Source organism: Onychomys torridus, chromosome 2 (assembly GCF_903995425.1).
Source record: "Onychomys torridus chromosome 2, mOncTor1.1, whole genome shotgun sequence".
Lineage (NCBI taxonomy): Eukaryota > Metazoa > Chordata > Mammalia > Rodentia > Cricetidae > Onychomys > Onychomys torridus.
The window spans coordinates 44,362,009-44,650,366 of record NC_050444.1 but is presented as its reverse complement, the minus strand read 5'-3'; the positions used below and the strand labels follow the sequence as shown (position 1 = coordinate 44,650,366).

The 288,358-nt window shown below is 41.8% G+C and overlaps 3 protein-coding genes across 7 annotated transcripts; all 3 read right to left on the bottom strand.

The window, feature by feature from the left end:
* Positions 1 to 135,808: 135,808 nt before the first annotated feature.
* On the bottom strand, positions 135,809 to 199,786 carry Faxc (failed axon connections homolog, metaxin like GST domain containing). Its single transcript, XM_036178846.1, has 6 exons — positions 199,006 to 199,786; positions 193,831 to 193,966; positions 185,785 to 185,981; positions 176,135 to 176,358; positions 150,001 to 150,117; positions 135,809 to 137,849 (listed from the first exon to the last, which is right to left on the bottom strand). The coding sequence occupies exons 1-6, from the start codon at positions 199,269 to 199,271 to the stop codon at positions 137,560 to 137,562; spliced, it is 1,230 nt and encodes a 409-aa protein (XP_036034739.1). The 5' UTR covers positions 199,272 to 199,786; the 3' UTR covers positions 135,809 to 137,559.
* A 13,316-nt stretch (positions 199,787 to 213,102) lies between these two features.
* Positions 213,103 to 243,406, bottom strand: Coq3 (coenzyme Q3, methyltransferase). The gene is made up of 7 exons (XM_036180093.1): positions 243,277 to 243,406; positions 228,819 to 228,945; positions 226,748 to 226,900; positions 224,279 to 224,378; positions 223,007 to 223,249; positions 215,140 to 215,299; positions 213,103 to 213,436 (listed from the first exon to the last, which is right to left on the bottom strand). Exons 1-7 carry the CDS (start codon positions 243,383 to 243,385, stop codon positions 213,225 to 213,227), a joined length of 1,104 nt encoding a protein of 367 aa, XP_036035986.1. The 5' UTR covers positions 243,386 to 243,406; the 3' UTR covers positions 213,103 to 213,224.
* A 3,214-nt stretch (positions 243,407 to 246,620) lies between these two features.
* On the bottom strand, positions 246,621 to 273,721 carry Pnisr (PNN interacting serine and arginine rich protein). 5 transcript variants are annotated; one of them, XM_036177561.1, is made up of 12 exons: positions 273,595 to 273,716; positions 268,585 to 268,683; positions 265,725 to 265,913; positions 263,782 to 264,005; positions 262,052 to 262,223; positions 260,741 to 260,931; positions 257,666 to 257,803; positions 253,523 to 253,622; positions 252,723 to 252,776; positions 251,464 to 251,634; positions 248,381 to 249,473; positions 246,621 to 248,150 (listed from the first exon to the last, which is right to left on the bottom strand). In XM_036177561.1, the coding sequence occupies exons 2-12, from the start codon at positions 268,670 to 268,672 to the stop codon at positions 248,120 to 248,122; spliced, it is 2,451 nt and encodes an 816-aa protein (XP_036033454.1). In that variant the 5' UTR covers positions 268,673 to 268,683; positions 273,595 to 273,716; the 3' UTR covers positions 246,621 to 248,119. The 5 variants fall into 5 exon arrangements, with proteins under 5 accessions (XP_036033454.1, XP_036033455.1, XP_036033456.1 ...); XM_036177562.1 differs by having other exon boundaries at positions 248,823 to 249,473; XM_036177563.1 differs by having other exon boundaries at positions 262,052 to 262,165; positions 273,595 to 273,715.
* Positions 273,722 to 288,358: the final 14,637 nt, after the last annotated feature.

Genomic DNA, 288,358 nt, shown 5'->3' with positions numbered 1-288,358 from the left:
ACAAACTGAAAGGGTCCTACTAAAATCTGGGCATGGATGCAATCGTTCACAACACTCATTGTCCACTAGGAAGGAATGCAATTAAACTATTGACTGTTGTTGTTGTTGTTGTTGTTGTTGTTGTTGTTGTTTTGAGACAGGGTTTCTCATTGTAGCTTTGTGCCTTTCCTGGAACTTACTCTGTAGCCCAGGTTGGTCTCGAACTCACAGAGGTTCGTTGAGTGCTGGGATTAAAGGCATGCACCACCACTGCCCGGTGACTCTTAATATGATAAAACTGATGAGTGCTCTCATTGTTCTGTGGCAGCATACTGGTCAGCTGCTACAATAGTGACTGACACCTGAATATAATCAATATGTATGTCAAACAAATGTGGCAGGAAATAAGTCAGCCTCTGTCAAGATCGCATAAGTCACGTGTCTGCAAGACCCTTATTAGAATGGGATGGCTCCTCCTCCCTTCCGGTTCTCATATTTCCCACATCCTTCTCAAATTCCCATACCTTACTTTTCCAACAAAGATTCCTCTTGTTCAAAAGGACAAAACTGTTTCTCTCTTGGGCTGTCCAGAACTTTCTTGTCCACATTCCTGAAATACTATCCTAGGAAAAGTCATGGCATGAGAGAAAATGTAAGATGATCTCTGTGCTTCCTCTGACATTTTAGCTGTAGCTGATCTAAGCCACCCATGGATCTTAGTCAAGCCCGGAGCTCCCCCTATTGACCAGCCTGTGAGGAAAATAAGCAAGAGGAAGAAAAGGAGAATGAGAGAAATTGCTTACTGTCTTCTACATCGATTTACAAAAAGAAAGCCGCTTGGGAAGTGCTAATCACATCTGAAGTAACAACAGCCTCTAACCCCTCTTAGGAACCACCCACTACTCTCCCTACCACCCCAACAGGCTCTGTGCTAGGATTCCACTTGTCAAGGTCACTCAATTTGCACTGAACCAGGATTCCTCCATGTTACCTCCTCATACTAAGTGCCAGACTGCCACCATGTGCTCTCGGAACCTGTTTGAAAAATTCTATTTTTGGTTCCGCATTAAAGGATTGCATTTCTCCTGAAGGCCAGCTGTTGGCTGACTCCAGTGCCAAAAACACAGTCTTCTAAGTGCACTCCTGTGTTTCCTCTTGCCGTTGCTAATCCTCTGGCTGAGAACCAAGAGGAAGTCTCACTGGGGGCTTGTTTGAATACCTGTAGGGCAAGATCCTGGTATCTGCTCTCCCCAGGAGTGTCTGGCAAACCAACAAGCCACAGAGTTCTCCAAGACACAGTAGCTTCCACATCAGAGGAAAATGAGTGTCATTTTCTGAAACAGGCAGAATAACACAGACACGGCTCCCATCTCTTCCTCTTCCTCTTTGAAGCCGGAAAGTTTGTAGCGCCCATGTCCTTCCCCTGGACCCCGTATCCTATGCCTATGTGTTACAACCTGGAACTTAAATGGCCCCCAAAGGCCCATATTAAGGGCTTGGCATTAGCCTGTGCTCAGCCAGCAGGTGATTAGGAAGTGGGGGCCTATGGAAGGAAGTGGAGGCATGACTTTGAAAGGTACATTGGGACCCATATCTTTTGCTTCCCCTCTTTGCTCTCTGGTGACTGGTGACAGTGAAGTGAGCTGCTCTGGCAGGTGTTCTCTCTATGATATATGACGTCAGCACATGCTCCACGAAACAGTGGAGCTACCTGGTGTCGGACTGAAGTCTCTGAGGCTGTGAGTCAAAGCCATCTCCTCCTCCTTTCACGTTGTTTCTGGGGTGTTTTATCATAGCAACTGAGAGATGAGTAACACAGCTGAGTATTAGTTGTTAGCCATTAGCCACACACCTCTTCTCCATCCACCCTTCAGTCTGAACTCAAGGCAATACCTAACTGTAGGACCAGACATTTCTGAACAACGTGATCAATATGCCTAATCAAGGAGTGGTGAATCGTAGACCAAGTAACAGTGGCCTGAGAGATTTTTTTTTAAAGACTATAAAGTGTTTTCAAATCTCCAAATAATTCTCAACACTATAAATCAGGTACTTTATACATTTACAAAGGGAGTCATACCAAGACTCTGTACCCCCCCCCATCATTGGTATCATCGTATCCATACACAGCTGGCCCTCAGAGCAACAGAGGGAACACCTTCCTGCCCCACCACCCTAATACTCCTTTCATAAGTCACTGGCCTGACTCCCAAGGCACAGAGTCTGCAACCACAAATTAATCAGATATATAGCACATTAACACAGATTAATTTATTTGGCATTTCTCCCAGATAACTTCCCAGTTAAAATGCTTGTCTACAGAGGATCCCTAAGAAACAGTCTAAAAAAATCTGATAACAGGAGGATCGGTGGGTTTGCTAATTCCAGCATTACAAGGCTTTTCAGCCCCTCTCTGCTATCCGTGAGAGGTGGTTGCTTGCCACATTTTCAACAAAATTTGTACTAGTTCGTCGATTTTCTCCAATAGTTTCACTTGAGGACAAAGCAGAAGATATAGACGAACCTTAAATATTTCTGGAACAAACTGAAGCTCAGAGTCTGAAAGAAATTTCAATAGTTTGTGTTTTTCTATATATTTCCCCCTCTGACTGGTTTTTTAAGGTGACTCAAAGATGTCTTCAGGCAAATGCTGTGTTCTTTTCAGCTAAGAAAAAAATACCTGGGTAGGCCAAGAGTTATCAGAATGCCAGCACTGAGTTCAAAGTGCAGACAATCAGCGTAAAAGCCCCAGGGTAGTGGGACCCGGGAAATCAGTTTCAAAAAATTACCTGGCTAATGTTTTATCTCTCGCCTTCAAAACTAAGAATTTGACTGGGTTGGTTTATTTATTAAGAAAATAGAGTCATTGATAGATGATAGATAGATCATAGATAGATAGATAGATAGATAGATAGATAGATAGATAGATAGATAGGTGAAAGAAAGAGAGAGAGAAAAAGAAAGAAAGAAAGGAAGGAAGGAAGGAAGGAAGGAAGGAAGGAAGGAAGGAAGGAAGGAAGAAAGAAAGAAAGAAAGAAAGAAAGAAAGAAAGAAAGACACCAGAAGCAACTTATGAAAGAAGGAATTTATATTGACTTACTGTTCCAGGGGGCTAGAATCCATAATGGCAGGGACAGCATGGCAGCCAGAATAAGGAACTGAGAGATCACATCTCAACTGCGCGTAGGAAGCAGAGAGAACAAACTGGAAGAGCAGTGAGGTCTCTAAACTCTCAAGGCCTGCCCTGGTGAAGTACTTCTCACCAGGGTGTACCTAAAGGTTCCATAACCTCCCCAAACAGCACCATCAACCAGGGACCAAGTGGTCAAACACCTGAGCCTATGGGACGTTTCTCATTCAATGTTCTATGGGTGGGTGGATGGATGGATGGATGGGCGGATGTTATACTGTTTAGGGATTAGAGGCCCCATAACAGAATCCAAATGCTTTGAGGACATGATCTGTCCAAATTTCAGCACTCCTCTTCAGGTCTCCAGACCCAACTCCACCAACCAGGAGAATTCTTAAATACTTGTTGCCTGGCTGTACTTGAAACCATGTATCTCGTCCTGTTATAGTAGAGCTTGTTCTATTTTACCTGAAGGACTTTTCCAATTAGAATGTTATAATCAGAAGTTAATCAGGCAGAACATTCATAATACTGTCTATTATTTTTCTAGGAAAAGAATATATTTATCCTAGACATCACTTTCCTTCTTAGTGTCTCTAGCTTTTACAGCTATGTAAAACTGAGGTTCTTAAATCAAAGGCAAAATTTTAGAACATAATAGTAAACATGTGTTTTTATAAAGATTTTTAGGATGTCATTTTTTATTGTTATGAAATATTTTAATACTATTTTTCTGAATCCTCGAGTGGGTGAAAAACCTCCATTGGTACAACCATTTAATTTACCAGATTCTTTTCCAGTTTAACCAAAAATAATCAATAATGATAAAAAAAATGTTCATTATAAATATGATTTCCAATTTTCACTAATTCAATTTATATACCTTCCAAAAGATAGCTATGGAACATTATAATGAGCTTTCATGAATATAACAAAACTCTTTGCATTGAGAAAAAAATCTTGAAAATACAACTTAGAAATCATTTATTTTAAAAAAAAATTGTAATGGAGGAGGAAGCCCAGGCAGAGAAGAACTGATGGAGAATTCAAACAACTGTCACAGAACTTGGGGGAAGAAAAAAATCCCAGCCCAATTTCTGTCCTGGTGTGACCCCTGCACTCCTGGCATCCTTCATGAATTGCCAGATGACAATTCAATTACCCTGAATAGTTTGCATTAAATATATGTGACCAAGAGATTTGATAATATAAGCGCTCTTCCCACTGAATTCCAGTCATTCAAGACATAGTAAGAAGAATTCATTGACTGCATGTGCTCATGTTCATTCAGTCTACATTTTATATATATATATATATATATATATATATATATATATATATATATTCATACCAGCACATTGATTCTTTGGACTAGGAGCTGAAAATGGCAAAATAAATGTAAAACTCCTCCCTGAACCTCCACAAGCTCACATTCTAGAGACAAGAAGTAATTGTGTTAGTTAAGAGAGAATAAAATGAATCACCACAGAGCATCGATGTGGAGGGCAAAGTGTCACAGAATTGGCCAAAGAGCAAGATGGAATATGGGTGGGAGGCATCAGAAGACAACCCTCCTAGAAGTTGAACACGGCTCAGGTAAAAATGTGAACAGGACAGGAAAGGACAGGAGTCGTCCAGAAGACATCCCTGTTGCAGCGAGACATCTGGCTATTGCTCTCTTCTCTTTAAATCACTGCTGTAAACAACCACAGTTCTCTGGAGATCCAATAGTCACCTGACCTCCAAATCCCACTGGTTTCTGAACAGTCTTCCTCCCACTATGTACGCACAAGAAAGCAGTGTCTTTTCAAACCTCTGTGTTACACTTCAGTGGGCACAGACCTGTGAGAAGACTGCCCTGTGTTTTTCCAGGAAGATTTAGTCTTTAGTGAGCATCCCTGGTAGTAGAGAACTGCTCAGAGCTCCTATAGAAGACGGATTTGCAGAACAGCCCCACTCCACCATCCGAAAACCTCATGTGTTCCTCTGTACAGATACTGGATCTGTTACCTCACTCTGGCATCAAGACAACTTTAAGCCAGCTCTACAGAATCTAGCAAAAGAAAATGGCCACCACAAAGTAACATCTGACCGTCATGAAAGTTACTGTGTAAACACAAGCCTGCTTAATCCTCAGTGTAACACTGTGCCACAGGCCCTACAGAAACAAAGATGCTCACCACTTCAGCAGCATGCCCCCGTTCACACCAGAAAGTTAGCATTGGCTGCATTGAGGTCAGATGGGCCTCAGCTGTTCAAACCTGCACTTGCACAAGTATCCTCATCTCCCTGGGAGACCACGGGAGGTAAAAATCAAAGCAAGCACAGCACATTTCTATTTGCTGGCTCTTAACTCCTCACTAAACCTAGCAGAAGTCACGCCATTGGGTGGCTGAGTAATTCAAGAAGGGACATTCTTACTATAGACAATGACTGGGAATCCAGGGGGAATCTGGCAAATTGAAAACTCCCCAAAGGGCAGGCCAGACAGCTATTCTATGCCCAGCACACTCAGGCAGTCCTCCCTTATTCCTCTATGGCGGTGGTTCTTCTTGGTTGTCAGTTTTACTGTATCTGGAATTACCTAAAACTCCAAAATGGCTGGGCACACCTGTGAAGGATTTTTTTTTCTTAATTGAATCATTCAAAGTGGGAAGACCCACTTCAAATTCTGATCTTTGACTTGGAAAGACACACCATTAATATAGATCTTCTGAGGTGGAATGACCCATCTCTAATCTGGGCCACACCTTCTGCTGGAGAGGAGGGGAGGGAGGGAGGGAGGGAGGAGGGAGGGAGGGAGGGAAGGAGGGAGGGAGTTCTGCTACTCTAGAAAACTCTAACATCTGCCACCCATGACAGGTGTTTAAAAGAATGCATCTTCTTCACAGTTTTGTTCTGTTATGGGTATTAGATCCAGGCTATTTTTTCAGTTTTTTTTTCCTTGTTTTTGTTGCTGGGTTGTTTTTTTGTTTGTTTGTTTTTGTTTATTTGGGGTTTTGTTTTGTTTTTTTTTTGGTTTTTTGTTTTGCATGATAGCTTTTTTGGTTGGGATGGCATGGAATGGTGGGAACATACTCAAATGTGACTTGGAGATACCAGGAAGGGTCATGCTTGGCCATGTATATGCTCTAAACAAGGAATACCCAGCAATTCCTGATGCAAGAAAGGCTCCAAGTAAAAAGAGGGTCACCTCTGTGTATTTGTAGAGCCTAGCCTAAGCAAATTGCCATGGCTTTGTGAATTCAGTATAGATTCTGGGTCAAACCATCTTGGCCAACCTAGTATTCACAAGCCAGGCCAATGGCTCCAGATACTTTCTGGTACCAGATCAACAACAGCCCAGAGAAGAGAGGACTATCATCCCACAGAATTTCCCCCTGCAAGCTTTGAGGTTAGGCTGTTTGTTCCTTTCTGCAAGCCTATCAGAAATGAGAGTGCAAGATCACAGAAGGGATAGCACAAGGTAATTCTTCAAATGAGAAAAACTATTTGCAGCTTAACTTTCTACCTATACACATGCAAACTGTTACAAATACTAATACTCAATTGCAGATCAAAACTGTGCTCCCTTTAATATTTCTAATGTTCTGCTCATAAAATTTCTAAAGACTGAGACCCTCATGTAAGAACACTTATTGCTATCTGAGACACAACCTGTAATAATGTTATTCAAGAACACATTTAACAACAAACTGTGGTGATTGCTATGGCATTGCATAGGGACTGGACATTAAGATTAAATGATCCCCATAAGTTATAGAAAAATGAAAAAGTCACATTATCCCTTCTGCTATGCCACGGGAGCCCAGATGACCACCTGTGTCTGATCTTCCTTTAGAAATGGTACATCGGTGCCCTCAGTCATAGAGCTGGTATATAAAGAGGCTTTGTACCAAGGGGTCTGAAGTTCAAATGCCTTCACAAGTGAAGACAAAAGTTTGAGAATAAGATAATGGAAGTTTGTATATGAGAAAATTAATATGCCATCCAAAGGCATTTAGAATAAGAACATCTTCCAATGCTGTGAGCTATGTGCACCACACCTTCCTTACCTTGCATGCCTGGGGAAAAAAGGCATCTGTTCCTACACTGATGTTGTGAAGCCCCAGTGAACTAGATTAAGCTGCCAAGATCTTCAAGCTTGCTTTGGTTTTCACATGAAGCAGAAAGGCCAAAGAAAGGTATTTCCTATTGGCTATGGCTTCACCCTTTCCACATTATAACTTGTCAACATTAACTAGACTCTTTCCCTTAGTTCTTCAATTAACAGTCTTTTATTGAGTACCTAATATGTTCTAGCCACTGGCTTCGCCAAGAACACAAACTTGAATAAATAGCTCACAGTTGGAAGGAATTTATTTTAAATTTTTTTTTTAGATTATTTTAATGGTCAGAAAGTGCATCAAAATATTTCCCTAAATCCAAATTCAAAAACCAATTCTTCACTGTCCAGGAGCGGGGGACCTAAGTTTCCAAGGGAATGTATTGTGAACAGTTCCTCCCCTACTTGTCAAACCCCAAGACCCATACAGAGGACAAGCCACGATGTGAAGCTTGGAAACTGTAGTAGACATTACCTCATGCTGCACGCCTTTCTTGTTCAGAGTGACTCCAAGAGAAATGGGATTTCAAGAACGTTCCATTCTGCCAACAGTTAGGTGATATATTTAAAATAGCCTGTTTCTGGAGCTCTCTAATGAGTGACATTTATGAAATGTCCTTCTCCTCCTTGAATCAAATGATATTGAGATTTCTTTTATCCTGCATCCTACCAGCCCTTGCTTAGTGTTTATATGGCCAAAATCTTGAACAAGTCACTAGACTCCATTCCTGTACTTACTATTTTGCTACTGAAATGCAAACTCCCCTGGGTAATTCCAGGCAATTTCTTTACCGAGAGATCATCTCTGGCCACAGAGCAGCTCAGCTGCAACCCATGCTGTGTGTGCTGCATAATACTGTAACATTTTCAGAGTCAGGGAAGATTTATTCAGTGATCAACCGCTTCAGCATCCCGAATCACTCCTGAGACAGTCTGTTAAAGAGGGGACCTTGAGGGAACAGAAAATGTAAGCAAGAAGTGGAATAATCCCCCCTCTCCTGTTTAACTCCTTAAGCCCCATAAGAAGACATTGGCTTTTTATTTGTGTGGAAAAACATGCTCAGAATAAATTCTTTCAAAGTAGTGATAGTGTTTATCTGAACAAGGTGAAATTAAAGATAATCTCTAGTTTGATTACATTCTACAATAAACGTTAAGTATATAGTAAGAAAACATTTCAGATGTGGAGTTATGTGCTGTTCCCCAACAAGAACTTGGGTTGAAAGCAAACTGTGCCATTAGCTGCCTTGGGAAATTGGCTCAGAGTCTGCAACACTTGTCCCACTCACACAAAATACAGAAGGGCTAGACGTAGCCGGGAAGGAAACATAGGTGGTGTATGAAATCAATATTCACAGAGATTGATGATAATTGCATTTACTACAACACTATGTAAGGTTGTCAGACTCAGCCCCATTTACATACAAATGCAGGCCCTTCGTGATCACTCATACTTGCCTAAAATGGAGGCTCACCACTGCTGCCAAATAAAAATCCTAATTAAAAAGAAATGAATTCACATCTAAGTATGTTCAAGGAGTGTGCAAACACTACAGATGACTGAGACCCTAACAAAATGAAAGTCTTGCCTCCCACTGACTCTACAGTAGAAATGCGCAGAGGGATGCTAATTGATTGAAAACCTAGTGGGCAGGTGACAGAATTCTAAGGCTACTTTTGTCCATCCACTTCTGTGGAGGAAAAATAGATAAGAAAGAAAGAAGGAAGGAGGGAAGGAAGGGAGGGAAGAAGGTGAGAGGGAGGGAAGGAGGGAGGGAGGAAGGGAGAAAAGAAAAGAAAAAAATCAGCAAGCCCCAGCTTGGCTTATTGTTGATCTCATGATCAAGGTAAGCGGTCTCAGTGTAGACACAGCCTTTCTCTGATGTGGTATAGTCAGGTGTCCCCATAAACAACTACTTCGATGGAATTGCCCTTTTAAAAGAAAATAAATTTGTTTGGTGAGCCAGCTGGGGTGTTTATTTATGACAGGATCTCTAGCCTTTATGTCATATGGCCTCACACTCACACAGCTGAAAGCAATCGACCAAGAGTGTGCAGCTTAACGTGATGGACAAGAAGATCAGCTCCAACAGACCTGGTGGCCCAGGACAAGCAAAGGGTTGTCCCTACAGAGGTTACCCTGAAGGAACTCAGATGGTGATAAACTATCTAGTCACAGGAGAGAGAAACAAACCGGTGTATCAAACAACTGAACTCTAAATAAACTTCCTCCTGTCAGGAAGCAGTCAGCCACACACTGTGAATTTTGTTTACATTTTTAATATTGAAGATGACCATTTGTTACTTTAAGAAAAAAAAAGTCTGGCAATTAGAAAAGATCAAGCTTGAGTCCCTGTTGTAAGCTGAAATAGCCATTAAATTTAAGGCTGTTTGTGGAAATTCAAATTAACTGTTGTTTTCACTGAAATAACAAAAGCTGAAATAACTCACAATCTTTGATTACCTAGAATAAAAGACACTCTGTCTAATTAGTAGGCTAATCATTTTTACCAGGTGGACATTAGCCAGTATTTGGTCTTTAATTATGACATATACAGCAACTCACCCAGAAAATTAAAAATATCAATGTCAAAGCTTAATCTTCTTCCACTGGTACTTGTGAGAAAGAAAAATAAACCCTGAAATTTTAAGAAGGAAAAAAGGCAGAAAGCTCTAGACATGGACAAGGAGAGAGACGCCATTTCCAGGGACTTCTTTTTCTCTGACAGATGCAGGCTTCTCTCAGTACAGTTCACTCTTTAACCATCCCATGATCCTCCCTCCTGTGATGAGCGCGAGGAGGTGTATCTCCCAATCTCGACAGATGCGTCAAGGACAACACTTGAAAATCAATGTGCCCTCTGAAAGGGGGGAGTGGAGATTTTAGAGCTAGATACACACACGAGTGGGGGGTCAGGGTTTTTAATCCCTTTAAAGGAATGTTTCACCAGTGGTATCAGATTTGACATTATTTTCTCTTGTTCTAACCATGTCCTCTAATTAATTCAAGATTTTTTAGTAAGAAGAGAGAGAGAAGAAAGGAAGAAGGAAGTAGGGGAGAGGGAAGGAGACATGGAGGTGTTTCTTAAGAAAAATTCATGTAAAGACCAGACCCCTAAGATTCCACCACACTGACTCCTCCCACGTAGAGTACACTAAAATATCTACACACTAGACCACCACCAATGGTATTTTCTCTCTGCCTCTCTGTCTCTGTCTCTCTGTCTCTGTCTCTGTCTCTGTCTCTCTCTCTCTCTCTCTCTCTCTCTCTCTCTCTCTCTCTCTCTCTCTCTCTCTCTCTCACACACACACACACACACACACATACACATACACACACTCACAGTGACTCTGCATTTGTTTATTTTCTCCTGTCTAATGCTATATAACTTCATTTTAAGACCAATTAAACAGACATTTGCATTTATGAATATATGCTGATATGCAATGTGTACAAGCCAAAGAACCTCTGCACTCCTAGTTTTCTATACATTCCTCATATATTTCCCACTTAATCGGGATGCCAGTGAGGTGTTTTCTGGCTTGTTGCATGAGCCTTATCCAAAACAACACGTTTTTTTCCTTGATTTACTAGGTTGTGATTGTAACTTACATGGCAGCATGTACATAAGCACTGTGTTGTCTGGGCAGTCTTAGTGATTACCTGTAAGTTACAGTCTCCCTGCTTCTGTGCACTCGGCAACCATCTCACCCAGCAGCTACCACAGCCCCACAGCTGCTCTGAGCACGAGCTTCTTCCAAGCTCTGCAGCATTTCACTGTTAGGTGGCAGCACTGGCGACCTATGGCATGACCCTCAGTGAAGTGAAAACCATTTCACTAGCTGTCTTCTCAGCTGTGACAGGTCTTAGTCAAAACCAAGGGAGTGTGACCTGCCAATCACAGCAGTGAGAGGCCCCAGGGCCACATGTCACAGGATTCAGCAGCCCCTTCTGACTTTGAGTGTGAGTAATTCCCCGTCAGCAGGCTTCTCTCACCCAGGAGTGGCAGAAACAAACATTTTTCCATCCTCACTTGTGACTTGCTTGGTCATGGAGTTAGGTGACTTAATAGCAAAAATTATTTCCCATGCAGTTTCTGTCTTTGGTTGGGATAGGTAGTTATTGGTCTGTTCAATCTGCAATTCCCCAGTAAAGATCATTGTTCTGCACAGAGAGAGAGAGAGAGAGAGAGAGAGAGAGAGAGAGAGAGAGAGAGAGAGAGAGTTGTAATTGAGGGTTTGAGCATTGTCACACTACAGGAAATGTGCACCAGGGACCATATTTCTCCTCAAATGTAAATCAGTCCACTAAATTGCTAAGCCCCAATTGAAAACATCACATCACAGCTCCAAGAGAAAATGTGGAGATGTGGAGAAATATGCACACATAAAAGGACGCTCCATGTATTGGTGCTGACAGTTAATAGTAGCTGACTCTTTACCTTTTCAACTCGTATCTGGAATGCTTTTTTAAAACTGGCCTGTGGGTCAGGCATTTGGATTTAGAAAGAACTTTGGCCATGACAGATAATGAGATCTTGACAGCTCTTCATCACATAACTGCAAAGTCTCCCTAAATCAGTGCCTTAGAACTGCCTAGAAGGCTCTTCAAACACAGGATTCTGGCCATCACCTAAGGAGTAGATGTGTCAGAAAATATAGGATCAGCTCTGGGAATTATGTCTTTTTAGGACTTTTAATCTTTTTAATTATATGTATATGTGAAGGGGGTATACATTGAAGTGCCCATGGAGGCCAGAAGAGGGTATTGCGTCCCCCAAAGCTCAAGGAACAAGTGGGTGGGAATTGTCCAACGTGAGTGCTAAGAACAGAATCTAGTCCTCTGTAACAGCAACCTATGAAGTTAACCACTCAGCCATCTCTCCAGCTCTGAAGAGTACATTTCTAATAAGTTGCTAAGAGACTGACTTAATTCAAGTTCTATTGCTATAATGAAATACCTGAGGCTGGGAGTTTCAAGAATAACATGGGTTTATTTCATTCACACTTTTGCAGTTTTTAGAGAGTGGCACCATCATTTTCTCAGATCTGGTGAGGACTATCTTGCTTGTATTGCATGGTAGATGGATTCATAGTGAGAATGTGTAAGAGGGAAAGATCACCTGGTAAGACAGGAAGCCATAGGAAAAGATGGAGGGGCGTGTTTTCTTGCTTGTTAACACAACCTTCTCAAGGAAATTAACTAACCCTACCCCCTACCCATTACTATTTTGATATTTCCAAGGTCAGAATCCCCTGTGACCTCACCACTTCCCAAAAGACTCTACCTCTTAGGGCAGTGGTTCTCAAGCTTCCTAATTCTGTGACCTTTTAATACAGTTCCTCATGTTGTGGTAACCCCAACCATAGAATTATTTTCATTTCAACTTCATAACTGAAATTTTGCTAGTTATGAATCATAATGTAAATATCTTTGTTTTCTGACAGTCTTAGCTGACTACTGTGAAAGGTCATTCAGCCCCCCAAAGACATCGAGACCCATAGGTCACAGGTTGAGAACCACTGCCTTAGGGATTCCACATCTTGGCCCTGCCACGCTGAGGAATGAGCCCTTTAGGAATTAAGCCATGTTTGACCACAGCTATAAAACTGGTAGATGTGCTAGGGACTTCCCTGAAGAATCATGGCTATAATGAAAGGGACTTTCATTCATAACATTGCAAGTTATTTCAGAGAAGTAAAATCAAATTCATCCTATGGAGAAAACATGATGTCAAATGGCTATGCAGAGCAGATACCAGGCTTTTTGGTTGCAACCTCACCAGAAGGTGGGTTAGCTGATGCTCTAATGATGGCATCATCTCCTGGTTATCATGGTTGCTTCCTCAATAATAAAACTAGAACCAGATTTTGTCCCATGGTATAACTGGATGCTCTTCAGGCAACACATTACTACAATTAGGACATACAACTTCCTTTCTAAGGAAAAGATTTTCACATGGAAAAAGATCTCATACTTGGTCTTTTTCATACAAAATAATGTTCAGATAAATACTCTACTCACTTACACTAAGGAAAAACAGAAGACATCAGGAAACACAACACAATCCAGCAATGCACATATAGCTTTTCAAGGAACAGAAACTTTCCTAAGTGGGTCTGGTGACTTAGCTGACCTGGCATTGATTTTTAAACTATGTATTTGATGTCTTGACCACTCTCCAGGAGATTCTGGACCAGTGTGCTTTCCCAACTGAATTTTAACAGCATCTGCCTTCAACAGGCCTTTCACTTGAGCTTGGCAGAGGCTGAGCCTGAACTTACCCTGGAAGCATGGGCCAGCTCCTGGGATAGGATGGAAACACTCTGCTCTCTTTTTAGGAACATCTCCACATTAGAACTGTCTGGTAAACTGACCAGCTGCCACTCACTGCTGTTTAATCTGCTCTCTGCTGGCTTTTGAGCAGAGAATCTTCTGTCCTCAGCCATGTGAAGATTCTAACATCCTCTTCAAAATTGAGAGCTTACAAATGGATAGCCAAAAGACTCAGCCCTTATTTGGAACAAATAAATGTGCATGAATTTGTTTTGAGTTTGAAAAAACAAAAAGAGATACAAAGCTGTTCCTAGCTTTGTTAATTTAGATGGGCCATTAGAGTCTAGTGCAATACTCCACCATGTTCAATTTATCTCTTTAAAATTTGTTTGTTTCTTTCTTTTTTTAAATAGGGTCTTACTATGTAGACCTGGCTGCTTTGGAACACTCTAAGGATCAGGTTGGCATTGAACTCACAGAGATCTGTATGCTCTTGCTTTTCAAGTGCTGGGATTAAAGGCATCCGCCACCACTTCAAGCTAATTTGACTGTTTAACAAATAAATTGCAAAATTTCTCACCACCCTACTCCAAAAGACAGTGTTCATGAAGTACTGCAAGCTGGCTGCCACCCAGCACTGAATAAGGAAGGAACGATGTGCTTGTGGCAAAATCATCCCTTACTAGCTAACTGGGTTTTCCTCACCCTGTGGGGGAAACTGTCGGAGTAGTGCAGGAGGAAAATTCTAGGAGATAGGAAATATGAATTAGAGCTACCCAAATCCAGACGGAAAAACAGGTCAATAGTATACAAGACCACCTGGAATGATAATAAGAGATCAGTGATTGTTTCAAAGAGACAAAAGAGATGTCTCAGATGTGTGTATGTGTGGTGCCATTGGCATGAATATGTCTATGATATTAGGACTCTCATGCCCCCACAGCCTGGTATCGCACTTTAAACCACCAAGCACAGCCTGATTCTGCGGCCTATGTCACCAAGATCAGATGGCATGCTATAGCAAAAACAGCCCGGCACTGACCTAAGATTGGGAAGACCAGAGACAGTCCTGGTTCCTCTTCAGATGACTTTAGAGAGGACACGTAACTTTGCTAAGTCTCATCTACAAAGTAAACAACCCTCCCACGTCTGCTACTGACTCACAAAAGCTAGACTTCCCAATGGAAGTTTGAAAAGACTTGAGTTTAAAGCATGTTCCTTCCAATGTACTGGTGGAAATAAAACCTGTGTGAATTACAGCACACACATCATGGGGCTTTCATCTTGGAACTTACACAAAATGCTAGTGAATTGTCAGTGAAAAGAAAAGTGGAGGGGGGGCTCAAGAAACCCCTGGGTATCAAGTCCATGGCTTTTAATAATTCCCATAATAGAAGACCAGCATCTCTCTCTGAACTCCATATCCACCCCACTGTAGCTCCTGTTAATGACCTGATACATATCCAAATGTCATCCCTATCCAGAGTCCAGACAGCACAGCTAAGGTGGCCTTACTATTTAAAACCTCCCCAAGGAGGAAGTCTTATTAGTCTCTTATTAATACAGATGGAAGTCCTCCTCGGTGTAAGGGGCTAATTTTACAAGACAGATTGTAATAAATCTTTTCTGACTCCAACTGTTAAAGAAAGGGAAATACTAGTGTGTTCTGGGCCTGGTGCAAACAGCAGTGTTCTTTAGTCATTATGCATCCCACCCCTGAACCTACTATGAATTTCCTGGAGACTGCTTCTGACCAATGGAAGTTAGAAACAGAGATGCCAGTGGGCATAGGAGTAGGTGTGGAGACAGAGATTGGGATAAGGGTAAGGACAGAAATGGGGATAAGGGAAAGGAAGAGGAGGTGAAGATAAGGAGGGGAGAGAAAGCAGAAGGGGACCAGGGGTTACTTATGGTGCATACAGAACCACTGGGGTCCACCTGTTTATAGTTACAGATCATAGTAAAATGAGGAACAGATGATTTTCCAAAGTCAGAATTTTAGATTGCTCTGAACATTCAAAGGAGGAGCTTCGGTCTAGAATTCCTCAGATACTGCTAATCTGAGAATTAAAACTGTAGCTATTGAAGGTCAGTTCTAACATATTCTGGTAGTTCTAGTTTCTTATCAAACAATCATATCACAAATCTCTTCCTAGAAAACAAGATGAAGAAGCACCTTTTGGAGTGAAATCATCAAGCTCCTGCTCTAGCTGGCTCGGGAGACCCAGAATACGGCAACACTTCAGAGCTCAGGAGCCTGGGCAGCTTTAAGAGAGGAGACACTGACCTGAATTTAAGAAAAGGGAATAAATGAAAGAGCAAGCTCTGAGAACGATTACAATGTATGGGATTCCTGCGATAATGGAAGCCTAGCTCTGAATCTTTGCGATTATTAATTTTTTTAAGGAAAAAAAAAACTTTATTTAAATCAGGCCCGTAGCAGGTTGGCTGAGCTTACGGCAGCCTCTCTCAGCCTGCAGATGTCCGTCTGAGCTGCCACATGGCAGGAACTAGCCCTGAGGGTCTCAGGAGCCCAGCAAAGGACCCAAAACTTCTTATTCCAGTGCCGGTTCCAAAACTCCTCATCCCTTTCCAGTTCATTACAAGCATCTATTGTTTGCCATATTTATCTGCCATCACTGCTGTTTGTTAGCAAATGGAAAGAGAAGTGCCAGGGCTGAATTTCAGCCTGCCCTCAGAACAGTGCAAAGGCGCTACAGGAATTGCACGACAGATGGTCTTTGAATGATATACAGAACCTCTGCCCTTGGGCCCGCTGTGGAGGAGCTGTTTTGGATTGTTACTCATAAGAGTGGGAGGTTGTTGTGTGATATGTGATTATTCCACAATAATTTTAATTATTTTGCCTGTTTTCAAACAATGGTCTCAGCCTTTTTTAATTTTTACACTCACTGAGTTGTGACACGAGCATTCTTTTCTCTATGTTAGCAGGGATTAAAATCAGGCCCTGTATCCCTTCCCATTTTTCAAATAATCCATGTTTAAATAAATTACCTTGGTCTGGAAAACCAAGTTACACAGAGTCCTCCTGGCATACACACCAGCAAGGAAAAAAAAAATCCTTCTTGTGGTGTCTGGTTAGAGATTGTCACAGTAACAAGTTCCAGGCAAAGCTTCCTCTTTGCCTCTTCAGAGCAGGGCTCTGCTAAAGGGAGCTTCATTGACATGCATGTGGGGATCCCACTGGATCTGCTCAAAGGTACAGTCCAAGGCAGGCAGACAGCATTGGTTGTGCATGTAAATGAGGCTCCTAAGGTGGGGTGCAGGCTTCTGGAGAGACAGAAAATATGCTAGCCTCGTCTCATCCAACTCCAATAGAAACTTCTAGAGGCTTTCTAAAACATCAGAAGCCAAGAAGGAGCAGATGTTAAGCTTTCAAGGCATTCAGACATTTCTCTTCGCTGGGTAGATATATCAGCTGAGCAGAAAGAAGCAGAAGAGGCTGAGATCAGAACCTTGCTTTTGGGTTCTTGGCTCCAGGAACCAACCTATATGTCCCAGTGGTTGAGAGCTGGGCTGTCTCCAGAGTCTGGTGTTGGGCTCCAACTCACAAACAAAGGAGTGTACCAGTCTGGTCAATCCCAAAGCTATATATATATATCCAAAAATATAAAATCTACAGTGACTCTCAACCTCAGGAACCTCTGGGAGTCAGTTAATGCTCCCAAGATGCCAGCTTCACTGAACTGTAAGATTGTAAGGCTTGACATGGAGTTTGTTTACATGAAATTCTCCCCTCTGACTGAACTCCTAAATTGGCTGTGCTTCTAGCTGCAGGAAAATCAAGTTTGGATAAATGCTAAGCTGAATGGTCCAGCACCTAGCTTGTGAGAAAGAAAATGTTCTTCTCCTAGATCTCCAGCTAAATGGTGGAGTTGCCTGGGACCCTGAGGAGTGGGCTTGCTAGAAAAGCATGCAGATGAACTCTGACCCTGTTACTTGAGGGAGAAATCCCCCCACAGAGTCATAAGTGCTTCCCAGCCACTGTGGTGTTAATCCTCCAAGAAAGGCTCCACTAACAGAGAGATACCCAATCCACACAGCAGCTAATACCCAAACAAAATTCAGATAACTCCCACTGTGTTGACAAAAAGGATTGGGGAAATATCCCCTGCTCCTTCCTAAGGAAGACATGCCTCCAGTGAGAACCAGCCAGCAGGCCTGCCCAGGAAACAGCCACATGCTTCCTCCCAGCAAAGGCTTGGTGTGTAGAGGTTTAGAAAGAGCACCAATTCCACAGAGAAGTCATACAAATGTATGCTCAGTATCTCAAGGAGTCTCTGCTACTTTTCTTTCAAGGCATAGAGGATTCAGCAAAGACAGCCTCCCACAGCTTGCTGGGGCATGGCAGCTTCATATACATGTGCTTGCCAGAAGTGCTGGCTAAGGTGCATGACTCAAACAATAGCTGGAGTGTCAGCTCTCCTAAGCCATGGGAACCATCTTCCCAGCTTTCTGAAACACTGAGGCACAACCCTACACATAAGACTACGTCAAAATCAGGTTCCCACATGGGTCATTAAGTTCCACAAACCTCAGACCCTCTGCATACCAGGCATGCCATACAAACAGCTCCATCTCTGTTAAATAAAACCAAACAACAACAACAAGAAAAACCACACAAGAGGGTATTTATTGTCTTTAGTATATAATTACAATGTAACAAGAATCTCTCAGATGAAGTAAATTAACATATAGATGACTCAAAATTAGAACCTCTAATCTTTCAGTTCCAAAGACCATATTCTTATCATTGGTGTGTGTGTGTGTGTGTGTGTGTGTGTGTGTAGTGAAAAGGCATTCAGAAAGGGCAGATAGTTTCACAAAAGTTAAAGCAATGTTCACAGATTAAATTCTTGAGAAGACTAGGCATGTCCTGGATGTGTGACACATAAATTCTCAACTGATGCTCTTGAACTGTGGTGCCCCTCTATGGATCTACAACCAACAGTATCGGAGCAGTCTTTCTTGCTGCTTCATTTTGGTTATTTTGTATGTTAACCCTGGCTGTATCTAAATTCTGGATGCTCAACCGTTTTGGCAAATAGGACTTAGCCTCCAGTGACCAAATTCAGATGAGATGTGCTATCAACATCAACTCCAGAAACAAAAATCCACTGATATCTAACACCCACCATAAATTAGAGCACAACACACTTCTGATTAATAATTGTGACAAAACTAAATAAATAAGTAAAATAAAGAATCTCCTTTTTTTTGTTTTGTTTTTCGAGACAGGGTTTCTCTGTGTAGCTTTGTGCCTTTCCTGGAACTCACTCTCTAGTCTAGGCTGGCCTCAACTCACAAAGATCCGCCCCCCTCCTCTGCCTCCTGAGTGCTGGGATTAAAGGCATGTGTATGCCGCCGCAGCTGCCGCCGCCGCTGATGCCACCACCACCACCACCACCCGGCCAAAGAATCTCTTTAAATGTACAGAGAGTTATGATCAACAACAACAAATCCCTGTCAGCTATACAAGAAAATAAAGGACAAATGACTCTCACTTCAAGTACCCAATACATCTTGCATTTGGTAAAAAATTTTCTATAAGCTACAAAAATCATGATAGTTTGTCCCCAGCCAGCCAAGCAAAATTCCATTCAAGGTCAAAACATAGTAAGCTAGGTCAGTGGTGAGATGAATATTGTTAAAATATGTGCACATAAAAAAAAAAAACAGATCCCTTCAATGTCAGCCATTTTACCAATTTCCTGAAAGCTCACTTTTTTTATTATTTTTAAGACTGGGAGTCAAAAGAGTGACTCTCTACAGGGACCTCAAGACCTCTAAGGATGACAGTCTTAACAGTTAAAAGTTTGCACAAAGTGCTTTCACCCTGACCCACATGTGAATTAGATTCAAGCATTTAAAAAAAAAATGAGTGGGAATAAGAGGACAACTCACAGAGGCACCCCAGATGGAAGAAGACACCATCATTATGTCCCAGATGCAATTTATGAATACAGTATTTGAATTTTCTAATTGTTTCTACAAAGAAGAAAAAAATGAGGCTAATGGAATTACATTGGAACCAGCCATTTAATCACACAGAAATTGCTGACCAATGTCTCTGCACATCTAGTCCTGAGCTCCTGCTCACATGTGTAACCTTGCCAAACTTTGAATCCAATCAAACGAAGCCCTCTGCAACTCTTGGGAAAGAGGCTGGGGATTCCAGCCACACTGTGTTTCATGGTCAAACAGGATCAGTTGGACATAGCAGCCAGGGATGCAGGAAGAAGGAAGGGGCCATGGAGATGATCTGTGCCTGTCATTTTCACATCATGAACCTCTTTGGAACTGTTTCCATGTGGCCCACCCTCTGGCTCTGATGGCCAATCATGCTCTGTAGGGAAAGCAGGAAGAGAGAGTTAGCTGCACTGGCTTAGCCACCAGACAGACATTGCCAGGCCTTGCTGAAACAACACAAACCACATTTCATAGCAACATCGGATGATTTCAATTCTGCAACAGGCAACTCTACACACCGCCAGACTACTACATAAACTGAACCGTGCAATCCCAAAGTATGTTCACAATTCCATGCATACACTGTTTCTATCCATTTCTCTATGACAATAGGTGTCAAATCACAGATATATCAAGGAGAAGGAATTGAGTACTGGCCTTTAAAACTATATGTGCACTGGAGAGGCCAGCCCAAGGAAAATGAGTCCTAAAAGAGAATTGGTAAGCAATATAAATTCTCCATTTGGTCAGCCAGTGTACCTCATTGCAAAGACTCCCACACTGAGCCTTGTTGAACATTTCATAGTGGGTCTTGGCCACTACCAGCCCTAGTCTTTCAGGATACAGAGTCTCTCTTGTGACCCTGTCAGAGCTGTTTCCATGACTATGACCCCCCCATGCCACTTTCCCACACCTCTGATACCTCCTCTCCCCAGTCTTTCTTATCTTCTTGGAAATAAGGCCAGCCTATAGTCTGTGGTGAAGAATAAACATACAACATTCTCTTCTTCATATTTATTACATTTGGAAAGCCTAAAGAAATTTGACATAATTTAGTGAAGTAAAATGTGCAGTCTTTCTTTAAACTACTATAGAGGGAAGATCTATAGGCATGAGCTCATGTGAGTGTGTCTTGGAAATAAATCCAGATCTCCCAGAGGCTTCTGGGGAGGTACTCGAACCTAACCACTCTGCTAGCTGTGCTGTGGTCACCAATTCAGAATATGGCTTGAATTCATTGAGGCTCCTTGCTTCAGTGAATACACATTTGAATGGTGTCTCTCTGCCACTCAATCACAGGCATGAATAAAGCATGTCACTTCTTCTTCTGCACCCAGATCACCCACAGAAGCATTGGCAGAGCTGTGACAGGGGTGCAGATGGAACCAAGGAAAAGCAACACAACACACATGCAGTCACACACACACACACACACACACACACACACACACACACACACTCACATTCACACATACACATACACACATTCACACATATACATGCACACACATTCATACACACATGCACATGCTCTCACATACATGCACATGCTCACACACATTCACACACACACATGAACTCAAGTACACATGCACACACAAGCACATCACACATATACGTGAACATACACATACACATACACATATGCATGAACATATACCAAACTTGCACACACAGACATATAATTTATTCAGGAAAATATATATTCATTTACCAAAATACAGTAGTTGTTTTGGGTAGAGGAAAAGCAAAATGGTGGTCTCTATAGCAATTTCAAGATTTTTTATAGCATAAATAATTTGTTTGTTAACTATACCACTCTTGGGCATATACCCAAGGAATGCTCAATCTTGCTACAAGGACACATGGTCAACTATGTTCATATCAGCACTATTTGTAATAGCAAAAACCTGGAAACAACCTGGATGCCCCTCAACTGAAGAATGGATAAAGAAAATGTGGTACATATACACATTGGAGTACTACTCAGCAGTAAAAAAAACAATGATATCAAGAAATTTGCAGTCAAATGGATGGAACTAGAAAATATCATCTTGAATGAGCTAACCCAGACTCAGAAGGACAAACATAGTATGTACTCACTCATAAGTGGATACCAGATATGAGGGAAGGGATGTCCAGCCCACAAGTACAACTCCAGAGAGGCTAGCTAACAGGGAAAGACCCTAGGAGGCACACATGGATGACCCAGCAAATGAGAAGTGGATGAGATCTAAATGAGCAGACTGGGTGGGTGGGGGGTGGCAGAGGGTGAGGGGTCAGGAATTAGAACATAGGGAAATAGGAGGGTAGAGCTGGAACAGGGACAGAATGGGGGGGCAGGGAAGAAGATACCACAATAGATGAGGACATCATGGGAACAGGAAGAGGCAGGATGCTGGGGAGGCTCTCAGGAATCCACAAGGATGACCCCACCTTGGACTGCTGGCAGTAGTCCAGAGGGTGCCTGGACTGGTCTACTCTGGTAACCAGTCTAGCGAATACCCTAACTATCATCATAGAGCCTTTGTCCAGTGACTGATGGAGGAAAATGCAGAGATCCAATGCCAGGCACCAGGCTGAGCTCTGGGAATCCAATTGATGAGAGAGAGGAGGGATTCTGCAGGCGGGGAACATTGAGATCATGACGGGAAGACGTGCAGAGATGACTGGTCACACCAGTGGAAGCCCATGGACTGTGGACTGGTGGCTGTGGATCCCCCAGGGGACTGGACTAGGCCCTCTGGATATGGAAGATGGTTGTTTGGCTTGAACTATTTGGGGAACACCCAGGCAGGGGATCAGGATCCATCCCTGGTGCATGGGCAGGCTTTTGGGAATCCAGTGCCTGTGGTGTGACATCTTGCACAGCCTTGGTACAGTGGGAAGGGGCTTGGACCTGCCTAGGCTCAGTGTGCTGGGCTCTGCTGACTCCCCATGAGTCGATTTGGGGGATGTGGGGATGTAGGGTGGCTTGGGAGGGAGGGCTGGGAGATGGGAAGAGGGAGGAGGTGGGATCTGTGGGTGGTATATAGAGTGAGTAGAAAATTTCTTAATAAAGAAAAAAATAAATAATAATAATAATTTGTTTGTTGTATTTTATATGACAAACCTTTGAAGAACTAAACTGAGTAATTTCTTGGCCAAATTCATCCTCTAGAAAATATACTGTTCTCATATTGATGCATATGAAGAGAGAACAGAAAGAGGCGAGAAGTGCACAGAGAACTGGCAATTGAGGAAAACTGGGAGCGGGAGAAGTGGCCCTCCCCAGGGAAAATCACACCAATCAGTTGTCCAGTTCCCAACAGTCAGCCCTGAAAACATACACACATGTAACATTATATGACCTGAGCAGGTTACAGTTAGGAATATGTAAGTATATACTTAGACACATGCAATAATAGTTAGTGAAAAACGAGGCTATGAATTTGAAGGAAAGTTGGGAGGGCCATATGAGAGGATTTGGGGGAGGAAAGGAAGAAACATTATATTATAATCTCAAAAATTAAAAAAATTTTAATTGAAAAATTAAAAGGAGAGAAGCTTTGAATGAGAGAGGAAATGGTGAAAGATTGTGGCAGGCAAAATTATGAGAATCCAAAATTCTTACCCTATATTACCTGTACCTCTTATATGATCCCTTTTCCTTGTAGTAAAATCATGGATTTCACTTTTATGACATGGCAAGGGTGAAAGTATAGATGTGATTGAAGTCTCTAGCCAGTTGGTTCTGAGCTTTCCAAAAGCAAAATCATCTAGGGTGAGTTCAACAGAATTAGGTGAACCCCTAAGTGTACATAGCTAGAGGATAGGGATTAGAAGTAATGAAAATGCTCCTCCTTCTCACAGTTTCTACACTAGAGAGGGCCTGCAGGGGCCATGTGATGATGACTTCAGAGTCTTCTAGAAAAAGGACCTAGAAATTTGTGCCAGAACTCCTGATGCACATATGACAGGGGCAGTACATGGATGGGATTTTGGTTTACACCTCTAAACTTGTGATAACTTGTTATGGGATGGAAATGCAGTTATAGACAATAGATACACTGAGGAGATAAAACAGATATGAAGTAGAGTTTGAGTTGATGAAAAGGATGTCTCTGCCATTACTAGCTTAGGATGAGAGATAAAACAGTTTAATTTAATTTTTTTTTTCTGGTTTTTTGAGACAGGGTTTCTCTTTGTAGTTCTGGCTGTCATGAAACTCTGTAGACCAATGTAGCTGGAATGTTTTTCTCTGGGTCCTGCCAAGCCCCTGAAGACCCCCAGCCCATTTAAAAAATAATCACTCAGAAGCTTATATTATTTATAGACTATATGGCCATGGCTCAGGCTTTTTGTTATTTAGTTTTTATATCTTAAATTAACCCATTTATATTAATCTATAAGTTGCCACATGGCTCATGGCTTACCGGTATCTTAACATCTGTTTCTCATGACAGTGGCAGCTGACAGCACCTCCTCACTCAGCCTTATTTTGTAGGTCTTTGAAGTGTTTGAAGATTACCTATCTATCTGAAATATATCTATGTATACCTAGAAAATTTAACTAGCAGAGCTACAAGTTTGACTGTCATAGAAAGACTAATTATTAATCTGTATTTTTTAATTATCCATTATAAGATAAATGAGTTACATAAACATAATACCTCAAACAAGAGTAGAAATATATATACAGTATAAAAAAATTAAGTTTAAACTTGTATCAATAAACTAAAATCCATAGCAATGTAAAACATTTCTAAACAAGTTGTTACTCTTTAAAAGTAGGTTCATTAATCTACCCTTTTATCTTGCCATATCTATATCTCCTTTTTTTTTTTAGAAAGAGATTGTATTTATAATCAGCCTGTTTTAAATAAAAATATTGGGGTTTTTTGGATTTTTTGTTTTGTTTTATTTTGTTTTGTTTTGTTTTGTTTTGTCTCACACTAGAGGGCTTTTTTGATATGGGACATAAGAATCTCTTAAACTTCTTTTTAGGAATATGTTTGGGTTTAGAGAAGGAGTAAGCCAATTTTATCTCTAAAGCCAGCTTGATATATTTGGGAATTTGGGCATAGTTTTTTATACTATTTTTTGTTGGATGAGGGTGCTATATTTTTACGGGGACATAAAGAAAATTTTGGAATTATGGAGTAGTCCGTGAGGCTGTATTGTCTGAGCCAATTGTCTTGAAATCATTTTGGATGCTGGATCATCTGGGCCATAGTGTCATTGGAGACCTTTCAGAGGGTCTTGGCTGGTCAAACCAGATGTATCTTAATCTAGAACAAATCCATGGCCTCTTGCTTTCTGTGGAAACAAAAGCAGAGCCTCTTTTTTAAAGCAACATATCCTTAGATCTAAACTTTGAAGTCAAGGTACCTTTAAAATATACATATTGGTTTAATTTATCTGTCTTTACAATCAAATGTTACTCTGTAGTTAAAAATCTTAAAGACAACACAATCTAGATTTTTTTGTGTAATATCCATCTTTATGTGGCTTATTTTTTATATTATTTTTATTTTTTTAAAGACTTTATTTTTCAAAACTATTTTTATATAACTATATGTATTTTTAAGTTTATGTACATTTTTATATATATTATAAACTATTCTATCTGAGTCTGTCTTATTGTGAACCTATTGCTTTAAACTGAAGCACTTTTAAAGACTGAAACAGCAGCTGTGGCTGCTGGCTCCACCCTCGTCAGCTTCCCAACATGGCAGTGGTACGTTTACTGCCAGCTCTGGGTCTGGAGCCATGTGTACCATCAACTATCAGAAGCAGTTCTACCAAAGCAGCGTGTAGCCCAGAAACCATTGGGTTTTGTTTGTTTCTTTGTTTCTTTGTTTGTTTGTTTTTCAATTAGCAAAAACTATATCCACCATGCAGCATAACCCACAGCTTGGAGACACCTCTGTGTAACATGGTGCAGGTCAAGCCTGCTCACCATGTACCCGTCATATAGTAGCTCAAACATGTAGGCTGTGGCTAACTCAAGAGAAACAACTAGGAAGATGTTATAGCCTTGTTTTAGAATCTTTTTTTAAAGCTTTCTCAGGTTTTAGGTGAAAATTCTCACCCCACATTGGGTGCCATTTGTAGCTGAAGGGTTTTTTTTTGTTTTTTTTGTTTGTTTGTTTGTTTGTTTGTTTGTTTGGTCTTGCCTGGCCCACAGTCAGGACAAATCTCTGTCACCCACTAGTCCTGCAGCCAAGTAAACATACAGAGACTTATAAACTGTATGGCCGTGTTATCTAGTTTTTATATCTTAGATTAACCCATTTTTATTAATCTATAAGTTGCCACATGGCTCATGGCTTACCAGTATCTTAACATCTGCTTCTCATGGAAGCAGCTGGCATGCACCTCCTCACTCAGCCTTTTACTTTCCAAAATTCTTCTCTCTCTTTTTTCCACCTATACTTTCTGTCTGACTACTGGCCAATCAGCACTTTACTTATTAACAAATCAGAACAACACATTCACAGCCATACACAGCAATATCTACAATAGACCAAGCTGGCCTTGAACTCAGAGAGATCCATCTGCCTCTGCCTCCTGAGTGCTGGGACTAAAGGTGCGTGCCACCACTGCCCAGCTCAGTCTAAAAGTTTTTAAGATGTATTTATGTAATGAGTATGCATGTTGTGCCTGCATATGTGCATGTATGTGCCCATGGAAGTCTGAAGAGTACAACAGGTCCCCTGGAACTGCAGTTACAAGTGGTTGAGAGCCACCGTGTGGATGCTAGGAACTGAACCCAGGTCCTCTGCCAGAGCAACTAGTGCTCTTATCTGCCAAGCCAGCTTTCCAGTCCCAAGAGATCAACAGTTTTAATTTGCACACAGTGAATATATCTGAAGGTCATTCAGAGACAATGTCTACAATGCCTTAATGCCTATAAGAGAAACCAAGGTTCAGGCCAAGGGGTACAGGCTAGGCCCTGGTGTCCAGATCTGAGAGGCCAGACACAGAGCAAGGGTCCAAATCTGGAACAAACAAAGACAGAGTAGCCACAGCGGCCAGTCTGCAAGGAGTGGGAAGCAACAAGTGAGAGGTCAAGTGGGACAACTGCCTTCACAGGGATCTTGTGTAACTGTGCACTGAACGTGGTCTTCTCTGAGATATTTGTGTTTATAGGAGGCTAATCCAATTGCATGGGGCTGTGGTCAGTGAGTGGTCAGGGAAAGTATGAAGCACAGGAAAGAAGGGCAGGTGAGAGGAGGGAGGAGTGGGAATTCCTCCTGAGACTGGGGTTGGACAAGAAGGCACGGGGAGAATGATGACAAGCAAATGGGACATTTCCTGGGGCCATGCTCACCAGTCTGAAATGCCATCACATGAGAGCAGAGCTTGGAATGCCCTGATGGCAACACACCACTGAGAACTAACAGTGGCAAAGGTGTGAAGTTAAGATTCTAGCCATGTTAGAGAAGAGGCTTTACTCACTCACCTGGAAAATGAGAGAGATAAAGAAACATTCATGCCTACCTTCCTTCACTCCTGATGTCACAACCGCCTTCCCCAATGCTCTGCTTCCGGGTGGCTCCCAAGCCCAAGAACCAACACTTTTTACCTTTATGGGTGAAGGAAGCCCAAACTGCTCTGGCTTCCCAGGATTACAGGCTAATTTGCTGTTTTCTAAGAGGAGAAAGACAGCGGCAAAAACATTTGCCAGACAATTCCTAATCACTAAGAAGGGGAAGAAATTGTAATGCAGAGAAAGCAACCTCGCTTCCCTTTCAAGATGCCCTGGCACTGTTTCCTTGGCGCTTGCCTGATTGGGAAACAGCTGAAAACTAAGAAACAGAAGAGACCTCTGAGCCGCCAACATCTATACCACAGAACTCTCCTTGTTAGTGAACTTGACCACATAACACTTCCTGGGGTCTTACTCCTGGCCTGGCTTTCCTCTATAGAAACTCTAACAGGCTTGGTGGTGTGAATTACAGCTGAGCAGCTAACTTAAAGAAGGGGAGGAAGAAATGGACTAGACACTGCTCATCAATAACACAGTAACGTGGCAGCTGAGGGCTTCACCAGCAGGGCTGGGAAGGGGAGGGATGATACAGCAGGCAAACAAAGGAAGTGAAAATCATAGCAGCTCAGGATCATTTAGTGCAGAATAAAAACATTCTACATCCTACAACACACCCCCAGGGCACTAGAGCTCAGCAGGATGGCCTAGGCTATTGTTAGGAAAAAGTGAAGTTACGTTTGGCTTAATCTAAAAAGGCAGAGACTTTCATAATACACGATAGCAATAAGAAGAGATTTGGGGCTTGATCGTCCATACAGGCTATGTCTGGTGGGGCAGCCATGTGCCAGGAAATGTGCCAGGCAGGAGGAAAAGAATGAGAATTTAGTGGCGTGTGCAAGGAATAAGCCTGTGGTATCCAGCCACTCAGCAAACCAAAGAGAAGGGTTCTTTGCAAGATATCCTTCCCAGAATCCTTTAGGAGAAAATTTGTTAAAATACCAAGGTTCTTAGAAAACCAGGTGATTAGCACTTCCCTTGGAGAGAATATATAGCTACTTTTATTGAAAAACAACAAAATATTGATAGAATCTCCCATTTTGATGGCCACTTGCATGCCACTTATATGTAAATAAAAATACCATGACTTCCCCAATAATGAGATGGGAGTATTGTGTTCTCTTAGAGCAGTGGTTCTCAACCTGTGGGTCACAACCATTGAAAAACACATGTTTCATATGGTCTTAGGAATCTCAGTAGTAAAATTAGTTACAAAGTAGCAACAAAAATGAATTTGTACTTGGGGGTTCTTAAGACCATCAGAAATAAGTGTTTTTCCATGGTCTCGACACAGAGATTGCTACCTTGAAATGTAGCTCTGTCTCAAGTCACTACAGTGAGTCTGAAACATGTTAAAACTAAGTGATATGATCTAAGTAGAAATGTGGGAGTTAAGAACCTGACTCCTGGTGGCCAATCTCTTACACAATCTTTCTGGAATCCCACAGAACAAACTGCAAACTAGTGGTTCCACTTTGCAAGTTGGGTGGCCGCAAGAGAAACTCAGAGTGCTGCGCCCTGCCATGCACCTCCGAGGCAGACTCTCTGGGGGAGGGGCTCCGGTAGGCACAGTTTTTATACCTTCCCCAGGTGCTGCTAATCTGCACCAGAATCCCTTAGAGCTTTCAGGTTCCATTGTTAATCAATCAATCTAATGCTCCATAAGTAAAAGAATGTATCTGTAAACACCGCTGTCCAAACTGGATGAGAAGAGTGTAAAATGTTCCCTGCTAAAATTCATTTTTGTGACTAAAGAAAAAACTAAAATTAAATTTACATCATTTTTTTCACAATTTTGGGATCTACGGATTAGAAAAGTATGACACTAGGCTAAAAATATTTCAAACACAATTATAACTTGGCTTGTTCATCTCCATATCAGCATGAATGAACCTTCAGAGTAACAATAAAGTCACAGGAAACCTGAAACCTTTGTGGTAAAAATAACATATCAAGTAAAGCTTGTCAGGCTTGTCAGGCTTGGAGATAATGCCAAGTCTCTCTCTCTCTCTCTCTCTCTCTCTCTCTCTCTCTCTCTCTCTCTCTCATTAACTTTCAGCTTTTGCAAACAGATATGTTATGGTGTGAGAAAGAAGAAAGCTATAGAGGACAGAAGTTCTCTCATTAAATGGGGCTTAGGGACCATGTGGAGTGGAATGGATTAGAGAGTGTGACATTATATGTAATTAAGATGTCTGGTGTTTATTTCTGCCCCTAGAGGATAGAGAGAAAATATTCAGCTATTAATAACAATAAGTAAATAACAATCATCCTACTTCTTAGATGCCATAGTCGTTGGTTTGGTTTGGTTTTAATTTTATCTTATGCTGACCAAAGGGTTGGTCATCTGGCTTTGTGACAAAGGCTGGTATCCAAGCTGGAGGTCAGATTGGTCCACATGCACTTGCTACCTTTCCCAAGAGAGAAGTCTTCCCTACTCCCCTTTCTCAGCAGAGATGAGGACCAAAAGATCTAAAACTCTGAGGATTCCTTAGCACACACTGGCCTTCAGCAAAGTAGAGAATCGTGTCTGCTCCCTTTCCTGCCCAATATCAATTCTGTACAAGATCTCCCTAAGCATTTGGTGTGAGAAACTGACTAGACAGATCCCCATACACACAGAGCTCTGCCTAAGGAGCTGCAGGAGGTGGGCATTTTAATAGGATAAGAGCATAGCTTCTGTCATCAAGGAAATTAAAATCTAGCTGGGGGAAAAGAACCGCAAACATCAAGTGGGGAATTGTATGCTGTGGTTCATGATTAAGTAATAAGTTAATGTCATACTTGTTCATAGAAGGAAAATTAAAAGGAGAATCATTGGGAAAGACTTTATGGACTTCACGCACTTGGGCTTGGAGAAATGGAACCAAAACGGGTCCCCAGGGCATACACAAAAGGAAGTATCAAAGCCCTGGGGACCTAGCTTTCTCTACTGACTCTTTTTAATTTGATTTTTCAAAACAAAAACTAAAGAGGAGAAAAGTGAGCCAGGAAGGTTAAAACCTGTTCATTGAGCACCTACAACTGCTGTAGGTGGAGGGTCACAACCAATTACTACAATTCAGAACTCTCATTCCAATATACAGACAGTTGTTCAGCTGAGGTCCTTTAAAAGAATAAGATTAAGGAATCTTTAAACCTATGTTGGCCAATTTCCATGAGTTAGTGAAAGCAACAGACTTTAAACCCAATCCATCCCACAAGGCTATGACTGAATCTGAGTTCATAGTTGTTCCCTTTCAAAAGTGAGTTCCCCTCCTTGCCTTCCCAGACATCCCAGCTTAAGGAACATAGCCAGCCTTGACTTTCCTTACTCTCCCACTGGCTAGAGACTCACTTTTCCTCCACATCCCCCATTTTGTTCCCCTCAAATGCCAAAAGGAAACTGGGAAGTCTAAAAATAAGTCATGCCATTCCTTTCTCTGGCCCATGGGTCTGAAGAGCTAAGAACTAGGCTCATTAGCCTTGTATGAGGAGGTCCTGCTCTTGGAAGGAACCACAAGGACATTGAGCCTGCGCAGACTTCAATGCAAAGAGCAAAGCACGCTGGTTTGTGAGCCTGCTCCTTTCAAAGGGAAAGCCCAAGACTCTCTTCTCTTCTTTAATGAATTATTCTACCTTTGCTTTGAGACCATAGCTCCTACTTTATTTTCAGTTGTCTTTTTTCCATAACTTTTAGAAATAAAATGGGAGGCATTATCTAGCCCCTAGGAAGAAATATGTACATACATTCAAAATGTGCAACCTTAATAACCTGAATTCTATTTCCCTTTCTGTACATGATGGATGAAATTACTTTGATTATGCTAGCTTTCCAATTACTCATTCATGCCAAGAAAACCAGCCTTGAAACCTAGTCACCTTGTTTATTTCTTTCCCACCTTGCCCTTCACAATCAGAAAATCAAAGCAAGCTAGAGCCGGAAGGAGCTTCTGAGCGCCCCAAAGGAAGGATTAAACTTAAAAGTCATACATATTGATTGACCTGAGTTTTCTAAAATTAAACCTGAGTAACTATTTCAATACCAATGTTTAAACTGTAAAAGCTGATCTGTAGGTAAGGGGTTCTGAGTGGTATGGAAAGCTCAGTAAGTACCTAACCTGAATGGCAAGTACATGCTACTGACTGACATATAAGGAAAAGGTTGATTCCTGTGCTCACTGTATTCTCTAAAACAAATCAGGCCTGTCCAATTGTCTGAGGGCCCGCTGCCCTCAAGAGTGAAGAAAGGCTGAGTTGAAGACTTCACTAACCTTCTCAGACCCTGCTCTGGCCAGAAAACCTCCATGTTTTCTCTCCCATGTAGATTGGGTTCCTCAACGCAATTTTAAATAAATAAAACTCCCTACTAGGCAAAACATAAAAAATATGATTGAAAATGAGGAGATTCCATAGAAATAGACAATAACAAATATTGTTTGTCGCTATTGTTTTTAACATCAGCCATAATCATTGCTCTTTGAAAGTGTGACAATGGGGAAGCTGTTGGGAGCTCTGGGATCATCACTGGGCTGGTTTCCTGTTGCATAATTCCCCAACTGACTTTCTCCATCAGATGCCAAGGCTCCCAACCAACTGGCCTAACCAGCAGCCCTAAAGCCCCCCTCCACCCCCTCACCCCACACTGTGAACACCCTGGATCCAGCCCTCTTCATCTACATACAGTTTATAACTCCTAGCATATCTATCCATTCAGGATACAACAAAGTGCTCAAAAATGAGCAGGTGATGCTGGGGCAACATTTTCAGCAAGCAGGGAGACAAGCAACTACATTAAATCACAGTATGAAAGAAAAAAGAAAGAAAGAAGGATGGGCATTGCTTCAGTGGAGTATGTACAAATTCAAGCAGGAGTCTGAAGGAGCTGTCCCCTCTAGGAATCAGAAAGACCCTTCCAGGAACAGCATGACAGGTCAACACACCAAGTGAAGCTAACAGGGACGCGTCTGGCTAGCTAGACAAAAAATGTGATCATTGTAAAAGACTCTACAGGCTTCCTGAACAAATAGGAAAATGATAAGCCATTCATCAGGCATTGTTGAACAACCCAACAACTTTCCTTTTCCTTCAGCCCTATCATGTAGTCAACAACCACTTTTTGAAAGTCAACTCCAATCACAAAGAGACCTTAAAGTCATCCAAATCTTCTGAGACCTCAAATATGCTGCCAGCCTTCCCTTTCAGTCTTCTGCAATAAAGTACCCCTAGGATGCTCACTAGAGCTGCCCAACATTCCCTGAGCAAACACCCATGACTGCAGTCAGTATCTGGTATTGGAATTTTCCACCTGGAATCGGCAATGGAATTCTCTTAACTGCAGAAATAGATAACACAAGTAAGGAAGAGTTAAAAAGGGGGTTCTTGAAAACATTAAAATAGCTGCTGAGCACTGAAAATCAGCTTAAGGGATGGCAAATGCAAATGTGGGCTCAGACAAGCCCAGCTCCGTTTTGCAAATCCTTTGGTAATGAAAATAGATCCACACTTTAATTTTTCAAACCATAAACCTCCCTGAAGCAAGTAAGAAAAGAGAAGAAACAGAAGAGAAATGTCCTACAAAAAAGGTGGATTTTACATTTGATATTTCGACAGAACTCGGTCAGGACAGGGCTCCCCACCTTGTGGAGCAGGCTGGGTCCTGGCTGGCACCCAGGCTCCCATTGTCTACTGTCTGCTCAGGTTAGGAGTATTCCTTCAAAGATCTTCGCTGCCCAAAGTCGTCTCATCCTCTCCCACCCTCAACAATCACATCAAAGCTGCTATCTGGAGAGGAGACAGTGCCTTTGTGACACCAAGGTATAAATGATTGATAACAGTTTTAACATGCCATTTCTTCTGCAGGGTATTTGCATTTTAACAGAGTACCAACCTCCAGCCCAGGAAAGACTCCTACAGATGTGAGCATTTGAAAACAGTTTGCAATGGTTTTTGCCATTTCCCTACAGAGTCATGTTACCTAGGGAAAATAAAAAACTAGCTGCTTGATTATTTAAGAAGCAACTGAAATCTACAAACCAGAGTTCATACCTGCAGTACTCACAGTCACACGTAAGACTTCTGCAATGCTGGGCTCCTGCAGATACCTGCATCCCACATCAGGGGATTGGTGCCACAGCAAGTGTGCAAGTACCCAGTGTCCCTGTTGGGGTTCCCTATATTCTAAAGCATGAGGTTCCAGCAAGGTCTTATTGCAGAGCATCTCAGTCTCTGCTACCCTCAGAGCCACAGCCCTGCCCTCTCCCACAAAGCCTAGATCTCAGGTCTGTTGCTCTAGGGTAGAAGATGACATCCTGGGGTGCCCCAGAGGTGGCTAGGAAAGACGGAAGATCCCATATCTGAATCAGCTATTTCTGCATCTTAAATTCTTTTCATTTCATTAGCTTATTCCCATTATTCAGCTCTTCAATTAACATTATTAATCCTTCATATTAAATGTTCCCTATTTAAGTTAAGGAAAACAAAATTAAGTGCTTTGTTGCTTAGTGGCCCTGACCTCCATAAGTTTCCAGAATTTACTCCCTTCCCTTGTACGCACACATAGACCCTTTCTTCTTCCTTCTCTCCAGCCTGTTTCTGCCAAATAATTCAAATTAAGCAGAATGTCTACCTTTCACTCCTGCTACAACTTTCTGACATGCGTAATCGCCAAAAGGCTCTGCCTCCAGGCAATATTTCTGCGTATGCTGCCTTCCCCCTGGCTTACATACTGAAAAGGCTTCAAATAGCCTAGCTTGTAAGAGGAGGGCACACACATAATCATTCTGGGATAGTTCATGGTCTCCCTTTAATATGGAAAATCAAGAAAAAACGTTTATGGGAAAGAAAACAAAGTAAAACAAGGAGCCTGATAATGCACTGAAGAAACCAGAGAGGAATAAAGATGGAACAAACCACCTTCGGCATAAGGGAAAGCCGTGATGAAGAGACAAGACCGGTTTAGAAATGATGGACCTGGAAGGACCTCCTAGAAAGGCAGCCTGGGGCTTGGAGGCCCCGATGTGAGTTTTTGTTTAACCCTTCACTGTGGCGATATTTTGTTCTACACTAATAAAACTTGCCTGAAGATCAGAGGACAGAGCCAACCACAGAGCTAGCCACAGAATTCAGGCAGTGGTGGCACACGCACCTTTAATCCTAGCCCTCGGGAGGCAGAGATACATCTGGATCTCTGTGAGTTCAAAGATGCCCTGGACTCACAAGATTAATCCAATTTAAAAAAGAAACAGCCAGGCAGTAGTGGCACACGCCTTTAATTCCAGCACTTGGAGATCACACACCTTTAATTCCAGTACTTGGGAGTCACATACCTTTAATCTCAGCACTAGGAAGATGGAGACAGGAAGTGATATGGTTGGGCAAAGAAAGGAATACCAGGTGGGAGGGGACAAGAACTGGGCTTTTTTTGGCTGAGGATTCAGAGTAATTCAGTCTGAAGATTCGTGGAGACAGAGCTTCTCTTTTCAGCTGAGGAAGTAGTGAAGTGAGAAGAGGCTGTGGCTTGTTTCCTCAGATCTTTCAGCATTTACCCCAATATCTGGCTCTGGGTTTTTATAATAAGACCATTCAGAATTCATGAACACTTTGTGAAATGAATGAAGATTGAAATTACTTCTTCCTATGGCTTCTGGAATGTTTAGATATAAGGCAAGTCACAGGATTCTTATTTAACAGTCTAGCCAAGTTTGTTAATACACCACATATTCTCTCCAATCAACCTATGAAAATATCTAGTTGTCAGTCTGGAAAGTTAGCTTTCTTAATGGCAAGTACACCTAGCCTTCCTGTACTGGCTCATTCTATGTCAACTTGACACAAGCTAAAGTCATCAGAGAGGAGAGAAAATGCTTCCATAAGACTAGGCTGTAGACAAGCCTATAGGGTATCTGCTGTGGATATCGCTCTGTATAAATAAAGTGCTGTTTGGCCAGTGGCCAGGCAGGAAGTATAGGTGGGACAAGAGAGAAGAGAATTCTGGGAGGTGGAAGGCTGGGGTGGAGAGAGACTGTGAACCGAGGCCATGACAAGAAAGAGATAAGGTAATGGTAAGCCACTAGCCACGTGGCAAAGTATAGATTAATAAAAATGGGCTAAATATAAGAGTAAGAGCTAGACAATGGTAGGCCTGAGCTAATGGCCAAGCAGTTTAAATAATATGAATGTCTGTGTGTTTATTTTATAAGTGGGTTGTTGGACTAACAGGGCTTGGTGGGGGCTGGAGAGAAGCTCTCCAGCTACAGGTATTTTCTTAATTAGTGATTGATGTAGGAGGGCCCAGCCCATTGTGGGTGGTACCATCTCTGAGTTCTATAGCAAAGCAGGCTGAGCAAGCCATGAGGAGCAAACCAGTAAGCAGCACTCCTCCATGGCCTCTGCATAAGCTACTGTCTCCAGGTTCCTGCCCTGTTTGAGTTCCTGTCCTGACTTCCTTTGATGGTGAACAGTGATGTGGAAGTGTAAACCAAATAAGCCCTTTCCTTCCCATGTTTCTTTTGGTCATGGTATTTCAACACAGCAATGGTAACCCTAACTAAGACACCTCCTAATCTGAGCCCCAATACTCATAATTTCTCTTGAAGTTGCATTTGTTTCCAACATTGCCTAAACATACGTGCCATAGATAGATAGGTAGGTAGATAGATAGACAGACAGACAGACAGACAGATAGATGCTTTGTCCATCTTGGGCATCAGTCTGTAGACCTAGGGAGTGTTTTGGGGGTTCCTGCCACAAGCTAAATGCTTTCTCAACCAAGTGGTAATGATTAGGGATAGGTAACAAAGTACACTCTATATGCAAATATTAGTGAACCAACCCTATACGTCATACTTTGTATTGGCCCTGGCTTATTCCAAACTAGCATGAACATGCAGTGAACAGTATAAAACTATCTCTACCAAGATATTGGAGTCTGTTTTATTTACCATGGTCCTAAATAGTGGGTCCCATGCAAATCCCAAAAATACAGTGCCTCCAAAACTGAAGTCCAAGTGGATCGAAGACCTCAACATAAATCCAGTTACTCTGAACCTGATAGAAGAGAAAGTAGGAAGTACTCTTGAATGCATTGGCATAAGAGATCACTTCCTAAATATAACACCAGTAGCACAGACAATCAATCTGTCAGAAACAATCAATCAATGGGACCTCTTGAAACTGAGAAGCTTTTGTAGAGCAAAGGACACGGTCAACAAGGCAAAGCAACAGCCTACAGAATGGGAAAAGGTCTTCACCAATCCCACATCTGACAGAGGGCTGATATCCAGAACATATAAAGAACTCAAGAAATTAGACATCAAAATGCCCAATAGTCCAATTAAGAAATGGGCTATAGAACTAAACAGAGATTTCTCAACAGAGGAAGCTCAAATGGCTGAAAGACATTTAAGGAATTGCTCAACATCCCTAATTATCCAGGAAATGCAAATCAATACGACTCTGAAATACCACCTTATACCTGTCAGAATGGCTAAGATCAAAAACACTAAAACAGCTTATGCTGGAGAGGATGTGGAGCAAGGGGAACTCTCCTCCACTGCTGGGGGGAATGCAAGCTTGTACAGCCACTTTGGAAATCAATATAGCGCTTCCTTAGAAAATTGGGAATCCATCTCCCCCAAGACTCAGCTGTACCACTCTTGGGCATATACCCAAGGAATGATTAATCATACCACAAGGGCATTTGCTCAGCTATGTTTATATCAGCATTGTTTGTCAACCTGGAAACAACCTAGATGCCCTTCAACTGAAGAATGGATAAAGAAAATATGGTACATATACACAATGGAGTACTACTCAGCAGAGAAAAACAATGACATCCTGAGGTTTGCAGGCAAATGGATGGATCTAGAAAAAAATCATCCTGAGTAAGGTAACCCAGAGTCAGAAAGACAAACATGGTATGTACTCACTCATAGGAGGATACTAGATATAAAGCAAAGATGACTAGACTGCTACTCATAACTCCAGGGAGGCTACCTAGAAAACAGGACCCTAAGAAAGACATAGGGATCGCCCAATGGCAGAGAAATGGATGTGATCTACATGAACAACCTGGATGTGAGTGGCCTGGACATGAGTGGGGGTAATGAAGGGCGAGTTTCAAGGGAAAGAGAGCTTAGGGGAGCAGGAGATCCCAGCTGGATCAAGAACAGAAAGGGAGAACAAGGAATAACAAACCATGATAAATGAAGACCACATGAGAATAGGAAGAAGCAAAGTGCTAGAGAGGTCCCCAGGAATCCACAATGATACATCCACTATAGACTACTGGCAATGGGTCGAGAGAAAGCCCGAACTGACCTAGTCTGGTGATAGGATGGCCAAACACCCTGACTGTTGTGCTAGAACTCTCATCCAATAACTGATGGAAGTGGATGCAGAGATCCTCAGCCAGGCTCCAGGTGGAGCTCCAGGAGTCCAGTTGGTGAGAAAGAGGAGGGATTGTATGAGCGAGAATTGTTGAGACCAAGATTGGAAAAAGCACAGAAACAAAAAGCTAAACTAATGGAAACACATGAACTATGAACCAAAAACTGAGGAGTCCCCAACTGGATCAGGCCCTCTGGATAAGTGAGACAGTTGATTAGCTTGAACTGTTTGGGAGGCATCCAGGCAGTGGGACCCGGAGCTGTCCTTAGTGCATGAGCTGGCTGTTTGGAACCTGGGGCTTATGCGGGGACACTTTGCTCAGCCTGAGAGGAGGGGACTGGACCTGCCTGTACTGAATCTACCAGGCTGAGCTGAATCCCCAGGGGTGTCTTTGCCCTGGAGGAGATGGGAATGGGGGGTGGTCTGGGGGGAAGGTAGGGGTGGGGGGAGGGAGGACAGGGGAACCCATGGCTGATATGTAAAATTAAACTATTTTTTAAAAAAATACAGTGCCTCAATGAAAGGATAGGCTCAGCTCAAGCTGGACTCTGACCAGATAAACAGAAGGAATGCTAGTGGATGAACAAAAGCCTAAAACTCAGCCTTCCTCAGAAACCTTGTAAAGTGGGTTTGCAAGAAAAGCCATAACGTCCCTCATCTGTCCCCTACTGCCAGCTATCTCCAGCAACAGGGTGTCTAGTTCCCTGTTAGCTCAGACAAGCCTGTAACAGACCAAAGTTCGAAGGCTAGCTCCCAAGCTGTTCCAGCTCACACACCTGCTCCAGCTGTAATATACTTACAACTGGCAAAGCCCTCTACTTTTTTGCTATTCTCTCTGCCCCCGTCCCCCACTGCAAGAGAACGTCTTGCCAGTTTGATTAGTGATTGATGGGGTAGGGCCCAGCCCATGGAGCATTCTAGTTTGATGGTTTCCCTGAGCCCTCACAGTAAGGCCTGAAGGGGAAGGGAACACCTGCCCTCAGTGCCTAAGCTGTCTTTCCATGTCTTCCTGTGTGACACCCAAGCAGGTATCAGCCTAAGACCTCTAGCAAGTGGCAAGGCTGGCTCCTTTCCTTCCTTTCCGGCCCCTAGTAAGTAAACATTTTGTTTGGAGTCAACACTAAAACCCCTTTCAGGCTGTGTGTCCCAACACTGGGTTTCTAGTTCATTGAGGATGCATGGTCCTTAATCGTTCACGACTTACATAGTAACCCACCTCACCATAACCAGTATCCCGCCACTCTCACACACCACTACCTTGCAAGGAGGAGCAATGTGTCTTTTCCTTTCAACCTGCTTTCCCCGGTCGCAGTACGGCATCAGGCCATTCCTGTTCACTCCAGTTGATTTGGTTGCTTGCTTGCTTTTGGTTTCTCCTCTCATTTTAACCTAAGACTTCCTGTGTCGAACCTCCGTTGTGCTCAATTCATCTTCCCAAAGTCCCTTCAAAACTAACACACAATTCCTCCTGACACTGGTGCCGGGCTGCTTCTGCCTTTCTCCAAGGCAGAGACTTGAGGTGGGTCTAAGGAGAGGTTTGGAACCAAGTCACTGCTTTGAATGCTGCGGTTCTAAGATCCCTGTGGCAAGCCCTGCTGACCGGCTGATGCAACACCTGTACACAATTCCTTGCTCCCACAAGTCTTTCCATTAGAAAGCATGGAATGCCTAAATAGGCTTTCCCTGGCTCCTCTCTGCAGGTAGAGAGAGCCTCGTGGCACAGAACTGTTCAATAAGACGTCTGAGAAAACTCTAAGTTTCCTGATGAAAGAGACCAATGTGACTGGTTTCATCCCATCACCCGTCTTTCTGTTCTGAAAGGTGAGGGCCACAGCCAAAGCCTAAGCGGCCGTTTTGTGACTGTGAAAGCAGGAACACCAAGGAAAGCAGGCCTCGCTCTGCTCCAGTCTCTGAGCTTCCCCTTAGCTGCCTGTTTGTTCCCTGGCATTTTGTTACACAGCAGGCTAAAGCCTTCCTTTCTGGAACAGGGCCACCAAATGTGTCTCCAAGGCAGCCTCTAGAGTTTCTGTACCCTTCTTTAAATCTGGGAGGTGTGGGGGAGGGGGACACATATGATCCAAATAGATTGTATAAAATTCTCAGAGAAATAATAAAAGAATCTTAAATGCTTATTTAAAATTAGTTTCAGGGAAAAAATATTTGAATGAGTGTGTTATTAAGAGGTCAGTTTAAATGAGAGGGTCATCCTGACCCCCCGAAAATCAGCCTTTTAAATGCTGGTAATTGGTTTTAAATATAAATTACATTATTTTTGCTATTCCCGTTCCCCACAGGCAGCTAGATTTCTGTTTTTCCAAATGGGATACTGGGAAAATAAGTCACCTTAGCAGACTTCTGTCGTGACCACAGTCCTTCTTAAATACCATGTCTGGAGCAACGAGTCACTCACACAGAGTCTTTCCCGCCGTTCCCGCCGGAAGGCTGGGAGCAAGATGCTGACCCTTGATTTTTGCCGCTTTGTTTCCTTTCCTGATTAGCAGCATCTCTAAGCCTATGCCCCTGTTTGCTCTGTGCTGTTCAATTTGCAAAGAGAAAACCTTCCTGAATTTTTTTCAATACTTCTTTTTCTGCTAAATAAAAGAAAGGAACATGGTAGCAGGCAGTTTTCCTCTTGTCAGACAATCAATAGCAGAAATCAGTCATGTTTCTCCTGAGAGAATTGCCCACTTTTAGAAAGTACATCTTCAGACTCAAATCCCTGGCCCATGTCAAAGGTCACCACAAAGGAAGGACCAGGTTTGAGCAGTGAAGTCTTTGTAGGTATGCTGGATCAGAACCAGCTTCCTACCTGCCAGAGCCCAACTCATAGCATCCATCACTGTTGCCCAGATTTCCCAGCAGGCACTGCTGGCTCATCACTCCCCAGAAGCCTGGTAGTTTTGCTAGGTGAGCACCAGAGAAACAGAAAAGAGTGAGAAGCCCTGTGCTCTCTCACCTGTCATCAAAAGGACAAGGTCCTAACTGCTGCTTCTACTGCAGACCTGCTCACTGAACTTGACAACCATGGTCTACCCAACCTAGTCAGAAGGCAAAGCTGTAGCACAAATCTTAAAAGTTCTTATTAATAAAACCAAACCTGGAGCCAGGTATTGGGGTGAATACTGGAAGATCAGAGAAGCAGAACAAGCCACAGCTACCTCACCTTGCCAATTCCTCAGCTGACTCTATTTCCTCAGACTGGAAGCCTCTATATCCTCATCCAAATGGATCTCAGCTGAACTGCTGCTCAAAAGCCTAAAAGCTTAACCAGCTCTAGTTTCTGGACCTCACACCTTATATGACTTTCTGCTTTTTGCCATCACTCCCTGGGCCTAAAGGCGTGAGTCACCATATCCGGCTCTTCCCAGTGTGGCTTTGAACTCACAGAGATCCAGACAGATTTCTGCCTCTGGAATGCTAGGATTAAAGGTGTGAGTGCCACCATTTTCTAGCCTTTGTATCTAGTGGCTGTTCTGTTCTCTGACCCCAAATAAGTTTATTAGAGTGCACAATATTTGGGGGAACACAATACCACCACACAAAGCAGAAGGTGACCCCTGGGGATGAGCAGTAATAAAGAGCTGCCTGTGCCATCCTTTGCTGCAGAACAACTGACACTAGTTTGGTAGCTCAGAGTGACACAGTGCCTTTGCTACCTCACAGTTTAAAAGGATCGGGAATCCAGCTCTGCTGGATCACACCATTCAAGCTCTTTCAAGAGGCTATCATCAAGGTGCACTGTAGGAGCTGGAGTTCGATCTGAAGGCTCAGTCGAGGAAGGATCTCCAAGCTTATGGCTGAGGCAGAATTAGTTCCTTCAGGCCATTACACTGGGGGCCTCAGGCCTGTGGTGCAGCAAGAGGCGGGGCCGGTTCTCTTTCTCTCACATACTCAGGGCCAGTTCAGAGGAACCTACATCACCAGGGCCGACTCTACTGTGTTGCCAAGGTGAGGTGGAGGGGCCACTCTCCTGAGTGCTGCAGCTGGTGAGTGGCAGAGGCAATTCTCCCGTTCTCATGCCCCCTGAGGCCAGCTCTCCCACCTCCCACAGGTGGCGAGGGGCAAGGGAGAGGAGGTCATCTCTCTAGCCCACATCAATACAAGACAGATGAGTAGTGGGGCCAGTTCCCCCATGGTCATATTCTCGTTAACAGGGTCAGCTCTACTGTGCTGCCAAGGTTAAGTGCAGGGCCTGCTCTCCAGAGTGCTGGAGCCAGTAATAGGCAGGGCCAACTCTGTGCAGCCCTGTCCTCTCAGCCTTCAGTGGTAATGGGAGCCATGGACATCAACACAGACTGTGGCTATAGGCAGGGTCATGGAACCAAACATAGCCCTTGGCAGCAGCCCAGGCCCCAGATCACCATGGCCCCAGGAGGCAACCCAGCCACCCATCTCAGGCCCCTCCTCACTGCCTTCACCTCTTCAGATCTGCCTTTCTCCACAGGACATGAACGATTCTGCTGAAAGGCTCAGAGTGGGCCTTCTCCTCCCCTCCCCTCCTAGGGGAGGCATCCCCAGGTGGGTGCATGGGTCTTGTTCTTACCCTCATTTCCTAATGGCACAGAGCGGGCCTTCTCCTCCAATCCCCTCCCAGAGCAGGCAGCCCCAGTCAGGCAGGTGGGTCTTCTTCTGCCACCTGGTCCTAATGATGAAGGTGCATTTTTAATGATCAGATTGGGCAATTTCTAAGAGACTGCCAGTAACCATTGTGGACAAACATGAAGGTGACACATGCATCTCTGATCCCAGGATCACTCAGAACACCTCTGCCCAGGCTGCCTCATCAGTATGCATCACATCTAAGTAGTACACACTACAGAATGATATCCTGCAGTCTGAAGGTTTCTCAGGACCCTCTGTGCCCTGCAGTCCTGCAGTCCCTTATAAAATAATCACCAAGAGGCTTAATATTATATACAAACTGTATGGTCTATGGCAAGCCTCTTGCTAGCTAGCTCTTATATCTTAAATTAACCCCTTTCTATTAATCCATGTTTTGCCACGCATTCCATGGTTTACCAATCTGATGGCATGTTGTTCCTTGGGCAGCAACTGGCGTCACTCCAACTCCACCTTTCTCTTTCCTGTCTCTCTCCTGGGACTTTCCACCTGCCTCTAAGCTGCCTTGCCATAGGACAAAGCAGCTTATTTATTAACCAATGGGAACAACATATATTCACAGAGTACAGAAAAACACCCCCCCAGCACAACAACAAAATAACAATGATTAACCATTGGTCATTCATATCACTCAATATCAATACACACAATCCCCCAATAAAAATACACAGGCTAAGAGAATGGATGCAAAAACAGGATCCATCCTTTTGCTGCATAAAAGAAACACATCTCAACATAAAAGATAGACATTACCTCAGAGTAAAGGGTTGGAAAAAGATTTTCCAAACAAATGGATCCAAGAAGCAAACTGGTGGAGATATTCTAATATCTAACAAAATAGACTTCCAACCATAATTAATCAAAAGAGATGGGGAAGGACAACCCATAGTCACCAAAAGAAAAATCCACCAAGATGATGTTTCAATTCTGAACATTTATTCCCCAAATGTAATGGCATCCATATTTGTAAAAGAAATATTACTAAAGATTAAATCCCACATTGAACCTCACACATTAATAGTGGGAGACTTCAACACTGACTCTCACCAATGAACAGGACATCTGGACAAAAACTGATCAGAAAAATAATGGAACTAAAAGATAATATGAACCAAAAGGACCTAACAGATACCTACAGAACATTTCACCCAAACACCAAAGACTATACCTTCTTCTCAGCACCTCTTGGAACCTTCTCCAAAACTGACCACATACTTTGTCACAAAGCAAGTCTCAGCAGATACAAGAAAATTGAAATAATTCCCTGTATCTTATCAGACTACCAAGGATTAAAGCTGGATTTCAACAACAGAAACAACAGAAAGCCTACAAACTCATGGAAACTGAACAACCCTCTGCTGAATAACTACTGGGCCAAGGTAGAAGTAAAGAAAGAAATTAAAGATTTCCTACAACTGAACAAAAATGAATCACAATGTACCCAAACTTTACCGGACAAATGGAAGTGGTGTAAAGATGAAAGTTCATATTTTTAAGTACTTTCATAAAGACATTGCAAAGATCTTATTCTAGAAACTCAACAGCACACCTGAAAGCCCTAGAACAAAAAAAAAAAAAAAAAAAAAAAAAAAAAAAACCAAGAGGAGTAAATTGCAGGAATAATCAAACTCAGGGCCAGGGCCAAAAATCAATAAAGTAGAAACAAAGAGAATGATACAAAGACTCAATGCTCAATGAAACAAAGAGTTTGTTCTTGAAGAAAATCAACATGATATACAAACCCGTATCCAAAATAACTAAAAGACAAAGAGAATATCCAAATTGTTAAAATAAGAAAGGAAGAGGGGGACATAACAACACCACTGAGGAAATCCAAAGAATCATTAGGTCATACTTCAAAAATCTGTCCTCGTCAATATTGGAAAATCTAAGAGAAATTGGCAATGTTCTCCATAGATACCATTTAGCAAATTTAAATCTAAATTGGATAAACAATTTAAATAGATCTAGAACACCTAAGGAAATAGAAACAGTCATTAAGTCTCCCAGCCAGAAAAAAAAAAAAAAAAAAAAAAGCCCAGAGCTACATGGTTTTAAAGCAGAATTCTACCAACTCTCAAAGAACAGCTACTACCAATACTCCTGAACTGGCCATCCCCTGTAACCAGACAAGACTTCCAGTCAAGGGGTTAGGACACCAACCCAGCCACAAAACCTTCAACCTACAATTTGTCCTGCCTATGAGATGTGCTGGGGTATAGGCAGCTCAGAAATTGTAGGAGTGGTCAACCAAGGACTGGTCCAGCTTGAGACTCGTGCTACAAGAGGGAGCTCACCCTTGACACTGCTTGGAGATCCAGGACCCAGAGACTGAATAGTTCAGAGTCCTAGGATAAAACCAAACATGACTGGCAAAAAAAAAAAAAAATCAATGAAATGATTCCTAATGATATTCTGCTATACACAATTGTCATCAGAGAGGCTTCATCTAGCAACTGATGGAAACAGATTCAGAGACCCACAACATCAAACATCAGGCCAAGCTCAGGAAATCCTGCTGAAAATGGATGGGGAGGAAGAATTTTAGGAGACAGAAGCGTCAAGGACATTGCAAGAAAACCCATAGAAACAATTAATCTGGGCTCACAGGGACTCACAGAGACTGAACTAACAACCAAGGAGCCTGCATGGGCCACCTAGGCCCTCTACATATATGTGACAGTTGTGTAGCTTGGTCTTCATGTGAGACTTCTAACAGTGGGAGCAGGAGCTGTCTCTGACTCTTTTGCCAGCTTTTGGGACCCTACTCTTCATACTGGGTTGCTTTGTTCAACCTTCAGCTTGCTATGTTTGGTTGATATCCATGGGAGGCCTGCCCTCCTCTGAATAGAAACAGAGAAGAAGTGTATGGGGTGACAGAAAGAAGATGTTGGAAAAGAGACTGGGAAGAAAGGAAGGAAGGAGAACAGTGGTCAGGTTGTAAAATAAACAAAATATATATTTTTTTTTAATATATATTTAAATTTTTAAAATGAAAAATACTCTAAATGCACATCAGGAAATAAACTGCACTGTACTCATTTCATCAATGATCATCTAACAATTGGAATAATGAAAAGTATTTAATGATATGTAAAAATATTTCTGAGACCTCATCAGTAGGTTGAAAGAACAGCTTAAATAGCATGCATACACACTGCTTAGTCCTCAATTTGTATTATAGTGTGCGTGTATGTCTGTCCAAGCCCCCAATACGTGTTAGATGCATATATGTTTGTATGAGGCCACAGTCCATGTTAGTGTACATGTATGTCTGTACACACCCACAGTTTATGTTAGGTGCATGTATGCCTATATACACCCTCCATCTGTATTAGGTGCATGTATGTCTTTACATACCCCCAGTCTATATTAGGTGCATATATGTCTGTACAAGTCCCCAGTCCTTGTTAGGTGCATGTACACATGTAGGGAATTGTCTAGGGGAGTGCACATTAAACTCTAATAGATACTTTGGATAAGTTTTTTCTTCCTATTCTGTGTACTCTATAGTTTGCAATTTCATACAACAAATGTATCAATTGGTAATTGTTTTGTGTTCTGTTTTCATAGTAGCCTTATTCAAATGTCAATACTATAATCTTCTCTTTGCCAAAGAAGACACAAATGCATAAGAGGAACTCAGTTGATTGCTGTCTTGTACCAACTAAAATTGTCTTGCAAACTGATATTTTAGAATAGAGGGATTCAGAAAAGTGAAAGTGAGTCATTCTGAAAGAATCCATATCCGGCTGACCCTGTGGCCACCCCTAGAATCACTTCTCTATTCTGTCTCTGCCCTCTGGAACCTGTAGGACTGCATGTAATCTAAATGTGGTAAAACCTCTGACATCATAGTATTTCACAGAGGCTCCAAAGCTGAAGAGCAGCTCCTTGGATCCCTTTCCTTTGTGTACTACTACTGCCAATTTTCTTTCACTTACGTCATTAGAAGTTACTTTTCTATTTCTTGTTGACTATTTCTAATGCTTGTTTATTCTTTTATGAATTCTTCAGACAGACTTATACTTCTATCTGAACCTAGTAGGGTATTATTTATTGTAAGCCTGAGGTTTTCAAATATTTAAAACAAATAGAATAGCAGACGACCAACTCCTGCTTATAGATGAGACAGCCTTAGCTTAAGGCAAGAAGAGTCCGTTTTCAATCAGCTAAAGTGGAAATGTAAAATTTGCTTCTCTTTTTCGTTTGTTTGGTTGGTTGGTTGGTTGGTTAGTTTTTGTAAGTGGTGGTAGTTTTATTTTGTTTTGTTATTTGATACAGAATCTCACTTACTAGCCAAAGTAGAACTCAGGAGAACAGCCCCAGAATTTCTAAAGACACTCAAGAAGACCATTGCTTCCAAAGTCCTAGAGAGTACACTAATGTAGAGAGAGCTGGGCAGCCACTGAACAAACAGAAGTGGGTAAACTAGGGCTTTGCTGTAGATTGGAAGGTGGCGTGGCTCCTGAGGAGTAGTAATGATTCTACATTGGAAAGGCCAATTTCTGTTTTTATATCTCAGTAGAGGGAGACAACTTTGAGGTTCCGTTTCAGGAGTTCTGCATATCTGCAGGCTGAGAAGGTTGTTGTGAAAACTTATTTCGCTGTATTTGATGACACTCCCTCAGACTGAGTTACTGAGGGTCTCAACTCAACCTGCCACTTTAATTTATTGTTTAATTATGTGTGTGTGTGTGTGTGTGTGTGTGTGTGTGTGTGTGTGTGTGTGTGTGTGTGTGTGTGTGTGTACATACATGTGAGGGCACATATGTGCTGCTGTATTTGTGTAGAGGTCAAAGGACGGCTTTTGGAAGTTAGTTCTTTTCTTATGTTATATGGGATCTGGGAATCAAGTCCAGGTCAGCAGGTTTGGCTGCAGGTTCTTTTATCTGCTGATCTATCTCACTAACCCCAACCTTTACTTTTCAAAGGAGAAAAATTAGTATCTTTTCTTGCATGGACTTCTGACAACGGTTTTGATCATTGAAGCAATATCTGAAGCCACAATTCCAATGTTACCAAATCTTTTCAAGATGTGGCTGACTGCTTCCAGGATAGTTTTTTTTTGGGGGGGGGGGGGGGGGCAGGGGTAGCTCCAAGGCACAATTTCTGGTGACATATTGTCTATCTGAATTCATATGGGAGGGAGTCTTTTTCTTTATAATTTACACAGACTATGTTTATAATAGGAACATGATTGAGCCAGAAAAGGGGAAGAGGAGGCATGCAGACCTGGCTCTATTCAGTGAGCATCTCAAGCAGATGCAAAGCTAACACATCTGTGAGTGTGTGTGACTGTGCAAACTTGGAATTAACTGCCAGATACAGTAAGTGCCCTAAAACCAAGATACATTTTAAAATGTTTTTATTCTGAATATTTATTCATAGGTCAGGACTCATATTTCATTTCATTAATGCATTCATATTGCACCTGTTTTCTCTCCCCAAGGTATTTTACATATCCAAATGAACAGATCCAGATTCACTCTGGGTTCCCCATCAGTCTTGGAGCTCTGGGCCTCTGACAGACTCCTGCCTCCTAGGATGGGAATCCTGCTTTCCTCATCCTTCATGGTCCCCTACCATAGTCGTATGTTCCCACTCTCATGGTTGTCTTTATTTTGCCCCAAAGTGATAGGCTGGAGGTAGTTTTTCTTTGCTTTATAGTCCAAGAATTTGAAAAGCTTTATGGAATCAATCTGGTCCATTGGTTCCAAAGAAAGGGTTTTAAAAGGATGTGCTAATTTCAAGCTTTTGTTACATTTTAAAATATCCCCTTGTCTTTGAACCAGATTCAGTTGATCAACAGACTGTTTAAAAAAAAAAGTCATATTTAACATAACAGTATAACACCCAGGTAACATCAACTGAAGAAGAATTAGAGGGACCTAAGGCCTTGGTCCCTCCCAAGGCTGTCCTTAGAAATCTGGCAAAGGAACTTCCTATAAAAGTGAGGCCCTAGCTTTCCCGCAGTTTACTGCACAGCACTTACTTCCATAAGCTTTTGGTTAACGTATAAGTACACTAATACGCACAAATAATAACTATACACCTTGTGGACTTCTACAAATTAAATACCATGTTACTAGCATCAGGTCAAAGTTGGAACATTACCAATCACAGTTACCAATGTCCCGGTTGAATTTTATATTCTTGTGCTTTTTTATGACTGGCTTCATATGCTCAGGTGTTATATCCATGAGATGAACCTACATTGTGGTGGGTGTCGTGTTGCTGTGTAAGGATTGTAGTATATTAATATCCCAGAATTTATCTACTCTACTACTGATAGACATCACAGTTGGTTCCAGTTTGGGTGACAGTTAATAATGATAACAGAAACTTGCAACATTCTAGTATGACACACTTTTATGACAGGTGTCTTACATAAGGGGTAGACTTGCTGCCCCACAGACTATACTTATGTTAGTTTCATAAAATATTGTCAGTATTTACCAAAGTGACTTCCGTAGTTCATTCTCCTCCTGACAATGTACAGGAATTCCATTTCTCCATCATCTGTTATCAGTGTTGTCAACAAATAGGATTACATGATTTGGGAGGAAGTGGGTGCTGGGTGAAAGAGACAAGATAAGTTAATGGAGCAATAAGTATGATCAAAGTACAAATGAAAATATTACATAGAAACCCTTATCTTGTACAATAAATATACACTAATAAAAATTTTCAATTAAAAGACATAAGCAGAAAAATTAAAAGTATGATAATGAGTGGTCAGTGATTCCTCCTCGTATGTTGTTCTTTCAGATATTGGGTCACAGACAAATCAAGCAGTTAAGAAAGAAAGTTAGCATTAAAGAGTAAGGTCACCATTGTTTATAAATATCACCACATGCCTCTCAAGCCTCTTAAACTGGTTTGTAAGAAGAATTCAGAAAAAAAAAAATTGGAGACTTGAGCTAAAGAAACCACAAAGAACTATATGTAGAACTGAGTGGGTGATCCTGGTGGGAGCTTGCAAGACCGGAATGCTAAGGAGAATGTGGATGGGAAAGACTGTTCCTATCTGAGAGACTTTCCAAGGGAACAAGGACTCTTCCCAAGGCTTTGTGGGGGGCTGAGTTTAAGGGTGATGGACTAACTAAACTGGTAAAGGAGATTGCAAGTCAGTCTAGCTTTTGGGCTGAGACATGGTTCCACTGGCTACTTTCATCTGGCCTTCTAGAGAACCAATAGCAAAAACAGTAGGAAGCAGAAAGACCTGGAAAACATGAGGCTTGGTCAGAAAGTCTGCATAAAATTTGGGCTAAGAAAGACATGGTTTCTGAAGACATTAGCAGAAGTAGCAAGAAGCCACATGAACAACACTGGGACAGGAGGGGAGAGGGAATCTCAGGAATTGGCCAGGCCTCACCATTGCAGCGAAGGTGGGAGAGGGTAAATTCATCTGAAAGGCATTCCCTTGAGAAAACAGTGCTTCCACAGCACCCTGTACACATAGGGCCACACAGGAAAGTGTTTTCTCACCATTGTTTTGATTTCATTAACCATGGCCTCCACTGTGGATGAAGCCATTTGCTGGGTCAGGGTAAAGGCTGCTGAGCAGCAATATGCCTGCACTGCTCTCTTCTGCATGAGGAAAACATGTCACCAGTTGTATGGTGGTCTGAGTAAGAAATGTCCCATTGGGCTCAGGAATTTGAACACCCTGGTCCCCAGTTGATGGCACTGTTTGACAATGTTATGGAACCTTTAGGAGATGGAGTTTTGCTGGAGTAAGTATGTCACTGGGCAGGGGAGTGGACAGGCTTTGAAGATTTCTGCCTAGCCTCACCCTACTTCCAATCATCTTTCTTCTGCCTATCCTTCTTCTTCTATCTGTATACAGATGAAGTGTGATCAACCAGCCTCTAGCCCTCCAGAACCATAAGTCAAAAGAAACTCTTCCTTAAGATGCTTTTGGCCGTGGCATTGTGTAACAGCAACAGAAGCTTAACTCATGCAGGCTGCTCCAAGCTCCTGCTGCCCTGACTGCCCCAGCGTGATGGACAATACATTGAGCTGTGAACTAAAATAAACACTTCCTTACTTATGTGTTTTTGTCAGGGTATTTTATCACAGGGAAAGAAAAGACAAGGTCACAGAAATTTCCACACAGATGTCAAAGGAAGGCCTGTTGGACTGCAATGTGTGGTAGGACCCGTGTCCCTGAAACAGTCTGAGAAGACAATGGATAAAGCCGTAGGGTGGTGCTGAAGCTGCAGTCAAATCAGGTGTCTGTAGGTATGTGGATTTATATCTGGGTCTTCAGTTAGATTCCATTGATCAATGTGTCTGTTTTTATGTCAATGTCGTGCTGTTTTTATCACTATAGCTCTACAGTAGAGCTTGAAATCAGGGATAGTGATACCTCCAGCAGTTCATTTATTGTTCAGGATTGTTTTCACTATCCCGGGTGTTTTGTGTTTCGATGGGAAGCTGAGAGTTGTCCTTGCAAGATCTATGAAGAATTGTTTTGGACTTTTGGTGAGTAGTCCATTGAATTTGTATATTGCTTTTGGTAGGATGACTATTTTTACTATGTTAATCCTATTGATACATGGAACATAGGAGATTATACCATCTCCTGGGGGACGTCTTTCTGTACAATGTGAATATATGTGGTTCCCACTGGCTAATAAATAAGCTTCTTTGGCCTATGGCAAGGCAGCTTAGAGGCAGGCAGGAAATCCAAGGAGAGAGACAGGAAAGAGAAAGGCAGAGTCTAGGAAGAAACAAGAGCCTGCTGCTGAAGGACGAACAAGATGTCAGTAGACGGTTAATGCCACGGCAACATGGCAACATATAAATTTATAAAAATGGGTTGATTTAAGATGAAAGAGCTATCTGGCAAGCAGCTAAAGCCATAGGCCATACAGTTTGTAAATAATATAAGCCTCTGTGTGTTCATTTGGAACCAAGTGGCTGCGGGACACAGGTAGGAGAAATTCGTCCTGACCGCAGGGCCAGGCAGGACCAGAGAAACTTTTGACTACAACCATCTTTTGATATCTTCTTCAACATCTTTCTTCAGTGACTTTAAGTTTTTAATCATACAAGTCTTTCACTTGCTTGGTTAGAGTTACCACAAGGTATTTTATATTATTTGAGGCTATTGTGATAGGTGTTGTTTTCCTGATTTCTTTCTCAGATCATTTGTCATTTGTATATAGGAGGGTTATTGATTTTTGTGAGTTAATTTTATGCCAAGCTACTTTGCTGAAAGTGCTTATCAGCTGTAGAAATTCCTGGTGGTATTAGTCAGGATATATATATAAAGATACTTTGACTTCTTTCCAATTTGTATCCTCTTGATCTCCTTGAATTCTCTTATTGCTCCAGCTAAAACTTCAAGTACTATATTGACAGACATGGAGAGGGGGGACAGCCTTGTCTTGTTCCTGATTTTAGTGGAATTGATTTGAGTTTCTCCCCATTTAAGTTTATGTTGGCTTTGGCCTTACTGTAAACTACCTTTGATGTTGAGGAGTGTCCATGTATCCCTAATCTCTCCTGGACTTTTATCCTGAAGGGGTGTTCTATATTTAATGAGTTGATCATGTGTTTTTGTCCCTAAATTTCTTTATATAGTGGATTAAATTTATCAATTTTCTTATGTTGGCCCATCCCAGTCTCTCTGGGATGAAAAACCACTTGATCATAGTGGGTGGTCTTCTTTTATCTATTTTTGGATTCAGTTTTCAAGTATTTTATTATTGGGTGTTTTTGTATTTGTGTTCATAAGGGAAACTGGTCTGTAATTCTTGGTTTGGTCTTTATGTAGTTTGGGTATCATGGTAACTGTGGCCTCATTTCTGTTTTGTGGAATAATTTTAGGAGTATTGGGATTGCTTATCTGATCTTTATTTAACTTTGGTAAGTAGTATAAATCAAGAAAAAAATTCCATTTCTCTTAGATTTTCCAATTTGATAGAGTACAGGTGTTTAAGTATGTACTTTTGATTCTCAGGAGTTCCTTGGTGTCTATTATTATGTTCCCCTTTACATGTCTAATTTTTTTATTTGGGAATTTTCTCTCCATCTTTTAGTTAATTTGGATAAGGGTTTATAAACTTTATTAGTTTCATCAAAGAACCAACTTTTTATTTCATTGATTCTTTGTATTATTTTGTTTGTTTGTTTGTTTGTTTATTTCAGCCCTGAGTTTGATCATTATTTGTAGTCTACTTCCTTTAGGTGTGACCTCTTCCTTTTGTTCTAGAGCTTTTAGGTGTACTGTTAAGTTGATAATATGAGATCTCTCCAATTATTTTTTTATGTAGTCACTTAGTACTATGAACTATGCCTTTTAGAACTGCCTTCATTGTGTCCTATAAGTTTGTGTATGTTGTACATTCATTTTCATTCAATTCTAGAAAGTCTTCAATTTCTTTCTTAGTTTCTGTCTTGACCCACTTTTTATTAAATAGAGAGTTGTTTAGTTTTTGTGAGCCTGCAAGATTTCCATTGTTATTGTTGATACCAGGCTTTAATCTGTGGTCAAATAGTTGGCAGGGTGTAATTTCAATTTGTGTGTGTGTGTGTGTGTGTGTGTGTGTGTGTGTGTGTGTGTGTGTGTGCATTTGTTGAGACTTGATTTAGGAGCAAGTATGTGGTCAGTTTTTAAGAATGTTCCATGAGGTGCAAAGAAGGTGTGTGTGTGTGTGTGTGTGTGTGTGTGTGTGTGTGTGTGTGTGTGTGTGTGCTTGACTGAAATGTTCTGTAAATATCTGTTAGGTCCATTTGGTTTATGATATCTGTTAGCTCCAGCATTTCTCTGTTTAGTTTTTACCTACTGGTAAGAGTGGGTCACAGAAGCTTCCCACTATCAATGTATGAGAGTTTCTTTACAAACCTGGGTGCCCTTGCATTCGGATCATAGATGTTAAGAATTGAAATGTCTTCTTGGTGGATTTTCCCTTTTATGAGTATGTAGTACCTTTCCCTACCTCTTCTGATTAGTTTTGGTTTGAAGTCTATTTTGTCAGAAATTACAATGGCCATACCACTTTGCTTCTCAGGTCCATTTGCTTGGAAAATCCTTTTCCAATTCTTTACCCTGAGGTAATATCTATCTTTGATACTAAGGTATATTTCTTGGATACAGCAAAAAGATGCATCCTGTTTTCACATCCACTCTATTAGTCCGTGTCTTTTTATTGGGGGAATGAGACCATTGGTGTTGAGAGATATGAATGAGCAGTGTCTGTTGATTCCTGTTATTTGTTATTTTTGGTGGTGGGGGGAGGTTCCCTTCTTTTGACCTTCTTGGTCTGGGATTATTTATTCCTTGTATTTTCTTTCATGTAGTTAACTTCTCTAGGTTGGATTGTTTCCCTTCTAGCACTTTCTGTATCTCTGAATTTAAATTTGTTTTTATCATGGCATGTCTTATTTTCTCCATCTATGGTGACAGAAAATTTTGCTGAGCTGGCATCTTTGGTCTCTTAGAGTCTGTGGAATATCTGTCCAGTCCCAGTCCCTTCTGGCCTTTAGAGTCTCTGCTGAGAATTCAGATGTAATTCTAATAAGTCTTGAAAAGGCTTTGCAGATAAAGTATCTTGGTAATCAGGAGCCAAGGAATACCAAAAAAAAAAAAAAAAAAAAAAAAATCACACCATGAAACAAACCTCACTCCAGAGAGTTATTTGAAGGGGACATTGTAAAGTAGGTGCCTCTAAGCAGGGATGGAGACAGTGACAGGCCAAGCCATGATGGCAGGCTTTGTAGGAGGTATGCAGCATGCACACAGGGAAAACAAGGTGATGGTGCAAATATGTTGCATTGGCTGTTAGTGATGACAGGGACATTGGCACTGAGTCATTGAAGATGGGGTTGAGGATGGGAATGGAAGAACTCTGAGGAAACTGGCTCCAGAATATGGGACTTTTGGAGATTCTTAGTATGCCCAATAGCTCTACCTTTTTGTTTATTATAAAAGGTAAGGAAATAGGATGGGTTGGCTGGTAAGGTAGGGAATGAGGGTGCTTTCTTAGGGTTTCCACTGCTGCAACAAAACACCATGTCCAACAAGCAAGTTGGGGAGGAAAAGGTTTATTCAGCTTACACTTCAGCATTGCTGTTCAGCACCAAAGGAAGTCAGGAGAGAAACTAAAGCAGGGCAGGAACCTGGAGGCAGGAGCTGAGGCAGAAGCCATGGAGTGGGAACTGCTTACTGGATTGCTTCCCCTTCTTATAGAAACCAGGACCAGCAGCCCAGAAATAACACCACTCATCATAGGCTCCCCCATTGATCACTAATTGAGAAAATACCTTTCAGCTGGATCTCCTGGAGACATTTCCACTACAGAGGCTCCTTCCTCTTCGATGACTTCAACTTGTGTCAAGTTGACACACAAAACCAGCCAGTACAGATACCATGTTCTTTAGACTGCTTCCTGTTGTCTGAGGTGTTGACATCTTTGGAACATTGTTGACCCTCACTGTCAGGGCATATTCAGTAATTGTGAGTCTCTGGCTCTGTATCTAGGGGTTTGGTGGTCGTGTAACAACTGATTGTTTGATTAAAGACTTTTTGTCACTGAAAAAACATAGAGATGAAATTGAAAAATCAGAGTGCAATTAGAAAAGCAGAAAAATGAGAAGGAAGGGGGTCAAGAAGGATAGTATACAATTCTAAATGGCATTCTCAAAGGCCCAAGGGCTGGAGGCATAGTTGTTCCTTATGGGTTTGAGGTCTGTTTAAAATTGTTAGAGTTTGTTTTTTACTATACTCAATTGATTGACACAGAAGCAGCATTCCTCACAGAAGAAGAAGCAAAGGCCATCTTTTTCAGCTGTAAGAGAGATCTAGTGCCCTTCAATTTTGGAGTACCACTGCTGCCAAGGAGTCTATTTGTCCTTGAAGGGTAAGGATGGTTTGGGCCTTTGCTGAGGGTCCTGGATAAACTGGAAATAAAACCAGTGTAGTAGTCAATACCATTATCCCAGTGATGACACCTGTAGTTATTCCTATGACTGCCAGAGGAGCAGGATTTGAACCACTCCTTTATTGTGTCTGGAAACAATTGAGTCTACAGCCAGCATCAGCAGGGGCTATTCTACATTTATAACCCCAACTTGGGGAAGAGGAATGCTAGCATACACACTACTAACCACTTGACCAGTAGGCAATGGTAGATTTGAGTCCTGCAGAGAATCAAGGCATTGTGGACATTAGGGCATTGGGGCTAGAGGGAGGGGGTGGATATTGAGGGTTTTATTAGGGTTTTGTTGCAGTCTAAGAAGTTTAACACCCCTATTATATGCATCCTGGATGCCTTAAAGCAGCTTGTCATGCCAAAGAGGGTGAAATGAAAGAGAGTGGTCATAGAGCAAGCAGGCAAAAAGTCCATGAAACCTAGAAAGAAGGACAAATTCAGGGATGATAGGAATTATGACTGGCCCCTGATAGCCTGCTATGGAACAGTTTCCCAACCCTGTTTAGAAGGACTGATTGCTAGAAGTAGGGTTTTCTTGAACCTTGAATATCCATATGTAAGAGTTGCCCTGGACAGAAGCAGACAGGGGGGCGGGAAGGAGAAAAGATCTATGACTAACACAGCAGAGTTGAGCATGGCTGCCAGGGAGGAGCCTCGTTCTTCTGAACTGGGGACAAGGTGGTTGATCTTGGTGTCTTCTGAAACGTAGAGAGCAAGATCCTATTGGGGTTGATTATGGAAGAATGGAGTTACCTTGAGGAGGAGGAGTAAAGAGCTCAAGGTGAGATAGGTGGATCCAATGAGGGAGAACCTCAAGCTTAGTGGCTGTGAGAGTAATAAGAATTAGCTTGAAGAGGTCCTACCATTCAGGGGAACAGGGTTAGGGATGTTGCTCTGGATGGGAGAGAAGAGCCAGGCTCCCAGTGTTGACTGGGTCAGACAGGAGTTGGCATTTGACTGGAGTAGGTGGTGGTTAGTAAACTTCCATAGGAGGGAGCTGAGTTGACAGCCTATGGGGATGAGGAGGTGATCAGGGAAAGAAACAAGGGTTTGGATGAAAGACTAGAGGTTAGAACTGATTGTCCTGAGCTCAAATAGCATGATAGCAAGAGGCTACTTGGGGAGAGCCTGTAACCTGAAAAGGGCCAGCAGTAGGAGCTTTACCCAACAAGGTGAAGTTCCTGTGAAAGTTTCACAAGAAGTTTTTTAAGGAGAGCTTAGTTCATTCACTCATTCCCAAGGACTGGGGATGGTATGGAATATGGAAATGCCAAGGAATGTTGAGGGCTTTGGAGAAGGTGTAGGGGGCCTGAAGTAAAGTGGCCTTGTATGTGTGGAGAATGTAGCAATAGTTCCTCTGAGGTTTCAACACTAAAATAAGATGGAGAGTGGTCATATTGGGCCAAGGGAGAAGATGTAAGATGTTGGGGGTGGGTATGATTGGAAAGTAAGTGTGACCACTTCTATTAGTGCCACCTGAAAAGAGAGAACCTAGGAGGGAGGGAGAGTTTGAAAGCCTTTATACGTTAGGAGGTGAGACAGGTTGTAGGAGAAGATAGTGCTGGGTGACCCTAAAGTTAGTTTTTTGGATTTGGGAACAAGCTTAGCAGTTGCCAAAGCAGGGTGCCTATCCATAGGTGGTAAAGTCTAATTTTTTGACAGGTATGCCATGGGTGCAAAGGAAGGTCCTAGTTGGTGGCCTAGCACTCCAAGATATATCCCCGCCTTTTCCATTACATAGAGGGAGAGGAGACAGGTTTGGTTTAGAGATGAAGTGTTGGGGCCAGGAGAAGGGCCTGTTGGAGCTTCTGAAAGGGCTTGGTGAGAGAAGGGGTTCATATGAGGGGTGGAGGGTAGGCAAGGAGGAAAAAGAGGGGATCCAGGAGCATAAGATGCCAACTATTCCTAGGAAGGATCAAATCTCCTCTTTGTAGAGGAGACTTAGAAGGACTGGGTTAAGTGTTTCTGTCCAAGGTCAAGTGTTTCTTATCCAAGGACAAGGTCATTACCTTGTGAGTTGTGGTGATGGTTAATCCCAAGTAGGTGACCTCAGGGGTGGACTGTTGGACCTTAGATGATGTAGTGGTTTGAAAGAAAATGGCTCCCAAAGGGAGTGGCACTATTAGGAGGTGTGGCCTTTTTGGAGTAAGTGTGGTCTTGTTGGAGGAAGCATGTCACTGTGGGAGCGGGATTTGAGGTCTCTTTTCTTAAGCTTCACTCAATGTGGCAGTCAGTCGACTTCCTATTGTCTACAAGAAGTAGGACTCTAAGCTACTATTACCATGTTGCCCTGCATGCAGCCATGCTCCAGGCCATGATGATAATGGACTGAACCTCTGAAATGTTAAGTGAGCCACCCCAATTAAAAGTTTTCCTTATAAGTGTTGCCTTGGTCATGGTGTCTTTTCACAGAAAAAAAAAAAAATCCTAAGACAGATGGTGAGACTCTATAGCACCAGCTAGATGAGAAATTTAGAAGAGCAGAGATGTCAATTTAGCTAATTAGTATGCACAGACTGAAGAGGAGAAGATCATCTATATATTGCATAAGTTTAGATTTGGGGAGAGACAAAGAGTAGATCAGAGGCAGGCCTGGCCAAATAGGTGTGGGCTATCCCAGAACCCCTGGGGTAGGAAGGCCAGGTGAGTTGGGTAGAGAGGTGGGTGTCAGGGTCAGTCCAGATGAAGGCAAAGATATTTTGTGGCTGAGTGTTAAAGTGGATAGAAAAAGCATCCTTGAGGTCTGAGACTGAGAAATAAGAGGTCCCTGAGAGGGTAGTGGAAAGAAGTGTATAAGGGTTAGGCATGGAAGGGTAGAGATCAATGTGTCTATTTCTTCCACATCTTGAGTGCCTGAGATTCTCTCTTCTGTCTCTTGTATTCTGTTGGTGAGGCTTACCTCTGAGGTCCCTCTTTAAGTTCCTGAATTTGTCATTTCCAGATTTCCCTCAGTTTGGCTTTTCTGTATTGATTATATTTCCACTTTCAGGTCTTGAATGGTTTTATTCATTTCCTCCCAACCCGTTTGTTTGTTTACATGGATTTCTTTAAGGAATTTATTCATTTCTTCTTTAAGACTCTCTATCATATTCACCCCTCCCCTGGACTCCATACTAGGGCCCACAGCCCTGGCAGCCTTACACGAGGCCAGGTTGTTCCTGAGAACATCAGCTAAGACACCACCCACTGCCCACAAAGCACCTTTACAGCTGCCCAACAACCTCAGACTGAACCCCCCCACCAGTGGGGGAGCTCCATATCCTGGTCCACAACTTCAGAAGAAGACTTCTGCTTTATGAAAAGCCAGGCCAGATCTAGGGACTCCAGGTAAGGCCCTGCCCACTACCTGCTAACACTCCTTAAAGCCAGCCCAGCAACCCCAGACTGTACCCCTTCCCCTGGGCTCCACACTAGGGCCCACAGGCCCTGCAGCTTTGCTGAATGCCAGAGTGGTTCTAGGAATCCGAGGGAAGACACTGCCCACCACCAGCTAAACCCCTTTAAGCCTTCCCAACAACCCCAGACTGCATCTCCACCCTTGGGCTCCATATTGCAGCTTACTACTTTGGAAGATGTCTTCAGCTTTACCAGAGGCCAGTCAGGATCTAGGGACCCCAGAGGCCAGACCAGATCTTTGGACCCCAGACTGCACCCTCTCCCCTGGGTTCCATATCCTGATCCACAACTTCAGAAGAAGTCTTCAGCTTTACTAGAGGCCATGCTGCATCTAGGGCCCTGTGTATTGGTTGGGAACACCTATTTTCTATGAGCTTTATCATGATGTATCTGATATAGTTTTCCTTGAATGTGTGATAATACATCCACAACTAAAATCCCATGAATACATGAAAATTCTGAGCCATCCTATCTTCATATTTTTTGACCCATTTGTCTCTTTCTTTCTAAAACTTCATGTGTATATATTTAGGCCTCTTTACCATTTCTTGTTTTTTTATTGATGATAAACCCTAGCAGGGTCTCAAATATGCAAGACAAGTGCTCTCTCACAGCCCATATGTATGTGTCTTTCATCCTTCTCACCCCTTTGGATCTCAGTGAGTCAATCTAGACATTGTCTACCGTCTGTCTTCCAGTAACTCATTCAAGGAGCTATGACCTGCCCTAAACTATAAATGATTGAATTCAGAGTAATTTTAGCTGTTTGATTTCTTTTATTTACTACTGTGTGTGTGTGTGTGTGTGTGTGTGTGTGTGTGTGTGTGTGATGTATGTCTGTGGGAAGGTATATACAGCTGTCTCTATACATGGATATGGAGGCCCTTGTAGTGGTTTGGTGTCTTCATCTACCATGCATCACTTCATTCTTTTGAGACAGGCCAGCCAGCAAGCTTCTGTGGTCCACATGTCTCTGCTCCCTCAATGCTGGGATTACAGGCACACGAAACCATTCCTGGGTCTTGCATGGATGATGGGAATTTGAGCATGGTAAGTATTCCTACCATCAGCCTAATTTAATAGTTTCTAATTTATTCTTACTAATTCCTGGTTTTCCATAAAATCTCTCACTATTTCTTGTACTTTGTTGAGTGCATTAACTATAATTATTTTTAAGTAGGTAGGCCTCTGTCTGAGAACCCTGATGACACTTGTGAGTCTGCCTGGTTGTTTTGTCATTTTTTTTTTTTTTTACTTTTTTAAAAATTATTTTTGAGGGAGCAGATTTTATTTTTTGATTCTTACTTCTGTATTTGTTTTGGCCACTGGTTACTATTTCCTATTTTGTCTAGTGGTGTGTGTGTGTGTGTGTGTGTGTGTGTGTGTGTGTGTGTGTGTGTTTGAAACATCATCTCTGTAAACTAGACCATCAGATAATTCTTCAGTGACAGGTTGCCAAGAGAGAGCTGACCAAGAGATGAGAAGACAGAGAAGGTAGGAAAGCTGGGGCCAGGAGACCTTGGACAAACTATGCCATATATCAAGCAAGTTTATTAAGAAGTACAGCATCTTACATATAGTTTTCAGGGGGAAAGATGGAATTAAGTCAGCAGACAACCACCGTCATAGAGTGGGATGAAGTCAGCAGGAAGTTAATCAAGTGATGTTACACCAAAGGAAAACAGGCTATCTCAAAAGGAACACAGGCTATCTCAAATGTACCATGGACCAAGAACACAGAAGCCTTGAGACTGATAACCATACCCCCTTAGGAGAGAAGAATTGGGTTCTCTGGATGAAGTTACAGATTCCCAGGCTATTACTGGCTTTACTAAGCATGTTCCTGAATTTAGACAAGGAATTACATTCCTTCTCCCTACATCAGGACCTCAGGGAAAGCCTCAGATGAGCCTAGCCCTCAACATGTGTGTAACTACACAGCTGGAAGTTAATCTGATCCAGGCAAGGTCAATCCAGTGCTTGCCCCTTCAGGAATCTCAATCAAATACATATCTCTACAATAGAACTGAATACTAGGCTGTTTAGTAGAGCCCCTTCATCCTGAACTCTAAACAAGTTTCCCAGCTCTATAGAGATGTGCTGTGGGATAACGCTTTTGTACACTGGTTTAATGAAATGCTGATTGACCAGTAGCTAGGCAGGAAGTATAGGCAGGATAAGCAGACAAGGAGAATTCTGGGAAGAGGAAGACTGAGAGAGGAGATGCCAGCCCGCTGTCCAGGGAGCAGCATGTAATGGCACACAGGTAAAGCCACAGAACATATGGCGAAATATAGATGAACAGAAATGGGCTGAGTTTAAGTGTGTAAGAGCTAGTCAGTGGTAGGCCTGAGCTAATGGCCAAGCAGTTTAATTAATATAAGCCTCTGTGTGTCTACTTGGGTCTGAGCAGCTGCGGACCGGGTGGGACACAGGAAAGCTTCAGCTACAGAGATGCCCTTTCTCCTTATGGCTTTTCAGTTTCTTGCAGCTACCTTCTGCTGTGTTTATCAGCATCTCATCCCCCATGTGTACTTCCCAGAATGTGACAGTGCCTGAGGGGGAAATGCAGGCTCAGCCCTGGGCGCAGGGTTCTATATCGCCCTTTCCTCTGGCCTTCGCCTCTCTTCCAACTTTAGTTCCTTTGTGACCTCTAAGCTCTGAAATTGGATTCTTCGCTTCATGCTTGGGTTCGGAGTCTACGCCCTGCTCCACAGTTGGTAAATGCCCCCAAAGAAAGTGAGTGCAGGACTGGCTCTCTTTAACATGTTTTCCTTCTCAGGGATCTTCACGTTTCCAGCCCTGGACACTTTGAAGTCCCAGTTGTCTGCGAATATCTGCTTCGGATCTATCCTTAGCAAGAGGGTGAGTCTGCTACTAGACAGTTAATCTTAATCAAAAGCAGGAGTAGTAATTACTTTTTAATAGGCTATAAGCAACACCAAGTTAAGAACTAATTGGATTCATTAAATTAATTGGTTAATTAAACTAACAACTACCTTGAATTTTCAGCATGCCATTCTCCCAAAGACTCCAAACCACTTTCCCCTGTTGACAAAAGATCATCACTGGTTCTCTCAGCTCTAAGTCATACATTTCAAATCAATATAAGGAATAAAGTGAGTTCATGGGTGCATAATTATCCAGAGAAATGGAATAAAAACAGATGTTAACATGCTGATCACCAAAATCAACAGTTGTTTGGAATCTCAAGAAATATACTCGTAACACCTACACCAGGGTCCATATTGAACCTGTGATCTCCACCCACTCTAGTGTCTTACAGATATAAAGAAAATAGGCAGTTTGTGCAAAGCGTTGCTCAGGAGACTTCATCAAGCACAGGAAATGGACTAAGAGCAAGATCACTCAAAGATTTTTAAAACATAATTATAGTGAAATAATTTTGACTAGACTTATTAGACAGCAAGTACTTTAGCATAAGTCAGAATGGGGTCTGTCAAGTACATGAAACAATAGTATTGTAAACAATGGCATTGGTGATATTATTAAGGCCACTCCATGTAGTTAAAAGGGAGGTTTATTTTGTGGCATAACTTACAAATGAAGGGATAGGTAGATTGTAGGCTCTGGCAAAGGTATGGCACAGTCTAGCAGTGTTCTCTGGAGAACTCTGCTCGGTCTACCTCCAGTGTCCAGGGTCCAGGCACCAAGAGATTCTTCTCATTTGGATCCTGGGTCTTCAGCATCCTATTTCAGCCCTGCCTTGTAGGCGGGACCATTACCGAAGCCTCAATGGGGGTTGGAACTTCCAGGCCAATGCTGGAATGGCTACCCACAACACAATGGTCTCCTAGTCCTTTCTGGTTTACTGGTAGCAGTAGCCTTTGAACCAATAGTCTCCCCAAGCCTTCTCCCCAGAACTGTTATTAAACCTGTATTTCTTACTGGTCATTCAGCGGGGTAAATTCAGCTTATGAAATGAATCTGGGGTGGGTTGTTTCTTTAACTGAATAGGGAGAAAAGTTACTAAATAAACAAGTAAGAGTCTCTGGATCCTAACTTTAAACCACAGCAGAGAGTTACAAATGAAGCACAGAGCACCCAATAGATACCCAATCAATATTTCATGCTATTGATTTCTTGTATCCCAGAATGAATTTTTAGTGGGACTGTGATAGTAATTGGGTACCTCATCTTAATACATTGACAGGAAGGAATTTGGAATAATCCATCAATGTGTTCCCTTGGATCCCAAATAACAAGCCCCACAGACTGAAAACAAGTTAACCTTCCCAGCCCTTTCCAGCCCCATGATTTGAGCATTAATAACAAGTCAGGGCTAGCATTTTTGTGGACAATTTCAGTCCTAAGTTGGGGATGTGTCTTAATGATACTGATTGGACTTCCTACTTTAAAACTAAGAAGAAATAAGGTTGTTCTCACTTTATAAATCAGCAAGCACCCACAAATCAAGTATTTCAGCAAAGGCCCCCATGGCATACCCACCTCAGCTAGGAAAGTGTCTAGGTGTCCTCACTACCAGTTCAATGACAGTTGGTCTGTGTTGGCTTGCTGCTACTCAGCCACTTCTAATAGAGTGATCCTACAGAGTCTAACCATCCTCACGTCGCAAGTTGATTATATCTCATCAGTCCTTGTATTGTGCTGCTTTTTTGTTGTGTCCCACTTAGAAAAGAAAACATACAGCAAAATAATATGAGTAGAGGGCTTATCTCATTCTTGCATTTTCATACTCCAAATAGTTCTCACATTGTTGAATATTTACATTGATCGCCTACCTACATGAAGAAGGCTCATGAAAGGATAGCTAACAGCATTTGGCACACAATAAATGGAAATGCGGGCTCTAAACAGCTGCACACTCTAAGAAGGTAAAAAAGGATCCAAGAGAAGTGTTAGGAATTATCAGTTGAGTTTGTGCAACGAATAAGCCAAGTACTTGTTATTTCTTCACTCCCATATTTTAATTTCCTATGCTCTATGTTTGGAGAGGATTCATGGGAAATGTTTAAAAAAAAAAAAAAACCTACTCTTTTCATCTGCCTCTAAATTCATCTCTGTATTTGGTTTATAGTATGCAATATGCTGAACTTCCTTCAAAACCTTGAAACTGTCTCACCAGCCTCAGGGTAGAAGGGAACTGTGTCAGTAACAACCAGACTGCCAGAAGGAGCAGCTCAACTGTTCCCCAACAGCCAGTCAACATTGGCACGCGTCTAGCTGGCTGAAAGAGCGAGTGTGCCCGCTGCAACAGATGTGGGAGAAGGATAAGGTGAGCACGTGGGCCGTGTTGGAATGTTGCTTCATTTTATTTTGTTTTGCTCATGTGAGCAGACGGCTACCTCTTCCCATTTCCGCAGCCCTTTCTACGGTTGGTGGAACACAGAGCACCGACTGCCTTGCAAGGGAAGCCAAGAGTGTAGCAGGAAAAGCATGCTGTGGCCCTTGCGGCTGGACTGCCCACCTGCGGAACCCCTGACTTCTCCCAAGCACCCCACAGAGAGGCCACCTTCTAGGTCCCTCTGGCTCTTTTGCTGTTGGCTGCACCCATTTCTTCCAAGAGGACTTGACTGTACCCCACTGTTTACTTCCCTCTACTATTTTTCAGGTTCCGTTCGGAATCAGAAAACCCAAGAAATATATTCACAGATGTTCCCTTGTTTATTTGTTGACTCTGTGTAATTTGTTTGCCCTAATTTGTTTTTGTCTACCTTGGGACTTCCCTTTTTAATTTCCCTTTCTCTGTTCACCCCTCTTTGTGGAGCAGCGGTCTGTTAAGCTGTGAGAGGCACACGCCAAATTAAAAGAAAAAAAAAAAGAAAAAGAAAGAAAGAAAAAGGAAAAAAAAACAGCCCTGCAGATTGTTTTAAGCATGGGCTGCCCCTTTGGGCCTGAAGGCCTTGCTTGAAGCCTGCACCTGCTCCTCCTCCTGAGACACGGGGCTCCTGATCTCTATCCCCTGCCTTTGAGCTGCCTGATTCCTATTATCCAAAGTCAAACAGCGTTCTCTACATTCACGCCTCCAGCACTTGGCATGAAATTAATAAGCCTGGCTGATATATTTCCCTGGAAGCCTGCCACTCTTTAACAGTGGTATTAGATTAAAAATTTTGGCATGGTTAATGAACAGGGGAAAGCTGAAGCCAAAAGTTTCGTGCAGCAGTGCAAAGATTGGGTATTCTGAAGAGAATACCAACTTCCCTTCTATTTTCTGAATGCCATCCTAATTACAGGGTCAGATAACAAACAGAACTAGGCAGTCAGCTCTAGAAGAAAGGGCATATCCTCAGGCTTGACTCGTATTTAGATTTTATCGTCTGTCTTTTCAATCACATGGCCTTCTGTTAGACTGGGTTATCTAAAACTGTAATAATAGCTATTTGTGCTCCAAACAGGCCTCTCTCATCCCAGGTCACTGTTTTTCCATTAGAGGAGGACTGTGGGTGAGTTTCAGGCCAGAACCTGATCTTTTTGAACTGAAAGTCAAACCAGTGAGACTCTTTTGAATATGATAAACACCACTCTCAGAGCTCCCACACTGTGTCTACCATTAAACTCTCAGAATCATGAAAGCATTCCCTCTCCAACATGAGAAATGTTTGTTAAATAAGCCTACCTGAATGGCCCTCCCCAAACAGAGCCCTAAGCTGTAGAGAATTCAGCCTGTCTAGAGTGTGTAAAACCCAGTGGCTCCTCATGCTGCATCCCATTTTGGTTTTTACAAGGGTGTGAAAGTCCATCTCACCAACAGAGCCTCCTCCTATCAGTAAGCTTCACTTTCATTTCCCTAATCAATGGAATAGTCATAAGAAAGAACATCTACCAATATCGTGAACATCACTCAGAAGTCCCTTCCAGCTGAAGAAAAGTCACCCAGATACAGAGGCAGAAGAATTGTGTCACCTCCACTTGGGTTGGCTAATGTGACAGTTTTCTGGCACAGTTAGCCAACCTACTCAGTGTCTTGAAGGAGAGATATAAATGGTAGATGCCCATTCCAGGGCTAAAAGAAGAAGTGTGACTAACAATCTCCTCTTAGGTTATTGAGGGGCAAGAGGCTTTTAAAGCATATGAGGGCTTCATCAGGAGACAAGAGTTTGACCCCTTGTATAGTCAAATCAACTTTGTAGGAACCCATTACAACAGGTGTCTACTGTACTCATGATGGCAGGATGCTTCAAAGCTTTTGCTCAATATGAAGAAAACTAAAGAGATTAAAGATCTCAGACCACACACAAGGTGGTAGAAAATTGTCCCAACTTGTTCTCTGCCTGCAAGCCAAATATGTCAAATATATTTGCTAATGTCAACTTCTTCCCTTTTAATGCCTTAAATCAAGTCAGTGAGCCTGTTTTGGAAACAGAAGTCGAATGACTCACAGATACATCCTTGGCTCATTACTCAAGCTTAGATAACAAAGCAACTCAATTTAACTACTCTGAAGTTCCTTCCTGTGGTCCACATCCTTTAGGACATGGGTTACACTCTGACCATCTGCATTCAGAGCCCTGACAATTTACTCTATGCTGCTACTGTATACTTGTATTATTATCTTGTTACCTAAAAAGAGAAACCCATTTCTTTGAAGGAAAAAAAAATTAAGGGTAACCACTTGTTTGCTCCTCTGGCTACACTGAAAAGATCACTCAAGCCAAACATGCACTGATCACAAAATCCTTTCAAGATATAGCTTTGCAGTGGATGATCTGTGCTATTCTGAAGCATGATTCTAGTGTTCCAGAGTGCATATTTATCTATTCTCCAGTGTCATTGGGGGAAACAAGTACTAGAGGTCAAAAGGTGGCTTCACATCTCCCAAACAGAATTCTCTCCTCCCTTCAAAATGAGACTGATGAAGTTTGTTCTAGCCCTCATCTTTCCTTAAGGCTGTTAAGTCCCAAGCTATTTCCAAAGCCTCCAGGGACTCTCACTTATCCACTCCTCCATAGTAACTTCCATTTCTTCCTCTAACCTAGTCCACGGTCCAACCAAAATGTTTATCCCCTACAGAACAGGTGCGTGTTATCCCAACATTTTGTTCTTTGTGCTCATGGAACATCATAAAAATCATAAAATCATTTCCATAAATTTTGTTAATTCTGTGTTTCTGTGTCCAGTCCATTGCCTAGCACATGTAGGTGCTTACCCCAGACTTAGTAAACAGTTAGTGAATGCACTAAGGGCTTTTCAGCCCTCCATTTGGCTCCAATAATTAATAATCACCTGGCTAGTGTCCCTTTGCTCTACCAGGATGGACGTATTAAGTAGGGAAGTAGTGGTGGTCCCTCTCGGGTTTAAGTCCTGGACTTTAGCTTGCCAAAGGCTTATGGCCTAGCCAACTTAGAGACTTATAGCTCCAAGCCCTGATAGTTAGAAGCTTATGGTCCCAAGCTTTAGAAAGATGTTAGGTTCTCAAGTGAGAGGCTTATTGCCCTGGGCCTTGTTTGCCAGTGGTCCAGCCCTCACTAGCTCATATGTTCCTCAGATCTTAGCAGCTAGTGCCAGCAGTATCCAATGTCAGCTAATGTTATAGCTCCTGCATCTTGTGCATCAGGACCCTGTACCACCAAAGTGACTAGTGTCACAGCTTTGTAGCTTTGAATGGGACCCATGGTCCTTAAGATTTGCAGCAATTTGGAACCTTTCTAGAAACCTTACTTCCTCTCACCTTTAGCTCTTTATGACCTCCTGCTGCCCACAGCATTGACTCTATGCCTTCCTTCACCACTTCTGAACTTGTACCTGTCTTTCTTTGTCTTCTGCAGTCTCTGCCCCCTGTTGATGTTGAGAATGCTTCAGCAACCCTCTCACCCCTACTACCATTATCATGGCTAGAACTAGTGATGCCACTGTTGCTGCCACCACTGTCACTGCTGACACCTTCTCTTCAAGTTCAGATCAGTAAATTCCATTTGTGACAGTGACCATTTGGAAAAAGACTTTCACTGGACCTTATGTTGCAACACCAGGCACAGCACACAGAAGGAAGTCTCCCAGATGACTTTCAGTAGTCTGGCTGTATAGCCAGAAGAAGATATGACATTTATGTGACATGCAAATTCAGGATTGTAATTTGCACCAATCACAGCACAGCTTCTAGTTTACTAGAATGAATCATAACCCTCACATAAGAACTAGGCACAGCCTTAGGGAAGAATCAGTCACTTGTTATGAATAGGTACAGCCCTGGACATGTCAATCACAAGCTTTGCTAAGGTCCTGGTAGAGTGCTCCTCCCTTTTTTACCTAATTAAAGAAGGCAATCAAAAGGCTCAGAGCAGCCACCAACAAGGCCTCAAGAAAATCTGAGGTGAGGTATGTGAACGTTACCAAGGCTTGTCAATGTCTAAAGTCAAGTTGGAGCAGTTGTTGACCAGGCTAGGCAATATGTTGCTTGCATTTGTAATGTTGCTCCTTCAAGAGGTTATGACATAGGTGGCCATAACACTCAGTCCAGTCACCATAAGGGTACTTGCTTGGTTGGCAGATCCCTGGTCAAAGTAGCCAGGCACAAGAGAGTGTCTAACAGCTATTGATTAGCAAGTTAAAATATTGACCTCCCCAAAGCTTAGCTTATGAGTAAAAAGTCAAGATTAGAGGGTACTTATAATAAGGGCCCATATTAGCATTGACATTCGTAATAGTATTTAACAGTTGTTGACTCCTAGCCAAACACCTTGGGGAGATTCTCACAATTTTACTTCTTGCTGATGTGCAAATGCATGTTTTTATAATTTCTCCAACTTCCATCGAACATCGATCCTATACCAAGGGACCACTCTCTCCCTCTTCTGAACTTCTATCGTGCCCCACTAATAAACTTCTCAGGAAACCTAGCACAATCTCCCTTGTACTAAAGCCAGTTTTATTTTCTACCTCAACTAGAAGCTAAGTAACCCAAGGGCAGATCTTATGTCCCAGCTCTCAGGTTTATATTTCCTAAGCAGAGGAAATACACCCTCATATCAGCTTTATAGCCAAAATCTTGTTAATACACATTGAAGAAATGAATGAATGCACGATTTCTTATGGTTAGCCCAATGCTTTAGAGGAAGAGGGATTTAATAACTCTTCATGTTTTGAATAATACAAACTTCCTGGAGCAACTGTCTAGGATGAATAAGAACATGGAGGATTTAAAGTGGAAAGTAGAAGTGAATAATGGGAAGAAGAAGTATGGCAAAGGTACTTAGAATGGAGAAAGGCTTTGGGCCTCCAGTATCAGCCCTGCATTTTCCCATTCCCTCACCAACCCAGCTGATATGTCTTATTGTTCTACAGCAGCTTCCCAGGTATCCCACCTCTTAGACTTAGAATCTACAAAATGGCCAGTATATTCCATCACAGATTAACCACGTCCTGAAACTTGGGAATATGGGGTTCAGGCAATGTCTCTAGAGGTTCAATGTTTTCCCAGGCTCAGGAGCAGACAATATGGTTACTGTATTAATTTCCTATTAATTCTGTGACAAATTGCCATAAATACAGCTGCTTAAGATTACACAAACGGATTATCTAACATTCTGAATTTTAGATATTTAAATTGGGTTTCCCTGTCTTAGTCACTGTTCTATTATTATACAGAGACACTATGACCAAGGCAACTCTTATAAAAGAAAGCATTTAATTGGGGGCTTGTTTATAGTTTCAGAGGTTAGTCCATTATCATAATGTTGGGAGCATGGTGGCATGCAGGCAGGCACTGGAACAGTGGCTGAGAGCTTTACATCCTGATCTGTAGGCAGGAGGCAGAGAAAGGTGGGGAGGAGGGAAGGAGAAGGGAGGGAGGGAGGAGAGAGAGAGAGAGAGAGAGAGAGAGAGAGAGAGAGAGAGAGAGAGAGGGACAAATCTCAGAACCAACCCCCAGTGACACACCTACTCTCAGGCCACACCTATTCCATCAAGGCCAAGCTTCCTAATCCTTCTATGACTTTCAAATAGTTCCAATCCCTGGTGACTAAGCATTCAAAAATATGGGGGCCCCCTATGTGGGGAACATTATTCAAACCATCACACTCACCAATCTAAAATGACAGTGTCAGTAGGAACACATTTCTTTTGAGGGTTGTAGGGGAGGATTCCTTCCTTTGCTTTTCGCAGTTATTAGAGGTAACCAGAATTCCTTGTCTCATGCCTCCAATTTTCCGTCTTCAAAGTTAGCAATGTGGGGCCTGGTTGCTATCAGATTTTCTCTTCTGTATCTCCCTTCCACATAATAAAGGCTCAAGATTGTCAGGTTAATCCAATATCATCTTTCCATCTCAAGGTTCACTTAATCCATCTGCAACCTGAGCTTCCTTTGCCCTGTAATACAACATGATGACGGGTTCCAGGGACTCCGACCTGGATAGGTTTTGTTTTGTTTTGTTTTGTTGTTTTGTTTTGTTTTGTTTGTGGCTGCTAGTCTGCTGTCTGTGGACACACTCCCCAGAATCTTGGGAGGCATTCAAACAGGGTGGGGTAGAGAAAGTGTCATTAGGATAAACAATGCTGCCAATAGTCAGCCATCAGCCAGGGTACCAGGAAGGCTCTTCCCCCAGGTGAGCCTGCCAGTACAGCCCAACTTGAAGATGGTTCCATCTCCTTTCAAATATCACTGTGAAGTAATGAACTCATTTATTCTAAGGAACTTCACGTGTCCTTCCAATGACATCAGAGCATCCTGGGAAAGGGGCCACATTTAATGAAAAGAGGTGACTTACCACTGATAAAATTTTGGACATGGTTTCAGAAGTTACTTTGATGAATTTTCAAAATACATCATGTATACTTCCTAGCCCACCTCTGCAATTATATTGACCTTACACCAAAGTAAAAACAGATCATAAGATCACATGTGAATGAGAATAACAATGAAACAGACTCGGAAGGGTCCAACACCATACACACACACACACACACACACACACACACACACACACACACACACACACCAACTTTCTTGTATTGTTCTTAGATGTCAAAAGAATCTTCTTCTCAGCTAGAAAGTTAAACAGGAAAATAGTAAGTTTCCATTACAATGTATAGCTACTACCCCTTAGGGGTGCCAACATGGGTCTGTTAATGTCCTGTGACACTCAGGGGTGAGATTCTTTATGGGGCAGTGTTTATTGTCACCATATGTTTTTTAGTATTGACTGAGAGTGCTAATTGATGTTTTAGGAATCAGGAGGGGGAAGACCAAGGGCATTTAGGGAGACCTCATCATCTAGTGACCCCCTTCCTCAATTAATAGGTTAACACACGTCTAAGTGCTCATAATTTGTGCTGATCTACTGCTTAGCCAGCAAATGGCTCTCACTCAGAATGTGCTATATGTGTTAGCGTTACAGTTTTTCTGTCTTAGTTAACTTGAGGGAGAAACTGGGAGATTTCCCTTCATAGTTGCAACAAGATAAATTAAGTGTGGTGTCACTGAGGTTGGTGAAGTTGAAGGTACAGCTGGAATCCGGGCATCTCGGCTCCATCCCTTCCTTCTAGGAAGGCCGCCATTCTACCATCCAGGGCAGTCATTTGCCCACGCTTCCTCCCACAGTCTCACTGCCTTCTCAACCATGAATGGTCACTCCTCCCCTAATCTTTGAAGGTCTTTGTGTTGTCCTTCCTCCTTCCCTATCTGGTCATACTTCAAAAAGCTTCTAAAAGACTCCAATGTTCAGCCATACTACCAATAAAAATACAAGAAAGGCAGTTCTCCAAATGGAAAGTTCAACAACTGACAATGTTCAATCTAGCAAAGCTACTAACACCATGAGCAAATAGGTGCCACCGTTTGGGACAACTTATCTGGAACACAATGAGGACACCAGCACCTAGAGTCCTTTAACTATTTGTGTGACCTGACTCAATAATTACTTCCTAGGAACTCATAGTACGGAAATATAAAGAAGGGTAGTCAGATTTATATCCAAAGTTTTGTATCATAACGTTGTTTGAAATTACGGGGGAAATCTGAAAAAAAAATAAAATGAATTCCACAATGGAAAGTAAGGAAATGATACCATCACTACAAAGACATATCTCTAACACAGAAGCTGCACCCATGAAATCTCAACAATGTGGTCACCTATACAAGCTGTGCAGAATGCAACACCAATTGACATGCCAATGTGGATGGAGGAAATCTTCCACATTTCCACCCGGATGTGAAGGAGTTACAGGAAATCAGTGACTGCTGAGAGAGGAACAATCTGTTTTCTCCAGAGACAACCTCCTGGTGGGTTATCTTATCCCAAGTGCCCAGTCCTAAACACATGTGCATTTGAGCACTCCTTAGTGTACTCTGTAGGAGTGTGTGTGTGTGTGTGTGTGTGTGTGTGTGTGTGTGTGTGTGTGTGTGTCTTAGCAATAATAATGAAACAAGAAGAGGTCATAAATTTGGAAGGGCACATGGGACGAGTTAGAAAAGAGAAGTGATGTAAATACAGTACTCATGCATGAAATTGTCAAAGTTTTTAAATTAAAAACATGGCAAGAAAGCTAACATTTAGAAAGGAAAGTTGGGGAGATTACACAGGAGTGATGAGCAGCATGTAGACCCAAGAAAGTGTTTCAAGAGGCAGTATGTGAGGCCAAAGCATAAAGCCTCAACCACTTCTAGGAAGGAATTCGTTCAACTCCATATTTGAGGCAATATTTATAAATCTTAATCCCTGAACAGTGCTATGACAAGAATGTATTTCCGATCTGAGATGCAGATAAAGTCAACATTTTTAAGAACAGAATATGGAACCAGGCCTTCCTCACTAAATTAATTCAAGCAAGTTTACCAAGTGCTTTACTTACTGTTATATTACTGAGACCCATGGCCCAGGCAGCTTATAGAAGAAAGCGTTTAACTGGGGATTGCTTACAGTTTCAGAAGGTTAGTCCACACTCATCATGGTGGAGGGGGTGGTGGCACCCAGACATGATGCTGGAGAAGCAGCTGGAAGCTAGCATCTGATCCGAAAGGTGCAGGCAGAGAGAGAGAAACTGGGCCCGAAGTTCAAAGTCCACCCTGAGTGACACATCTCCAACAAGGCCACACCAGCTAATCATCCCTAAACAATTCCACTAACTGGGAAGGAAGCATTCAAACTACCACACCAAGCGACAGGATGAAGCAGAAGCTGAAGAAGTGGTGTATGTCTTTGAGTATGTCTGTGTGTGGCTATGGGAGAAAATTCTAAGGACATCTATGGAGGGGATGTTTGATGAAAGAATTACAACTTTTCACCCACAAAAAAAAAAAAAAAAAAAAAAAAAGTAAAGTCCTAAAGTTGGTAATTGTGTACAAATAAACTCAAATTCAAAAACACCAATTTATTTTTGCTGCCCAAGTTAAGTGAAGGAAACAGCAGTAGACAAACTGCACAGATGAAGAGTTAACTTACCTAGAAAGAATTGTCCTCTCTGTGACGAATCATAAAGTGTGGTTGTGGGTTGCTTGGCATCTGTTTTGCTCTGTCGTTTGCTACATATTGTAATGCTCTGTTCAGCACTGAGTTGCTGCTCCATGCAGAAGTAAAAGGATGGACACCAGGGTCAGAGTCTGATCTCAGATCTCCAAATAAAGATACCCCACAATAAAGGATTCCATTTCTTTTTTTGCTTTGTTTTGTTTTATTTTTTTGGGTTTTTTTGTTTTGTGGTTTCAAATTTCCATTCTTTTTTTTTCTTTTTATTATTATATTTGTGTTTTACTTTTACACATCAGCCATGGGTTCCCCTGTTCTCCCCACTCCCGCCCCCAATCCCACCTTCCCCCCAGCCCCTCCCCTCGATTCCCACCTCCTCCAGGGCCAAGACTCCCCTGGGGATTCATCTAAATCTGGTGGATTCAGCAAAGGTAGGTCCAGTCCCCTCCCCCCAGGCTGAGCAAAGTGTCCCTGTGTAAGCCCAAGGTTCCAAACAGCCAGCTCATGCACTAAGGACAGGTCCTGGTCCCACAGCCTGGATGCCTCCCAAGCAGTTCAAGCTATTCAGTTGTCTCACTTATCCAGAGGGCCTGATCCAGCTGGGGGCTCCACAGCCTTTGGTTCATAGTTCATGTGCTTCCATTTGTTTGGCTATTTGTCCCTGTGCTTTTCCAATCTTGGTCTCAACAATTCACACTCTTACAGTCCCTCCTCTTTCTCAACTATTGGACACCTGGAGCTCCACCTGGGGCCTGGCTGAGGATCTCTGCATCCACTTCCATCAGTTATTGGATGAGAGTTCCAGCACGACCTTTAGGGTGTTTGGCCATCTGATCACCAGACTAGGTCAGATCAGGCTTTCTCTCGACCATTGCCAGCAGTCTATAGAGGATGTATCATTGTGGATTTCTGGGGACCTCTCCAGCACTCTGCCTATTCCTGTTCTCATGTGGTCTTCCTTTATCATGGTCTGTTATTCCTTGTTCTCCCTTTCTGTTCTTGATCCAGCTGGGATCTCATGCTCCCCTAAGCTTTCTTTCTCTCAAGCCTTGCCCTTCATTACTCCCACTGTCATCCAGGTTGTTCTTGTAGATCTCATCCATTTCTCTGTCATAGGGTGATCCCTGTGTCTTTCCTAGGGTCTCGTTTTCTACATAGCCTCCCTGGAGTTGTGTAGCAGTCTAGTCATCTTTGTTTTACATCTAGTATCCTCCTATGAGTGCATACATACCATGTTTGTCCTTCTGAGTCTGGGTTACCTCACTCAGGATGATTTTTTCAAGATCCATCCATTAGAAAGCATCTTCAACAAATGGTGCTGGCATAACTGGATGCCAATGTGTAGAAGGTTGCAAATAGATCCATATCTGTCACCATGCACAAAACTTAAGTCCAAGTGGATCAAAGACCTGAACATAAATCCAGTTACTCTGAACCTGACAGAAGAGAAAGTAGGAAGTACTCTTGAATGCATTGGCACTGGAGATCACTTTCTAAATATAACACCAGTAGCCCAGACAATCAATCTGTGAGAAACAATCAATCAATGGGACCTCTTGAAACTGAGAAGCTTTTGTAGAGCAAAGGACACGGTCAACAAGACAAAGCAACAGCCTACAGAATGGGAAAAGGTCTTCACCAATCCCACAGCTGACAGAGGGCTGATATCCAGAATATATACAGAACTCAAGAAATTAGACATCAAAATGCCCAATAGTCCAATTAAGAAATGGGCTATAGAACTAAACAGAGAATTCTCAACAGAGGAAGCTCAAATGGCTGAAAGACATTTAAGGAATTGCTCAACATCCCTAATTATCCAGGAAATGCAAATCAAAACGGCTCTGAGATACCACTTTACACCTGTCAGAATGGCTAAGAACAAAAACACAGAAGACAGTTTATGCTGGAGAGGATGTGGAGCAAGGGGAACTCTCCTCCACTGCTGGTGGGAATGCAAGCTTGTACAGCCACTTTGGAAATCAATATGGTGCTTCCTTAGAAAATTGGGAATTCATCTCCCCTAAGACCCAGCTGTAGCACTCTTAGGCATATAGCCAAGGAATGCTCAATCATACCACAAGGGCATTTGCTCAGCTATGTTTATATCAGCATTGTTTGTAATAGCCAGAACATGGAAACAACCTAGATGCCCTTCAACTGAAGAATGGATAAAGAAAACATGGTATATATACACAATGGAGTACTACTCAGCAGAGAAAAACAATGACATCATGAGGTTTGCAGGCAAATGAAAGGATTCCATTTCAATGGATTCATTCTCTCCAACCCCCACCTTCCCACCACCACCTCTTTTGTCTCTCTCCCTCTCCCTCTCCCTCTCCCTCTCCCTCTCCCACTCACCTTCACCCTCTGTCTCTGATAATTTTATAGGGCTCCCTAGATCTTCTCATAAAGAGTTCATCAGCTCCTGAGAAAATCCTGTTTATGGCTGACTTCCTAAGGCTAGACCCATGTCTGTGAAGAGGGACTCCCAGGTCCAGGCTGCCCTCCAAGAGCACTGTCTGCTTCCAAAGGTGAGATTTGGCTCTGAAAGAACACTATATTCTATTAAATATGTACACATTTGTGTCTAGACTATAAGTGATCCTGGGTCTGTTTATGCTTGGAAAGGATAAAGGTTAAACAGAATATTGCAATATATTGAACACCCAATATGGGAAATACTCTTAACAGACGCACAGACCTCAGTTTGTTTTTTTTGTTTGTTTGTTTGTTTGTTTTTTTTGTTTTTCTTTATTAAGAAATTTTCTGGGGTTGGGGATTTAGCTCAGTGGTAGAGCACTTTTCTAGCAAGCGCAAGGCCCTGGGTTCAGTCCTCAGCTCCAGCAAAAAAAAGAAAGAAAGAAAGAAAAGAAAAAAAAGAAAAAAAAAGAAATTTTCTACTCACTCCACATGTTATCCACAGACCCCCCCTCCTCCCTCCTCCCTCCTCCCACCCCCCACCCCTCTTTTCCCAAGCCACCATCTCCCAAATCGAGGTCTCCCATGGGGAGTCAGCAGAGCCCAGCACACTGAACCTAGGCAGGTCCAAGCCCCTTCCCACTGCACCAAGGCTGTGCAAGGTGTCACACCACAGGCACCAGATTCCAGAAGCCTGCCCATAGACCAGGGACAGATCCCGATCCCCTGCCTGGGTGCCCCCCAGTTTAAGCCAAGCAAAGGTCTTCCATATCCAGAGGGCCTAATCCGTCCCATGGGGGCTCCACAGCCACCAGTCCACAGTTCATGGGCTTCCACTAGTGTGGCCACTGACTGATGAAAACCTGGAGCACTCTGCCATTCTGTCCACATGAGCAGCACAATTCAGGGAAAATGAAGTCTAGCTAAGCCAACTGCTTAGCATCAAGAAGTCATAACCTTAGTGTTCAAAAGGAAATGCACTCCAGGGCCCTGAGTTGACCAGGACTGCCATGGTTTACTATTTTGAGCAGGGGGAGCAATAGACACGTGTTTTACCTTTCAAAATCGTATTTGGGACTCCTTTTCCAAAGAGCATTCCCTCCACCTCCACTGCCCTTCTACTTAATTTCAACAGCCATTGTTTTAACCTTTGCCAGATGGTGGCACTGTTGTAGGCACAGCAGAAGCAAATTATACTTAATATTAGCAGCCATCTTACAGCCCTAACTTTCCTTTATAAGGTCATCACTTGTTCTCTACAGAAGGTAATTTCCAAAACCCCAACCCTGAAAATACTAAATGACTTGGCATTTGTATCTAATGTGTGTGCTTTATATCTTCTCCAGATTACTTACAATATCTAATAAATGGAAATAGTATGTGAATCATTGCTTTCATTGCTGAGACCAAATACCTGATAGAAGCACCTTAAAAGTGGAATAGCTTAATCTGGCCCACAGTTTCAGAAGATTTGCTGTGCAGCTGCTTGGCCCCATGCACTAAGACAAAAAAAAAAAAAAAAATAGCAACAGGAGTGTGTTCTGGAGGACAGTGATGCACTTCATTGTGAACAGGAAGAAGAAAGTGAGGTGGGGAGTGGTCCAGGATACTAAACCTCAAAAGACCCACCCCCAGGAATCCACCTTTTCCAACATGGTCCTATCTCCCAAAGTTTCCATAACTTCCCAAAATAACACCACCAGATGGGAACTAAGCAGGGTATTCAGATTCAAACCATGACACTGTGCACATTGTTTAGGAGAATAATGACAAAGAGAGAATTTGTACTTGCTCATTATGAATGCATTTTATTGAAAAGATTTTCTATGAAGGTGGGTTGCATCAACAAATGTGTAATTCATGCACACAGAGGGGCAACAGTAACTCTTTTGTTTCCCCGAGCTTTGTGTCTTCTTGAGTTTAAAATTTACATGGTCAGATCTTCCCTTCCATGGATATTAATTGGGTGATTGATTGATTGATTGATTGATTGATGTTTTGTGTGTGACCCACTAATTTAATTGGTGGGAAGTTATTTACAAGCAACTTATCAGCGGCTACACCCATGAAGGAAACAATAACCCCTTCCCCAGCGACTACTAACTGCCATAGCCTCTCAAGAAAGGTTGGGGCTTCATGGGTCCCTCACACACATGGTGAGGTATTGATGGGCCCAGTTTTGAATAGGTCTTGGGCAGACAACCACAGCTACAGTGAGTTCAACAATCCAATGGCTATGTCATATCTAGAAGACATCATTTTACTGCACATTTCCCCATCCTTTGGTGCTTAAATTCTCTCTGCCCCCACTTTTGCAATGTTCCCTGAGCCTTGGGGCAGGGGGTTGGGATAGATTCCCATTAAGGTCAAGCTCTCTATGATCATTTATCTTGGCATATTGTCTGGTTATGGGTTTCTGCATTAACCTCTGCCTGCTGCAGTAATAAGCTTCTCTGGTAAAGGCTGAGCACAGCACTAACCTATGGCTATAAACATGAGTGTTTAGAAGGCAGTTTGGCACTTAGCAGTACAATGGCCCCTTCTAGGACCTCTGGCCTCTTAGCCACAGGTTCTTGGACTGGACCATCATTTACAAAAAACAAATCATAAATAAAATGGCATGCCGTACCAAGAAAACCTAAAAAAAAAAAAAGCAACACATAAAAATAATAAATATTCACTTGACTGTGGCTCATACAGTATTCCTTGGACTCACACCTGTATCCGTAGCATGCAGTAGCATGTGATGAGGCAATCAGTTCTCACTTCCATCACCTCTTCAAGCTGTGTCCAATCATTTTCCCACATGCTTCAGAATATGATATGAGTCGTGTATGGACTTTGCTCTGCCCCAGTGCTGGACCAGGAGCAGAAGTGACAGAGACAGCTGCAGAAACAGAGGCAGCTTTTCCCTAGAGAAGACTTCACAAAGGATTATGACCCTATGGTAGAAACAGCTTCAGAGAACCACGGTTTGAAAGAATTGTGGATTCTTGGTCCACAATTTCCTCATTGATCAAAGACACATTTTTTTTTTGGTTGTTAAGAAGCAGGGATTATTTTTATCTTTGGAAAGGAAACCCCTTTCCGCACCTTCTCTTCCTCCCTAAGCTGTAAGTGGGTTATCTAAGAACATTCTAGGAAGAAGGAGGATAGACACAATGGCCTTTCCAAGGTCTCTTCAATTTCTGACTATAAAAATTCATTTTAATCCTTACAAATAACTACTGTAGACATTTTATTGACCAGCCACTTTTACAGGAAGTCCCTTCCTGAAACAGCCCTGCATGTCTGGCCAAGAAGTGAGGTCCACACTGCATTGCTCTATGCCTGCATCCTCAGCTCTTGACTCTTGTAACTGACTCAGAACCAGAGTCGTGCTAAGCTCGCTTCATTGGCTCACTCTGGGAATCACACTGTCACCTAGTCACTCACATTTTAATTAAATCTCATCTGTTAAGGAGTCAGTGACCCATCTTGGCAGCTAAGAGGAAGCATGTGAAAGTTAATTTCCTAAGGTCCTAGAGCACAAAACCCTAACAATGTGCAGGATGTGTGTATCTGAACCCATTTCAAAAGCCCTGTGTCTTCTGTGGCCTGTTCTGGCTGAATGGAAAAAGAAAGAAAAAAAATGTGTCTTTGATCAATGAGAAAAATGTTTATAAAAATCAAGATAACTATTAAATCTACTTGACTTAAATGTCTCATATTGTCATGTTCTCTGCAAGTATGTGAAATTAATGGGAAGATTATTCTCACGGGGAGGAAATATGTAATAAGCTAGTTTGGATTAAGGAATAATGGGGCAAGAAGCAGTCTCAGAGAATTATAGTAACTCAGTTCAGTCCTGTACCACTGAACTACCTTGCTATTGCTACTTGTAGACTATATATGGATCTCCCTGACTAATTCTGAAGTGTTAGCAAGGCTGCCTTATTTTCTCAAGGCTCTGCAGACAATCTCTTTCCTTGCCTCTTCCAGTTTATAGAGGCAGCCTACACCCCTGGCTGGAGCCTTAAGCTCCACCTGCAAAGCCAGCAACACTGCATCTCTCTGATCTCTCTCTAGTCATGTCTCCCACAGATCAAAGCCTTGAAGATTCTCTGCCTCTAAGAACCCTTGTAATTAAATCAGATTTAGTGGGGTAGCCCAGGATAACTCCCCATTTCAATGTCCCTAATGTAATATCTATAAAGCCCATTCACGGGGGTCAGGTATTACAACGTGGATGTCTCGTAACCAATATTCTGCCTACCATAATTACTAAGGATGGTGCTCCATCCACAGGATTGTAGAATGGTTGTTGTGATGGTCGGTCTTGATTGATGGGATTTAGAGTTGCCATGGAAATGAGTTTCTATGCCTGTCTGTGAGAGATCATCTTGATTAGGTAAACTGAGGTGGAAAGATCCACCCTGAATGCAGACAGCACACATTCCATGGGCAGGGGTACTGGAGTAAATAAAAAGAAGAAAGTATGTACAAGTATTCATCTTCCTCTGCTTTTTGATGCTGATGAGATGTGACCAGCTTCCTCGAGCTCTTACCACCACCACGTCTCTGACATGATGGGCTGCACCCTAGAACTGTAAGCTCTCCTTCATCAAATCACTTTTGTTGAGTATTTTGTCACAGAAACAAGATAAGTAACCAGTGCAGCTATAGTCATCATAGCTCCACAACCGAGAGGAGCTCTGCTGTGCCAAGCTATCTGGACCTTCTCTCTCTTTGTTTTTAATATTCTACAATTCATGGGTTCCACACTCCCTTCCCATCTATATCTGTTTCCTCCTGCATGAAGCTGCACTGTCCTTTGGTTCCCTATATCAGTGTAGACCTGGGAGTCTTTCATTAAACCTCTAACGACCTTCCAGGGAAAGTGTCCCCACCCCCCATCCTCGACCATCTGCATGACACCCCAGCAACCATGTCATTCCTTAAAGACTAAGCAACTTCTAGGTCCACTGCAGGTACACACTTCAAGGTGGTGTATCACATTGGTGAGTATATCCATCACCACAGGTGCAGGGTCGCTGTAAGCAACTAAATACAAATACACTGAAGTTTGTGGAGCTGGGACAGTTCTTACATTTTCTCATCTGTAAGCACATTAAGTCATTCCGTTGTACAAAAGTAAAAAAGTATTTGAAACATCAACATTCCAACTTCCCCTGGAAGATTACAGTGGTCAAGTCCACATCTCCAGCTCTTAGCATTTGATTGACAGGTCTGTATACCAGGACAGGGCACAACACTGTAGACACGTTTTCTCACTACAACTGGCAAAGATCAATATAGACACACTAAGCCCTCCGACCCTTTACAAAGAGCATTTGGATAAATTAGTTGAAAAGTAAGGGAGTGTGTGGCCACCAGCCAGGCTGTGATAGAAGACAGCTCTCATTCCTCCCTGAAAGAAATTGTAAAATTATTTTCTCTCTCAAGTAGATTTGCCTTACAAATGTTTGTTTTCTCTCTCTCGCTGTCTCTCACTTGTCCCCATCGTCTTGACAAAAAACACCCATGTTGAAGACAATTATCTACACAGAACTCCTGTTTCTTTGTTTACCAAGGGCACTTTTTGTTTTTCTTTTTATTAATTAAATATTTTCATTTATTTTACATCCCGACTGCAGTTTATCCCCCCACCTCTCCTCTGCCCCCACCTCTCCTCTGCCCCCCACCTCTCCTCTGCCCCCCACCTCTCCTCCTGCCCCCCACCTCTCCTCTGCCCCCCACCTCTCCTCCTGCCCCCACCTCTCCTCTGCCCCCACCTCTCCTCCTGCCCCCCACCTCTCCCCTGCCCCCCACCTCTCCTCCTGCCCCCCCATCCACTTCTCCTTTGTTTCTGTTCAGAAAGGGACAGGCCTCCCATGGGTGTCAACAAAGCATGGCATATCATGAGGTAGGTCTAAGCTCGAGGCTGGGCAAGGCAACCCAGTATGGGGAATAGGTTCCCAAAAGCCAACTCCAGTGTTAGGGACAGGCTCTGATCCCACTGCTAAGTGTCCCACAAATAGACCAAGCTATACAACTGTAGCACATATGTAGAGGGCCTGGGTCAGTCCCATGCAGGCTCCAACCAAGGGCACTTTTAAGTGGGAAGCCTTCTTAATGCTGAAAATTATGAAATCTTTCATTGCTTTCCTAAATTACATGACATTTGCCCCCAAGAAATACATGTCCAACCATTTCTCTCTGCTTCCATTCTGGAGGTAAAAATGTACTTGAACCAAGTGCTTCTGTGGTTTTTCCACTTTCCCAAACTCCCGCCTCTGCCTAAGGCAACTCAGCAGCAACAAAAGCAGTGGGTTCCTCAAAATCCTCCAGTTCCAGGATCTGGGGTGAAAACTGGCCTAACCTGGGAAGCAACATGGGCAATCTTCAAAGCCTGAAAAGAACTAGAAATGAAGGACTCTAATTGTCACTGCTCTTGACAAGAAGCTGAGAACCTGCCTGTTCCTGCAACTGCCTCTGTAGTGTCCAAGAAACAGGTCAGTTAACTACTGGCTTATTAATAATTCACTAATAATCCACATAAAGCACAATGTGCTTCAAGAATAGTGCACAGTTTAGCATTCTTCCTCTCAAAGTATAACGGAAATGAGAAAGAAAATGAAAAAGAGAAGACAAAATCATGAAAAGAAAGGACACCCTCTGGGTATCTATCGTGGCCAGGAACTTCAGCCCTCCCAGGCCTCCAGTTGTCCTGGATCATTGTCCTCAACAACGCAGGAGGCAACAGAGCTGAGCATGTTATGTAACTTGCGTGTGGTTCAGTCCAATAGCAGCTCCCAAGTTCACTTCTTGAGAATGGTTTCACTGGGTAGCAACTTAATGCATCATAGGTCTTACCCTAATATGCCAATTCTCTTTATAAAGTAAACATCACTCCTACCAATGTCGATCCTAAAGGATAGGCACAGGCCACTAGTGTGACATTATTTCCAGCAGTTTAAAGTCTGAATTGGGGGCCTCACCATCCCTTCAAAAAAGAAGTATCTGGGCTCCCCTCCCCCAGGCCATGGAGTCCAGCAGAACCACATCCCCTAAGGGTTTCCTCAGGCTGAGATCAGGCCCTGGGGCACTATCTTATGACTGTAAGACTCCCCTTCTGTGGTTCAGAGTACCCCGTATTTTTCAGGCTACAACTTGAGCTGGTTCACTACATCCATGGGCCACTGACAGCTGTCAGAGAGACAGGCCACCTTCTTGCTGCTGGCCAATCCTGAGGCTCATGCACAAAGACAGGGACAGAATGCAGACTGACAAGGCTGTTTTGGCTGTTATCGCAAGGTCCTATCTAACTAGATCTGGCTGAAAATAGCCTCTACTGTCACCAGAATATGATGAGGATCGCAGAGTTGACTGACCACAAAGCAGATTCAGGTCTTGTTTTGCTCCCACTAAATAGGGGCTTCGTTTATCTATTAACATCTTCTGAGCTTGCCCCATGTGCTGAAGACTGCAGATGCAGCCCTATGGGATGTTTCCTGCCTAAGTCTTCAGCAACGAAGCATAAAGTGGAAAGGGGAGTTTTGTCATCATCCATCTCTAATTTACTCGCTTATTCAACAACTAGATGCTGAATATCTACAAAGAGCTGTGCTACGCAACGTGGAAAATAAACTCATCAGGTTTTCTACCTTCAGGCAGTGAGACCCTTAAGTAGAATATAAGTCACAGGTGTAACTTTCTCTAAAATGAGGTAAAATACATGAGATGCAGAGCAAAAAGTTCAGGTCAAAGCAAGCAAGAGAGAAAGCTAAGTGTGTATTTGTAACATCATAGAAATTGTCTAGAACTGGGGAACCCCCCAAAGCAGCTCCTGAGATAAAGACATAGATACAAGTAGTTTGAGGGCATAGTAGTTTGAATAAGAATGGCCACAGGCTCATGTATTTGAATGCTTAAGTCATCTGGGAATGGCACTATTAAGAAGAATTAGAATGATTAGGATATGTCGCTTTGCTGAAGGAAGGGTGTCACTTGGGGTGGGCTTTAAGGTTTCAAAAGCCCATGCCAGGCCCAGTGTAGCTGGAGACCTTCTCTCCAGCCCCCACCAAGCCCTGTTGGTCCGACAGCCCACTTATAAAATAAACACATAGACACTTATATTATTTAAACTGTTTGGCCATTAGCTCAGGCCTGCCATTGTCTAGCTCTTACTCTTATATTCAGCCCATTTCTATTAATCTACACTTTGCCACGTGGCTCATGGCTTACTGGTACCTTACATCTTCCTTGTCCTGGCCGCTGGCAGTGACCCCTTCTCCCTTCCTGTTTTCTCAGTTCTCCTCTCTGTTAGTCCTGCCTATATTTCCTGTCTGGCTACTGGCCAATCAGTGTTATATTTATACATAATGATATCCACAGCAGCCCAGTCTCTCTCTCTCTCTCTCTCTCTCTCTCTCTCTCTCTCTCTCTCTCTCTCTCTCTCTCTCTCTCTCTCTCTCTCTCTCTCTCTCTCTGCCAGTAGATCAGGATGTAGCTCTTAGCTGCTGTTCCAGCATTAGGAGTACCACCATGTTCCCACCATGCTCCTCTGCCATGACGATAATGAACTAAACCTCTGAAACTGTAAGCAAGCCCACAATTAAATGCTTTCTTTTCTAAGAATTGACACCAGGTGGTGGTGGTGCACGCCTTTAATCCCAGCACTAGGGAGGTAGAGGCAGGTGGATCTCTGAGGCCAGCCTGGTCTGCAGCGTGAGTTCCAGGATAGCTAAGGAGATGCTGAGAAACCCTGTCTCAAAAAACCAAAAAAAAAAAACAAACAAAAAAGCCTTAGTCATGGTAGTCATGGTGTGTCTTGTCACAGCAACAGAGCAGTGACTGAAACAGAGGGAAAGGAAGGGATCTTAGAACATTCCAGCATGCAGGGAAGACAGAAAAGACAAAGGAAGAAAAGTCCAGTAAAGAATCCTTAAATGAGCAGGTTACTTCTACAGCACTAATATTAATTGGTCTTAATAATGAAAACCCAGAGTCAGATATAGGGGTAAATGCTGAAAGATCAGAGAGACAAAGGAGCAAGCCACAGCCACCTCTTATCTCACCAACTCCTCAGCCTAAAAAGGGGGCTCCTGTCTCCTCCAACCTTATATTCCTCTCTCCATCCAGCCAAATCACTTCCTGTCACCACCTCCCTAGTGCTGGGATTAAAGGTGTGTGCCACCACTGCCTGGCTTCTAGGTTAACTGGTGGCTAGCTACACACTCTGATCTCCAGGCAAGCTTCATTTGTTAGAGCATAAACAAAATATCACCACATACTTCTATGAGAAGTTGGGTTCTCCTATACCAGGCTGACATGAATCAGAATCAGTGAAAGGACAGATGAGGAGGCTGGAGTGTGTACCCCACAACCCCACCCTTCAAAACTGGCCATTGCTCTGTAGCCTTAGTTAACTCTTTATCCAGTAGCCCAGATCCCATGTGTGATTGGAGAATACTCTCCAGAAACAGCAGAAGATCTCCATGTTTAGAGGAATGCCCCTTGAGTTCCCCAGGTTAGACAAAGAATAGACACTGCCAGCATGGTACAAAAGTCTTCCCAGAGAAACAGTACTTGACTAGGCTAAAGAAAGAACAGGCTTGAGTCTTTGGTGGTCAGGGGAATCCAAGTAGAAGAACAGCCTAAACAAATGCACAAAGGCGGGTATAAAGAGGATGAAAAATAATCCAGCATTAATTCATGGAGTGGAGGTTGGCCTTGAGGAAGTCAATCAAACTGACTTCAATTTTGTCTCTAGAATTGTTATCTAAATGGTCACCAATATTGACCATGAAATGTTACCACTGTTAAGGTCCACAAGAAGTCCCATTAAAAAAAAAAAAAAACCACCAGATACCTATGCAGTCAATAAGAGCATTTAATCCTCAAGAGCAAAAATTCCAGTATGCAGGGGTCAAACTATCTGACAAAGTGGCAAAATGGCGACCCTGAGAGAAGCTCATAGGCTCCTTTTAGGCACAGCTAGGGGAATTCCAGCTATGGTTATATATACTTTGAAGTGATTGGGTATAGACCCTTGTTGGTACAGGAATCATTCTGTGATTGGCTCATGACAACTAGTCAGCAACTGTGGTTGTGATGTCAGGGGTCTGTCTGACTGAAAATAGCAAGAGCAGTCCCTGCACGTGGCTGGGTAGGACCGTGATTGGCTACCAGACTGGACAAACTTCCTGAGGGTCTGACTGAAGCCAGACATGAGTCAGCACAGGATGGTGGGGTAATATGGGCAGCGGTCTTAGCAAACTGGCTCCTGGGAAAAAAAAACAAAAAAACAAAAACAAAACACAAAAACGAAAAACAACTAGCCCTGTTAGGGTCAGTCCTGTATAAGAGGGGATGGCTACTTCAACTGCCAGCGGTCTTTTACAAGATGTTTTTCAAATACGTCCATGTGTGACTCTTAATATTGGTAAACAACTTCTGGAAAGAGCAAGTGAAGTGATTAGGGCAGACGGTCTGACGGAACAACCATCCCCTGTCTTGGCTCCTATGGGAATGGTCTTTGAGGGAGGTGTCACTGTTTACCACAGTCTTTCTCTGCCCTGGGTTCCTCTGGGGTTGGAATCTCACCCTGCAGCTCAAGAACCCAGAAGGATATTCAACTCTCCACAGGAAGAGCCCCAAACTGGGAATGGAAGAAGCCAAACACATAACACATGCCAACAATGGTCTACACTATCTATCTCTCTTGTCCTTCCTGTCTCCATAACAAAAATTCCCCGATATGTACAGGGCACACAGGCAGCCTAGAGGCCCTGCAGGCGACTAATGAGGGGAAAAAAAAAAAAACCTTAGAGTTCTGGTCTTGGGAATTTAGGTTTTAGATTCATAGAGAGCCAAGGATGCTTATGATTCTAACAGTTCCCCAAAATGGATGCAAAATTTTTATGGTATTGTATCTGATTTTTTATTCACAACAGGAATTTTCTCTTTAAAGTCATTATTATTCTGTAAAATAAGAAAATGTCTGTAGTATGAATTTTTACCCCTTTTATAACCAAGCCAGAAGCCAAGAACCAGGACACATCCTGGACAGAGAGGTGAATGTGGCTGTCTCTGGGCTGCAGGGAAGCAGGCCCCACCCCATCTCCACTGCATGTTGGAGCAGGTACTGTGCAGTGATCGCAGGGATTCTTAATGCAGTTCTGTCAGAGGGAATCACTGTATGGACTAATAGAAAATTTGAACCCAATTGTTCTTTACAGATCATTCACAAAGGCTATGAAACCTCAGGAATAGGCCCGTATTCGTCTTTTTTCCACTGAACAGCATGGCAGGTGAACAGTCTGTCTATACCTTCTCTCTAAACAAATGCCTTGGTTTCATTTCTTTGTAGGAGTTGCTGCTGCTTCTTGGATTCCATCCACAAGTCACACTTCACTTGCTCTTCAGACAGTGTAGTTAGAGTTTTCCTGCCTGGCCCAGTCAGGACAAATCTCTCTTACCCGCCAGTCCCACAGTCGCTCAGACCCAACGAAGAAAGCACACAGAAACTTACCTTGTTTAGAAACTGTATGGCCGTGGCAGGCTTCTTTTTATCTGCTTCTTCTATCTTAAATTAACCCATTTCTGTTAGTCTATACTTTGCCACATGGCTTGTGGCTTACCAGTGTCTTTACATGTTGCTTTTCATGGCAGCGGCTGGCGGTGTCTCTCTCCAACCTTCTACTTCCCAGAATTCTCTTCTCTCTTGTCCCGCCTATACTTCCTGCCTGGCCACTGGCCAATCAGAACTTTATTTACACAGAGCGATATCCACAGCAAGAGAGCACACTCTCCCCCCCATTCTTTTCTAACCATCTCAGACTTTAATCAAATAAAATAGCTCAAGTGCTTTTATATTTTTTTTAAAAAAGGCCCTTAGAAAAGAAAGAAAGAAATGGAAATATTTTGCTAGCATTCACACTGAAATACCGACTGCCTATGAGCTTGAGCACAGCAGAGCCCTCGGCTGGGACCTCAGACAAGCTTAGCATTGCTCAGTTCTGAACCCAAGCTGGATGAAAGAGACAAGGAAGTACTGTTGTGTGTCTAGTCCAATGTGCACTGTATAGCCTACCTCCCAGAGATAGAGAGCATTAACACTGCGCACAGGCAAAACACCTGGTGATATTGCAAACTGCACAAGAGTCAGCAGTAAAGCCAAGATCAATCCCAGGCTAACACCAAAGCTCAAACTACTTCTACTCTACCCCACAGCCAAGGTTAGACCTTTGCACTGCTTTTACAGTAAGTGTGCACCTTCTATGAACCCCCCACCTGCTAGTAGCCAAGGACTGACTGTCCACAGGGAATCCAGAATCCTCCCACCCAGGGACTCTGCTGGGACACCTCTGTTGACTGCACTGCTGCTGTACCAGGCTATTTCTTTACTCTTCAGAATCTGCTGCACTGGTCAGACCATTCCTCTCCAAGCTTCTGAAGGCTAACTGTGTAAATGGTCTCTTAGTTCCCTTTAGTCTCCCATCTTTCTGTGAATATCCCAGCCAGGATAGCAGAATTCCAGAGAGGAGAGCATTCTGACACAGATGTCCAGTCAGAGGCCACGGAAGAACCATATGCAAGAGGCCAGACAAAAGCTGACTACCCAAAAATTAACAGAGATCTTCTGAGAACTTTCTAGATAGCTAGTCTGAGAAGCCCCAAAACTATTCAATTTTCTCAGACTTTGCTTAGAAATTCTCTTACCAAGGATGACCAAGGCCAAACCATCAATTACAAGAAATGGAGAAGTAAAGCTATTTCCTGAATAGCCCTGGTCCGTGATGCCTCCCTCCCAGATGTTCAGCGCTGCCTGGGTGAAGAGGCACCCACTCATCTCAGGGGGTGAGGAAGCATGTAGATTCTCAATGAAAACCACATGCTGTAGGTTGCTCCCCCAAGTTGGATGACTGTTTCTGCTCTAAACCAGTTCATTCATTCAAAAAGCACTCTGGCCTCCAGTGGTCTTTCTGATACAGCAACAGATGTAAAGTCATCTGTGGAGGTGTAGCAACCTTCAAGGACAGCTCAGAGGCATCAAGCAAGCTGTTTTCTTTTAACAGCTGGAAAACCAGAACACAGTGAAAGCATCCTCCTTCAGCATGATTAGGAATCACTTTTTTTTTATTACATCAAGAAAAACAAAGCCCCTCAACATTCACCTCAACAGTAGTTGACAGATAATCTTCTCAAAGTGGAAGGAAGCGATGAAGGAGATTACATAATAAGGTTGGACTACATGTTTCCCCAAGTACTCAAATGTACCTTGTAACTACAAATACTTGGCAGTCTAAAAATGTTTTTATCTCTTCCCTAATTGCCAGAGTAATACATGTCACAGTAGAAATTAGGAAGGTATACAAAGCTCAAAGGTAGAAAATTTCAACTCAGTTGCAATCTAGAGAAAATTAATATAATGCTTTGGTGAAAAATTTCCAGTGTTCATGTTTGTCTCCCATGCTTTGTTGTTTTGTTTTTCAAATATGGGAGTCCAGTATCAATATTGTTTGTGTACTGCTTATTCCACTTAGTGACACATTCAAAGTTTCCCACAGCATTTGTTTTTCTTTTACAGCATAATATTGCTGTCGGAGTAGGATTTGCCATGGGGGTAACTTTTCAGCCTTTGGCTAAGATCAAGTGCAGAATTTACTACTGGATATATACACAGTTTCTAATTTTCTGCTAGAGGTAACATCAGTAATAAAAGTTCTTGTGCATAAATCACCACATATATCCCTCCTTATCCTTGATACAAACCCAGAGAATGTGTTTTTAAAATGTTGATATTTATTAACAGGTTCCCTGTTGTCTTGGTTACTTCTGTATTGCTGTGCTAAAACTCCATGACCTGGAAACTTATAAAAGGAAAGAATATAATTGGGCTTAGAGTTACAGAGGGTTAGAGTTCATGATTGCAGAGTGAAGGCACGTGACAGGAACAGTGAAGAGCTTGTGCCTCAAACACAAGCAGGAAACAGAGAAGGTGGGCATGGTGGGGTGATTTTGAAATCTCAAGTAAACCCCCAGTGAAACACTTCCTCCAACAGAGCCAAACCTCAAAACATTTCCCAATCATCAACTAACCAGGCACTAGGTAAGCATTAAAATGCCCAAGATTTATGGTGTACATTTTATTCAAGCCACCACACCTATTCAAAGCTGCACATACTTAGAAAAATAGTATTTTAAGTAAATTTTTATTTTAAAAAATCAGAGTTGCCCACATCTGCTCAGTTTGCCATAACCCCTGCACCTTTGCCACCGGTGGGAATTTCCTTGTTTTTAATGAATGGATTAATTGGGGGCCCACTCTTTTAATTGGCATTTCTTTGATTAATAGCAAGACTGAATATTTGTCATGTGCTTTTTAAGTACTTGTTAAATAGTTTAAAACCTTTATTTTATATTGAAGCATTTATCCTTTCTTTATACATTTGTAAGAATTTATCAATGGCCTACCATATCTACTAACAATATAATCCCCCATCCTATCATTGATTTTCAATATTACTTAGGGTAAATTTTTCTTGGTATTATTTCCCATTCATATACCATTTTGAATGCACTCCAAAGTCAGAAGAGAAACTTCCTGTACGTAGAAAGGAGTGGACATCAGTCCTCGTGGTAGCTTGAATGAAAATGACCCTCATATGTGGTGGTATTGTGTTCCCTGAAATGTTGTGTGTTCCCCAAAATAAACTTATCTGGGGGTCAGAGACAGAACAGCCACAATATTAAACTGAGGATAGGCAGTGGTAGCACACACCTTTAATCCTAGCATTCCAGAGACAGAAATACCTATGGATCTCTGAGTTCAAGGCCACATTAGAAATAGCCAGGCATGGTGACACACGCCTTTAATCCCAGAAATCCAGCCTTTAATCCCAGGGAGTGACAGCAGAAAGTAGAAAGATATGTAAGGCATGAAAACCAGAAACCAGAAGCATTTGGCTGGTTAAGCTTTTAGGCTCTGGAGCAACACAGTTCAGCTGAGATTCATTATGGATGAGGACTCAGAAGCTTGCAGACTGAGGAAACAAGACCAGCTGAGGAACTGGAGAGATGAGGAAACTGTGGCTTGTTCTGCTTCTCTGATCTTCCAGCATTCACCCCATAACTGGCCTCAGGTTTGATTTTATTAATAAGACCTGTTAAGATTCCTGGGCTTATAGCAAGTGGCACTATTAGGAGGTGTGACCTCATTGGAGGAAGTGTGTCACTTGGGGTAGACTTAGAGATTTCAGAAGTTCAAGCCAGGCCCAGTATCTCACTTGCCCTTCAGATATGGATCTAGAACTATTGGCTCCTTTTCCAGCACCATGTCTGTCTGCATACCACCATGCTTCCCAAAGTGAGGATAATGGACTGAGTATTGGAAGTGTAAGCAAGCCCCAATTAAATATCTTTTTATGAGAGTTGCTGTGGTCCCAGTGTATCATCACAGCAATAAAACCCTAAGATAATCCAGTGATTGAGCAACACTATTTGCTGTGCACAGATACAGAGAGTGATCCTGGAGACCAAGCACATGTTCCACAAAGATGGAAAAGCAGAAAAATGCAGCTAAAACTCATGACCTTCTACCTGGATAAGCTGACTTCTGATCAGTGATACCAGACAGTGTACAGGAAAGATCTTTGTAAAGAGCTGGAAAGTAAGGATTTTAAGCCCTGAGGAATTAAATCTTGTTCAGCTTTACTCAAGCCTGCCCTGACATCAGGAAAACAGCTGTAGAAAATACATAACATTGGAGAGATTGCTCAGTGTGAAAAGTGTTTGCCTCGTCAGAACAGGTTTGATCCCCAGAACCTACATTTTTAAAGACGCAAGTATAGCTTGTAACCCCAGTACTGGGGAGGCAGAGTCATGTGACCAGCCAGATGAGATTACTTGACTAATTACAGGCTAGTGAGAGACCCTGTCTCAAAAACAAAGTTTGCTGTGAGACTGTGTCTTCTAGTAATGTCAGAAGTTAAACCAAAAAAATCTCACCAACATGAGCTGAAGAAAGACAACAACAATAGATGGTGCTAACATGGATAGGGAAAAGCCTATGAGACCTCAACCCTACACAGAGAACCAGGGGCAACTGAGGAAAGCTGGGAGCAGAAGTGGTCTTCCCCAGGAAAGAGCATGCCAATTAGATATTCAATACTAAATAATCCGCCCTGAAAAATACACATAAGTAACATACAGACTGAACAGGTTACATTTAGGAATATACATGTATTAATACATATGTGCATATCACAACAATTAATGATAAAAGAGACCATGAATTTGAATGAGAGTAAGAAGGTGTGTATGGTAGGGTTTGGAGGGAAGAAAGGGAAAGGGGGAGATGGTGTAGTTACATTATACTCTCAAAAATAAAATAAAAATTTAAAAGGTGAATAGAAGCAGAGGAATGATACCAGAGGTGATGCTCTAGCCTCTATCTGCAAGTCCATGCACATCATCCAAATACTCAGCAACACACATACAAAGAAAGTGTAAACAAGAGCACCATCTAAAAACACTCCAGTTTGAATTCCAGGTACTTTCAATATAGAAAGAAACCGTTTTCTTCTTTTTTTACTTAGTTTGATTTATTTCAAACTTATCAAAATGTGACACACACACCCCCACTTACAAGCTGTATAGAATCAGTTCGAGGCAGAATTTAGCCCATGAGCATTAGCTTGCAAGCTGAAAAGCCCACTCACTGAGTGTTTATCATTCAGGTCAGCTTCAGAAGCCTGAGGAAAGGAATATTCTCCACTTTGTGAGCAGAAAAGACATGTGCCCGGCGGGCAAGATGCTAGAGGATACAGGTGCCTGTCGCCAAGCCTGATGACTTGAGTTCGACCCCCAGAGCTCACATCAGGAAAGGAGAGGATTAACTCCTGCAAGTTGTCCTCTGACCTCCACATACATATCATGGCACACATATTCTCTCTCTCTCTCTCTCTCTCTCTCTCTCTCTCTCTCTCTCTCTCTCTCTCTCTCAAACACACATACACACACACACACACACACACACACACACACACACACACACACAGCAAAAGTAATTTTTTTAAAGATGTATGCCACATCTGAGCAGGGTCCTTAGAAGGTGTGACATGGTTTTACTATCTGTGTCTTATGTCATGTCTATGAATGTCATGACTGGTTAACCTGGATCCCAGAGTGAAGACTCACTGCGAAGCAGGGCTATAGCCAAACCACACTGAAAGGGAAACAAATCACAATGAACTACAAGAGGCGAATGGACTGATACAGCCACCAGCATCTGGGGACCACATCGCCTTACCACCTTCCTTGCATCTGCGAAGGGATTGGCCCCCACAAACAGTGCTACTGTGGCTCGGTCTCAATCCCTTTTGTCCCTGCCCTTGTTTGAGGCTCTGGGATGGATATGTGTTCATTGAATTTTGAGATAGTTCCATTACAGGTTGAAGAGGATTCTGAAATGTTCACTCTGGAATCTGATGTTATATTTCAAATTATTTTATTTCATCTCAGAGTGAAGGCAGCCCAGAGGAGTTAGCTACATAATTGCTCTTTTAACAGTCCTGGCCACCTTTTGCACATTTAATTATTCCATAATTACTCATACTTACCGCCCAGTGTAGAATCTGTGTGTGGATTATCGAACTTTATGATGAATATAAAGAAAAGCAGCCATTGCTCCCCCCAGATGGTCTCTTCCGTCTTGGAATGAGGACGAACAGCTCTCTCCAGGCATTGGGCATGGTGGAGGACAGGCCAGGGATCAAAGGTACCACAAAGGTGAGCCTAGAGACCTCACAAAGGGAAAAGGCACAAAATTCTTCCCAGTTTTTAGTGGTTCTTACTACGAGTCATAAGTGCCCCATGAGATGCCCAGTCACTCACTTGGAAATGTCTTGAGACCCAAGTTGTGAGTCAAAAGCCCTCCAGCATGCTTTCTTGCTCCTGACAGCCCCATTTCAGGGCTCCCTGTCACACTCCAAAGGAAGCTTGAGCCTTAAATGTAGTGAACAACCCATGACTAGACCTGCAGTCCATGCAGGCATTACATAACTTGAATCTTCATGCAGGCTTTTACCTTCTTCTGAATCACAACTCTGCAATTAATGGGAAAAGCAATCAATGGCAATTAATAGGTAAACTCACAATTAAAACCCATATACCATAGGCTTACAGATCCTGAATCCTACAGCAGCCAAAATTATGCCAGCAAAAGAAAGGACAAGTCTCACTCATGGCTGTTGCTGCCATTCATGATGATTGATTTCGTGTTCCTGGCTTCCCATAACTCTGAAGTTTTATTGTGTTTTACAGAACACTTTGAGGAGAGGAGACTTTGTGTAGACCAGTATGTCATAAGTAAAGGAGCCATCTGCTTACATGTAGTGTTAAATCCCAGGCATTAGCCATTCCAAAAGACACCATGAGCATCCCAATTGCCCATGCAGTACTCCACTTATCTCTTTTGTGATGCTCTTTTGAGTCAGAAACTATAAAATAAAGCCCTCAGCCCCTTATTTCTTTAGTGTCTCTGACTGAGGAACTATTGTGCTCATGCATAGCCTGTCCCTCCTGAATTGCCCAGTTGTAGAGAGATGATTAGTTAAGAGAACACACAAGGCTTGAGTGGCAACACAAAACAACTTCAAGGTCATAGGAGCATAAGTAACCGAAGGACAGTTAATACTTCAGAGCAAAAGGAAAATCTTTTTTGGCTATAACAGCATGTTTAATCTATTCTCAGGATTTTATAGACTGGAATGGTCTGGAATGGCCATGTAGATGCCCGGGTAAAAGGTGGGATGGATTTTTTTTAATTTTATGATAAAATGGGAAGCTAACATTCTCAATATGCACCTGCTCAAAGACATCCCTAATGAGATTAGAGTAAAAATGCAAGTTGGAGCAACAGTGAAGGTCTCGGGATGATGTGCTATGGGTTTGAGATGCCTGTCTATGTGTGAGCAACTAGCACAACCTTGTGTTTGTTTCTGTAACAGATACCTGAACCTTGGATCCTCGGTTTTTAAAATGGGAGTAACAATAGTATCTGCCTCGCAGTACTGCTCCTGGAATAAATGGCTGTCTCTATAGACAACTTTAAACAGGGGTTGCAAATAAGTTCCAGGAATGAGTGAATTGGGATTTTATTATTTGGGGTAATATCCCATCATGCTTGCTATGGGGTTTCATGACCTTTGAACATGGCTATGACGGCATGTTTAATTTATCTCTGGATTTTATAGACTAAAATACGCATGATTCCCTTTACTTCCAATAGCTGGAGACCTGGTTCCTGACTGTACTCCTAAGAGAAAGAAGACATGGGGCAGAATAAAAGGCCCTGGATGGGAATCCATGAATCTTCCCCAAGCACAAAGCCGCTTCTTCCACAGCCTCCTCCCAGTACTTGGCTCCCAGAGTCTTCTCCATCGGAGCCCAGAAACAGTGATTGAGATGGACATCATATGAAGCAAATCGGAAACTTTTTCTAAAAGGGAAACGGGCTGAACTTCCACCGTATAAATATTACTAGATGGCCTCGGGCTCAGATGCCATTCACAAACTCTCCTAACTGCACGCTCGTAATTTATGACATTTAACAGAGCCCCTGGAGAGAGCTCCAGTCCTGCCCGCACTCCAGAGCCAAATATTAGCCTCCTTGTATTAATGAGGCCAGGGCAGGGGAGAGGAAGAAGAAAGAGCATTGGAGTGATTCTGCTTGTTAACTTTCAACCTTCGTCTCTCTCCTCCTCCTCTCCTCCCTCCAAGTATACCTCTTGCCCTCAAGTTCCAGATAAAAAACTGGAAGCTCTCAAAGCAAGAATTCAATGTGCCCTGCCACCAAGCATCACTGCCAGGACCAGGGTCTCTCTCATCACCCCAAAAATCCTGCACTGTATGCATACCCCAGGACCCAGGTAAGAAAGGAGGGCAGAATGGGAGGAGGCAGATACAATGCAGGCTGGGTGGGCACTGGTCTCACCTAGTCTGCATCCAGCAACCTTGCTCACACCATCTCCTGAGCAGGTGTGGCTCTGCTGGAAATCATTCTTGGGTTCACATCAAGGGAGGACCTGGTCGTTAGTACAAGATACTCTGGGACAGGACCACTTGTGGACAGGCTGCAGCTCATTAGAATCAGCCCTTTCCTTACATCCTTCACTTCTGGCCTTCTCTTGGACAGGAAAGTTTCATGCTCATCCATGTAGTAAAAATGAGGGAGAAATTTTAAAAAGTGTGTCATGTGTAATATTTAGGGCCAATTTATACCAAAAAATTATTCTTTGCTCATTTAAAATTCAATTTTGATTAGGCATCTACATTTTATCTGTCATCCCTGCTAAGGCCTCAGGTTGCAATCTGCAAATGGAACCTTCAATTATTTCAGTGCTTCCAAACTTTTGTGTATCATGTGTTCAGGTGTGTGTGCACAAGTGTGTGGGTGCATGTAAATACATGCTGTTCATTCATATGGAGGCTAGAGGTCAATATTGGGTTTCTTTCTTGATACAGAGTCTCTCACTAAATCTGGAGCACACCAGTTCAGATAGTCTGGCTGGCAACAGGCCCCAGGGTTCTTATCTTTCCCATATATGCCCCTGTGCATGGTTTTTCTGTAGGTACTGCAGTCAAACTCAGTTGCTCACGCTGATGCAGCAAGCACGTTATCAGCCCATCCACCAGCATCACTCCTTTTTGTGAGATGGGGTCTCAGGTAGCCTCTGCTGGCTTTGGACTCTCTACATAGCCAAGAATGATCTTGCACCCCTGATCCTCCTGCCTCCACCTCCCAAGTTCTGGGATTACATGGGTATACCACCATACCTGGCTCACTTCATTTTGTTAACAGCCTTTATTCTTTTAAGGCAGAAAATTGAGCTCAAGGTCTTACACACACTAAGCAAGTGTTCTGCTCATGAGATACACTCCCAGCTCTCAAACTATTTTGAACACAAAGTAAGGACTTCTGTTGAAAGAATGTTCACCCTGATCCACAAAGAAACGAGTAGATCCAAACCAAGCTGTTCTGGCCAAGGCAGAGGTAAACAAACAAACAAACAAAAAAAAAAAATCCTCCTATCATTTTAAAAAGGCTTTATTCACGTGCTTTGTGTTTTAGGTATGAGTATTGCCTGCATGTACATATGTGCCCCACACACATGCTGTGCAAACACTCTGCATAGGCGGGAGGAGGGCATTAGATCTTCTGGGACCGCAGTTACAGATGAATATAACCTACCATGTTGGTGTTGAGACCTAAACCCAGGTCCTCTGCAAGAGCAGCAAGGGCTCTTAACCAGTAAGCCGTCTCTCCAACACCCCACTCACCCACCTTTTGCTGAGCACAGGTCTGCTCACAATTCTGATGAAGAGCCAAGGGAAGCCCCTCAGCACTTGAGGCTACTTGTATCTGTTTACCCTGCCATAGAATTCTTGACATGTGTGCTCTTGCGAGAAGTCAGCAGCTCATCTCAGACACCCGAGGTCACAATCCCAATCCCCACACCCAGATGACACAGGGTAGGCCCCTGCCCTGTGTACCCACCTCACAGAGATAAAATGCCACAAGCTGAACACCAAGACAGCATGTGACAGTGACATGAACTACTTAGTCGATGACCTTGAAGTTAATTCTCTGAACACCGGTCTCCTGATATTGTCTTAAATATAATATTCATGGAAGACTTTCTTAAAGAATCTAAACCTCTTTTGCCTCACAAAAAAGTACAATACAGCATGATTCCATTTACACAAAATTCTACAAAGATGCAAACTAATCTATGGTATCAAAAAGCAAGTGAATGGCTGGAAAGGGATGGAGCAGGAAGGAGAAGGCACAGTTGACTACAGGAGGCTTGGAAAGTGATAGATGGGTTCACTGTCTTCCTTGTGATGATGGCATCATATATACATATATATGAACATGTCAAAGTTATGAAATTGTAGTCTTTAAATATGAGAGCTTGCTGAATATAATTTATATCCTACTAAATCTTTTAAGAAATAAATAATCATCAAATATTAAAAAGTCATACACAAGCATTATCACTGCTAGGCTTATTTTTATTTAGGCAGAAAACAATGAAACTAGCATTAACCTTTGAGATTAAAGATTAGGTTTTTTTCCCTTAGAGTTAAAAAAAAAAAAAGTCAAGTTTCTTTAGTCCTGTATATGGTCAAGGCTCACACTGTTATTGTCTCAGACATGCAAAAGGATTTTTGAATGTTGTCTAGGCCAACTCTCTTTCAAATGCACCCCTCACTCCTCTCCCATCTCTAAATCCAAGTCTTCCTGGCTCTTTCCCTTCATATTTTCCATTTCTACCCTTGGTTCTCTGCCTCCACTATCCTCAGCTCATGCAAGCATCCTGGGTCTTGCCTGGGCTGCTGAAACAGTCTCTGCAGGACTCCATAACTCTAATGTCACTTGTTTCCAATCCATCATCCACAGGGAAGGAAGATTCTTTCCAATGTCATTTGATCTTCTTACTTTGCTGGGGAGACGGCTCAGTAGGTAAAGTGCACACATATGAGGACTTCAGTTTCCATCCTCATAACCCACATAAAATCCAGGACAGTAGCAGGTCCCTGTGTCCCAGCTCTGGGGGAGGGAGAATAAGAACAGGTGGGTCCCAGGGGCTTGCTGGCCAGCCAATCTAGCTTAAACCGCAAATTCTCTACTTCTGCCTTCCATGCATATGCACAAAGCCAAGTGCATTTGCGCATAAATATGAATGCATATAACAGAGAGGGAAAGAGAGCTCCCTTAATTGGGTTCCCATAGGGCTTAGAAAAAAACTCCAAATCTCTTCCCTGGCCTACAAGAGGCATGGGAGCTGACCCCTGCCTATCTATCTAGCTTCAGCCACTACCACTCTGGGTTTCTATTTCAGCTGATCAGGATGTCTTCAGGTATCTCCCCCTCCTCTTTATCTCTAGGCCATTGAATATCCACCTTGAATATCTACTGCCCCCCTCTCTAACGACTATTTTGGGGTCTTAGTAGAAACATTGCTTTCTCTGAGTTTAGTTAATTCCCCAGATAAAATCCAGCCTCCACATTTTAAATCCCTAGTATATCACATCTTCTCTTTTGGTAATTGTATAACACCCATTTTCCTTCCTTAAGAAGAGGCCAAGAATTGTATATATAATTCACCTCAGTATATGAACCACTGGAGTCTTGTGTATAAAAAGTACGTAAAAATTATTGCAGAACTTCTACTGTGTCATACACTGTTCTTGTTGTGACTCATGTACAACCTTTCAAAGTCCTTAAAATGTTAACATGCCACTGCAAATCTACATGAAATTTTAGAAGTGATCCTTGACTACATGAAATAGGATTACTGTACAGCAAGCTTTGAATGCTATTTGCCATATCAATTCTACACATGGGAAGTTATCTTTCAAACATATCCACAGCTGTGTACAAAAAAAAATGTATTGTTTAATTGTTTATGATAATACAATCCTAAAATACACCAGATATCCATTCAAAGGGCACTTGTTAAATAAAGCATGATAGAGCCCTGGGTTTGGTCTTATTGTAGTCTTAAAAGAATAAGATGGATTTGTGTATATATTAGGGAAGATGGATGCCCAATATATTGTTAGATATAAAAGTAATAAACCCAGTGTTTAGAAAATTTTGTTTAAAAAGTTGACTGTGTGTGGGGTGGGAAGCATAGTCCAGAGAACACACACTAAATTGCTATGTATGAGAAATATGAAAGTGTTCAACGCTACCCAGACATATATTTTGTGACCTGAAAAGTGAGCCAAAAAAAGATTTAAAAAAAAAAAAAAGATAATGACCTAATGGCACCAATAGGGATACATGATCTAGCTGTGCTTGTGATTTGGTCTATCCTCTTGGAATACTTGCTTTTGCTAATGAGCTACCAGGTGTTGTTTTCTGTTGTTGTTGTTGTTGTTGTTGTTGTTGTTGTTGTTGTTGTTTTAATTTGGTTTGGTTTGAGTTCGGGTTTTATATAAACCAATAGTGACCACCAATGGCTGCTCACAACAAAAGGCTAAAGGGCAGAGTTAGCTTGGGCTCACTCCCATCCTGCCACCATCTTCCCTGCTAACTGCTCCATCCTGCTGGTGCTCTATCAGCAAGCTGACAGGGGCAGCTGGTCTTCAAACACCACCTCTAGCACAAATGCACACTGGTGTAAACTCCCTAGAAGACAACTTTACAGTCAGTATAATGAGCCTTCAAAATGTCTGTACTTTTCTGCAACATGCACTGGATATGCTGATGGATGGTCTTTTTGATGAATTGCATTTCTTATCATAAATGAATACAGTTCCTTTCTAATCTTAATCCTCATAGTCTTTGACACACCACTGCTACTTGTAAAATAGATCCTAAAGAAAGTCTTACAGTCAGAACAAAGGTCTATAGAAAACAATGTTCAAATAAAATCAGAAAAAGTAGAATGTCCAAAGAGATAATGCTGAGGAAATAACCTCCAATGTGTTTGAAGAAGCAAATTTTAAATAGTAATCTTAAAGGCAATTGAACATTTATGAATTTTGACTACTTAGGATTACATGAAAAGGTGTGGTTTATTTCTCCAATTCCACTTTATTTTATTTAATATAGCTTAGAAATGATCCACTAAAACTAACTTGGATTTGGGAAGGAAGCTGACACAAGAGAGCCAAGAGTTAGGCATATGGAAGAGAGTTACAGTGACAGGTCATTCCCGTTATTTAGCTGGAATAATACCAGAACATACAATATACATCTCTAAGCACATTTCCAGTCATATCAAATATCCCTCACATCCCAGATACCACAGTCCTTGTGAATTGCTTACACAAAATCTTCGAACGAGTAGCTTCAGAATGATGCCCCTGAGGCAGACAGGAAGACAAGAATGTTCGTAGAATTACGTGAAGCTACCCTATAGGCAACTATGGTTTTTCCAGACCCATTACCTGAAGTCAGACTCACTAGAGGCCCCATGTAACTAACTGAAAATATTTCTTCTTTAAAATTAATATGCAGTGTGTCCTCTTGGACTCACTCATAACCAAGGGGGAATTTCATCTTGTTCCTACTTTCTGCATTAGTAACTGAAAAACAGTTCTTCACTTCACTGGGTAACTACCCTAAACTATCTGTTTCACCAAGTAACCACCCTTAATTCCATCCCTGATAATTGGATTCAAATATTTTATCAGTATGGTGAAGACTTAGAATGTATTGCTTACTTGGTTTAATATAAAAATATGAAAAACTATACTACACTGAGAAGCAGTATGGCATTGTGGGAAAGGTTCTATTTTGGAATAACAGAGACCAGAATTCAAATCCTAACTGACCCCGTTTGGAACTACTTGACCTGCACAGGCCCCCAATTTCCCCTTAAACTAATACTGAAATACTACTTTGTAAGTATCATGGACTGATCCCTTGCTTGCACAGTGTACTATGGTAACTTAATCAACCACTTAATCAACCACTTATGAATGGATGGATAAAAGGGTTAGCGGAGTGCCCTTTAATGTTTATGTATGCTCCAACAACTTTGCATACAGAAACATCTTGGGTCTTGATGCAAATTCTGACTCAGAAAGAATGAAATGGGGTTTGAGAGTTCCAACAAGATATCTATAACTCCCCATACTAATTGCAGGTCCATAGACCAAGCTCTCCATAGTGAGGCTTTACATCAGGGTTTTCAAACTTGTCTAGTTTGGAATCATCTAAGGAACTTAAAAGATACCATGGCTGGGTACCATTTGCTGAGAGTTTCATGCAGTCAAATTGGGGTATGGAATTAGAATGTCAAATTAAAACTAGGTGATTCTGGGATGTAGCATCCAAGTTTGAAACCCACTGTTCCACTAGTATGTACTTAATAAGTGGAAACTAATGTAATTTTTAATTTGATGAAGATCAATGATTGTAACCATTCATAGCATATACATACTTCAGTGCTATTCCATAAAAAAATAACATATACCATTCTATAATATAGAACACAGAAAACAGCACAAGTCAGCAGACAGATCTTAAGTAAACAATTATTTTGTAAAGCTAAAGAAACTAAATCAATCAGATCCCATACAGAATTTTGAATTTTCCAAACATCAAATATAACTGCTTTAAGTGAATGCATGTGGGACATTTTAAAGAAACAAGTGTGTGTGTGTGTGTGTGTGTGTGTGTGTGTGTGTGTGTGTGTGTGCACATGTATGCATCTGTCTGTCTGTCTGTGTTTATATGTTTTAAGGATGTGCCCTAATACATAGTACATATAGGAAGGAATTCATGTTACCTTGCTACCTGAAATAAATGCTTGGGGTTCTTTAACTCCACATTCTTACATCCTAGAGAGAGTGGGGGCACAGGATACAACAGGGAAAATGTCAAGACAGCATTTTCAAACATAATCATTCAAATGTGAAGGGACATGCAGTCCAGAAGAAACAAGGTAGGATAATACAAGGAGAAGAGAGTGGGCCCGCAATCTGCTGAAAAGCTAGCATGCAGATCAAAGACTGCCTGGGAGACACACTTCATCTGGAAATCAAGTGAATCACTACAGAGCTGAGCATGGAGGGCTGGAGATGACAGGACTGCATTTCAGCCACCACATCTAAAACATCTCCTCACAGGAACCATCCACGTGCCCATTCAGAACACCCTGTCTAGACAGTTGAAAGTGCCCACTACACCTGTGGGACCTGCTTGTCTTCAAATCTTCACGGCAACCCAGAGACCTTATCTAGAGTGCTACCTTTAGTCTGATAATCTTCCTCAAAATATGCTCATTCCCTCCCTTTGATGTTTTTTATTTGGCTGCTTCACTCTGGTTAGTACTTCAGTTACATTTGGACCAATTTATTATATATCCCATTACTTTAATAAGACAAAATTTTTCACCGAAATTTCACAACACCAAATGTCTTTTCCTACTCCCATAAGCCAAATAGTTTTAAGTTTCTTAAATTTCTCAACATTTCATTTTATTGTTTTGAGAAGACCCATAACTTCACAAGAAATAACTTTAAACAATGAGTTTATGCAAAGCTCCAACATAATCTCCTGTTGAGTCATCCAAAGAAAGAGGACTGAACGCCCTCCTCTTTAGTTTTGTTATTCCCTAGTGAGTTAGTAAGACAATATTCACCTTGCTTTTTTTTCATTCATATAAGTCTTGAAAATATGATATATTTTAACAAAATGATACAAAATTTCTTGGGATACAATATTAAAATTTATCAAGACAAAAGTAGAGTGGAAATAATAAGAACTAGATACATAACTTAGAAGTAATTTGAACATACTGGAATAATGGCATTGTGTTTACATTAACCTGACCCTACATCTTAATAACCAAAGTTGAAGAAATTTTATGGAGTTATAATAATAACTGAATTTGAATGCAAATTAAATAGCTTATGGTAATGATCAAAGTGATGAAAGAAAACTGAATTCAGGGTTCTATCACATGTGGTCAAATAAATCCCAGTAAAGGTACAATGCAGCAGGGCAGATAGAAAGAATTGACTTCAGGAAAGAAAAGCTATGTCGGGATCCTCTCAACAGAGTTTAAGGGCAGACTATTACAATCACAAAAAGGAAACCCAGCCTGCCAGGGATGATGTGATCTCTGAAGGGCAAAGTCACTGAAGATAATAAGTAGCCTAGAATGCCATGGCTACTTATTCATTAACTTATGGATAGATGGGTGGATGAATGTATGGATAGAGGCATGGATGAATGCATGGGCAGGTACATGGGAAAATGTATGGATGGATGCATGGGCAGATACATGGATGAATACATGGGCAGATGGGTGGATGAATGCATGGACAGATGCATGAATGAATACATGGATGGATGCATAGAGAGATGCATGAATGGATGCATGGTCAGATACATGGATGAATGCATGGGTAGATGGGTAGATACATGCATGAACAAATGCATGGATGGATACATGGGCAGATGCATGGATGACTGCATGGACAGATGCATGGATGAATGTATGGACAGATACATGGATAAATGCATGGAAAGATACATGGACATATGGATGGATGAATGCATGGACAGATACACAGATAGATGCATGGGCAGATGCATGGATGAATACATGGAAAGATACATGGATAGATGCATGGACAAATATATGGATGGATACATAGCCAGATGCATGGATGAATGCATGACAGATAGATTAATGGATTCATGGGCAGATAGATGGATGAATTCATGGACAGATGGGTGGATGAACTTTCTGAGTTGGATCCAAAACAAAAAATCATGTTATCTATCAAGGCAGCAACAGATCAGGAGAGGTGTGGAACATAGGAGAGATTCAGTCTCCACAGGCAGCAGAAGAGTGAGCATTTCTTAAACCATCAACAAGTGAAAGTTTCCCAGGGAGAAAGAGAGCAGAGAAGAATCTAGTAAGAGTGCAGCTCCTATGCTGGAAAAATCAAGTTTAACTTAAGATTGCTGAAAGAAAATTTTATACATAAACAAATAATACAAAAACTAAAGAGAAAATTACCATAAATGTTTTTTTTTTCTACAAGGTGAAACAAAAAATGGGTCTTTAGTTCCCATCATGTGACATTTCCTAAGGAGACATGAGCAAACATCTATTCATTGCAGATAGGACACCAACAGCGCTCCAAAGAAATTATTCAATCTAAGTCTGCCTTAGTGAACCAGTGAGCTTACTGGGTTAGAGTCGGGCTCATGAGTGACTCTAAGGCAGCTGTATCCAACAAAATTCTACCCCAGAATGGGTGACAACTTGCAAAAACTGTCTCCCTAAAGATCCTTGCACAATTTGGACCAGTTCAGTCAGCTTAAGAGTCTCTCTCCCCATTGATATCTACCGCTCATACAGCCTTGAAGAGGGATCTTGTGAAACTCAGCTATCACCTAAGCACAGTGTGAGATGTCCTAGGACTATCATCACCTAATTTCAGCTATCAGAATTGGGCTGTGATGTCAGGACTAGAATCATGCCAAAGACAATCTACCACAAAACCTTCAAGTCCTTGAACCCCTCTTGACTGGAGGTAGGGTAGGAATCAACCAGGAACTGAAACTGGAGATTAGTTCAGGAAAACCTATCCTGCAGGAAGGGAAATAACATGAGCTGGAAACCTGAGAAGGAAACAGGATCCTAATGATGCCACTTAAGAGGGAACTGAGCAAAAACATCAAGACCCATGGACCATTTCAGCAGTCATCTACAGCATGTGCACTCCACAAATCCTTTAAGATTGAGGAGCACGATGCCTGTGTAGTCCACTTGTACTGGCCCTAGTGACCTAGTAATGCAGGTACCACTGGGCATCAGTCTTCCCTAACTTTTCTCTGTGCGGTGAGGCCTATCCTAGGTTCTGTCAGAAAGAGAATTCCTAAAGGAACGAACAGGAATGCTAAGACTGATCAAGGATTGCATGGATTTCCTTTTCCAGACCCTAAACATAGACAATTTTGGCCTAGCAATAAAATATCGGTGGTGGTTTATTTGTTTCTAGTTTGTTTTTTCTGTGGCAAGATCTTGCTATGTATCCTAGGCTGGCCTCGGATTTGGGATTGATCCTTCTACCTCAGCCTCCTGAGTGCTAGGATTTCAGAGAAACCATCCAGCATCAAGGACTTTCTGTTAGGAAGGGAAATGACCCAGTTGGGCACAGGAATACTGCCAGCGTGTGCATAGCTCAGGTCCACACCTCTGATACCCTTAGCCAGATCCCCAGCAGCTGAGCCTCTCTGTAGCCAGACACTGAGGAGAGCTGAAGTCATGAGTTGGTTCCCAGTTGGGAAGCAGTTTGCTTGTATGGAAAGCAGCCCTCTCGCAATCCATCAGCTGTCTGTTTGAAAAGCCTTCCTCACATCAGTATTCTGAAGGGCCCCTCTGATGCTCGGTGGCATTGAGGTTGAGCAGTTGGTTTGGTTTTAGTCCATTCTGTACTTCTAGCCCCCAGCATTGCCTGCAGCCACCTGCACTCGCTTAAGAGGATCATTTGCTACTGATGTTTGCTCCAAGCATCAGCAAGATGCAACGGTGTTGCCTTTGCTTAGCAAATAAGCCCAGTTTCAAAGAAAGGAGACAAGCTGCCTTGCAAAGCAAAGTTACTATAGAAGATTTTAGGAGGAATACTTGTTTTTCCAGAGCCAGGGTCTCTGTGACCTCAAGCCCCCAGTTTTGCGAGACATGCTGCAGCAGTAGCTTTACCCTTGAGGCAGAGTATAGAACTAACAGAGTTAAAGATGTGCTTCCCCCAAAGTCTGGCTCCTTATAAATGAGGACAACAAAAGGCAAAATACATATCAAGTCTGAATGTTATGACAGAAGACAAAGACCCTTCTCTCGGGACAAGTATATCCCTTGTGACCTGTGTCATCCACACCACTGTAATCTGTTGGCAGTCCCAGATACCCTCCCCTTCACCTGCTTTTTCCATGCCATTTAAACAGGCAAAGCACACACACACACACACACACACACACACACACACACACACACACATACACACACACATACACACACACATACACACACACATACATACACACACACATACATACACACACACACACACACACACACACACACACTTAAAATGTTTTTTTATCTTTAGGAGATAGAAAGGTGGCTCAATGGTTCTAATCATATGTTTTTGTAGAGGACCTAAATTTGGTTCCCAAAATCCACATCAGAGAGCTCACAACCACCTATAACTCTAGGTCCAGAGGCTCCAAGGCATTCTTCTGGTCTCTAGGGACAATTGCATCACATTTATATAGCCCTACATAGACACATAATTTTAATCTTTTTTTCAAATGTTCATGAGCAGCTGGAAAGATGGCTCAGTGTTTAAGAGCACTGGCTGCTCTCCCAAAGGACCTCGATTTGTTTGATTCCCAGCACCCACAGGTTAGCTCACAACCACTTGCCACTCTAACTTCAGAGGTCTAATGCTCTCTTCTGGACTCTTTGTTCACTGCATGCATGTGGAAGACATAAATCCATGCAGGCAAAACACTCACACACATAAAAATTTTTTAATGTTTACATATGTTGGAGCCTAGAAAATCATGATGAAACAACTTTATTGCATTAGCCTGAGTTTACACAGACTTTTTCCTGGTTTTCCTTCTACTCCTTCTCCTTTTATCCCTATCACCATTTCTGAATCCTTTAAGAGCAAAAGAAAGATCAGGGAACAAGATAGGAAAGGGGAAAAAAGGGATAGATGAGATTGGAGGTAGAGGCCATCTAGGCAATTTTGGGTGCTGTTGAAGTCAGCTGTCCCAGAAAATCCTTTCAATGCCATTGAGAGAGAGAGAGAGAGAGAGAGAGAGAGAGAGAGAGAGAGAGAGAGAGAGCTTTTTTGTTTGAGCCTGGTTCTTCCACTGGGCAGTGAGAGAGAACACCTATTTTCAGGTCATCTGTAAGAAATACGTGAGCTGGTTAACAAAGCCACGAATAAGGTAGGCATTCAGTAGTTTTCACTGTTTTATTCCCTAACGAGTCAAGGCGTCAGCAGTGTGTGCTATTGTTGTTTCCTCTGTGCCTCGCCACCATAAGTCCCCCACACCCTCAACTCCACCCAATACGGCAATGCAGCAGTTCACCAAGCTAATCTGGCTGCCTTCAACTTTGAACCGTATAGAACACGAGAAAGCAAAGTTTTCCTTACAAAGGCTGGACAGAAGACAAAGTATGCTTTGTCATCAGAGAGGGCTGACCTTAAAACTCCAATGGAAATGACGTAGTAGTTCTTTTCTAAGCCTGGCACAGTGACAGAGGCTTGTATCCAGTCACTCAGAAGGACAATGAAGGAGGATCACAAGTTCAAGTACATAGTGAGACTATGTTATGTCTTAATACTTTTTAAAGGCCTGGGACATAGCACAGTGATAGCATGCTTGTCTTGCATACATAAATCCTTAAGTTCAGTCCTCAGTACAGAAGTTCTCTTGGAGCTCACAGTATCTAAGACCCCCTCCTTTCTATTTCATAACACTTCTAGTATTTGCAATTACCAGCTGGCTTCAGAAACCCATGTTGTAATTTTAAGGGCAGACTATATCAATATTTCTTGACCCACCTGAAACTATGTAAGTACCCAAGAAAATCCTGGACTCCATAAGATTTACAGACCAATTTTCTGAACCAAAGTCGTTTACATAAGCTTTGGATAAGATCTGAAATCATGTTTCCTTATCTAAGCTAGATCACAATGGAGGAAGGAGATACTGTATTAATTTCCCATGGCATGGTTCACAGCAACAGAAGACTGCAGAAAACAATTATCTGGCAAATGAGTGTTACAAATCAACACTTTCTATACAGCAGAGACATCACACCACAGTTCATAAAGCTTGGAAGCAGAAGCCTAAATAACTGCCATGAAACAAAGACCACCACGTTGGGCTCCAAATATATCATTTGGGGATCCTAAATGCCATCTCCCAGATACTGACGGAGATGCGACAACAGGAGATATCCCCTCTCTGAACAGTGGCTGGAGCTGGCTGTGGGGAGGGCCCATAGGTCTGTAAGCAATTCCCTCCTGTTACTGCCTGTCTACACCTCTCACGGTGAAAGGAGCCCAGCAATCTTAGTGGAGACGCAGAGCTCTGCTTAGCTACAGTAAAGGCCAGAGATCTTCAGCTCCTACACAGAGCCTTTGCAGGCCCAGGTCCTGTCCCAAAGAAACCCAGGACAACCTATTAGCATACTGAAGAGCTGTGAAGCTCACACAGTGAACCCCACCCCCACAACACTAAAAAAAACCTCTCCAATCCAGAGGCTTCCTTTCCTTTCCCCCAGCTTCTCTTTCTTATCTGACCCTGCCATTCTGGCCACACACTCTCTCCCGTTCTCTTGGCTCACCTTTCTGCCTTGGTTCTTCCCACTTCTTGGCTCTTGGCTCCCTCCTCTCTCTTTTCTTCTTCTCTCGCTCCCCCCCCCCTCCCGCCAAGGCCTGGTGAAGTCTAGGCTTTTCCAGATGTTTCTTGCTGTACTCTCCTTCATATCTGCAGCAAAATCCTTCTCCTCAACCACACCTTAAAGAAGAAACATCCTCATTCTCGTTCACACATAGGGGGCTGGTGGTAAGCAGGGAGGTCTAGGAGCATATTCTGGAAGTGGAAGTAACCACGTAGAGCTGGGCCTTTTCACTACAGTAAGCTGAGGAAGTGAGGAAAGATAGCCGCCCTAACAGAGGGATACTCTTTAGTGTGTTCAAGAATTTCTCATCTCTGTTGACAATTTAGGGGTCCTCAAACATCGTGTCAACCTTCAAACAAATTCTAGATGACAGAAACATCTGTTCACAATCTCAAAGTTGTTTCAAAACTTAGAAAGCTCCCTACTTCCCTCTGAGGCCATGTGAAGGAGACCGCTAGTGAGGTGGATCCTGACACACTAGGAGAAAATCGAATGTGAGGTTTAAAGAACCAGGACCGTGTTTGCAGTGCTCAGCAGTGCCACCTCTGAGCATCACAAACTCTTTTCTTCCATAAAGCATGTCTGTAAGATGCCGCTGGCCCAGGAGGTATGTACAATACCTGGGACCTTGTTAAAAATGCAGATCTCCAGGCCTATAAGAATCTACATTTTATCAGAATCCAGGTATGCAAGGAGATCCTTGCACATAAACGTCTGAGAAATCAGCCCCAGACAACAGCCTCCCTCTTCCTGAATCTCTCACTATGTATTCACACCTTGAAAGCTTTTCTTAGTGAGCATGTCACAATTTTAGTTCACAAGTTTTTTCTGTCACAGTTTGCTCTATCTCCTGCCACATATAAAGTGCCATGTAGGAAGATCTTATTTTTTCTTTCATGTTTTACATTGTACGGGCTTCTCTGGGTTCAGCCCTTCACTGTTCTCATAGTTCAGCTCACACCACATTCATGGTTGATGTACTCTGTACCAGGTGCTATGGCTAAGAAGTTAAGATGCAGAACCTGTCCTCTAGTGGTTGCAATGCAGTGAGGTCAGTGACTGTCTTGCTATTTGTCCCAACAGTAGGCTCGCTCTTCCTTCTCCAAGAGAGTACCAACAGCTGACACAAGATCTCTACCAGCCAAACAAAACATGATGATGAACTAATTATAGCCATCATAGAAAAATTTATTAGAAAACGACTAATTTCTCTTTCTCTTCTTGAATTAGATGCCAGAGCAATAAGACTACTGTGCACCTTGTCACTGATGCTTTCCAGTTTCTCTAGAAAAATGTCTTGTCAATGCATTGACATTTAGCATCTTTACCAAAACAGTAGAAAAGCAATTGCATACCCCCAAATCCTTGAGATCAGATCTCTCTGATCTCTGATCTACTTTCCCAAAAATGTTCATTCGGATTATGAGTATATGCCATAGAATAAAAAATGGCCACAAATTCTGTCATGTACCCACTGAATGCACTCTATCTCATTAGCTTTAAGATGTGTGTTTTTTCACATTTCCTATCTCTGCAAAATCATAATTTAGGATGATTTATAGTTAATTGGTTATATTTTTCCTTTACCTCTTAGCATATATAAAATACATTGTATCTTAGAACATATCATACGTTAGGCTTGATGACAAGGTAAGTTCTAACATTAAGTTGTGGTGAGATGGGCAATGAACCCATTTATATGATTAACATATAATGGTAATTATAGTACTAACAAAGGGTTAATGTAAATGTGTAAACTACGAACTGGGGCACACAAAGACATACACTTTAAAATTAGCTATTTATAACTGTTCTTAGATGAGGACCGTGGCACAAAGGTGTTCACCTTGACAACAATGGTCACCTACCCTCCCGAACAACTGAACAACACTGACAAGCAGTCCCAACACACACACACACACACACACACACACACACATACTTCTCTCTTTCTCTTTTTGTATGGACTTCATATGCTACACCCTTTCCCACCCATCAGAGCAGAGCTTTTAACCCTGGTTCAAAATCACCTGGAAGCCTTTACAAAATGCCAGTGCCTGGAAATTCCACCAACACACACACACACACACACACACACACACACACACACACACACACACACCTTCTTTAAAAGTATCCCTAGATACTTCTTATATGTGCCCACATCAGAGAGCTACTGCATTGACTTAGAGGATATTTGGTACTAAATGCCTTTCTAGGCAGTATGGTTAGGGTCTGGAATCAGTGAGGTCTGCATTCAAGTCCCTGCCTCTGTTGACAAGCTAAGTGACAAATTGTTTAACATCCCACCGCCTCGATCTCTCCATTTGTATATTAGAAATAATACCTACTTTATGGGATTGTTTGGGGGATAATGAAATGTCAGCAAATGAACTAAACACACATATCTAATATGGAAGTTTTTGTGGGTATTATTTTATGTCCCTCAAGGCATGTAACCAGTGGTTTTCCTGCAGAAGTACCTAATAAATATTCATTGATTTGAATGTGGAGACTGTAGAAGGACCCTCCCAAGAGACAGGAGGACATAGAGAGGGAAAATGAAAGGATGTCAGGGAAGGGCCAAACTCATAATTCAGCCTGGGCCTGTCTGCCTTCCGTGATGGAAACACAAGAGTAATGATATACACTCACTAGCAGGACAACCCAGTGAGCAACAAGGGAAAAGGCTCCGCCAAGACCCCTTCTTAAGGCTCCTAGGGGATTAAAATTGTCAACTGATTAGCATCTAATAATTTGATAATCAGTGTAGTGAGAAGGATCTTTAGGAACAAGGGGTGCTCAAACAATAAATGTATTTGGTACTACCAAATGCAGTGTAAAAGCATTTCTCTCCCTGGGAATAAACCCTGACCTCAAAAGCTGAGCATACAAAGAGGCGCGCTCTCCACCCATCTCGGTCAGGGGACCACCAGCCCACACTTGCCACGCTCCAGTGATAAGCTGTGCTAACAAGAACGTGCAGGGAAATGAAAGCCAGGTCCCATTCCTCCCATCAGTGGCAAATTTTTATTTCTTGACTAAATAGAAGCTCTCTGGAAGCAAAGCAAACTGATTTTTTAAGGGAATCAAAACCAGATTGGAAATCATTTGCTGCCCTCTTGTGGGTGATTCGAGGTCCTATCCTGACAAGGTAGTCCAAAGATGCTGCCCACTGCTGAGAAGAACCTAGAAAACAGTGCCTCCTCCTGCTCACGCTTATCCCACTGGTGCCTAATTCTATCTAAATTAAAAATACCCCCAAGGAAATCTGTGCTGTACCCTTAGCCCCAGGAGGATGAAAAGGAGGAGAAAACTCAAAGTCAGCTTTGTCACAGTTTCTATCACTCTCTTAGGGCACAAACCCGGATTTAGACTCCCAGACTAACCCGCTCTGGTGAAAAACAGGAGAAAGTAATCCCAGGCTGTACCATGGGCTTATACCTTCTCTAGGGTACTGCTGGTCAGGGACTTGGAGCCATTATGAAATCCTGGATCAGATCAGTTGTGAAACCAACCTGGGCTCCAAGGAATAGCGGGGAGGCAAGGCTGAACCAGGGACAGATGCTGGGCCCCTTTCCACTGCGACCCAAGTCCTGTTCTCAAGAGGACAGACAAGACTATTGGCCCATGAGCGGCTAAGAGGATTGGTTTTGTCTTTAGGAATGTTGGAAAATATCTTCCTGGACTTGGAATAAATCCAAAGTGCAAGTCACAGCCCCTCTGGAGACCAGCCTGTGCTAATGAAAGATTTAAGATTCCCCTGTTGGCTCCGACATCATTTGCAACTTAACTAGTGACAGGCAAATAAACCAGAACAGATACTTTAAAAATTATTACATTCTTAAAATGTAAATGAAGTTTCAGAAATCTTACAAAAATGCAACTGCATATGTGAATAATCAGAGGAAAGGGAAGAACCTTCATAAAACAGTATCTTATTTACTACTGTCTTTCATTGGTATAGCGCAGCTGCTTACATAGTGGCTCCTAAGTAGCATCCACTCTGATCCCACTAATGCATCCACAACAGAAAAGCTTGCTTCGGGAGCCTGCTCCATCCCAAGACCATTTGATTCTAAATCTACTAAATGTAAAAACTGGCAGCTTCATTTTTTTTTTCTTACTTGGTTAACTATGCTGGCATTGCATAGGAATAGCTTCATATTAATAATTCTTCAAATAGAGAACTCATGGAAGTCATACCTGACATACCTGTCCCTAGCAGGACACTCATCTAGCCCCCATATTCTAGAGCTTTGCTGTCCAGTATGGAAGCCACTAGCCATGTTTATCTTTTTTCATTTATATTTAAAAATGCCTCCCTTGCAGTGGTTACATTTTAAGTACTTGATAGGCAGGCACGGCTACTATATTGAACAACACATCTTGAAAGGGGATTGTCTACATATTACTACTCCAGAAAAATATCAAATTTCAAAATTCAAAATATGGCTTCAACTGAATGCATATCACTTTCATACCATCACAAAGTTAAAAATGATAGATTAAACCATGATAAGCAATGGATCATCTGTATATGGGAAATATATGGTCTCTTATGAACAATTCCATAGCTGTTTATTTTATGTTCACTATTCAGTACTTTTCTGTGTTTTTTCCTCCCAAAGATTCATGTGCTAGAAGCTTAGCCCCCCAGCTAAGATGCTGTGGAGGTAGAACCTTCAAGCAGTGGGTACTAGTAAAAGATACCAGATCATGGGGTTCACCCTCATGCTGGATTAATGAGAGAAAAGGTTGGAACTCTACTTGTTTAAATGTGAATCCAACATACTTGGCTGGCCCTTTGGTACTTGGCTGCCCTCTTTCTGCCTTTCTGCCGTGTTGTTAGGTACCTAAGAGGTCTTCACTAGAGTTTCAGCATCAGTCTATTGATTTCCCATATGAACTCTCCCCACCCCCACCCCCCCCCACCCCGCCACTAGATAAAGAGATATAAGTTATCTAGCACTGGTTACCATGTTACAGCAACATAAAATAAACTAATAAAACTTTTAACTATTCTTCAATAAAACACCTTATTGAAAAATGTTTTCTTAGTTGTTAAAACTACTTTGTAAAATTGGAAAACTATTATTTGTAACAAAAAGGTGGACTTTGATTTGATGATCCTACCATAGTTGAGATGGTGCTGTCAACAAAAGTAAGCTGCTTCTTCCTTCAGCATTAGAGATCTAGAAGAAAGAAAATTTACCTGGGAAGCAGGAAACCTGGAGTCAAATCTTGGCCCAAATTAGGTTCATGGTCTTAGGCAAAACAGTAAACTTTTGTTTTTGAAAGGTAAATGGAAGATATCAGCAGTCATGTGTCCCTAGAAAACAACATCCTTCCTATACCTTTGTAAGATACAACAGAGTTCTTCCAAATGAGTCTAGTGCTTGTAAACCAATGAATCTTAACTAACCAGATGAGGTATAGTTCATTCCACTCTGAAGCACATGACCTGTCACAGATACCATTATAGAATTGTGGAGAGTTAATTATCACAAGAATATTTTTACTCCCTGATCAATGTCGGCTGCTCACCAGTAGAAAGTTATCCATGCATGTGAAATACAGGAACAAGTAAGCTAGAAAGCACCCAGAATGCTGGAGACATGATGCAAAACCAGGAATATTTAAAGGGGGTTTTCATTTTCTTGAGACTCAGCCTTGAGACTCAGCCTCATAGCATCAGGCACACTGGCCTCAAAGCCCTGATGGTGCTACCTGAGCTTCCCAATTGATAGGATGACAGGCACGCATCAAAACAATTAGACTTTATAGATATGCCTCTAAGACCTATATGGACACTGTGAACAACACAATCAGATAAGAGAAGTACAGAGGATCTGGCTTCTTGGCAAGAAGAGACTTGGAGATTTCAGGTAGGCCTGATCAGCATAAATCAACAGCATGAAGGTGCATTATGAGACAAATCCAGCTCGGTATAAACCAACACTGTGAACACACACGATGAGAAGTAACACCGGACCAAAACCCAGATCAGGATAGACAGCAGAGATTTACAGTCTGTGTGGCCTACATATTGCTTGAAGGAGTATGCCCTGATCTGCTGACACCCTGCAAGGATAGCAGTGGCTGGGGACCAGCCAGGTGAGGGCTCTAAGGTGAAGAGGGAATGTAAACCACAAGGCATGAGGAACCAAGGTGTGGGTGATGAGGGCAGGAAAAGTACAAGAGAACCTGACTGTTCAGTCACATGTCAGAAGAAAAGAGAAAAACCAAGAGCAAGGCAGGTGGTGGAAGGGGCCGTGTCTGAGAGCTCAACACTGGGGAAGCAGAAGCAGGAGGCTCTTCAGTAGGGTCCAGCTTGTCTACATAGTTAGTTTCAGGGCTGTGTAGTGACACCTATCAAAATGTATTTAAAAGAAAAGAAAAAAAAAAAAAAACTCACATGGAAGTCTTGACTGTAGCTCCAGTGGACAGAAGCTGGGTCGGTAAGAACAGCAGGTGTCTCTGAAAAATTTCCAACAATAAAGTAATATGCATAAGCCAGAAGTGGGCTATCCTCCTGGGACTGTTCTCAAACTGTCTATGCTGGGATATTCGGTAATCCTTTCTGCATGGAATGGATGGATGAGCAGCAGAGATGCCATCCAGTCTCTTTCAACACTAAGATGTCATGTGGTGGTTTCCTGGGGTTCAGTCACTCATCATCTGCATGACTTGAGCAGGTGCTCCAGTTTGGTTCTGTTGCTATGAGAAACACCATGACCAAAAGCAACCTGGGTAAGAAAGGTGGTATTTCACCTTATACTTTACAGTCGATCATGGAAGGAAGGCAAGACAGATACTGGAGGAAGTGATCACTGGAGAACAGAAGAAGGCTGTTTACCAGCTTGTTCTCCAAGACTTGTTCAACCTGCTCAGCCAGGCAAGGACCAACTGCCCAAGGATGGGCCGCCCACAGTGAGTCAGTGGGCCAGGCCCTCTCACATCAATTGTTAATTAAGAAAATGGTATGCTAGGTAGAAGGGAGGAATATCTCTCTCTCTCTTTTTTTTTGTTTTGTTTTGTTTTGTTTTGTTTTGTTTTGTTTTGTTTTGTTTTGTTTTAGAGACAGGGTTTCTCTGTGTAGCTATGCACCTTTCCTGCATCTCGCTCTGTAGACCAGGTTGGCCTCAAACTCATAAAGATCCGCCTGCCTCTGCCTCAGGAGTGCTGGGATTAAAGGCATGTGCCACCACTGCCCAGCGAAGGGGGGAGTCTCACAAGGCCTCAACCCTACACAAATAAGTGTAGGAAATGAAGGAATTCAGAGAGTGTGAGACATAGTCTTCCCCAAGGAAGAACACACCCATTTGGTGTCTAATAGCAAATAGTCAGCTCTGAAAGCATACATGCAAGTAACATTATATAGATAAGCCTATTATATTTATATATCTAGGAATGTGTGTGTGTCTGTTTATGTATACACATATACATATGCACATATATGTGCTAAAAAATTATATGTGCTAAAAAATAAAGAAAAAGAGGCCATGCATTTGAAAGAGATCAAGGGGTAAGGTACATGGGAGGGTTTGGAAGGAAGAAAGGGAGGGGAAATGATATTATAATCTCAAAAAATTTAAAATTAAATTAGGAAAAACAAATAAGCCTTTTTTAATTTCTATATATAAATAATTAAAATTATATAACTATATATAATTATATATGTATGTATGTATGTATTTAAAAAGAAAAGAAAATGCTCCCAGGCATGCCCGAGGTCAGTCTGGGGGAGCCAGTCCCTCAATTAAGGGCCCCTCTTCCCAGGTGATTCTAACTAATCAGCACAGCAGGTAAGTTCATTTGTCTTGGGTTTTTCAGCCTCACCTCTAAAAAGACTAGTATAAGGGCTCCAAGTTCCCTCATGCTACAAAATTCCATACCTTACAATGCAAAGGGACATCTGGCAGGGAGGAGTTATAGGCAGAGAGCAGGAAGGGGGAGCATGGAAAGGAAGGGGTCTGCATAGGCTAAATGACCGGGGGAAGAACAAGATTCAAAAGAAAGGAAACGCACAGACAAAAGTCAAGTAACAACAGGGAATTTAAAAGGTAATAATAATAGTCGGAAGAGAAGTGCGGGAAGCTTGGCTTCTCCACCAGCCTTCCTGGCCCACTTCAAAACGCCATCCAGAGCCCCCTTAAGAAATCTCAGAGACACTAATGCAAGCCACGAGGTTAGGACCATAGTTTTAACTTCCAATTCGATTTTATTATCAAAGGTTCTTTTTGTCCAAACAAGGGTTTCCCTGAGACGTGTCACATTTCACCCTTTATTTCCATCACATATTAAGGATTTCCAGCAGCACCTAAGTTTCCCACTCATGCTGAGTCCCCCACTTGGTATGCGGAAGATTTGGCAGCACCCCTTGTTATGAATGAGCTACAACAGTATTGCAACAGCACTCAGTAAACAGCTCCTGGCTTTCAGGTGTCGTTACATGCAGGTTAAACTAAATGGATGAATTCCTAGCAGGAATAATGTAGTTCATGTTGACATTATTCACAGCTTTCCCAAGAAGACAAGCATTAATCAGACAACACTCATGTAGATCTCTGTGTATAAATATTTGGGTGTCTGGCTAAACAGTGCCCTAACCTTTAAAAGGCATATAGACCTTCTGCTTTAAATAGGATCATCAGTATAAAGGGCAATTTAGAACAAATAAAAAAAGGAAGACGTTCTTTGCCCAGGAGTCTGGATGTATATGGAACCCATCATTTCAAGAGTTTGAACGGCACAAAAATAAAAATAAGCACAATAACTTAAATCAGTCACTAACCACAAGGTTCTATGGGTTTTTCTTTCAAAGTCACTCAAGCAGTAGTGAGTAGTGGTAGCGTGATATTACACAAGCTACCTGGAAGTCCCTAAAAGGAGAACCAGTTGAGCTGGGGATTTTGAGCCAAGCTGGGCAACCTAGTAAGACCATGTCACTGTCCCCACTCCCTGAAAGTCACACAGCCATGGGTCCTTTCCCTTACATTCTCACTGTACCTTCAACAGAATAGTTATTGACAACACCCCGCCCCTCCACACACACCCCTAGCAAGGGATAGTTGGTTTTAATTCAGGAACTCAGCTACTTTTTTCTGGAAGTGTACCACTTATACAGTGAGATGTGGCACATCTACCACAAGTAGGGGGGCGGGGTGGACAGAAACGGTACAGATGTAAGCTAGGTGCTAAGTGAGCAGATGAACTATGTTTGCTACGGAAGTTAAGATCAGACTATTGTCTGGGCAGGAAAACTCCTTGGAGCAGGATGAACTGGGTGGGCACAGAAGCCGGCAGAATGGAAACCTGAGCTGAGGCATTAAGGTAACAAGGAGGCTGATGCAAATTTGAGCAGTAGGCTATCTACATAGAGAACAAAGTTCATGTGAAGAAAGTTCCCATAGGACATAAGGAGAATGAAAACTTCAAAACGTTGATCAGAGATTTGACAAGAAGGCTATGGAGTTGAGTCTGCTGGTAAATGATGAGGAGCCAGCAAACGAACCCACAGTAAGGGCTGTGGGTGTAGGTCAATGGGACCCAAGTTGAGAGCATCAATGCAAACAGAAGATAGGGAACAAACATTGGGACACACTGCTCTTCCCTCCTGGTGCGCACTGCTAAGGGATCTTCTTTTTCCTGTGGGACTACGGCCTCACCCATGCTGTGGGCAAGCATATGACCAGTGAACTTCATCCCCAGCCTTTTTATTTAGCTTTTTAAAAAATTTTAGATGAGGTCTTTTTAATTTTTTAAAATTTTGCTAAGTTGCCTGAGCAAACCCTGAACTGCAATCCTCCTGCCTCCACTTCCCAGCAGCTGGGATTACACACCTGCACTAGCAAGCCTGGCTGCATTTTTTCAACTTATCTTTCTCAGCTCACATGTTCTAGCCTTACACACACCAGTTTATAAGCTCAGTTGCCAAGTACTTGCAGCAAGAGCTTGCCAGTCAGTTCACTGAACTCCACACACAAATAGTTCATTGTTAAAAAATATTCAGATGCCACGCATAATGCTCATCTCTGTAATACTTAGAAATACGAAGAAGGAAAAAAACAAAACAACAGACTACTACTTTTTGAGAGTCTTAAGCTCATTAAGTAGCTGAGGATGACTATGAACTCCTGACCCTCCTGCCTCTCCCTCCCAAATGCCAGGATCACAGGCATTTATCACCACTCCCAGCCAAGAGTATGACTTCCTTTTCCTTCCCTTTCTTTCAGCGTGTGTGTGTGTGTGTGTGTGTGTGTGTGTGTGTGTGTGTGTGTGTGGTAACTGTAGTTGTCTGTGTGTGTGTCTGTATAGGTATGTATGACCACGTGTATACACACATGCATACGGAGGTCATACAGTGATGTCAGGTTTCTGGAATGTCCTTATGTCCTATGGGAACTTTCCTCAACCACTCTCTCCTTTATTTACTGAGGCAGGCTACCTCACTGAACCTGATTCAGCAGCCCTAGCTAGCCAACTTGCTAAAGAAATCTTAGAGGACTCTGAATCTCACATCAGAGACAAATGTATGGCCACAGTAACCAGTTACTTAGACTAATGGGGAATTTTCCTTCTATTACCTTGCAGTGGTAAAAAGAGCAAAAGGTGCTGGGAGAAGGAAGAGAGAATCGGGACTGTGGAGCAGAGGCCTTGCTGCCTCCCATGCTGAACTTGGAAAGAACAGGTGCCAAAGTCCTGTCCATCTAGATGATACTGTCAGGCGGAAAGTATTTGGTTCCCTTTCACATGCTCATTGTATAAGATGTAAAGTTGGTACTGTGACCTCACCTTTGACTGAGAACAGCATCACACATGTGTCAGAAAGTGAGCTCATCCCCAGCTTAGTGACTGAGGTTTGGTGAAGAGTCAATTCTTTGGTGGTGTCTTTATTTAAACACAGAGCTAGATAAGTATCAATTGCATCATCCTTATTCTGTGGAAAGAACATGTTTTTCTTTAATGGCATTACTCTCTCAAGTTTTTAAATAAATGTTTCATCACTCCACAGTTCTGAATGGCACCATCTTAAAGAGACTTTCCCAGGAAGTATTTGGAAGAGTGGTAGAATGTGAACCCAGGAGCAACAGCCTCGCAGCGAAGCAGGCCAGAGGAAGATCTGCTTGTTTGATTAAAGGTGATAGATATCCAGTCCTGGGAAGTCTTCAAGGGGGCTGTGAAAGTGCCCCCAGAAAGCCATTCTTATACATCTGTCAATATCTACAACCATTTGGTGTTAGGCAGATGAGGTGCTCTTCTATTTTAACTTGAGAAGAATCAAGAGCTGTGACTGAGAGCTGGGGTCATCAGTGCGTGCACAGGCCACACAGGGAAGGACAGATGAAAGCAATAGCAGAAAGAAGGTCAAAGTCTGTGCTCTTCTGCAGGTGGGAACCCAAGAACGGCAGGTGAATGTGGTTGACATCAACCATTTGATTAGACGTATTAACAACAGAACAGCAACTATCTTTGAAGAGCTGGAGGTTTCCCTCTTGACTCTTTATTGTCTCAGAGTAAATATAACACACACATAAAATGAGGCTTTCCAGGTACATCATCCAATTTCAGGGGGGAAAACAAACCCCACAGAGCCGCTGCACAGTCACACCTGTGAGATACTCACTTCATACATCAGGTAGCAGAGGAAAGTGGACCCAAGCAACACCACGTGACTTTGAGTTGGAATTCATCCTTTAGAAAAAAATGAGAGGGGAAGTAAGAGAGGGCCCATTCTCTCCCTGCCTGGGAATTTCTCCCTCTGTCTCTGTGTGCAGAGATTAGGGGACACTCACCTGTGCAGGCACTTAACCAAGGTGAGCATCACTAACTTCATTCCACTTCCTATAGGATGCAAGAGCCAAGAGCTAACAGGAATGAACTTAATTCCAAAATCATTTCACACTACTTACTGTTAGTAATGTGCATGGGTAAGTTTATGGTGTGTGTGTGTGTGTGTGTGTGTGTGTGTCTGTGTATGTGTGTGTGTGTGTGTGTGTGTGTGTGTGTGTGTGTGTGTGTGTGTGTGTGTGTGTGTGTTACATATGCCACTGATCCCACAGCACACGTGTGGAAGTCAGAGAGCAACCTTTGGTAGTCAGCTCTTTCCTTCCACCATGGGTTTGGAGTGGCTTGCACAGCAAGTGCTTTTACCCACTGAGCAACATCACCAGCCCAGTAAGGAACTTCTGAGACCTCAGAGAAATCTATAACATTTTAATGTGTGTGGCTTTATCAAATTCAATATAGAAAACAAGGTAATACAAAGAAAGCGCTGGATGTGCCTGTGTTTTTGTTAATCTGAAATCATGATACCCGACACTGAAGGTGCCGTCCAGAGACTTTATTGGGTAGCAGAAGAGTTCAGCAGTAAAGACACACAGTGTCAACCATGGCCAGGATTTGGAATTCATATCCATGCCATATGTGTTTCAAGGAAGCGGGAGCTATTTGAATTGTGGGGCTATAATTCCATCAAGAGATGCTGAAGACTGCATAAACCACCTGAGCCTACAAAAATTACTATCCTGTATTTCAGCCACCTGTGGTTTGTTTTATGAGTAATTTACTGACTCCCTTCGCACAGTATGTTGTGTCGAACTCCAAACTTTGGATATTTCTTTGAAATTTGATTTCACTTTTCCCTGAGAATCTGTCCACTTCTGCAGCAAATCTTCATTGAGCACTTGCTATGTGTGTCATGCTGCGGGGAGAAGAGGATTGCGTGGTCCTGTTTGGACCTCCAGCTGCTGTGCGCTTTAAGTCCTTCATATTATCCAGCATAGAAATCAGATACCCTAGAGCCATCAAGGAAGCCCTGCTTAGAAAATAAGTACCTATTGACATCTAAAATGAAAGCAAATGTTTATTCAGGACAGAACTACAGTGTTCTGGGGTGGGATTCTCAGGGCATTTCATCCTTGGAGTTTGAAATAGTTTCCCAGGACTCTACTTGGAGGAAAGAAAGCTAATGCACAGTGCCTTGGGAATGCTCCTCTTAAGGAAGCTTCTTGAAGGAAATATTTACATGAAGCAAAAATATAAGGTAGACACCAATTAGCCCATACCACTGACTCCCAAGCAACTATAATGCTATTGGATAAAATCAGGTTCTCTCCTACTGAAGATGCTGCATTATCTATTTTAAGGTGCATTGTTGCATCCTTCATGCCTTCATTGCAAATATTATTTAGTGTAAGATGGGGATTATGGAGAATCTTTGACAGTGTGAGTCACCCTGGCTGATGATACAGTAGAATCTCACCCTCGTTATTTAGGATTCAGGTCAACAGCTGTTGGTTGGCAGGAGAAAGGGCGGGCTGAGGCTTTGGAAGATGCTGGGTTTATTTGTTTTTTCCTCCTTACCTTTGTGGATTCAGTGTTCCTTTCTCAGAGACCTTCCTGTCCACACTGTAAGGCCCTTTGCTGAGAGAGCCAACAGAGGGGCTAACCAGGGGCTGAATACAAAATTAAACTTTTCCTTTTGTGAAGAAGAGACAGAATGAAGGGCGGAAGACAGCAAGGAGACCTTGAAGCAAAGATATATGAGGTATGCAGATGAGGATGTAGGGGATCCTAAACCTCCACTCAGAGATAAACTTGATGCCTCTTGGAATAGAGACAAGGAAAGTCCAAACTGTTCTTCATATTCCCGTTTCAGACTCTCCCAAATACCTGGAGACACCAGTACTACACAGCAAGAGCAAACTGTGGGTCCAGTGGCAATCCCTTTACTCCCAGAAAGGCTGAGCTGGCCAGAGATCTCTTTAGCAGGGTCTCTGCCCAAAGTTCTAAGTGTCTGAGACTCATGCCTGCTTGCCTTATTGGTAAGACCTCTTTGCCTCCAGTCAGTATCAATCCATTCACTCCAGAGTCCTGTAGAACATCATTCCTTCAGTCAAAGGGCAAGAGAAGCCCAGAGCTAGCTTGAGGAAATTGAAGAAGGGGAAGGTAAAGCAGAATATGGCTGCCTGCTGAGGAAAGTGTTCCCCAAAACACTAATTATGGCTTCCTGCTTTGAAAAGGGAGGTGGAAGAAATTAGAGTTGAGGAATTTGGTACAGTCTGCAAGTGCATTATGAGGCTGGATGGATGCAATTATTCAACAAAGCACTCTACAAAAACCCTTCCAGGATTATCAAATCAGAATTTAGATTTGCACAGTTAATGTTCATGTGGTGATTAGCCGTCACCCCAACATGGTATATTACTATTCTTCCTCTGCAGAAGATGATCACTCCAAATTAATAAATTAATGGTGGAGCTTGCAATCCACTGATTTGAAAATGCTATTGTTGCATCTGGCAATCACTTCCAAGAGCCCAAACTCAAAGGCATCCTTCTAAGATTCCCTTGAGGCTTAAGTACATCTACAACTCTGGCATGGTACATCTGGACATCAAGCACAGTAACATCTTTATTTGTCATAAGATGCAAAGTGATGCTCCTGGAAACCCAGAAGAGGTTAAAAATGAAGCTAGCTGATTGGCTTCTCTCTGCTGGTGTGATGTATAAAATTGGTGACCAGAGTAATGTAACATCAATTAGCAAACCCAAAATAGAAGAAGGATATTTCTTTTGTTTCCCAGCTAAGGAGATCTTGGGAGAGCATGAGCAGCACCTTCCCAAAGCACATTTTGCTTGTGGTTAACAATTGCAATGGCTTCAGGAGCAGAGTCATCACCTGTCAATGTGATATGTGGCATCATATCCACAGAGAGGCTTTCCTGACATTCCTCAAGAGCTCACAGATGACTTTTCAGTCTACTCAAGGGGACTGAGAAAAGTTCAGCAGACCCAGTTCCTTCAGAGAGATATCCACCACAGTGGTTCTGAAACCTCTGGGGCCCATATAGAGTCAGAAAGCACAAGACACCTGGTGTGAGGAGAGAGCAGGAAGTCTTCTTGCTTTAGCAGTGGGGATTCTTCCTTAGAAGAGCTCATTTTTCAACAGGCAGACTTTTTACCATAGAACCTTCAGAAATCATTAAACAGAATGGAGAACAGAAGCACCTTGAATGTCCAAAGACTTTAAAAGTAATTCTGATTCAGCTTCTAAAGAAAAAAAGCACAAAGCTTCTAGCAGTTTCTCATGTATAATAATTCCTAGGCATTTCTCTCTTCCCTGTTGTCATATTTCTAGTGCCACCTGTAAGGACTATGTCCTTAATTATGTCACCAGCCTGCGATGGTGTCCCAGCCTAAAAAGCAGGTGTGCTCTCTCTGTGCCCTCTCTTTCCATATCACCTCTCCTTCCCTTTTCTCCCTCCTCCAAGAAGTCAGTCTCTCCTCTCCCTCTCTCTGTCTCTGTCTCTGTCTCTGTCTCTCTCTCTCTCTCTCTCTCTCTCTCTCTCTCTCTCTCTCTCTCTCCCCCCTCCCAATAAAGCTCTAGAAAGGTACCCATGGCTCGTGATTCTTCTGCCACCTCAACATCCATCTGCATGGCAGCCACGAGCGCTGCCACTTAACCAACATCACCCACCTACTGAGAGCTTCCAGTGAATCATCAGAAAACGTGCCTCTTGAAGAAAAGGAACCACCCTTTGTCTTACTGTATGGATTAAGAAGTTGTCATTGCTGATTATTCATTAGGGATCTAGGGAACTTTCCCTGCACATAGAGGGGATACAGTGTGGCTTTAAGTGCCAGCTCCTAAGAGAACATTGCCTGTAGTGCTTCCCAAACTGTATCTACTCCTGCAATTGACAGCTCCATTAAGCAAGTAGTTTGCTTAGTGTATTTTATGGATATAAGCAATCTCTTACCTGATAGTGCATTAATAAATAAAAGATTATTATTATGAGAAACGATTAGAAATAAAAATTTGGACATTCCTGAGATGTATATTAACTTGTGAAACAATCTACAGAGGCAGAGGGCCGAAGGATGTTTGGTGTGGCTGCTCTCTCTGGGTCTAGCCCTCTGGTGGCTGCTTCTGATTACTTTTCAGGTTTTGGACATTACCAGGTTCTCTTGATTTTAGTAGAAATTACCTTTGTTTCCTGTGCTTTTTACATATTTTCATCAAATCTTTCCCTCTGTGTACATTTTAAAGGAATGGGACATATATAAATAAAGTTTCTTATCTTGTCCAAAGACCAAAAAAAAGGGGGGGGGGGCATTCAGGTCATGTCAGTCTATGTGAATCATTCTTTTTCAAATATCTGGCTTTAAAAATTTTTATTTCCAACCAAAGAAACCAAAATTTCTTCCTTCTATCCTAGAGAAAGGGCATTTCTAGAACTGTTCTGACTTTGAAAGGTAAGTTGGCAGTTAGTGCCATGAAGGCAGGTGAATAATGAATGTAAAGAGCCTAAAAGGACCTCTGTAAGGGCCCCTGTGTTTGCAGGCTTAAAGCACTCACTCTATTGTGGGGCCCAGACTATCTTATTACCAGCATCTGTGTTTTATCATATCTGTATGTCCATGCCTTACCTTCCACTGAGGGTAAGGTCTGTGCTTTTCTTTATGTATACCACTGATCCCACCCTCAATGGAAGGTAGTAGGATCTAATCCGAGTACAGCAACTTGAAAACCATGAGAACTATTATGTAAATCCCAGTTTGAAGACAGACGACATGAGACGTTGCAGTTGAAGTAGTAAGGCAGCTAAGAGGTGGGGATTTCCTTTTTCTTCCCTCCACCTTTTGCTTATTTGGGTCCTCCGTGGAATGAATGAGCCTACCCTCGTAGATAAGGAAGCATGCTTCTGCCTAGTCTGTGAACTCCTTTTCTCTGGAGTATGTTCCAGGCCGACCCAAGGCTTTCTCAAATGCCCTGATGAAAGGACAAAGAGCTAGTTCTGTGTCCTTTGCCCAAGGGCAGACTTGGCAAGGTCCAGTCTGGGGCTGGAGCCTCAAAGGCATTAAGATTTCTGTTCCTGGGAAGCTGGCCTTTCCCCCTAAAGAGGACTGGGGTTATCAGTCCCAAGGTTGCTGAGTGCTTGGTCTCTGGTACACTCTAGAGATGCCCTGTGTTCCCTTTGTGCGATATTGCTTCGTTAATGTCCCACTGACTTTGTCCCACGGTATGCTAGCTTTCTGCTGACTCTGTCCCATTTTCCCCTGTAAACTGTATGTAAGATGCAGGATAATACTTTCTATAAAACCTCTTAATAAATTAGTTTGTCGTGAGTCATCAGCCCATGCAAGACCTCCTGGACCCAAGCTTTCAGTCTTCCGTATCTTCTTGTCCCCAGTCCTCTCCCTCCACACCTTTTTGTTCAGGATCCTTATTCCTGTGCCTTTGGGTCAGGAATGTGTGTGCGTGTGCGTGCATGTGTGTGTGTGTGTGTGTGTGTGTGTGTGTGTGTGTGTGTGTGTGTATGAACGAAAATAGAGTATTATGTCCTCAGCTTACCACAGTGTTGCTGAATTCCTCTTCAAAGGCCTTTTACAGTGTTAACTTTATCCTACAGCACTTAAATTCCTGTTATGCTAATCTTGTCCAGAAATACCCCTCAAAGACACACTCAGAAGCAATGCTAATCAAGGCACCTCATGACACAATCAAGTTGACACATAAAATTAGCCATCATAAAATCAAAGTAGTCATTAATACAATTAACCATTATTAACTCATCATTAAAGGAATGAATATTTACAGTAATGACTATGATGGTGACAAGGACAAACATCTCCTAGCATTGAGGAGATGATTAAATGAGTTATATATGTAGGCTGCTGAGAACGCTGTACTTGGTGCGCAGCGATTTGTTAATGTTAGCTATTATTACTTGATGTGGTCAATTAACTCCTCTTCCCGCTGCTGTAAAACCATCAAAGCAGGAGGTAAAGTCAGTGTTTACAGAGGAGTCGGCTTCAGGGAAGAATAGGAGGAGTGGGCTGGAAGATTTCAAAGATCAACACGCAAGGTTCCTCATTTTACGTAGAAGGGCCCAGGTGAGGTTGGTATTATCCTAAAGACAATTAAATGTCGTACAAGTGCAGTAATTGTTCTCTACTCCTCTCCTGTGCTTCCACTGTCACTTCATGGAGGTTTCACTTCCCTACCTTGAAAAGCTTGAGAACTCTGGGGCTGTAAAATAAATGAAAAAATGTAATTAATAAAAAATGCAAAACAAAAAAGACAGAAAAGTTTGAGAACTCAATCTCCTACTGGATGGGTTCAGTGTGACTAGCACCAAACTCTCCCTGCCCTCCCCAAGCCCACCCTCTCCTTCCCATTTTCCCTATCCGACATCAGTAACATCAGGCCTGGAACCTCAGCATCACCTCCATCTCTCTCCTACACCCTCACATCCAAAAGACTGCAGTCTTCCCTCCCCCGCCACACCCAGTAGCCCTGACCCATTACCTGCTCTTGCCTCACCACATCATGGAAATTTGGTGCAGCTCTTCAGCACAGTGGCCTCTTCTCTGATTATGCCTTCACTCAGGCTGCCCTCATGCAAACCTAATTTAAATGCAGTACCCATGTTAGTCTTCTGCTTAAAAACCCTCTTTGTAGCCATGGAGATAGCTTGCAAATAGTCTGGTCCTACTTCCTCACATACCCCCCATCAATGCTTAAACCACCAGCAAATGTGAATTGTTTTACATCACCAAGTAACTGCATAAACCTCCTGTCATCTTCCCTGAATTAAACCTCATAGGAGAGGAGTCTGAGATGCCTGCTCCTTTCAGCTTTTCCCTGACCCTCCTCCTTTTCAAGGCTGCCAAGGATCTTTGTGTTAATTGGAATTCAGGCTACACTGCAGAGTATGAACTACAGAACATTTGCCCAAGCCAAGCCAACCCCAACCCCCAGGTGGGAAAGCCTCAGTCTCAGACTTAAGGACACTTCCACTACAGATAGCTCCCTTGAGTTTTAGCATCAACCAACTGAGCACCCCCATCATGCACACAGAGCAGCCTCACCCTAACTCCTTAAGGAAGGGATTGTCTCCCTTTCCTCTGTATTTTCCAGAGTTCCCTTTTGTCCATAGAAAGTCCCTAGGAGAAAAGTCTGCTGCCGAAAGGAAGCAGCCCAACTGGGAAACATTTAATGGGAGTTGACAAAGCAGGCAGGTCCTGGACACAGAGACAGTTCTTCCATCTCTCTCCTCTTGCAGGCAAGCAGTGCAAAATACGAGAGTCAGGGAGCATTGAGCACAAACAGCAAGGCAAAGCACTCATCTTCACTTCCTAGCATTAGTAGCTGGGAAGGCAAACAGTCCCTCCCCTAGTGGGTCCTAAGGGCAAGCACAACAATGCCTCCCTAACATGGCAGGTGCCAAGTTTAGAGCATATGCCCCTCCTCCCCATACAAGTCTAGAAGGGTCTGGTACCAACTTACATTTGAGCAGAGTATATTTGTCACCAAATATATCTCATGAGGGTCTATAGAGGCTGGGCATTGGTGATGCATGCCTTTAATGCCACAATTCAGGAGGCAGAGAAAAAGGAGCTCTGTGAGTTCGAGGCCAGCCTGGTTTACATAGCAAACCCAAGGCAATCCAAATCTACATAGTGATACCCTGTCTCAAAAAAATATAAAAAGTTTAAATTAAGCATGGGTGAAATGGTTAAAAATGGCATTCTTAGGCCTGGTGTGGTGGTGGTACATGCCTTTAATCTCAACACTAAGGAGGCAAAGCCACTCAGATCTCTGAGTGCAATGATAGCCTGGTATACACAATAAGTACACAGAGAAACCTTGCCTTGAGAAAACAAGAGAGAGGAGGGAGGGAAAGAAGGAGGGAGGGAGGGAGGGAGGGAGGGAGGGAGGGAGGGAGGGAGGAAGGGGAAGGAAAAGAGGGAGCTAAGGAGGGGAAGAACAGTTTTTAAGCAAGTGTGTATGGGGTGGTGGAGATTCTGGGAGTGCTAAGCAAGTACTCTGTCACTGAACTACATACATCCCAGCCAAGGAGTTCTCAGAGGATAGAATTCAAACCATTCTATTAAGAATGTGGGATCAGAGAATCCTCTCATTTTCTACTTAGTAGATATTCTGACTGTGGGGTAGATTTTGGATACTACCATACTGTAATTTGCCCTAAATAGTGAAAACTATTAATTGATTATTAAAGGGTCAGGCTTGAAGATTATATCTGAAGCCTTGTGCATATCTCCACAGAACCTGGCATGCCTATAGGTCCAGCAACCCTCAAAAGTTCAATGTCACACATATACTGTGGAACATGTAGAAACAAGACTTGTCTTTCCCAAACCTCACCTATGCATCTCTGATGCCAAGATATTATCCACACTTTACCCATATGCAAATCCCAACCCCTTGGGCTGTAAATGAAAAGTATAGTTACTTTATTGAAAAAGTATAGAAACTAAGAGAGGATAGATTCCTTCCTGGCCAGGGTTATCACTCCTCACAGTGTTCTTGGAGGCCACGTGAGCATGATGGGAGAGCAGAAAGGGAGGACTGCATAATCCAGAGACCAGTGCTTCTGCTTTTAAAAATACACTCATTTAAAATCCAAGCAGGAAGTTGTATGCCTAACAAAGTCATGACTTGTTCCAATTGTACAACAGCCTTACAACTAAAATATTCCCCTGATCTAAGAGGCCACCATTTAACAGTATATTTGATGCAAACTTTGGTATTTCCCCAAAGGTATAAAGATTAAACATTCAAATTTTCAAGAGAAATGAGTTGGAATGAAGACATCCACAGCAAGCTATTTCATATCCGTTAGTTATCATTTACACATCAAATACATACAGCATAAGACCAAATATACAGAATTTCCACATTTATATAGAGTAATCAACATAGTGCACAATTTAATTCTATCTTACAATTAAGTGTACAAGTGGAAGTATGGCTTTATAAACTACTAACAGCAACTGTGCTAAAGTAACTCATGGCTCCAGAAATAAACACTGTATGATGCCTCCACATTGGGGCCCTTGATCAGTGAGATGCTATTCACCGTGTTTGCAAACCAGATGACACAGATAAATGTCCTCCATCAGCCCCAAGCAGCTGAAAGGTGGCTTGAAATCATGCCAGTGTGGGCCCTTGCTATCTCAGTTTCCTTAGGGTAAACCCGGTCATCTTTTGTACATTTGGATATACAAGTGTGACAAGAGGGTGATTACCAGGTATTAACAAAGCTTGCATTTCAGAAAGGTACCCAAATTCTCCTGCAATGCATTTTTTAATTGAATAATTGGGGTTCATTTCCCTTGATTTTCTTGTTTTCACCTTAGTGTGGTGAAAGCATTTGGGAGCTGCCAAGGCATTCTAGACCAAGTGTTCCCAAAAACAGAATTAAAATGAGCTCTTGTAAAAGTGAGATCTAGCTATGCGAGATCCTGCCTCAAAGGAAACCAAGTGACATGTAACTGCTGATTTTTCTTGTCACCTACTTTACCTAAAAATTAGTAAATAGCTTGACCCAAATCATGCACCCATATCTGTCCACTTGCCACACAGGTTACAGACACATTCTCTAATCAGTTACAGCCTTTTGGGTGCTAAGTAGTCTCTCCATTCCTTAAACTCTGCTGAATAACACACTTTCTAGGCTGAGATGCTTTGAAATGAACATTATAAATCAGCAGAGCCATATACACATATACAGCAGTGTCTACACATATACATCTGCATTTATCATAAGTAAATACAGAGAGACAAGCACAGAAAGTTCTACAGATAAATTAAATACAACAGTTTGGACAGATGCTAAATATAAATGATTTGTGGTGTCTCTAAACATTTTTAAAAAACTTCTCAAATAAAATATAATTGCTTTGTACATTTTCTGTAGGTGCTATAACATTTCGTACTAGAATGAAGTTGCAAAATCAAAGGAGTAAACACACTGGGCCAAGCCGTGTAAAGTGCCCTGCAAACTGCCAACCCAGTCTCGGAGGGACAGCACTGGGCCACGAGCACTGAGATCCAGATGGACAGCACCATGGTCTAGAGATCATGTCTTGGTCAGAAATTAAGATAAATATTACTTCGGTTCTTGTATAACCATAGGCAATCCATCTCTGTCCGTACTGCGTTTGTTTTTAATTTGGAAGCCTGTGCTTTTTATTATTTTCTTTTTTCTTTCTTTCTTTTATTTTCTTTCTTTTCTTTTTATTATATTTGTGTTTTAATTTTACACATCAGCCATGGGTTCCCCTGTCCTCCCCCCTCCCGCCCCACCCCCACCTTCCCCCCGCCTCCTCCCCTCCATTCCCATCTCCTCCAGGGCCAAGACTTTTTATTATTTTCATAACATTCCGTCACGTCAAAAAAATTTCCATGACCGTCACACCTCCAACCCAGCCACACCACACCATTGTCCGAGTCCTGGAATTGGTTGCCATTTCTTTCCTTCCTGTCTCAGTGAAAGGCTAAGAATCCCAGGAAAAGGACTTGGTACCTCATGTTCCCCACCACCATCATGAAGAAACCATCACCCAAATTAAAATTTGAGTTGTCATTTACTACAGTGCAGGCGAGTAAAAACAAAACAAAACAAAACAAAACAAACAAAAAAATCTGTTTGTAATTGCATGATCTGACCTCAGGAGGCTTATCACTGAGGCAAAACCACTTTGACAGGAGTCACAGAAACATGTCACTCCTGCTGACACAGAGACCTGCCAAACATTTCAATGTTGTCTTCCATCATATTATTGAAAAAAAAAATCAAATATAATTAAAAGTTAAAATATAGCCACTGGACATGGTTAATAATCAAATGACCTTTCAGAGGGGGTAGGATTGAAGGAAATATGGAAGACCATATGCATTCTGAACAACTATTAAAGGGGAAGTTCCTCAGACTAAAGAGCTTTCCTCTCTTTTAGCCTTGAAACATTCTGTCCCTTTTGTTACCTATTTGGCCAGTACTAATAAACATGGCAGTTTACAAGCTAAATCTGTTTTTTTTTAAAGATCAGAGGATAGAGGATATAGCTCAAGTGCTAAATAAAGAAAAAGAACACTGACAAATGAAGTATTCTAGAGCCTCAGAATAAAAGCAAATAAATAAAAATAAATGCTTGCTGACAGGGGGAAGATAAATTACTCTCACTTAGCAATACTATATTTTATACAATGAACTGGCCATGATGAATGTATGTGGATATTATTCAGCAGTCAGTAAACTCTTAAAATAGCTAACGTTGTCATGAGGGACAGTAGTGTTTTTAAGTGATAGGAAGCAATGCTGGAATTAATTGTGTGCAGAATTCCAAACCACTATAACAGTACGTGGTGTGAGACCATATCCATAAGGTACTTGTTTCACAATTGCAAAGACCCCTTCTCGTGCCCACAAACTAGATATCTTGGAGCAATGGTCCTCCTGAAACCAGAGCTTTGTAGTTGCCATGGTCTAGCAAAATGACATTTGGAAACTCTGGGTCTGGAGTTCTCTGCTTATGCAAAAGCCAGAATGTCCCATAACTGTACTCTAAAGGGCAAGGTATTGGCTGGTTCCAGCAATCACAGCTTCAGGACTTCAGATATTCTTCAAAGACCCAAAACCTAAGCTCCAGGTAAGGAACTGAAATAAAGAAAGCATCCTACATGTGTCTGTTACCTACCCACGACATTAAGTAAGAATTCTACAGGCAAAGAGCATTCCAGTCCTATCTACCCACCAAGGGGATCCTTGTGAACTTCACAGGTTCATTCAGGTCACCAGAAGCACTGAGTAAAGGTAAATAAGTAAAGCATGTCACAGTTGCACACCATTGATCTCTGGGCCTGTAAATGATGGACTCAGCGCTCAGCTTTCATAATGGGAACTATTTGCCACTAAATATATTTTCCTAGTGTATTCAGCATATTAGTCGTAGGCCTATTCAAACAATACTGACCACCCAGAGAGGAACCCGAGTCAGTCAAGAGCACTAAAAATAACTTTGTTCTGTTTTGTTTTTTGTTTTTTAATGGAAGAATAAACTGAACTTTTCCCTACCAGCATAATGCATCACCATTTTATTGAAAATAGAATCAGCTATTGACCCACAAAAAAATGAACACAGGAAAATTTGTTGCATAGATCTTATACCATAAGGAAAAAAATCCAGGTCCCGTTGCCTGGATGCCTCCCAAACAGTTCAAGCTATTCAAGTGTCTCACTTATCCAGAGGGTCTGCTCCAGCTGGGGGCTCCACAGCCATTGGTTCATAATTCATGTGTTTCCATTAGTTTGGCTATTTGTCCTTGTGCTTTTCCAAACTTGGTCTCAGCAATTCACACTCTTACAGTCCCTCCTCTGTCTCAACAATTGGACTCCTGGAGGTCCACCTGGGGCCTGGCCGAGGATCTCTGCATCCACTTCCATCAGTTATTGGATGAGAGTTCCAGCACGACTGTTAGGGTGTTTGGTCATCTGATCACCAGACTAGGTCAGATCAGGCTTTCTCTCGACCATTGCCAGCATTCTACAGAGTCCTTAGTGCATGAGCTGGCTGTTTGGAACCTTGGGCTTACAAAGGGACACTTTGCTCAGCCTGGAAGGAGGGGACTGGACCTGCCTGTACTAAATCCACCAGGTTTAAATGAATCCCCAGGGGAGTCAGCCCTGGAGGAGATGGGAATGGAGGGGAGGGCCTAGGGGGGAGGTGGGGGTGGTGGCGGGATTGGGGAGGACAAGGGAACCCATGGCTGATGTGTAAAATTAAAACACAAATATAATACATTTAAAAAAGGAAAAAAAAATCTAACCACTTCTTTCCAACCTTCAGCCCCAAGACCACTGCTTACCCACTCAGAAGTGGTAGGTTTCAGGGCAGAAAGGATGCTTACTGGGTTCTGAACTCATTCTGCTACATCAACCTCAGAAGTGGTTGAAATAAGTCACAATGACGACAAACTCTATCACTTTCAGAATTGTAAATCCAGGGCTAGAGAGATGGCTCATTGGCTCAGAGTGATTGCTGCTCAATCCTGAGGACCAGAATTCTTACATTGTTTTATTGTGAGCCTAGCCTTTAATGGCTGAGCCATCTCTCCAGCCTGTGAGGACCAGAATTCTTACATTTTTTTATTGTTAGCCTAGCCTTTAATGGCTGAGCTATCTCTCCAGCCTGTGAGGGCCAGAATTCTAATCCCAGCACCCACTTCTTGCAAACACCCATATCTCCAGCTGGGCAGGATCCAATTCCCCATACTGGCTAGTGTACCCTCAAAGGTGCATACATCCCCAAAGATATGAACACACACATACAAATAAAAATTCTGTCTGAATAAAGATATTTTCTCAAACAATGTGAGACAGCTGTTCTTTCTTCTCTCCGTGTCACTCAGCACATATTCAGTGTGAATAACAATAGACACCACGTTTACTTGCACATCTCATACCAATTCTCTCCTCCCTGGATGTGTAAAAGACAAGAACAACACCAACAGTTATGTTTAGGGACTCTTTACAACAAGACCTCCTCATCTGGGGTCGGTGGACCCCTGAGGGATCCAAGAGCAATTCCACTTTCCAAATCTTTGAATATTTATGTAAAATTGTAGATATTTGCATATGTGCACTTTTCTGGGAATAGAGCCTAGGACTCTCATTAGATTATCAATGGAGACACTGACACACACAATGAAAACCCATTACTTTCTAGCATGTGGCCCACTTTCTGATCATGCTTTTCCCATCTAGCCTTCAGGGAAGGAAATGATAAGTGTTTTTGTTTTTAGAGGGAAGGGGGATGATAATAAGTTGGGAATTCTTCATGCGGAACTGATGAAGTTGGGCCTTAAGAGATGGTGATTGGGGCCAGAGGGTAGGGCATTCCAGCAGAGGGGCTGGCATGACCAGAAACACAAAGGTGGAGGACGGGAGGCATGTATAGGTAGTGATAAATGGATCTGCCACACTAGAGGGTGTATGGAAGAGCCATGGGAGACAAGAGAAGGAAGTGAGAATATTGAGCCCTAAGGAGGAAATCTCAGCCTGAGGCAATAGATACCCCCTACAGACCAAAAGTTTTTTCCAAAGATTACTCCAGAGATAATGTGTGAGATGGATCTGGAAAAAGTCTGGGCATGTAAAGGTTGTCACACAAATCAAAGCAAAAGAGGATGCTCTGAAGTTAGTGACACGTCTGCCTTATCAGCTACTCTACACCGAGTGTGCATCTCAGGGTCAGAGCCAGGACAGACGCTCAGTACATAGTCAGTGAGTGAGCGACTAAATGAAGTTATTTTAAAGATAATCAAAGACAGGAAGGGGAGTATTGAATTTGAAAATCCATCCTGTTGCTATTCCCAGAGCCTGGCAGTGCCACACATAGGATAGATACTAAGGAAAGGTCTGTTGAATTGGCCTGAACTAGGCCTGTAGATGTGGGAGGTGAGACTGATGTGGTAGGAGAACAGGACTCAGAGTGAAGGCGGGGGGGTGTGTGTGTGTGCTGGTGCTGAAACATGGAGCAATTGTTCAGAAGTGGTTTGCACAGAAACCAAAGCAAGGGGGAGTGACGGCGAGAGCCCCCAGGGCAAGCTGAAGGATCCCAGTTGTGGGTCTCACTCTTCAAATACACAGTGTGTGACGGAGACAGTGATGACCTCTCCCGCTCTCTCACCAGGGCCTCTCTAGAGCTCCGTCCTAGACCTTCTTCAGTTCTATGCTTGCAAATGAATCTAGTACTTCCTTTCCTTGACTCTTTCTCATTTCCCAACATAGCTAATACTCTGTGCACATTGGCAAGACTCACCTGAGGTCTAGACTGCAAGAGTGTGGTTCAAGAGCAAAGTGTTCTAAGTCTGTGATCAACGATATGGTGGCCGTGGCCTTGGTAGTTCACAACTGATTATAGGACAAGATGGTAAAATCTGACAGCATAGTCTATTTCTGCATAAATGTGTATTGTCCTTTAAACTGTCCTGATGGATCCAAAGTGTCTAGCCACTACTCACTAATCCTGATTGTGGAGTGGGAAGCAGGTATATAAGAAACTTTGTTTCTATAATAAGAGGTTAAAAGTAACACATGGCCCTTGGATTTTCTACCCAATCAAAAGCATCTATTTACATAAAAGATTGTGCTTCCTTATGTTACTTTCCAGAAAAAAAAAATACATAAATAAATAAATAACCTTGAGCAAATGAGTAAAACGCCCCCTAGTTTCTTATTGTCAACTTTACAAGTAGCACCTATTCACCAAACTGGACAGGGCTTCCAATCTGGGCAGCATTCCCATTGAGGACCCACACTGCCATGATTTTTATCTTGGTCATTTTGTTTTAATACTCCATATGGAGGAGGGAAACAGAGGTATATTCTCAGGTTCTATTCAAATTTGTGTCTACAAAGTACCAGTTCTGAGCTGTCCAAGCACCCAGGGCTCGAGTTGGCAAGGCCCATCCATTCATTATACCCCTCGAGGGGCACCTGGATGAAATGAACTTCCCTACAACTTAACAACAAACACTGCCTATCTATGGAGTAGAGAGATCCAAGTAATGCATAAGAAAGCAGATATTAATCCACATACTCATACGCAAAACATTCTTACAGAGAAAAGCATCACACAGGAAGAATAAGTCGGTTATATGCAAAGTGTCAAGCGTTTCTTTCCAGCTGAGAGAGAGGAGCAGGCAAGAAACCCTGTGCTGAGCCAGGTCCACAGTCCTCCTAGCCATGATCCATTCAATGGTTTCCCTCATCACACAGAACTGCCCACAGATGCTCAGAACACCAAGAGACAAACAGGACACCCACATGACACCAACACACAAGCATGCTTAATCATGCACACCTCCTCCACCCCTTCTTACTACTCATCAGGCAGATCCTCTTTAATGCAAAGGTTTCTACAGGGAAGACATTCTAACATAAGAGTTCAACATTACTCCCATTTCCATATGCCCTACAGCTGCTTCAGTGGCAAACATCTTCAAAAGGCTCCCTCTTGGTCTCTTCGAAAATGAACCACACTCTTTAAAGATTTTTGTGGGAAAGCTATATGAAAAGTAGGTTGCTTTTCAAGTAAATTACATTAATTTCTCAGAAATGTCCATCTTTGAGGGGCCTCACAACCCTAAAGTAACCTTTATCCAGTTGGTCAGAAGTAAAGCCATTGGTTTGCAGTTGAGTCTTACAGCCCAAATTCACAGCCACCACACAGAACCCTTGCCTAGAAAATGAACTAAGCTATCCAAAGCTGTCTTCAGAGTCAAATACAAATACAGGAAAATCCCACCAGTTTGGGGGCTCTGGAGAGAGGGAAAGAGAGGGGTGATGGGAAGGGATGAGAGATCATGAAACACTAGGATTTGATGTCCATGCTGTCTCGCTCTCCCCCACAGTGGGACACCTTATGGGGGCATTAAGGAAACTGCAGAGGACTCAGACACAAGGAACACCTTCATGCTTCTCTTTCCAATGCATCTTTGTCCTCAAAAAGTCACGACAGTTGACAAGCTTCTGCCTACAAAAGTCAAATGCTTTCCTTCTCCTCTGTTAACCTGCCACATAGTCCTACACTTTATCTTCTCTCAATCAATAAACACAGGCAAGTTAGCACTTGGGAGACAGCAAAGCCACATGCCAATGCACTCTGCAAGAAAGAAACGCTGTTCTGTTAGTGCCCAGAGCTGAGGACCGCATGTAGCTGATGATGATTTCCAAAGTTCTTCCAGCCATGTCACAAAGACGAATGTCACAGTCCTAGCAGGCTTTGTGTGTGTTTCATCTGCACAGCCTTTGCAAGCGACTGTGCTTGTTGCCCAAGTAGGGAAGTCCTGTGCCCTCAGGTCTCAACATTTATAAAGCCCAATGAAGAATAAAATTGGTTCGCATTGCACCACTTCCAGAATGTTTAAAGCGCCATACTAATGCTGCCACATGAATCCCCACAACACCCCTGTGAGGTAGGTAGGTGGAGAGTATTATCATCCCCACGTTACAGGTGGGGTAAATGAGGCACACAATAGTTAAAGGACCTGCCCCAAATCACACAGCTAGTCACTGGCAGGGTTTGGAATGAAAACTCCTGTTGCATAGCACCCCCACTCAGTGCTGCACACAGAACAGCTGTCCACTGAATATCGGTGGACTTCATTTGACTTCTGTCTCAACATACAAATACACACACAAAGTACAACAGCGGCCAAAGGACATTATCCCCTACATTTTTTCTGATGATAACCCTCATTACGTAAAACTCTGGTAGATGAAAGATGTTCAGGAGTCCACCTGACAACCGAGTCCTCAGTTGAAAAGGAGCAATAAAAACACTCAGGTGACGCCCATTCATGTACCTGCCCTCCCACACAATATTGGTTTTCTAATGAAAACAAAAATGGATTTCAGGTACCATGCTGATATTTGTTTTGTCTGTTTTAAACGGAGCCATCTGAATGGTTGTGTTTTGTTTGTACAAAAAAGAAATAAGGCGGCTGATAGTCCGGTTAGCATGTTAAAACTGAGCCAAGCTTGAAGATCTCCTCCCAGCTCAGGTGGATTTCTACCTGGGAAACCAGACCGACCCAGGGAGAGGTAACCCCTAAGGAAGAGGGTCAGCAGCGGGACATCACTTGCACTGTTCATGGTCTGTGTAGTCATCCATGTCCACGTCAGAATCAAAGAGAGAGTGTCCGGTGAAATCCGTGTCTGGCGTCCTGGAAAAACTGTTCTCAGCCCCTTCATCTTCAAAGGTCTCTGTCCTGGAATAGAAGCTAAAATCCAGCATGGGTGTGTGAGTCTTGCTGGCCTCACTGCTCTCCTCAGACTCATAGATGGTATTGTCGTCATCATGGTGCCACTCGGGCCAGAATTTCCTCCTGATCCTTTCACAGTACATGGCAAGGTTGATCAGCTCCCCTGCAATGTGCCAGAGAAGCGAGAGTTAGCTCTCAGGGGTTGTAGCCTAACAGTGATGCATTCAGAATGCCTATGTCCCCCGGGATCCAAGCACCACAATCCCAGCTCCCAAGGAGATGTCAGGAGATGGGGCATCGGGAGGTCAGGAAGATGAGATGAACCCTCATGACTGGGATTAAAACCTCCCAAACAAGGCTCAGGTAGCTGCCCCTTCCACTCTGTGAGGACCCAGTGAGGAGGCACTGCGTCTGTGAACTGGGAAGCAGGACCTCCTCGGATACCAACTCTTCCACATCATGATCATAGACCTCCCGATTTCAAACACTGTGAGGGAAAAAAAAAATGGCTTTCACTTACAAACCACCTACTTTGTGATATGAAGGAGACAGGAAGTAGTCAGTGGACCTCCTAGGAAATTTGAAAGAATGAAGTGCAGTAAATGTTTTTAAAGTAGGAAAGTTAAAATCAGTGAGCAGGTTGAGTGGGAAAAGACAAGTGTGTCCCACAGTGGCCAGGAGCAGTGGGCAGTTTACCTAAACTGGAAGATACATTCTGAGCATCTGGCTTTGTGAAACATTTTATCACTCCATACCTGGATGGCAAAAGAATTAATGTATCTGCTCATGAATATTTAAGTTAATTTATAAACACCAACCTAGCACAAAACCTTTGACCTACAATCTGTTCTGCCTACAAGATATGTAATGGCAATGGGGTCGCAGAACTTACAGCAGTAGCCAACTAGTGTCTGATGTGACGTAAGGCCTACTCCACAAGACAGAACCCATACCTGACACTGCTTGGGGGACCAAGAACCAGAGACTAGATAGCCCTGAGACCTGCGGTAAAACCAAACACTATTGGTCTGAAAAAAAAGTATCAATAAAATGACTCCTAATGATATTCTGTGATATCATAGATCATAGATCAGTTCCTTATTCAGTCATTATCAGAGATGATTCCTCTGGCAGCAGATGAGAACAGATACAGAGACTCACAGCCAGACATTACATAGAGAGAGAGTCTGAACTGGAGGTCTCCATCAAATCCCTTCCTTCAGAGCTCAGTGAACCCCTCAGAAGAGGAGGCAGAAGGAGTGTTAAGAGCCAGGGGGAATGGAGGACACCAGGAGAACAAGACCCTATGAATCAACTAAGCAAGGCTCATATAAACTCAGAGTCTGAAGCAGAAAGCACAGGGCCTACAGGTGTCTGCACTAGGTCTTCTGTGTATAGATTAGAGCTTTTAGCTTAGTGTTTTTATAGGGCTCCTGACTGAAAATGCATGGGTCTCTGATTCTTACACCTTCTCTTGAGGCTCTTTTCTTTCTGCTGGGTGGACTTGTCTAGCCGTGATATGATGGCTCTTGTTTTATCTTATTATATCTTATTTTGTCATGTTTGGTTGTCATCTCTTAGAAGCCTGTTCTTTGCTAATGAGAGACAGAAAGGGAGTGGACCCAGAGGGACAGGAGGTGGGAGGAGCTGGAAGGAATACAGGGAAGGGAAACTGTAATCAGGATATGGTGAACAAGGAAAGAATCTATTTTCAATAAAAGGAAAAAACAAAAATAAATTTTAGAAAGAATAAAGACTATGTCTTATATTTTCCATAAAGTGGACAATTAAAAATTGTTCTTATGCTGAGTGGTGGTGATGCACACCTTTAATCCCAGCACTCAGGAGGCAGAGCCAGGTGGATCTCTGTGAGTTTGAGGCCAGCCTGGTCTAAAGAGTGAGATCCAGGACAGGCACCAAAGCTATACAGAGAAACCCTGTCTTGAAAAACCAAAAAAAAAAAAAAAAAAAAAAAATTCTTACACAAAACTCTAGTTCAAGAGGATCAAAGACCTCAACATAAATCCGGACACACTGAACCTGACAGAAGAGAAATCGGAAATAATCTCTATTGCATTGGTACAACTTCCTGAACAGAACACCAATAGCACAGGTACTAGGAAGAGAAACTAATAAAGTTTCTGTAAGGCAAAGGACACCGTCAATAGGACAAAATGGCAGCCTACAGAATGAGAAAAGATATTCACTAATCCCACATTCAATAGAGGGCTGATTTCCAAAATATATCAAAAACTCAAGAAACTAGATATCAACAAACAAAATAATCCAATTACAAAATGGGGTACAAATCTAAACAGAGAATTCTCTACAGAAGACTCTCAAATGGCTGAGAAACACTTGAGGAGATGTTCAACATCTTTAACCATTCAGGGAAATACAAATCAAAATGACTCTGAGATACCATCTTACACCTGTCGGAATGGCTAAGATCAAAAACACTGAAGACAGCTCATTCTGGAGAGGATGTGGAGCAAGAGGAACACTCCTCCATTGCTGGTGGGAGTACAAACTTGTATAAGGCACTTTGAAATCAGTGTGGCAGTTCCTTAGAAAACTGGGAATCAATCTACCACAAGACCCAGCTATACCACTCTTGGGTATATACCCAAAGGATGCTCAATCATACCACAAGGACACTTGCTCAACCATATTCATAGCAGCTTATTTGTAATAGACAGAACCTGGAAACAACTTAGATGTCCCTCAACTTAGGAATGGATAAAGAAAATGTGGTACATTTACACAGTGGAGTATTACTCAGCTGTTAAAAACAAGGATACCAGGAAATTTGAAGGCAAATGGATGGAACTAGAAAAAGAAATCGTCCTGAGTCAGGTAACCCAGCTGATAAAGACAAACATGGCATGTACCCACTCATAAATGGCTATTAGCTGTACAATTAAGGATATCTATATTACAATCCACAGACCCAGAGAGACTAGGCAACAAGGAGAGAGCTCATGGGGGACACTCAGATCTCCCTGGAAAGGGGAAATGGAAGAGATTCTGTGAGCAGACTGAGGGCAGGTGTGAGCAGCATGAGGCTGAGGCAGGGCAAAGGGGGAGAGTGAAAAAGGTGGATTGCTGGGGGCGGGGGTGACATTTCGGGGCTAGGTGGAAACCTGGTGCAGGGAAATCTCCCAGGAGTCTGTGGAGAGGAGCCCAGCTCAGACTCTTAGCAATAATGGATAGAACAGCCTTAACTAGCTCTCTCCTGTGACCGGATTGGTACCTGGCCCAACTATCATCAGGGAGGCATCATGCAGCTGCTAATGGAAGGAGATGCAGAGACCCACAATCAAACAGTAGGTGGGGTTCAGAAATCTTGCAGAGGAGGAGGAGGAGGATAAAGAAGTGTAGGAGCCAGAGGGATCAGGGACACCACTGGAAGGCTCACACAATCAACTAACCTGGGCTCATAGGGACTCAGAGAGACTGGAGGAACAACCAGGGAGCCTGTATGGGACTGACCTATGCACTCTGCGTATGTTACAGTTGTATAGCTTGGCCCTCTTATGGGACTCCTAAAAATGGGAATAGGAGCTGTCTCAGACTTTTACTGGCTTCTGGGACCCTACTCCTCATAGTGGGTCACCTTGCCCAGTCTTAATACATGTGGAGGTGCTCAGTCTTACTGCAACTTGATATGCCATGTTTTATTGATACTCATAGGAGACTTGACCTTTCCTGGATGGAGATGGAAGAGGAGGAAATTGAGGGCTGGGAGGGGGTTGGGGAAGAGGGACTGGGAGGGGCGGGAGGCTATGGCTGGGATGTAAAATAAACAGATGGAAAAAAATAAAGAAGTGTCCTTACAGATAAGTGTGCCTACAAACACATCTAATAAGACTTGTATTTTTATTCTTTTAAATATTTTAAGTTAAACAGCTGTACCCAGTTCCAGAAGAAATATGAAGAAATTGTATGAGTTTTGCCTTTGATCCACCAGATGGCGGTGTTGCTTAGAAATAGAAACTTGACCAACTCTAAGGCTCTAAATCCATCTTTTTAGCTATACAAACATTTCACTTATTATACGTATAACCGTGTTTAGTGAAAAAAACTAGGAAACACATAAGATGATAAAAATAAAAAATGTCCAATAACTCCATTCTCAATAACATTTGTTATATTCTTGTAGAAATGTGCTTTTAAGTGTTTACACAAACTTGCATTGGCTACATGGGTACATGTCCCCGTCCTTTTTCTACTTAATAACACACAGCAAGGACCTCTGAGTTTCACAGTGTGGCACCCATGGTTATCTCACAGTGTATTATTAGGTGAATGCACCACACTCCAATTTTCTTCCAGACCCTTGTCAAAGCCATTTCACTTGTTTCTACCCTGATGACTGTTGATTGATTACTCTGGTTTACTTTCTATTAGAGAAAATAACATAATCTGGAAGATTACAAGTCTGTGGATAGAAAGTATATAAATATATAAAGAAAAAAAACAACACTTATCATCAATCCAAGGGAATCACTGTGAACTTTTTGATTTAATTTGTCTTTTCTACTTATTTATTGTTGTTAGCCATTACCCCATTTAACATTACTGCAAACATTTTCCCGTGTTATTAAAACTTTCTAGATGCTGATTGGTGTTTTCCTTAAATTTACACCCCTCTATAAACACAACAACACAAGAGCCCCTGCTTTATGGACCTGTAAATGTAAGGTCTGCTACTGGTTAGAGGTCACCAATTTTATTCTTAAATCACAGTAGTGTGGTCTACATGGTTTAAGAACCCATGCTGTAGATAGCCCAGCAAAGGAGAAATAGATGAGATCTACATGAGCAAACTGGGAATGAGGGCAGGTAATGGAGGGCAAGGGATGGGGGATGAGAACATAGGGGAACAGGAGGTTCAAGCTGGAACAGGGACAGAGTGGGAGAGCAAGGAAAGAGATATCGTGATAAATAGAGACACTGGGGAATAGGGAGAAGCAGAGTGCTAGGGAGGTTCCCAGGAATCCACAAGGATGAACTGTAGCCGTAAGATCTGCAAGACACACACCATTTAAGGCTCTACCATTGGGACTGCCTTTCTTTCTATGCCCTTGTCTCTTTACCTTTCTTCTTCCAGAAGAACTGTTCCCTGGAGGTGTGACCCTCATGACACTTTTGTGTGAGATCATGAAAAGTAATAATCAGTCACATCATCTGACATTTCTATGGTCCTCATTGTGAACAAGACACCATGGTGCATGCTTTACTCAACTGCTGAACTCATATTAACATCCATATTCCTCACCTCCTACCATGACCCTACAGTCTCTGCTGAGGAATAGAGATTGACCTGGGAAGTAACCACTTTGTACTATTTGTCATGGCCTCCTGCCCTGTGTTTCTTCCTGGAATTATGAGAGGAGAGGAACTACTTCCTAACAGCAGGGAGCTATGGTAGAAGAAGTTGTAATTCTATTGCAGAGTTGAGAGGGTTTGCCTTAGTGAGCAAGTGCTGGGAGCCCTCACACCACACCCTGTCCCTAAAAAAGAATGAAACAAAGAGGGAACATCTAGAGTTGGGGATCTCCCTTTACTGTGCTCTGCTGTCCCTTTCCCATCAGATGACCCATTCTACATGCTACCAACCAAAAGAACTGTGAAGGCTGGCAATAGAAGGTTGGCAACAGAAGTTGGGATGACAGGAAGTGGGCACTGTATTAACATAAATGCCTATGCTAATATGTAAACTTTATGAATAGAAAAACAGCATTTCTTCAAGGCACACTCAACAATCATTTAACAATTTCATCTTCTGTAGAGTATGAACTATTAAAAATTAGTGTGGTGGCATCCAACACTGATAAGGATATAGAGGCTAAGCATTGCACTGCATGGATGGTAAAGGGTTGTGATAGCCTACTTTGGAACATAATTTGTTGATACTTATTGAAACTTTAAGTATGCGTATCTGTTGGTCTTGGATTCTACTTTGTGTTCCCCATTCTGCTACAACAAAATCATCAGTATATAAAGTTACATGCACATGAGTGTTAAGTGTGGCATTCCATATCAGCATAGGAAAAAGGGAGAATGGGGAGAAGAGGGAGAAGGAGGAGAAAGAAAATATGGATGTCCATCAATAGGAACTGATTGAATAACTTACCCCTGCTATAGGAAGTACCGCTAATAAGGATTCTAGTAAGTTAAAAGTAAGTTGTAGTGTAATGAATACAGTACTGTCCTACTGCTTAAACAAATAGCAAAGACAAACAAACCAGAACCATATATGTATATATAAATTTGTACCTGAAAAAGAAAGAACTTACATTAACTCTTCTATGTTGACTAATCTGTGGGGATGACAGTGGACATCGGCAAAGGGGAAACCCACACATTTTTAACCTGTTTTCTTGTGATTGAACTTGTAACCATTATATATTACTGTCTAATTTGAAAATCCAACCAAGTCAATGAAGAAAGAAAGAAAAAACTAAAGTGACATTCTCAGACAACTTCAAAGCTGAATGTTCCTCTGCCCTGTAACAGGTAGCTGTTCTAGCTATGACCTTGAAGCACCACCCCTAGAGAGGCAGCAGGTGACTGCTACACCTGCCTATGACCTTGAAGTACATACCCCTGGGGCGTGGCCACTCAGAACCCTTAAGATCTGGGATACAAGTATGTGGCTCTCTTCTTTGCTTCTTTGTAGTTTGGATGCTGGGACCAGGCAGAAGATCAGCATGGGACATAATTTGACTTTCCTGGGCCCTACAATAACTCTCCCATGCTGCAGAGAGTTACCTCCTAATAAATTCCCTTGCTCATTAAATAGACTCCGTGGATCTCTTGCTTTGCTACCCAGAAGGCAATCCTAGACAGAGTAAAGAGCCTTCTCTTGGAATTTCCCAAATGGAAACACCCTCCACTCCTTTTTGAAAAAAAAAAAAATGTGAGTAGTGTTATCTTCCTGTATCACTTTAATATCACTAATAATCAAAAAACATTTTGTGAACAAGTTCACTGACACTAGAAACGCTGTTACCCAGACCCAGAATCCAAGATAATTTTTCTCCAAGATCCAAAGATACATGGTAAGAATGAGGATGAAGCAGAGGCCTATATTATCTTCCAGCAATACCTACTATATGTCCTGGGTCATTAACCAGAAAGTATTTGTCAAACATGAGGCCAATAGCTAAAGACACACACATACACTCACATACTCAAACACACACACACACACACACACACACACACACACACACACACACACACACACGTGTCCTGTGTGCAAGGACTGGCTACAGCTGTAACTGGCTACACAGGTTCACCAGACACTGAGTCTAGCCTCTTTCTAAAAAGTTCTTAACATGCTGTAAAGACACTATTTCTGTCTTGTCCCATTGATACTGAAGATACTGAGACCAGTGACACTAGCTCACAGATCTCAGAATCCAACACCTACGAAGGCCAAGGAATGCAGCCATTTCCTGAAACCTGAATGCCCCAGCACAACCTCTGCCTGACTACTTCCAGATGAAAAGGAGTAAGAGTAATGGAGTAAGGGTATACCTAGGTGTTTTTCAATGGTATTCACCATATTCCATCTTTTTTAAATCTGTCAAGTTAGCAAGTTTTTAAAAAAGGACATTAAACTACAAGAAATCACTGTTGGTGAAAGTTGCTGAATCAGGTTTCTCTTAGAACATGAAAGAATTTCCTGATCAAAACATCAATCCTTACTACATCAAGAGTGTTGCTGAGGGGTGAATAAGATCATAGTATGTTATATACATATATGAAAGTGTCATTACGAGGACTGGAGACACAGTTCAGTGACAGAGCACCGGACAGCGTGTGAAAGCCCTATGATTCGTGCCTAGTAACACAAAATAACATAAAAAATGTCTTAATGAAAGTTGGTGGGATTGCTCAGCAAGTAAAAGTGCTTGCTACCAATCCTGACGACCTGAGTTTAATCCCCAAAACCCACACCATAGAAAGAGAACCAACTTCTACAAGTTGTTCACTGACCTCCACACATGCCACATGTTCATGCTCACATATATACTACACACACACACACACACACACACACACACACACACACACAATAAATAAAATGTAAAAATATAAAGAACAGAAAATGTTACATTACATACATTATTTTATAACATTAATATATGCCCACAAAAATGCAGAAAGACTATTACTGATAATAACACAGATTACAAAATAGTTACATTATTAAAACAAATTATAGTTGCCCTAATCAAGGAATTAAAATTGAAGAGGCTTTCAGACATTGCTCATAAGAACAGAAAATACTCTGGCCTTTCTAGAAAGCATACAAACCCAAAGCATCGGTCCTTTGAGACAGCAATCCCCACCTAGAATTTAGGCTCCAGGAAAAAATAGAGGAAAGATAAGTACATATTTATAACAATGTTCACTATAGAATACTGATTTAAAATAAGGGGAGAGAGACTGGAGAGATGGTTCGGTCTGTAAAGTGCCTGTGGTGGTAAGCATAAGGACCTGAGTTCAAATCCCCAGGACTCATGTAAATGCTAGACACAAAGATGCATGTCTGTCACCCCAGAGATGGACAGTGGAAACAGATCTGTTGTGGAATATTTGTTTACACTGTGAAGAGTGTCTTTGCCAAGGCGCCTTCTAATTGGTTTAATAAAAAGCTGAATGGCCAATATAGCTAGGCAGGAAGAGGCTAGGCAGTATTTACAGGGACAGAGAGGACTCTGGGAAGAACAAAGACAGAGTCACTAGCCAGACACTGAGGAAGCAGGATGGGCAGTATGGAAATAGGTAACTAGGTAACAAGTCTCCTGGTAGAATGTAGATCAATAGAAACCGATTAACTGAAGTTATAAGAGCTTGATGTGGGCAAGCCTAAGATAAAGGCCAAGCTTTCATAAATAATACTAAGTCCCATGTCATTATTTGTGGGCTGGTTGTCCTGACAAAGCTTACTACATAGATGCCCAGTGTTTATTGACCAGCAAGCCTAGCCAGTCAATGAGATTCAGTGAGAGAACTGTCTCCAAAAGAAATAGAGTGGGGCTCCTGACCAGATTGCAGAAAACACCTCACCCCCTGTGCCATACGGTCCAAGGTGAGTGAGACTCAGCAAGCCATGGAGAGGGGGGACCCTAACCCCAGATTCCAGAGAAACACACTACCCTGCACCATGCAGCTGGACGCACCAACCAGAAGCCCACCTGTTGTCAGGGTACTATGGTGATCTCTTTGTGATAAGGAAGCATGGCCCAGCATACCTCCAGGGTGACCTGAGTGGGTCAAGGAGACCTACTTGCAGGTCTGGGGCTGTGCACTCCTGGCTCCCAGAGAAAGCACACAGGCCCACCTGGTACCTTGCAGTACTGGCCAGATGGACGCTCTTAGTGTGAACAGAGGTATGGCATAGTGGTTCATGGGGGAGAGGGAGAGAGAGAGAGAGAGAGAGAGAGAGAGAGAGAGAGAGAGAGAGAGAGAGAAATAATGGTTCAGGTCCTGTGGACAGAGGCATATCTGAAGAGATGAGAGAGGAAGGGAGCTGGCTGGCTGGGATGGTGAGGGAGCTGAACCCTTGATGAGCAGCAACACACAGGAAAGCGAGTCCTGCACTTTGTCTGGGTAGCACAGCAAAGATCACCCTGTTGATGAAAGAACAGGTAAGCCAACCCTGAGGAAGTGACTGTGGGAGACCTAACCCCACCCCTCATCTCCCACATGGCAATGTAGGCTGGAGAGACATGCCCTCCCTCTGCCCCTGCCCATCAACATCTAAGGCAGGTGGGAGAGCTGACCCTGAGGTAACTAGAGTAGGAAAGCTGCCCCTGCTCCCCACAACCTGCAACACTCAAGAAAGCAGGCCCTGCACCTCACCAGGGCTGCATGAAAGAGCCAGCCCTGTTAGAGGAGGTGTAGGTGAGCAGCCAGCCCCAAAGTTGTGAGCATTAGAGAGCTCTCCCCATTTTTCATCTGACTTGTGGCAGCATGTGTGGGGAGAGTTGCCCTTCACCCTCCATACTCATCAACATCTGGCAGGTGGGAGAGCTGGCCCTGTGATCCTAAGAGTGGGAGAGCCAACCCTGTCAGAGTAGGTGTGGGTGAGTCAGCCCTGAAGTTGTAAGCATGGAAGAGCTGTCCCCATTTCACATCTGGTGAATCAACCCTACAGCTGCCCAGGTCCAGACTCAAGGATGTGACTTGGCCTGCCCCATCATCCACCCCATCTATGATCTGCTGGAGCATGTGAAGGGACCTGACCTGCAGACCCAAAGTTACAGGGTTTCCACACAACAGGGCAACAACAGGATATCCAGGAAGAGCCCCAGAGTGGGCCCAGCTTCAGTAGGGTAGTAAAACCAGGGACCTCAAACCAGACCAGTGACACTTTGCAGTGAACACTTGCAAGTAAAGACATATGAACAAAGGAGTTCACAGTGTGAGTCACAGTGAGTCACACTGCAACTTCCATGACAAGATTCTTAAGTTTTTCCCTTTTTGTTTTATTTTATTTTTATTTTTCCTTTTTTCTCTTAAATTTTGTTTTATTGGGGGGGTGTGGCTGTGGAGGGCAGATGTGAAGGGACAGAGTAATGAACGGGATCAAGATACATGATATAAATACAATTAAAAACAAAGCAAAACAAAAAAATTCTGTAAATAGCAAAAAAAAAATAAAAATACTTAAAGAGCAGAAGTCAGGTCTGTGAATTCTAATTAAATTCTTCCTATGAATTTGATTCTATAGAATAATGTTGAAAAGCAAACCTTATCACAACCAGGAAAGCCCACTGTATGCATTTAAAACCTCCTAAATTTCTATTACTTACGCTGTATATTGTATTAAACCCATTTAAAGCATACATGTTAGCTTCCTTAAGCCAATGTTTTTACAGGTTCGTAACCATCATAAAATAGATTGCTTTTCAGAATAAATACCCTTTATACCTATCAAAAAGAAGAAGAAGAAATAGAGTGGAAGATGAGAGAGGAAGATATTAACTTAACGTCACCTTCCAGCCTCCATACACATGTACAGGCACCAACACCACACACACACACACACACACACACACACACACACACATGCACACACACATGCACACATGTGTACACAAACACTATATACATACACAAAATTTTTAAATTTAAGAAAAAGAATACTAGCAAAATTATCTTAAGCAACCCATAAATACAAAACAATACTAACCACATAAATTATAATATAGCAAAATAATAGGATGTTATATAACTACTAAAAATACATTCTTGAAGAATATTTAATGACAAAGGAAGAGTAATATGCATTGCTTATTCAAAACTTCAGGTTATAACTTCATCGGCATTATAGTTGCAGCTTTTTAAAGTACATGCACACTTAGACTTGACAAAAAATGAAGATACACAGCACAATATCAGTAGTTCTCTGTGTGATTGGTGAAATCACAAATATGTGTGTTTGTCTGCTTCTTTGTTAGCTCAGGCTGGCCTGGAACTCTCTGTGTAAACAAGGCTGGCCTTGTACCCAGCATCCTCTTGCCTTAGCCCCCCATGTGCTGGGATTACAGGTGTGAACCACCATACCTAGTTTACAGTTCTCATTTTTAAAAAAATTCTATCTTTTCTCTATTTTCTCCAGTTAAATGTGTAATATTTGATAGTTATATGTATAGCTGCAGTGTGTGGTTTTATCTTTATCATACTTATTTATCCACAGTGGCACAAGGAAGGTGAGAAGACACCCTGCAGGAACTGATTCTCTCCTGCTACTTGGGTTCTGGAGATCGACACTGGTTGTCAGGCTTTGTAACAGGTCTCTTTACCTGCTGTGCATCTCACTGACCCGCCACAAGCATATTTTAAGAAATGCTGACTATTCAGTCCATCTTCCTACTCATCTAAATTAAGGAGAATTTCTCAATATGTCAAGCAGTTCCAAGAGCAGCTTGTGTGGCTCTGTCATTAGCTAGGACCAAAGAACTAACATTTTCTTTAACGTCCTCATACACATGACAAGGCCAAGGCTGTCCTGGTTGCTCCGAAGCTAGAGCAGAACACTTCCTTGTCCAAGCCACTCACACTCCTGGGTTTGGAGCAGTTCTAAATTATCCTGGCTCGTTATTGCTGCTTTCTTGGCAAAATGTCTACCAAGACAGCAAAAGCAGTGAAAGGGGTGGATACAAAATTAGCTACATGTTAGGGACACAGAGCTGTGGGTGTCACTGAATCTCATGGCACCCATCTCCCCATGCTGCTCCCCACCCACCCGTCCCAGCCACTCCTATAACACAGAGGGGGTTGATACTTGCCTTTGATTAACCGCTCTGGTCTGGTCCCTGGCAAGGTCCACATTGCCTGTGCCAAGTGTCCAAAGACAGTGGCATCAAGAGTGGAAAGCTTGGGCCCCATGATGTACTTCTTGTCACCTGCAGCAAATGGAACAGAAAGATCACTGGACTGGCCCATGCTGTCTAATATTATCACAAGGGCATTAAGCACATTCTCATGATACAGTTGTTTAACTATGCACCAAAAACCTTTATAGAGTCAAAATACATGCATGCCCTTTCCAAAAAATAAAATAAAAATGAACAAATGTCCTATGACACAATTCCCAAGGTAGCAAAGCATGGAAGGGTGCTCACCTACACAAGGAATAAGGATGCTCCCAGAAAAGGGAATAATTCATCAACAACTAAATTCCAGAGAACCCCCTTGTCTCAACTCCAATAATAAAAAGGTGTGATGCTTACCAATACCTGGGAAGTTTGCTAGAACCGTCTCAAAATTAATTTGTACCAAGCACCCAAGACCTCAATGTTTATAAGACTAGATCAATACGTTTGCCTAGAAATGAACAAAAAGCCTGTGCTAAGGAGTTTGAAGCAAGGCTAGCCATGATACTCCCAAGGATGGGACAACTGTTTTGCATAAAATGTCAGCTTCCCTAGGAAACCTCAACTACAGAGAAGATACAAGTTCACGGGTTCAGCCCCAGCATCAGGCCTTAGGCTTACACAACTGCCTTTGTGTCTCTACTTAACCAACACTGATGTCAAGTTCAGGCCTTGACATGTGAACTATCACACTTGACTAAGAAGAACCACCCAGCGTGTTTTGTTGGCTGCTGTCAGGTGCTGTGTAGCATAAATAGAAACTTCTTTTTGCAGCAGACTGGGACCAACAGAAAGCCACAACTAGTCAAAATGTAGACAATAATTGGTCATGGGGTGCCCAGTCCCCATTGATACAATACATCTACAATATAACCCCTATACCGAAAGCTCAGGGAACATCATAGAGGAATGACAAAAATATTTTAAGGGCCAGAGGATCAGTATTTCTGCTTCTAGACATGACAGGAAAGCTACAGCTATGAAATTGCCACAATATGGTTGACTATACACTACCTGAACAATGATTAATAGATCAACGTGGATGGGGGAAATGTCATAAGACCCCACCCCTAGATGAAGAGCTATAGGCAATTAACAGCTGCTGAGAAAGGGAGAATTAGTCTTCCCCATGGCGGAGCCCCCTAATTGGTAATCCAACAGCAAGTAGTCAGCCCTCAAAACATACACATATAGCCATACACATATATACATACCACCAAAACTAAATGGACTCAGCAGGTTTTATGAATTTATTCAAATATATTTGTAACAATAATAATTAAAGAAAAAAAGGCCATGAATTTGAGAGTGAATGAAGTGTGAAGACTTGGGAGAAGTTGGAAGGAGGAAAGAGGGTAATTATCATTCACATATGTGAAAAATTTTAATTAATTTAATGGAGAAGAAAAACTGTCCCAAGTTGTCTTCTGGGCTGTTGCCAAGTACTGTATCACAAAGAGGCAATAGTAGAATTGTATTCACCCAGTTTACATCCTGACACACAGTTATCTGTTCTGAACATTACCTAACCTCTCAATGTTTTCCTGTCTGCAATAGGAGATGACATTAAGAATACTTTTTCCTGGAGTCTGGGGATATATCTTTATCAATAAGATGTTTGCTTTGCAAGGATAATAACTTAAGTTCAATCTCTACAACCCACATAAAGAAAAAAATGAGCTGGACACCATGTGCTTGTAACTTCTTTTCTGAGGAGGTGGAACTTGGTTCACTGGACAGCAAGCTGAGCCTATTTTGTGAGTACCAGGTGAGTGAGAGATCCTGTCTCAAAAAAAGGGGGGAGGGATGACACCTGAGGAGTGACACCTGAGGTTGTTCCCTGACCTCTAGATGCAAAGCACAATGAGCCTGCTCCTCAAGATTACTGTGGGGATGTAAAAAGGAAAACACTCTGCATCAGTGCTGAGTAACTCATTGAAAACTAGTTCTCTTAACGACAGACTCTCCCTTTCTTAAGTATATGCCTCATACCATATGAGTGTAATCTTATAAGGTCACAAACACTTTTAATGGCTTATGAAAGGAGTTGGGAAATAAAGTTCAGACTTGACTTGGAAGACGAGGCCCATGATTCTGTGTTCCCAATTCAAGCTGTATTCCAGTGAAACCCCTCTCTTCATTTGCTCTAGTACCCCAAAGTTCTGTTCCCCAGCACATGCTGTCTCCTGTTGCTACATTTCACATGCCACGCTCCAAAATCTCTATGGGTCCCCACTCCTATCCATCAATCCTGTCTATCTTTGAGATTCATCACCAGCATCCTCTCAAAGCTTTCTCTCTTACTCTGCCCAGTGACAACGGGAGATTTCTATTCACACAGCCTAAGGTCAGTCTCATTTCTGTCCATGTAACTGCCCAGGACATAAAGCTTTTAATGTCTATTAACATCATATTCCTGAACTATAAAGTGGGAATATTTTCATGTTATTGAGAAGATTGAGGTGACCTGAGCTAAGCACAAAGGAAATAAATTTATTCCCCTCAGGCCCCTTACACAGTATTTTCCTCTGCTGTACATGCCCAGGTTGTCTTTTATTTGGGGCTTTTTATCCTCCCAGTAGATGGAAAGCTCTCTGAAAGCAGGGGTCATTTCTTATTTTTCTCAATGAACTCTTGCAATGTGCTTTCATTTTCCTGGCATGGTCATATCCTAGAAGTATCCTTGAGTGGTGCGCTGAGGAGGTTGGACCTTTGATGTCAATGCACAGGCCAAATAAGAGGGAAATGTCTAGAGGAGGCAACACAAGGAAACAAGGCAGTAAAGACAAATGAAATGGGGAGACATTATTTCTTAAATCCTGTGTGCTGTCAGGCATGGGGGTGCAGCCCTGGAATCCCCACATTCTGAAAGGAGAGGCAGGAAGATTTTTGTGTGTGTGAGTTTGGGTCTACAGTGAGTTTCAGGCCAGCCAAGGATACATAATGAGATCCTGTCTCAAAAAAAGAAAGAGGAGGGAGAGGAGGAAGGGAGGAAGAGAGTAGGAAAGCAAGTGAGCGAGGGAGGGAGGAAGGGAAAGAGAAAGGGCAAGGAGACGGAGAGAGATGTCTATTAAGTATTCCAAAGGAACCAAGGCATACCCCGTGCTAGGACACTATCTGAGCCCAGCCAAATTATCTTTTCCGATGAAGAAAATCAAGTTTTCCTTGTTAGAGCCTCCAATGCTTCTCATCGTCAACCAATCTCCATCATTTCCATCACAATTTAAGCAAACTATTCAAATAATAGGAAAATGTTGATATACTACCCAGGCAAAAATAACACACACAGTAGGCATCATTCAATCTTAGGACTGTTACTTCTCTGCTTTTTAACTTTAAAAATCTCTCTCTCTAACTCTCTCTCTCTCTCTCTCTCTCTCTCTCTCTCTCTCTCTCTCTCTCTGTGTGTGTGTGTGGGGGGGGGGTGTACATGCATGTGCTACAGCAGGTATGTAAGGTCAGAGGACAATCTCAGGTACCAGTCCTCACCTTCTACCTTGCATCTCTTGTTCACCACTATGTACACCAGGCTACCTGACCTACGGACTTCCAAGGAGTCTTCTGTCTTTGCCTACCAGCTCACTGTAGGAGCACTAACATTACAGACACACACTACAATAGCTGGCTTTATGTGAGTTCTGGGGATCAGAACTCAGGTTCTCACTCTTGTGTGATAAGTGCTAACTCACTGAGCTATCTCCCCAGCCCAGTTATTTTCTGATGGTATATCTTGCTTTTCCATGCCTCAGACACTGCTCTATTGGTGAGAAATGTTGGTGGCTATGAGACCCTTCTCAGGGCTCTCACACCATTGTGCTAGGGCAGGAGAGATCAGCAGATGACACAAGAGTCTCTCCTATTGGATTGTGTCAGGGCTCCACCCGGTCACAACTCAACCCAGGCCAGCCCACATGGACACATTAAAACTATTAAGAACAAAGCCACATACAACTTCCAGAGAAAGTAAGACAAAGAGAGAGAGAGAGAGAGAGAGAGAGAGAGAGAGAGAGAGGAAGGGAGGAGGGGAGGAGGGGAGGAAGAGGGAGGAGGAGGAGAAGAAAGAAAGAAAGAAAGAAAGAAAGAAAGAAAGAAAGAAAGAAAGAAAGAAAGAAAGAAAGAAAGAAACATAACAATGGATTCCTGACTCTTGCCCCCTGACAAAAAACGATGAAAAAAGTATTCTAGAGGAACCAGAGAGATGACTCATCAGTCAAGTGCTTGTCTTGCAATGAGCACAAGTGAATTCAGTCTGCAAAACATTCTTTGGAATTTTTTTAAAAGGCTAAGTGTTGTGACACATGTTTGCAATCCCAGAACTGGGGATGTAGAGACAGATGGACCTTAAGATTTGTGGGAAAGCCAACTTACTCAGCAAGCTGTAGGCCAGTCAAAGATCTGCATTAAAAAAGAAAGACAATGATGGACAACGTTGGAGGAATGACATCTAAAGTTGTCCTTCTGGCTCTTCATGAACACATGTACACACACACACACACACACACACACACACACATACACATTCTCTCTCTCTCTCTTTCTCTCTCTCTCTCTCTCTCTCTCTCTCTCTCTCTCTCTCTCTCTCTCTCTCTCTCTCTCAGAAATGCTAGAGTGTATATTATGAAGTCTCTGATAAAAATCAAAGACTTTGAGGATGAGATGGGAAAACACATACAGATTAAACATTTAGAAAATCTAAAAATAGAGCATGATAATACATATAACATCTATGTAATCATTTTAACCCATACACCAACTTGTGCACATGGTGGTTAGCCAAAACTATTTGGTCTCAGAAAATTACAAGTGGAAAGAAACCAAATTAACATTAGAACCAGACTAAGATGCTGGCACCACAGCCTCTTGGGTTCTGGCCCAGTGTTCTTTGTCTCCATAATATTATGCGCACATCATCATCTCAGAGACAAAGACCCATAAACAACAAGACCAGCAGAGGCAAGAGAGGAAACGCACAGAGCAGAAAAAGAAAATCAGGGCAGAGATCTGAGAGATTTTTAAGAAGGTGTTCATAAAATAAATACAGATTGAGGTCAGTATCTGTGGAAAACCTTGAGCAGTAGACACAAAATAGCCTGTGTATGCTCACAAACATGGGACAGTTGTGAATTTAAATGATATAAAAATATCTCTATCATTAAAAAGTCCTCAGAATACCCATTAAGCTTCTGTTTTGAGGGGCTGAAGAGATGCCTCAGTGGTTAAGAGAACATATTGATCTTATAGAGGACCCAAGTTCAGTTCCCAGCACTTATCATCAGGCAGCACACAACTACCTGTATATAACTCCAGATCCAGGTAAACCAAAACATCCAGCCTCTGTGGACATCTGCACTCACAAGCACATGCCCACACACAGATATGCACACCTATACATCTAATTAAAAATAAAATAAATCCTTTTAAAAAGAGTTTAAACTTCTATTTTAAAATAAGTTGAGACATGGAAAAGCTGCAAAAATAGTTTCTGTATGTCTTTCTATTAATATTAATACCTTACATAATGATTGTATATTCATGAAAAATAAAGAACTAGGAAATTAACCATGAATGCAATGTAATTAAGACCACAGTGGACTTATTTCTAATTTTGCTGGTTTTTGGATTAATATTCCTTTTTGTTCCAGTCTTCAATTCAAGATTCCACATTGCATTTAGCTGTCCTACCTGAGTGTGCTTCACTTCCTAAAATCCCTCAGCCTTTTCTTGTCTCTTGCAACCTCGGTACTCTTAAGTAACACTAGTCAGAACTGGATGTGGTAGTACACACCTATAGTCCTAACATGCAGGAAGCTGAAGCAGGCTGACCTCAAGTCTCAGATGCTGCCTCAAAAGAACTGGTGAGTTATTTAACAAATATCTATCAACTTGAATTTATCTGAAGCTTGCTTATGATTAGATGAGGTTCCCACTTTTTTTTTTTTTTTTTTTTTTTTTTTTTTTGGCAAGAATACCAGAGAACCACTTACGTATTCTTCTTAATGGCAAAAAAAAAAAAAATTATGATTGGCCATGGAGTGCACTGTTGCACAAACAATATTCTGGGTGTGTCTGTAAAGGTACTCTGAATTAAATTAGCAATTGAGCTGGAGGACTAAATACAGCAAAGTGTCCTCCCCTGCCAGCAAAGCTAAATGGAGCAGCGAGGCTGATCTTCTTCCCAGTAAGAGAGCTCCTTCCTGACTGCCTTCAGGCTCACTGTTGCTTGCCTTTGGACTCAGTCTGAAACTTTGGATCTTCCAGGGTCTTAACTGCTCCCTCCATATCTACACACTTCAGCAACAGTTCTTCCTGGTTCTTAGGCACTTGGCATCACCCTAGAACATACCATGGGCTCCCCAGGCCTCCAACTTGCTGTCTTTCTGCTGATTTGGGGACTTGTCAGCCTCCATAACTGTGTGAGCTGGTTCCCTGTAGTAAATTTACTTACATCCTAAGATGTAAGTAAAGAGAGTTTTAACTAACCCCCTTCGGAGGGTGTGTATCAAGGGGTACAGGATTATGTCTCATCACTGGCAATGGTAACTCTGACCAGGTGGCAAAAGTGAGTTACAACAGGCTTCCTCAGAACATTACTATATTTCCATTTGCAATTAATAATCTCTGGAAAAATTCATTGTAACAAATACCCGGGTTTCCCTTAAATTCTGACTGATTAATGTTTTTACTCAGTAGTAGGCATTATCTAAAACAATGCTACAGTATTTGCTTCTGACTTTCTATTTATCTCATTCTTTCTGCACAAATTAATTAGAATTTTACTGTCCCTCCAACCCATTTACTAATGCATTCAATTATTTATGTATGAAAGTATGTACTCATGGATATTTTACTTGTTCTATGGGTTATAACCCAATACTTTCATTACTTGTTTTTGTTTTGAGACAGGATCTCATGTAACCCAGGCTGGCCTTGAATTTTCTAGATAGCCAAGAATGATCTTCAATTTCTGATCCTCCTGCCTCCACCTCCTGGTTGCTGGGATATAGATGTGTGCTGGGTATCAAACCCAGGAACTCAGACATGTTAGATAAGCACTCTACCAACTGACCTAAATCCCCAGAAAGGAAAGGAAAATTTAATCATATTTTACTCTACAGGCAAAGAGGCCAAACTAAAGTCCAGAGCTCTCCCAGGGTTCACCAAGTGCTCCCATGATAGAGGGAGTTAGCAAAACCCAGGGTTTTCTATGAAGAGCAATGGAGGAGTAGGCATGGGTGACGACGCACCTTGAGCTTCAGTATGTCTAGTGAACCACCCTGACCACTCTTCGGAGAGGGACAGGAGCAGCTAGGGGATAGCCGAGCACCTTCAACTCTCTCTGCCAGCCTCCAGGTCCTTGGAAAGGACGAACAAAAACTGGAAACATGAAAGCATCAGGCAGTGAAAGACTCAGGACACGTCAGACTACCTGAAGTACATGCCAAAAGAGGCTCGCTCACAAACTCGGGGAATGCTTCCTCAAGGTCACAAAGCCCTTCAGCCTATGAGGTGAACACACATCCCAATAGTTTCAGATGACTCTGCTGCTCAGAGTGATCTGACAGACCTCCATGATGGGTCTTCAGGGGCCTTCAGGAAGCAGAAGCCAGGAGAAAATATAAGAGCAATAACCAACCAGCCTGTGACTCTAGAGAGGCCCCACAGGAGTGGGAAGACTGGCTGAACTGAGGAGTCAGGGAATGACAGTCATTTCTAGAATGTGCTATTGTCTGTCCAGGATGGCTTAGGCAGCTCTTCTCTATAAGGAAGACCATATTGTAGATATAGGTGCCACAGGGGTACCCAAGCATGGCCAAAAGCTAAACAGTAAATGCTGAACCATGAGTAACAAGAATATTAAGAGCCCTGATAATATTTGTCATTTGTACTCCAGACTTGAGCTTATGGTCCACTAGCTCTCAGAGCCCACTCCTCTCCTAAATCACAGAGAACAGTTCTACAGCTATCAGAGAACGGTCCAGCAGAACTGACAACTTCATTAGAAACACAAATCAAGACAAGTGTGGTGACGTGAACACATAATTCCACCATTTTGTTTGTTTGTTTTTGTTTCTCGAGACAGGGTTTCTCTGTGTAGCTTTGTGCCTTTCCTGGATCTCGCTCTGTAGACCAGGCTGGCCTCGAACTCACAGAGATTCGCCTGGCTCTGCCTCCCGAGTGCTGGGATTAAAGGCGTGTGCCACCACTGCCTGGCTAATTCCACCATTTTGAAGGTGAAGGTAGAAGGATCAGGATTTCAAAGGCCAGCTTTGGTTACACAGGAATTTAAAAGCCATCCTGGGCCACATGTCTCAAAACTATCACAAAAACCCACAATTATTTATAGTCAGCAGATGCTTGTGAGTACATGTTAAGAAGTTTGCAGGCTGGGCGGTGGTGGCGCAACGCCTTTAATCCCAGAACTCGGGAGGCAGAGGCAGGTGGATCTCTGTGAGTTCGAGGCCAGCCTGGTCTACCAAGTGAGTTCCAGGAAAGGCTCAAAGCTACACAGAGAAACCCTGTCTCAGAAAAAAAAAAAACAAAAAAAAAAACCTAAGTTTTCAGATGAGCAGTTCTCAAGTTTAAGAGGCATTAAATCACCTAGAGAACCTCCTGTTGTTGCATCACATTTTTAATAATAATTTTTGAATAATTTTTTAATGATAACATCTGAGAGGCATTGAGAAAAAAATTGGGAAACATTAAGATATACTAGAGTGAAGCAGTGATGCTGAACTTGAGAACACTTATCACAAGGTAGGAATACAGCTCACTGGGACAGAGCTTGGAGATCATGCTCAGCATGCAGGAGGCCCTGGAGAGTCTAATCCTCACCAGCACCCACAATATCAAAACCTCACTCCTGGAGTTTTTCATTCAGTAGGCACAGGCCACTCTGTGCCTACTATTTGTCTTTTTAGGTTTTTAATAAATTTATTTATTTATTTTACATCACAGACAAAGTTTCCCCTCACTCCCCTTCTCCCAGCACCTCCCCCTAACTCCTCTCTATTCTCAGCCCCCAGTCCACTCCTCCTCCATGTCTGTGTTTAGGAAAGGGCAATTCTCCCATGAATATCAACAAAACATGGCATATCAAGTTGAAGTAAGACTAAGCACTTCCCCATGTATTAAGGCTGGGCAAAGCTATCCAGTATGAGAAGTAGAGTCCCAAAAGACTCTGAGGCAGCCTCTGTTCCCACTGTTAGGAGCCCCAAAGAGAATCAAGCTACACAACTGTAACATATGTATGTGCAGAGGGCCTAGGTCTGTCCCATGTGGGCTCCATGATTGTTGGTTCAGTCTCTGTGAGCCCCAATGAGCCCAGGTTAGCTGATTCTGTGGGTTTTCTTGTGGTGTCCTTGACCCCTCTGCCTCCTACAATCCTTTCTCTCCTTCCTGGAGGATTTCCTGAGCTCCACTTAATGTTTGGCTGTGGGTCTGCATCTGTTTCCATTAGTCGCTGGATAAGGCCTCTCTGATGACAATTGATGTAGGCACCAATCTATGAGTATAGCAGAATATCATTAGGCATCATTACCTTGACATTGTTTTCCTCCAGTTGTGTTTGGTTCTATCCTAGGTCTCTGGGTCATCCAACCTGTGTGTCTCAATGTTCCAGGCAGTGTCAGAGGTGGACTAACTCTCCTAGCATGGGTTTTAAATTAGACCAGTCATTGGTTGGCCACTCCCTCAATCTCGAGAGCATCCTTACCCCAACACATTCCATAGGCAGGACAGATCTTAGGTCAAAGGTTATGTGACTAAGCTGGTTTCCCACTCCCTCCACTTGAAGTCTCATCTGGTCACAGGAGATGGCCAGTTCAGGCTGCATATCCACTATTGCTAGGAGTCTTAGATGGGGTCATACCTGTAGATTCCTGGGAGATTCCCTTGTGCCAGCTTTTTACCTGACCCCAAATGTCCCCCTTTTCCAGCAATCTATTTCAGTACTCTCCCTGTCCACCCCCCCCCCAACATTATTGCTCATATTCCAAGCCCCATCCACCCCACAGTCCACTCACAAAACCTCTTCTATTTCCCCTTCCCAGGGAGATCCCGGCATCCCTCTTGAACCCTCCTTATTACCTAGAATCTCTGAGTCTGTGGATTGTAGCATAGTTATCCTTTATTTAACAGCTAATATCAACTTATGAATGAGTACACATCTTATTTTTCTTTCTCGGTCTGTGTTACCTCACTCAGGATGACTTTTTCTCATAATTGGTTAGTGTGCAGTTCTTATATGTACCTACTATTTGTAACAAGACTCCAAGTTAATGCAAATAAGTGCAGTTCTAGGGACTACATTTTGAAAACCACTAGTCCAATTATTCATTAAGTAAATGACATGGGCCATCTTGTAGTTTTATGTGTGTGTCCTATCTGTTCAAATAGTTTTGAACTTATAGTGGGGGACTACATGGTGAAAAAGGTCCTCTGACCTCCTTATGTGTTCTCTCTCTCTCTCTCTCTCTCTCTCTCTCTCTCTCTCTCTCTCACACACACACACACACACACACACACACACACACACACACACTAAATGTAAGAGAAAATTAAGTCATATGAGTCAAATGTCCCTCCCCAGTTTTGAATTCCCAAATATACTCTTGAAGCTAAAGAATATAAAACATGCAACTGAACTCATCAAGGCAGGCTCCCTCATTTTTGCCTTGGCTGCCTTATTTTGGGAATCACTTGTCTGTCTCTTTATTCAGACTGTCTCCTTATACAGACCATTTGGCAACCTCCAAATTTAGCTTAATGAGAGAACCTATTACACAGAACTCAATGTCAGGCTGAAATTTTATTTCCAAACCTTCTACAAGGAGCATGCCTTTCTATTAAGAAAACAGAACAGTAGCAGACCCTGGTGAATGGCTTTGTATTTGATCATCAGGGCCAGAAGAGCTCAGCTTCACAAGCACAAGCAGACACCATACTCCTGGATATTACTTCAATTAGGGGCCGCATGTGTCACCTTAGATGGAATCCAAGATCTTCAATCACTTTCTACATCTGTGTAAGCAGCAAACCTGGTAAATATCTTTAACAATCAGCATCAATGGACCTGCCTAAGTGGTAAACCTAGGTAAAACTAATCTCAGGCATTGCTCCTTAGGAACCATCCCTCCACTTTGGGGTTTCTGAAACAGGGTCTCTCACAGGGAATCGGAGCTCATTGGTTAGAACAGCTTGGCTGACAGTTGAACTCGAGGGACTTCTCTGTCTCCATTTCCCCAGTGCTGAAATATAAGCATGTGCCTCAGCATCCAGCTTTCTACATGGGTTCTGGGGGTCAAACTCAAGTCCTCATGCTTGCATGTGAACCATATAAGCAGTTGAAATGTCTCCCCAAGTTCCTGCCTTGTCTTTAAACACAGGAGTCCTATGCCGTCTCAGTTCTCTGGGCACCCATGCCAAAGTTTTGTATGAGGCTTCTTGGCAAGTACAGTACTGAACCTCTAGCTCCCACTCTGTGGGAGACTTCATTAGTGCCTAGCTGATGCTCTTCTTGCTTATGTCTAGGCCATGAAAGGTTAAGAATGGCCAGACCTCTCATACCCCTCCCTACCCCCCCATGCACACTCCCTTCTCAAAGATCATGGAATCCGAACAAAGAGCCCTCCACATGCCATGCCCTGTAATCCCAGAATTGCTCCTGGTTTCTTCACACTCAAGATAAGAGCATTCCTGCTAGGCTCAGAATGCTGGCAATAATAGAGTCTCTCAGAGACCAAACAATAAGATGCGACTTCTAAAAGATGGAAAGTCTTTTATCGAAACAACTTGAAAATATCCAAGATCCAGTGCCTGCTATCAATAATTGAATAAACATTCTTAGGACCGATAGTAAATTGGCTTTACTCTCCACAACTTAGCAGCTAAATAAAGGAGCTCACTCTAATTAACAGATCTAAGGCTATATTGGAGTGTTACTGCAAGCTACTAACAAATTACCCCCCAAATTTCACAGCCTACAACAATAAACTGTTGTTGTTGTTGTTGTTGTTGTTGTCTGAGACAAGAGTCTCTGTATGCATCCCTGACTGTCCTGAAACTTGCTATGTAGAGCAGGTTGGCTTAAAACCTCCAGCCTAGGCCCTCTGCATATATGTGACAGCTTGGTCTATTTGTGGGACTCCTGGCAATGGGAGCAGGGCTGTCCCTGGTGCTCTGGTGGGCTCTTGGGAACCTATTCCTCATGCTGGGTTGTCTTGCCCAGCCTGAATACAGGGGAAGTGCCTGGTCTTACAGCAGCTTGTTATGCCAGGTTTTGCTGATGCCCATGGGAGGCCTGGCCCTTTCTGAGTGAATACAGAGGAGGGGTGGAGTGAGGGAGGTAGACAGAAGAGGGCAAGTGGGAGAAGAGGAGGGAGGGGAGGCTGTAGTCAGGATATAGAAAGAAAAAATGGCAAAAAAAAACCCCACAAATATCTACCTGCTTCTGCCTCCTGAGTAACTGTAATTAAATGTGTGCCACCATGTCTGCCCTATTTTTAATTTCATTTATTTATTTATATGTGTGTGTGTGTGTGTGTGTGAGAGAGAGAGAGAGAGAGAGAGAGAGAGAGAGAGAGAGAGAGAAAACTTGTGCCATGGAGTATTTGTAGATACCAATGGACCAGTTGCAGAAGTTGGTTCTTTCCTTCCACTGTGTTGATCTTGGTGACAGAACTCAGGTTGGTCACCAGGGAGTGCACTGTTAGGAGGTGTGGCCTTGTTGGACTGGAGTAGATGCAGACTTGTTGGAGGACATGTGTCACTTGAAGTGGGCTTTGAGGTTTCAAACACTCAAGCCAGGCTCGCTCGCTCTCTCTCTCTCTCTCTCTCTCTCTCTCTCTCTCTCTCTCTCTCTCTGTGTGTGTGTGTGTGTGTGTGTGTGTGTGTGTGTGTGTGTTCCTGCTGCTTGCTGACACAGATTTAAAATTCTGGGCTCCTTCTCCAGCACCTATAGAACATTGACTAAGACACAGCCTATGCTCTCACAACAATATTTAAAAATGGACAGTGAGACTAAGTATAGCACTGTAATCCCAGCAGTCAGGAGCCTGAAGGCACCCTCAACTACATGGGAAAAGTTTGTCTCAAAACAAGCAGACACAGACAATGCTAACATGCAAATGAACTCAACTATTAAGGGACTTGTTTGGTTCCGATATGCCCTGACAGTCCCATCAGAATGGTTCTCTGGGAGCTTTGTCAGGAGAATAAATTCAGGAAAGACAGAAACCACCATAGACAATGAGATCTGACTCAGCTCTAAACTCCATCTCCCAGTACCTGGCACTAAAGAAACTCAGAAAATATCATTGTTCATATATGAATGGAAACTAGTTTACAATATTTAAATCTTGTACATTAAAATCATTCCTTTCAATATTTGATGTCACATAACTATAGGGTCTAGAATGTAGGAGCTGAGCAAGGACCTTCGTAGGTATTCAAGATAACCATAGGATTATTTGGGCCTACCTCATCTATCAGGGCAATTTCTGGTCACCTGAGCAAAGGATTGGATGAGGCTCACGTTCACCAAGGGAGGTCATAGGGGGCACTAGCTTGGTGGGAAGGTGACAGGTCCTGACTGAAGATCTACTCCATTGGAAGAGTCTATAGACATCTAAGTGAAGAGGTAGAAAATACCTGAGACTCAAGAGAGAGAACACTATGGAAGGTAAATGTGTGGGAGCATGCAGTGAGCAATAAGCAGAGGACGGGGGGACAAAATCTGAACCTATCAATATGTAATAAACCTGTAAAGAAAAGACAGGAATGACCAGAGAGCATGCATAAGCAAGATAAAGCCTAAAACATGTTCAGCAATGGTTGCTGGCTTCTCCCAGACTCGCTAAATTCAAACCCAAGCCCTACTGTTTACCTAGCCAGGTATCCTTCTTCCTAGCTTGCTCATGGAGAGCACCAATGTGAGTAGTTAATGCTTCTGAAAGGCATTTGGCATAGTGCTGGCATGCAGGAGAGTGCCCTTGGGGTTTGTTGGCTGCTATACTCAACAACTAGGGATCACCCAGAACAGCAAGAGACCAGTCATATTTCTTCGGGAGGCCTGTGAGCTGCAGAGCTGGCATGTGAGATGAAGCCTCCAGGAAACTACAGAATAATGGAAGCTACATAAATTCTTCCTAGGTCTTAATATTTGTCTCTCATCTTTTTAGTACAAATTAAATAGTTTAAATAAATGTAGATAAAACAAAGTTGAACACAAAGCAAAAATGCTCAAAAATGTATGAGGATAGAACGGGTCATCACTTATCTAATCTTACCCACGTCAGTCAACCCACACCAGACAGGGAGTGCTAACTTGGAGGAGCGAACTGTGGCAATCTGGATGACTATCACTCCCATCGGCTCAGTTGGTGGAACTGTTTGCGAAGGATGAGGAGACATGGCCTTGTGGGAGGAGGTATGTTACCGGGGGCAGGCTTAGAGGTTTCAAAAGACCAGTGCACTCCTAGTGTGCCTCTCTGCCTCCTACTTCTGTTTTAATACGGGAGCACTCCGCCATTCCTGCTCCATGCCTTTGTTCCACCATTAGGGACTCTAACCCTCGTACAAACTGCATGCCTCATTAAATCTTCTATAAATTCTCTTGGTTGTGGTGTTTTATCACAGAAAAGTAACTAAGACAGGCACTAAGCTTCTTACTCTATATCCAAACTTAAAATATAAACACCTAAAGTATGTACACCAATAAATTTGTTTAGGTTTTGGTTTTTTGGTTGCTGTTTTTTTCAGGGCACTGTGTAGCCCTGGTTGGCCTGTAGCTCCCTGTGAAGATCAGGCTTGCCTCAAATTCACAGAGACCTACCTCCCCAGCAGTAGGATTAAAGGCATGTGCATGCATGGTCCAATAAAGATTTTTAAAGCTAATTGTCTACAAGGTGCTACAAGTGGATTCATTTAGGAATTGAACCCCAAAATGTAAACACAAAGTTAAACCCTATTCTCTAAGGAAGAAGAAGCTAGAATATTCCAGAATAAAACAAAGAAGTTTATCATAAATTATATCAAGTAATCTGTGTTACTAATACATTGCAAAGATTTCTAAGAACTCAGTATTTATTCATATTTAGTTTTATTCTTCTAAAAACAAATTTTGGTATGCATACTATGTATCAACTTATTCTTCACACCAGCATCTTTTTACTAACTGAAATATGAACAAGAAAAGTGGGAAAGAGGGGAATGGTGGAAGAAGCCTGTTATTCCAGTACCCAAGAGGTTGAGGCAGGATGATGGCTATGGGTTCAAGGACATCCTGGAAACATAACAAGTTCAAGGTCTGCCTGGACTACAAAGAAAGACCCTGTCTGAAAAATAACAAAAGGAAAAGGGGAGAAGGCAGGGAAGGAGAAAATAAGCCACAAACTGAGGTTCCAATTGTGTTGTCCCCTGAAGCACACAAATGGGGCCTGATGGATCACTAACCCTCAGGCTATCTATGCCCCTCCTCCCTTTGGAAGGCTGGAATGAGGAGGAGTTAGTACTTGCTAAGGAGGTGCTCTAGCAGCCTCTCCAGCAGAGAGCAGCACACAATTTAGAGTTATTAATCAATATGTAAAGAACCTTCCCTGGCCCTTCAATTATTAAGCACAGATTTCCAGTATGGTCCTTTGAAGAGTTAAGCTCTCACCAAAGTTCAATTAACAAAGGAAAAAGTAGGACTTACAGGTCTAACCAGTGCCTTTCTAACATGTGACTGTAAAGACCCACCAGTGCAAACACAGAGGCACACTAAAGCAGAAGACCCCGTCACTAGCTGAATGGCCCACACCCATTGCTCAGCCCCTCTGAACGGCACATGCTGCCTCAGCTGAACAAGATGGAGTGAAGACTGAGAGGTAACTATCCATGTCCATCTGACTAAAAAAGACAGGTAAAAGGAAGAATATTAAAGGGGATGTTTGGGAATCTCAAAGCAATGTTTCATAAAGCAGGTTCCAAATGTTCTCCAAACTAGGAGGCCCATGGCGAACAGTCGCCTGCAGCTGGATTGCTCTTTAGAAGTAATGCCTGTGAAGATGTGTGTAGCCAGGATGTTTAAGGCCAGAATATCTGCAAAGTGCTTCTAAAAATACTGTCTAAAATTTACTCACACCAAAAAAAAAAAAAAAAAAAAAAAAACACCTAGTCTGCAGTTAGGGACCAGTGAAATGGTTCAGCTGGTTAAGGCACTGTCGCCACACCTGATGACCTGAGTTCCAACTCTGACATCCACATGGTAGAAGGAGAACCGAGTATCACAAGTTGTCCTCTGATCTCCTCATATGTATGTCATTGAGCTCATGCACACACACGTGCACATACATGCACACACACGTGCACATACACACACACACACACACACACACACACACACACACACACACACCAAATAAAATAAGTAAATATAATTCTTTTAAATTCCCAGAGGTGAGCCTACTATTAGTATTTTTCTAAATGGACGTAACATCAACCTGCCCTCTGAATTCATATGTTGCTACCCATATACTAATGCAGCTCTCAGACTTCATCAGAGAAGTTCCTTTATACAGTGGTTATTGATTGCAGAATCACACAATTAGTCAAAGTACTAAGAATAAGTAACCATGGAGTGAGTGTTCAGCCAGGAATGAGAGATCTGTATCACACACCCTCCCAAGGAGCAGAGACCATCATGGAAGAGGGGATGGAAAGACCTGTAAGAGCCAGCAGAGGTCAAAGGGCTGGAGCAAAACACAGCCTTCTGGACATGAAAGGACCACTGCACTCAAGAGCTCACAGCAGCTGTGGGTTCCTAACCAAGAGCAAACCAGTCAACATGCTAGCATACATAGGAAAGGAATCCATGAGGAGCTATGGACAGTTTGTCTTCTGCAGGAGGAAAACCATTTTTCTTTAAGGATGTGGCTCCTGGTACATCAACCATGCTCCAGGGGATGGCCCCACATGGACAACACAATTTGGAGTCAATAGGCTATTAAAATTTTTAAGAGGCAAAGAATTATTACAAATACTTATTAATTTTTAAATCTACCATTAATATTAACAGATTTTTTTAATATGGTAGCAAGGAAAAGCCAGATTAAGTATCATGTGAATAGACCCAATCAAGGTCACTTTCTCAACAGCACTGAAGTAAACCAGATTTGTTCTAATTTGATCCCCTCCCTAATAACAGACTACAGTATTCTCTCTTATAGTAGGCACCAATGCACAGACCCTCATGTGCCCTTGCAATTGTCTCCTGCCCAGTCCTCCCTTCCCTCAACAGCCAAGTCCCCACTCTATCATTTCAGACCTGTTTAGACCATCCACCAATCAGCAAACAAACAAAACACACAGACTGATCAGGGGGATGTAGAGTTCACATAGAAGATAGAAAGCAAAGCTTTCAGCTTACAAGTTATCTCTTCATACACATCGCTAGGAATGCTGACTTACCCAGCTGCCATGGGGCTGTGGAGCTGGCTGTCTACCAGACTACACACACCTCCCAGGTGATTTGAAAGAGCGGCCAGGCTACAGGTCACTGTTCTAAACAGACCCCCACAGTGTGGAGATCACTCAGAGCCTGTTTTATGAAGTATGGCTTTGAGGTTCCAGAACATTCCTTTTAATATCTGTTATTTTCTTCTTTTCTATGAGGATCTTCTCTTTTTGGCTAGATTGATGGGCACAATTATTTCTATGTCTTTATTCTTCCCAGCTGGTCTGAGTTCACAGCAACTTAAAGTGTGTATAGATACAAACTATTGCTTTCATGCTCTCTCACTGCCCAGCTGGGAGGCTTTGTCCACTGTGTTCACTGGGAACAACGTGTTCCGAGCAGTAGCCAGTCAAGGCCTAATGTGAAGGTAGCCCAGGCATTTCTTTCTGTAAGGTACTTTTGTTTGACATGCAGATTGGGGGACTAAAGAGATGGCTGAGCAGCTAAGAGCACTTACTGCTCTTGCCAAGTGTTAGGGTTTGGTTCCCAGAACCTCAGGGGACCTGACACCCACTTCAGGCCTCTGCAGGCACCTCCATACACACAGTGCACATAAGTTCATGCAGCACTACATACATAAATAAAAGTGAAATATTTTTTAAAATAGAATAGGAAAAACAAGTAGAAAATACACTATGTCAAAAAATATACATACATGGGTCAATGTGACATTAAGTGGGTCCAGCAGCGTGTGCTATAACCTTAGCTACTGGGGAAGCAAGGGCAGGAGCCACATCTGAGCTCAAGAACATCTGAGTCATCTTAGGAAGATCCCATTTCAAAAAACAATCACATTGTACCTCACAAGTTTGCATAATTAGTATATGTTAATCAAAACTTTTACTAAAAAGATCAAATTGTCCAAATCAAAATCGTTAGAGGAAAAAAAAAAAACAAAAGAAGAAAATCAGGAGCCAGGAAGATGGCTCAGGGAGTGACAGGAGCCTGACATCTGCATTGCACCCCTGGGAGAATCAGCGGGAGGCCTGGTGTCCAGCTGGCCAGAATTCAGCTGCACAGTAGTGGCGGAAACAAGGGTAACCTGCCTCAGCCAGGTAGAAGGTGAGAACCAACTCCCAAAAGCTGCCCTCTGACTTCCATGGAAACAACTCTCCTCTTCTTCCTTAGAGAATGAACATAAACCATGGAGGCATGAGCACTGAAGAGACCATCTAGAAACATCTCACCACCTATCCCAAGATTCTTCCTCAGTTGTCATGATGCTTTCAAGCAGGCGCTCCACTCACTGGGCCTCCTCATCTCTCAGCCCACCCAAACTAAGTTGTTAGTGTTCCTCTGACACTGGAGACATACTAAGATAGAAAGCAACCAAAGTCTCCCAGTGCTCTGCTTTTATGTGGGTCTCCCCGCTCTGAATAAGTGCAATGTAATTTCTGGACCTAACTACAAAACTGAACATCTACCCCTGCTAGGTTTCATCTTGTTACGGCTCAAACTTTGATTCTACTCCATCCAATGTCATTGGAAAATCAGTTTCTCGAAAGTTGTGAACATTGAGGAAAGTACTGAACATGGCAGGCATTGTCCCTAGAGAGCTGTCTTTGGATGGTGTCACTGTCAGGTAACTAGCATTATGAAGATATAGTTGCTCAGCCTGCTGTGAATCTGCCCGAATCTAAAGCAAATGTTTTCTATGGAGGAGGAAGTCCCCTTGCCCACCAGAACATCACAGCATCCAGCAGTATGAAGAAATCTAGAAATGGCCCACCTAGTGGCCGAGCTAAGCAGATACTGTGATTTAAGGTACAGCTCGTGCAGAATAAATCAGGGGCCCCTCTGTACAGCCAGCGGCTCCTTAATAACTCACCTGAGCATTTTGTTTCATTATAGGGATCTACTTGACCCTCCCCTCATAAATAGAAACAATTTCCTATGTCCATCTTCTGACCTTGTCCTATTGCTAAATGATGACAAGAGGCTTCTGAGATCAGATGGGACATCTTCACATATTATGACAATTTGGGCCTTGCAGCTGGAGCCTAAACAACTAGAGAGTGAAGATCTTGTTTATTCTTTGTTTCCTGTAGACTTAGCACAGCACCTAATTAACAACTATGCATAACTGATACAAAATCAGTAGACAAAACAGTTAACTGCAGTGTTATCCTGTTCATTATTTGAAGACATAAAACAGCTTTCTGGCAACCCTCTCACCTCTTTCAGAGTTCAGGTCAACTTTCTACCTGGAAGAAAGTTAAGAGACTTTGTCCCTGCAACCACTAAAAAAACCAACTTTACCTCCTAAAGCTATCTCACACCCTTCGGGCCACCACATTCCCACCTCCTCACACTGATGTACACCCCGCAGCTCAACACTCTGAAGAAACTATCATTTCTGTAGGTGTGTGTGACCAAACAGTACTAACAACGGCTTCTACTAACCTGTCCATCTGTGTGACATGAAATCAGAATTTCATTCACTTAGTTACACAACTGCTCTAATACAACTTGATAAACTCTTTGCCTTTTATCCACTAACAACAAGCTCCCTTTACCTCATACTTCATCTCCACTCAAGTGCCTGTCTCAGACACAGCACATCCATACCTATAATCACAAGTCCCCCTCTGTGGAATGATCTTTTTGTACAGTATGAAGATCTATCACTCCAATTGGGTTAATAAAAAGCTGAACTGCCAATAGTTTGGCAAGATTTTGGGGGCAGAGAGGGCATTGGTAAGAAAAAGGCAGAGTTGTTAGCCAGACACAAGGGAAGCAGGAAAGCAACCTAGGCAGAGTAAGGTAACAAAACTATGAGGTAGACAATAAATGAATAGAAATGGGTCAAGTTATAAGAGCTAGTTAAAAACAAGCCTAAACTATAGGCCGAGCTTTCATAATTAATAAGAAGTCTCCATGTGATTATTTGGGAGCGGGCTACTGGGACAGAAAAACCTGCCTACATCCCCCTCCAACACTGGCTCTGTGAACAGCTAGCTACTTTTTCCTTTACATTCATGTCTATAACGTGGTTACTCATTATCGCTCTGTAGCACCACTCCCCTCCACAAATGACTGGCTTTCCCAGTTCTGTCTCTAAGCTCAGCTGTAATCCATGACTGTCCGCCCAACCATACCAACTTGTTTGTGATACTAACACCCTCTTCTCTTTCTTGGACAGTAACAACCCTCTTCTTCACACACACACACACACACACACACACACACACACACACACCACCACCACCACCACCACCACCACCACCACACTAAACATATATAGGGAATGCAACATTCCTAGTTGTTTTTTTTTTTTTTTTTTAATTTTCTCTCTGCTTGTGAATGTGTGTGGGTACATGTGCCAACACACATGTGTAGAGGTCATAGAATATTTTAAGTATTGGTTTTCTCTTTCCACCATGGAGGTCCTGTGAATCATAATCAGCTCACCAGGCTTGGGAACAGGTGCCTTTATCTGCTGAGCCATTCCATCAGGTCCTACCTCTCTACTTTAAGTTTCTCATGGTCCCCTTTGCTCTCAGACAAGAAGCGCAAAAATATTTACGTGCCATAACACCTGTATGCTCTCAGCCCCTGCCTACCTCTGCCTACTAACACCTCTCTGCTCTTGTAAAGTTTCTAAGCACCCTGGCCACCTTTTCAGTCTTTGAATGCTCCCAGCTGCGTTTGATTTCTAGATCTTTTTATATGGTGTTCCTTTCTTATCCCATGCTATTCAATTCACCATCACAGCCCTGCCCTCCTTCCACACACACATGTATAGCTGGAGAGTTTGAATATCCCACAGCACACATGCTTGCCTAACTCTGGCCTATGTTTCAGGATTCAGTTTAAATGTCACCCCTATCCCCAAAGAAGTCTCTGGGAATGACCATATCCTTCCCACAATCACTACCCCAAACACTGCCCTTTTTGCATCCTGTTCTTTGTGGAGGCACCCCTCACAAGTGAGTGATTTTATAAATGCTTGCCAACAGTATGCATTTCTCATGGCAGCCCTGGTAAGTCAGAGCTGTGCCAAATGTGTTCGTCTAAGCCCTTCACAAAGATTTCAGTGTGCGAGTCAGTGCATGCCTCTTTGATAGAAGAAGCTGCTCTGAATTCTCATTTTTACAAATACATTCTCCTACTGTGTCTCTAGCCATGGAAATGGGTCTTGTAGGGGCATTTGGAGCCTGTTACTCCTTTTGTCCCCATCTTTTAAATGTATCCATAATTTAAGCTATTCATGATGGCACATGCCAGTAATCCCAGTGCTCAAGGCTCTGAGGCAAGAGGATCAGGAGTTCAAGGCCAGATGCTGCTACATGGTAAGTTTAGAACAGACTATGACACATGAGACCATAGCTAGAAAAAAAAAGGATTCACAAATTTATATTTTGCTCAGAATTAATTCTTAGATCGAGAAATCCTGAGGTTATTCTTGGCTGTCTGCTAACTATGTGCAGACAGTGACTATTAACCACCACCTATGCAGTCTGGTCCCATACCTGAAAATGGATTTAATTATTCTCCCTATATATGATTCCATCTCACAAACAAACTCCATTTATCAAGTACTCATCTACTGTCAAATGAGATAATGATCATTTCACCACCCAGGACCTATAGATGCCCAAAGCAAAGAAGCACTATAATAGAATAGTCTATACTGCTTCATCATGCTCAGATACACATACAGTGGTCAGATGGTCACCAATCCAAATCCCACAGCCATCAACCTATTACTCCATCATGAGCCTTAGAAACCAATAGAAATTCTAGAGAAGAAATTGATGTGCATTTCAAACTGTGGTCAACATTATAAAGTCTGTTTTTCAAAAGCATCAAAATACAGTCTTGTTTTGTGACTTGGAAAGTCTGAGAACCACAGGTAAGTTGGTTAGCCCACAAGGGCTAGAGATTTTCTGTTCCTTGTTACAAATGCTTTTCTATGTTGTTCTTTGAGAAAGTTTAATCTTCTATATATGACTTAACCCAGAACTAAATGACCAGCCAAGTATCTGTTTACTTGGAAAACAGAATTAAACTATTCCTTTTATCCAACAACACGACATAACCATTTTGTAAAACTGCACCACATTGTAATTACATATGCTTAGGAAGATGGCAGGAAGCTGCCTCTGGCAGAACTCACTTCTTTATATCATTTACCCTTCATTAAATAATCAAGATCACAGATATTTGTTAAAATAGCCAATACATGTAGTTCTTACAAATGTGCCAACCTGATGTCAACAAGGGCTGAAGACCAAAGAAACCCTGAGCTATTTTTGTGCTCAAAAGAAATACTTCACACTAGAAAATGCACAATAAATTTTTTATTAAGCAATTGATACTTTCTGGAAATCAGCTTTTCTCACTTCCATTTATAAATCACATTTATCATTTGGCTCTTATATGAGTAGGCTCTTAAAAGCATGCCTCCCAAGAAAGGATACAACCTCAATTTACAGATATATCCATATTTGTTTTGTTTTGTTTTGTTTTGTTTGCAGTCTTGGGGGTAGAGCCCAGGGTCTTACACTGGACAAGTGCTCTGCCACAGAGCTACATTCCCAGACAACAAGGAATAATTCCATAGTCCACTTCTAGGAGCAAGCAAATAAAACATTCTTAAATAGTAGTTTAGAGACCACTTCTTAATTTGATAGTTCAAGCTCTGCCTACTTCAGGAAATTTTCTAAAGATGCCAGCCTGAAATAATAAAAAGTCACTTTAAAGCACAATTTATAAGGAAATTTGGGGTCATAGTTGGGTAGCAGGGAGCCAGTGAAGTCATAAGTGATAGTGTATTGTTAATGGAGGCATGGCCATGGCAAAGACTCCAGTGCCTCAGCCCCATAAGAGTGGTAAAGCCTTCCTTCCTGGCTCATGTGTGGCTATTGATAGTGTGTGTAAAAATGTCTACCATGGTTTTGTCCCTTTACCCCATATTTACAGCCTGAGGCTGCTTCCCCACAGAAACTGCTCCTACCATAATTATCTAACCTGAGTCCTTGACTCCTTATTCAACTCTATAATGAACACACTGAACTTGGGGTGCTGCAGCGTCTCCATCAGAGAGTTCACACCACCCAATCCCAGCTTTTCTGTGTGTGTCTGACCTTTCTTTACTCCCTCATCACCTTAATCAGGGTTCTGGAACCCAAGCCATGCAAGGACTCAGCAGTTGGAAAACAACGTCTTAAAAGCCTAATCTTCCAGATTTGATCCCTATCTATCTCATTTCTACCTAACTGTATGGCTTTCAGAAAGTTACTCAATCTCTGTAGGCTTCAGTTTCCTCATCTATCAAATGGGTAGTGTTATTTGACTTTGTCCTGGATTCCATGGTCTTTTCTGACTTGCACTGCAGACCTAATATCTACAGCTGGGAATCTCTTTGTTAATAATAGATGCAGCTGTACAAACCTTATTCTCATGCTGTCTTATTTTCCATTTGCTTTTTGAATGTATCTGTAGAACTAAGAGAACCAAAGTGTAAGACAAACAGTAGGCAAAGCAGTGTTTATCTGGTAAGTTTTCCTGGCATCGAGTATGATATCAGGCATACAGTCACATGGTACAGAATACTTAATAATGGAAAAAAGATAGAAGAAAAGAAAAGAAAAATAATGTATGTACATGTTCAAAATTATATATAAAAGTATTAAAAAGTTAGACATCAAATGGTAACTTTGGTTAGCAATAGGTTACAAAATTATTTTGACTTATTTTCCTTCTCTGTACTTTTCTGAACCTTCTCAAACTTATATAATTGATACATTTAAAAGTCAGAAAGAAGGTTTTTGTTCCAAACACATTTTTCCTAGAAAACGGTATTTCTAGTGAAGTTAAGTGCAAATATTGTCTTTACATGAAATAGAGGTTACTTCAACACAAGCACTACAACACCTCCCCACAGTGACCTGTGGCTACCAGGTGGCAGCAAGCAGTAGGTGTGTTGAGCGCTTGCCAGACAGAGAGGATTCATATACAGCCTGGGCTAGACAGGGCAGGACGAAGAGAATTAATTCATCATGGTATTCGGGACAGCACCCAACTTAAAATTAACAAATATTAAATTTGTTATTTAATTCAGACCACAGTCAACTACTGATGTCTGAAACTGCAGCAAATGTGCTGAGTGAGGGCAAAGTGCCATGCTTACAGGGCCTCCAGTCTACCCATCAGTGATGCATTTGCCCCCTATCGCCCCAAAATTGGGAACAAAGCATTGGTTTAGTCATTGAGTGCTTAGAGAAAGTATCACTTTTCGTTATCGCCTTCACCCTGCTCCCTAAGAAACACTCTAGTGAAGTGTTGTTTACCAAAGCTCTGGTTAAGAAATCGATTGTTAAAGGCGTTTACTGGCATAATCTTTGCCATAATAACTTTGAGACTCAACTCTTTATTTGCTGAGGCTTCCAACAGCATAAACTAGAGGGGAAGAGGAGTGAGTCAGACACAGACACAGCCACTGTTAAGAAAGAAGGACCGAACTAAGGGCTGGTCATCTGAAGTCAATAGCTCACAGACCACAATTCCCAGAGCAAAGCACCAAATGGAGTTCCAGGGAGGACTCCAGGTCCAGCAAGTATCTGGAATGTGGAACAACAGAGTGGTCAATGTAGATGATTCTGCAAGAAAGATTATGCCCATTGAGCCTCCATTTCCAAAGCACCAGACAGGTTTCAACAAAACAAATCCCATACCCCACACCTTCACGGAGGCAAGGAATGCTCTAAGATGAGGGTGGTGACAGATCTGGAAATCATGGCCTCCACAGGAGGGAAGGTTCATGAACAAAACCAACCTCTGAAAATAAAACCAGAAGTCCCTTTAATTGCCCTGTATTAGAGGACTTCGGTTTACTCTAGGCCCTTCCTTTGAGCAGTCTCTTTGTAAACTGTTATAGCCAAGAATCAAGCTCACCCAGTGCAGAACTACCGCAACATGGGGCTATCAGTGGCCAGCTGCTGAATGGAATATGGCCATCCTCACTAGCACATGGGCATTTAAGGCCCTGCGCCTTTCTAAGAAGCTCCCCAGACACAATTCAGCCTATGATGTGCAATAAAATGCAAAATCTGGGATAAAACACACGAGGAAGAAGAAAACTAAGAATACACACCAAAATGAACAGTATAAGAAGCTGACAAGTGTCAACACAAACACATGCAAAAAAAAAAAGAAAGAAATGGTCAGAAGCTGGACTGTCACCAACTCTAACTTTACTTGCAGATGTGCTCACAACCAGCCTGACACATTTATAAATAAAAGAGCTTCTTTGCTCAGAACTACCCTATCCTCACAACACATTGGGAAGTGGCAGCATCCCTTACAGCCTGGTCCTGATGCTGAAGTGTGCGCCACATATTCTCACATGGGACCTCAATAACTACGCTACAACCTAATACCCCTAATACCAGAGATCGCTCCTGGAAATTGGAGGGCTCGGTTAAATGGTGGAAATGCAACCTCCATACATGTGGGAGCACAAACCCCCACCAAATTAAGCTGGTAAACGAGCAGCACTCTACTAGTCATGCAACAGTAGGCACAGAAAATATAGAAGGTGTGGTACGTTACCCAAAAGCCCTGCTAAAGACCGCATGTCCTTCTCCATCAGCATGTAAATCTCCTCCTCCGAGAAGCGGCCAATGCCGTGGCCGTGCATCTCCCGCTTCACGATTCCTTTTGTTATGTGGCACACGACCCACCTGAGCAGGTTACTGAAGGGACCACCACCACTAAGAGACAGCATCTTCCGGGTCTCATTGAGATTGTCCACCCACTGGCAATAAGCTAACGTCCTGGAATTGTGTGGAAACAAGTTACCAGTGTGCATCAGAGACGTGTAGTAGTTCTGCAGTCACTTTCAAAAGCATCGTTCTGAATTTAATACTTTCTGGAGGAACCAAATAACTGCAGTGTTCAACCTGAGTGGCAGGTATTATCACAACAGCTCTGGTCGATGTCTAGCCTTACAAGCTTTGAGGGAAACAATGGTGTTCTGTGTTCCTGTTTAACCGAAACTCCCCAGTCACCTGCCCTCATACTCCTCTGCTCTTTCTCTTATGCTGTCTCACAGAAGCTGTAGCTTTTCAGCGGGGCCAGCAAGTGCTATGGGTGCACAGCAGTGGCAGGGGCAAGCGAGGGGAGCGCAACATTCCCGAGGGAGCGCAAGGATGGCTCCACAGGCAGGTGCTTTCTGCTAAGTCATGTGTATCTGTTTTCTACACTGCATGTATCTTCATTTCATGATGAAAGAGGTTGGAGTCCTTTTTAAGACACTTTTTTGCCTTTTGGACAAAGATTAAGGAGAAGGTACACCTATGTCTACATTTCATAAATTATATGCTCTGCATATGTAAATTATTTGCTCTCCAGAATCAACTCTCTCCCTCAGGCTGTTTCCATTGATTTTAAGTATTCACCCAAGGAACTGTGCAGTCACTTTTCCCACTGGTTGGCGCTTGTGGCAAACTCACCCATCCAGTGTTCCCACGGGGACACATGCAGACAGCCAAGCCTATTGGTTTCAATGCCTATGCTTTCTTAACTTGGTTTTAGAAGCCTGTACAATCTCAAAAGCATTTTTTATAACGAACCAGCGTATTAAATATAGAGTAAATGGTTCCCTGTGCAAAGAATGTAGCTGTGAGAGTATATACATAAAATATTTTAGTTTTTCTTCATATTGGAAAAAAAAAATGTTGATCATCATCTCTACCCCTGATGTGGGCTGATAGGTAGTAATGGCCTCTTAAAAATTAGAAATGTAAAAAAAAAAAAAAATTGATAAAAATACAAAGGATGATAGTAAGTTGTACCTACAAAGAAATGTTATTTTATATGTTAAGAAGAAAGCTTGGGGTGCATCTCAGTGATATATGATTGCCAGCTGTGTCAGGCCCTAGCATCCATCTCTAGCACCACCAAAAAAATGCCTAAAATTTTTAGCATTTTTATGTAGTTATGCTCTATTGGGGTCCTCTCCACTAAAAAATGGAAATATACAAGAAATAGATTTACCTAGAGTTTTTTTAATCATTCTTGAATTTTTACTAAAAAGTCCTAATTTTAATGCACTCTCCATACCACAACTATATTTAACTTTATCCTATTATCTTTCAAAAAGAATACCTACAACTCTTGTAGATAGCTCTGTGTGTGTGTTTCATAAATCTCACAAAATAAAGTATTGCAAAGCAAAGAAATGAATTTTGCTGAAAATAAGAAAAAGTGCTTCCCAGCAATATTTAAGTGTGCACAGACAGTGCGGGTGATGGGTCTTTCAATGTAAAAGATCTCACATTTATTCCACTGAATTCTATGTAAATGTGAATATGCTCTTTTTTTTATATATCTGCAGTGATCTAGTGGGGGATTCTAATTGTACATTATCTAAATTCACAACAACAGGGTTACACAACCTTTGAATGTCTAGAAAGCCAATGGTCTTAGGAAAAAAAAATTATCCTAAACTGGGCATAAACAGATAATAAGAGACCAGAGGGACTCCCAAAGCACAAAAATGAGGAACGCGTGACTCTACGCTGGAAAGTTCACATAAGAAGAAAAGAAGTGGCGCTGGGCGGTGGTGGCACACGCCTGTAATCCCAGCACTCAGGAGGCAGAGGCAGGTGGATCTCTGTGAGTTCGAGGCCAGCCTGGTCTACAGAGCTAGTCCAGGACAGGCTCCAAGAATACAGAGAAACCCTGTCTCAAAAAACCAAAAAAAAAAAAAAAAGAAAAAAAGAAAGGAAGGAAGGAAGGAAGGAAGGAAGGAAGGAAGGAAGGAAGGAAGGAAGAAAAGAAGTGTTAGGTCAGCCAGTCACACAAGGCAGAACTGCAGGAGGTACAGAGAGGAGCTCAAGAGGTACCTGCCTGAAGACACTGGCCTTCCTGATCTACAAGAAGTCCAGGAGCATGTGTGGGCCCCAAGATGCATGTGAGGAAGCCTCTAAGACCTGAGGTGGAAGGGCGCTACGGAGCAGATCCTTGCAGGCCTGAGGCCAGGCTGAGTCGCTTTAACTCCAAAAGAAAAGGTTAAGCTCTGGAAAGTTTCAACCAGACAAGAAACACAATCAGACCTGTGACAATGCTGGTAGGAAGGCTGGCTAGAAGACAGGGTGAGTGAGACAGATAAGAGATGATATGCTGACTAGACCATGGCAGGTAGTAGAGGGTGTTTTCTCCTAGGCTCATCATTTGAGTGGATTTCACTAATCAGTGCTGGATCACACATGGTGGAATGGATTTGGGGAATGAAAGATGGGTTAACCAGTTGCATTTGAAGGACTCAAAGAGCTACCAACTGAAGATGTTCAGAAAGTAGAAAGAACTCAGGAGACAAGTCTAGACTCTCCATGGAGAACTGGTGGGCAGGGACACATTAGTGAATTTTAAAGCTGCAAGGGTAAATGAGATTATCTAAGGAAATTTCTAGAATGAAAACAAAATTAGGAAAACCATAGTTCAAAGGCAAATTAGAAGATAACAAAGTAAGGCTGGAAGGGGGTGTGTTGAGGCAAGACATCTCATTTCCCAACATGGAGGGAATGTGGGTCTTATAAAGGATAGGGGGCTACAGAGGGGTTAAGCTTCCTGCCTTGTAATGACTTCTCCTTCCTCTCTAGTACAGGAAATATGTGTGTGGGCATGCGCAGAAAGTGAGGCAATGACAATGGGTACAGAGCAGCAGGTGGCAGGAGAGGCAGTTGTCTGGGCCACACAGTTCAGCAGCGATGACAGGAAACCAACATGTAGGAGTCTCACCCTGCAGCAGCAGCTTGAGCAGAGGGCACTGAAAAAGAAACACTACGCTCATTCAGAACTCTGCAGCTAAAAGTAGCCTTGCAAACTGGTCTTCCTCTCTTCCTCTTCCTGCTCTCTGCACATGCATGCGTGCATGCATCCATACTTATGTTCACTATACACAAGTGAATGCCTTATGAGGGAACATGAGCACATATACGCACATGAGTGTGGAGGCCAGAGTTACCTCAGGTTCTGCCCACAACTGTTTTTCAGGCAGGGTCTCTATTGACCTAGAACTTACCAAGTGTAGCTAGGCTAGTTGGCCAATAAGCCTAAGAGCCATGCCTGCCCCTGCCTTCCCAACACTGAGATTACAAGTGTACACCACCACACCTGTTTTGCTTTGTTTTGTTTTGGTTTGGTTTTTGGCGTGGGGGGACAACAGAGGACAGTACACTCCATGTGTGCATGTGCCCTAAGAGACCAGAGCAGGGCATCAGATCCCCTTGAGCTGGAGTTCCAGGTGGTCATTAGTTACCTGCCATGGATACTAGGAACAGAACTCAGGTCCTCAGGAAGAACAACAAGCACTCTTAACCACTAAACCATCTCTCCAGTCCCAAAACTCATCATTTTTAAAACATGGGTTATGTAAATCAAATTCAGGTCTTCACCCCTGCAAGGCCTTGCAAGCACTTTAGTAACTGAATATCTCCTCAGCCCCTGTTCTCCATTTGATTTCTTTGCTTCTCTACAGTCCCCAATATTACAACCAGTGCCACATAAGGAACACACAGGCTCTTTAGGGATCCAGAAAAGTGCCAAAAGAAAAAATCGTGTGTGGGTCATATACTCTTACCTCAGCTATGACAGGCAGGGGGCATCATATACTGTGTTTCCATGTTGTTACAGCCAAGGATACACCTCTCAATCAGGATCCCCGAAATGGTGAGAGATTCCACCCCATCACTCCACCCAAACAACTCTCATGCAATCCAGCAGTCAGCAACTCGCTGTATGCCCTCCAGCACCCCTTCCCTGAATTTAGCTCTCATACCTCTACAGCACCTGGCACTATCAACCTCTCTGGGAACACACCTTTAGCTCACGTGGCTGTTTTCCCCTCCCATCTCTCCCATGCTTTAAAGACTATTTATTTTTCTTCTATTTTCCTAGCTACTTAATCTGCAGTCATGGGGTGATCTAATTCATATCTAGCAGTTCAAAGTGATGCCCAAATCTATACCTAACCCACACCTCTGTTCTGAGACCCATGAGTCCCACATGGAAGAGCTTTAGGAAATGCAAACTACATTTCCAAAATCGTACTCATTTTTGCTTGTTTCACCTCACCCTTGCAAGAATCCCAGGAGCCACTCTTGGGGGATCCCAGGAGATTTCCTTCATGGCTCCCACCCACGTGTGCCAAACCTACACTCACAGGCCAACATATTTGTGGATTACATCATATTGCAATGTCAGAAATCCCTAGACCCTCACCATGATCTGGCCCTTCCCAGTCTCCGTCTCTCAGCATGGCCTCCCATAAATCCTTCATATCAGCTGTATTGAAGTACATGAACCTCCCCTCCCCACTACAGACTGAATATTCATGTCCCCAAATTTCTTATATTGAAACCAGTATGGTAGTATTAGGAAGCAGGACCTTCAGTGTACTTGTCATGAGGTTAGAGCCCTCAAGAGTGAGACTACTGCCCTTATAAAAATGACCCCATAAGAATCTCTATATCCTTTCCACCATGTGACCATACAGTAAGAAGATGGCCCTCACTAAACACTGAGTCTGTCAAAACCTTGGCTTCAGGCTTATTGGCCTCTGTGACTAGTGAGATACAAACTTCTAAGCTACCCAGACCGCTGTTCAGTTACAGGAGCCCAGATGGACTGAGACACCCCCAAACACTCTTGCTCGGCTCTAGGTATTTGCAGACACTGCCGCCTCTACCCGAGCATCCTAATCATCCTTACAGTCAGCTCCTTCACCTGCCACTCCAGTTGTGCTTAGGCTCCACCATGCTAGCGCTTCCTCTGCAATCCCTATCTTCATCTCACAGGTAGGTGCTTCCTGCCTCCCCTCAGCTCCTCACTGACCCCAACAATGACAATTATAAAGGCTTAAGGAAGATTTTCTCCACAAAGGCTTTCCAGCCTGAGACTCACTTGGGGGTAGGAGCATGGTGTCTGTGCACTAGTTGTCCTTCACTTTGTTCTGCTTAAGTATGAATTGTTGACTAAATGAAAAACAACTTGACACTGACGTAATGTTGGCTATGTGATGTTTCTAATGGATGGCATGTACTTAGTAAAACAGAGAGGAGGATCCGTGGAGGAAGATGAAGCAAGTGGCTGCCACTGGTGTCTTGAGGAGTTCACGGCACCTTTATCTTCACTGGGAAGAAGCCCAGTGCACAAGGAGTCATGAATTATTAACTGGAGTAGCAGGAAGGGCCAATTTGGAAAGTCGACTAGCATAAGCAATTAAAGTAATTTATCATGTGACAATCTATTTCAGAAAGTTAAGGTACTCAGTTTCCTTATCACAACTAATGTGTCTAATCTTGACTATAAAAATGGGGCCAAAGATTTAAAGATTTTAAACTGGCTCAAATATTTCTAAAAGAAACCAAGAAAACAGGCGAAAGGCCGAACTTCATCACCCATGCCTGTAATCCCAGCACCTGGGAAGCTGAGTCAGGAGGATTATGAATTTACATAACTCACTTGACTACGTAACAGGATGCTGTCTCAAGGAGACCAAACGTCAGGGTGGAGGGAAGGAAGAAAAGAATGGGGCAAAACTGTTGATCCCTGGTGGGTTTTGTTTTTATTTTATTTTTAGTACTGAATCAAACCTAATACCTTATGCCTGCTAAATGGGCGTTTAGCATGATACAACATACATTCATCTCTAGTAGCACAAGGAAAACCAACCTTTGTCCTGTTTCTTTTCCTTGCCCCCTCCCCTCCTGCAGAGACTACCCATACCCACTAGGGAGCTTTATATCCCCACTTTCACAAGAATGTCTAAGGCAATGAGTCCCTGGACTGACTCTTCCCTAGTCATGCCCAAAGCATAAATGAACACTAATATACAGAAAGCTACAAACAATTGAGTCTGAGAGTATGGCCTTCCAAGACATAAGAATGCCTTTCACTGCCAGGCATGGTGACACACCTTTTAATTCCACACTCAGAAGGCAGGGGTGGGTGGATCTCTATGAGTTCCCAGCTAGCTAAGATAACACAGTGAGACCCTATGTCACACACACACACACACACACACACACACACACACACACACACACACAAAGCCTCTCTCCATGGGGCTATACCCTTGCTGTCTTTTATTTATATTCCATTTTAAAGGGTTAAGAATTTATTATTTATTTCTTCAACTATCATCAAGCTTCACCAACCTTCCAAACGGGAGCTCTTCCTACAGCTAAAACTGGATAAGGAAGGGGAAAGTGGAATGAATCTGTGCCATTGTAACCAGCCAGCACATTCAGGCTTCCACACACCTTGTAAGCCATCTTATGAAAGTTCCCCATCTCTCAGACACTAAAATTACATCAAAACGCAAGCTCAGGCTGGAGATGGCCTTAAGTACTGGAGTGCTTGTCTAGCGTGCACATGACCCTGGCTTCAATACCAGTTCAAAAAAAAAAAGAAAAGAAAAGAAAAGAAACTTAAAATGTATAAATTATGGGAAACCCAGAAGCAGATTTGTATCACTGAAAATGTTGAGTGTTGTGCTTATTATATAGAATTAGAAGACTCTTAAGGTCTTCACTGATGGCCATAAGGGGGCAGTATATGTCACTGAAGAAGCAAGGGTATTACAAAAATCAATTTCATTCTGGTAATTTGATTCCCTGTCTCATAAAACCTCTTATACCAGTTTCCAAGCATTGGATCTAACTTAAGCACTCAGTATAAAACAAAGGAGATAAGAAAGAAAAAAGAAAAAAGAAAAAAAAATCAGCCTTCTTCATCTTCAATAATAGCTTTTATAATGTAAGTGGAATATAATTATATAGATTTCAAGTGCAAGAAAAACAACTTTATAGCTGACTGTGCTTATATGAATAGACCTAAAACAGAGCTTCAATATTATGTCGCGTCACATAATAATGCCAGCTTTCCATCACCTCTGCCTAATAGAAAATTGCACCAGAGCATTGCCAAAGTTTCAAGCCAAAATAAAATATACCTAAAATAAAAACAACAAAACAAAACTCAGGTCATCAAATAACTGAGCCAAGCACCAAGGGTTTACTGACTCTCTCCTCCCACCTCTGTAAGGACAGTCATAACCTAGGAGCTCAGTGCTTGTTAATATGTAGGAGAGTCTCATAGAAAACTACCATACATTGAGGTCAGTTCCTGTACAGGGGCCGCTGGCTTCCATTCTGGTCTCTGGGATGGGACGGGCAGGGCAGGAGAAAAGCCCAAGGGAAGAGTCAGTCCAGGGACTCATTGCCTTAGACATTCTTGTGAAAGTGGGGATAAAAAGCTCCCTAGTGGGTATGGGGAGTCTCTGCAGGAGGGGAGGGGGCGAGGAAAAGAAACAGGACAAAGGTTAGTTTTCCTTGTGCTACAAGAGATGAATGTATGTTATATCTCAGAAATGCCCTCCTGATTTTTTCTAATAGGAAGTGAGTTAGAGAAGTGCAGAAACATGTTGTCTGTGAGCTTCTACCAGGGAATAAAGTAGTAACAAAAATAGTAGAACACTGCCAAAAGGTAACTTGAGGGTCAGGCCCAGGGCAGACTCTTTATTTCCCTCTTCCACTGCTGGGTCTGAAACCTGGCAAACAAATGAGATGGGATCCTTTCCACAAGTCTTTCCCAGAAGCCAAGCAAACTGGACAGTCATGCATCTTAATGCCAACTATGACAAAGCAGAGACCTGGCATCTCCATCAGCATTACATGGAAAGGACCCAGGCTCCTGCAAACACTCAATAATATATCTACACTCTCCCACAAGGCACTTCCTTGGTCAGCCCTCTTTCATCTTTATAGTGAGGTAGGGAGAAGATGTGGAATGCTGGTCAGCCCCAGGATAAACGAAGTCAAAAAATCAAACATGGGACGAGAAAAGTAGAGGATCATTTAAAATCTTGGAAACAGAAACATCCAGTTTCCTACTTATAAAGAGGGCAAATGGAAGAAACAGTGAGCCAATGAGAAAGAATCCCACAGTCAGTCCCATGAGGCAACAGCCTTGATGGGAGGAAGTGGTTAGTAAAAGCTCCTGGGCCAACATCTAACCAAGAAATAGCAATACTAATAAAGTGGGATTAATGATGTTTAATTAAGTATTTAGGACAAAGTAAAGTCTGCAAATATTTGGAGGAGACTGCCTGCCATCTCTAGGAGGATAGAGAAGAGGGTATAAGTGCCAGAAAATATATGTAAGAGGGAAAAGCCTCCAAGACAAGTAGGTTTGCAAAGCAAGACTAGCCAAATGTGATTAACTCGCATGGTGCTGAATCAGTGTGAGGCCACTGAAGCAAAACAGAGCAACTGGTCAACCTAATTGTGTGATGCTCCAAACTTGTGAGATGCTTCAAACTTGTGTGATGCTTCAAACTTGTGTGATGCTCCAAACCTGGGAACCATGAACTACAAATGCAGCAATCAGGACAAAAGGCTACCTAAGGAAAGGTGACATAATCTCACAAATGTGTAATTGATTCCACTCAATTCAATCTCTACTTAGCCCTCCATGCCTTCCTCTGGTGTCTAATGCACTTTCTTTTCTTCTCTTCTCTTCTCTTCTCTTCTCTTCTCTTCTCTTCTCTTTTCTTTACTTTTCTTTTCCTTTCTTTTCTTTTCTTCTCTTTTCTTCTTTTTAGACAGAGTTTCTTGGTGAAGCCCTGGCTATTCTATAGACCAGGCTGGTCTCAAACTCAGAGATCCACCTTCCTCTGCCTCTTGAGTGCTAGTATTAAAGGCATGCACCACCATTGTCTGGCATCTGATGTATTTTCATTCACAAGTTTGTACTAATGAGCCCCACAAATTGAAATATCCTCCCTCACATAAAATCCAACAAATTTCAGCATGCAGGCTGTGAAGATTTTGCATGTGTATGTGGTTGGGAAAACATAAAAGGAAGATCGTGTTATTATAAATGAAATCCAAGTTTCTGTGTACATGATAGTTTTACTGGAATGCAGTCTACTTGTAAACATCTAGGCTTATTGGCAGAGTTGAGTGCTTGAGGCTGGGAAAGATGGCCTCTAGAGAAAACCTGTGGAGTCCTGGTCTAGATGCTTGGAGACAACAAACAGAATTTTGACCCTAAGTCAAAGTTATTTCTGATTTAAAAAAAAAAAATCTTTGAGAAAGGTGAGTAAAACTTAACAAAAAATTTTTAAAGATGAATGTCAGAAAGCCAAGAGGATTTGGGCTAGCGAGGGGAGCACGGGGCGCACAGGGACTCACCAGTAAAAGTGCTCTTCCACCATCTTGGTCACAGCTCTTGAGACAGCTCTTTCGTGAGGGCCAAGGTTTTTGTTCAAGTTCACTCCAAGTTTCTCTTCCAGAAAGTCAATTATAAATTCTGTGCCAGACACTTTTTCATTATTATATTCAATCCAAGGCATTTTCCCTTGAGCAGAGAGCTTCCCACCAAAATAGTTCTAAATAGTATTTTTTTAAAAAAAAAAAAGAGAGAGAGAAAAGCAATGTGTATATAAATTTTACTTATTAGCAGAAACAAACATTCCAACCCATCAGTGCTTGTGTCCATACTATTTACTCAGATGAACTCAGCATATTAACTCTTTAAGATCATTACTCTAGAAGGGGAGAAGGATAGCCTTTTACTGAACATTAAAGTGTTAATTTATTCTCATAGGTTCTACATGGACTCAAATTCTCTCTGGATTAGGGAAGGAAGGAGACTCTGAGGCAAGAAGTGGGAGAAGGAAGGAATGGGTTCAAAATGAACAAGACTAGCTATAAATGTGTAAACTACTCTGCTATGGGATGTTCTGTATGTCAAATGTGTTGATTAAAATAAATAAAGTGCTGATTGGCCAGTAGCCAGGCAGGAAGGATAGGGTAGGCAGGACAAGGAAGAGGAGAAGGCTGGAAACAGGAAGGCTGGGAGGGTACACTGGCCAGCCGCTGCCATGAGAAGCAATGTGTAAAGGTACTGGTAAGCCACAAGCCACGTGGCAACTTATAGTCTAACAGAAATGGGTTAATTTAAGATAGAAGAAGTAGATAACAAGAAGCCTGCCACAGCCATAAGTTTGTAAGCAATATAAGTTTCTGTGTGTTTACTTGGTTGGTTCTGATTGTCTATGGGCCTGGCGGGTGAGAGAGATTTGTCCTGACTGTGGGCCAGGCAGAAAAACTCTAACTACACTACCCACAAATAGAAAAAAGGGTGAAAATAAACCACAAAAAAAAGCTTATACCATCATAGAATCCAAAGAACTCACTTGAAATCCAATATGTTGCATCTGAAAAATGCATATTGTCACTACACTGAGAGCAAGTGGTCCTCTAAATGATCACACTGAGATTTAAAAAGAACATACAACAGGCTCAACTGCTGTGTCTCCTAAAGGAAATTCAGCAGGTTCCTGGTTTTCAGCCCAGACCTTTAACTTCTAGTCCATGGGTGGTACCCATATCTGTCCAGACAAGCTCTATTTTGATCTATAAGCATGTTAGAAGCTTACAGTGTCTTAGAATATCTTGATCCAGAAAGGAGGTGGACATATCAAGTCACATAGTTTATCATTAAAATTACAGTAAATGTATAAAAGTAAAAATGTATAAAAAGTAAAGACCTAGGCCACATGAATTGAGGGGATTCTGGGGAATTTCATATCTTCAATCAGATTTCTCAATAAATATAGTCATTTAAGCTTCCAGGTTGATTGTATCCACTGTCTTGCAGACTACACAATTTCAATTAATCTGATTGTCACAAACTCTTCCTCATACTTTGTACAAATAGATAATGCAAATACTGTTAGACACTGGCAAATGTTAGCCCCTCTGAGAAAACTGGTACTCGAAAACTTGGTGGACAGGCATCCATTTATACATATAAGCTTGGATTGTGCTTCAGGGTTCTGAAATTCTCAAATTGGTAGGTGATCTCACCTTTTCAGAAGGCTCAAAAGCAAAGTGTGAACTAGTTAAATGCCACTTATCACTATCTTTGGTAGAGTGGTCTCTGTTCGTGGAGTCCTGATACTGATCTCATTGCTTATTATTAAATGAAAGTGTGCCTAGCCTGAAAAAGTGGTAACTAAATACAGACTGTCTATGCCCAATATAGAAAGTGGAATGTCCTCTAGTTCCCCTCTAGTAATATACTCATGTAAATGCTAGACACAAAGGTGTGTGTTTGTCCCCCCAGCAATGGACGGTGGAAACAGATCTGTTGCGGAATATTTCTTTACACTGTGAAGATGTGTCTTTGACAAGGCACCTCCTGATTGGTTTAATAAAGACCTGAATAGCCAATAGCTAGGCAGGAAGAAGTTAAGACAGGACTTCAGGGGACAGAGAGGATTCTGGGAAGAAGAAAGGCAGAGTTGACAGCCAGACTTGAAGGAAATAGGAAATACAAGATGGAAGAGAGGTAACACCACATGGCAGAACATAGATTAATATAAATGGGTTAAGTTAAGTTTTCAGAGCTAGTTGAGACAAGCCCAAAGTAAAGACTGAGCTTTCATAATTAATATAGGTCTCTGTGTCATTACTTGGGAGTTGGCTGGCAGGACATAAAAAGACTCATTACACACCTCTCCGGAAGTTCCTAGGGCACCTGACATTCATGTAATTTGTATTCTAGAGGTGTACAGCCACCATACAACACTGCCTTTGCTCCCGATCTCCCTAGCTGCACTCGTATCCTCCTAACAGATCCCTTTCAGACTCATCTCTTCAGGTGTAATCTAGCTTCAATGATGTCATCAGAAGGGACTCTTTACAATGTAAATGAGGGCAAATATTCTTCCTCAGAATCATCAAGTGGCAATTACACATGGTAGCATATGCTTGTATCCCTGCACTCAGGAGGCTGAGGCAGGAGGATCACTTTAACCTAGGGCCAGCTTGGACAACACAGTTGAGTTCAAGGCCAGTCTGGCCTATATATTAAGACCTTGTCTCAAAAAAAATATTATTATGCAATCAAGAAGGTCAGAGTTGCTGGACGGTGGTGGCGCATGCCTTTAATCCCAGCACTCAGGAGGCAGAGGCAGGTGGATCTCTGTGAGTTCGAGGTCAACCTGGGCTACAGAGCAAGATCCAGGAATGGCGCAAAGCTACACAAAGAAACCCTGTCTCGAAAAGCAAAAAAAAAAAAAAAAATGGTCAGAGTTCAGATTCTCAGAGCCCATGTAAATGCTCAGTGGACATGGTAGCTCACCTATAATTCCAGCCTTGAAGACAGGATCCCAAAGCAAGCTGGTGGGTGAGCTGAGCCAAATCAGCCAGCTCTGGGTTTGATTGAGAGACCCTGGCTCAGTGAATAAGGTGGAAGAGCAACCAAGAAACATTCTCATTACCAACCTTGGACCTCCAAATACACACCCTTGCACTGGCACACACACACACATCCCAACATGCATGCACAGGCTCATCACACGTGTACACATGAAAACAAACAAAACAGAATTCAAGAGCTGAGGTTGTAACTCAGTGGTAGATCACTTGTCTTCCCTACTTTGGCCCTTGGTTGACCCCAGCACAATCCTCTCACAAGAAACAAATTCCGATTGCAAACTACACTCACACCAGCCAGCAGCTGCCACCTGCCAGCCTCACTGGTTATCAGTCTTTCTGGTTCCTGCTTCAACTTCCACACCCAACTAGACCACTCAGCACAGTCGCTACTTTTACAGGAATTCCTCTCCCCATCCTCTGCAATACCCTGATCTCCTAAACAGTTTTGTTCAACATGAACTACTTATCCAGGGTGAAACTATTATCTGCCCTTCCTTTGATACCCACTAAACAGTGCACATTCCCCTCCCCTAAAGAAGAACTCTTCCCATAGCTGCCCCTAGACTATGCTCTCCCCTGGACTATTGGTACATGTTTGTGTGACTCCCATTCTACTATGGAAATCTCTGGGCATAGTGGTGCATGCCTTTAACACCAATAATAGGGAGACAGAAGCAGGAAGATCTCTGTGATTTCGAGGCCAGCCTGGTCTACATAGTGTATTCCAGGACAGCCAGGCCTACATAGTGAGACCCTGTTTCGAAAAGCAAAATGAACAAAAAACTACAAAAATGAAAATTAGAGATCAATTCTGGAAATGATGTTTTCATAACCAAATTTTGATTTATAGCTAAAAAGCAGGAGAAAACATTTTAGAGACAAACATAATTTTCTTAGATATGATTATATCTGAGTAAGATGCTGCCATTATCATCATTTTGAGATGGGGAATTTCAAAGTCTAAGAGAGATTTCATAGTCTTAGGCTTCTACCTTGCTATACTGCCCATTGAATCTTCAGCTTAATTGCTACCCAATATATAAGGAAGTGAATACTCACTGCACTCCAGAAATAACTACCACCAGACACCTCCCACTGGCTACACTTGAAGTAATTTGACTACCTTTTGAAAACTATGACAGATTGGGAAAGGTCCATGTATCTAATGTATACTGTAGTTTTGTAGAAAAACTGTCTTTATCTGGGAAATATGCATGCTAAAGCATTTTAAGTGAAGTGTCATAATTTTTGCACAGTACTTTCAAATGATGTATCAAAAACATGTTCCAAACGACTATAAAAAGAGAACTAAAGCAAAGGAGGCCAAATAACAACCATAAGTGAACCTGTGGGTAAGGACTGGGGGTGTTCATTATAACTATTCATTTAAGTTGGGCATAGATGAGAGAAAATCAAGCCAAAGAGATGGGAAGACAGGATAAGCATCAGAGCAGAACATGGTAAGTAAAGGGTGAGGACCACGGAGAGGGCTTTAGCCCTTGCCCAGTACAAATTCCTGGGCAGGGGAGCCACCATCCCTGATAGGAGATCTTATAACAAACACTAGACCACCACAAGAGAAAGGTAGCATGCTGAATACAGGCAGCTTGAAGCAGAAGTGCTGGGACAGACCAAATGCTTTTAGTTAGCATAACAAATACCCTCCCACAGAGGAAGGCAGAAATTGGGAAAACTGACTAAGGAGATACACTTCTAAGAAAAGATAAAAGTCAACTGCAGACAACAGTTGGCCAGGAATGGTGACACACACCTGCACATGTGAGGTTGAAGCAAGAGGAAAGGCCAACCAAGGCAACACAGGGAAACCATGTAAAAAAAAGAGATAACACTACAGAGGAGTAACACAGTGAGGGTCTGGAGAGATGGCTCAACAGTTAAGGGCATCCTGCTCTTCCAGACACCCCAAGTATAATTCCCACCACCCACATCAGGCAGATCACAACCACCTGTAACTCCAACTTTAAAGGATCACCTGTGGCCTCGACAAGCACCCGTAAGCACTTGGGCATACCCCCAGTCACACAGGCACACATAATTAAATTTAAAAAAAAAAAATGGTTGCAAAAATGGAATATTGCATTGCAATGGAAGCTCCACAGGAGGAAGGTTCCACATGGAAGCAGAGACTTACAGAACAGCACAGAGACCGGGAAATAAAGCAGAGATCCAGACAACAGGAAACAGGCAGGGAACATGATTAAAGGAAATAGTTTAAAACAATTGGTCATTAGTTTCCCCAGAATGTAAAAAAGCACATAATCCATTTCTCTCCAGTCAAAGTGGCTCTCTCCAAGAAAACAATTGACAACAAATGCTGATTAAAATACAGAGAAAGAACAACACTTAGGCACTGTTAGTGTAGATATAAATTGGTGCAGCCAATATGCAGAATGAAGGTTTCTCAAAAAAGCTACCATATAAGCCAGCTATACCACTTCTGGTATAGTTGAAGGAAACCCAGTCAACATTCACATGTTTTGTTTAATGCAGCACTATTCCCAACAGCCAACTTAAGAAACTAGCCTAAGTGTCTGAAAATATGGGAATGGATAAAGAAAATACATTCTATGTACACAATGGAGTTTTGCTCAGCCATAGAGAAGAATGAAATTCTGTCAGTTACTGGAAAATGGAGTGAACTGGAGATCACTGTGATAAGTGAAACACACCAGACTCAGAAAGAACAAGTTTACATTTTCTTTCATATGCAAAAACCTAGATTTAACTTTATACATATGCATGTATCTGTGTGTGCCATGAGACTAGAAAGAGGACCACAAGAGAAGACATCTGCAACAAAATGCTGGAGACAGAGAGGGTGGTGGGGTTCATATGAACACTGAAGAAGGAGAATATTTGGGGTGAAGAATATTTGGACCATCAAGAGAGTAGGGGAGCAGTGGAGGACAGTGCTAAATTAGACAGAGAGTAATGACATGGGTAAGAAAATGTTCCACTCACAACCAAACAAACCACCAACTAGAACAACAGCATAGCCCAAACCAATCTCTCTCGTTTCTAAACTTTGCATCTTTGTAGGGTCAGATTTTCTTCATTGATTTCAGACATCAGCCAAAATGAAATATTGAGTGTAAAAGCAGGTATGAGAATATAGCATTTACCTAATAAGCTAGAAGTAAAATAGATTTATAAAAATGCAAAGGAGTTACTTTTTTCAGTAAATGTTTCTATGTTATGAAAATTTGTTTACTGTTCTAAGTAATGTCATTTATGCTCATGTGTGTTTGTCTTGTTATCTCTAAAGATTTAAAAGGTACAATTATGTTTAATAAAAGAAAGAAAATGCTATAATGAAGTCCATTGCTTTTTATGTCAGCTTTAATAATAGTTAAAGAGGCAAAAGACACATAAGAATTCATATTGAAAAAGTTTATAAAAAGAACTAGAGGGGTAGTGGACTTTGAAAACTAAAGCATTTTTAAATGGGATCTTTTGTTATATGTGTACCTAATAATATAACTTCAAATATATAAGTAGTATTAAAATGCTAACAGAGCAGCAAAAAGGGGGCCAATCAATGAAGACTTGAATGATTTACCCTTTTCAGAGACTAACAGGCAAACCACTTTAGAAGAGCAAAACGCAGCTCTCAATAACACACCAGATATCTTCAAGCAAGTAAAGAAATAAGCTGCCCCACACTGATAAGATTTACTTAATTCTTTTCTACTATTAAAAAAAAAATAACCACACAATTGAATAAAGTCTCAGTAAACTGAAGGAATTGGTGTCACAGAGATGATTTTCTCTGACCATAATATCAAAAACGAATATAGAAACAAAGCTTTGAAAACTCTCCCTACAGCTAGAACTTGTTAAAAAGGAAAAGAAAAGGGGAAAACTTAAAGCTACATAGAGAAATGGCTACAATAACAAAAAACATATCAAATTCGTTAGCTAACTCGAGCATCACTGAGGGAAACTGGATACCTTCAAATACATACTTTTGTTTATTCTTTTTTTATGGAATAATGCTTATTTCTATTCTTAGGGGAAACCTGTAAATGCATATATATACACATATGTATATTAAAAATAGCCCATGTTCTAAACTCCAATAATTAGTTATAATTAAGATTTTGTCTTATTTTCTTTTTTAATGGCACGAAAATACTTGCAAATTACTTATTGCACATAAGTGTATACGTATATGTATGCATGTATATATGGGTATGTGTGGTTTTTTTTTTCCTTTTTTCTTGAATTGCTTCATGTAAGTTTTTTTAGATTTATTTATTTTATGTGTCAGTCTTTTGCCCTCAAGTATATCTGTGTGCCACATGCTTGCCTTGATGCCTGAGGTCAGAAGAGGACATGGGATCCCCTGTAACTAGAGTTACATATGATCAAGAACCACCATGTAGGGGCTGAGAACCAAACCAGGATCCTCTACAGGAGTCACAGTGCTCTTAACCACTGAGCATCTCTCCAATATGCTTTGCATCTTTGATGCGGAAATGTACAGGTACTTCCTTGAAAGCCACTTGTGCAGAACATGGAAAAATTCAAAAATATATTCAAAGATCAGAGCTATAGCTAAGTGGTAGAACCCTGGTCTAGTACATGAGAAACTAGCTTCAATCCCTAGTACTGCCAATCTATTTTTTTCAAATATGCACCCGATTCCTCCTGTGCCCTCTAACCCCACATTCATGGAGGACAAAATGATGAGTGAAAAATCTAAAAGAGAAGTCCCACCAGGCAGTAGCACATGCACATTCCTCACCAGCTGCCCTGGATGCCTCTCCAAACCTCCAACCAAAGGACACATTAAAAGAAATACTACGATTCCTTCATTAAAACTGATGTAAAAAGAATTCAATACACCCTAGAATCCAAGTATCTCTCTAAAGACTGGGGTCTAACCTTCAGACCCCTTCTACTCTGACATCCATTTATGACATTAACCACACCCCCCTCTATGTGATATTGAGACCATAAAAATACAAAGTATTTGCAAACAAGTACCTGATAGGGTAGGTCAGCCATTCTTAAGTATGTCTCCATTTTCAAACAGAAAGGAGATAAGCTGGGGACACCATTGTTAGGTCTTGCAAACTGGTGTAAAATAATAGCATCCTTGGAGTCAAGCTCTTGCTGTTTCCTGTCAAAACCAACAGAAATGAAGAACAATCTGAATGTTAGTTTTCTGTTGCCTTAGGGCCTCAAGAGGACCCTGTAGGGTCGTAGTCTTATGTGCACAAGCAGAAGTGTGTGCGACGGGTCTTACCTCATCCAGTGTTTAGAGAACGGAAGTAGAGTGGACATGCAGGTGGACCTTACACCTCTGAAGTGACTATAATCCAGTGACTCTGGGAAGTAACTACAAATCAACATGCAACCTATGGGCAAGAGGAGTAGTTTTGGAACAGGCATTTTGTGCTTACTATGTGCTCCACCTGATTCTGCACCATGCTCATTTCATGGGTATTATTTCATTTAATCTTCAAAACACCCCTATGAAGTAGATACATGACATATATTTTAGGGATGCAAATACTAGAAGGTGAGCATGGTACTTCAGGCCTTTAATCCTAGCTCTCAGGAAGCTGAAATGGATCATTCATTCACAGCCTGCCTGAGCTACAGAGAATCCTGGGTACAGACATAGTAGCATTGCAGAGCCTGGACAGTGCCTATATGCCTGCCTTACATAAAACTTGGAAACAGACCCTTCTGTATAAGGTGAGGAGATAACTGAATGAATGAGTCTGTGTGGCATTGATGCACATCTACAGGGAATCTGACACTAAACATTCGGGCTCTTTTTTTATGTTGATAATCACAAGGATTAAATCAAACAATATCTGTAAACATTTAATAGGCTATTAAGCATTAAAAGTGTAGAGAAATTTATTCTTATACAATAAGATATGGTCTTGTTCACTTACAAAATCTTCCCAGTTCACTCAATCTGGCTCATAAACTCCTCAGAAACCTATTACAATTTCCACCTTTTTGTATGCCTAGCTTTTCCCAGTCAGATAAACTCCATTTTCAAGGCTTGACCCTCCATAAGCTTCTACTTCCCTCTCCAAATTCCAGTTTAACTCTATGCCTACTTCTGGCCAAGCAGGAATGGCTTGTCGCCTTCACCGCGTGGTGCTCACTAGCTTCAGCAGTTCCACTTCATAAAACAAGCTCTCTCGAGGTTTACTAACCAAGGGCCCTGGCAATTTAAAAACTCAGAATGACTCATTCTGAAATTACAAGCCAAAAAATTAAAATATTTACTATAAAACAAAGGTTTTCCTTTATAGGAAATGTGTGGGAGGTCAGGTATTAAAATCCAGGACTCATTTTGACTGTCAGCAGACAACACAAACTCTACAATTCACAGCTGACTTTGCCCAGTAAAATAATTCATAACACAAAGTGGCATTTTCATATAAATTAGCAAGGCAAAGTTTAAGAACTAAAAGGAGATAAATATGAAGTCCTCTGCCCTACTGGCCAGAAGAACCAAATTCTAAAGGTTCACTTAGGACCCTCATAGTCAAAATAGATGCTGGTCAGGTGTCGACATGTGCCAGTGACTTTATAGACACTGCCCATACTAACCTACTTAATTCTGATAATAGCGGTCTACGGTGGGGCATTGTTAGAGTTTAACTTTGGGACACCATACTAACATTTTACTGTAGACAGGAAACTTGGAAGCCAGAGTGTAACTTGCCCAAGGAACACCAATTTCAGATCAAGTGTGTCAGACTAAGACTGGCAGCAGAGCCCAGCTATTCAGAAGGCATAGGCAAGAAAACTTCAAGTTCAAGGCCAGCCTAAGCAACTCAGCTAGACCATGTCTCAATGGGGATTTAACTCAGTGGTAGAGCGCTTGCCTAGCAAGCACAAGGCCCTGGGTTCAGTCCTCAACTTAAAAACAAACAAACAAACAAACAAACAAAAACCGTAAAGTGGAGTGGGGTGAAGATCTAGTTCTGTTCTATGGTGGGCTACTCGGCTGCCGCAGGTGAAGCACTGTGTTCAATCCCTAGTAAAAATGAAAAAAAAAAAATGTATCAAGTTTGAAATAACTCTAGACCTCAAGAGTCCAATGATCAGAAAATTTGTCAATTCCTTGATTAGTTTTATTAACACAGCCACTCTGACTCAGCTAGCTAGTGATGGCTAATCTTTACTGAATGCCCATATGATAAACAGCCCTAAGTAGTTTCCATGTGTTAACATATTAAACCAACTGGATAAGGAAGGCTACTGTTATTATTTCTACTCTATAGATGATGCTAATTAAGAATTTATTAGCATCCAGGGTGCATGCCTGGCTAAGCACAGAATCAAACTTGAACCCAGACAATCTGGCCCCATAGGCATCCTTCTACTTCCGATAGTTTAGGGTCAGGACCTTCCTGTGCACTTTACTTCATAAAATGGCTTCAGAATGAGATTTGAAGAGAGAACACCTGCAGAGGCCAGCTGGCTCACTAATAGGAACTAACAAGGTCCTGCCTCTGCTCTAAGAACATCACAGATGATCATAGCCTCTGTAACAGGCAATGAGTCAATCATGGATATCAGATAGGGTACCCAAAGCTCAAATGAGCTCCGGGGAATGAAGTCATTATTTAGTCATTCGAGTTACAAGCAAATTTCCAGATGCTTAATATAGATGCCAGGCCATTCTCCACTTGTGGAAAACAAAGGGTTAAGACAATAAATATTTAAAAATATAACAGTAGAGAAAATACAAATATCCAAAATAATATCCCAAACAAGCACCCATGCTTCACCCTAAAAACACCTGCATTGGCTATACTCATTAATTAGACTTCTTAAGTGACCTGACATCTTCATTTTTCTCATGAGACAAAGCCATAGATAAAGGTTAACCTGGGCAGCAGAAAGTCCAGGCAGGGTGGGGAAGAGCTGACAATTGCTGGTGAACTGGGGTGGGGAGCTTGCTGTGCTCTATTTTCCTCCACACATTTCATGTTTTGATTTGTTCTTCTGCCTAAACTGTACAGACAGTGGAAGCTCGGATTTCACAGGAAGTGGAAGTTTCCCTAGCTTGTACCTTCTGAAGCCTGTTGTAGTGCTCCTGTCTGCTCCTTGTCTCTCTACTCTTGGAAGCTGGCAGAAAGGTGCATCTTGACCATAGGCCTGTCTTCCTAGGAAACGCCCTGTTCACCTCCTTTCTCCTCCACCTCAAAGCAAGCACCTTCTCACCAGCAGCCATGCTCCGCATTGGAACCTCGGTCTTACTCCTGTTTCTGCATGATCTTGGGCAGGCTACTTAACCTCCTTCGACTCTTTAGTGGTAGTTTTTAAAGATACTTGCAATCACACACACAGAGTCCTACTAAGTTCCCAAAACTTTGGCAGCCTTCTTTCTGCTTGTATTATAATAAAGTTTATCAATTCATTTGTCAAGAAACAAAAGTAAATGAACATGGGTCGTAAAACATCTTGATCCAAGTAAGTATCCAGAGCTGAGGCTTGTGGTCACCATAATGGGGAAAGACCTAACATGGGCAGAGGGCTTAAGACTGTCCAAGATCCAGAGCTTCCAGGGCATGGTCTATTCCAAAGTGAGCTTCCAAGGCCCCATTATTTCTTCAAGGTCATCTAAGCCACATTTTGGATTCAGCCAGATGAAGCCTTCACTTTCCACAAACTGGAAAAATGCTGGGAAGCCACCTGGTGCAGGGACCGTGCTCAGAGGCTTTGGATTGAAATACAACCAAGAAACAACAAGCTACTGTTTAAAATGCTGCAGAGGTGTGTGGGAGTTCTTTATACGGACTGAAACCTGACCTGAAATTGAGTTCTAAGATAGGCACAGATGGGGAGTAATCTTGGAGATATTTCACTTTAAAACTTTTGTATTTGGTTCAAGTAGATTCAAGGCAATGAACTAAATGAGATGTAGCGAACTTAAAACATACTTCTCAGTCTTCCAACATAGCTAAATAATATGAAAGCCAACACATTTTCTCAGCACTAGCTGATTTCTTACCCTCTCAGAACCAACAAACAGTGTGAACACTGTGGGGCTACTACAGTGTTCTCCTGGAGTTCTGCAAGCCCTTTGGAGGTCACCAGTGACTTTATAATCTCTAGAACTAAGCACCTCTATTCACTATATTCTATTCGCCATACCCCTGGAAAATGGGATGTTAACACATCCTTGTCCCTTCAGAAAATACTGGGCAGAAGGGAAATGCTGAACAACTGAACACTATGCTGCCTCCAATAATCTCCAGTGACTGGGGCCCAAAATGCATGGAAATCGTAACTATTAACGGACATATCAGTTAACCAAAAACTGTCTCGATACACTGTGGTATCACCTACTCCACTAGAGACCTATGGGACTAGTAGTATCATCAGCAGGGGCCTCCATTTATTGTAATTCTCAAGTCAGCCCTGTACACATTCTGCGGCAGGCAGCCATGAAACTGTTTACAGCTCAGGGAGACTCCCTGTTAGGTCAAGTACCCCATGTGCTAGTGCTGCCCTCGGAGCTCCTACTGATCACACAACAATGGCATTTAAACCTGAAGGCGCTCACGGTTCCATACCAGATAATCAGTAAGCAGGTTAAGGCTGCATCAAAACTGAACAGGGCGACACTTAGCCGAGCATCTCTAACAGCGACAGGAGGTTGCAAGCTTCTGCAACTGCAGCCTCTTAATGATGTTGACATTTAGAGAGGAGTAAGGGAGAACTAACCTTTTAAGTAAAGATGAGGTTAATACTTAATATTCCAACATTATTACCCATAAACCAATTAGGCATTTATAAAAGTGTACTTTCATGTTTCTATAGAGCTTCATTCTATTGTTGCAAATGCATTGATTGCAGTTAGAATCTTCTTCCTATGGGCTTTAACAGATTGTTTGGGTCCATAACACTAGTGACTCACAGCACTTTGCTTTTAGCATCGAAATGCTAGAAGGCAAATGCTTTCCCCTCCCACTTTAATTCTCCCATCAACTCTAAATGGCCCCTCACAAGTGTCCAGGAGACCATGAAACCCTTAGAGAGAAGATGAGAGAGGATGCTTGGACCTTTGGGCGGCAGGGTGGAGGGGCTGGCCCCGGACCCCCCTTCGTGCCAGCCCTTCCCGGGCCAGGTGCCCCCTGAAGGCGCCCGCGTGCGGGGGGTCCCTCCTCTGCGGCTCACCTAATGACCAGGAGTTCGTGGAGCAGATACGCAGCCGCGGCCAGCAAAGCTCCCCCGGTCAAATAAAGGGTTTTCTTCCACCAGGGATCCGAGCCCAGCCCTGCCATGATCCCACCGTAATCCTGCAAAGGGAAAGCGATGATGTCCCCATAAAAGGAGAAGGGCTCCTCGGACCCGGCCCACCAGCCGAAGAAGGAGATGCTCTGGTTCCAGCTCAGGTCCACCACGCACGGCCTGGACGAGGCAAAGCCAACTCCCCAGTGCATGCTGCGCGGCTGGCTCCGGGCGCCCCTCCCAGGGCCCTCGCAGCCCGCATGGGAAGGGGCCGGCGCCCGGGCGGGCGATCGGGCTCAGCGGGGCGCGGGGGGCGCGGGGGGCGCGGGGGGCGCGGGCGACCGTGGCGGCAGGAGGACGCGGGCAGCGGGCGGAGGGCCGGGCTGGCGGGGCCCCGGAGCCCTGAGAGGCAGCGGCGGCCGCCGGCCTCCCTGGCCGAGGCCTCTGGCAGCGGCTCTTTGTGTCGGCGCGTGGAGAAGGCCACGTGATGTCATTGCTCCCCTGGGCCGGGCAACGGAGGCGGGAGAAAGTCACCTACCCCGCGCCCTGCCCCCCGCCCCGCATCTCGCCGGTGCGCTGCCTCGGCTGGGGGACAGCGGCAGGGCTGGGCGCCGGGACTCCGGGAGGCGGGCGGCCGGGGACGCTGGGACTGCGGCTAGGCCGAGCCCGCAGCCGCCGCCCTCGGTTCCAGCCCGCTCCTCCCGCAGGCGCTGTGCGGGGCGGGCGCGGGACTCACCTGCCCTGAGTCGCCAGGCCGAAACGTCAGGCGAGGGCAGTTTAAGGTCGGGAGTGTCTGGCCATCGGGAAACGTCTGCTCTGGTTGCTTAGAGCGCTCGTTCGCTCGCTCGGGGAGGCACAGACACCTAGGTCTGGGCAGGGTGCCGACAGAAGAGATGTCTGCCTTGACAAATATCAGCAGAAAGGACTGTAGGTGAGAAATCTCCCCACTGACAGCTTGTCTTTCCCCCTAGGAAATCGTTATCAAGGGTATCACTGATGCATGTTTTATGGGTCTCCTTCCCTTTTGGTGCAGAAGACTGTAAAATAAGCAATTGTGTATTCAGTGGTTTCCTCCACCCTGGCTAATCCTGAAGAGATTGATTAGCGATTGAATTTAGGGCCTTTACACATACATGGTAGGCATACTCTACCAACAAGCTATGGTCCCAGCCCTTTCAATCCTTATGCACAGAGAACAAGACCATGTTTTACAGAAGTTTGTGATTGGTGCACGAATTCTAGCCAAAGCATGGGCAGTTTTAGTTTAGAGGAAATAAAGTAAAAATATTAAAGACATAAGATTCCTCACAATTAAATGCAAGTATGAATATAAGAACACATTCATCCCCTAAGTTGGCAGGAACTGGGATAGTGATGAAAGGGCCTCCCATTTCCTGGACTTCACCCCTTTAGAATAAACAAGCAGTACAGCCGTGCTGAAACTAATCATTGTTTGCCCCCGTAGATAGGGAAGGAGACCCCAGCCAGGTTGACACGAATTTCAGGGATCCCTATCTCCATCTCAGAGAGCCACTCACTGCTGTTCACTACCACAACTCCTCTGTTTTGCACTGTGGTGTCTTGAAAGTATCAGAAAAGTGTTGAGTATTGCCTGATCTTTGACTCAAAGATGATTTAAATGTTCATGATATTATAATGACATCTTTAAGAAGGAAGTAGAGTCAAGCAAAATCCCACAGAGAAACCAAAAGACCATCTTAATTTTATGCAGGTTAAATTTTAGCATGATATAGAAGACAAAAGATTATTATTACTATAGCCAAATATGATGAAAGGAAACAGTCGACTCTGAAAAGCAACTACACCTAAGAATCAAGTAAACTTTCAGAAAACAAGGAAAGCAGATACAACCATCAGGTAACAGCTACGCAAGCCTTTAGCCAGCTTTTCATCCGAGGTCCACCTAAGTCTCACTTAGAAAAGCATATGCACAGAGGAGCACGAGCCAGCTACAGAAAGAAGGCAACCTAAGGCTCAGGGCGGGGAGCCAACAAGGTCGTGAGCCCATCAAAAAAAAAAAAAAAAAAAGCTAAACAGCTAAACAGGCCAGGGGGGTGACACATGCCTTTGACCCCAGCACTCCTGAGGCAGAGGCAGGAAAATCAGTCTCAGTTTGAGGCCAGCCTAGTCTACAGAGTGAGTTCTAGGACAGTCGGGACTACACAGAGAAGCCCTGTCTGTGAAAAACAAAAAGTAAATAAATAAATGAACAACTAAATAACTAAACAGAATTGGGTTAACCAAAGAGCTGGGGAGACTGGCTCTTTGAAGAATGGTTTCTTAAAGCCCAATGGACACTCAGGTCCCAGATTGGACTGGCAGTAGCTGTGTGGCCCCATCCCATCTGAAGGGGCAGGAGCTAAGCTATAGCACCCCTCCTAGGTTCCACCAGCCACTGGGGGGGTATGAGGGTTCCAGGGTCAGAACCAGCACTTTGATTCCATCCCTACTATTATCACAACTAATTTGTCAGCTTTTGGTATTTCCTCATGGTCAAAAGAATGGAATACATGTCTGGCTCTGGGTGGAAACATGGCATCCTGATCTTCTCCAAAGAATAGAAAAATTTATACTATTGCCTCCTCCCTTAAGAGTTCATTCATCTGGGCCTGTCAATCACTTGGCCAAGAGACCAGCCCCTCAGAAAGGCTGATGCTAACACTGCTAAAATTTTCCTGGAGCTCCTACTGACTATTTTTAAGTTATTTTTGTCAACAAAACTAAGAACCCAAAAGAAGGAATTTTAATTTCCCCACAATGGCATTAAAATCACACTTGGTTCAAAACTAATGAAGTATTTTCCTTTTTCAAGTTTTTAAATTTTTTTTCAAAATTAACTTCCATCGAAGTGTTGAAAGGGAAAGGAACTAACTGAATGTCTGCCTATGTGGTATTGTGCTACATAATTTTTCAAAACAAACTTTCTTAGATGCATGTTCTCACCCACCTTACAAGCAAGAAAACTAAGCTCCCAGAAGAACAATTCATTATCCAATTCCAAAAGCTTGTAGGAAGAGAGCCAGTATCGAAACCCAGGGAAGTCTGAAGGCTCACCCAGTGACCCGGTGACCTGCCCATCGCCTGCATTGCCATTCAAACCACACATGGCGCTGGAGTGCTATCTGCTACAGCTGGACCTGCGTCTAAATTGAATGGCTACAAAACCTCGGTTGTCTATACTTACATAGTCACCTCTTCCACGACAGCTGGCCAAGAGAAAACCAAATAACTTCCCCAAACTTTCAACTATATGTAGATAGCCAGGTGTGGTGGCATATATATATGACATGATATATATTACCTGCACTCAGGCTAAGGTAGGAGGATTTCCAGTTCAAAGCTAGTCTGAACTACCTGTTTCAAAAACAAAAAGAGCTCATATATCACCTGTGAGTCAGCGACAATGATCAAATAAATGACAGTTAGGTCCCTCCAGTGCTTCTCCAGCACTTCTGTGCACATGAATTATGGGAAAGCTTGTTAAAGTGTACATTCTGACTGTGTTTTGAGGAACCCAGGAGTTCTGCGTTCCTAACACACTTCCAGATGTGATACCACATGATGGTCTGAGTGGCAGTTCTCTATGCCACCAGCTCAAATGGAATTAAGAACTTGGACCACTAAAAGCATTCCTTGGCAGGTGATTCCTCACTAGGCCACACTATTTTTTAGGAGTTTGGCCATTACATACAGATAATGGGATTGGGCAGGAATCAAATCAGAAATTGTAAAAAATGTACCAAGACTCTAGAAGAAAAACCAGGGCAGAACTTGATGCATATCTGCCCCTGCAAGTACTGGGAGCTGAGGGAGGAAGCCTTGGGGAGGAGAGAAAGTTAAGGAAGAGGGTAAGAAAAAAGGAGGCAGATAAGAGGTGTGTCTGGCCTCTGCCTGAGCAGTTAAGGGTCTGGCAGATTCCTCAGACACAATCAAGTGAGCAAGATAGACATTTCATTTATGTTAGAAACTTTCTCATGATGTTACACTTCTTGTTTTAAAATACAACTTGGGATATTTAAGGCCTTGTTTCTGTAACAAGTAGATGTGAGATGATGCTTTTGCTCATTTTAAATAATTAAATGTATTATGCTATTTTATTAAAATGCCTATGATTATTCAGTAATAAATAATTTATTTGATAATGTTCTTCTGAGTTTTATTGTAAGGATTTGGTTTTCTTGATTTGTATACTAGATAGTTTTATGTCAGCCTGACACAGCTAAAGCCATCTGAGAGGAGGGAGCCTCAATTAAGGTAATGCCTCCCTTACATCAGGCTGTAGGCAAGGCTGTAGGGCATTTTCTTAATTAGTGATTGATGAGGAGGGCCCATCCCATTGTGGGTGGTGTCATTCCTTGGCTGGTTTTCTTGGGTTCTATAAGAAAGCAGGCTGAGCAAGCCTGAGGAGCAAGTCAATAATTAGCATTCCTTCATGGCCTTTGCCATCAGCTCCTGCCTCTAGGTCACTGCCCTGTCTGAGTTCCTGTTCTGTCTTCCTCTAATGATGAACAGTGATGTAAAGTGTAAGCTAAATAAACCCTTTCCTCCCAAAGTCATGATGTTTCATTGCAGCAATAGTAACCCTAAGACAATTTGTATAGAAGAAATCCAATATCGTCCTACTTGCCTGGGAGATGTGATTTTATTTATGTATTTGTTTGTTTGTTTGTTTGTTTGTTTGCCAAAGATTGAGCCTATGGGCTTGCACATGCTAGGCAATCACTCTACTGCTGAGCTATACCTCTGGCCTACACTTTTCATTTTGATACAAGATCTCACTAAGTTCCTAAGGCTGCCCTTGAACTTGCCATCTTCCCACCTCAGCCTTCAAGGAACTGAGATTGCACCCCTGCACTGACAGACTCAACAACGAACATTATATCCAGAAACTACTCTGTCACCATGAAGTGGCTTTATCTATGTACTTTTTGAACCATTGGACTTGGGCATCCAAGTATAAATCACTAAGCAACTCTCAGAAAGCATGTCCTGCAAGACTAGCTTAGTATCAAGATGGAAAATAGGGAACTAATAACCAGTATCAGATGAGTGAGGAGAGTTGAAAACATTAGAAGGATGGGGACATTTTTTAATTCAGCAGTTTCCTAGTACAAAGGACAAAACTGACATCACATTTAGATGAGCAAAGCAAGAAAGAAAAGCATATCCAAGTAACCAGAAAGGCCAATGGAGGTGGAAGGTGAGCCAGACAGGTGTGGGAGAGGCAGAGTTAAGGGATGAGTGCTTCAAGAAAATACAAAGTGGGATCAAAAGAGTCATATTGAAGCAATAGAGTCAAAGTGAATTCAGCCAGCAGAGCAGATGCTACTGGCATTATTGGGTAATTAGTCGGTTTTTTTTTTTTTCATTGCTATAACAAAATACCTCAGCCATGTTAACCTAATACAGGAAAACTATTTATCTCACATTTTTTGAAGAGACGAGGTACAAACAGCATAGTGCTGGCTGTGGCAAGGACTCCATGGCAAATGGTAGGGTGCATGTAAGAAAAAGAAATCACATGTTGATAGAGGAAGTCAGGAGACTCAGTCAGGCTATGGTCACAACTAGTTCTCTCACTAACTCACTCCAGGACATCAGTTTGTCTTTTTGGTGACTTAAGAACTTCGCACTAGCCGTGACTCTTAAAGGTTCCATACCATCACCTTGAGGACCAAACCCAAAAACAAAAATTGTAAAACAGACCACAGCAGTGAATGAGCACAATCAAGTACTGGGGAGGCTGAAGCTTAGTAAGTGGCTTGCTCTCTGTCTCTCCCTCACACCCCCCAGGATTTCTCTGTGTAGCCCTGGATTTCCTAGAGTTCGATCTGTACACCAGGCTGACCTCCAACTCAGGTATCTGCCTGTCTCTGCCTCCCAAGTGCTGGGATTAAGGTTTGCACCACCCACATCTGGTTTGGGCAAGTGGTACTCTCCATGGTTCTGAAAATGTCTGCTTCATCATTTCCATCCTTACCCCACCCCAGGATGCTCTTAAGTGGGGTGGCTTGGGAAAGAGGGCTGAAGGGTGGGAGGAGGGAGGAGGGAGGGGGGGTCTGTGATAGCATGTGGAGTGAGTAGAAAATTTCTTAATAAATAAAAATGAAAAAATAAAAATAAATTTAATGCTATCCAAAAAAAAGAAAGAAAGAAAGGAAGGAAGGAAGGAGGAAGGAGGAAGGAAGGAAGGAAGGAAGGAAGGAAGGAAGGAAGGAAGGAAGGAAGGAAGGAAGGAAGGAAGGAAGAGAGAAAGAAAGAAACTGAGTAGGCAGGGTCTCCTTACAGTTGACCTGTGTATCTCTAAACACCTGAAATCTCAGCAATATGGTGGTCTAAATAAGACAGGGACAATGGCAACACCATCTGATCTGCCAGTGTGGATGGGAGGGATCTCACAGGGCCCCACCTCTTGATGAAGAGCTACAAGCACTCAAGGACCACTGAGAGAGAGAAAGAGAGAGAGAGAGAGAGAGAGAGAGAGAGAGAGAGAGAGAGAGAATGAGAATGAATTAGTTTTCCCCAGGGATGAGCCCTCTAACTGACAATCCAATATAAAGTGGTCAGCCCTAAAAACATATGCATATGAGTAATCATAAACCAACTCAAAAGGTTATATGTGTGTGTGTGTGTGTGTGTGTGTGTGTGTGTGTGTGTGTGTTTAACAGTAATGAAGAAAAGACATGAATTTGAGAGGGAATAGGGGAGCATGGAAGAGGTTGGAAGGAGGGTCCTCTGGAAGAGAAACAAGTGCTCTTAACTGCTGAGCCATCTCTCCTGTCCATGTCATAATCATTCTTGGTATAATAAATATAGAGTATCAGATGGAAGCAGGGGAGAGCAGACAGTGGTTCTAACATGGGACTAGTCATGGCTGGGTATGTAGTTCAGCTGGGAAAATGCACAAGGGTCACTGGAATGAACTAGAATCCAGAAATGGAAGCACACTGGTGAGAGAATTTTTGCTTGGTTTGAAGTGGTTGGTCTCTGCTAGGTATAGTACTGAAACATCACTACTTTTAGTCCACCTAAAATACACTTCCAGTCCAGACTCTTGAGGTAGGAAGACACACATCTTTGATCTGGACCTTGAGGCAGGAGTATGTTTAATCTGGGCCACACCTTCTGCTGGAAGGCTATATAAGGACATGGAAGAAGAAAACATTTGCTCTTTGCCTGCTTGTCCCCCACCTTGTTAGCACAACCATTCCTTCACTGGCATTGGAGCCTACTTCTTTGGGATTCCAGCACCAACAGAAGCTCAGCTGGGGCATCCAGCCTTGTGGACTGGGAAACTACTGGATTCTTGGGCTTTCCATTCACAGCCAGCCATTGTTGGATTAGCTGGACTGCAGCCCATAAGTCATTCTAATAAATCCCCTTTCTACACATAGAGAGATTTATTCTGTAAGTTCTGTCCCACTAGAGAACCATGACCAAAACAGGATGATAAAAGAAATGGGGAAAATAGAGTATTTAAATATTCTCACACTAATCTTTTATAAGGCACTTAACCACCAAGGAAAAAGTAGTAATTTTTCAGTAATATACCTAGCAGACACTAACCAATCAAAATGATGAAAATTAATGCCACCAGTAAGTAATAAGAAAATTGATAGCATGTGTCTCCTGATGGGACACACTGAGAAAAACACAAAGCCACTTCCACAGTGTGTTTGTGTTCTGGTTTTGTTTTGTTTTCATATTCTTTTCATTTTTATTTATTTTTGGATCACTGAGAAACCTATAGCCTTTTATATGTTGGGCAAGTGCTCTACCACTAAGCTACATCCACACCATAGTATTCTTTACAAAATTGCACTATCTGAATTGTTAACTGCACAATTTTTCATGAAGAAAATCAGAAAAATAAAAGTTGCAGAACATTCTAATCAACCCTCCATTGTCAGAAGAAATGTGAGGAAGTCTTCTAAATTAAGCTACAAATTGTTATGTATCCCGCGCTCACAGGGAACCTGTGAGCAGAGTGGCGGGCGGACATTTGCAACCCAGAGGCTGCATCCAGGTGGAAATGGTTTATTATAATGAGGGCTAAAGAGAAAGACAGGAAAAGACAGAAAGAAGAGGGAGAGAGAGGAAGAGAGAGAGGGAGTTTGAGGGTGAACACTTCGTGGGAGGGAAGCAGGAGAAAGAGGGAGGGAGAGAGAGAGAGAGAGAGAGAGAGAGAGAGAGAGGGCCAAGTTTTTTCTTAAAAAGAGACTTTTATGTCAGGACACAGGGTGGCGCCAAGGGCCGGGATCAGAATATTAACACAAGTGCTTGATAATACTGAGCAATCTGACTCCCTTGGGTGAGGATGGGGTGCAACCAGACATCTTTCAGCTCCCTCTGGCTACAAACCAAGATCTCAAGCAAATTCATTCACCTTTCTTCTCTCTGTGTTTTACGTTTTTCTTCCTTCCTGATATAGAATCATCATCTCTTGTTAGCCTACAGCCCTGAAGTTTTATCTTGAAGGGGAATCCTGTACCTGGAGATGCTGGGAGCAGCTTTTTATGTTAAAGACCCCGCCTATAGCCCCAAACCCTGTATATCACTAGTCTTCAGGAATAGATGCTTCTAAAATGAGAGCTATTCGAGCTGGATACCACTATAAATACTCATATTAAAAAAAGAAAACTGTCCCAGCACTCAGGACACAGAGGCAGGTAGCTTTCTATGAGTTCGAGGCCAGCCTGGTCTACAGAGTGAGTTCCAGGACAGCCAGGGCTACACAGAGAAACCCTGCCTCCAAAACAAACAAGAAAGAAAGAAAACTGTCATTTTTTGAGCCCAATTCCCTTGGATTTTGGTTGAAATTAGCCTGTAAATTCAACTTAGATCCTACCCAGAGGCACAGCACTTTCATCTCTTCATGCCAGAGGAGCTAATTCAAATACAGAAACTGTTATTGAGTCGTCTTCAGTGCCCAAGAGAAAGAAGTATGTTGCAGTCAACAAACCTTAAAGGAGTTGGAGATCAGAAGAGTGCTTTGACATCAGACATGGAAATGCCAAGTTTGGAATTTGCCCTGATGCTTTTTAGTCTTGCTTTGGTCCAGTACTTCCTATGTTCCCTTTCTTCCTCCCCACCCCCCCCCCCCCCCCCCCCCCCCGCTTTTTTTTTTTTCCTCCTTGGTTTTTTTTCAAGACAGGATTTCTCTGTGTAGCTTTGCACCCTTCCTGGAACTCACTCTGTAGCTCAGGCTGGAGAACTCACAAAGATCCGCCTGGCTGTACCTCCCAAGTGCTGGGATTAAAGGCGTGCGCCTCCACCGCCGCCGCCGCCGCCGCTGCCACTCCGCCTCCTTTCCTTCCTTTTTAGAATAGTAATATATATCATATGCCATTGTATGTTGAAAGTATGTGGTCTGTTTTTTGCTTTTGCTTTTACAGAGGATTATCAATTAAGAAATTGCCATGAGTCTCAGAAGAGACTTTGAACTTTGCACTTTTAAACAGTGTTGAGGCTGTTATAGACTATGGAGACTTCTGAAGTTGGAATGATTGCATTTTTGCATTGTGATATGGCTCCAAGCCTACAGGGACCGGACAGTGGAATGTGGTGATTTGAATGGGAATGGTCCCATGGGCCTATGTTTGAATGCTTGGTCATTAGGGAGTGGTGCTACTTGACAGAGATTGGGAGGTGTGGCCTTGTTGAAATAGGTGTGGCTTTGTTGGAGGAAGTGGCCACTACGGATTGGCTTTGGGGTTTCAATCTCTTAATCCAAGCCCAGTGTCTCTCTTCCTGCTCCCATAAGATCAGGATGTAGAACTCTCAGCTACCATGTCTGCCTGCATGTCACTGTTCCCCATTATGAGGGTAATGGACTAGACCTCTGAATGTAATAAAATCCCAATTAAATACTTCTTTCATTAGAGTTGCTGTGGATGACCATATGTGGAAGAACATAGAAATAGAACACTAAGACAACCCTGAACTCCCATTCCCCCTGACTCCATCTCCCAAGTTCTGATATTATGTGTGTGCTACTACCCTTGATATAGGATCACAATTTACGTGTGTGTGTGTGTGTGTGTGTGTGTGTGTACCAGCCAAGGTGCACATATAGGGTCAGAGGACTTGTAGGAGTTCCTTTTCTCCTTTTACCATGTGAGTTCCACAGATCAAACTCAGGTTGTCAGGTTGGACAGCAAGTGCCTTTACACACACACACACACACACACACACACACACAAGCCATCTCACTGGCCCAGGATCAAAGTTTTAAACAGAGTCATAAAACTCATACTTTCTGCACCTTAACTACCCAGAAACAAAGTTTTTCTTTTTTCATTCTTTTTTATTTTTTCCTCTATTTTTGTTGTTGTCATTGTTTTAAGTGGGTCTCACTGTGTGTGTGTCTGGCTGGACCTCCCTGTAGTTCGCTCTGGGCTGAGCTTCTGGCAATCCTGGGATAAGAGGCACGTGCCATCACACTTGGCTCTCTTCTAGTTATCTACGTTTGTTTCTCCCTCATAAACAACACTGGGAACAAATGATAGCTAAGGGAAACGTTTGTTCAAAGCGCTATTGTTTGTCTACAGGAACACATTGACCTCAAGTGAAAAAGGACTCCCAATTAGAGACAAGACAAAGCGTGAACCACATACTTCCCCACATCACTCAGCCAACATCCTCTGTGGATGCCCTTGAATGGCATCTGGACTTTGGGGAAAAACCAGATTTACATAATTCGAGGGGAAAAAAATTCACTTTTAATTAAATCAGTGATAGCTGGAGAGAAAAATTCTCAAAACTGAAATTTTAAAGTAAATTATAAAATTCCTTTCTAACACAGAAAGGATAATAAAACTTAAAAATTAAAGTTACTGTATGAATTACTTTTCAATTGCTGTGATAAAGCACCATGACCAAGGCCATTTATAGAAGGAACAGTTGGAGGCTTACTGTTGCAGAGGTATAGGAGTCCATAATCCCCATGGCAGGGGTCATGGCAATAGGCACACAGGCATGGCACAGGAGCAGCTGCCCAGAGCTCACACCCAAATCCACAAGCAGGAAGCCGAGAACGTATTAGGAATGACATGGGTCTTTGGAAACCTCAAAGCCCACCACCAGTCATCTCCCTACAAGGCCACACCTCCCAAACAGTTCCAGCAACTGGGGATCAAATATGCTAACATCAAGCCCACGGTAACCGTTCTCATTCAAACTGCCGCCACCAGTTATTTTCATTATTTTATATGTATGGTTATTTTGTCTGCATGTATGTCTGTACATAATATGAGTGCTGATGCCTATAAAAGCCAGATCCCCTGCAACAGGAGTTACAGACAGTTATCACCCATCATGATGGTCCTGGGAATCAAACCCAGGTCCTTTGCCAGAGCAGCCAGTGTTCTTAACTGCCGAGCTATCTCTCCAGTCCATGGACCATAACTAAGTCCTATATATAGAACATTACCTGAACTTCTTTTAATGTTTGAATTCAAATCCAGTACACATTTATCAACCCATTTATTTCCAACAAAGAAGGTTTTATAGGAAAACCATATTTTATTTAGATAGAGGAGAAAGTAGTCCACCTCTAGCTGAGGTGCTATTGGTATTTGATAGCAATTGAAGAGTCAATTTTCTTTGATGCTATGACCTCTGGTGAGTTGACCACATTCCAGGGTAGGCCGCATACCCAAGGGTAGTTGTTCAATATAAACTAGACTCAGGGGAGAGAGAGAGAGAGAGAGAGAGAGAGAGAGAGAGAGAGAGAGAAATTGGGTAGGGAGGTTGGGAATATGATCAAAAGAGAGGGTGGTGAATATGATCAAAACACATTATATAAAATTCTCAAAGGATTATAAAAATATTATTTTAAAAGGGAAATTTGCAGATAAATGGATGAAACTGGAAACAATCATTCTGAAGGAAACCTCAGACCCAGAAAAACAACACACACACACACACACACACACACACACCTCAATTGTGTTTTCTTTCAGTCATGTGTGGATCTTACTTTGAACCTTCAAATATATGTTTGCATTTGGAATACCCATGGAAGTAAATGAATGAGAGGACATGGGCAGGAACTGAGAGAGTGCTGTGTTATAAAAGGAAGAAAGGGCAAAAATGGAACGAGAAGGGTTAAATGAGGTGGGATGGGAAAAGAAGGCAAAGGAAGGAGTATCGAGAGGGATAAGACCAGATGAAACCTTCTGGAAAAGCCATTCAGAAACCTAGTACTAAACAGGCTTCCTAAAATATATGCATATACATACATAAAAAGAGTTTAGATAAAGTCACCCCATAGCAGGATGACAACATCCCTACTAAATCCCATGTGATACCAAGTAAAAACCCCAATATGGGTTACCACCTTTTGAATTGGTGGCCAGTGGAGTGCCATAGACCCCCAAATAGTACATGGTATTGTTACTGTTCTTGGTAGTAAAACCCTACTCTTGAAGACCACATACTCGATTCATAGGACATGAAGACATTAGTCTCTACTGGTTAGCTTTATAGCACTGGGAAGCGCTATGCAAACTACTGGAAGAGAAAAGTAATTATCAGTCTAACCCAGCCATAGATCCTGCAAACTATGATAATAACCTGCCTGGCAAGATATGCCTATTGGTGCAATTTGTGACAAAGATGGTATAAGACTAACTTAGGGTTTGGGGATTTAGCTCAGTGGTAGAGCACTTGCCTAGCAAGCACAAGGCCCTGAGTTCGATCCTCAGATCAAAAAAAAAAAAAAACAAAAACAAAAAACTTAGTTCAAAACATGAAGTGGTTGTAACCATTTAAGCACATCTAAGGTAGTTAATCTGTGGCTAGACAAGTCATAGACCCTAGGAGAGAACCTACTACTATTACTCCGCTAAATGGATATACTATTAAATTAACTCCTAATGATTTATTGTAATAACCATAGGTTAGTAGACCTCTCAGTGCTCATCAGAGAAATTTCTTCCAGTAGAAGATGACTACCACAGACATCCACACTGGTCAAGGTACAAAGAGTAAGAAACTGCAGGATGCTTAACCTTAAATGGGACATCTGGGTCACATCCTCTTCTTTTAAGGCTCAAGGGTCACTGGGGAAGATGGAGCAGAAAGACCATAAGAGCCAGAGGTAGCAGATGAGTACAAGAAAATAATGTTTTCTGGATACGGTGGGCAGTTGCACATATGACATGACTAACAGTGGTCATGATAATATGGACAAGACCTGCACAAGTTTAAGCTAGACAAAATCCCAGCATGCAAAGGAGAAGTGGGTACAAAGTCCCACCATTAGCTTTGGAGTTATTGGCAATTGATAACTACTGGGAGACACAGTATCAGGGTTTTTTTGTTTGTTTCTTTCTTTTGTTTTTTTAAGGGTAGGGCTCTTGGTAAATGAACCACACTCCAGTGTATCCACACAGCCAAAAGTCTAAGGGCAGCACAAATTGAATTTGACAGGTGCATGCACATACACACACACACATACACACACACACACACACATACGTGGGTGCGTAGAGAAGGAGTTGAGGTGGGAGGTTGAATATGATCACAATATACTGTCCAGATATCTATAAGAACTAATAAAAAAAAATTGATTAAGACAAGGACTCATTATATAGCCCTAGCTGGCTTATACTCACTATGTAAATTAGGCTGGTCTCCAACTCACAGAGATTCACCCGCCTCTGACTCCTAAATGCTGGGATTAATGCTACGTACCACCACCATAGGTTTAAAATATATTTTCTATTCCCAAGAATAAGTGATCTAAATTACAGTAGCTTTTTATCAGTCAGTTGGGTCTTTTAACTAAAAATAAAGAAATACCATATACAACAGAGATTCCTTAAGTTAAAATAAACAACAGCATATGTTTTGTACACATGAGAATTTGTGAGAAATGCCTAATATGTAAATGAAATGAAGTAAGTACACACGCTTCTGTAATAAAAGCTGAGGGATTTAAACTCCCTGAGCACACTTGACAAAACCTGCCCAGAAAATTTCTCCAAGTGTCCCCTGGCAACACAGAAACTTTTCTCCAACGATTTAGATATTTTTATTGACCTTTTGTTCTTCAGGACCTCACTCAAAAAAGCTCTTTGAATTTGTAAACAATCAACTTTTCATCATATTACTACTGTCCTCGGAGGCATCTCATTTCTTCAGCTCTTCTGTACACGTGGGCTACTGGAGGCATCAGCCTGGAGTGCTTCTGGGTCCTCCTTTAAAGCAGACTCGGCAGGTTCTGGGTGTGCCCATGAACTGGACTTCACAGCATGCGCTGCATAGTTAAGGCTGGTATTTTCACTCCAATGCCAGTAACCTGAGAAGGGATTATAGATCATCCCTGCCACAGTTTTAACTGGCAGACCATCTGAAAAAAAAAAAAAAAGTCAGAATTGGACTCAGTAAATATTTACCATTCAAACCACAAGAGTCTACAGTAATTCTTTAAAAATTCCTGATTTAATGAACAAAAGTACTTTGCAGTCATGCCTGGATCATACTTAACTGCAGGTGAGAACACATGCTCCAAAGCACAGGACTGGGGTCAAAGGCCTACTCTGATCCTACTATAATGGTGACCCTTCCTGAATGCCACATACAGATCACGTGTCTTACAGCATTGGAATTAGAGGAGGTATGTCTAAAACAGCTCAGTGCTTAGAATTCTCTAAGTTCTTAGCAAATAATAGATGTCACTTGAGAATATCTCCATAAGGAATCTTCTTTGTTTTGTTTTCCCTTTTATTTGCTGAGACAGGGCCTCACCTTGTTTGAGACTGGCTTTATCTAATAAAGGCTTTCTATGTAGCCCAAGCTAACTTGAATACCTAGGCCTCCTGTTACAGCCTTTCAAATGCTGTGATTACAAGTATGCACTACTATGCCCAGCTCCAAAAATATTCTTTAAAATATCCATTATCTAGTCTCTTTTCAACAAAATTACAAGACATCTCTTTTTTTCTTTTCGAGACAGGGTTTCTCTGTGTAGCTTTGTACCTTTCCTGGCACTCACTTGGTTGCCCAGGCTGGCCTTAAACTCACAGAGATCCGCCTGGCTCTGCCTCCCAAGTGCTGGGATTAAAGGCGTGCACCACCACCGCCCGGCATACAAGACATCTTTAAAAGCCACCGCACTGCTTTGAACTGAAAATATTTTAATTAAAAAAGTTTGTTGGTGCACTTTTGTTAACAGAAGCATGGGAAATGGCGACTAAGTAAGACCTCCAAAACGCCAAGCAGGTGAACTAAGAAACATCACTTAACAGAGTTCAACAAACCAAGCTTTTACTGTGCCAAAGCATGGTGAGGAACAGTGTAGAGTACAAAAAGGAGATTATGGGCCAGAAAAGAATGAAGAAATGTGAAAATTACATGCAATCATACTTAGATGATCAAGTGTGAATACATACTCCAAAACATACTGCTGGGTTCAAATACCAACTCTGACATCCATCATGGTGACCCTTGGTCACTTATGCAGGTACCAGAAATACATAAGAAATGACATGAAATTTGAAAAGACATCTAGGTATGGAAGATTCAGGAGAAATCATAAGATAAATTGAGATAAGCAGGGTTCACCAGGAGAAACTGAGCATGTGTAAGTAATACACACTGACACCCATCCTTAAACAAATGAAGATACGCCAGGCATTGGTGGTGCACTCTTTTAATCCCAGCACTCGGGAGGCAGAGGCAGGTGGATCTATGTGAGTTCGAGGCCAGCCTGGTCTACAAAGCGAGTTACAGGAAATGCACAAAGCTACACAGAGAAACCCTGTCTCCGAAAAAAAAAAACAAAAAACAAAAAACCCAACAAAACAAAACAAAAAACAAATGAAGATTTGACCAGCCAGGAAAGGGTTTACTGATCATCGCTCAAGGCTAAGTGCCAGTCGGAAGTGGTATCTACTCCATAACTATCATTTCAAAGGGTTTGAGACATAACTGAAGAGATTAAGCTAACATCTGAAAAAAAATGGCAACCTGTTTAAGTGCTAGATTATTAGATTAATAATTATACATGCAATAAAGGTTCACACAGGACTGGAAAACAATCTTGATACTTACTTGGTTCCAGAATACTCTCTAGCTTTTCAGGTGAAACAAACTTCTCCCAAGTGTGAGAGCCTTTTGGAACAATGCCCGCGATTTGTTCTGCGAAAACAATGCCCAAGGCGTAGGACAGCTGTGTTTTGTTGACTGTAGTAATGAATAAGGAGCCACCAGGCTAAAGGAAGGAGTGTATATGTAAGTAAAACAGTGGAGGTGAAGTATAAGAAGTTAGGAGCAACTGCCAGGCTTACTTCCCCTCTCTCCTTCTTTCCCAGTGATTTAAGTACAAACAAGATATGTAAGTAGACATAAAACAGAATTGACCAAAATAGCATTTTCTTTTCTCTCTTGGGAAAATCTGTGATTACAGACACAGTCGCTAAGTCTATACATCAAGCACAGCTTTCAGCTCAAAATTCTTTCATTGCTATTACATAATGAAACATACTCTTTTGTATGGACTAAATACTTCGTCAAGGTTGATACATGTCTACATTTACATTCTTTTTGCCTCTTATTGAAAACAGATTTTTTTTCATACAATACATTCTTCTGTTCTCCCTACTCCTACTCCTCTCAGCCCCTCCCCCACCTCCCCTCCATCCAGATCCACACCCTTTCTGTCTCTTGTTAGAAAGCAAACAGGTGAGAGAGCCACTACCAGCTGCGTCATGGCAAGCGAGATGTAAAGCCATGAGCCACATGGCAACTTATAGACTAATAGAAATGGGTTAATTTAAGATATAAGAACAGCTAGCAAGAAGCCTGAGCCTTTAGGCAAACAGTTTAAATAATATAAGCATTTGTGTATTTATTTTATAAATGGGCTGCAGGACTGCTGGGGCTTGGCGGGACCCAGAGAGAACACTCCAGCTACATGGCGATGCACATGTGTAATCCCAGCACTGGAGAGGTAGAGACAATGGGCTCCCTGAGGTTTCCTGGCCGGCCAGTCTAGATTACTTGGCAAGTTCCAGATCAGAGAAAAACACCTGAGGTTGACCTTTGACCTCTCTCCCTCTCTCCCTCTCCCTCTCTCTCTCTCTCTCTCTCTCTCTCTCTCTCTCTCTCTCACACACACACACACACACACACACACACACACACACACACACACACACGCACACACGCACACATGCACACACAAACCTCCATATCTATACATAAAGGAAGGGAATTTTATCCAGGCCTGGTGTACACACCTGTAATCCTGGCACTTGGGAGGCACAGACAGGAAGTTCAGGAGTTCAAGGCCAGAGTAGGAGGGAAGGACAGGGAAAAGGAAAGGAGGGAAGAGGAGGGGAGGGGGGAAGGGGAGAGGAGAGAAGGGGAGGGGAGGGGAGGGGAGAGGAAGGCAAGTAAGGATGTCCTGATATGGCTGTTCACAGCACAGATTGATCCAGTCAGAGACCTGGCTGCTCAGACACTCCATTCCTAGGAGCCCCTAGGTCAATAGCTGCATGGGGACAGAGGCCCCACTTCAGCCAGGAGGGCAACAAGCTCTGGGGGAAGGTGATGGTGCTGGAGACCTTGCCTCTTCAGCAGTACACTCTGTGTCCTTCTCCACTACAAAAGTGGAATCAATGAGCAAACATAACACAGAGAGAGCCCCCTTCACTCCAAGAGACTAGTGTTTTGAAAAAAGAGAGAGAGAGCCAGGAAAGTCGAAGGTCAACCAGGCACAAGGGCCATGAGCATTCGACTGGTGTGGTCAGTGTGATAGTACTGGGAAAAAAAAAAAAAAGATTGTTGCTTTAGAGATGTAGACTGGGGTTTATAAAGCCAACTAAGGGCTGAGATTTGTTCCAAAAATCCTCAAAAACTAAGAAAGAGAAGTGTGGCTTTATGGCAGGAACCTGGAGATCCCAGCAACTATTGAATGTGATCCTGGACTTGTGGGGTTGGAGTAACTTCTAGAATGTGTACAGAATAAAAACATTTATACAGAGCAGCATCCTAAGGGAAAGTAAACCCCACAGCAGAGGGATGGATGCAGGAGAACTTAGAGCCAGTGTCTTGTTCCACTTGCCGTAAGAGCTCTGAGAAGATTTCATAGGGAAAGGTGGATCTCCATTTTATACCATTTGGGGTCCCATGAAGAATCAAGAAAGGGTACCACCTGTTATGGGCCACAAAACCAACATAATCCCCCAGAGGCCCTTCTCCTGGTGCCTCTGGATTCTGTCAAGTTGATAGTTAACACTAACCCTCACAGGTCAGCCTGGAATCCTCAAGTTCTGGCAAAGACTGGAGGGTCACAAGTGTGAGGCCAGCCTGTACTGTACATACATCAAGATTCACCTCCGGCCATAACTCAGCACTCAGGAAGCAGATACAAGTAGTGGTCTGTAAGTCTGAGACCAGCCTGGTCTACCTAGCAGGTTCTGGGACAGGCAGGGCTACATAGAAAAACCCTGTCTCAAGAAGAAAAAAAAAGGCAAACAATGTCTTGAAAATACATACATGATTTCAAAATATTTTAAAAAAAAGAAATAAAGAGAGCAAACAGGCATCTAAGGAATAATAATAAAATAAAATAAACCAAAAACAAATAATCAGAATATGATAAAACAGCCAAACAGGAAAAAGAGCCAAAGAAAACGCACAAGAAACACATACAGATGCAGAAACACATGTTTGCACACACAGGATCCCACAAAAAATCAAAACTGAAAGCCATAATATATAATGCAAAGGACCTGTAAGGTTAAAAAAATGCACTGACTTAACACTAAGAGACAAAGAACCTTCAAAGATGCCACTGAGCTTGCTTTGTGACCAGCCTACTGCTGGGCATGGGGTCTACCCTTAAAAGTGGTTTGTTTCCCCAGTGAGACTCCCTTGGAGAAAACTAATTTTTCATTTGCAAGTGGCTATCAAATGGAGAGAGCGTCTGGGTTAAGAATGTGGGGGTGGGGGGGTGGGGGGTGCTGGAGAGATGTTTCAATGGTTAAGAGCACTGGCTGCTCTTTCAGAGACCCAGATTCAATTCCCAGTACCCACATGGCAGCTCACAATTGTCAGTAACTACAGTTCCAAGTGATCCAACACCCTCACATAAATATACATGCAGGTAAAACACCAATGCACATAAATAGGAATAAATAAATTATTAAAAAAGAAAGAATGGGTGTGTCTGTCTACTTCTTTCAGCTCTAGGATCCCATCTGGTGCTGACCTATGCAGGCCCTGTGCATGCTGCCACAGTCTCGGTGAGTTCATGTGTATGTCAGCTTTGTTGTGTCTAGAAGGCCTTGAATCCTTGGTGTCCCCTTAACATACAGAGGTCTTCTATGTTTTCTCTCAGGTGATATGCCTAATGTGGTTGGTACAGCATTGCCCTGTACATCCAGTGCTAAGGAGCACTACCAAGAAATGCTCTCTGACAAAAACATTAATGATTAAGGTTCAAGCATTTTTGGTTTTGATTTGTATAAAGATTATGAAGAGATTAAGATAAACACTTAAATGAAAGCAATCATTTATGTATTTAGTCTGCTTATGTAAAGACAATGTTTATATTTCCTATGTTTATTTCCAAAACAGCAAGGAAGATATTTTCCCTCCTTTTGCCCAGTCTCAATAGCCTAATGAGGATAAAATGTCACTCCAAAATCACCTTATGAGTATCTCTTTTTCTATCGATTGCAACAGATAGACAGATGACAGATAGATATATCGACAGATGATAAATCTATCGATCTATAGAAGATAGATAGATAGATTATAGATGATAGATCAATAGATGACAGATTGATAGATGATAGATAGATAGATAGATAGATAGATAGATAGATAGGTAGATAGATAGATAGGTAGATATTTAGACAACTATTGTGTGTACAGAGTAAGGAGAAGAGCAATTTTTAATACCAGCCTAGATCCAAACTAAGAAAGAGGACAAAAACATTAGGGTATGCATATCACTACATGTTGCAGTTCCTCTCTGTAAACTCTAGTATTTAAAATCTTACTAAGAATCATTTATGAGTATTTCATCTGTGTTCTGTAGTATCACACTTCATAATGATAGTGATAAGCAATGGTTTTTTTTAAACATAGGGTCTCCATTAAAAACAAAATTAGATTTAAGTTTACAGCATCTACATTCCTCATATGTGTCAAAGAATCTCTATTCAGACATATAAAATGATACAAATACAAAAACTAATAACTAAAAATTTTTACTTGGAAAATAGGAAGTGAACCTAATAAAATTCCATTTAAGAGGAAGCAGTTCCCTTTTATTCCAGCACTTGGGAAGCAGAGGCATGCAGATCTCTCATTTCGAGGCCAGTCTGGTCTACAGCGTGAGCTCCAGGACAGCAGGGCTATGAATCTGGGCCAGTGAGATGGCTCAGAAGGTAAAGGGTAAAGGCACCTGACACAAGCCTGATGACCTGACTCCATCCCTTGGACCTACATGATAGGAGAGAATCAACTCCCTCAAGCTGCCCTCTGACCTCAATGCATGATCTATGGCTTGAGCGCGCACACACACACACACACACACACACACACACACACACACACACACATACACACACACACTAAATAAATTAAAAAGTAATGAAAAGGTATAAAAATGTCAAAGATGGAAGGTGATTAAAGAGACACAGTAACTAATGCAAAACAAAAGCCTAAGTTGGATACATAACGGGAAAAATAACATCAGTGGAGAAACTGATAAGCCTAGCAAGTTCTCTGTGCATTAATAAGGCAGTGCCACTATCGGTGTCTGTCTTTAGATATGTACCAGGGGTTATGTGCAGGCAAAGGTCATTGGAGAGGTAAGTGAGGAGCCTGGGGCACACAACTGAAGTCAGCACATGCTTTCAGGGCATACAGGGATGGGTGGACATCTGAGAGGAAGTGTACCCTTCAACGTGGGGCCCTAAGTACCTAGTTTGACACATCTTAGTTTCTATCCTTATGTGAGCTGTTAACACAGCAGTTCTCAACATGTGGGTTGCAACCCCTTTGGCAAACCTTTATCTCCAAAAATACTTACATTACAATTCATAACAGTAGCAAAATTATAATTATGAAGTATCAACAAAAACAATTTTATGGTTGGGGGGTCAACACAACATGAGGAAATGTATTGAAGGGTCACAGCATTAGGAAGGTTGAGAGCCACTGTGTTAATACATGGGAAAAACAGGTGATGGCAAAACCATTCTGCAGTGGTTTTTTATTTGCAACTCTTCTGTAAATCTACAATTGTTTTATATAAAGCCTTCTGCTCCAGCCAGCAAAGCAGGCCAGCCAACGGCAGATCTTCACCGATCCTTCAGTTCTTCTAAATCTAGTCTGTCTCATCCCCAGCTCTGCAGCAGGCCCCTTGCTTTGATCTCCCTTCCCTCCCTACCCCCGTCTCCAGTGGATCACACAGTGGATCACACAGCTTTTCCCTCCCCATCTCACTCCTCCACTCATTGCTTGAATTCCAGCAGGCATTGCCTGGGAACTTCAGCCATCAAAGCAGGCAGCTACTGCAGATCTTCACCTCTCCCTCCTCCTCCAGGTCCATCCCCAATCTCATCCCCAGCCCTGTAGCAGACCTGCTGTGGTCTCCCTTCACTCTCTACCCCACTTCCAGGGGACTAAGCAGATCCTAGCGGAATGCCCTGCTTTCCTCCCTCCTGAGGACTCCATCTCCCACACACACTCCTAGCCCATCCTCATTTCTGTGTATTAGCTTCTAATACCTGGAATTCCCGGTGGCCACACCTATCAGGATCCCAGAAGAATTTCCTACCAGGCAACACACAACCACCATACTTGCCTAACAACCAGAAAGGAGGGTTGGGGATTTAGCTCAGTGGCAGAGCGCTTGCATAGCAAGCGCAAGGCCCTGGGTTCCGTCCTCAGCTAAAAAAAAAAAAAAAACACCCAACAAAGACAAGAACAGGTATCAGCACCTAGAATTATAATCTTCCCAATCCACATGTCTAGCTGCCAGTGTGAAAACACAATAACATCCAGGACAGTGCGTCTCTACTAGAGCCAGCAGCCAGCAAGCCTAAGACAGAAGGCAATGAGCATTGGAACACAACTGAAGCACAAGAAAAAGACCTTAAAACAGCCTGTACAAATATGACAGGGGACCATAAAGAGGAAGTGAATAAATTCCTTAATGAAATCTATGAAAACATAAACAGTGGAAGGAAATGAATAAAACAGTCCAAAACATGAAAGTAGAAATAGACTCCATAAAGAAAATGAAAACTGAAGGAAATCTGGAGATGAAAAATTTAGGAGCTCAAACAGGAACCTCAGAGGCGAGCCTTACCAACAAAATATAAGAGATGGGAGAGAGAATCTCATGCATTAAAGACAAAATAGAAGAAATGGATACCTCAACCAAACACAGTATTAAATATAAAAATCTCCTGGCACAAAAAACATCCAAGAAATTTGGGACACTATGAAAAGGCCAAATCCAATAATAATACAAATAGAGGAAAGAGAAGAAACATAGGTCAAAGGCACAGAAAATATTTTCATCAAAATCATAGAAGGAGATGCTTATCAAAGTACAACAAGCATATAAAACACTGAGTAGACTCAACCAGAAAAGAAAGTTCCCTCAGTACATAATAATCGAAACATTAAATGAACAAGCAAGTAAAGAATATTAAATGCTACAAGGGAAAAAGACCAAGTAACATATAAAGGCAGACCTATTAAAATAACACCTGCTTTCTCAACAAAAACTCTAAAAGCCATAGAGGCCTGGATAGATGTGTTGCAGACTGTAAGAAGACCACAGATGCTAGCCTAGACTATTATGCCAAGCAAAACTTTCAATCATCATATATGGAGAAAATAAGACAGTCCATGATAAAATCAAATTTAGCAATATCTATATGCAAATCCAGCCCTACAGAAGGTGCTAGAAGGAAAACTCCAACTTAAAGAGGTTAGCGAAGAAAACACAAGGAATTAAAAAAAAAAAAAAAACCAGCAAATCAAAAAAAGGAAAACACACACCACCACCACCACCACCACCACCACCACCACCACCACGACCACCACCACAATAATAACAAGAATCAGCAAAGTCTGATCATTGATATCCCTCAACATAAATGGTCTCAATTCCCCAATAAAAAGACACAGATTAACAAAATGAATGTGAAAACAGGATCCATCTTTTGGCTACATCTAAGAAACACATCTTTAACATCAGGTTAGACATCACCTCAGGGTAAAAAGATGAAAAAAGATATTTCAAGCAAATGGACCAAACTTTTATAGCCATTTTAATATGTGACAAAATAAACTTTGAACCAAAACTAACCAGAAGAGATAAGGAAGTATACTACATACTAATTAAAGGGAAAACCTACCAAAAGGTCTTGGCAGTTCTTAACATCTATGCACAAACACAAGGGCAGCTAAATTCATGAAAGAAACACAACTGCAGCTTAAATCACATATTGACCTGCCCGTCACACACTGATAATGGGAGACTTTAGTACCACACTCTCACCAACAGACAGGTCATCCAGACAAAACCTAAACAGAGGAATGCTGGAGTTAACTGACATTATAAACCAAATGGACCAAACAGATAGCTACAGAACACTTCACCCAAACACAAAAGAATATACCCTCTCCTCACTACCTCATGGGACTGCCTTCTAAACTGACCACATACAGGGATACACAAAGCAAGTCTCAACATAAACAAGAAAATGGAGTCACACAGTGGTAGTATACCACTTTAATCCCATCACCCAGGAGGCAGAGGCAGGTAGATCTCTGAGTTTGAGGACAGCCTGATCTACTGAGTAAATTCCAGGACAACTAGGGCTACATAAAGAAATGCTGTCTCAGGAAAAAAAAAAAAAAAAAAAAGCCAACTCTGTCTTACTTTTAATACTTGATAGCAGCACTGTATGAACATTTCAAGGTCGATCACATGTTCCACAACTTCAGAAGCCACAACAGCATCAAAAACTTCTGCATCCTCATTCACAGTCTCCTCCAGGGAACACACTTTGTACTGTATCCTCTTATCCAGGACTGGATCAAATGACTTATGGTGCTGTGCTATCTTAATGTTTTCAGCCACAGGATCGATTCCAGTAACTGAAGCCCCCAGTCGCCCTAGAGGCTAATGGCATAAACATGGTTATGCTCAAGAAGAAAACAGAACACATATTAGCAATAAAAAGTATATCTAAAATGGTTATCCAATACCACGTGGTCAGCCCTAAACACATACATATGTGAACAACACTACACAGAATCAACAAATGCCTATATGTAACAATAATAACTTCTTTAAAGAGGCCACAGATTTGACATGGGAGACATGGGTGAGGGGTGGAGGGAGAAGGAGGGGAGAAAAATGATGTCAGTATACTATACATACATAAAATTTTTAAAAACTAATTTAATTCTTTAGTAATTCAAAACTGCTATTTCTTGTTTCAAAAGGCAGCATATAAAATACTAAAACTATCACAGAAAATATCCATCAAAGATTAAATTATGATGCCAAAGGTCCCTGCATTGATGAGGACTATAAGACATAGCTGTAAGACATAAATATTCCTCCCAGGAACAATGACCACACATCTAAGTACTCTAGAGCACTAAAAGGTGATCCCCACAAGTAGCGAAACTCTTGCCAGCTTTCTTTGAGATGTGTAAAAGGAGAGACTAGACCTGAACTTAATCTCATAGAAACTGCCTAGTTTCTTGGGATAGAAAAGATCAAGCAAAGCTATTTGATTGGCCCATGCCCATTTATTAAAAACAAAACCCAAAATCTTCAGTAGTTTTCCAAAAATTTGTTTTTTCAATTTTGAAAATAGAACTTTTATAATAATATTAAAATTAGTACTATTCACTTCAAAATAAACAATATATTTGTTAAAAGGATAAATAAAGCAGGTCAGTTCTCAATTTTTTGCAAATTAAAAATAAAATTTTGATCAAAATACATGAAATGTATTTATAAAATTCCCAAGCTGTTTGACCTCATTTGAAATGGATCGTTTCTGTAAACATACTGATGTGATCTACTCAGTTACTGGTGGAATGATTTGAAGAATTTAGTTACTTTCACTAGCACTATTAGGCCCACGAAATAATGCTCCTGTCCACGAAGAATGGAAAAACACTGTAAGGCACTTACTTCCGTTAATAAACCACCACCACAGCCAACATCAAGAATCTTCATCCCAGACAAAGGCTTCCCTGGATGGTGATTAGCACTTGTTTTCAAAAGATTATCTCTTTAAAAACAAAATTTTAAATATATAAAAAGAGATGGCTACTTTTATCAACAAAAGATTTTAAAATATACAGTCTTCAAGGAAATATTAACCTTCATTTAATTTAACTTGCTTATTCAGCTCTCTTACTTGGAGACAGGGACTCACTACAAGGCTCAGAATGCTTGAGTCCCTAATCCTCCTTCTTCAGCTTCCTGAGTTCTGGGATCACAGGCCTGTTGCCACCATGCCTAGTCTGGAATCCTAATTTGAAATGAATCATTGAAATTTTTATAAACATATCTCTTATTTTCAGAATTAAATGACTTAATTTGGACATTTTCAGTAATAAGCAAAGTTCTGAAATAACCCAGCATTAATCTATTATTGCTTTAGCAATACTCTAAAGAAAAATTTCAAACTGATCTAGTACAAATGAACATAACTTTATTCAAATACTTTTCAATAAAACTGTCTCAAGAATATGGAATGAAAATTTACAGCCTCGGTTGGCTATGTTGGCTATGTCAGAAGCTCCTTGGCCAACTTCATGAGTTATTTTACAGATTAAAAACGCAGATGGGAGGGCTGGAGAGATGGCTCAGAGGTTAAGAGCACTGACTGCTCTTCCTGAGTTCAATTCCTAGCAACCACATGGTGGCTCACAACCATCTATAATGAGATCTGGTGCCCTCTTCTGGTGTGCAGACATACATACAAACAAACAGAATACTGTATACATAAAAAAGCAAATGGGGGTTGGGGATTTAGCTCAGTGGTAGAGCGCTTGCCTAGCAGTGCAAGGCCCTGGGTTCGGTCCTCAGCTCAAAAGAAAAAAAAAAAAAGCAGATGGAGTCCCATGTTTATTTAAGTTGTCTATATTCCCATCTTTATTATGTCTCTTTTCGTCTCCTAAATTAATGGGGCTTTTTCACATATGACTATGTACACAGACACCAAAATCACGTGAACTTACCTAGTATAATCATTGTATACAAAAATCATTATATAAATATAATACTTTACCATACGCAGAACATATGTGCACATGCACCTACATAATCTGAAAATACTATAGTATAATATTGTAAATTAAGCTTAAAATTGGATGTATAATTTAATTAATTATACTTAAACTAAAATCAACATATATATAATGAACATCTTAGTGTATCTAATATGGCTAGTAAAAGTAACTAAACTCTTAAAATAATCCAGACAAGGCCAGGCAGTGGTGGTGCATGACTTTAGTCCCAGCACTCGGGAGGCAGAGGCAGGTGGATCTCTGTGAGTTCGAGGCCAGCCTGGGCTAAAGAGTGAGTTCCAGGACAGGCACCAAAACTACACAGAGAAACCCTGTCCCAGAAAAAAAAAAAAAAACCCAGACACTAGCAAAGTAGATCACTTCAGGACATTATGCAGAATGAGTGATCCATTTCAAATGAAGTCTTCCAACCGCCACAGAAGGACTCTGCTATCATTTTCGGGCCATAGTTTCCTTCTGATGGCTTCTAATCATGATGAAAACAAAATCCAAACATGCAATCACAGCTCGCATCACACTGGGTGACCTGTTTTATGTGATATATAAATAAAGATGCCACAGTAATTTGACCGTAGTTCTCAAACTTGGGAACGCTGGATCACCTAGAAGATATGCTGCACAAACTGCATCAATGACAAGCCCTCTGAACTCTGCCTTTCTTCATCTCCCACTGACACACATGGTCCATGTATCTGTCCGTCCGAGCAGCTCTCGAAGTCTGGGACTCAAGCCCCATCAATGTAAGCTATCAAACACACTTGTTGAACCAAGGTGTTTCTGCAAGGTTCCCTCAATCAGAACTGTCTAAAGGTCACCGAGGCTGCTGCAGATCAGTAGCTATCAAATGACCTGATGACGTAGCACTGTTTCCCTTTCATAAGAACTACTTCTAACTGACCTAATAGGGCCAAAATGTTTATAATTAAGTTGTGAAAGCAACCTGGGTTTTAGGATGGTTTCTACAAGTTAATGATTTAAAAGATACTTTTAAATTTTTTTTAATTCTGTGAATGTGTCTGGGTATGTGCATGAGCCCAGTGTGTCCTCAGAAACCAGTGAGGCTGTCAGATTCCCTGGAAATGGAGTGGTTGTAAGCTGCCTGATGTGGGTGACAGGAACCAAACCCTGGTACTCTGTGAGCAGCATGAATTCTTAACTGCTGAGCCATCTCTCCACCCCCAAAGTTAATACTTGTAAATGGTGGATCCTGGTGAGGAATATCCCTAATTTCCAAAGCAAACCTAAGATGTGGAGTTTTGAATGTAAATAAAGCAAAAGAGAAATGAACACAAAAATAGTGAATTATGCACTTTTAAAAACTTAAAAGGGGTTTCTGGAATGTTACCTAATGAAGGGCACCCTCAGGTCATTCATAGAATGAAGAGGTGCGAATGTTCCATGCTCATCCCACCACTTGTGAGCCAGGGCCCGGAAGGTTTTGACCTCCTTGCTGTCAACTGTTGTTTGTGAAGTACTGTATAAGCTTTTCCAAGGGGACCTACGGGATGAAAACAAAGAGCCAGGCAATACTGCTGTTCTAAAAAAAATGTTAAACAGAACATACTGTATGGAAAGACATTCTAATTTTATTAGATTCTAAATACATATAGATAGTTCAATTTTGATACTTTAAGATCACAGTCAGATGCTCATATAAATTCACAAGCTTGGGTTAGCAAGTGCAAGGTCCTGGGTTCGATCCTCAGCTCAGCAAAAAAAAGAGAGAAAATTCACAAGCTTTTGAGGACAAAGCCTGCCCTTCTAGGTCACATCTAATACAATAATAATAATAACAACAATAATAGCTATCACATATCGAGTACTTACTAAATGCCACGTACTTTCTAAGATACATGTTATTTTTGAACAACTGTACTATTATCCTTATTTTATGGCTAAGAAAAGAAAAGTCTGGAAGTCAAGGAAGTGGTTGAGCCCCGATTTGAACACAGGTGATTCTACCATCTGCTTCCTTCTCTCCACCTCCACAGCTGTCATGGAAGTCTAAACTCCACCGTTTCCTCCCGACCACGATCTTACTCTCTATAGTCCAGTGGCTCCATACGTTATTTGCTTCCATGATGAACTACAGAGAGATTATTCTGAAATAAAATCTAGTTAATTTTTTGTCACATAAGATGCTTTCAAGGCTTCCAGTGCCAGGAGAGAAAGGGCTAAAACCCTTGGCTCAGAATGATGGCGCCCCGGCTTCGTTCCTCTCAAAACTCATTTTCTCCCTGCCACCTGGGAACTGGCCGTGCTTGCTCTTCCCTCACACGCCTTCTTTCTTCTGTCTAGATCATTCTCCCTGCATCCCTCCTTTCCTCTACTAAGCTTAAATCTCTCATGCCTCAAATCTGAATTTAAATAGAACGTTATCTACAAAGTCTTCCTTGATGCTCAAACGAGGGTCACATTCCCCCGTTTTAAACCCTGTGTCCCTTTGGATTTCCTCATGGGGTTATATAATCATCTGGTCATGTCTGTTATTCATCAGACACCTACTGTGAAGAGACGGTATGGACGGTAGCATATCCTTTTATTCCTAAGGACTAGTACAGTTCCTAGAACATCAGTTACTCAGGAGATAATTGTCAAATAGATAATTTGAAGAAAGAGATCAGAAAAAAAGTATATAATTTGTCCTCATTCTTTTAATCACAAGAGAAGGGGAAGCAAAACAAAATTAGACACAACACTGAATTGCATGTCAGAACAGTGAAGAAAAATACTCCAAAGTTCTGCTTGGCCAAAGATAACTAGGCTGATGTTTCACCTACACCCAATCTCAAAAGTACTCACTCACAAGGCGCAAGGGCGTGCACTTAAGAAGTGACTCAGTTTTAACTAGTACTGGGAGATATTTTTCACAAGATTAGACACCAATTTGTAAAAATCTAAACACACAATTTGCTACTTCATCTTACTACCCAGCATTATCAACTTCTCTACCTTAGCGTGTTCACGATTTTGATCTGTCACAAGGGATTACAGAGAAGTCAAATGTCTCCATGTTCTTAATACAGCCTTCTCTCTTTCCCTTTCTTCTTTTCTTAGTGATAGAAATGGGGCTTACTAAGAAGGAAAAAGACATTCTCCGGGGTGGAAGCGGGCTGGTGAACTGGAAAGAGATGTGTCTAATTGTCTATTAAAATAAAAATTGTCTCTCAATTTGAATAAATGGCATATGTGGCTATATACTGTATTTTCCTTATAACTTTTCAATAAACTTGAAGTTTTCTAAACCGAAAAGTTATTACAACATAATTATTTAAGAACATTTAAATGAATAAAGGCTATTTTACTTAAACCACATGAGCTTTTACATACTAGCCAAGTTTATTAAACATAGTTAAAACTAAACTAACATTATACATAATTATGTAAATCTCTACCAGAATAATAAATACACTCACCTGTCAGTTTTTACTCTGGTCAAACGGGAAAAAGTCATGCTGTAGGATCTAAACCACATGGTCCTGTGTTCACTGAATTCCCATGGTTTAATCTGTAGATTCTTAGTGAGCTGATTCCCTGAGTTAGCTGAAAGCAAAGGTTAAGTATCCAGAGAAAAAGCATGTAATTCCTGCTATGAAAACAGTTGAAGAATTTTTTTTTTTTTTTTTTTTTTTTTTTGAGCTGAAGATCCAACCCGGGGCCTTGCGCTTGCTAGGCAAGTGCTCTACCACTGAGCTAAATCCCCAACCCTGTCACTGTTTATTTTAACATTTATGTGTGTGTGTGTGTGTGTGTGTGTGTGTGTGTGTGTGTGTGTGTGTACGTATGCACATGCCTGTGGAGACTAGAAAAGGATGTTGGACCCCCTGGAGCTGTAGTTATAGGCAGTTGTGAGTCATCTGACATGGGTGCTGGGAACCAAATTCCAGTCCTCTCCAAGAGCAGCAAATGTTCTTAACCAGGAGTGCCTGGGGTTATAGCCAGAGAGACAACTTCCCCTGGATCCCAACACTGGACACAGGCCATCCCGGGAGGACCTGACCAACTTGGCCCCAGTTTCCGGCCAATTGGCCGGCCCTGAGGGAAGGCTCCCCTTTTCCAAGACTGCAGGCAGACACTGCAGTCTCCACACCCTGCCCCCACACCCATCTGCTGGACACCCTAGCCACTTCCTGAGAATCAGAGACCAGCCCCCAGCTTCCATCCTGCCCTGGAATTCCCATCTGGACCAGAGACCAGAGGAACTCCCATCTGGACAAGAGGAGCTCCCATCTGGACAAAATAAGGAGACCCCAGGGACTTCCCGAGACTCAGAGTCCAGCCCCCAAGCTCCTATCCGGACAGCACTCTCATCTGGACCAGCGCTCCCATCTGGACCAGAGCTTCCATCTGGCCCAGAGAGAGGCTCCCTAAATCTGTCAGCTCTCTCTGGACTAAGTACACTGATAAGACCAAGAACGAACCCAAGAGGAGATGGGCAGATACCAAGGCAGAAGTACATACAACAAAATAAAGAGCAATACAGCATCACCAGAACCTAGCCCTTCTCCAACAGCTAGATCTGAACATCACGGAATGGAAGAAGAAGAAAACAACCTTATAAGTAACATCATGAAGAGGATAGAGCCTTATATAGAAGAAATCAAAAATAAAGTAGAGGAACAGACAAACAAAAAATGGGAAGAACGCTATAAAAAAAAAAAAAAAAAAAAAAAAAAAAAAAAAAAACTAGAGGAAAGGACAATTAAAGCAGAAGAAAACAAGAAGTCCTTGAAAGGAAATCATGAAAAAGCAAGGGAGACAGTCCAAGACCTGAAAAAGGAAATAGAAAAAATGAAGAAGACACTAGCAGAAGGAATGCTGGAAACAGAACATCTGAGTAAACAAACAGGAACTTCAGATGCAAGTATAACCAACAGAATGCAAGAGATGGAAAAGAGGATCTCTGGTGTTGAAGATACGGTAGAAGAAATACATTCATCAGTCAAAGAAAACACTAAAACCAACAAAGTCATGACCCAAAATGTCCAGGAAATTTGGGACATCATGAAAAGACCAAACCTACGAATAATAGGGATAGAGGAAGGAGAAGGATACCAACTCAAAGGCACAGAAAATATATTTAACAAGATCATAGAAGAAAACTTTCCTAACTTAAAGAAGGAAATGACTATGAAGATACAAGAAGCCTATAAAACACCAAACAGACTAGACCCCCCAAAAAAAGTTCCCTCGCCACATAATAATTAAACAACGAAATGTACAGAATAAAGAAAGAATATTAAGGGCAGGAAAGGAAAACAGCCAAGTGACTTATAAAGGCAAACCCATCAGAATAACACCCAATTTCTCAATGGAGACTTTGAAAGCCAGAAGGACCTGGACAGATATAATGCAGACACTAAGAGACCATGGATGCCAGCCTAGACTAATATACCCAGCAAAACTTTCAATCATCATAGATGGAGTGAACAAGACCTTCCAAGACAAAACCAGATTTAAACAATACTTATCCACAAACCCAGCCCTACAGAAAGCACTAGAAGGAAAATTCCAACCTAAGGAAGGCAGATACACCCATGAAAACACAGGCAATAGATAACACCACAGCAGTAAACCCCAAAGAAGAGAAGTACGCACACACTACCACCAAAAAATAAAAATAACAACAGGAACGAATAATCACTGGTCATTAATATCCCTTAATATCAATGGACTTAATTCACCTATAAAAAGACACAGACTAACAGAATGGATACGAAAACAGGACCTATCTTTCTGCTGCATACAAGAAACACACCTCATTTTCAAAGACAGATACCTCCTAAGAATAAAAGGCTGGGAAAAGACTTTCCAATCAAATGGTCTTAAGAAGCAAGCTGGTATAGCCATCCTAATATCCAGCAAAATAGACTTCAAACTAATATCAATCAAAAGAGATGATGAAGGACATTACATACTCATTGCAGGAAAGATCCACCAAGATGAAGTCTCAATTCTGAACATTTATGCCCCAAACACAAGGGCACCCACATATGTAAAAAAAAAAACATTACTAAAGCTTAAATCACATATAAAACCCCACACATTAATAGTGGGAGACTTCAACACCCCACTTTCACCTCTGGACAGATCGGCCAAATTGAAACTTAACAGAGACATAATGGACTTAACTGATGTTATGGCTCAAATGGACTTAATCGATATCTATAGAACATTCCACCCAAACAAAAAAGAATATACCTTCTTCTCAGCACCCCATGGAACCTTCTCTAAAATCGACCACATACTTGGCCACAAAGCAAATCTCAACAGATACAAAACAATTGGAATAACCTCCTGTGTTCTATCAGACCACCATGGTTTAAACTTAGATTTCAACAACAGAAAAAACTACAGAAATCCTACAATCTCATGGAAACTGAATAATGCTCAACTGAGTCACCAATGGGTTAAGGAAGAAATAAAGAAATTAAAGACTTCCTAGAGATCAATGAAAATGAATACACCACATACTCAAACTTATGGGATACTATGAAAGCAGTGCTAAGAGGGAAATTCATAGTACTAAATGACCACATAAAAAAGCTGGAGAAATCTCACGCTAGTGACTTGACAGCACACCTGAAAGCCCTGGAACAGGAAGAAGCAAAGTCTCCCAGGAAGAACACACCAGGAAATTATCAAACTGAGAGCTGAAATCAATAAAATAGAAATAAAGAGAACAATACAAAGGATTAATGAAACAAAGAGTTGGTTCTTTGAGAAGATCAACAAGATACACAAGCCCTTATCCAAACTAACCAAAAGACAGAGAGAGAGCATCCAAATTAACAAAATCAGAAATGAAAAAGGGGACATAACAACAGACAATGAGAAAATCCAGAGAATCATCAGGTCATACTTCAAAAACCTCTACTCCACAAAACTGGAAAATCTAAAAGAAATGGATAATTTTCTGGATAGGTACCACATACCTAAGTTAAATCAAGACCAGATAAACCATTTAAATAGTCCAATAACCCCTAAGGAAATAGAATCAGTCATTAAAAGTCTCCCAACCAAAAATGCCCTGGACAAGATGGTTTCACTGCAGAATTCTACCAGATCTTCAAAGAAGGCTTAATACCAATACTCTTTAAATTGTTCCACACAATAGAAGCAGAAAGTATATTACCAAACTCCTTCTATGAGGCTACAATTACCCTGATTCCTAAACCAAAAAAGATGCAACAAAGAAAGAGAACTACAGACCGATCTCCCTCATGAACATTGATGCAAAAATACTCAATAAAATTCTGGCGAACAGACTCCAAGAACACATCAAAACAATTATCTACCATGATCAAGTAGGCTTCATCCCAGGGATGCAAGGGTGGTTAAACATACGAAAATCCATCAATGTAATACACCATATAAACAAACTCAAAGAAAAAAACCACATGATCATCTCACCAGATGCAGAAAAGGCATTTGACAAAATCCAATACCCCTTCATGATAAAGGTCTTGGAGCGATCAGGAATACAGGGAACATACCTAAACCTAATAAAGGCAATCTACAGCAAGCCAACAGCCAACATCAAATTAAATGGAGAGAAACTCAAAGCAATACCACTAAAATCAGGAACAAGGCAAGGCTGTCCCCTCTCCCCATACTTATTCAATATAGTACTTGAAGTTCTAGCCAGAGCTATAAGACAACACAAAGAGATGAAGGGGATACAAATTGGAAAGGAAGAAGTCAAGCCTCCCTATTTGCAGATGACATGATAGTATACATGAGTGACCCCAAAAATTCAACCAAGGAACTGATACAGCTAATAAAAACCTTCAGCAACATAGCAGGATACAAGATCAACTCAAAAAAATCAGTAGCCCTCCTATATACAATAGACAAAAAGGCTGAGAAGGAAATCAGAGATACATCACCCTTTACAATAGCCACAAATGATATAAAATACCTTGGGGTTACTCTAACTAAGCATGTGAAGGACCTATATGACAAGAACTTTAAGTCCCTGAAAAAAGAAATTGAAGAAGATGTCAGAAAATGGAAAGATCTCCCATGCTCATGGATAGGCAGGATTAACATAGTAAAAATGGTGATCTTACCAAAAGTAATCTACAGATTCAACACAATCCCCATCAAATTACCAACACAATTCTTCACAGATCTGGAAAGAATAATACTCAACTTCATATGGAAAAACAAAAAACCCAGGATAGCCAAAAGACTCCTGTACAATAAAACAACCTCTGGAGGCATCACAATCCCCGGCCTCAAGCTCTCGTATAGAGCTACAGTAATAAAAACAGCTTGGTACTGGCATAAAAACCAACATGTGGACCAATGGAATTGAATTGAAGACCCTGACATTAACCCGCACACCTATGAACATATAATTTTTGACAAAGAAGCCAAAAATGTACAATAGAAAAAAGAAAGCATCTTCAACAAATGGTGCTGGCATAACTGGATGCCAATGTGTAGAAGGCTGCAAATAGATCCATATCTGTCACCATGCACAAAACTTAAGTCCAAGTGGATCAAAGACCTCAACATAAATCCAGTTACTCTGAACCTGATAGAAGAGAAAGTAGGAAGTACTCTTGAACACATTGGCACCGGAGATCACTTTCTAAATATAACACCAGTAGCACAGACACTGAGAGAAACAATCAATCAATGGGACCTGTTGAAACTGAGAAGCTTTTGTAGAGCAAAGGACACGGTCAACAAGACAAAGCGACAGACTACAGAATGGGAAAAGGACTTCACCAACCCCACATCTGACAGAGGGCTGATATCCAGAATATATAAAGAACTCAAGAAATTAGACATCAAAATGCCCAACAGTCCAATTAAGAAATGGACTATAGAACTAAACAGAGAATTCTCAACAGAGGAAGTTCAAATGGCTGAAAGACATTTAAGGAATTGCCCAACATCCCTAATTATCCGGGAAATGTAAATCAAAACGACTCTGAGATACCACCTTACACCTGTCAGAATGGCTAAGATCAAAAACACAGAAGACAGATTATGCTGGAGAGGATGCGGAGCAAGGGGAACTCTCCTCCACTGCTGGTGGGAATGCAAGCTTGTACAGCCACTTTGGAAATCAATACGGCACTTTCTTAGAAAATCGGGAATCCATCTCCCCCAAGACCCAGCTGTAGCACTCTTGAGCATATACCCAAGGAATGCTCAATCATACCTCAAGGGTATTTGTTCAGCTATGTTCATATCAGCATTGTTTGTAATAGCCATAACCTGGAAACAACCTAGATGCCCTTCAACTGAAGAATGGATAAAGAAAATATGGTACATATACACAATGGAGTACTACTACTCAGCAGAGAAAAACAATGACATCATGAGGTTTGCAGGCAAATGGATGGATCTAGAAAAAATCATCCTGAGTGAGGTAACCCAGACTCAGAAGGACAAACATGGTATGTACTCACTCATAGGAGGATACTAGATGTAAAACAAAGATGACTAGACTGCTATACAACTCCAGGGAGGCTACCTAGAAAACGGGACCCTAGGAAAGACACAGGCATCACCCAATGACAGAGAAATGGATGAGATCTACATGAACAACCTGGACGACAGTGGGAGTAATGAAGGGCAAGATTTGAGGGAAAGAAAGCTTAGGGGAGCAGGAGATCCCAGCTGGATCAAGAACAGAAAGGGAGAACAAGGAATAACAGACCATGATAAATGAAGACCACATGAGAAAAGGAACAGGCAGAGTGCTGGAGAGGGCCCCTGAAATCCACAATGATACATCCTCTGTAGACTACTGGCAGTGGTCGAGAGAAAGCCTGATCTGACCTATCTGGTGATCAGATGGCCCAAACACCCTAAAGGTCATGCTGGAACTCTCATCCAATAACTGATGGAAGTGGATGCAGAGATCCTCAGCCAGGCCCCAGGTGGAGCTCCAGGTGTCCAACTGTCAAGAAAGAGGAGGGACTGTAAGAGCGTGATTTGTTGAGACCAAGATTGCAAAAAGCACAGGGACAAATAGCCAATTGAATGGAAGCACATGAATTATGAACCAAAGGCTGTGGAGCCCCCAGCTGGATCAGACCCTCTGGGTAAGTGAGACAATTGAATAGCTTGAACTGCTTGGGAGGCATCCAGGCTGTGGGACCAGGACCTGTCCTTATTGCATGAGCTGGCTGTTTGGAACCTTGGGCTTACACAGGGACACTTTGCTCAGCCTGGAAGGAGGGGACTGGACCTGCCTGTACTGAATCTACCAGGTTTAAATGAATCCCCAGGGGAGTCTTGGCCCTGGAGGAGGTGGGAATGGAGGGGAGGGGATGGGGAGAAGGTGGGAGTGGGGGCGGGAGGGGGAGGACAGGGGAACCCATTGCTGATGTATAAAATTAAAACACAAATATAATAATAATAATAATAATAATAATAATAATAATTTAAAATAAATAAATAAAAAAGAACCCTGCCACAGATAAGCAAGCTGAACACAGCGCCAGCCATGCCCCGGCTGCTTCCAAAATGTAAATCAGATAAGAGCTAGGAAGTACCACCCTCAGATCAACAGCCTCAAATTCAGCTACAGGCTTTGGTGAGATAGTGATTCCTCTGAGGCCCAGTTTAGCAGCACCAGAAGAAAAATCCCACTTTGTCACCCTGCACTGCTCAGAGGACAGCAGCCAGGTACCATATTCATAAAAATGGACCCACCCCAGGAGCCATATTATGGAATAGCCACAGTCTGGGGAACTCCAATTTAGCCTGTCACAGCTCCTGTATGAAGGATTTGGCCCAGAGGCAGCTATAAAAAGCAGGAGGGCCAGGTGAGCCAAAATATCAAGGGTGCAGGAGGCTAGTTCAAAGTGGGAAGTGCATAAGGCAAGCTAGCTCCACTCTCGGTGGTCAGAACCAGATTTCATCAACTATTTCTCTGATACTGAAGTCAGTGGGGAGACACGACACCTCTCTGTCCTTCACTGCTGAAGTTCGTGAACTCTGAAGTTCCAGAGAGGTACACCATACCCACAGTGACACCCCTCCAGCAGGGTGCTTAATACTTAGGAGGCCTTGCAGGTAGGGCAACAGGTCCTTTGCTTTCACTCATCCCAGTGCTGAGGTCACCTCCCAACTCACTTGGGAGACACCCACAAACTAAAGCAGCTGCCCTGTACTGTATCATCTGGAGAGGTTCTGGAGGGTATGACATCTTCCCTGGCCACAGACTATAAAGCTAACTGTGACAAACAGAGGCTTCTTGTACACAAAGAATAAAAACACCTATAGTGAAGATTATTCTGGAAGACACTGGACACTTAAACACCATTCAGCAACATAACCCAAAGACAAGAGCCCCCAAGTTTAACTGGCTCTCCCTCTCTTTGCACTGAACTAGGAGCCTCCAAATTTAAGGAGCCAGAATATCTCTCTCTCTCTCTCTCTCTCTCTCTCTCTCTCTCTCTCTCTCTCTCTCTCTCTCTGTGTGTGTGTGTGTGTGTGTGTGTGTGTGTGTGTGTGTGATGTGTATATGTCCCCACTTCTGGGAGTTCACTCTCTTTCCATCATATGGGTTCCAGGGACCTAACTCGGATTGTTAGGCCTGGTATCAAGACCCAATTTACTAACCCTCCATCATCTTCTTGTTCTATTTATTTATTTAATTTATTTATCTATCTATTTATTATTATGGAATATTTGTTTAACTATGCAAAGATGTGTTGTATTTGTTAAACTTTGTAAAGATGTATTGCTGGTTTACCTTGCCTACCTAAGGCACCTGATTGGTCTAATAAAAAGCTGAACAGCAGACAGTGAGAGAGAAAGTACAGATGGGACTTCCAGGCAGGAAGAGGAAGTAGGAGGAACTTAGGCTGGGTGGGTGATGGGTGCAAGAAAAAGAGACACCAGGGAGATGCCAGGGGCCAGCCAGACAGACATGGAGAAAGCAGCAAAGTAGGACATACAGAATAAAAGAAAGTTAAAGGCGAGAGGAAAATTAAGTTTAAAAAGTCAGTGAGACAAAATGCTAAGGCCAGCATTCATAATTATAATAAGTTTCCGTGTCTTTATTTGGGAGCTAGCTGGCAGCCCAAAGAAAATTCCAGCTACAATCTACCTATCTACCTATTTATTTATTTTACATGTGTGAGTGTTTTGCTACCACATTTGTCTGGTGCCCACAGAGGTCAGAAGAGGCCATCTGTGCCCCTGGAACTGGAGTTACAGATGGTTGTCAGCCACTCTGTAGCTGCTGGGACACAAACCCGGATCCTCTGAAAGAACAAGTGGTCTTAGTCACCAAGCCATCTCTTCAGCCATCCTTTTTTATTCTCTGTGTGTACCTGTCATTTCTCTTGACTTCATCTAATTTTATTTGTCCTTCCCCCACTCCTCCAATTAGGGGCCGTCATTTTTCTTGTCCTTATCCTTTGCTTTTCTCCCCTTCTCTATACTTGGTAGTATTTTGACTTTATCTTCTGATATGTGAGTTTTCTTGTGGAGACACAAATAAATGTCTACTCAGCCCAGAAAGGGAATGAGAGACATTCCACCAAAGTCCATTTTTGTGTGTGTGTGTGCATGAATAACAGACCAATAAAGCTGTAATGCCACAGAAGGCCCCTGCTCTCTAAATATGACCCTAATTAAGACAACTCTAGGACATCGCCTTCCTCCTTAGCAAGGGGTACAGTGGGGACATGCCTGTCTTCCATCTGCTTTTGTCAAGCTTTAAAGTTTTCCAAACACTCACCAGCACAGCGTTTGGCTTTTCATCAGTTTCCCCCAGGAACTCCAGCTGGCACAAGGCTGCAGTACTCAGTTTCAGCTAATGGGACCGGCCCCATTGTTTGCTTTCCTGCTCTTTCATCTCCTCCTGAGGGCTTTAGCAAGACACCAGGCTAGACCACTCAGGGCTGCCAGAGCCTAGCATAGGATTCGGCAAAGCCACTAAAGCCCCTACTGAATTGACTTCCTTAACTTTCCTATGGACATAGTTCTGTCTGGCCTGAAGAACTGGACATCAATTCCACTTCTCTTGTTCTCACTTCCCTGGTAATGCATGTCCTTCCCATACTGTATCCTATTTCCTGATCTTCATGCAGATCGTAGTGGAATAACTAAGTGTTCCTAATGGCTTGTAATAAGCCTGTCCACCAGGAAATGGCTCTTCTTGTATTGCCTCAGGTTATTCAGCCTTTGTGTAAAGAAAGGATAGGTGGTTCTATTATTTAGTTTCTCTGCCTCTACAACACTCAGACTAATCCCCTTCATGCTCATGAAGCTGTAAGACAAAGCCTGTGACAGGCTTTCATTGCTTGTTCAAAAGTCTTTTCCAGAGGTGGGTGTGTTGGCACATGCCTTTAATCCCAGTATTTGGGAGGCAGAGGCAGGTAGGTCTCTGCTGTGGAATAATCCTTTTGTACACTGTGTGAATATATGTTGGTATGGTTGCTTTAATAAAGAAGCTGATTGGCCAATAGCTGAACAGGATAAAGTTAGGCAGGAAAGCCAAACTGAGAATGATGGATGAGGAAGGCAGAGTCAGGAGTCACCAGCCAGATGCAGAGGGAGCAGGAGATGAATGTGCCATTCTAATAAAGGTACCACCATGTAGTAGAGTGTAAATAAGGAATACGGGATAATTTAAAATGTAAGAGCTAGTCAGTAATAAGCCTGAGCTACTGGCTGAGCATTTCAAATTACTATAAGTCTCTGTGTGAAAATCTGGAAGTAGTTCCCAGGATGAAAAAACTCCACCTACAGGTCTCTGTGAGTTCAAGGCCAGCCTGATCTACATAGTGAGTTCCAGGATATCAAAAGCTACATAGTGAGACCCTGTCTTGAAAACAAAGTCTTTCCCAAGCCATGCAGTTGACAGAATACTTCTTTGCATCATCTTCTGGACTGAGCCATTCCTAAGGTCCCTATCTACATGATCAGTCATGGATTTTCTCCTTCTCTTATTAAAGACTGGACCTGAAGGCTATTGTCTATCACCTTTACCTTGATCTCTCTTTCTATGTGGCTCTTCCCAGAGGTTCCAAGTTTTTGAATCCTAGGAAGGGCTTCTTAGCACATATCCAACCTGCACTCTCTTTCACTTGAATCTTGCCAACTGTGGGAAACAACACACCTCCATTTCTCTTTTTTTTCCCCAGATTAGTGACAGAGGCTAGAAACAGCATGTTTGGGGGTTTGCTTGCTTGCTTTAAAAAAAAATAAATAAATGTAATTCCTCCCTTACTCCCACCAGCTCTTTCTAGAAGACAACTGAGCCTCATATGTATGTCATATTGCCCAAAACAAAGCCTATACCACTGAAGCCACAGCCTGCTTAAGACACTCACCCATACATTCTACTTTCAGGGACTGGTAAACATTTTTTAGCCCACTAGCTGTTTAGGGAGCATTCCCATAACTCAGGAGGTAGAACCCACTCATCAAGAAGACACCATGTGGTTACTGGAAGTTGAACTCAGGACCAAATATCTTAACAGAACAAAGGCTGTATACAACAAACCTATAGCAACATTACACTAGATCCAGAAAAACAGATTGCCCCAAAATCTGAAATGAGGCTAGCTTGTCCTCATACTCTCTGTACTCTTATATCTCGATACTCCTATTGACTGGAGTGTTTAAGGTCTTAGAGCAGTAAGACATAAGAAAGAACAGAGATACAAACAGGACAGGAAGAAGTCACAGTATCACTATTTGCAGGCTACATGACTCTGTACTTAAAAGACTCAAGATCACACCAGAAAGCTCTTAGGTAAATGCTTTGAGCAAAAGAATAGAATAGGAAATCAACATAGAGAAAGTTATAGCTTTTAATTCTATTTTTTCATTTGCATGTATGTGTATTCATGTGAGTGGGTGTGCATGTCCATGCATGCATATTGGAAACTAGAGGCCAATGCTGGTGTCTTCTTCAATTGCTCCCTACCTCCTTTCTTCAGACAGCGTTTCTCACTGAACCTGTTGTTCATCAACTGGCTAGAATGGCTGGCCAGTGAGCCCCCACAACTCTGTCACCTCTCATTCCCAGTGCTCATGTGACACCCACATGCCACCATATCTATCTTTTTTCATGGATGCGGAGGACACCAACTTAGGGCCTTACGTTTTCACAGTAAGCACTGCACCCATTCACTAAGCTATCGCCTAAGCTCTTATATATCAATAATAAATTTGCTGAGAAATCGGGGTGGGAAAGAGGGTCACATTCACTAACACTTAAAACAAACCTAGGAATAATCTAACCAAAATAGTGAGAAGATCTCTACAGTGAAAATTTTAGAACACTGAAGAAGTTGAAAAAGGCACTAGGTGGAAAGATCTCCTATGTTCATGGCTAGACCAAATTACTATGGTGGAAATGGCTGTGTTACTGAAAGGAATCAACAGGTTCAATGCAATCTCCATCAAAATTCCAATGAGAAAAGCTAGGCGGTGGTGGTACACACCTTTAATCCCAGCACTTGGGAGGAGGAGCCAGGCAGATCTCTGTGAGTTCGAGGCCAGCATGGTCTACAAAGCAAGTTCCAGGAAAGGCGCAAAGCTACACAGAGAAACCCTGTCTCGAAAGAAAAAAAAAAAAAGAACTGGACAGTGATCCAATGCATGGCGATATTATAATTTATCCAAGCAGCTCCTTATTAATGAGCATTTAGGTTTTTTCTTTTTCCTAATACCAAACCATGGAATTGAATTGAAAATCAAAATGTGTGCACATTTGCAAGTTTGCAGTTGCCACTCACAGACACTGAATCAATTTATAATATATATTTGAATGTCTAGTGCCTGGTGACTCACACTGACCACCCACACAATGTTAATTATATATTTTTATCCTTGATAATTGGTGAAAATGGTTTACTAATGTAGTTTAAATTCATCATGGGTGAGGTAAACTATCTTATCTTGAATACGATGATCATTTGCATACTACTTTTGTCTTTTTGTGGTCTACATGCTTTTTTCACACTCCACAGTTTCATTATTGTTGTTCTTATTTGTTTGTGCTGCTTGTTCTGAGATCAGGATCTCACAGTGTATTCCAGCTGTCCTGGAACTGTAGGGTGCAGGCTGGCCTCAGGCTGGCCTTAGGCTGGTTAAGATTTGTTTTAGTTTTATGTGTTTGCCTGCATGTTTATTGTGTGTGCCCCATGTGTGCAGTGCCCATGGAGGTCAGAAGAGGGCACGGAATTTCCTGGAACCGGAGTTACAGACAGCTGTGAACAACCAGGTGGGCACCAGTCAGCTTCTAGCATCCATGCTGGGGAGCTCACAAACACCTGTAACTCCTTTGTAGAGACTCTGCTGCCCTCTTCTGGCCGTCATAGACACTTTCACACACAGGGCAAACATTAAAAAGCTGGGTGTGGCAATGTACACTTTCAATTCAAGCACTTGGGAGGCAGAGGCAGGCAAATCTCTTGAGTCCGAGGCCACCTTGACCTACATAGTGAGTTCCAACTGTTTCAAGATGGTTACTTTCTAGGAGTATACATGGCTTTTCATGAGCTTGTCATGTCCTAAAACATTGATCTCACTGCTGTGCTTCCTTCCTGGCCTCCAACCATATCTGTTCTCTACCTCATTCAAGACTTTCCCTAATTCCAAGTATAGATCACATGTTTGTCCTATAAAATTTGTAGGTTTTATTGGTTCTTTTTTAAATTTCTGATTATAAAGGCATACATTGTGTGTGTGTGTGTGTGTGTGTGTGTGTGTGTGTGTGTTTATGACTGGAGAGATGGCTCAGACTGTTTTTCTTGAGCACCTGGCTTCCTTTCCTGTCAGCGATAGGACAACTCATAATCATCAGTAACACCAATTCCAGGGGCTTCAATGCCTTCTTCTGGCCTCTGAGAGCTCCAGATACCCACATGGTGCACAAACACACATACAAGCAAAACACCCATACACATAAAGTAAAAATCTTTAAAAAATAAAATAAAATAAAATAAAAAATAAGTTTAGAAAATAAAAGCATATAAAAGATGGTAAAATGATACAAAATCACCTATCCCTATATTTGCTAACGTTAGATATGTATTCCCAATTTTATGACTAATATTGATTTATATACCATGCTCTCTTAAAATTATCCTAATAATTTTTTCAGGTGCATACAAATGGATTTAAGAAGGCTTTGTTGCCTTTATTGTCATATTAAAATTACCAACACCACTCTACCATATAGTAGTCATTTTCATGTAAAGGATGAACCTAATTTTCTGTTTACTACTTGAAAGTTCAAAATCTACAGCACCAAATGCAATTAGTTGCTTTAAACAAAAATCTTATTTCCAACAGATGAATTGTTATTAATCAGGAGCATAAACGAGGCTGCGGGGCAGTAGAGGCACACACTTTTAATCCCAGAACTCGGGAGGCAGATCTCTGTGAGTTCCAGGCCAGCCTGGACTGTTAGAGAAAACCAAAACCAAAAATTCTTTGGCAGGGGTGGTAAGATAATGAGCAACAAAATAGTGACTCAGCGATATGTGATCAGCAGGTGTGTTTTTCTTGATCTGGTAAGGAGAGGAAGAGACACCTCCAGGCTCCAGGAAATGGAATGCTGGCGCCCGGGGGCCTGAAACAAGGGTTCAAAAAGGCAAGGGTCGTAGGCTACGTGGCGGGGGCCCACAGGAAACGCGCTCCGATGCTCAGATCCTTAGTTCTCAGCTTTGTCTCGGCTTCTGCGAACTAGAGGATCGTAGCCACTGGAGAGGGGAACACCTAGTCCTGGGGACAACCAGGGTGAGGACGGTGGCCGCAAAGCACTTTTTAAGTTGAACCAGCACGGAGCCCGCGACTGCCCTCCGCTGCCCTCCGCGCCTGCGCAGAGCCGCCAGCGGCAAAGGGAGGATTCGGAAAAACCTCCGCACCGACACTCACCCGACCATGCAGTTACACGAGGAGGCTGGGCTACTGCGCTGGGACACCCAAACCCAAACGTTTCTAAAAAACGAACCCCACGAGAGCTCAGCCTTCGACCTCTCCACATCGCGACAAGAATCCCACTCCTTTTCCGGTCCCTCCTCACAACAAATCCCCTACACTATGGTTCCGATGCCCACAATCGCCATCTGCTGCCGGCTTTTGAGTTTACAGTACATTTAATGTGAATTGTGGCCACTGTTGAATAATTCGAGTTCATCTACCAACTTATGTCAATGAAACAATAAAATCTTCCTTATAGTATAAAAAGGCCATGAAGATCTTCTATTCCTACTACTTAACTCCTACGTATCACTGTTTGGATTTCATATTTACCAGGCATCTCCCCAGAGACGTATGAATTCTTGAAAGACCCTGACTCTAATACTCGAAATCACTTAAGTATGAACGCACTTCGTCCGAGAGCAGAACTCTTTCTTTTCCAAGGCACTCAAGTATCACAGAGAATAAAAGTCCAAATTTAAGGTACATTTTCTGAAACTGATCTAGTATCTGTACAAAATACATCACATGTAACAGGAAACTTAACACTGTTTAGACAAAGATCAGTATATAACATTAATTCTGACTGTACATGCCTTGTCAACTTGACATTTTGGTCCAGGGAATGTGGAGCCTCACTTGAATTGCCTTCATTAGAATGGATGGTGGGTTTGTAAGTGAGAATATTGATTGATTTATGTGGGAGGGTACAGTCCTCCGGCAAGTGGTCCTGGGTTGTATCAGAAAGCCCAATAAGACAGTAAGCAGCTTTCATTTATAGATCCTGCCCTGACTTCCCTCAATAATGGATTAAAATCTCTAAATGCTTTTCTCAAAATGCTTTTTAAAAGGTCAGTGTTTTATCATAGCAACAGAATGCAAACAAGGCAATTTTTTAAAAAGGAGACTTTCCTCATGAAAGAATGGGAAATTTCTAAAATTTAGGGAATCATTCTACATTTTCAACAGGCAGTGTCATTCTTTGAATCAGTGAGATTTACTAAGCTCTCATTTATATCTCCTGAGCGAAAATATTAGCCGAGGGGCTGGAGAGATGGCTCAGTGGTTAAGAGCAGTGGCTGTTCTTCCACAGGTCCTGAGTTCAATTCCCAGCACCCATATAATGGCTCACAACCATCTGTAATGAGATCTGGCACCCTCTTCAGGCCTGCAAAGACACATGCAGGCAGAACACTGTGTACATAATAAATAAATCAAATCTTTAAAAAAATATATATATTAGCCAAGGAAGAGCAGATGCAGACTTTTCAGCTGCTGTATCATATTCAGAGTTCCTGCGTTTGGAGATATATGGCCATTTCTACAAATGAAGGCAGAAAGTTCTATACAAAAGTAAACTTATGAACAAGCTGTAAACTAGTGTATACATATTTTAGAAAACTCAACACCTATTTACATTCATAGTATGTTTTCTACAGTTTTTCATCAAAATGAATGTTTATAATGTCTGTAAAAGTTAATGTCTATAAAGGTTTTATCCTTTGAACTACACCCACTTAGCTGAATGGGTTTTTGTATTTACTCAAAAATTATCACGGGTTGGGGATTTAGATCAGTGGTAGAGTGCTTGCCTAGCAAGCGCAAGGCCCTGGGTTCGGTCCTCAGCTCCACCAAAAAAAAAAAAAAAAAAAAAAAAAAATCACTTGGCAACTCTAAGAAACTCTAACCTGACAAATTCTATTTAAAACTGAACTTAAAGGGAAACTGGAAAAATGGCTGAGGAGGATCCAAGTTCAGTTTTCAGCACTTACATTGTGACTCACAACCACCTGTAACCTAGGGCACCTAACACCATCTTCAGGCCTCTTTGGGCACCCTAACACAGAATACACATTCATTATAATTAGTTCAGTTTAGAAATTTCAATACATTAAATAGGTTTTTTAAGCCGGGCAGTTAGTGGCACATGTCTTTAATCCCAGCACTCAGGAGGCATAGGCACAGGGTCTCTGAGTTTGAGGCCAGCCTCATCTACAGAACAAGTTCCAAGACAGCCTGAGAAACACTGTCTTGAAAAAACAAGGAAAAAAGCCAGGCAGTGGTAGCACACGCCTGTAATCCCAGCACTTGGGAGGCAGAGGCAGGCAGATCTCTGTGAGTTCAAGGCCAGCCTGGGCTACCAAGTGAGTCCCAGGAAAGGTGCAAAGCTACACAGAGAAACCCTGTCTCGAAAAACCAAAAAAACAAAAACAAAACCCAAGGAAAAAGTAGTCAACAAGACAGTCTACAAAGGCAGAAGACATACACATTATCTTAATGGGTGGGGCCTACCTGTATTCCACAAAAACACTTTAATTCCTACTCTAGAGAATGCTGAATCTTTTAAAAGGCTTCTCCCCCCCCCACGTTTACTTTGCATGTGCAGGCACGCAAAAGCAAGTGTGGGAGGGTTACAGAACAATATTATTTGTTTAACAATATTGATACTCAATGATTTTATTATTAAAATGAAAATAATATTTCACTTGAAGATTGATCTAAAACTATTTTAAGGTATGAAAAGGGGATGAAAGAACAGCTTTCAGAGTTGGTTCTCCTTCCACCATTTGGGTCTGAGGATTACTCAGGTCACCAGGATTTGCAGCAAGCATCCTTACCTGCTGAGGCAACTTACAATAGCCCTGAAGAGAATCAATCTACCACTCACTCTAATCTATGCTTGTGTGTGTGTGTGTGTGTGTGTGTGTGTGTGTGTGTGTGTGTGGTATGTGTAGGCTAGATAGAGTGTTTTACCCCCTGGGCCAGGAGTTACAGCAGATTGCCAGCCACCTAGGAGTCTGTGAGCTGGGAAGTGAACCTGGGTCCTCTGTAAGAGCTGCAGCAAGTACTCTTGACTACTGAGGCATCTCTCCAGACTTTCAAAAGAGAATCTCTTAAAAACAGTTCTCATTAACCAATTCAGACTGAATGTCTCAAATATGGGAGGTATTCGGTTTTTGAAAGCATCATTTTTTTAAAGGATTTCATAACCAAAGTTTACATCTAATTAGCTTTCATGTATGATTTAGCATTCACACCCTACATTATGCAAGCCCTATCCTAAAATTATTTTCCCAGATAAACACTATGTCACATATAAAATAATGAACTTTCCATAAAAATCTGACAGATGGAAATACAATCATTACACAGGTGTATCTACTAATAATTATGAATAGTTTGTTGGTTTTAAAAATTACAGATTTAATGATAAAAAGCATGCAATTTATTAACTAAAACTGGCAAATTACTTTTGGCTCTCATTTGTATGTCTAAAAATGTATGTATCATAGCCAGCAGAATTTTTCAGTAGAATTTTATTTTGAAAATAATATTTCACTTGAAGATTGATCTAAAACACTTTAAGGTATGAAAATTTTATACAACTTATCTATTACAAATTAATCAGAATTCTTCAATTAGGTACACTGTGTTAGCTCACCTACATAAAAAATATTGCACATTTTGTCTCCAGGTGTTACTGATGAGTAAACTATTTATTCTGTGAAATGGCAACTTTATAAATATTGGAACTAAATGCACTGTAAACAGTCATTTTGGTAAACATGCATTTATTCACAGATTTATTTCCTTTAGATAAATGCATAACTGCTCAAAATTAAGATGCTATGTCGAGGTACAAGCGCACACAAACAAATCTATTTCTGTCTTCATTTCAAGGAAACACTGGCCTTATTTTTAAAATAAGCTTTTGCTGGTAAGAAAGCACACCACTTTAAAACCTCTCTGTGCTCTGCATCTGCACTTCTCTTGTTTCCATTGAGTCAACTACCACTGCTTCAGTGTATCATCTCAAAACTCAGACCCTGAGGCAGCTGAGCACTTGTCAAAGTCCTCCTACTCATGAAGCCGTGACTCACACTAGACCATTCACTGGTCATAGTTTTTGGAAACTGACAAATCAGACCATTTTAATGTTATGTAATTGACACAATCCTGCATAACACAGTATTCCTCCATTAAGCTGAGGCCATATTATAGTTTAGAAATATAAATATACTGAATCCTAAGTCCTATTTCTATGGTAACCCCAAGGTGTTATGCATGTAAAACAGGAGTGACTATATAGTTCCAGACTTGACTGTTGGTCTCAAGTATTCATTACAGACAATTCTACTGGTGCAATGGCCTGATTGTTTGCAGCAATTTCAGTTTACAGGAGTGAATCACATTTTATACACAGAGAGAATATATTACTTGAAATCTAGGCCCCCTAAAAGAGTTTAGGAAGCTGATCAGATGCCTTCAAATGAAAAGTAAGGTGATTTTCTGGCCCTTTCCCACACCCTGAAAATTGGAATTTGACAAAAGTCCATGGGCATAATTTACAAACTTTGACAAACTATTAGGTTAAAACCATTTTCTTTGGGGAAGATGTGAGGAACCTTTAAAACCTGTTATACAAAATTTCAGCTGCCTTTTTATAAAAGTACGTTCCTTAGGTTAAAATCATAAAATTAAGGTGCAAGAGTTTAACAAAAATGAACTGAAGAGCTTTATTGACATCACAGTACATTCAAGAATAATTTGAAGAACATTACAGCTGAAAGAGAACGGCATATTTATAGTCTGATTATGTACTATGTCTTGAAAAATGTAATACAAAGAAATCCTATTAACTTGGAGCAGCATTTGGAAAAAGACATCTATTTACACAATTAAAAAAAAAAATCTGGTTTCACCTCCACAGCCACAATGTGCCTCTATAATGAGACAAGCCCTTAAAACTCATGGAATTTTTAAAAACAGCATCATGGCACTCTTGCCACATCATTCCTCAGCGCTTACGACGGGGAGGGGTTGTTGATCTGGAAAAAAAAATGGGAAAAGACAAAATTTAAAAATAAAAATGTATTTATATTCAAAATCTGCAATATAAATAAATACTGTTACACAGGATTTCTAACATTATTTTAAAATATTTAACAAATACCAAACTGAGTTTATAAAAGAGAGAGAGAGAAAGGACACTTTCAATTTGAATAAATTCAAAAACTTTAAAAACAAATCAGACAAAATACTTTCAAAAGTATACTACCTTGATCGGGACTTAGACTTGTGTTTGCGGCTTGCCTTCTTACCAGACCTTTGAGATTTCTCCATGGAGCGCGACCGACTATGTTTAGGCTTCTTAGCCTTCTTTTCTTTGCTACTTCCAGGGGATTCAGAACTGCTCCTTCCACTAGAATCAGAACCTGAATGCTTTTTACTGTCTTTGGTAGCATTTTTCTTACTATCCTGTCTAGAGTCATGTCTTACGACTTTAACAGATAGAGAACCACTCCTACAGAACATTCTCTCACTCTCTCGCTTCCTTTTTAACCGATCATCCTGACTACTGAATTTAAAATCTTTTTCTTCCCTTTTCTGTTTTTCTTTTCTTTTGTCCTGTTCACGGTCCCTTTCTTTATCTTTCTTCCTCCTATCTTTATCTACACTTCGACTCCTCTCTTTTTTCCTGTCTTGTTCTTTAGCCTCACCTTTATGCTTATGACTGCTCCCACTAAGATTTCCACGTGGATCCTCAATTTTACGCCTATCTCGACTCCTACTGCGACTGGAACGATTGGCTCGTCTATCCCTTGAGCGACTTCTGCTTCTACGTCTGTCTCGGGAAGGACTCCGGTTTCTTCGTCTTTCTCTTTCAAGGCTACTTCTATTAGATCTCCTCCTGTCTCTTAGCTTCGCCCTAGCCCTGCTGCTGTCTATTTTAATTCTGCGAGAGTAGCTCCTGCTCCTGCTCCTGCTCCGCCTAGCTTTCACTGTGGGAGACCTGCTCCTACTGTGTCTCTTTTTCCTTTTAGGAGAAGAGGAGCGAGAGGACGTGCAGCTGCTGCCTGAGCTGGAGCTGTATGAAGAACTGGAGACGGAGCTGCTGCTGCTGCTAGTCCTGCTATTGCTGCTGGAGCTGCCGCTACTACTGCTCCCTGACCTACTCCTCCGCTCCTTCTCTTTCCCTTTATGTTCTCTTTTGGGCTCTAAAGCTGATGGAGCTTCATTTGGAGTTCTTTTCTTTTCATTAACCGCATCACCGTCTGCTTCACTTGCTTCTAGCAGTGATAAACTATTTTGCTCTCTGTGAATAAATTCATTCATCTCTTTTGTAACCCTTTCTGTTTGTTGCTTTTCTTCTGAAACAGAAAAAGACAAAAAGACACAGAAAAGCTAAATTAAGAAATGAAAAACTACCACACTATCAAATTATAAAAATAGTTTCATCTTTAATAGAAGTAGGGTACAAACCACCTAAGTAATTAAAAGCTTTCTAACAGCTACATTAAAATGGTAAAAGTAAAGTAGAATCAGTTTCCACATTTCACTGACCTAATATGTCAAAAGTATTATATTTCAAACACTGAATCAAAAAGAACCAAGACATTTTTTTCCCCCACAGAAAATCTTCGAAGTCTAGCACTGTCTACCAATGTCAACACTTCAGTTGAGGGCTAGCTCCATTTCAAGTACTCAGCAGCCACATGCAGTTAGCTATCTGCTATTCTAGGCTGTTCAGTAAGGGGTACATATGACACAAGAAAAGATTTCCCCTTTATCTAGTACTAGTAAAGAAGAGAGGAGCAGCAGGCTATGGTGGCACAGGCCTTTAATCCCAACTTGGGAGGCAGAGGCAGAAGGAGGATCTCTGAGTTAGAGGTCAGCCTGGTCTGCACAGTGAGCTCCAGGACAGGGAGGATTACATAGAAAGCCCCGTCTCAAAAGACCAAAACCTCAAAACCCAACATTAAAAGAATAAGAGAGAGAGACAAGCAGGGATTCTTGGAAAACTGTTAACAACGCTTAGTCATTTCCTAAGAGATATTCAAATAATATTTTTCAAAAATTAAATCCTAATACCCTTTCATTATTCTTAGTATTATCACATATATTTAAAAACTGTACTTATGGAAGGGATTTTTTTAATAAAGTATTTCTAATCTTCTACTTTTTCTAAATACCTAGCTGTTTTCTCAGTAGACTTATAAATACACTCACTTATTACAAAAGTCTATTTTCATTGCAATAATTTTAACATGATAGACTGGTTAATGACCATGGGGATGAACGGCTCCGGCACCAAACAGAAACAAAATGAAAATACAATATAATATGATCTTCATCTCAGCTGTTATCACATATTACCAACAATCGAGCCTCCAGTTCTATCCTACAATATCTCTATAAAACTGTGGTGATACAATATTATGAAACTATCTCTTATATTCTAAGAGACTGGAACTTTTGTTGGACCTCACAGCCAAAGTTAGTAACACACCTTGAGGTCACTTAAGACATAAGACTGCTATCCTGATGTGTACTCAGACTGTTTAACCTGCTTTTAAAAGGAAAATGTAACAATCAACTCATTTGTCTTGGATTTCCCATGCAAACAACTTTCACAGCCTAAGCCAATGCAAAGCTGTAATCTTAAATTACTACACTTCCATTCCCGACCCAGACTATACACGTGTATCATTTGCTGAATCATCTGCTGAAAGCAGCAAATACAGAGTTGAAAGCAACTTCCTAAAATTGTCCACAAAAGTTGCAAACGACTAGTTATGGACATCAGTTGATAAAGAGTGATGTCTGTGGGGTTGGGGATTTAGCTCAGTGGTACAGCAGTTGCCTAGCAAGTGGAAGGCCCCGGGTTTGGTCCTCAACTGCCAGGGAGAGGGACTGATGATTTTTGTTATCTGGGTCCATTGGGGTCAGTTAGAACCAGTGACTTGATCCCTTGTAAAACTCAGTTAAAGATTTCTGTACAGTATCCCATTCTTTTCCCGGTGGATATTTCCTGTGCTATTCAACAAATACAGAGTAAAGCCCTTTGCAAGGGAAAGAGATACACAGATAATCAGCCACTCAAGGATAGGCACAGGTACAGGGACAGGCAGATTTAGACCCACACAACAGACAGAGACAGAAGACACCGTGAACATGAAGCAGAGAAATCAAATCTGAACTTGTTCTTGTTTAAATAACTCCAAGGGGAAGTGCTTTTATTTCCTTCCTGAACTCGATACTAACTCACTATTGGTGACTCAAAGTAAATCACTAATGTGCATAATCCACGCATAAAAGCACTTATGAAACTATACGAAAGCTACGCAAATCTAAGATTACCTTCCATCTGTTTATCTTGTAACAGCTGCTGTTCTTTTTCTTTTCTCCAGAAAGCTTCCTGTTTTTGCCGGATTCTGTGCCGTAACTCTTCATCGTCAGTATCAGAAGACTCAGAGCCTCGGTCGCTCCTCTCATCCTCACTGTCTCCTGATCCGTAACCACCCAGTCCACCTGTGTGCATAGAACTCACTCTATCACATGAAAACACTACACGAGCCACTAAAAACTTTTAAAGGTCCGAGAAGAAGTTTTATTTTTGTCTTTCATTGCCTTTTCCTGGAAGAATATGCTTATTCCGGGTGGGGAGAGGCATAAATTCAAAGTTTCAGTTCTCAGAATCTTCAGACAATGTTGATACTAATATATTCTTTGTACTATTTCAAGTGTTCCTCACCACCAAGGAATCACAATATTAGCTTTCTTTTCTTGTCCACACAAATCAACAAAAGCATTTAACATGGCAATAATGAAGTTTTACTAAAGTTGAGGGTGATTCTGAAACTATTTCTGAAATTAATTATTTTATTGTTCAAACTTTCTTGGGTTCAGGTAGGATGGTAAGCAAATTTTCTCTAATCAATTAGAATACTATAATTCTCACTGGTATAGAAATGATATGACCTGCTCCCCACTCAGAAACAGTATCAAAACTACGTGGGCATTGCATTCTACCCATTCTCTTGTTCCTTACATAAACTACCATGAAATGGAGATTCGGAAAAGGCAAAGTCAAGCTTTAGTCTTAATACCATGCAAATAGCAAATTATGAACACATCACTACTGCTGTAAGATAAACCTATTTCCTCTAAGTTGAAACTTGATTTGCTCCAAAACAATTCATGTAAATCATTAAATCCATTACTCTCTAGGTAAATTCCTCAGTATGTATGCTGTAATTTTGAAAGGGAGTTTAGAAACCACCATGGTTAAACCACCACCTTTTAAATACAAACTATGTGTATGGAATATATAACACATACAACTATATATTATATATTACATACACACTGGAGCAATTAATGAGGAAGTCCTGCTTTCCACTCACCCAAATGAACTACATTAACTATTGCATTTACAATCATTCTACTATGAATGCTTTAGTCAGATAAAGTAGATAGACAAAGCTTTCAGACTGTAGTACGCCTGACATCTAAGTTTCATAACTAAGTAGGAACAGTGCATTTCCCACAGAACAAGTAGAAAGACAAGGTCAGTGAGTCTCCCTCTAGCCCTTGCACACACACACAGAGACACTTACCGAGGCCAGTGAGGGAGGCCAGTGCACTGGACTGTGCCAGCTGTTTTGCAGGAGCTTTGTATCACATCAACAACAGGAACAACATGTTAACACAAATAGCCACGATTTCATAGTCATGAGAGTCTACGGTATTGTTAAATCTACTACTATCGCTGCTTTGTGGGGAGAGAAGAAACATTAAAAACATAACATTCATTTTAAACCAGTAGCATGTCTGGCTTTGAAATTACAATTCTGATGTGAGCTGAAATTGGCTTATGATGAGGAAAAAAGTTGGTAAGTATATCTGTATTTCTTTCTATGACATATGGCACATAATTTATTTTCTGTATGTTTTTCAAGTGTTACTAAAATCATATGGGAAAATGGTTTCCACTTGTGTCATAAGAATTGTAACTGATAAAACTAAAAACTCTGAAGGTTTTATATAATTCAAAATTCATTTAAAATGTATAGAAGTCATATATATATATATATATATAATCAATATCATGGTATCCATTTTTAAAAAACAAAACAGCCTCAGGTGAAATAAATTGAACATGAGGAATTTTCTGTACTGTGTTTTAGAGCACTACAGGATGAATGCTATCTGTGCTTAGGTAGGTCAGACAAAACAAAGTACTTCTAGAGTTCCAACATGGTATCTACAAACTGAATCTTTCCCAAAGAGTTAACACATGCAAGGAGAGAATATTTAAGTATCTGATGGAAATCCAGAGGACAACAAAAAAGTCCAAAATAACCAATGAAATCAAAATTCCCCTACAAAACCAAAACCAAGAACACCCACAATGTACCTTTCGTTGCTTTCCGGTGTGCATCTTTGGCTACATAATAAATTTCTTCATCTGTGACGTCCAGAAGAATTTCAGTTAGGAGCATTTTTGTCAGCAACATCTAAAGAATATTTTATATAGGGTTTCCAATTTAATTTTAACACATTTGTTTATTTTCAAAATAATTAAAATGAAAAGCCTTTTAATTAAGATGTTTTAAGATCAGATCAATCATTACTCAGAATAGAGTATCTTGAAAAACATTAAAACTTAAAAAAGAACTTCAAAGTCATAGGTATCAAAGAATGACTATCCACTTGTGCTTGGTGTACTGGGGCACAACTGTGATCTCAGCAGTAAATCAAAAGCTGAGACAAAAGGATTGTGAGCTATGGCATGGGCCACACAGCAAGACCTTATTTCTAAAATAATCCTAATGATAGTAAATAAAAGCTATAAACTTATCTGTAGAGACTCTGAATTCTTTTGCTAGAGACAAAAAGTTAAAGCATGTATTAAGGAAAATTTCTGTGGCTAGGAAGATAGCTCAGTGGGGAGAGTACTTACTGTGGAAGCATGGGGCTTGAGTTTCAATCCCCATGCATCCAACATAAGAAGCCAGGCATGGTAGCATGCACTTGTAATATTGGATCCAAGAAGAAGAGACAGGAGGGGTCCTGGAGATTCACTGACCAAGAAGTTTAACCTACTGGTGCCAGGTTCAGTGAGAAAACTTATCTCAAAAATAATTAACTAAATAGTAAAACAGAAAGCATTAGGGACACATACCATAAACCTCTGGCTTCCACATATGCATGCATGGGCACCTGCATACACGCATGCATACACACCACTCTCCAAACACATGTGCATACATATACATGCACACACACAGAGACACAAACGTCCATAAGAGTTTTAAGTTGAAAGAAGTAGCCTTACAGTATTGTTAAGAATTACAATACTAGTTTCTTAAATCACATTTCAAGGTTAAACTAAAATTCTGTGGGGTAAGATAAAAGAAAAAACAAAAAACAAAAAATAATGGTACTCTACTTAATATACTTTTTTTTGGGGGGGGGGGGGGTTCAAGACAAGGTTTCTCTGTAGTTTGCGCCTTTCCTGGAACTCACTCTGTAGTCCAGGCTGGCCTCAAACTCACAGAGGTCCGCCTGCCTCTGCCTCTGCCTCCCGAGTGCTGGAATTAAAGGTGTGTGCCACCACTGCCCAGCTCTAATATACTCTTAAACTGTAACAATATCCCAACATATTATAAAATAGAAAGCACAGTATATTTGAGTAAGAGATGGTCTGTAGCTATGATTTGACTATTGACACCTATTTCAAATGCAGACTCTCAATCCTCAGACTTTCTGTGCCCATGATCACTTACTATAGAAATGAAAGTAGACTGAATTACCATGTTCCAGAGATTATGGGAAAATCCCAATCTTACCAAGTAATGTGATAATACTTCAGAGATTTAAAAAAAAAAAAAAAAGGCTTTAAGAATTCTCACTCAGGCTGGAGAGATGGCTCAGGGGTTAAGAGCACTGACTCTTCTTCCAGAGGACCCAAGTTCAATTCCTAGCACCCACACGGCAGCTCACACCTGTCTATAACTCCAGTTTCAGGGAATCCCCACACCCATGGCAAAAACACAAATGCACATAAAAATGAAATAATATACATAAACACACACACACACACACACACACACACACACACACACACACACAGAATTCTCACCCATACACAAAAGAAATTTTGACTCTGCTCTATCCCTGCGGTGCTTTGAATGAGAATGACCCCCATAGGCTCATGTATTCGAATGCTTGTCAATGGGACTGTTTGGGAAGGAATAGAAGGTGTGGCCTTTCTGGAGGAGGTGTGTCATTGGTGGGATGCATCTTAGGGTTTCAAAAGCCCCACACTATCCCCAGTTAACTTTCTGCCTTGTGCTCATAGATCAAGATGTAAGCACTCAGCTACTGCTCCAGCCCATGCCTGCCTGCCGCCATGCTCCCCACATAATGGACTCTAATCCTCTAAAACTGTATGTCCCCAATAAACTCTTCTTGTTGACTTGGTCATGGTGTCTTAATAGAAAAGTAACTAAGACAATTCCCTATTGCTTCCTAGACCATATATTCTTTTAATCATTCTCACCATTTCCATTAAAAAAAAAAAAAAAAAAAAACTAGAAAAAATAAATCAATAAATGTTCTCAAGCCTCATATATACTAAGTTATTTTTAAAATTATTTTATTTGTTATTGTATGATTGTGTTAGGTGCTGTGGGATGGTCTTTCTGTACGCCGTGAATATGTGTTGCTCTTATTGGTTGATAAATAAAGCTGCTTTGGCCTATGGCAAGGTAAGATAGAGAGAGCCAGGTGGGAAATCCAAGCAGAGATACAGGGAGAAAGAAGAGCGGAGTGGGGAGACACCAGATAGCCACCGAGGAAGCAAGATGTGAAAAATAAATAACATGCCACCAACCAAGTGGCTAAACATAGATAAGAATTATGGGTTAATTTAAGTGTAAGAGCTAGTTAGCAATAAGCCTGAGCAATAGGCCAAACGGTCTGTAATTAATAGTAAGCCTCTGAGTGATTATTTTAAAAAGCGGCTGTGGGACCGGGCAGGACAGATAAACCTCCATTTACAGCTAGGCACACGTGCAGAAGTCAGAAGACCATTTTGGGAATCAGTTCTCCTTCTTCGGCCATGAGTTCTAAGGACTTGCATGACTGCATTTTTATCCTCTGAGCCAACTTGCTCACCCAGTTAAGTATTATTCATTTATACTGCCGTTACTATAGATTTGAAATAGACTTGATAATGGATAATCATTACCAAGGTTAGGGGGCTCTTCCCTGGGGAAGATCATTTCTCCTACTCTCAGCATTTCTTAGTTGCATGTAGTTCTTTGTCTAAGGTTGAGGCCCTTTGAGCTGTCCCATTCCCATGTTATCTTGTCTCCTGGTGTTATCCTTGTTCAGGTCTTGCTTAGGTAGCCATGTTGACAAGACTTCATGGGTACATGCTGTCTGACATTTCTAGAAAATACACTCTCACAGCAAACTTCCTGTTCCTCTGGCTCTTACAATCATTCTTTCCCCTGTTCCACAATGATTCCTGAGCCATAGGTGCAGGAACTGTGTTGCAGATCTATCAGTTGTGACTAAGCATCACACACCCTGTGGTTCTCTGTATTTTGTTAAGTTTTGGGCTCTATCTGTTGCAAAGAGAAGTTTCTTTAATTAGTGGTGAGAACTACACTTATCTGTGGGTGTACAAATAAACATTTAGAACGTTGTTAGGGGTTATGTTGGTTTAGTAAAGTAGCACCTTTAAGTTCCTCCAAGATCCATGACTTCACTAGCCCCAGGGAGCTGACTAGGTTTCCAGTACCAGGCATGTTTCCCTCTTGCTGAGTGGACCCGAAGTCCAATGAGAGAGTTTCTTGCCACCAAGGTATTTATGCCACCAGTACGCCATTAGGATTTCTGTGTCATGTCACTGTTGTCATGTCATAGCTGGGTAGAGTATTGGCGGCTTCCCTCCCTTGGAAGCTAGCATGGCCTTTTAGTACCATGAAAGTTAGTCCTCAGAGAGGAGGCTTTCAAGTCAGATCCAGTGCAGGTCTTCTGAGCATTGTTCAAAATGGTTATCCAATATCACGTGGTTAGCCCTGAGGTCACATACATACAGATAACACTATTAGGACTAAGCTGTCGTATTACACACTTAGGAGAGAGAGAGAGAGAGAGAGAGAGAGAGAGAGAGAGTGTGTGTGTGTGTGTGTGTGTGTGTGTGTGTGTGACAATTAAGAAAAAAATGCTATGAATTTGAGAGCAAAGCAAGTACACACAGGAGGGACTGGAGGAAGAAAAGGGGGAAAGGATATGATTATAATTTCAAAAGTACTTATAAAAAGACATAGTTAATAACTACTTTATAGTCTGTGGTTTTATATTTCATGTATTACACAGATTTTTAGAGAGTGGAAGGTACTGGGGAGCATTATCAGCACTCTTTACACATCTACACCTGAATAAACACTTCCCAACTGCTTCAGAGTTCTCAGTTTCCACAGCCACTCAACAGTTTAAGACAACTGTGAAGGAAGCCTTGTGCATTAAGAAACGCGGCACTTACCATCTGATACTCCTTCTCCTCTTCCGTCATCTCCGGCTCACTGTGCTCTTCTTGGGGAGCTGGAGATGGACTTCTGGTAACTTTTCCACTACTCACAGCCTCAGTGTTTTCAGCATCTTCTTCTTCTTCATCACTATCCTATGGAAACAGCATGGGAGCACAGATTTTTCACCACCATCGAAAGGTGAGGAATCAAATGTTAAGAGCAACTGCTTCCTAAATTAGTCTACTCTTCCTTTGGTGTTGGCTTCAAAGATGGTAAGCATCTAGTCTATTGCTGACCTCTACCTTCAAACTCTTTAAATTACATCAACTGTTGTTCTTACTATATATTTCAGACAATCTTTTTCAACTTTATTTTTCCTTGAGAAACCAGCTTCATTCAGACTCATGACCCAGCCTCATCCCCTGGGAATACTGAGACCACAGTATATGCCACCATACTAAATTCTAATTTGTACTATTTCTCTTAGTAATTGAAGTGTAACCTAAGGGGTAAGATTATAAAAAGTTTGGTTTTTGTTGCTATTGTTTTTTTCTAGACAGGGTGTCTTTGCAGATCCCTGACTATTGACCAGGCTGGGCTTGAACTCACAGAGATCCGCTTGCCTCTGCCAGCTATGTGCTGGGATTAAAGGTGTGTCCCACAATGCTTAGCCATAAAAAGGTTTATGAAAAGCAGTTACTTTTTCATTTCAACTTTTTTTTTATTACGAATTTTGATCTATTTTGTAAATAATAAGGAATGCATCATATGCAGAGATGACTGATTCAGTGAATGCCTTCCTGAAACAAATGGCTGGTAGAACTTTGGATAAATGGACCACAGTTTAATTTTTACAGTATTATATACTTAACTAATTTTCTATTACTTAACATGATTTAATAATAATAAATCTCTGGCCAAATCTAAAAATCTCAGCTTGCTGTGCCTGAAACTAAGTTCTCTCTTTCTTTACTACAAAAAAAATTTTTTAACCTTCATTTTTATTCTATGTATATGGATGTTCTGTCTTATGCATCATATGTCTATAGAGGCCAGAAAAAGGGCATTGGATCTTCTGCAGTTGAAGTTATAGATGGTTAAGCTGCCATGTAGATCCAACTCAGGTTTTCTAGAAGAGCAACCAGTGCTCTTAACAACTAAGTCACTGCTACAATCTCCCTAAATTAGGTCTTTTTGACTACATACTGGATAGATAGATAGATAAGAAATTAGGTCTGCCAGGCAGCGACACACACCTTTAATCCCAGCACTCAGGAGGCAGAGCCAGGCAGATCTCTGAGAGTTCGAGGCCAACCTGGGCTACAGAGCGAGATCCAGGACAGGCACCAAAGCTACACAGAGAAACCCTGTCTCGAAAAACCAAAAAAAAAAAAAAAAAGCAGATGATCATCTAAATACTACCATGTATAGGATACTGGAGCCAGGAGGAAAATATGTACAACATAAACCCAACATATTTAGGAAAACACAATCTCTAAAACAGTGGTTAGCAACCCCTTTAGGGGTCAAGCAGGAATCACCTAAATTCATTGGAAAACACAGATATTTACATTACGATTCATAACAGTAGCAAAATTACAGCTATGAAGTAGCAACAAAACTAATTTTATGGTGTTTGGTCACCCCAACATGAGGAATTATATTAAAGGTCACAGCATTAGAAGGGTTGAGAACCTCTACTCTAAACAAAAGCTTACGCTTAAATAAACAATCAAACCAAAACTAACCAACCAAGTACCCTAGAGCTCAACTCTTTTTATACAGGGTTAATTTTCTCCCTTTCTTGATGTTTCTTGTTTTCATAATATACAGAACAAAAGCTTTGGCATGGGTCTTTTGAGAAAAACAAATTGTATAATGTTTATAAGCAAAACAAATGTAGAGCACAATGTACTCCTACTGTACTTAAGTCTTATTTCTGAGGCAGTAATCAGCTTTGAAATGACAGCTCATTTCCTAAGATATACAGTGGTCATGGGCTTGGCTGTCATACCAGGTAACATCACTACAGAACAGAAAAATACCTAAACCACTCATGCCACATAACTGATGAATAAATATTAAAAGGATTTAAAGCCTTTTAACTGTCAATGCTTATATCAAAAAGAATGAAAACTACTAAAGCCTCAGTTAAAAGTATGTATTTAGACCAGGATTGGTGGCACAGTCTTTAATCCCAGCATGCACTTGGGAGGTGGAGGCAGGAGGATCTCTGTGAGTTCAGGGCCAGCCTAGTCTACAAAGTAAGTTCTAGGGCAGCCAGAGAAATGCTGTCTTGAAAAATTAAAACAAAAGCAAACAAAACAGAAGTATGTATTAAATATCTACCTAAATCGTCAGTTAAACATATGCATTAAATAGCTATTGAAAGGTAAATTCATTTCTATACACTATTTAACACTGTTTTGTTTTGTATGACCCCGTTAGGGAGCTGGTTGCACCTTAATAAAAATAGAGTTGTACATTAACATAAAAACTAACCAGAATTACATGGAGTATCTGTACGGGATAAACTTTTTCAAACTTACTGCCCCCTCCTTTTTTCTCTCACCTACCCTCAATAACATACACATAAAAATATACACCCAGCTGGGCGGTGGTGGCGCACGCCTTTAATCCCAGCACTCGGGAGGCAGAGCCAGGCGGATCTCTGTGAGTTCGAGGCCACCCTGGTCTACTGAGCGAGATCCAGGAAAGGCACAAAGCTACAGAGAAACCCTGTCTCGAAAAAAAAAAAAAAAAAAAAAAATATATATATATATATATATATATATATACACACACATACACACACACCCCACTAGACATAGTGGCTCACACATACAATCCTTGCACTTGGGAAACTGAAGGACAATGAGTTCAACAGCAGCCTGAGGAAGTGTTTGAGGCCACCCTGGGCCAAATAACAAGATCCTATCTCAGTGAGACACACACAAAACAATATCAACAACAAACAAACCTCAATATACTTATCCCAAGGACTCTCAAGAAAATAAGTATTTTTCTGTAGGCCTCAAGCCACTTTTCACACAGACTAAATTATCAGTTTCATGTCAAGATCCACTTACAAATTTACTTCTCTGGGGTAAACGAGGGCCATCTCCCCCTTCAGCGTCTTCTGTGGCCTTCTTTTCTTTTTTTGACAATTGTGAACGCTGCTGTTCCATTCTTTCCTTCTCTAATTTCTTCTGTTTTTCACGTTCCATTTTCTCAAGGCCTTCACGAATCCAGGCTGGAAGAGTCCTGCGTTTTACTGCATCTATTTCATACAAGAGAAAAAAATTCACAAGTCAGTTAAGTAAAAATCTTAGTCATCAGTTTTGAGTTTCTATCACTGCCATGAGTAAAAGTCATGGTTGTGCTTTAAAAGCCATTCCTTGGAAGAGCAGGAGGGAGCACATTCTAAAGGTTTTTGCCAGGGCACAAGAGTGCATTAAAGTGTCACCTCATTTAATGCACACAAAGCCATGAGATCACTATTATTGTTCAACCTCTTTCCTAGGTGAGCCAGTGATGTGTGCTAATTCAGACTCAAATTTAAGCTGCTTCCTTAAACATGACAACAGAGTCAAACAAAAGCACAGTTCATTTTCATACTAAGAATTCATCTAGGGGCTGGAGATGGCTCAGTGATTAAGAGCACTGGAAGCTCTTCCAGAGATCCTGAGTTAAATTCCCAGCAACCACACGGTGGCCCACAACCATCTATAATATGATGTGATGCCCTCCAGCGACATGTAGGCATACATGCAGATACAGCACTCATACCTAAAAAAAAAAAAAAAAAAGAAAAAAGAAAGAAAAAACATAAATAAAAAAAAAACGAATTCACCTAGTTAAAATAAAGAAGCAGTAAGTTAGAATCTCCCTGAGGTGTTAAAAGGTCTATTTCCTGGCCCATGAAACGGTAGGTGATTGGAAACCTTTAAGATAAAATGTGGAGTAAGTATGTAACTTGTCATGAGTAGCTTAAATAGCATTTAAAAATTCATTTTGTTGTTGTTAAGGTACTCATGGGAAGTAAATAATTAAAGGAAACAAATGTGACAGAAGTGTATCCATAACTAAGACAGGAAGGAGACCCATGGCAGAGAACACTGAACTATCAACACTAAAGATGTTATGGTTATCAAGAATCTATCATAAACTACTATTTCAGGCAAATAATCTGAAAAAAATACGCAACACCTTTTACATTTAGATCAATATCTCTCTTTTTTTGTTTAAGATTCGTGACTATAAAATGATAGGGTTTTAAAATATCATTATTTCTACCACATCAAAGAGGTGTTAGAACACCTTAGGAAACCAAAACATGGTTTTTACAGTGATAAGAATATCATGCTAATGTGGTTCATGGAACAGATTTAGATAGCTACCAATTTGTGGAGGCTCCTGCTTCACAGGAAGTGCAATTGGTGAACGCTGCCGGTCCCTGAATGATGGTGGCCGCTCTCTTCGATTCTGGGCAGGTGCTGGAGGTCCTGGAGGTCCTGGTTGCCAATAAGGAGGATGAAATCCACCTTGCGGTGGACCAAAAGCAGCCCCATGCTGAAAGAGTATTGCATTTTAATTTTCTTCAATTTAGTACATATACCCTCTGGGACACACGTGCGTCATGAAATGGGACAGTAGAAATCCATGTGTGCAGCAAGTCCAATAATTCCATGGTTCTAACATCCAGCAGTATTTCTGTAGCCCCAAGAACCTAAGCTCATTTTTCTGAAGAAAGGTTTTTCTGCCTATGCAAATACAAATAGCATTCTATAACCCAGCTGACAGTTCATTTAACAACTATAGAAAGGCACATACACATACATAGTTATATATGTATATGAACCTTTTCATACTAAATTCATTCATAAACCCTAATATTATGAAGACATCAAAAATTCTTCGATATCTCTCTCAAGAAAAGCTCTCCCCCCCCCCCCCTATTAGCCAAAAGCTACACAGAGAACAATTCTGTTGTTGTCAGTTTCAACTTCCCACTGTTAGTGGGTTCTAAAGTGGTACAGGATTGATTTCTTTACAACCCCAAAATCATACTGAATTAACTACTATGGTAAATGTTTGTTTTTTGAAAATCTGCTACTTTTAGAGGCCTTTTACGAGAAAGCTGCCAACAGGCTCCTTCCCTTCTTCACACGGGTTTCATCAGGCTAAACTAGAGTGAGAATGGGCCCTGTCACTACATCCCTTCATAACAGAGCAGCACCTGTCACAGGTGAATTCCACGTGTGAGTACAAAAGAATCTAATCATGCATTAATAGACGACTACCACCTCAAGATGAACACATTACCAAATTCACCTTACAATTAATGCTTAAATATGCAATCTCTAAACATTTTAAATTATGATAGTTTAGTACATAGACAACTATAATTAGTTTTTTCACAATGACATCTAGATTTTTTTGTCTGTTTTTTTGAGATAAGGTTTCTTTGTGTAGCCCTGGCTGTCCTGGAACTAGTTCTGTAGCCCAGACTGGCCTTGAACTAACATGAGATCACCTGCCTCTGCCTGCCAAGAGCTGGTATTAAAGATGTACACCGCCAATTCCTGATGCCATCTAGATTTTTTAAGGGTAGACCCTAGCAAAGCAGATAGATTAAGAAAATAAAGCCCACACATTAGCACTATTCCCCATAGAGTTCTATGTCCCTAGGAATGAGCTAAATGTCACAAAAGAAGCCGTGAACAACTCCATTGATATACTGTATAAGAATGAAAAAAACAGTAATAATTCTACAGGGAAGGTATGGCAGTTAGGAATACTCTACAGTCATTGTGTTTTTGTCTTATTCATAATCCATTATTAACACATAATATATTCACCTATACATTTAAACATATCATGCTGAAACTGGAAAACAAGACATATACATTTTTCACTTTGTCTTAATTTTTTTCCTGTTTGTACCATTTTCCTAATCAACTAAAAATCTAATGATTTTAATAAATGTTGATAAATTTTCTGACACTGTTTATGTGCTTATCTGTTCAATCCTGAAAATGACACACATCTTAGAAATTCTTGACGAGACATTTCCAAAAAATGAGTTACAGGCATGTCTATGATAGTAAAGTAACAAAATATCTTTCACCTGATAGTCAAACTGGTTCACCGGCCCCACTGCAAAATTATCAGGTGGTCCACCAAAGTTGTGATTGTTCTGGTTAAATATATGCCTGTTGTCAGGGGCAAATTCCCCACTGTCCTGACTGTTGCTGTCTTCAGAAGGAGGAACAATGTCCATTGGGCCTGGTGTTGGTGGCATCCATGGCTGATCTGGAGGGGGGTGTGGGGGCTGCTGATGCATTCCCCATTCTATTCAGGATTTAGGCATAAAGACATTCAACAGGGGGTTATAACACAATTAATACAATTTTTAAGATCTCAAGAAGCTAGAGAAGTTAAGACAGATTTTAAAAAGCAACTTATGACATTTTGGCCAAATTCCTTTTGTATTATCTTAAAAATAAGCAATGAATTAAACACTACCTCATATGTAATTCAAATAAGTTAACTCCATTCTAACTTACACTCTAAACAAAATTCCCAAAGTTATTATTTTGTTTTGATATTTTGAGACAAGAATCTTGCTATGCAGACCAAGCTAACGTGGAACTTTCTCCACAGCCAAGACTGGCCTCAACCATGAGCCCCTTCTGCCTCTGCCTCTCCAGTGCTGGTATTACAGGCATTTGAGAGAGACCACACTCAGCTCCAAAAAGTATTTTTAACAAATTTAACAAATTTCAAAGCAACTCTTGGATGAAGTCCTCCGTTACTGTTCAATGGCAACAACATAAAAATATCACTTTAAATTTTATATTATTCCTTTTTCATGAATACATCATTCATCCTCACAACAACCCTGTGAGGTAGGGAGAAATTCTGGTAGTATCTGTCTCAGAAGGAGAAATTGAGGCACGTAGAGGTTAATAAGTTCCTTAGCGTCACAAAACAAACAAAAAAACCTAATAAGGTCAAACTAAACATAGTAGAAATGAAAGGAAAACCAATGATACCAGGATGAGTAAACTTCAACTTGAGAACTAAAGTATTTTCAAAACTGAGAAAATATGGCATTCTAGAAGACAAAAATCAACCATTTCACAGTATCAAAGATGAGAATATTTGTTTCTCTTTTAAAAATATTGAAAATATATCGTATGTTCTCCATTCTCATCAATAATAATAGAAATAATAAACAAAGGGCCAGTAAGAGCACTGGCTGTTCTTCCAGAGGACCTAGGTTCAATTCCAAGCACCCACATGACAGCTCATAACTGTAATTCCACCTTCAAGAGATCTAGTACCCTCATACAGACATACTTGCAGGCAAAACACCAATACACATAAAAAAAATAAATAAATACATTTTTTAAGTTAATAAATAATAGCATACTGAGGCTATGACTTCCTCAGCAGGATATCCAAGTGTGAAATCTCTATAAATAGTGTAATGTGATTATTAAAAATATTAACGCAATCAGAGAAAACTGAATTAGCATTAAGGAATTAAATTATACCATGAAGCTGAAAAAATAAATAAAAAACAAAACAGCCAAGAACTTATGGAAAACCAGCACTATCTGAAAAAGGGGGAGGAGAAAAGGTGGGTGGATGACAGGAGCAGAGCATATCTGACAGGCTTGCTTGTCATACAGTGGCACAACTTGTCTTTAGTTAGAGGCTAGACATGTTTTATTCTGCCAGTGCTGCTTCTGAAAAGGCAGAGGCTGCAACAGAGAGACAAAGAGTGCTCTCTTTCCCCTAGATGCCAAGTGAGGTTTCCAGTGTTCCCAGCCCCTGCCAGCCTAGGAATGAAGAACCAAGAAAAAAATCAAACTGAGTGCCACAATGCTAGCAGACTGTGTACAAAATAATTTAACCACAAAAATATCAAAATCAAATCGAGACTGCCTATTTTTAAGGAGCATTAATTTCACAAAGCTATAAAAATAAATATGAAAATAATGTACTACTAATACTCATTTTATTTTAAGACATCCTAAAATTTGGGAAACATAAATAACAAACCTGGTTGCCACATTCTGTTAAAATTTGAATCCCCTTGAAAATTCCCATGATTATTTGGACCAGACTCCATTGGAGGCATATCCTGTCCATTTGGCATCATTCCTGGTGGTTGCTCTACGATGCTTTGCTGTCCTGAAGCTTCTCTTTGTGCGATCCAAGCTTGGGCCAAAGCAGCCCAGTCAATCTGGCCTAAAGCAAATTAACAGAATTTAGCAATCAGAACACAAGAGCTAAAAGAATAGCACTTCTCTGTAAAACAAGCATCTCGATTATTCCATTATTTTTCTTCTTTTCCAGTACATATGTATGTGGTATACATGTCCGTCTGTCTACATGGGTATGGGTGTATACGCATTTGGAGGCTTGATGGTAATAATCTCTTCCTTTATCTCATCCACACTATTCTTTGAGGAAGGGTCTCTCAATCAATCCCAGAGTTCCCTGATAAGGCTAGTCTCCATAGCCAGTTGCTTAGCAAGCCCTCTCTGCCTTCTGAGGCTGAATTTCAGGAGGACCATTACACACGCAGCATTTAACATGGGCTCCAGTTATATTGTTTGCATGGCAAGAGTTTTAACTCCTGAACCATCTTCCAGCTCCTTCCTTCTCTCTTTCTTCTTCCCTCCCTCCTTCTTCCCCATTCTTTCTTCCTTATCTCTGTTCTTCACCTGCTGTGGAATAATCCTCTTGTACACTGTAGAGATTTGTCACTAGAATTGGTTTAATAAAATGCTGATTGGCCAGTAGCCAGGAAAGAAGTATAGGCAGGGAGACCAAACTAAGGATGCTGGAATGAAGGAGGACAGAGTTGGGGGAGTAGCCAGCTAGACGAAGAAAGAGTTGGGCAAACAAAATGGGATAGAGGGAAAAGCCACAAGCTTAGGGGCAGCACACAGAAATGAGTTAAGTTGTAAGAGCTAGTTAGCAATAAGCCTGAGCTATTGGCCAATCATTTATAATTTATATTAAGTCTCCAAGTCAGTTATTTGGGAGCAGGTGGTCGGGACAGGAAAACTCCACCTACATTCACCCTTTCCCTTTTAATTATCCCTTATTACAGGTATTTAACTATTATACAAAGTTATGCCTATAGGATACTTAGAAAATAATTCATATTCAGACCAAAATACAAAGGAGTTTCAAAAAAAGACTCTATAAAAACACTCCCAGCCAGGCGAAATGGCACACATCTTTAATCATAGCACTGCAGAGGCAGGAAGATCTCTGTGATTTCAAGACCAGCCTGGTCTACACAGGGAACTCCAGGACAGCCAGGATTATATAAAGCCTGTCTCAAAAAAAAACAAAACAATAACCCACTCTTAATCTTTTAATATTATCTCATAGAGAATTTATGACCCTCTACCTTAGTTTACAGAGTTTTTAAAAAGAAACAAAGCCTTTTAAAACCAGTACAAAAATAACCAAACTCAATTATTTCTTCCTTCAGAATGTTCTATTCTTTCCAGACTGCCGTTGAGCCTACATATGATGGATTAGTATAACTTTCTATCCCTCTTCTTTCTTACATTTGTCCTTTTACACTCCTTGCTGTGGACAGAAATACCTCTTCAGCAACTTCAAAATTCATCATTCCTACTATGTTTCAGATTTTTTTCCTCTCTAAAATCTATACTAAAATTCTAAGACCTATCATTACTAATAACAAAGTAGTTTAGTCAGGTTTCAATAAACATTCTAATACATTTTAATGAAACAGAAGACTGATGTAACCTGGATGGATGGAATTAGATAGAACTTGGTCAAGTATATCTTAAACTTTCCATCTCTCTGTGATCTAGCAAATCTAGCACTTTTACTAAGAAAAGACTTTGACAACACAAGATTACGTTAACTGTTTTAAGCCTGGAAAGGTATAAACAACAACAACAACAACAACAACAACAACAACAACAAAAAAAAAAAAAAAAAAAAAATCCAGAAGTCTTGCTGTTGCTATCACTGTTGGTTCACATTAGAATAAAATCCTACATTAAAATTTTATGTAGCTATTTAAAAAAAAAAACAAGCTGGGTGTGGTAGACTTGGGAGGTGGAAACAGGAGCAGTATGAGTCTGAGGCTAGCCTGGGCTATACAGAACATTCTAGCCCAGTCTGTGCTACATTGTAAGACTGCCTCAAAAAAAGGAAATAAAAAAGTCCCCCTAAGGACAGTGTAACGTCAAAAATAAATCACATGATGAAACAAAATTGGCCATAACTAAATTAAATCTTAAATGAGGCTTCTGATGTTTTAATTTTTACCTCTATATTCTTCTCTTTCTTTTTTTTCTTTTTCTTTTTTTTTTTTTTTTGCAAGGGGGAAAGGGAGGTAAGGCGGTTAAGACAGGGTCAGGGTCTCACTATGTAGCTCAGGCTATCCTGGAACTACATAGTCCAGGCTAGTCTCAAACTCAGAGATCTGCCTGCCTCTGCCTCCTCAGTGCTGAGATTAAAGGTCTGTGCCACCACCGACCAGCATAAGACACTATCAGTTTAAAAATGTAAAACTGGGCTGGAGAGATGGCTCAGAGGTTAAGAGCACCAACTGCTCTTCCAGAGGTCCAGAGGTCCTGAGTTCAATTCCCAGCACCCACACGGTTGCTCACAACCATCTGCAATGAGATCTGGCACCCTCTTCTGTATGCATAATAAATAAATAAATCTTTAAAAAAAAAAATGTGAAACTGTCACAAAATTTTCTATCCTTCAAGAAAGCATTTCTAAGAGGAATGCATTCATTACTAAATAGCAAGGCTAACTCTGTCCTCAATAAGCCAATCTGAATGCTTTCATCTATATCCTACTCATCTCCAGATGTCCACCCCTACCCGATTCCAAATGCGATTATGTTCCTTACTTGGATCCTGCTGGTGCTGAAATGACTGCATCCACTGCTGCTGGTTCAGGGGCCATTGCTGCCAAGGCTGTCCTCCTTGATCCCACATCCTTTATGTTTCTAATTCAACAAATTAAACACAGTTAAAGCTAGGACTTCTTATATTTTCAAAACTTATACAACAGAAACTGCATGATGATATATTTTACATGATGAAAGAGCTATAATTCATTCAAAATGTTACCAGAGACAAGTAGACTTAGGTTGAAAAGCAAGAACAGAAAGGTTTAAGTTAATGCTAGTGTCAGAGTTTAGTCAAAAGTACAATTCTAATCAGCTATGCTATGCTCAAAGAAGGCATACATATAATTATATAATGTGTATATACATAATTTTCCCAATATCTCTAGAGATCCAATTATTTTAATTATAAAAAGTGATTCATTCAATCATCAAACTCCTTTAAAACAGTAACAAATAGCTGTAGCAGATGAAGCTTGTTCTTGTAATTACAGCCAATAATAATAAACACATAATGGCAAATCTAATATCTGATTAAGAAAACTTTATAAGATTATGAGAAATAGGAAATTTAAAGTCTTCCAATGTCATTCATGTAGATATGATTCACAAGATCTAGTATTATATTCCCCAAAGCACTAAATAGTCTCACCACAAATGTTTAACTGAGCTTCTAATACAAAAAAATCATAGGCATTAAGGAATGAAATAAATAGTATTAGAAATAGTAATCAGGGGTTGGGGATTTAGCTCAGTGGTAGAGTGCTTGCCTAGCAAGTGCAAGGCCCTGGGTTCGGTCCTCAGCTCCAGATTTAAAAAAAAAAAAAAGAAAAATAGTAATCAGACAAAGCTAGTAAGTAAGAGAGTTTCTTAAACAACATGAAAAAGAAGGCAGTACACTCTAAGTTTATGGATAAGGGGATGGTGGATCCTTATACCACTCACTTTTCTATAAACAAGTCTGAAAACTCAGACCCCTTACATACAAGAGTCAAAGCACACAGATTATGGTGCCAGGTGTGGTAGACAGCATGAAGGGGCAAAATCTCTAAGTTCAAGGTCAGTCTGGACATATGTCCATAGCAACTTTCAGGCCAGTTTTGAGACCCTTTCCCACAACCAAACAAAAACCATACATAATTACTTCAGTATCCATGGAGGATTGATTTGGTATTCACAAGGATACCAAAACTTTAGGATGTTCAGGTCCCTTATTGAAAGTGGCATTTTCAATACATAAAACAACAATCTGTGTACTCTTAGCATAGATCCACCTTACTTTCTGATCTACAACTGACTGTATCTATAAATATAGAACCCACTGACAGAAGGGAAGACTGTATTTTTTTTAATCCACCTTTTTTTTTTTCCTTAAGATAGGCAAAGGCAAGCCAAACTACTGCTCAACTATACCTATAGACCCACTAAGTTTTAACAACAGACTTCCATCATGACAAATGCTAGTCATATATTGGATGGGTAATGATTTCGTAAATGTTAATTGTTAAAGGTGATGCTAACTACATTTTTGCACTGTCTATAAATCTCTAAGTTAAAGGTAATATGAAGTAGTACTTATAGAATAAAGATTTTGAACATTCATATTCTGTTTGGGTTCCAACAAGAATTTTCTTGAGAAAAGAGGAAATATTACTTGAATGCTTCACCACAGTATTATGTCTATATTAAAAGGTTAGGTATTTTATTCATTCATGCATACATATTACCCACTAAATATATAACTTAAACCATGAAAAGTACATTTTAATATTACTATTTATTTCTTTAATATCACAGTTTGATTTCTAATGCCTAGAGAATATAGTTAAGAACTTGTCCAGCATATGCAAGGCCTATATATGATCTTCAGCACCCTCACATCCTTCCAACACAAGGGGAAAAAAAAATGAGGGCCATGAGAGAGCTCAGAATGTACAGGCACTTCCCACCCAACCTCAAACCCACGTGATGATAGATGAAAAACAATTCCTGCAAGTAGCCCTCTGACCTCATGGTGCATGTGTCCACACATATATACATAATCACACAAAAATAAATAAATGCGACAATCTTCCTAATGATTGAATCAACTTATTCAGTCTCCTCTTAGACTTTTTTTCACAGATCACCAACTTTTCAAGCTTGGAAAAGTCTGATTACGATGATTCATGCGACAAGACTTTGTTGACAATATTTCCCTTCATGAGGTCAAGTTAATTGTGATGTATTTGAAAAACAACTTAATTTTAATAACCAAGGGTTGCATCTGATCATCAAAAGTATCACACTGCTGGAAAAACTATCACTGCAGTTATGGACTAACTTGTAGTCTTCCCAAAGACAGGCTGAAGTCCTAATCCATGATATCTGTCCTTTTTTGGAAACCAGGGTCTGTGCAGATACAATAGTCAATTTTGGATGAGGTGACATTTGGGTAGAGTAAGCACTAATCAAATCCCTAGTGAGGGCAGACATAAGCATCCATTCAGAGAATGCCCTGCACCTACAATGCCAGAGAATGGACAAGTCTACAAGCTAAGGAACACAAAGACAGGTGCCATCAAAAGTCAGAAGCAAGGAAGGCACCTCTTAAACTCTGCATTCACACTTTTTGCCTTCAGAACCAGGAAAGAGTACATTTCAGTTGTTTTCAGCCACCTAGTTTGTAGTAATCTGCTACAGTGACTCCCAAATACCAATGCAACCAGAATGATTATCATTTAGTCTTTAAATTACTCTCTATTAGAACTGCAAGTGAAAAACAAAAACCAGAGCTGAAGAGATGGCTCAATGGTCAAAGAAGTGCTGGCTGCTCTTACAGAGGACCCAAGTTCAATCCCAGCACCATGTGGAACAACTTACACTTCCTGAAATTCCAGATCCAGGGAAGCCAACATCTTCTGACTCCACAGGCACCCACACTCATCTGCATATACATAGGCAGGCACAAACACAAGCACACATGTATGACGCGTGTGCACACACATACACACAAAACCAAACAAATCTTAAAAGGGAAAAATAAAACCTTCAACTGTTTCGAGTTTCTCAAAATGACTTGTTTCAATGACGGCCACTAACATTTACAAATGTCACTTGCAGACTGTGACAAAAAGATAGATGAGAATTAAAATGTGATACTCTATAGCTGGCAATCTTGTAGTCTTAGCACTAAGGACATACAGAAGCAAGTGCAAGAAGATTTTTAGTTGGAGGCTATCCTGGGCTATATACATAGTAAGACCCTTTCCTTGCCCTAAACTGAAATGAAACAAAGCTCTGTAGTAGCACCTGTCTGTAATCTCAACATCTGAGAAGCTGAGGCAGGACTGATGAGCATTCCGGGCCAGGCTTAGTGACAGAGTAACAAAGAAACAAAAGACCAATCACCAATCAATCAAATAAAGAACTGGTGGAGAACAGCAGACCTGAAAGATTTAGCAATGGTCAAAAGTAGAATTTGAGTAACTAAATATAGCACTGACACCCCAGACATAAAATAATTTTTTCTTTTAAAAAAGTATATAGTGGCTAGAGAGATGACTCAGCAGCTAAGAGCACTGGCTACTCTTGTAGAGGACCCGGGTTCAATTCCCAGCACCCACAGGGCAGCTCACAACCCTCTGTAACTCAAGTTCCAGGGGATCTGACTCTCCAAGTTTCCACAGAGACTCTCTCCACACACATACAGAAAAATAAAATCCTATTTTTTTCCTAGTGTTTTAAAAGAGATTTTAACAACTAAGCATATAAGCCATCAGTTAATAATGTACCAACATTGTCCATTAATTCTAACAAAAGTTTCATACAAATGTATGCTGCTGAAGAAAATATAACTGATTGGGGTGGTTATACACCATCTGTTCAATTTTTCTACAGTTCAATTCCAAGGCTTAAACCGGGCGGTGGTGGCACATGCGTTTAATCCCAGCACTCGGGAGACAGAGGCAGGCGGATCTCTGTGAGTTCGGGGCCAGCCTGGGCTACAGAGTTCCAGGAAAGGCGCAAAGCTGCACAGAGAAACCCTGTCTCGAAAAACCAAAAAACAAAAGCAAAAACAAAACTAAGGCTTGGTGTGGTGGTAAATGCTTTAATCCCAGCATTCCAGAGCAAAAGGCAAGTAGATGTCTGTGAGTTCCAAGCCAGCCAGGGCCATAAAGTGAGACTCTGCCTCAACCCTTCACCCCCCTTCCCCTGAAAAATTCCTAAAATATCAAGTTTATATGTTTTAAACAGTGCCTCTCAAGAACGTCCTAGAACTCATTTACTACATCTCCCTGGGTGCTTTAAAAAACCACCCCACAAATAAAATCTGGCTTGGTTTTGCCTTGCTGTACTTAAGAAATTTTATATTATTTTATTTTACTCAGGGTCAAGAGGAGAAAACATTAATGAAGTACTAAAGAGTGTTAATTTACTCAAGGACAGTCAAAATTTGCTCAGGGACCATTTTTTAGATGGCAGTATGAGCCACAAAAGAACGAAACAACTGAAATACAGGTTACTACTTGTCTCCTTCTGTGATGCTTAACACATAATACACATCACCGGGTAAAAACAAACTAGGCAACAAAACCCTACTTTAATAAGACGCAGCCGCCTTGGACTGCGCCTGCGTAGTCCGAGTCGCGGGGTATAAGTTCCAGGTCCCGGCCCCCGCCTCCTCCGCCCCTCTGCGCTCCTTGCCCCTTAAGTGCCTTTACTGCGCACGCGCAGTGCTTAACGGCCGGTCGGGAGCCCAACAATTAGTCCCCTGCCTTCTCAAAAACTCTCAGTTCCAAGAAGCGGTCGTGAACACTCACTCCCTTTAGACAAAAACACTTGTTTTTCGGCGAGAGCGGCGCTCTCATTTACTAGCTCAGGCGGACGCCGGTGCTTTCGGGAATGAGGTTCCGGCGGTCGCGCCAAGCAGCGTACACAGCCTGCTTAAGTCACGCTCCCTTCGCCACACAAACCAAGAGGATTTTAATACTCCGGCGAGTCCTTCTGTGTAAACTGTTCAACGCTTACCCGCTCCGATTCCGGAATACCGCAGTCGCCACCGTTCCTGTAATTCTCTCCAACCCTTCCGATGCTTCCACTTCTTCATGAACAAGACAAGATGGCGCCCGAGTGGCGCCACCCGGAAGTGAATAATAACATCCGCTTTTCGTCTGAAGTCATGTTTGCCCTCAGCCAGGCTTGTGAGCATGTGATTATACCGGCTTGACGCGTCCGCGCCATTTTTTTTATGGGCAAACCCTCCGCGATTGCTGCGGCTGAGTATTTGGATGTTAAGCCTGCGTCGTACCCGACACATCTTCATCTGTACAGCCAGCACAAAGCCGAGGGAGCCTAGTGTTCCGTACAAAGGGCGCCTTGAAGTTCTTTTTAGCAAGGAGACCCTCCAAGAGAAAATGTGTTCTCTCCTACGAACATTTCTGCTCTGGGAAAGATGTTGAATTCGCTTCTCCACTTTCAGACTACGGAGGGGCCCCAAAGTCAAACCCAGTCAACTTGGAACTCATTGTACCAGATCCACTTCAAACAAGCGGGCATCAGGCTGGAGCGCCGCTGAGTTCCGCAAGCAGGGCGTTTGCCTAGGTCTCTTTGTTAACCTCCTGACATCGCGCCCCCTCGTGGGAACATCCGCTCAGTTCCCCTTCGCTCGGCTACTCTTAGGAAAAAGTAACTGGGAAACATTTTCTATTGGTCCTTTACACCTCAGCTACAGGGTGGCCTTAAGAAAGGAGGTAGGAGGTAAAAGATGTTTTGGCATGAATAACGTTCATATATCTAAAATGTCAATTTCCCAACCTAGAAGTTTCGTTACAAAAGAAACAAGAATGCTTAGAAATAGAGTGTTTTTACCCTAATAGGTGTTTTGGGAAATGCCTTTCTAGAAGTTTCAGTGTGACTGAAGAAAGAGTTGTGAAGGAGAATTCTGGGAAGGAGGGTGTGTCTGCAAAGACTGACTAGAGCCGCAGTAATGTGGAGAAGCTGGAATGTTGCATACTGGTCCAGAGGCTAATTACCCATTCTGGGCCTAGCTTTACCCACTGAATAGCCAGTCCTTGCTAACCCCTATGTTGGAGCTAACATCCTGTGACTAACAGATAAAAATCTTTTGGAACCTTTCAACGTAGCTGACTCCTAGCTTCTATAAACCCAAGAACTAAGAACGTTATTAGCTAGCATCTGCAGCTATATAAAAGTGTCCCCCATCTTGTAACTTCCTCCGTGATGTACACACCAATGTATTTTAAGCTTGACTTGATTTATGATTGTCTTTGTTCTTTAAAACTATAAAATGTCACAAAACTACTTCCATGTTATACGTGGAATTTGGCATAACCCAAATCTCCATTCCCTGGGCCATGGTCATTCAAATATGGCTCCATAGTAAGCTCTCTCTTATTCCCTTTAAGGTAAGAACTGTTTCTTGCATTCACAGAATACACTAAGAATCTAAACCTTTGAATTGGGAGTTGTGTGCAAGAAACATCAAATTACTGTAAAAGCAAGACTGTAAAAATTGGTTGAATAAAGAAAATATAGGTAGATGTGAGAATAGGGATGCCCTTTGCAAGAAAGTCTGTCATTCTTAAGCATTTGAAACGCAAGTCGCCTGTATTATTAGAATAAAGTCATACTAGATAAACACCTGCTGGCCTCAAATTTAGCCTTCTATATGTAATTTGAGGGGCACAGTGAAGAAAACTGCCAACTATCTGGCAATACTATGTGAGTTTATGAGGTTAGTACTAGATTCAAAAGGAAAGCTGTAGTTGACTCTTCGTTTCCACTTAGCATTACTAAGAATCCTCAGTCTAAAAATAAAAAAAATAAAATAATTTTTTTTTTCCAGACAGGGTTTCTCTGTGTAGCCCTGGCTGTCCTGGAACTTACTCTATGTTCAAAGCTGGCCTCGAACTAAGAGATCTGCCTGCCCCCTCAAGTGTTGAGGTTAAAAGCATGCGCCACGATTGCCCAGCTAGTCCAATTTAATTTTTTTAAATTCACTTTATGGAACAAAATTAAGACATACCTACAACCTACCAGTAGTTACCTCTGAGTTAGCTCTGTGATATTCTGTATTTTCCAAGTTTATTTACCAAGAAACATTCTACTTGTTTGTTTGTTTATTTATTATTTTGGTTTTTGGAGACAGGGTCTCAATATGTGCCCCTGGCTGTCCTGGAACTCACTATATAGACCAAGCTGTCCTCAATTCACAGAGATCCACCTGCTCCCAACCCCATCGCTGGAATTAAAATCATGTGTCACCATGCTCAATCTCACTGAGAAACATTCTAACCAAAGAAGTAGATTTTTCTCAGTGAATTCTGATTAGATTAGCAAGGCTATCCTAAGTTCCTATTCCCTATGATCATCTTGTGACTATGTGCTATTTCCCTAGTAAAATTGAAACTAATATTTAGGTGAGAATTTTTGCCCTCCAAGGGCCTACCATATAACTTAACTCAGAAAAATTTACATTGTCAAGTGATAGGATATTTTGACTAGTGACACCAGTCTAGTGTAAGCTAATCATTTTGAATATCCATATGGAAGGGATTATTAAATGCCTCCTCATTTTGTTCCTTGATGCCAGGTGACTACTCTGAGCAATCACTATATCAGAATAGAAATGAGTTTCACAGTTCCATCGCTCCTTTCCCAACTACTCCTGTCTAGAGTTTCCATGTAACATTACAACCTGAGGAAGAAAACAGACAAATCACCGTGTGTGTATTTTGACTTTGCTTTGATTTAATATGAATTATTTTTAGACAGGGTCTCACTATGTAGCCCCAGCTGGACTGAAATTCCTAATCCTCTTGTCTCAGCAAGAGTGCTAGGATTACAGGCACACATCACCAGACATTTCTCCTCTGTGTGATTTCAAGCACTGTTTTATCAGCATATGTGCTGTCTTGTTAAAGGTCTGAGCAGCTATCATATACAAGATCTGTAATTTGGTTATTGTATCCTGTAATTATCAAGTGCCAGCATCTTGTCAGTATTACCTGACAATCTACTATTAATGATTAAGAGAGAACTTTAAGTTGATATTGGTTTTTTTGTGGTTCTAGGGAGATAACATCATTGGTAAAGCAAGAGGACTGTTCTGAGTTTGACTCCCAGAACCCATGCTTTAAACAAGATATGTACTGTGTTGTGCATTTTGTAATCTCAACACTGGGAGTAATAGACGGATCCCTAATGCCAACTGAGTTCCACATCAGTAAGAGAACCTGCTTCAAAAACAAAGGTGGGATGCACCTGAATGCCCAAAAATGTCCTTTCCCTCCAGATACGTACACAGTCACACATATCTACAAACTAATGCATACACATACACAAAAATAAGAGGGGGCTAGAGACATGGCTCAATGGTTAAGAGCACTTGTTGCTCTTGCGGAGGAAAGGAGGTTCAGTTCTCAGTACCCCTCATGGCTGCTCACAACCATCTTAACTCCAGATCCAGGGGCTCTGACATCTTCCATGTTCTATGGGCACCAGGTACATACAAGGTGCGCATGCATACATGCAGGCATTCACACATACACTTAAAAATAAACAAATATTTTGTTTTGTCTTTTGAGACAGGGTCTCTCTAAATAGCCCTAACCATTCTGGAACTCACTATGTAAACGAAGCTGGCCTTGAACTCAGATCTACCTGCTTCTATCTCCTGGGTTCTGGGATTAAAGGTGTGCACTATCATGCTTGGCTTTAATCCCAGAACTCAGGAGGCAGAGGCAGGTGGATCTCTGTGAGTTTGAGGCCAGCCTGGACTACAGAGTGAGTTCCAGGAAAAGCACCAAAGCTACACAGAGAAACTCTGTCTTCAAACAAACAAACAAAAAAAGAATGGCACCGTAGTTAAAGGTACTTGCTTCCAAGCCTGACAATCAGAGTTTCATCCCTGGAACCCACATGGTGGAAAGAGAAAACTGATTTGAAATATCCTCTGACTTCCATCATTTGCCATGGTAGGCATGAGCACATGAACTCACACACCCCATATACATACACACAAATGAATAAATAAGTGAATAAAAAATTAAATAACATTTTTATTAATGTACTCTGTTTATGGTAGTTGAAGTAAAAGATTCTAAATGAGGTTATAGTTAACTTACTGCCATGAATTTTGGAAAGAAATTATCCCTAAAGTAAATTGAAAAAAGGCTGACATGAAAAAGAGAGGTTAAACTCTTCCGTTTCTTGAGATTTGTGTCTGTATGGTGCCATTTCTCATATCCTACCCATCTTAAGACTCAATACAAATTTATATTATGCATAGAAAGCAGGGGACAAAGTTCCAATATGTGCTGCAATATGGATGAACCTTGAAAATGTGCTAGGTGAACTGAGCCAGAGCGAAAGGCTAAGTAGTGTATAATTGTGTTTTTACAGGGATTCTAAGCAACAGAAGTAAGACAGAGGCTGCCAGGAGTTTCCAGAAACCAAACATGGGGAGTTATTGTTGAAGGTGTACAATTTCTGTTTGGGATGCTAAGACCTGGAACTCAATGACAGTGAAATAAATGTGCACAGCAATGCAAATGTCCTCAAAGACACTGACTTACATATCTATGGGTGGTTAAATGGTATATTTTTATGTGTTACTGTATCATCATAATAAGGACTACAATGGAAGAGAAAGCCAATGTACTACTAACAAACCATAAACTGCAACTATTTAATTAACTGATCTGATTACTTAAGTTTTGTAAAAGTAGTGATAGTTTCTTGCATAATATAGTAGATCAGGATACAAAATAGTAATTATGCTGGTGGTATAGCTTAGAAGTTCAGTGTGTGCCTAGCCCCATATTCAAGCCTCAGCATCATAATGTAATTATAATAAAAATACTTAAATGATGGTTCATACTGGACTTTTCATACCAACATTGGTCAATCAGGCCAGACTGGAAAGAGGAAGGAAAACTTACCACTTTAAGATCTCATAGCCTGTGCTAAAATCTAATTCAGCATACTATTTCTGAGCTTACCTCATTCATATAGCAGTAATATAATATCCATCAGTATCTGATTCTGTCTAGTACACAAAAGACCACATTCTAAGCTCTTTGAAATTAAGGAAGACTTTGTGAAGTAGTTATAGCCATTGCATCACAAATCAAATGATAAAGTCATTTCTCAAAAAAAAAAAATTAAAAATATGCATTAAGTTGGGCGGTGGTGGTACATACCTTTAATCCCAATACTCAGGAGTCAGAGGCAGGTGCATCTCTGTGGGTTCAAGGCCAATCTGGTCTACAAAGTGAGTTCCAGGACAGCTAGAGCTACACAGTGAAACCCTGTCTCAAAATGAAACAAAACAAAACAAAACCCTTTGAATTAAAGTAGATGGTTGACAGACATAGAAACTAACAGTATTGTCTAGCAATGTGGTACTTTACATTATACCACAGTTAAACATTGAATTTAACTGCGATTCATCATCACCTGGGAGACAATGTATAGAATGAAATTCCAGCTAATAGAAGAGTTTTAAAAGCAAGACACTAGACACTAGGTACTACTGGATGCATTTGACAAAGTAGTATGAAGAAGTAAGAGATAAATACAGTAGTACATGCCTTGTCTTAGTCACTGTATTACTGCTGTGAAAAGACACCATGACTGTCTTAGTCAGGGTGCAGACATGATGCCTAAAGAAGGAGCTGAGAGTGCTTATATCTTGACTCACAGGCAACAGGAAGTGGTCTGAACATGCTGTCACTTGAGCATATATGAGACCTCAAAGCCTGCCTCTACAGTGACACATTTCCTCCAACAGGGCCACACCTCCTAATAATGCCACTCACTTTGGGGGGCCATATTCTTTCAAACTGCCACAATGACCAAGGCAGTTTTTATAAAAAGAAAGCATGTAACTGGGGACTTGTATCCAGTTCCTGAGGTTTAGTCCATTATCATCATGGTGGTGGCATGCAGGCAGACACTAAAGCTACATTGTGATCCCATAGGCAGAGAGAGTCTCTGGGTTCAGCATGAACTTTTGAAATCTCAAAATCCCCACCCCACATGACAGACTTCCTCCAACAAGGCCAGATCTCCTAATCCTCTTAATCCTTTCAAATAGTACCACTCCTTGGTGAGTAATCATTCAAACATATGAGTCTGTTGGGTCCATTCTTATTCATATCACCACACACCTGTAATCTGATTTGCTCTGAAGGCTGAGGCCCAAAGATCACTTGAGCTTGGGAGTTACAGACCAGATTGGGCTACACAATAAAAGCTTATCTGAGTCTGGGAAGGGAGAAGGTAAGTGTAGACATCAGAAGAGATTAGATGGTTTGTGTGAATCACAACAGGAGAGAACAGAAGCAACCAATTTTTTTTTTTGATCTTCTGATCTTTGCAGGGTTGTTTTTGTTTGTTTGTTTGTTTGTTTTTGAGAGAGAGTAACTAATTCTATGTAGCCCTGGTTGTTCTGTAACTTGCTTTGTAGACCAGGCTGACCTCTGACTCACAGAGATCCACCTGCCCCTTACCTCCTGAGAGAGTTCTGGGATTGAAGGAATATACCATCATACCTAGCTAAGGTTGAATTTTTTAACTGCACAAAATAGGAGATAAAGCCTTTTTTTAAAAGATTTTTTTTTACAAGTATGAGTGTTTGTTTGCATGCATGTATATGGATCGTGTGTGTGCCTGATACAGGTAGAAGCCAGAAGAGGCTGTCAGGTCCTCTAAAGCTGAAGTTACAGACAGTTGTGAGCTGCCTTGTAGGTGCTAGGAACAAAACTAAGTTCCTCTTCAAAAGCAGCAAGTGCATAGCTAATGCAGTATAAACTGCTATGTGAACAGCTGTCATACTACAAAAGCACATTTTTACTCTTAGGTTGTTTTTGTTTTTGTTTTTTTCTTCTCTAAGAAAAGAAATTAAGTTTCTAATTTTGTTTTTCTTTTTTGGCTTTTTCAAGACAGGGTTTCTCTGTGTGGCTTTGGAGCCTGTCCTAGAACTCACTCTGTAGACCAGGCTGGCCTCAAACTCCTGCCAGTAGCCAGGCAGGAAGGATAAGGTAGGTGGGACAAGGAAGAAGAGAAGGCTGGGAACAGGAAGGCTGGGAGGAGACACTGCCAGCCGCTGCCATGAGAAGCAACATGTAAAGACACCGGTAAGCCACAAGCCATGTGGCAAAGTATAGATTAACAGAAATGGGCTAAATATAAGAGTAAGAGCTAGACAATGGTAGGCCTGAGCTAATGGCCAAGCAGTTTAAATAATATAAATGTCTGTATGATTATTTTATACGTGGGTTGTGGGACCGTGGGGGCTTGATAGAACCTGGAGAGAAGCTCTCCAACTACAGAGATCTGCTTGCCTCTGCCTCCTAAGTGCTGGGATAAAAGGTGTGGGCCACCATTGCCTGGCTAAGTTTCTATTATTTTTAATCATTGCAAAGATTTCCAAAGTATTTGTGAAGTCCACACCATTGTGATCTTTGTTACAGGATGAGTTCTAAAATTTTCAAATTAGAGGTGGAGAGATGGTTCAGCAGTTGAGAGCACTGGCTGATCTTCCAGAGGACTTAGGTTTGATTCCCCAAAACCCACATGACACCTCTCTAACTCCAGGTTCAGGGGATCTGTTGCCCTCTTCTGGCTTCCCTGGGTACTAGGCATGCATGTGCATAGATATATAGAGGCAAAACACCTATACACACAAAAAAATAGAGGAAAAAGAAACCAGAAAGTTTGGCTCAAAGAATGTGAAATTACTGCATTAGTCAGGGTTCTCTAGAGAAATAGAACTTATAGACAAATCTTTCTCTCTTTATATATATGTATCCATGTGTATCTATATAAACATATATGTATATAGTGTATATATAATGGGAATTTATTAGAATGACTTATAGGCTGTGATCCACCTGGTCCAACAATGGCTGGTTATGAATGGAAAGTTCAAGAATCCAGAGGCAGTGGCGGTAGCCAGCACTCGGGAGGCAGAGCTAGGCGGAACTCTGTGAGTTCAAGGCCAGCCTAGTCTGCAGAGCCAGACCCAGGCCAGTCACCAAAACTACACAGAGAAACTGTCTGGAAAAACAAAACAAAAAGAATCCAGAAGTTTCTCAGTCCACACGGCTGGATGTCTCAGCTGGTCTTCTGTAGATGCCGCAATCTTGAAGAAGTAAGATCCATTGCCAGTGAAGGAATGGACTTGCTAGCAAGGCAAGAGCAAGAAGGTAAAGAGCAAGTTTCCTTCTTCAATGTCTTTATATAGACTTCTAGCAGGTGTGGCCAGGATTAAAGGTGTGTCTTCCCACCTCAAAATCTGTATCAACGGTTTGTGTCTTCTAACCTCAGAAGCCTGGACTACAAGTGGATTCACCCACTTCAAACCAAGCAAAAAATCTCACAGGTGTACCCTCCGTTTCTGGATTATAATTCATTCCAGATGTAGTCAACTTGACACCCAAGCCGGGCAGTGGTGGCATATGCCTTTAATCCCAGCACTCGGGAGGCATAGGCAGGTGGATCTCTGTGAGTTCGAGGCCAGCCTGGTCTATAGAGTGAGTTCTAGGAAAGGTTCAAAGCTACACAGAGAAACCCTGTCTCGAAAAACAAAACAAACAAAAAAACAACTTGACACCCAAGAATAGCCATCACAATTACATACTAAAAGGAGACAACGGCTCTTGATCAACATGGAAATGGCCTTTTAAAAAGCTGTGCCACTTGTAAGTATGTCATATTTTGCAGCAGCCACTCCTCAGATGTAGCCAAGGATGTTCACCACAAACAAACCTTGTGGTGATATTTCGTTTGTACTCTAACGAATAAAGTTTGCCTGAAGATCAGAGCACAGAGCCAGCCACTAGAGTAAACATGGAGGCCAGGCAGTGGTGGCACACACCTTTAATCCTAATCCAGATGGATCTCGGTAAATTCAAAGCCATCCTGAACTACTCAAGATTAATCCAATCTAAAAGAGAAACAAGTGTCACACACCTTTAATCCCAGCAGAGGAAGGTTGATATGGAAGTGATTTGGGTGGGCAGAGAAAGGAATATAAGGCAGAGGGAGACAGGAGTTGGGTGCCTTTTCCCATGAGGACTCAATGGCGTTTCCGTCTGAGGAATTTGTAGAGACAGCATCTCGCCTCCCTTTAGGCCTGAGGATTCGGTAGTGGAGAGAATTTTCTTTAGTGGCTTGTTCCTTTGTTTCCTCTGATCTTTCAGCCATTACCCCAATATCTGGCTCCAGGTTTTTATCATAAGACCAATTAGGATCTGTGCTATAAACCTTCCTTGGAATTTATAGTTAGAAAAGTCAGTGAATTACCCCCACACCTGTAGTAAAATGGTCCTGGCACTGTCTTCATCCTTCCTTATAGTGATATTTTATTTGTATTGAAATGTGATTTTATTTGTATGTTAATAAAGTTGCCTTGAGGTCAGAGCAAGCCAGAGCAGAACCTGGGCGGTAGTGGTGTACGCCTTTAATCCCAGCACTTGGGAGACAGAGCTAGGTAGATCTCTGTGTGTTCAAGGACACAGTCAGCATGGCAGACACAAGCCATTAATCTCAATACCAACCATAGAAGACCTGCAGGTCTGTACAAACAGGCAGTGACGAGGAGGTCATGTGGCTGGGTTTACAACCAATGAGAAAACAGAACAGAAAATCTATAAAAAAGATAGGACACACAGAGGTAGCTCTCTGGCGGAGAGGAAGGACAGCAGAAGCAGTGAAGGGTAAGGTTTTCTGCTCTTGCCTGACCTCGTGGTTTTTAACTCTGCAATTGGTTCTGTGTTTTTTATTTAACAAGATGGTTACATCTACACCTCCTCTTCCCAGATGAGCATGCTTCCGGTTACTGTTCCAACACTGTTCCTGAAGTATGTAGGCATTATAACCATTTTGGCTCCTGGGGCTTCAGAGCAGCAGAGACAACACCTAGACCTGACCAAACACATTTCTAGAAAACCAGTCTTGGGGGATAAAACCGCCTGGATTATGACCTTTGAAAATGGAGCCATTGTGTTGCCGAGTGTGAAAGAAAAGCTGAGTGTCTGGTAACCAGGAGGGTGTGGAGAGACAGAGGCCCCGAGTAAACGCACACATCCCATCTCTTTCCTTAAAGTCTACAGGCTCACATGACTACCAGCCAATGGGCTGAGTGGCACACTCCAGGTAGAAGACTACTGCTAGAGTGTGAGAATTTTCAACCATCTCCCTTTCAACACAAAAGGGAGATTGTTTCCTTTGGAGATTGCCTGTATGCAATGGGTCCTGAGTAAGAAACAACTTTGGTTGGGTTTTGCCAGGGGAGGGTGGAAGGTGAGAGGCAGTTTTGAGACCTGGTTTCTCTATAACAGTAGTACTGGAACTCAATTTGCAGACCAGGCTGGCCTTGAACTCAAGAGATCTGCCTGCCTCTGCCTCCCAAGTGCTGTGATAAAAGGCATGTGCCACTACGCCCTGCTCAACTTTGGTTATTTTAAGTGACTGAGATTTGGTATTAATGCAGTTTAGCCCATCTTGTCCTAAGAAAAACAGGATTAAGCCAGGCAGTGGTGGCACATACCAGCCTAGTCTACAGAGTTAGTCCCAGGACAGTCAGGGCGACATAGAGAAACCCTGTCTTGAAAAACAAAAACAAAAACAAAAGCAAGAAAGACAAGAAAAAGGAAGACAGGATTATTGGGGCTGGAGAAATGGTTCTGTGTAGTTGGAGACCCTCTCTCCAGCCCCCCACCAAGCCCTGTTAGACAGCCCACTCATAAAATAAATACACAGAGATTTATATTATTTAAACTGCTTGGCCATTAGCTCAGGCCCACCGTTGTCTAGCTCTTACTCTTATATTTAGCCCATTTCTATTAATCTATACTGTGCGACGTGGCTCATGGTTTACCAGTACCTTACATCTCGCTTCTCATGGTGGTGGTTTGCAATCTTTCTGCCTCCCCTTCCTGTTCCCAGAATTCTCTTCTCTGCTTCTCCCACCTATACTTCCTGCCTGGCCACTGGCCAATCAGCATCTTATTTACACAGAGTGATATCCACAGCAGTTCTGTTGTTGGCTATTCACCAAACATGAGTTTAACCAATAGAAAGTCTTTACTAGCTGGCTGGTGACTGTTTGGGGTCCCAGAGTAGTCCTGAGCCTTTCTCAGTGTATTTTTTTTGTGGGGGGGGGGGGGAGGTTGAGACAGGGAGGGTTTCTCTGTAGCTTTGCGCCTTTCCTGGAACTCACTCTGTGGCCCAGGCTAGCCTCGAACTCCGCCTGGCTCTGCCTTCCAAGTACTGGGATTAAAGGTGTGTGCTACCACCGCCTAGCTCTCAGGGTGAGTTTTTAAGCACAAAAATTGTGTCCTGATTTTTTTATATACTTCAATTAACAGTCAGATGCAGAACTTGAGAAGCCAAAAAAACCAAAAAACAAAAGACAAAAAAAAAAACCAAAACCAAACAACAAACAAACAAAAAACCAAAAAAACAAGGTAAGTACATTTAGAGACTTTCCTGGAACTATGGACTTCGATGGATTAGGTCTTTGTTTTTGTTTTAGCAGGTGGTGCTGCCTACATGCTAAGTTTTACAGCCTGAATGGTACTTCCCCCATGCAGGACTGGGGCTCTGTTATAGCTCAGCAGTGGCTGCTCTTCAAGAGGATCCTGATTCAATCCCCAGCTCCCACATGCCAGTTCACAATTGTCTGTAACTGCAGTTCCAGGGGATCCGATACCCTCACACAGACATACACGCAGGGAAAACATCAATGCACATAAAATAAAAATAAATCATAAAAAAGGAGTAAGAGGGTTATTTGCAAACATTTTGGGTATTTCTACTTGGAAGTATTGTGTGAAATGTATGAAAATACTTCCAGGAAACCCACCAACTTCTAAAACTACAAATATTTGGCAAATGTTTTTCTGGGAATATATAAATCATAAGATTTCTTTTCTCAGTTCCTGTTACAAGAGGGGGTCCTAAGATTAAGACTTACTCTTCTCTCTGGCTTTCTCTTTGGTACTATCAGAGCTATTATCATTGGGACATCCTTCTTCGCTACTCCTGACAGCTTGTAAGCAATATTTGAGGTTTTTTTCCCTTATGTGATGGCTGGTTTTATGTTAACTCAACACAAGCTATAGTCAGAGGAAAGGAAGGCACCTCAAGTAAGAAAACGCCTCCTTAAGATAGGACTATTGGCAAGCCTATTGGGCATTTTCTATTTAGTGATTGATGTGGGAGGAAGGGCCCAGCCCTCTGTGAGCAGTGCCACCCCTGGGCTGGTCTTGTGTGCTATAAGAAAGCCAACTTAGGAGGCTGGAGAGATGGCTCCAAGGTTAAGAGGTTCTGAGTTCAATTCCCAGCAACCACATGGTGGCTCACAACAATCTGTAATGAGATCTGGTGCCCTCTTCTGGCCTGCAGACATACATGCAGGCAGAACACTGTATACATAATAAATAAATTAAAAACAAAAACAAAAACAAAAAACAAGAAAGCCAACTTAGCAAGCCATGGAGAGCAAGCTAATAAGCAGCACTCCTCCATGGCCTCTGCATCAACTCCTGCTTCCAAGTTGCTGCCCTATCTTCCCTCTGTGATACGGAAGTGCAAAATAAACTTTTTCCTCCCCAAGCAGCTTTTGGTCATGGTGTTTCTTCACAGTAACAGAAACTGTAACTAAGACACTGCCACTTGACATATTTTCTCATTATTCCTCACTTCTTGAGAGATTTCTTGTGTTCAATGCTATATCCCTAATGCCAGAAAGCAGGTATTAACAAACACTGGTTAAGTGATTGAATAAAAATGAAAGTATGTAACTTTCATCATAACCTCAGGAAGCTTCACGACTCCAAAAAAGTTAAAACAAATATGTACACATTTCCTAGTGTGCAATCCTATCTAAATAACTCATCCTGAGAAATAGCAGACAGATTGGATACTCACAATTGACAGACACTACAAACAGCCCACATAAGATTTTTTTTCTAGACCAAGGATGTAGTTCAGTGGAAGAACTACTAGATACAATCCCCAGCACCAGGTTGGGAGCAGATTTTTTTTTTTTATTTTTTATTTTAAAGTAGTGCATTCCTAAACCATAAAGGTTGCTATGAACCAAACGTTTATGTCCCATTCACAAACTCCCCATATGAAAGTTACGTGAACTGTGGCTTTTAGAAAAAGATTAGTTTATGGGAGTGAAGCCCTCATAAATATGAGTAGTACCTATAAGAGAGATGTCATAACACTCCCTTTTCCTTTTAATCAAGTAAATGAACACTGAGGTGGCATTATCAGAAAATCTGAAGTAGACCTCATTAGACAGTGGCTCTGTTTGTGCCTTGATCATGAGCTTTCTGACCTCTAAAAGTGTAGAAGAGAGATGTTTGTTGTTGATGAGCTCCTCAAATTATATTTTGTCATAGCAAGCCAAGGGGACTAAAATAGATGTAAATACAATCTCAGTAACATACAATGCAAAACTCCAGGACCAAACTGCTAACGTAAGAATTTAATATTTATTATGATGTTTATACATACAGCAATGATAAAATGATGCTCAATAAGTTACACAGATACTTTAAAATACTATAAAAATGGATAAGAGTAGAAATGATACCATGAATTTATTGATACTTGAAAATAGTCATGTATCTTTTAAACACATTTGAATTTTTGATGATTTCTACATGAAGAAAACCATTTTACTACAGAAATCATTTTTCCAATAATGCAATGGATGCTATTTAATTGCTTGATTTTATTGCACATATTTGGTTTAGGTTTATTTGATCAGATGTCATGCAGAAAAATAAGCTGAATATGAAGTTCATGAAAGTAGACAGGATGTTATTTTGTACTACAAAAATTCAATGTGTGGTGATATTTCACAGCTAAATCTCCAGGAAATTGTATTCAACTACTGCATAAAATCACTAATTAATCACACATGCAAGCTAAAAGTTTTTAATTACAGTAATTTAGCTCTGTTGATATATTACTCTGAGCTGATAATAACAATCATGTCCTTGACCACTTAAATAGGTGGCCTTTATATAATTTTTAAAACATTAAACAACATATCTTAAGTATAGATGTATATTTATCTATGTCACATTCCCATAATTGGCACATCATGAAAATTTTATCATTTTACAAACAGAAGAACCAGGGGAGAATTGGGGCCAGAGGTACCCTGTGAACCAGTTTCTAGACCAAAGCCTCCCTCTTTTGACCTTTCAAATTTACTGTGCCAAACACTAAGTAGTTGTGTAGATCTGTAAACATTCTTGTTTATTTGCACTGTTTCCCGAGGTATCTGGAAACTTGTTATTACAGAAGTCTCACAATTTAAAATTCCTGCAAATGTGCTTTGGAAAACTTCAAAATAAAAACAAAACTTTAAGTGTAGACTTGAGTGATCTTTCTCTATTACAAAAGCTAGATAAGAAATTTCTAGGTATCAAAATCAAACCATTTTCCTCCATTTTTAGATGGCAAGAAAAACACTATAACCTTAGAGCATAAAAAATACACTTCAGAATCTCCTCAATTAGCACTAAGTTATAAATAAAAGTATTTTATGTGCATGTCACTGCTAGAATAATGTGTAAAATCACACAGCCTTTAGGTTTTCCTATTTTAAAGGGTGATAAAATACTGTTATATGCTAGGTATGAGTACCTGCCTAGATCTCTCTCTCTCTCTCTCTCTCTCTCTCTCTCTCTCTCTCTCTCTCTCTCTCTCTTTCAAGACAGGGTTTCTCTTGTCCTGG

Excerpts from the sequence above, each read along its gene's own strand:
- Faxc (XM_036178846.1), bottom strand. The coding sequence starts at position 199,271 with ATGCACTGGGGAGTTGGCTTTGCCTCGTCCAGGCCGTGCGTGGTGGAC. Across the intron at positions 176,359-185,784 it reads GTGGAAGAGCACTTTTACTG|GACGTTAGCTTATTGCCAGT; the intron begins GTGAGTCCCTGT and ends ACACAATTCCAG. Across the intron at positions 150,118-176,134 it reads GTCTTTAGCAGGGCTTTTGG|GTGACAAGAAGTACATCATG; the intron begins GTAACGTACCAC and ends CATTTGCTGCAG.
- Coq3 (XM_036180093.1), bottom strand. The coding sequence starts at position 243,385 with ATGTGGAGAGGTCGAAGGCTGAGCTCTCGTGGGGTTCGTTTTTTAGAA. Across the intron at positions 223,250-224,278 it reads GTGGTGGTTTATTAACGGAA|CCTCTAGGGCGACTGGGGGC; the intron begins GTAAGTGCCTTA and ends TTATGCCATTAG. Across the intron at positions 215,300-223,006 it reads GCTGCTATCAAGTATTAAAA|CCTGGTGGCTCCTTATTCAT; the intron begins GTAAGACAGAGT and ends TCCTTCCTTTAG.
- Pnisr (XM_036177561.1), bottom strand. The coding sequence starts at position 268,672 with ATGTGGGATCAAGGAGGACAGCCTTGGCAGCAATGGCCCCTGAACCAG. Across the intron at positions 262,224-263,781 it reads TGAACCAGTTTGACTATCAG|CATGGGGCTGCTTTTGGTCC; the intron begins GTGAAAGATATT and ends ATACTCTTTCAG. Across the intron at positions 252,777-253,522 it reads ACACCGGAAAGCAACGAAAG|CTCCTGCAAAACAGCTGGCA; the intron begins GTACATTGTGGG and ends TGTGATACAAAG.